Source organism: Apis cerana, linkage group LG14, assembly GCF_029169275.1.
Source record: "Apis cerana isolate GH-2021 linkage group LG14, AcerK_1.0, whole genome shotgun sequence".
Taxonomy (NCBI): domain Eukaryota; kingdom Metazoa; phylum Arthropoda; class Insecta; order Hymenoptera; family Apidae; genus Apis; species Apis cerana.
Window position 1 is genome coordinate 1,552,557 of NC_083865.1, and position 288,358 is coordinate 1,840,914.

The window sequence follows — 288,358 nt, forward strand, 5'->3', positions numbered from 1 at the left end:
CAAATCTGAAATGTAATTTATCATTATTTTCAAAATTACAATCCTTATCCAGAAGACGACTTCGAGATCTTGCGAATTTCATTCTAGACTTTACCCCATTTCTTTTTAGCATTCGATACCGTGGAAAGAAACATAAATTAATGTGTCCCTTGATTAGTTTTCCAAAAAACCAAAATCACCAATCAGCAACGATGCAAACGAATGAAACGAGCAATACGAAAACAGAACAAATTCAATCACTACGAAAGAGAGATCAACTAGCACTATTATCCACAAACAGATTCATGGCATTTATTTCTTATCAATGAAGTGCAATCATCTCAATGAAATTCAACATCATTAAATTGAAATTGAATTACTAGGAGCGCCATGATAACATATAATCAGAATGCCTTCAACATTTTTGGTCATTCGAGCCGAATTTCCGTAATCTCAATAGTCGCAATCCATTCATCCATATTAAACAACAATGATTACATCAGCAATACGAATTATTATAGTCCAATGGAAAAAGTTATTGTTAAATTCCTTCAAATCCATTGTTAACAATTCGTGTTAACGAATAGAGATGTTGAGAATCGAGAAAATTTATATATTGCAAAGTATCTTCGAATCTACAGTACAAATTTTCAATAACATTTTCAATAACAATTTCTACACATTTAATAAATCTGATTCTCAATCAATCCCCCTTTTCCAGCCATTGTTTTTGTCATGCTATGAGGGAAGGGAGGGGGAGGCGCAGTGATCTCTTTCTGCAAATGTCGTGGAAGGAAGCAACGGAACAGGAGATATACCGTTCCGCTCCTCAATAAAAGTGTCCTCGCACTGTTTTGAAGCAATACTGAATCGGATCAAGTCGTCGTGCGAAGACAGTCCTTGCTATGAGTCTTGCAATCCTCTACAATCGTATTAGACTATTGTCGTCGCGAGTGAGGGTTCGTGTCGGCCAAATGACGATTCGAAAAGATGATAGTGTCAAGATGACCCTTCAAAAACGTGCCTAAGCGAAATAACGTACGGGAAGCACCAAAAGTATTCCTGATATTCCCCGGAAGCATCAGAGAAAGCCATTGTGAAGATTTTAACCGATAAAAATCTTAGTCACTCTAGGTAGCTCAGAGTATCTTATGAGAATTTCCCCCATCTAAAAAAAAAAAAAAAGGATTCTCAACCAGGAAATCTGTATACTACAAATTCATCGCAGAGAGCTTCGCAATCGTCTGTACGGTATAAATCATGAATCTGACTTTATTTGTTATTATATTTGTCAATTTTCTGTTACATCGTTTCCTAATTTCATCAATGGTCTTCGAAAGTAACGCACATGAATTTATTAAAAAAACGTACTGCAATGAAATCAAAACTAATCGCGTTTGTGAAGTTCATTGAATTGAATATGAAGAATATGAAGAATCGGAAGACACGCGTTTTCATCAATTGAAATCACGTATCATGCATACTGAAAAAGATTTCGAAACATTCGAATTTGTTCAGAAAACGATAGAATCAATTGCATCCGATGACAAATTTGACATACAATGTCTCGAAAGAGTAGAATTCGAAAACCGATATTATGATGACCACATCACGCATCATAAGGAATCAAAAAGAGGTACAGGAAAGAAAGAGATACCAAAAAAAATCGATGCAATCGATTGCAGCAATGATGCGACATAAAAAATTGATTTATTTAATCATACTTAATAGCAAAGAGGGCCGAAAAAGCCGAATTGCTGTGATCAACTATATAAAGAACTGCTTGAAAAATATTATAATAATCCAAACATTAATAAATAAACGCGTGACGATATTCTTCGAATCTCCTACATGTTCGCGAGCTCAGTAACATTAAACGAGCTAATCAATATAACCGTAAAATTACAATGCGTTGAAGACTCTGATTAAAAATTCTTTGAAGCGTTTCTGATTTACGCAATAACAAGATGAAAAAGCGCGATTACAATGAAAAGAAAAAACATAAGACAATGGTTCTTCTTCATTGATGAAGAATTTGCTAGATTTTCTGTACACTCAATACCGAATTTTAGAGATCACGAAATTCGAATTAACACGATAGAACACATATGCTAGCCCGAACATATGAAATCATAAACCAATAATCTCCGCTCATATTCTCGAACTCAATATAACACGCTCGCTCTATAAAAAAATCAGTTTATGCAATATTATGAGTAATTGATTGATTTAGACATAAAAAATTAACTTGATTTAATCTGAAAAAATTTATGTGCGAAGTATCTTCAATCCAAGGATTGTATTAGAACTTGTAAGCGATGTAACAGAAAACCATATGTTGCTATAGTGAAGGAGACAAGCATATCAAAGAGCTGCGCACAGTTTTTCACGTATCCACAAAATCCTCGATACTTTATTAAGTGTATACTTTATTAAGCGTTAAGTTCTATTATATATACAAAAAAAATTCCTATTGATTCGTTTCTGATCACATACGTATGTTCTGACACATCGATATCGCTAAAATGTATAGCATGTGCTGATTTATTCGCATGATCGTATGCATCAAAAAATTCTATGGCGCGAGCATCCCAACTAATCATTAAATACAATATTGAATCCTATGATATATGATATATTGTTGCATTCCTGGCGCATTCTACATAGGTGAATGAACTACAAAAACAATTTCGAGTAGCATAAAATTTTTACGTCTACGATATGTTAACCGGAACAAACATATACGAAGCAACTACGACATTAAACGAAATCAGGAGTCTATGCGCAAGGAAGGATTTCAACTTCGAATAGATGACAAATGACGAGTTACTTATTGCATCGTTGCACTTGCGATTGGATAATACAATTAATATTCTAATTATATATATTGAAATGCTATATATAGAGAGACTTTGCATATGCCATCAAACAATCAATTTTCTGAAATCAACTTATAAAAAGAAATGTTTTCCAAGATCGCGATTTTATTCGACTTACTTGGCTTACTGGACCAATTATTATCAAATCTAAATTATTAATAAACGTGGAAATTAGGTAGATCGAGACAAATCAGATATTCATACCTACATTATACTTACAATTATTATCTGAATTTAAAATTATTTGACACAACCTTTAACGAGATTGCGCGTCGATTTAATTTTGGGTTTTGCGAGCGAAAAAATATATGGCGCATATTTATATATGCGAATAGTTATTAATTAACAAGTAATATTGTCACTTATTTAGTATCATCCAAATCGTGACTCGCTGTGCTAAAAACAATAACGATACCGGGGCTGAAATTGTGCTGCGTATTTACTTCTTCAAACTATATATTTCGTCGACGAGATATTCGTTACGCAACGTAAAATTTGACAAAATACTTTTTTGGACAGATTGCACTAATTCACTTGCTATTTTAATTTGATCAAAACGTTTATTTCGTATTTCGTACAATCCGTAAGCAGACAACATAAATGACATATCGGTTCAAGCGATAATATATCGCCGATCTGATATTTTACGGGATTTGCGAATTTATTGAAAACAATCTATAGCACTATAGATCATCATGGTTAGACAATCAGGAGAAATGATAATCGATTTTTCAGTTGTAATCGACAGAGATATCTAAATTATAATCAGTCATTACATTACTCGATCTATTACACTCAGCTTTTTCGATGGATTCTCTTTCTTCTACTGTCTTAAAGTAATAATATATATCCTTCAGTTCATGCGAAATAGCTTAATGTTAATTGCCGCGTCACCCAAATTCGACTGATAGCAAAAGTTCTCATCAGGCTCATATTCAGATGACGCTTATTTGACTACTTATGAAGGATTTTCGTAGGTATTTAGGTAGAAAAGATATTCTACAGAGTGAATAAAATTATTAAATTATTATAAAAATAATAAAAAAATAATTTATTAAAAATATTATTTATAAAAATAGTAAAAAATAATTTATTAAAAATATTATTTACAAAAATAGTAAAAAATAATTTATTAAAAATATTATTTACAAAAATAGTAAAAAATAATTTATTAAAAATATTATTTATACAAATAAAAAATAATTTATTAAAATTATTATTTATACAAATAATAAAAAATAATTTATTAAAAATATTATTTATAAAAATAATAAAAAATAATTTTTTAAAAAAGTTATTTTGAATGTAAAATTTTAAAACATTCTATACAAAGTTGAAGTTGATTCAGACAATTTGGGCAAAATGTTGTTTTTTTTAAATTCTTTGATCGGCCCATTTGTCGTCTTTTATTTGTATAACATAATTTGCATGCACGTCTAATAATTATATCAGATTTTTCCGAATGGCAATATTATGTTGATTTTGTTGAAAGTTTTGACAAGATTTTATTGTTTTTTCAGGTAATCCTAATAGTTTTTCAGCTAATAATTCTCTAAATCTTGTAATTTTTATGTTTTTTTTTTGTTGCAATTTTATAAACTACTAAAGTATTTACAACTAAAATCCCTAGAAGAAATTAAATACCAAATTTTCGATATCATTTAATTACTTTTCTAATTTATTTTTACTTTACTTAGTATTATGGTGAAAATGTGTTTTAGATAAAATCCTTACATTCCACGTATCTTGAGTACGATATCTTCCCGTTATCATCTTCTTTAAATATCATTTCTCCTTTTCTTAATTTGTGATGAAGAATTGTTTTTGAGATAAATTTTTTATTATTTTTTAGTGTTCCAACTATATGAGTTTTGCAGTTTAAACATGATATAGCTAAATCATAATTAAGTATAAAAATTGTCAATATATAATGTTCGTCCTTGATAAAAAAGTTTCTCCGCAAGTTTTAGACATACATTGTGTGCCAATTCTGTTTCTCTAACTCCGTCAACTGATCTACCAGAATAAATTTTCATTTCCTATGTATAATCCTCGCTTGAACATAATTTAAATAATTTGATCCCGTATTTGTGTGCTTTATTTAATATATATTGTTTGAAAATAGGTCTTCCGCATTATGGAATCAACGATAACAATATGTTCTTCAGGTGTAAATATTTCTTGATACTTTCGCTGTAGTTTGTTAAAAAATGGAAGGATTTTTCTAACGCGATCATTACAGGCAATGAACATATCGACAAAATGAAAATTACTCAGTAATAATTCAAATCTATTTCGAGATATAATACTACACAGTAATTAGAAAGTTATATAATGGTTTTTTCGATCAATAATTAGCTATAGGATTTGCCTTTACAAATCCTATCCACAATATCAATCCTAAGAATTTTTTTATTTCGTCAGGATTAGTTAGTCTTTATTTATGCATGGGGTTAATTTAATTTCGATTTACTTTTGTCGACTTTTTGTCGAGTTACTTAATTTTTGCATCTATTGTTTCTAATGCAAGCAAGTTTATTATGTCATCATCAACAAATAAAGAAAATATATCATGTGGATTAATATCGTCAGGTAATTGTCTAATAAAGCTGTCTCAGAAAAAGAAAATGATTTTTGCCGACCACTAAATTCACTCCATTTACTAAATTGAATTGCACTTTCGGTATCATCAACTTTTTTTTCTTCTTCAATAACCAATTCTCGTAAAATCTCGTTAATATCTTCATTATATTCACTATCACTATTGCACTTATCAATATCAGAATCAGAATCTGACGATATAATATTATTTATATTTCTCTTTTTGAAAAATCTCATTTCTTCCTCATCGCTACTATCAAAATTTGTGTAAATCTTATAACAGGTTTCTTCTTCATTGCTATATGACTCATTAAGACGTAACTTTTCCATTTTTCTTTTTGATATTAGAACGAATTTTAACAGAAATTTTAACAGTTATATCATTCGTTATTCGGCAAAGACTCGAATTGTTTGCGTAGAGTGCTGAAGTGATAATAAGGATTTTAAGAATGTAACTGTTCGCAAACACTTATAACAATATTTACAAACAGAAATTTCGGAAAAGTTCTTCGTGAAAGTTCTTTCATGTTTTTATGGCTAGTAGATCTCTGTTAAACCTGAACAAAGAGTGATATTTGCTGGAGGACTGTTTTTGAGAGTCTGGTTAGCATGTATAATTGCATATTTCTGTCATTCTTTGACCTAACTGAACCGATTAGCACTATATATATAACCAGACACGGTTGATGTAACGACGGGTGGCATTCTTCTGGAGATTGTTCAAGGAGATCTGTAAGAGGGATGAGCTGCCAGTTGTCTTGAGATTTTTGTATACAGATCACCACTCAAGCAAAGAATTTTTCTCGAACTTAGAGGTGTCACAAGTCTCATAACGATATGACAATTAGATAGTTTATGACCATATCGTGCTCTAACCATTGGACACGATTACCTGCTGTGACATTGTGAGAGACCCTAGTCTCTAATAGACAAACCACACAAGTAATTTATATACAATCTACAACTAAGAAATATATTTATTACGACTAATCGAAAGGCATTCGACAGTTATATTATCCAAATTATAATCCAAATTATTCAAATTAAAATATCCAAAATATACTAAATCAGTTCATCATATTATTCAATACTATTGTCAATACAATTACTATCATCGATACTTCTATAGCAGACACAAACAGTAATGATGGAAACAAATGATGCAAGATATCATTCTTGCGACTCGCATTACTAAAATGTCGTAGAAATATTGGAGTACACTTGATATAGCAGTGCGCGTGGCCTGAACAAGATTTCATTAGAAACACGCGGGACAGTCAACGTGTTAAAGAAGGAACTCTTGATCAACTCTTGTTTGAAATGCATAATCTCGAGACGCGAATTCTACTTACATATCGCTCAACAAGAAATGTATCTCGAAATACGAGAATTTAAAGCAATACATAACTTTTCATCCCTTGTCCCATTCATAGATAAAAATATATTGCGACGAACATCTATTGCGTGAAGAGCTCTCATATAACAGAGATATTCCATCTTATTGCACAGAACATATCATCTGCTCAAATTCGTCTGCGATACATATATAAAACAATCTTCATGCAAGATATGTAATTCATATTTCTTTTTTTGGATTCTCCATGATAAAAAATTGATCCGACAAATAATACATAAATGCATCGTCGTGTCAAATTCATCGCTAATTATTGAGTGATTTTCTCGTAAATCTAAAAACAAGCGATTTGTTGAAAAAACCATTGCATCCTCATTAACGAAGTTGGAGATGGTATTTTGCTTTGTAATAGTGTACCAGATTACTCGATCTTGAAACCCTAACGAAATACATGGGAATTTGTTTATAACACGAGCGCATAAAGTTATTTTTGAATGAAAATTTTTAGAAGATTTTTATCAATAAACCAAATATTTCAAGGTTTCTCCGTTTTTATATTTTATAGCCGTAAATATTATTTTCTTGACGGCAATTCTTACTTAGAAGATGATTTCGATTGCGTTCATTCATTTTAGATTTGGTTTCATTCAGACATTATTCTATTCTTTCTATTAAAAGCGTTCGACATTGTAGAAGAGACGAATATAATCCTCAATGTGTTTCTTGATTAGTTTTACAAAAAAACCAAGATCATAATCAACAATGAAACAAGCAAACAAAAAAACGAAAACAAATTCAATTGCGAAACATTATCATTAGCAAACATTACCAACGAACACTACTATCTGCAAAACTCACTCCCTTTAACGACATTTATTTTTCATCAACGAGCTGTAATCATCTCAACGAGATTCAGCATTATTAAGTTAAAACTGAATTATTGAGAGTAATATACATATATAATATATCAATAATATAATAAAAATATCCTCAATAATAAGATCTAATTTTCATTATTGATTTCCATCTTTTATATTAAATTTCTTAAATGATTTTAAGATACAAAAATTCTACAGATAAAAATTTGAAAATCTACATGGGTATTCTATTGAACCTCTGCGACCGATTCATCTTTTATTAATTCAAAGTTTTTTTATATTGTCGCGTTATGTATATAAAAATGTGTTGATGTCCTGTCATATATAAAAAAAATATGATTTTATAATGATTATAATGAAAATGTAAATTAAAATTCTGAAATTTGAAAATTTGTGAAAAATATCAAAATAGAGGAATAATGAAATAATGGAAAATCTCGGAAAAAAGGAATTTGATAATTATCTACGAGAAATTTCTTTCATACTGATATTTTCTTTTTTGTATGCTAAAATCGCACTTCTTTTTTTTTCAATTAATAAGTGTTCTATTATTAATTATTATATATTCTATTATTAATAAGTATTGTAATAAATTAATGTTAAATTAATTATTAAAATACGTTAGATAATTAACATAATTAATTGTTGTAAATTTACTATTGTAACAGATGGAATTAAAATTATGCAATAGATGATAATTATTTTTTTGGTCAACTAAGATTGAAGACAAAAAAAAAGAATTTAAGAAGACTAAATTAAGAATTTATGAAGACTAAATTATTTTATTGAAATAAGTGCTTTAATGCATTAAAGAAAATCTATCGACCAAATATAAACAATCAGCTCACACACAAGGATCATATAATGTTAACCTGATATTTTAACTTTATTCTTTTTTATAAATGTTAATTAATAATATAAGTGATAAAATATTTTTATCAATTTGTTTTCATACAAGATAAATATCGATAAATGTTAATTAATAATATAAGTGATAAAATATTTTTATCAATTTGTTTTCATGTAGGTAAATATCGATTTTTAGATGAAAAATAAAATATGAATTTTTATATTTCAAGCAATTGTTACGAAACATTAATTATAGTCCCACGTATTAAAATGGAAAAATCTGCAATTAAAAATAAAATATATCAATTTTATAAACAAATTAGGCCATACAAACAAACATAAAACATGAAACATTCAATAGTCAAGGTATCAAAGGTTATTTTCTTTATCATGCAATAGTAAATAGTAAAATAGTAAAATTTTAGTCAGATCACAATTCTTAAACAATATTTTGCTAAACAATTTTGCTCTTTATGAACTCAATATAGATGATACTATAGATACTAAATAATAAAAATAGAATAAATAAAAGGAACTCTATTTACTTTTAATTCACTTCCGATCTGATTGGAAAAATATATGAATCAATATTGACAGATATTGATTCATCTATTAAATCCAATTAAAGATTCTATAGAATAAATAATATTTCCTAATCAATTATTCGAAACATATATTTTAAATATATACTTTCACGTAATACATCAATTAGCAAAAAGCAAATAATTTCTCCGAAAGATTAAAAAATTGCAAAAAATATTTACATCGATGTTAATGGGAGCTAATACATATGAAATATCTATGATTATAGACAAAATCAAAGAGAAGATTTCAATTCCAACAATGGACGACAATCAACGAATCATTAATCACTTTATTGCACAATAAAATAGTCACTACTCACTTAGACAAAATGATTAAAAACTCTTGATATTGAAATGCTAGACTAAATAATTCAAGTATATTCCATTAGAGAATCATTTCGATGAATTAAAATTTCAAAGCCTAATATCCTCTTCAAAATAGCGATACTATCTAATCTTCTTAGCATATTCCGACTGATCATCATTGATATAAAATTATTAATGCAAATATATGAAAATTACAGTTAGATTGAATCAATGTCTGCTGATATATATCAGATTAACGCAAGATTGATGATTATGATTATTGCATAATCTCAAAATCATTCAACAATTTTTTAACAAAATTTCATCTTTATTCAACTTCATACTTTTTGTCATCAATTATCAAAAGGATATCATCACAGATTTGATTTCATCGACGAAACATTTTTTCGATAAAATTCTATCTGACTACAATCACTTTACATTGATTCAATTCAATACCACATACATTTAAAATCTTCGTCTCGTATTATATGATTGACATATAATCCATGATGAGTAAGCAACATATATAGCGATATATGGATTCAGCAATTAGCCGATTTAATATCAAATAAAATGTAAATTCATGATTTCATCGAAAATAATTTATGTTATTATCATGGCTATCATGATTATCATGATTAGCCTATTATTATATTATATTAATTACGAAAAGCAATGGCCAATCTTCCAATTAAAATTCTTGCGGACAATCGTTGCATACCTATGTGATCCATTAAACTTGGTTTGAAAAAATTTTTCTTTCAAAGATATATGATATCGGCGAGACGATGGTGCCTGAGAGTGATACCTTATATGGATTTGATCTGCCTGATGTTTAATGGCATTATATTTCCCATCACCGCAAAAGGAAGCGGAGGATGTAAGTGTCTTACCACTCTTGGACTTGGAAAAATCTTGCTGTGGACTACAACATGAAGCAAGTTGGATCTATCTCTCTTGGGGATAATTTAAGGGATTCGTTTAGTTAGCAAAGAATACGGCTGAACCGCATCAATCGCTGTAGAGAGAATCACGAGATAGAACTGTCAGTTTTCATTCGATGCAGGTTAGTTTTCACCGTTAGATTCTACCGTATCGATACTTAAGTATCGTCTGCTATTGTAATCGGGGTTGGGCTTTTGAAGTTTTCACGTTCACTCGCTTCAAATTCCGCAATGAGCAAGACGCCTCTTGTTACGGAGGATTTTATCTTTTGTTTTCTTGAACTCCCCGTAAATGACGCGCACAGAATACCCCTATGGCTAGCATTATCCCCTTCTTCGCGCATTTTTCTCGCAATAACTGCTTCTGTTTGAACAATCTGCAGTAAAACGTGTTCCGGAATTTCTCATTCCACACCGCAAGCAATTGTTGTTGACCGTGTCTCTTCAACTTATCCATGAAGTCTCCAGTAACCTATAAGAAACTGTATTACGTAGCGTCGCCATTCGCAAACCGGTGTCGAAGTTTACGCCCAAATATCTGACTCTTGCTCTCATTCATATCTGGTGTCCCTGCAACTTTATTGTTGGGGACCTCCTCGGATCAAATGCGTCCTTTAACAGAATCATTTCAATATTCTGCGCCGAGAGAATATAAGCTTTTCTTCTACACCACTTCTCGATTATCCCTTGTTCGGTTTCGATCCGGATACGACTATCTCCAATGATTATCACTAGAAGGCGTATGCGACTGCTCGCACGCCTGTCCAGTCGATCATCGAAGACCAGATTCCAAAAACTTAGATCATTGCGGGCACTTCTTTGATGCATTTTGAGACGTCTTCGTACTTGCCGACGAAGTCCACTGTTTGTCTTCGGCTATCAGGAAGAACAGATTTTTCGGGAAAACGATGGAGTATGCTTGGCCACCATACATGCTCCTTTGATCTCGAAGAGAATGGCAAGGATATATTTGTCTGTTTCCCTCATTGCCAAGATCGCATCCGTTTCTTCTTTGAAATCCAAACTGGTTCATGGCTACAAAGGCGGCCCAAGAGCACTGCTCTAAGTCTTTCGACCAGTAATTTCTTCAAGCACTTCCCGATCACCGAAAAAAAAACAGATCGGTCGGTATGAAGCCGGATTTGATTCCTCGGGATTCTTTAGCAAGGCATGGACTGAATCTTCCATACATATCCCGGGAAGGAACCACAGTAGTAGGTACGCGTTAAAAAGATCCCTCAGCCTCTTATTACAGTGTTGAAGGGTTTAAGAATCTCGATCTCGAATCTATCGATTCTATTTATTTCTCATGCCGCGAATCACGTATCGGAATTCCGTCTTATCGAAGGATGGCACATCGTCCATCAGAAGTTCATTCCCTACTCGATATTTCGCTAACTGCAGCCGTGACATCTGGCATGTCATTCGGAACTAGGGAATCCAGTAATATCTCTCCCACATGGATCGTTCTCTCTCATCGTCTCGCTAGTTCTTCAGCATTGCGATTATAACCTCCGGCGCGACCCCGCCACAAAGTTTATAAATCGTACTCCATGGATTGCCCACAGAGACGAATCGTTGCCAACTCTCTCGCTTAGCTTTTTCAATCGCTATTTTGTGTGTTCGCTATTTTGTATGTTGAAGATATTCATACATGACTCTTTTTCTTTCTCTAAGTTCGGAGGTCCTTCGTCTAAGTTCGGAATGCCTTTCTGGTGAAGTACATTTTCCTCTTGCAAGATCAAGAATTCCATCTACTACTTCATCGATTTTATACACCTTCTTTATTGTATAATTGCATACCTTAATGACGCTATCCCACAGGACGCAGAGATCTCAGCATTCAGGTATGATTTTGCAGTTTCAGGAGACATTTCCGGTACTTTCTCCTGTTTTGATACAGTCTACTGTTTGTTGCGATTCGTATTGCTGGTCGTCTTGTGTATCTAGCATTGTGGTCGTTAGCATAGTTGTCCATCTCTCTACGACCAGATCATTCTCTGATAAGTTTTAAAACGCCTCGCGATGTAAAATTTTTACAAAACGATTTTATCGATCGTTAATGCGTCTGAAAGCGAGCGGAAATTCGTTCAGCATCGTAAGGTCAAGAGCTCGCTAGCTTGATCTCCTCGCACAGGCATCCGACTGCAGTGCCAAAAGGATGATCTTGCGTTCCCTTCGGCCGATAATATTACTTTTGGAGAGCGCATATGATTCGTTCTATTTTTCGGAAATATGACTTCACGCTTCCAGAACATTGGAAGTAAATGCTAGTCAAATATATTCGGTCGAAGATCCCGATCATTTCTATATACACGCAGTGGTCATCACATAAATGCGCTAGCATCATCGGATTTCGCACCGCTATTCCGGCCAGGATCACGGTGCCGGGTTTGCCGGAGATCACAAGCACACCGTTCAAACCCGATGAATTTTCCTTTGGGATTATGTGGCTTCTGCATGAGCAAAATGTCGATGCTTATTCATAACCCGCATAATCTCGTGAGTGACACACTGCGATCTCTGCATTCAGCTAAGATAGACGTAATTCGCGTTCGTCTTTAGAGTTTTTATTGGCCATAGTTCGTCTTTAATAGGATCTGATTCAATGTGACTTTCGCTTTTCGCTTCTCTTGTAATTATGACTAGGTTCTTGGTTGGGATAGTTTTTAAAAACATGCCTTTCGCAATTTGTGTCCTCTGCGCAATGTCCGCAGATTTCCTTTTTTTCTGACAGTATTTAGCAGTATGTCCGAAATTATGACATTTATAAGAATCCAGGACTACCTCGTCGCCATCAGGTAATCCTGGATTCTGCAAGAGCTCCATCAATATACACAATTATATCTATTTTTTTTCTATTGTCAGTTTTAGAAATCAATTTTATTTGTTGGCGAACTTGTCTTTGTTCATTTCTACATTTTGCTCGAAGAGAGTTCTCATTAATCCCTCATCGCTGTAAGATACAGGAGATATTGTAGATTATTACACGTGAGCTCTTCTTCGATGGGGCGCCGATCATTAAATCCGCTTTCTTTAGTTTTTGGTTCTCGAGGAGAGTCGCGAAATCTTTTTGATTGGCTCCACGAAAATTTCGTTCCCGCTGATCCTTTTTACATGTCTTACTTTAAGTTTATCTGCTACCAGCAAGACGATATTTAATACATCTTTAGCCTTTTCCGAACTGCTTACAACTCCTGCATCGAATCGTTACAATTTTGTTTAGCTAATTATTGTTGGATTTTTTCCACTGCGCTTTGAAACATTTGTTGTGTCCCTTGATGCACTTCAATTTGGCCTTCTAGATTACTGCTGTAGATTAAGCTTCGTTGGAGCAAAAGTATGACAGACAATACATTGGTTTATGATTATGTTTCGATTCATACGAAAAAAGAGCAAGAGTAAATTTTTCAATAATTTAAACTATTGCTGAATAAAATTGAAACATGAAAATAACACTTAGTCAACCGCCGCACAATAAAGTATTTTTCTTTCAAAAGAAAAAAAAACTATTTTTTGATTGAAATTATATATTTATTTCTAATTATTTTTAAATTATCAAATAATATCATATATTTGTGATCTTATGAATATAAAATAATTAATAAAATTTATTTTTTAAGATTATTTAAATTAATTATTAAAAATATGAGATAATAAAAATGCTTTTTAATAAATATAAAATTTAATATAATTATAAAATAATTATAAAATACAATTATTTAATAATGTACTTTCTAAAAAATCAAATTTTTCATCAAATATTCTATTTTTATGTTGTTGCATAATTTAATATAATTGTATCATTGTAATTTTGATACCGCGATGAACCTGACATTTATAAATAAATTTTTAAAACGAACTGTGAAAAAAACTATGAAAAAAAAGTACAAGATATTTAATAAAATATAACACTAATTGTTGTAATATCATGATTTTGTAATTTAATTACATACCTTTCATTTAATTTCATCATTAATTAGTTCGCTTCACAAAATTTCATAAAATTTCATAAAATTTTATAAAATAACTAATTCTACTTACTAATTCTTAAAGATAATTTAAAGTAAATATTAATTATAACTATAAACACTACACTATTATAATTTTATGTTATTATTATTATTATACTATATCGTTATTGCTTCATTATAATAATTTATAATGATTAAATTAATTTTCATAATTTAGATGAAACTTGCAGTCAATTTGTCTTCTAACAACTAATGATTAATAATTTTTTCAATCATGTGCCTTGCCTAATTCGAAAATGTATTTATTTATGTAAGAAAAAGTCTATTTTTTAAAAGATATTCATATATTTAAGTATATATTGTCACTTTATCAACGATTTTAACATAGATATAGATTTTAAAATTTTTCATTGTCATTATATGTGAAAGCTCCCAAACTAATTGAAGGCGAGCCACTTTGTTTTGTATATTTTAAAAAACTGAAACTTTTTCCTGATATTCAAAGTAACTTGAGCGATAAAAAAGTGAATTTTGAAAATTTATTGTTTGAAAAAAATTAATATATTAAATCACAATAATTTTATACAAAAATTTTCGTCAATTGTTTCGAGATTAATAATGCATAATTAGTAATAATATTATAATTAATAATAGTATAATATTATTAATAATATTATATATATAATAGTATTAATGATATTATAATAATAATAGTAATAATAAATAAATTAGTAATAATAATAAAATTTATTATAGCATCTAATAGCAGCTATTTTTTTATTTTATTTTAAAACTAAGGTTTTGCCTTTTATAATGACACCAAAAAGAACACTGAATTCTATTAAACTTCTATTTAAAATTAAGATTGAAAATAAAAAATATTAAATAATATATAATTTCAAAAATATCAATAATATCAAAATAAAATTTGATACAATATAAATACATATCTAGTAGACTTATTTCAATAAAAAATTAATGAAATTAAAAAAAAAATAAATAATAATTGTAAAAATATTAAAAATTGTAAATAATAATTTTATTTTTTAACAATTTGGAGATTTACTACTTTAAAGTTGTAAGTAATATTAACAATTAAAAAATAATATTATAAAAATCATATTATATACTATGGACTAAATGTTTAATTAATTATTTGTATAAAAATTTTTTAATTTTGAAGGTATTTATGAAAAGAGATTTTTTTTCCGCTTTTGAGACCCCATATGTGTCTCTCATTGGTAACCTAATTTTTTTTTTAAGTAACGTAAACTATTTATTATAGTTACTATTTAAAATACAAAGAACATAATAATTATATATGATATAGCATGTATTATATTCATATTTTGCCAATTTTGCTAGATTATATATGCGGAAAAATAATCTATCTCGTCAAAATATTGTTTTCATGCAATTATAATTCTTGTTTTGATATATATATAGTTTGGAATTTGTTTTGTATATAATTTAAAATATTTTTAATCTTGAATTATTTGTCCAACTTATCGTGCATTAAATTATTATTACAAAAACGCTATATTTGCTATATTTATATAAATCGATTATGAATTATTCATTTTTCGAAAAAATTGAGATTTTTATATATGAAAGGGTTAATCAATAATCATATCTTTATGTATCTATTCATCATGATAATTAAATCTAGAAACTTTTTTATTTCTCTTAAAATCACATCAATCTATTTTACTGACATCGTATTTAAAAAATTGAGAGGAATATATATTATTTTCTGTTACAAATATTTCAAATAAATTATTATCAAGAACTATTTTCAATATATTTTCTCAATCTCGATAGTATATTTAAACTTTTATATGGTTCTAATACAAATTCTATATTATTCTCCGATATATTATTCTCAATTATCGACACAACTGACAATAATGTTTTCATCCATATCACAGTCAGAATTAAATTCGAATTATTTAAAATTCTATTCGATGATTATTTTTATAAACAGGAATAATATTATCATTGTCGCTAAACTAATTATTATATATATATATATGTCAAAATTATAATTTTTATTATTATTTATTTTAATTATTTATTAAAACAGTTTGATGTGATCAAATATCCATATACAATTCACTCAAGTTATATATTTTATTATTATAATCTAACATTTTTAACGCTATTTTTTTTATATTTTATAAAATTTTATAAAATTTTTTTATTTAGTTTCAATTGAAAACTATGACTATTTTCATTAATTTTAACTGAATTTATTTAACAGAGTTTATTAAAAATTGTGTTTTATAAAATTAAATCTACATTACAATCTAAATTGCAAACAACTTCAGTTTCAAAACTGATTAATAACAAAAGAAAAAATAAATAAGATGAAGGCCTCACGTTGCTAAGGAAAAAGTAAAAATCTTATTTAATTAATTATATTAACTGTAATATTTTATTAAATAAATTAATCAGTAGGTGACTGCTTAAATGACCTAATAAGATTTGAAAATTTTCTTAATGTCAACAGGAAATTATTAAAGATTTAATATATAATAATGTATAATGTATAATGAAAGTCAGATTTATTTATAAAAGAGATTTATTTCTCAAAGAGATGTCTTCAACTATTTCTTTATGTTATATATTTTAAATGTTATATAAAATTGCTTTTATTTTTGAATTTTCAATTTTATTTTAAATGACATTGCAATATTTTAAAGTATTCATTTTTAAATAGATGTAAAAATTCAGATTTTTTTTAAAAATCTATATCTATTAAGCCTAACTTTCATTCCTCAAAGATTCTTTCAATTATAAATGAAAAATTGATTTATTTCATTTTAATAAAAGAAATATTATTAATTTTTATTAGTTAGAAAAGAGACATTATTAATTAAATTGAAATTGAAATTGATGAATATGTTATAAAATTTTGTGAATCCATTCAATTTTTAGATATATCTCTGATTATAAAATTATTTTCACTATTTATTTATATTATATTTAAAAAAAGGAACAAAAGCTTTAAATGTTGTAATATATGATAAAACTCTATATTAACAAAAGTTTTACTTACTTATATATTGATTATATTTTATTTATTTTCTAATTCATAAGAATTTTTAGATGGAAATAATTAATTAAAAAAAATTTAGTTATTCTGCTATTAGAATTATTCTAAATTATTAAAATATTATTGACTTTATGACGAATTTATAAAAATTATTCAATAGTACTATTTGTTAGCATATTGAAAAAGCAAATAAGTGTTCGAATATTTTGTAATTCGAATTACTATGATTTCATTTAATTTATGATACTATTATATTATTATATATACATTAAAATAAATTGCATTATATATATTTGTAAAATACACTAAATCTTCTATAGATTGAAACAAATTTAAAATAATTTCTTAATTAATAAAAGTATTAAGTATAATTAATCTGAAATGTATCTTAATTTATGAATATTTTTGTGATTCATTGTATATGGAATACTACAAATGAACAAAAGAAATTTTCCAACTAAAACATACGAAATTCAAAAGATACTTTTATATATCTTTTTTAATATTTTATTTATTTATGTATTATTTTATTATTTTAAATTTTTTAATTTGTATTTATTCTCTTTTCATAATTATAACTTATGAAATTATAGCTTTCATAATTATAACTTTCACAACAATAATGATAATGATAGAAAATAAGAAATTTGTCTCTTATCAATCTTTGAGATCTTTTTCCGACATGGTTGAAAAAAAACTTAATCAAAATAATAAAAAATAATTAAAATATTTTATTAGTGATTATAATAAAAAGATAAAAGGAATTATTTAGATCAATAATTTTATGATTATTCATTAATAAAAAAAAAGAGAAAAAATATCACAAAAAAATATTTTTCATTTCTTAAATATATATTTTTCGATATATTTTAGAATTCTTTTTTATTTTATTAAAAAAATAGAAAAACTAAGAAATTATTTAGATTTATTTTCAAAACTTAATAACAAAATTATTGAAAAATATTCTATTATAAAAAGAAAAATAGATCAATCTCAAGTAAAATACAAAGATTAATGAAAAGATATTTTTCTAACCATATTCCATTTCTTCTAACAAAAGAAAAGATTTTTTAACCCAATTTTATGTCTGCAATAATAAATGAAATTATCAAAGAAAAACATGAAAAAAAACAAGACATTATTGTGATAATATTGAGTATCTATTATAGAATATTTCAAATTACATTATACAAAATTAAATTAGTCATTATTAATAAAAAATTCTATTTTTTGAATATATAAATATCTTTTCCATACATTAAAGTTTTATTTTATAAAGTTTAAAATATAAAAAGATATAATTATATATAAATTGAATAATTTATAAACTTTAAATAACTAATCATTTTTGGCAAATTAGATCTCAAAAAAATTTAAATTAACAAAAGTTTATTGATTTATTAATTTCGAAAATTAAGTTAATTAAGTTGACTATAGTAATATCAAATAATATTATCATAAATTTAATAAAATTTGAATTATGAACATAATTAATGAAAATGTGATATTTGTTTGCTATTATCATTTAATATATTATTTATTAATTTTTTAAAATCTTTAGAATGATTTTTATTTACCAATTTTTTAATTTTATAAATTAATCATTATTGTATATAATACAATACAAACATTCGAATTTTTGTTTAAAAAAAAACAAATTTTCTTTTAATAATTTCTATTCTTCCACTATATAATCGTGGATAGAAATAAATAGATAAATAAAAAATATTGATAAGTGAAATTTAATTGAATTTATGTTATTATTATAAACTTAATTCTTATCTATTTTATATTTTCTATTTTATGTATAGATTATTTAATGAAAAATTCTGAAACTGATATTTACATTATTATATACAATTTATATTTAACAAAATAATTATTGTTTATCGATAAAATAATAACAAAATAATATGATACGTAATAAATCACATATATAAAATGAACATGTTGCTATCTTTTGTTTGAATTGAACGGTTTCTAATTTTTAGAAACGTTGATTTTTAGATTTTTAATGTAATTTTTACTGATATTTTTAAAATACAAATTCTGAAGAAGATTTTATTATTCCTGTTATCCAATAATACTTTTATCCAATAAATTTCATGAATTCTTGATAGGATTTGAATTAAAATTTTAAAATCAGGAATCTCAATTGATTATTCAAATTTTAAAAAATTTGTTTACTTTTTTGACAGTTTAGTTTTAATTACATTATCTATAATATAAATCTGCTATTGAGACATATTTTTATTATCACTATTTTCAAATTTTCATTTATCGATATATTTATTTGTAGTTATATCGTCAATCTACATCAAAACTTTAATTTTGTTCCCAGAAAGACTTTTTATCATTAATTTAATCATTAATTAATAATAATAATTAATTATAATCATTATTTTATTAAGATTTGGTATCAGATTTAATTATAGCATTAAAAATAAATTATTTTTTAAATGTTCATTTCATTTCTTTTTTTTTTTTCTTCTTTTTCAAATTTATTTTTATCAATCCATATTATATTATATTTTTCTAAAATAATGGCATTTTTATATATTTATATATAATATTTTTATATATTTTTTTTATTTGCTTTCATGACTTCTGAATTTCAGAATATGAATGAAATTTCATTCTTATAAAAAATATTTGAAATTTTTCGTAATATTAATTTAATGACAAAATATTCTTCCAATATAATTTTTTTTCTTTTAGTTTTTATTAAACTATTAGAGTTTATTGGATTTATGTTAGAAAGTATTATCGGTTTAGTTTTAAAAACGAATGAGGAAAAACAAATGATAGATCAAAAATATAATTGTTTACATTCATCTTCTTGTATAAATCAAAAAAATCTATCTATTATAATTTATTTATAGTTACTTAACATACTTGGTTATGAAATTCTCAAAATCGAACATAACTTCAATAATAATAATAATTTTTAATTCAAATACCTTTCATTGCACTAATAATAATAATTTCCTTTGAAAAATTCACATTTTGAGCAATTTATGAATGCTTTTGAAGAAAACAATGTGAAATTTTTATTTTAGAATTTGATGAATATTAAAAAAGGACATATAATATATATTATATTATGTAATGAATATACATGATATATAAATGATATCAGAGAAATTGACAAATGATGGATTTCAAATGATAATTAAAACTATCTATATATATTTTGTTCGAAAAAATAAAAATTTAGAAAATAAACGAAGAATCATAATAATAATTAACATATCGTATAAATATGCATAGACAATTATTTTATAGAATAAATATGATGATATATTTTAAAATCTTATAATACTATTATTCCAAAGTAACAATCAATAATATTAGCAATAATACAATATTTTATATTTTGAATGTTTTAATTATAATTTCCATTGGTTAAATAAAAAAATAAATAGAACTACTATAATAAATAAAAATAATTAATAAGAAAATAAATTATAAAAATTTAATATTAAAAATATATAATTATTATTAATAATTAATAATTATAAAAAAATTTATAAAATAAAATAAAAAAAATTATTATATAAAATAAAAATTTTATTATATAAATTTTATTATATTATATAAATTTATTATATAAAATTATTATATAATATAAAAAATTATTCTTCTTAACGTTTTAATTAATTTTTTGAAAACAAATAACTGTACTCAAATCTCTTTGGAGTTCTTTTATCATCAATCTATATTCTAAAATATTATATATTTGCACATATAAGTAACTTTTTGAGATTTCATAATTATTGATATCTATTGATTATCTATTGATATCAATTGATCTATTGTCAATTTATTTATTGCCACCTCATTGTCAATTTATAATCATATCTGTTACTGCTATAACATATCTTCTATTGTTCTTTTGACAATCTATTTGAAAATTCCGATTTTCATTATTGAATGAATCTTTCAGTCTTCTGATTTCAGCAACTAAATTGAATGAATGATTTTTTTTTATTATTTATGTTTTCAAGAAGAAAGAAATAAAAATCTAGAAATATTAAGTAAAATCCAAACTAAAAAAACTAAAATCTGCATTTTATCTTAATCGAATATTTCATTTAAAAATTAAAAAAATGCTGTAAATATCTTAGACATAAAATATATATAGAATATTAATTTTTTTTTATTATGTAATATATTCCATAAGACATCTTTGAAAGATTGATTCTATACACCAAATAAATATAAAAATGAAACCAAAAAATAACAAATAATAACCAAAAAATAAATAAAATGAGATAATTTTATTATGTCTTTCATATCACCATTTTCATCAATGTAAATGAAGATTAAAAAAAATTAAGTTCAAGTATATGAAAAGAGATTTAATACTTTAAAAAATGAATTTAACTAGACTGTTATATGACTTTTTTTTAAAAAATTATATTATTTTAATTAAATTAATTTAAATATTTTTCAACAAAATTTAATGATAAATTAATCTTTAATTTGTACGTGAGCAATATATTTCCTAGGTTAAAAATTTTTTCTTATATCGACAATAATACAATGAATATTTAATTTTAGATTAAAATATCAATAACACAATATCATAGACTCTTTCTTTATTAAATTACAATGAATTCAGTAATTTTAAAGATTTTTAATATTTTTTTTATTGCTATCTAATATATATTGTTTTTAATTAATAAGATTAAAAGGCTTTATTCAAAGATTTTTCTTTTCTTATTTTTTTCTATTATACATAATTATATAAATAATTATTATACAAATAAAGCCAGTATAATCGTTTTCCAAAAAACATGATAAATTTTAAATTTTAATTTTTAAACATTTTTTAACAATTTTTAAAATAATTTTTAAACATTTTATATATATAATTTAAATAAATTGATTGCTTCCATTCATTTTTTTTTCTTTTATTTTCTTTCTTCTCTCACTTTTTCATTTTTTTTAATTTTGCTAATCTGAAAATATATAATCACTTTTCAAAAATATAAAAAATAATTTTTAAACATTATATATATATATATATATGTAGTATAAATAAATAAATAATAATAATCCTCTTTTTTTTGGAGAAATTCATGATATTTATCTAATAAATACTTTTATCTATTATGTAAATATATTTGATATATTTTATTATCAGTTTGTCTTATAATTAAGATATAATTATAATTAAAATATAATTTTTGACAAAGTAAGAATAAGAGAAAATATTTTTACTTACCTGGAAATTTAATGATGATTGATCCATATACTTTTAAATAAATTAGTTCTTCTGGATAAGTTCTTTTTTTTCTGATGATTGAGATAAGATAGTTATATATCTATAATTCATACTTCACAAAAAATTGAAATCCCATAGAATATAATAGTAAGCCTCAAAATGTTAAAAAAATTTCCATTAATTCTAATATCTCTTATTACTTTCTTATTATTCTTTGATTTATGATGTAAAAAAATTCTCATCTATATATAAATGATTCTTTTTCTTATATATTTTAATTTCTATAATATATATATGAGTGAATAATATCTTAAGGAATTTTTTTAATTATTATATAATTTGATAAAGAATAACAAAATTGGAAAATTTATTATTATCTATTCCACTTGCATATATAGAAAATTCAAATTACAAGATAATAATAAAGTAGAATATATACAAAAGTATTCAAATTGACTTACTTTCAATTAGCTATTTATATTATTTAATAGAATCTTCTAAATTTAGTTCTAAATAAAATATTTTATAATAAAAGTAGCTTTTGTAAAGATTTTTTCATTTTATCTAATTTTCAGATTTCTAGTAATTTAGATTTATAAATGTACAGAAAATAAAAAATAAAATATTTTTTCAAATACATTATCTTCATATAAATTTTTAATATAGAAGAATATTTTTGCAACAATTGTAATTTTAATTACATAATTTTTATTGAAATATTACTTTTTGTAAAAACTATAATATAACTATTATTATAGCTTTTTAGATTCTTTATTCTTCTCTTTAATTTTTAGTTGATATCATTTTTTTATCATTAATGATATCAGATTTTTTTGTACATTATTTTGGATATTATTAAGATATTAACATTAAGATGACCTAGTTTATTATGTTACTGTTAATGAATTTTTTTAAAATACATTATAATGAATAAAATTATAACTTCTGAAAAATATTTTAGAAAATTTTATATAATTAATACTTTCTATACATATATTTATAATTTACAATTCTATCGAAAATTTTTTTTTAATTTTGATATTTATAATATTATATATTAATTAATTATGTATTATTATATATTTGAATACTAATACTGTTTATATTATTTTCAATAATTGATCATTAGTCATTTTCATTATATTTATTAATATATATTTATTTATAAATTTATCACTAGTCATTTTTATTACACTATCATTATATTTATCATTATATCACTATATTTATTTCCAAGAATAATTGTTGATTGTAAGTACATATTGATAATAAAATTAATTATTCAAATATTTTTCATTTATGTTATTTATTCTAATTCTAATACATCACACTTATATGTAATCATTCTATTTTCTTTCTTTTTTTCTTGTTTTTGTTTGTCTGTTATTTTTTTCTACATTCTTAATGACAACTCAATTTTGAATATATAAAATTGCTTTCTTGTAGATTTCTTTTACTTTATAATTAATAATTAATCAGATTTACATAAAGCAATTAATGAACTTAATAATATTGTCACAAATATAATTTATTCGATTTTTCATTCTTCCAATCTTTTATATTTTTTTTTTCTGATTTTTTATCACAATATATTTTATCTTTGAAATTCAAACATAATTTTAAAACATATACTATATTTCCATTAAATCAAATTTATACAATCGAACTTTATAAATTTTTTGATCTTTATTTTTAGAAGTTAGATTGTTAATGAATTCGAAAAACATTATTTTTTTTTTGGAAAGGAATTTCTTTACATAACCACATGTATGATATAATAATATTTTATTTCTAATAAAAATTATGATAATTATTATGAGAATTTAAATATAAAATATAAGTTATCGTGTTATTTTGAAACATTAAAAATTGTTGAATTTCTTGAATATTCTAATAGTTTTTAATAAATAAAATTTTAAAAAAATATTAATTTAAGTTCAAGAATGTATAGTTTAATGTTGATTTGATAATGTTAGTGCTTTTTAAATGTATTTATGTTACTAAATTACTAGGATTATCTTATTAATTTATCTAATTTATCTGCAAATAGAATTATGAAAATTATACTAATTTGTATTCATAATCTTATTGGTTTATATAAGCAAAAAATTATTTAAAAATATCACATCACATCACATATCGAGCGAGAATTTTTTGCATTTTAATTTTTTTTAATAATTTAAATGTATTCATTATTTAATTATTTTATTAAAAATAAAATTAATATAATATAATAAATAATAAAATACATAAAATAAATTTAATTATTATTAATTAATAAAAATTAAGAAAAATAAAATTAAATAGGATACAATAAAATGCATATATATATATATATATATATATATATATATATATATATATATGATATTATATATGATATATATTGATTTATCGTTTAAAAAGTCTTTATTCATATTATATATATAGCATTTGCAGACTCCGCTTATTGGATGAATTGTGAATGCAAATCAATATGGTGTTCTAGTAATCTCTCAATTAAGTTTATTTAAATTTACATATGAATAATTTTTTAACAAATGAATCTTAAAATTAATATTTTAATTTAAAAATTAATATATTTTAAATTATTATATTTTTTAATATTAATATTTTACTCATTAAAAAATATTAAAAATCATTAGAAAAATATTACAACAAAAATTATAATTTTTGATATTCCAAAGTAAAATATATTAAAAATCATTAGAAAAATATTACAACAAAAATTATAATTTTTGATATTCCAAAGTAAATTAAAAGTAAAGTAAATTGTAGCAATAAAATATAAATGATTATGTATTATTTGATATTATAGTAATTAAATATTATATTAAATAAATACACGTACAATGTCTGTTTTATCTATATAGAATGAATAATTCAAGAAAGAAAAATTAAAGATATGAAAAAATATTCAAAAAGTTATTTGATATAGGTAAAGTTTAATTGATAATAATTTTTAATAAATTTAATTAAATTTAATTTTTCATAAATTATTTTAATAAATCATGACTTATTATTTTTGAAAACGTTGATATTTCTACAAATTTTATATATATATAATTTTATAATATATATATTATATAAATTTATATAATTAATTAATTAAAAACCTAAAAAATATTTTCGTAATGTTTTCATTACTGTATTAGTATGAAAAATTTCATTATAAATATTAAAACAGAAGTTTCAATGATGCATTATAGGAATTTATAACTTTATATAAATCTACTCTACATTAAATGATTTAAATTATCATTTTTAAGAAACATATTTTATATACATATAAAAAAAACAATGATTACAATGTATAATTTAAAAAATATACATTAATATTTGATCATATATTATATAGCAAATCTAGATGTTACAAATAAATATTATTATAATAATATTTAAATAAATTTTTGTAATATTAATAATTTAAAAGAATAATATACTTCTTTAATATTAAATAATAAATTTTAAATATCAATCATAGTCTTTATTACAATAATGATTAAACATAATAATAAAAATTTAAAATACATTTTATTTAATATTTAATAATTTATTATTATCTATACTGTTATTGTGTAAATAATATTTCTTGTAATAAAATTTATTGTGAACAGAAAACTTTAAAACTTTTTTTTTATAACTTGATAGAATTTGAATAATTTACATTTTAATGTTAAAAATATCGTATCAAAAGTTAAAAATATTTTATTTTATATTATCTGTACTATTTTTTTTTTTTGCTTGTCTAATGAAAAAAATCTGTCCTTTCCATAATAGTATTATATACCTGATAACATATCTTCGTAATGTATCTTGATAACATATCTTGAATGAATTCAGATTTTCGTTTTTTTACTATTAATTTTTTTATTAAAATTTTATTCACAAATAAACAAAATGTAAACTATGATATATTATAGTCCTCTACTTATTTATAAGATTTTCAGTTATTTTCTATTATGTCTTTCCATGAATGGAATTTTTCAAATTTGTCAAATTTTCTTGTAATGACAATTATTTGAGCAAAAGATAATGAATTACACTATATGTAGAATATCACGATATTATATTATAATATATTTTATTTTATATTTGATACATTATTTTTGATATGTATGCTATAGTAAATATATTGCAATAAAAAATTGCTTCTTTAAAAATATTTATTTGCCTTTCAATAAAGCGATAAATTTTAAAGTAGATAAATTTTAAATTAAATATTTTTACATAATTTAAAAACTTGATGAATTCTAAAAATCAGAATTTTAATTTTAGCAATATATGAGATCTAAAATATATTAGCATTTGATATTATATATATAACACATGTATATAAATTTTTTCTAGAAATTGTTCAAAATTTCTAGTACAAATCTTGTAAAACTTAATAAGGCTTTCAAGAATTCTAGAATAGAGAGTTTATAATAATAAATTAATTATTTCTTTTTAATAATATATGTAATATATATAACAAATAACCATTGAATAATTTGAAATTCAATGATTTCAATTTTGTTATATTAGTATTAAAAAAAATTAATCGATTAATTAATTATTCGCACGTTCTAAAATACAAATCTCGAAAAACAACAAATTTCCTATATTGCTTATAAGAAAACTTCTTAATATTTTAAAAAAATATAATTTTAGAAATATAACGATAAAATCGTTATCATCTATCATTCGTCATCTAAATAGTAGTAAATATTCAATTATGTACTTTATAAATATTGTAAACGAATCACTTATAATGAAATATTATTTACACTGTATTTTAGTTTGATATGAGATTATTATTGTACGTAAAATATAATTGTATAGCACATATTTTGAACTTAGATATATTTTATGTACATATACGTATCATCGCATTGTAAATATTAGAAGTATATATATATAATGATGACCTCTTTGCTGTAAAATATAAATACAACTTATCTAAATTTTTTAACATATTTCTAAATCACGTGAAAAATATTTTAAGTATGATCTGAAAATTGCTGCGTCAGATATATTTACAGACAAATATTTTTTAAAATAAAATCCTTAATTGATGATTTTTCAAAAAGTATCAGCATATTCTTTAAAACATGATAACTTTATTATAAAATTAGATTTAATTGACTTCAATTGTTTTAAAAAGTTAGAGAAATTAGTTTATTAAATTATATGTAAAAGAAAAAATTTAAAAAATTATTATTAAAAAAAAAAAAAGATTATTATAATAAAAATTACTTTTTTATCTGAATTTTGTATAAAAATACATTTTATAAATTTACATCAATATATATGTGTAAAATTTCAGTAAACATTATTATGAGCTATAAATGATTAAAAATAATAAAAACTGTTAGTTTTTTATAATTTTTGATATAAAGTCTAAAGATTTTTACATTTTTCGATATCTGTCGCTTGTTTTTGCATGAACAAAATGATATACTATATTATATAACTTGTATCACTAACTATAAATCTTTCAAATCTATTTTCTAAATTTTTATTATAGGTTTAAATAAAAAAGTTGTAAAAAACAATTTTTATTATTCTTAATAAATTTCAATTTTTTTATACTTCATGTAATGAACTCTTTTAATTTTTCAACATAATTCAATTCAATTTTTCAACAATTTATTAAATTTAATTTTAAAGAAAGTCTAAATTTAAAAAAATAAAATATGTTAATATTTTTTGAAGATATTTTACATATTTTATACTTATTAAAATCAACTCATTGATTCAAATATAGTGATATATTGTAATTAAAAAAAAATTATTTATATCTTTTATCATGGTTATCCTAATGCGCTTGCTATCAATGTACATATATATGCTTTCTCATATTATCGTAATATTCAAAAATTGAATTTTAATGATAACAAATTTAAATTCTTATCACAACTATTTAGTACATAAAGTTCGTTTGAAAATTAATACGATTCAGTACACATATTTTCTTTAAACGAGACGTATCTCTGAATAGAAAGCTATTGTATCTTTAACTTGTTTTTCAACGTATAGAATGTATACGGTAATTTATTATAAAATGAAAAAGTTTTGGTTTTGTAATTTAAAAATTTTTATTTCTTATAAAACTTATATTTAATCATATAAAACATTATTTCAAATCCTTATAATAATAATTTCAATAATAACATAAAATAAACTTGTTTAATTTAGATAATTAAACATTATTTATAATTTTTGATAGGTATCAAATTAATTCTTTATATTATATGGTATATAAAAAAAAATGTATATTAGTCTGGAAATTCTTTGTGGAATAATAATAGTGCTTATTGTGTTCTATTATTATTTAATAATTAATAACAATTTTTGGAAAAATCGTAAAATATCTGGACCTAAACCTGTGATCGGATTTGGCAATATGTTGAACATAATTTTAGGAAAGGAATCAACTTCACAATTTCTCACAAGAATATACAATGAATATAAGAACGAACCTATGATTGGAATATTTTCAAAAAATAATCCTGCTTTAGTTATTAAAGATCCTGATCTCATAAAAATCGTTTTAATTAAAGATTTTCACAAATTTGCAAATCGAGGATTATTTCCAGTTAATTCAGTAAGTATAAAGATAAAAAATAATTGTATGCATGATTTTAAGATAACATAAATTCGCAAATCGAGAATTATTTCCAGTTAATTCAATAAGTATAAAGATAAAAAATAATTGTATGCATGACTTTAAAATAACAATGATAAATAAATAAAATAATATTATACGTTTTATAATTCCATATTATATTTAACAAATAGATAAAATATGTCATTCTAAATTTTTACTTTTATTTTAATTAAAATAAATATATTTTTAAATTCATTCTTTATTTATTATTATGACTCATTTGATTTTTTATTTTTATAAATTTATTTTATATTTTTTGAAATAAATTCTATATATAATTTTTACAAATTCTATAATCTAAATGAATGAATATTCGAATATCCAATATATTTTTAATTTTAACTAGGTTTCAACTATTAAAATAAATGAAAATTAATTAAAATATGAAATACATAATAGACGATAAAAAAATTATATGCTTCAAATACTTATTGAAATCAAAATAATATTAATAGTAATTATTTAATATATGCAAAAATTATAGAGAGAACCACTATCCCAGAATCTCTTCGGCCTAGAGGCAGAAAGATGGCGGCCATTAAGAATACATTTTTCACCAATATTTACTACTAGTAAACTTAAAGGACTTTGTTCCCTAATTCTCGAATGTTCTGAACAACTCGAAAAGTATATGGATATTTTAATAAGAAAAGGAGAACCTCTCGATGTTCGAGAAATTGCTGCCAGATTTACTACTGATGTTATTGGAAGTTGTGCCTTTGGGATAGAGATGAATTCGTTATCGGAAAAGGAGAGTGAATTTCGTCGTCTTGGAAAAGGAGTTTTTACTCCAACTTTCCGAAGAATAATGAAAACTAGAATAAGAAATTTAATGCCATGGCTGTACAATTTCTTTCTTTATATATTACCATGGGACGAAATTACAAAAAAAATCGTAAAATTGACGAGTGAAACAATAAACTATAGAAAGAAGAACAATATCGTTAGATCTGATTTTATCAATGTACTTTTAGATCTCAAAAAACATCCTGAAAAAATTGCTGAGATTGGTTAGTATAATTTAACTGCATGAACATTGGTATTAACATTGAAATTTAAAATTTATAATGTTTCTTTTTCCTAAAGATTTTATTTATTGCATACTAAAAATCTTTTCACATTGTTCAATTTATATAATTAGATTTTCATAATCTAATTTAAAATGAATGTCGGCGATTATCGATTGGTATAATACTAATTTTCTCGGTTATTATCATATTATGTGTAATATAATAAAAAATAATAATAATAAATAAATAAATCATATTTTATGCATTGCATAATGCACAACGAAAATCAAAGATATGAAAAGATTTTAATGAGTTAATCTTCACATTTTATGTATAAAAAAAGGGAAAGAGGAAATGAAGTTATTAACATTTTATCTAATATCTATTTTGAATCTTGTAATTCTTAATCTTTTCAACACAACATCGTATTTGTAAATCAAGTGACTATTAATTTTTACTTTTGGTGATTATTATGATGCAAAATAGAATTAATTATATTATATAAATATTTTTTTTATCATAATTATAATAATATATATGCCAGTAATATTTTACAATAAGTCTTTTTTATTTCAATAAAATTTTATCATAAAATCACTTTTTATTCTAATAATATTTTATAAACAAATAGAAAATACATTTGTATTGAATAACAATATTCTATATCGATTCATTTATAAATGATATGGCGTAAAACACATCTTACATAGAACAATATTACAGATATTATTATTCACAATATATTGATTTAACATAAACTGTTTTTCAATTTATTAATGTTATCTAATAAAATAAGAACAGTAAAATAAATAATATTTATTCTACTTTATTGAATTTTTATATATAATTTGATATAATTTTATATATAATTTCATAAATGATAGTATTATATTATTATAAACTTCATAAACTTTGTGATAAAATTAAATTTGAAAATATTTTTCATATTTTATAAGAGACACAAATATATCCAAAAATAATTGAGATATAAATTGAGATATAAATATATCCAATTGTGTTGAAAGAATAAATTAAAAATAAACTTGGATAATATTTTTATGTAATATATTGTACAGATTATCTCGAATATTTATTTGAGAATCGTTAAAAATTTTGAATTGCCTTTAATGCGATATCAATTTTTCTTCTTTTTTTTTTTAGAATTAACAAACGATCTATTAAGCGCACAAACTTTTGTTTTCTTTGGAGCTGGTTTCGAAACTTCTTCGACGACAATTAGCAATGCTCTTTACGAGTTAGCTTTGAATCATGATATTCAATATAAGTTGCGGGAAGAAATTAAAGAATTTGAAAAAAAAAATGACGGAAAATGGACATATGAAAGTATAAAAGAAATGCAATACTTAGAAAAAATTTTTCAAGGTGAATATTACAATAATATATTGAAATGTAACATCTAATATATTTCAGTTTCTAATTCTCTAAATGAAAATTCTTAAATTTTTAAATTGTTAAATTTAACATGAAAATTTCATTTACATTTCAGTTTCATTATCTTCATATAATGATTTATTTTGATTATTAATTTTAATTTTGCATAATTGTTGAAAGTTTAATTTATATTTTATTATCTTTATGTAATAATTTATTTTGATTCTAATTTTAATTTTGATCTTATTTACAGAAACTTTAAGAAAATATCCAGTTGTGCCATTTTTGAACAGAGAGCTAATAAATGATTATACCTTTGAAAATAGTAAAATAACAATTCCCAAAGGTTTAAAAATTTGGATACCCGTTTATGGCATTCATCACGATCCAGACATTTATCCAAATCCAGAAAAGTTTGATCCTGAAAGATTTTCAGAGGATAAGATAAAAAAAAGACATCCTATGCATTATTTACCATTTGGACATGGACCAAGAAATTGTATTGGTACCTATATAATAAAAATTTGAAATAGATAATCAAAAAATAATATGGAATGAATAATGAAATTAATAATAATGCAATTAGAATTTTGTATTTTATTAGTGTTAATTAGATTAGTGTTAATTAGTGTTAATTTTGTTTTAGGTGCGCGATTTGGAACATATCAAACAAAGATTGGATTAGTAAAAATTATTCGTAAATATAAAGTCGAAATTTGCGATAAAACATTAATTCCTTATAAATTTAATTCATTTTCACATTTTTTGATGCCTTTAACGGGTTTATATTTGATAATAACTAAGGTGGAAAATTAACATCTTTTTTTTTAATATAGATTTTATTGTTTAATGTATTAATGTTTAATATAAAATATATTATTTATATTATTGTTATTAATTTATATTAATACTAACAAAAAAATATATAATGATAATAATAATATATTTAATAATAATTCAAATAAAATAGATATTATACAGTTACATATATTAAAAATTATATAATAAAGCTACATTCATTATATATAGTATGTATTAATAGTATATATATTATATTATAGTATTACTTATATAGCATATATTTATAATATATAATATATATAAAATAATAAATATATACTACATAACTAATACTATAATATAATATATACTATTAATACATACTATATATATATATATAATATATATAGTGTATATTTAAACATGATTTATTAACAATTTATTGTTAAGAATATTGTACATTTTTATTTCTTTTTCTTTTTTAAAATTTTTATTAAATTAAAAATTTTTTTTTATTGCTTTTTTCCAAACTTGTAAAATCTATCACTACTTCATAAGAATATACAGTATATATAATGATGAAATTGACATATAATTTAATAGATCAATTACAAATTATTTCATTATTATCGATAAAATGTATTGTTTTATTTTCTGTATTTATAATTCAAAAAATATTCAATAAATGATTTAGTTATATGACAATAAATAAATATTTATAAGATTATTGAATTTCATCTTTATCATCTTTATCATTGGAATATTCTTCCAAAAAATGTTTCCGATTAACATAAAATTTAAAGTTAAGAGGAAAGGAAGGGAAAGAAAAAAGTCTAAATATAAAATTTCAGTTTTTTTTTCAATGTAATACATTGCATTCTACTTAGAAAAGTAACAAGTACAATTATCCTTGAAATAGTCACAATATGATTGTTGTAATAATTTATTTAACGTAATTGTGATAGAACTCTCACAAGTTTCGCATATTATTAAATTATTTAAGTGCACATGTATTATCTTTTTGCACATGTATTATTTACAATTATTACAATATTATCTTGGATACATTATATTTTATTTTTTTATCAAAAATGTATATCACTTTCATCATTTATATATCTTTTTGCTATTATTCCCTTTATTTTTTCAATATTATTTATTATATAATATAAGTTATTATATTTATATTATTTTTGCAATTTGTTATGTTTGAACTCCTATTATCTAATTAGTTTTGAATTCATTGAATAATTCTTATAAGAAAATCCTTCATCTATTCATTCATTATTTCAATTTAGATTTATTACAATAATTATAAATAATAATAATAATTATAAATATAATAATAAATATAATCAAATTTTTTTCCGTTGCATTGTATAAGATATATTAATATTCTTTTTTATTTATTTTTTATCATATATTATATACCATATATATATATATGGTATATAATATGGTATATAATATATGGTATATAATATAATATACCATATCATATATGATAATATATAATATATAACTTAATCATATAATATATGATAAAGTTATATATATATATATATATATATAAAATTGCTGATTTTTTCCAGGAATTTGTTTAAATTGAAATTAAAAATGAAAATAAATAATTTTTTGAAAATTTTTTGAAATGAAAATATCATTTATTTTCAAATTTTCTAAATAAAGAATTCAAAAATTCTTTCCTTTTCAATATTTTTCAATCTCTATATGACAGTATGCTGAATAATCCTGATAGCAAGCAAGTTTACATTAAAATTCAACGTTTTGTAATCAAGTAAAACAAGTGAAAAAAAAATTATTTAAAATAATAATTATTATTATTATTATTATTATTAAAATATTATTATATAATATTATTATTTAAAATAACAATTATATAAGATCTATTTTAATCAATTTAATATGATTATATTATCCATATTTATATTATCCATAGATTAAAATAATTTTAACATAATTTAAAATAAAATGGTCACATGATGATTTAAAGAAATATATTTCTTGATCAAATGAAGTTAATCAATTTTATTTGGAAACATTATGCATACTAGAACCATTAATATTATATTGTATCATTGATTATTTGACTCATAGTATGTCTATGTAAATAGCATTCAATGTGTTAGTTATCTTTAATCTAAAAAAATCTAAAAAAATTCAATGTATTATACTTTTATTATTGTCTTGCTAATAAGTTAATTTAATAAATTAAGTTAATAAAATATCCAAGAAAATTTAGAAAAATCCATTCCTTTTTTTTCAAGTTTAAATTAATCGGTAGCATGTTTTTGAATACAATTAATTCAAATACAATCTCGTCATATTGCGAATCAATTATCAAAAAAAAATATTTTTTACTAAATCTTATATCAAATCTTAATATTTTGATCAAAATAGCCTAGCTTTGATATCATAATTTGCTATTTTTTTAGCGCCAATTACAAAATAAATTTTGTAGACATAAATTGAAAATTAGTAGATAGAAATTACAAAACTGTAGCAAATTTCTGCAGCATTTAAATCAATTTTTTAAATATTTTTAAATTAAAAATATTTTTAGGAATAAATGGAATATACACAATATGATTATTATTAATTTTTTATTACAATATACATATATAATATATTTATAATTTTTAATTTGTCATAAATATAACGAGTTTTATTGTTAATTTTGTTACTTCATGTTTTTGTTTCTCGAAATCTTTTGTTAGTTATTTTATTCAATAGAAACTGTATTTGCAGTCCAAATGATGTTTTGTTTCACTTTGCCATGAAATAATGTACTATTAACAAAAAAAAAAATCAGATAAAATATTTTAGTAATAATAAAATATATTAATTGTAAAAAAAATAAAAATTTGCATATATCATAAATATAAAGTAAGAGAATAATCATTATAATACATTTTGAGCCTAGAAATGCTTAATAAAAAACGCAATATTAATATATAGTACATTCATATACACTTTTTTAATATAATTTTTGACAGCCATAATGTGAAATATTATGGTTATATATGGTTATAACATGAATCGGAGATTATCGAAATTAAATATATTGTTTTTTGTTTTTCTCAAGAATATTGTATTTTAATAACGAATAAATGAAGTATTATTGAGTATATAAATAATCTTAATGAAATATATCAATAATCTAAATTAATATTAATTAATGTGTAAAATTATCATGGAAGTTAGAATGATACCAGAAGTGCGATATCGGAGAATTTTTCTTCTAAAAAATAATATTCGCAGACAAGTTTCTTCTAAAGAAAACTCTTTTTTTTTTTTGAAATTATTGATTGACAAATTTACATCAAAGGATAGTTCATGGATTTTAATTTATGGAATAATTGCTAAAAAAAAAAAATTAATGTATCTAAGAAAATTGCAATGGAACATGTAAAAATCTAAAAATGGGCACTATAGTAGATGGATTATTCGTTTTGAAGAACAAATTTAAAAACTCAGTCAATCACTATCTTCTATCAATAATTTCAAAATAATAGAATAACGAAACTGGATGAGATAGACTGCTTTTGTAGATAATATAAATAATAATTCGAATATAAATAATAATAATTAATGTAAATAATGAAATTTACATGATTGCATCTAAATGAATAATTGTTTTCGCTAACGTTCCATTTTCGAACTTTTCTTTGACCGAATTTATTTAGATATATATTATTTAAATAAATTTTAACATTTTGATGGATTTTTATTCTGAAAGAAGTTTAAAATATAATTAGAAATGATCAAATGCATAGAATAAGACGATTAAGATTAATTGTTTAAAGGATTCAACGCGAAGTGTATTAATTTTTCTTCTCATCAGTATTTTTTAGATTGTTCGCAATTAAGTTAATTGAATTCCGTTTGTAAAAAATTTTCATTTCAAATTTAAATTATGTTTTATCATCAGCGACAAAAGAAGGATAACGAAATTAAGAAATTGGCACAAGTAGCTTTTACCAATTTTTATCCGGAAATGCAAGACAAATTAATATCTCAATTTGTTATGATATTAGCCAACTCAACAATCAAAAGATTTCATTAAGAATAATTGTCAAGGCCGTGGAAATTGTCGAAACTGTATCTCGTGAAGTTGAATGAAATAAATCAGAACTAAAGACAATTTCATTTTTTTGTTTCCGAGAATAAATTAAGAAAAAAAAAATAAAAAAGAAGCAATGAAATTATAATACATTGGATATATGGGAGACAAGAACATTTTCAGAAAGATTATTACAAAAGAAGAAATTAGCATAAAGGGAGAATTTTCAGCTTCAATTTCTGTTGTCTTTGTCATGTTGAAGATGGATCCATCGTTAATAACAAAGAACCATCGATAATAACAAACTAAAATAATTATTGATGCAAGTTTGAATTTAAATCTTTTAAAAATGAATCATGTTTCAAATATAGATTTTGATGTGGCAGAATTAAGAAAAATGTTTTTTCAATTTCTAGAAAAAAGTTATAAAAATCTGGATAATGTAATTTTCTGTTAGAAGTAGCAACTTCACGAATAAAGAAAATTTCCTGCTAATTAATATCGAAGGAAATTGTCTTTTAGACATTAATTTCCTTAAGAAATGTAAATGTCAAAGTTTTTCAATCGGAAATATCTTCATTGATATTTTAGATATTAATAATAACTGATATAGTCATTTCTTATACTATGATGCCACATTGATTCATAGCTCATAATATTATCCCTTTCTTTTAAAAAAAAATACGGCAACTTCTTTCAAACTTTGTTTTCTTTGTTATTTTGCTACTGAATATTTCTATCTAAAAAATAAATTAATAAATATATCTACATGATTTTTTTCAGATAGCAAATGTCTCAACATTAAAGAAAATGACTTCGATGAAGAAGTATTTTCTTGAACTCGGAAAAATTCGAAAAAGTTAGAATCTTAATACATATGATCTCATAGCAAAATAATAAGTGCTATTCGATGAATGTTTATTTTGAGAGAAGGATGAAATTTTTTTTAAATAAAAGGAATCCTTCTAGTAAATGCATTATGGAGGCAATATTTAGTCGCTGAAATCTAAAAAAATTTTGCTCAAAAAGATTTCAAGAAAGAAGAAAATTGCAGATTTAATGAAGTCAAAAAAAAGCACAAAATATTCCGATAATTAATATTTTATCGATATAATTTTTCTTTTCTGAGATGAAAAATGAATATTGAGATGTTTTATCTGAAGAAAATCAAGTATATTTATAAATCTCTTTTTCAGATAAAAGTATCCAATAGCGAATACAATGAAGTTTGAGGACAAGATTTTTTTTTAAAGAAAAATAATTATGTTATGAATTTTGATAGTCATAATATTAAACATCATGATCAACATAAATCACGATAGGAAATATAAAATAATATTGGTTGTTATTGATTTAAAATATCGATTTAATATTTTCCGAATATATCGATGAGTCATTTTTTGAATATGGAATAAAACTTATTTTCTATTCTTATTCTTCATAATTCTTCTCTCTATTCTTCATAAAAACATTGTATTATTAATGATTATGACAGTAATTGTTTGAAAACAAAAAAAAAAAAATAGATGAATTTTAATGTCTTATGTCTTTTCGCTATATAGTAATAGCTGCAATATATATAACACATTTGATGTTTTTTCGTCGTTATTATTGTTTTATGATATATTTTTTCAGAATACGGTATTTTTCAATATTTATTATGAAATTTTTAAAGAAATATATTACAATATAATAGATACTTGAAAGATATGTAGAAGAAGAAGAATTTGATATTTATATTTTATAATAATTTTGTATAAATTTTGATATATTATTAATAAAATAAAATCGGTTTATTATTTCGAAATGATTTTAATACTAAAAGCTAGTACAAACATAAGAGATATGGCAAATATAATGTGACAGAAAGAATTTAACAAAATATTTTAACAATATAACAATTTACAAGATTCCAAATATTTATCGAGAAAAAAAATTCATCAGCATTTAGTGATTTGATTAAGTAACTGTATAAATAATATTTTATTGGAAAAAGAAAAAAAATTGTAATAAAAAATTTTATACTGAGTTTTATACTAAATCATAGTTGGCTTTGACAAATTAAAAGAATTATCATCTATGACTCATAAATATACATGATGCTGATAAATAATGCTGATGCCGCAAAAAAATTTGTGCAATAATTTCTACAAATTAAAAAATAATGAAATTAACAATAATATTAACCAATGTAACATGGATAAAACAAATTTATTTTGAAAAATGAATAAAGAAAGAAATAAAAAAATTTTAAATAAAAGTAAAATATATGAAAAAAAATTAATGAATAAAAAAAACATCATGGAAAAAATATATTAATACAATTCTGTAAATATTAAATAAATTTAATGGTCATAAATTATTAGAAAAATTAGATGAAGCTCATTTTAAAATAATGTTTTTGATATTATATACTTCTTTTCTGATATAATTCTGATATAAATGGATTGGATAGATAAACATATATTGAAAATGCATTAACAAAAAAAAAATATAATGCAAAAGTAATTTGTAAAATTTTTGTCTCTATTTATGAGTCTGATTTTGAAAATATTTTGAAAATATTAGTTTACTCGTTAATACGTAAATTATAAAAATTAAAGATATCACATCTGAATATATATAAAAAAAAATTAGTTTATGAGTTTGAATATCTATACTATATTAATTGACTAAACAAAACACGATTGATCATAATAACAAGTCATTTCATTCGTCAAAAATAGGAACTATTTTTAAAAGATATTGTTATTGGAAAATGAAAAAATATATATTAAAAACATATCCATATAGGATGAAGTTAGTAGATTTATAAAAATCAACAACAATAATCAGATTGAAAATATAATCTTGACAATAGAAAAATTCGCAGGAAAAAGTATATGAGTTTACGTATCTAACTTTAATATATCTTCTATGGTTGACAATGAGCGCGTATTTGTGCATCTAGCAATGTTTCTTTGTTTTACTCTAGCTGAGAGCACGTGGTAAGCAGAATTCTTTTCGGGAAGAATATCAAGGTGAGGATATATTTGATAAAATAAAAATATATTTGATAAAAGGAAATATAATTTTTATATTTAAAAATATATTTGTTCAAAAATTGAATCCTTTATTTTTCATTAGGAAATCCGTCAGAAGAAAATGTTATTTATTTGATAAGATTAGAAAAGAATAATCTATTATGAAATATTAAAACGGAATGAAATTATTATTCAGAGCTGTATTATGAAAAGCAAGAAAAATTTAAAAAATATTATCTAAGTTTTTTCAATCGAAAAAAATAGTGTATGATGCAAAATCATATTGCAGTGCAGATAATTACAAAAATCATACAAAAAAATTTTATAGCTGAAATGATCAGATTTTCATTATTTTTTATATTCCCCAGATTTAATATCATTTGATTATTATTTATTTCGATCGTTATAGAATACAAAGAAAAGAATTTAATAATACTAAAGTTAAAATTTTCATATAAAACTTTTTTCAATCAAAAAAAAAAAACTTATTAAAAACACAATTATTTTTAAAATAGAATGCTGTCATAAATAACAATAGGAAATATATATGCTCGTTAATATTTATATAATCGTTTGATTGCAATTATATTTTGCTAGGAAATAAAAAAAAATGTTGGTTTAATTAAATTTATTTATATTACAATTCAATACATGTATTATTTATATAAAATGTATAAAGAATGAAAGAAACTATTTTTAAAATAATATGTAATAATAATTATTGATAATTTCAAAATATTATTTTTCCAATAAAACTAATAATAAAATTACTTAGTTATTTTTAATTTTTGATTTATCCTTACACTCAATATCTATGTAATATGCATAAATATTTAAATAATGAATCACTTTAAAATCAATATTTTAAAAATGACAACTGTACTGATATTGAAGATATAATCATTTCCTGCTGTATCATGTGAAGTGTTGGTGTCTGGTTGCGAGAATATGTGGGAAAGCCAGTAGAAAATATGAAAGAAAATGTGAGAATTCAAAAAAATTTTCACTAAAGTCAGCATAATTTCAATTTATTTAATTCACTTCATTTTATTTTATTTTTGTTTCTTTTGTATTCATTCATTTTTAATAATTATATCAGTTGATCCAATAAAATACGTATTCTATACACATAACCTGCAACAGATATAATATATCAATCTTAATTTTAAAATATGATTAAAGAATTTGGATATTAAAAAATTAATTGAACATGATAGAGATAGCATTGAAATGAATTGAAAAATTTTAAAAATTTAGAAAATTTAGGATCGTTTTATTTTATTGTTGATTGAAAGATGACAGTATTAGACATGGAATATCGATTACGATTGATGTTTTTTTGTTTGAATCTTTGTATGAAATATGAAATATAATATAAAAAAATCACATGTTCGTGTTTATATTTAATTATATCTTGAATATAATTAAGATTATATTAAAATATTAAAATTAAAATATAAAAATTATATTAAAATATAATTAGAGTTAAAATAAAATATATGTGAAAATATTTTCATAAATCTTGAATTATGTAGAGAATCTTGAGTTATGTAGAAAATACAATTGAACTCAATCTAATTGTAAATTATATACAAAATTGCTATACATAATAAAAGTTAATTAAAATTAAATTTTAAACAATAGAGTTAATAATATGAATAAAATATTTAAAAAAAAATTCTTCATTTAACAATGAAAATGGTTTATCATAAATAGTGACTAATTGTATACAAGTGCTTATAAGATAAAATTTTAATTTGATAATTTATATTATATTGTTTATTTGCATGATATTTTTTTTTATTATTATACATGAAAGTTTAGGATAAATAATTTTTGTTTTTTTGCATAATTTTAAAAAAATAAAAACTAAAAATTAAATTCTGAAAATCTAAATAATATAAATATTTAAAAAAAATAAAATTGAAAAAAATAAATATAATGATAAAAGGAATAAATCGGGAAACGAAAAAAGAATGAAATAGAAGCAAAGAAATTAAAAAAAATAAATAAATAAAAATTAGATATAATAAAAATAAGAAAAATTAAAGGGAATAAAAGACATATATATAAATATTATAATAATAATAATATTTTAAGAGCGTGATTATATTGACAATTACATTGAAGATTTATTAGAGTTTTCAGAACAAAATAGGCTTCTTTCTATTCTTCTATAAAGACTATATATCACAATAAAATATCACAATAAAACAAATAAAAATGCGATGCATAAAAAGATAGATAATAGATGGCACAAATAGAACAAAAAAACAGAAATGATGAAAGATAACTGGAAAAAAGAAATTTAATAAAAAAAAAAAAGAAAATAAAGAACAGAAGGAAAATAAAAACATGCATTTGAAATATGTTACATTTTTAAATAAAATATATGAAAATATTTAGAAAAATTTGAATTGATAGTTTAACAGTGATAAATTTAGAACATTAAAATTCTCAAAACAATAATAATAAAACTAAACTAATAAAAAAGCTATCGACAGAAAAAAAATTATAAGAAGAGAAAAGTGAAGAGAAAGATCATAACAATAATGAGAAAGAAAAAAGTAACAGAATAATGCGAATAGAACGAGAAAAAGATACAATATAATATATAGCTAAAGAAGAAAAGAAATATGATACGTTAAGAAAGGGAGGGAGGGAGCGAAAGAAAGAGAGAAAAAGAGGGGAGGGGAGCGAGCGAGCGAGCGAGCGAGCGAGCGAGCGAGAGAGAGAGAGATTCATCAACAAAAGAAGAAAGAAGAAAAGAATAAGAAAAAATTAATATTGTTATAAGCTTTAAGCTTAGTCATAATATACAATATTATAGTCAAAATTGCAGAAAAAGAAATCGGTATCAGTTGTTATTGATATCCAAATATCGAAATTTAAATCGTATTTAGGACACAGAATAAGCAAAATAAACATATATTTTATTCCTTGCAAAAAACATTATAATATATGTTTAGTAAAGTTTAGTTAAATATATGAAAGAATGTAGAATATACTTTTTTTCTATATAGAATATAGAAAGTTATAAATAAATTATTATAAGTATTATAAAAATTGTAAATAAAACATAACAGAAAAAATTCCAATTTTATATAACAATATGATCAAACAATATGAAAGGCAGGGATCAAGTATCGAAAATGTCTTCTCAGTCTCTGGACAAAAAACTATATAATTATAATCAACGAAATTTTTCATTAAAAATATAAACTTTGAGAGTGAAGCAGATTTCCTGTATTGTTCGATATGAATGAAGATTACCTCTTAGGTACTAATTTTCTTACTAAAAAGATAAATGTTGACTAAAATTTTCAATATGTACATAAAAAATGTTTATAAAATGTTTTGATGAATTATTACTTTTAAGAAGAAAAAAAGAGAGGAAAAAAATATTTTAAGAAAAAAGAAAGAAAAGAGGACAAAGAAAAAGAAAAAATTTCTAATCATTTACAGAAACTTTATAAATATTATGCAGAATAATTGAACGATAAAAGATTCAATTGAAGTTACTTCATAAATTTCAAAATGTGTTCAAAATGTAAAGAACTCAAAACATGTTGAGAAATGCGAAATCGACATCAAATAAAATTAACACTAAAAAAATATAGTTTTATTAATCAAATGTTGCACAATGATCGAATATTAACTGAACAAAATTATTTAATTAAGCTCATATGGAGATTTAATTTTTAGAAAACAATATTACTTTTTATAATAATATTTACTATTTCATTAAAAATACATAAAAATATGACTAAATATATAAAAAATATTAACATTGCATTTAAGTATTATAGAATAAAAAAGAAAATACATAATAATCAATATATATAATAATCAATATATATAATAATCAATACAAATATATAAATATATAAAAAAATATATATATATATATATAAAAGATATAATTTAAAATAAAATAAAATAAAATAAAATCAATAAATACTTAAACAAAAATAAAAAGAATAGAATAAAATTACAGTTTATTAAATATAGATTATAACATTAAAGATATATATACAATTAAAAATGTGTTAGTTTTATTCATTATTTGAATAAGCATCCGATAACTATTCGCCATCTTTATTAATTTTTTTTTAATTTTTTCTTCTTCGTATATATTTTTTTCTAATAAATTTCTTGATTTAACGAACTTAATTTTTTTTCAGTAATTGTCGAAAACTTATTTTATTAGTAGATTAGAACTTATTAGTAGAGCCAAATTTCTTATCTAATCTTATCATTTTATAGGTATTTTTTTCTCGAAAATCTTTGTGTCTTGCTTCTTTCAATATTTGATTAATTGAAAGTATAAAAAATTGAGCAATATTTTTTGCATGATAAAATAATTTGTGCAAATTTACTATAGGCATATTACGAGTATAAATTTAAATATAAATTTTTTGTGACAAAAAGTGTAAATTTTTTTTAATATTAATATTATAGCCAAATAAAGTTCGCAATAAAATTTCTAAATTCCCTATTAAACCATGTCATATATGTAATATTAAAATTTTTGTTTAGAAATCTGAAAAATTTACGCACTCTATTCCTATCATTACTTGAACCAAAACTTGATTTTAACTTATTAACAATTAACTCTATTGTTTTTAAATTGTTTCTATATAATATATTTTCTTTAAATCTGCTTTTTCTTTATCATTTTTTACATATTATTTTTTAATATGATAAGAAAATTAATATGTAGTAAGCAATCGAATTTTTTAATTCATAAATGTAATGTTGATAAATCAAAACGATAACAATATTTATATTTTCTTGTGCTAATTCATTATTGATAAATTTTAGACTTATTCCGAAAATAACATTTCATTAATGAATTTATTGTTGTAAGTATATTACAAACTTTATCTTTAAAAAAAATTTATAATTTAGTTTCTTTGTAAAATATAAATTTTATAGATTGATAATATCTAGTGAAACATGTAGCTAGATTGTATCAAATTAAATTAGATTTATTATATAATTTTATTGGTACAAAAGAATTTATGAATAGAAAAATTCATCATTACTTTCAATAAATTTGAATTTTTGTTTATATATATATTATAATATATGCAATATAATATATTGCTCTGACTTCCATCAATTTCCATCACAATTCATTTGCAAATGAATTCTAATTCTTTATTTTGATTTTTAAATATATTATTATTTGAACTTATTAAATTATCTAATAATAATCTAAATGATCTAAATATTGTTTGCAAAATAAGTTCTACATTTGATTCACTTATTTTAATAATATTAGAAGAAGCAAGCACTTTAACTTTTAATAAAACTATAATGTAATAATATTCTAAAGAAATAAATGTTAAGAAAAAAAGCTAAGTATTAACAAAAGAAAGAATGGCTATAAGATATTCTCTATAAGATATAATTCTATCTTATCCAATATTAAATTATCCAATAGGATCAATTATAATTTAACAAAACAATAAAAACACTCAAAATTATAAAATGAAAAAAGCATTATAAAAAAACATTGCATAATGATCGCTTAAAGATTGAAAGAAATAAAGAAATTGTCGACTTAGAAATATTATTAACGATTATTTCTCTAAAATATAATAAATAAACAAAAATAATAATAATAGAAATATATTATAATATAAAATAATTTAAAATAATCCATAAATATCAGACTAGATTAAAGAATCCGCTAATGATGAGCGTTCAGTATCTATATATATCATGGATAACCGTAAACATTAATTATTAAACATTATATTAAAATTAATTTTAATATAATTTTGCAAAATTCTGCAAATCAAATATATAAAAAAAATTTCTATAACTATAACAACATGAAACATAATAAATCATTATGTTGTAAATTTCTAAGTATATAATAAAATAATACATAATCTAATTACTAAAGTAATTATTTAATTATAATATAATAATGCAAAAAAAACAAAAAACTTATTGATAATTTATAATAATTTAAATAATAGATATTTTGAGATTCAATTTTATATCTATTATAAAATTGAAATTTAAATGTTTCTTAATAAATTTACAGAATATTTTTTAATTATTGAAATGCGATTAATCGATTAGTTGTCTGCTTATATACATGTATTTTGCTTAATCTGTAAACATTTAAAAAGAAAATTAAAAATTTTAATCTATAAGAATTTTAATGTATGGTTATTATACATTATATTGAAACAATTTTTTTTTGTATATTTGAAAATAAATTTTATCCAGTTAATATATGGTATTCAAATCATTGTGTCACGACGATTAATTGTTCTGAATAAATAATTATTGAAAAAAAATTTAACAAGAGTAATAAAAAAATAATAATAAAAGTCAAACAATCCCTAAATTTTTTACTATGTAGAAAATTTTGTATGAATTAGAAATGATTGAATGAAATTATTAAAAAGGATTCTTATTTTCTTATTATTAAGAAAAAACTCTTACCTTATCCAATTCCACTTGATTTTCGAAATAATTATTGACAAATCTTGATGGAAAGAATAAAAAGAAAACTGCTTTCTGTGTGAAAATTGAATTATGATAGTTTAAAGTAATGTCGTTTAAACTTTGAAATATTCCTGCCACATTTAATAAACATCGTTTTAGATCTCATTTAGAAAATCTACTTATATGATATTTATTATATATTTATTTATATATATTATATATATTATTATTATATATTTATTTTTATATTTATTTATTATTATATTTAGATGATATGATAATCTTTGGAAAAATATTGATTAAGAAATAAACTTAAAGGAAATATTCTTTCGTTCACTTCAAATGAGAATTTATTCATGAGCCTAAAGAAATACAATTTTTTTTTAACATTGTTGTAGAAATCGTAGAAATCGAAATAAAGATAAACTTGGATAAAATTAAAGCTATTCAAAAATAATTAATTTCAAAAAATATCTTTGAATTAAAAATTTTTCTGAAACTGCATTTATTATAGAAAATTTGTCAAGAATTTTTCATTTATTGTAAAATTTTTGCATCGCTTAATTAAAAATAAAATTGCAATCTTCTTTCACAAGAAGAAAAATTGAATTTTATACAGATGTGTCAATTATTGCAATTGGATTGGTATTGTTCAAAAAGTCGTCGATTACTTCTTGAAAATATTTAAAACAGAAAAACAGAAATTATTTCATTCGTAAATAATTGCTAATAGCGGTGAAAGATGGATAGAACATTTTCATCGCTATTTTTATAGACAGAAATTCTTGTTGAGGATCATAGAGCATTGATTGATATTCTTCATCGATAGATTAAACAACTTAATTGATAATAATATAACTTTGAAATTGAGCATCGAAAAGAAAAAATATATGTTAATACGGATACCGTATCAAGAAAACTTTGTATCGACATAAATTGCAAAAACATCAGGAAAAAGAAAATTTTCTGTATTGCGAACGATTTATGAAACTTCAAATTTAAAAGATTAAAAAATAACTCAATAAGAAGAAATTACATTCATCCTTAAAGAGAATAAGAGAATAAATAAGAAACCAACTTGCCAAGATATAGCATATTTCATTTGTAAAATTGTAAAATATTGAAAGATGTAGAACGTTTTAGAAATACAAAAAGAATTATTAAATGGGAATTGAAAAATGATGAAAAACTTACTACGTCAAAAAAAAAGTTCCAGAAATTTTAAGAGTGTTATGATTTGCTAGCAGCTATTTTGAAATCAACAACAGATTGTCGAAATACGTCAGCAATTTTATTGGGTTTTTTATAAGATATAAAAGATTAATATTAATTTCGATATTATAACATCAATAGCAAAAAAGGAATTTTATAAAAAGGGAGTCAAAATTTTAAAAATTAATGTTCGGATATACCATATTAATGCTAAATCAACAAGCAATTATAATCGTTAAAATTCTTCTTGAACACATAATAAGCCATCATAGTCTTTAAAAATTCACTTCAATCAAGGACAAAATTTCGAAACTAGAATTTTTTTAAAAATTAAGAGACTGTTTGGAATCGAGAAAACGACCTATTATATCATGAAATAGATTAATAGATACAGTTGATCAAGATATATTGCTCCAATATAATGATCCAATATATCTTTCAATTCTTCAAAATATATGTTGATCTCATATGTTGATGATTTTATATTAAAAGTTGCTTAAACAATTGTGGAGAAGATTTTTTTTATTAAGAAAAGAAAATATCACAATATATATTGAAGAAATAAAGATTAGAAAAGATTTATTAATTCATAAGAAAACAATGGAAAATTTTCGACAAAAATGAAAACATGGTATGACAATTATGTGTATGTGTACACTAATAAATTTAATGTGCAAAACAAAAAAAACAAAGTCTGAAATTCTATATATAAATCGATTGGTGAAATATAAAAACCACAAATCGGATATCAAATATAAAAAAATAAAAGATTTTCATTCAACAAGAAGGCAAAGTTTATCGTATCAAGCCACAGCATAAATTAAAATAAATTCTCGACGAAAATAATTTCAATAAAGAAGTCAGGATTTTTTTCAAAAATTCTCTTAAAATTTGCATAAGATATTTGCAATAAGATTCGTCGCATAATAATACATGGCGATCTAAAGCGAATCAAAACAATGGATGCCGTTCCATAGAAGATATGTGCTGAAATCTGATTCATTTTAAGAAAAATGTTGATATTCCATCAATATAAAGGGAATCTTTATGACGAATTGTTTGTTATAAACTTACATGGGTACTAATAGTTCATGAATTGCATATAATTTTTCATTTTTCTCTTGTATTTCCATCTACATTCCTTGAAATATAAAAATATGGAATAAAGAGGAAATTAGGAATCTATATAATATATACATATAATATTTATATATACATTGATCTATATAATTATATATATTCATAATGTAAAATAAAAGAAGAATATAAAATGGTTAATAATGAGGAAAACCTGTATATTGATAGTGTATAAAAAATATAAATTAATAAAATTGATAATGAAAATCATGAAGCGATAGAAGTTGCGGAAATTTGTTTTAAATATTGACGATAGAAAAATATAAATGAATAACTTTGCTTTTCAAATTATGGCTTTTAAAATTTTGTACTAAAAAGTGTTACAGATTAATCATTATTAGATTAGAGAACATATCAAACATGAACGAATGAGATCATACTCTAAGAATATACTAATATGCTATAGATCTAAAAAAAAAAATTGATATGTCAGCATAAAAATTCTAATAAAAAAAGAATTTCTTAAAAAAGAAATGTTTTATTATTACAACGAATTATAAAATTCCTGAATATCTCTATTTAAGAAACTGTCCCGTCACATTCTAAAAATAATTGCTGAAGCAAGAATTAAAAAAATTGGACAAATTAATTAGAACTTATTCATAACTATGTTAGGTTTTGCAAATACTTGACAATTTTTTCATGTTTTATTTTTACATATTCATGTTAAAAGATTTTGAAAAAAGACTAATTGAAGTATTAAAGTTACCATCTACTCATTGAAAATTGTATGTTTTAAAAGTTAGAACATTTGATAAAAAATATAAAACTAATATACAAAAAATATAAATTAATATATAATTAAAAATTAATATAGACTTTGATATTACTTGATAATCATAGAACACATTACAATACATAGCGGACTATTTACAAAGCAGAATAATATTATGATTCTTACATTTCTATTTTTGTCTTTTTATCCATTGTCTTTTTAAAAAAATAGAAAAATGACAGAGAGATGAACGATTGATGATATATAATCTAAAACAATCATAATTTATATTTATATTTTTTATAATTTATATTATTTAATTTGCAAAAAATAATATATTTTTAATTATATCTAAAAATATAAGCATTATACCATTATATCTTTTGAATAGAAATATTTTCATAGAATTAGATTCTTTGTCTTCTTTTGTTACAGATCATCTCATACAGATAATCTCCGATAATTTCTAAATTTAAATTTTCTTAAAGTTTTTAATAAAAGTAAAAAGAAACTTTAGAAAAAAGTTATTACTAAATTACCGATATGAATCTAAATAAAATTGCAATAAATTTATATGAATCACAACTTTCAAATTTCTTTTCAATAAATAAAAATGTAAGTCATTAGGAAAGAATAAATTGCTTGAACAGAAAGTATAAATTAAAAATAAAAGTATAAAAAAAATTAATTTATTTAAAAAAACAAAAACTAATAAAATTATTAAAAAAAAATTTAATAAATATAAAGAAAATTTTTGAAAAAATGTTAGTTACGAACATATAAACAAAAATAAAACTTTGAATAGATAAAAACGAATAAATTAATAAAGCGTAAAAATACTAAAGCCTTTTTAAAATTTGATAGAGAAATAAATAATTACATACTTATGTGATAATAGAAAACAAATTTTTAACAATAGGCCAATAAATGATATTAGAAGAAGAGGATTAAAAAATTGATAGAATATAATGTTTAGAGAGGATGAAAATAATAGTATAATAGATAACAGTAAAGAAAAACTTAAAGGAAGAAATAATGAAAGAGTAATTGAAGAGATTAAGATAGACAGTAAAAAGAAAGTGAGGATAAATTGCTGAGAAAGAGTGGAAAAAGATAGACAGAAGAAAGAAAAAATAGGGAAAGTGATAAGAATATTTCTCAAAGAAAGCGAAATCATATGTATATACTTAAAATTAAAAAAAGAAAAAAAAGAAGTAAGAAAAAAGACATATAAATATAAAAACGTATTAAACAAAGCAATCAATATGATAAAAATAATAATTGCAATATAGCAACTTGATATAAAATAATGTAAAACTATTATTGAAAAATTTCAATAATATAATTTTGTCAATATTAGGAATATCTATTTGTATGAAAAAAAGATAAGTTAAGAGAGCTAATAAACTTTTTTTTCATAGATAAAAAAAATAAACTAAAACTAATATTAATATAAAAATTAAAAACTATATCATTAAAAAATGGAAACAAAATGCAGCTGGAGGAGTAACTATTTTAATGAAGAATATATATTTTATTGTATTATATATTATATAATATTGTATATTATATAAAATCATATAACTTGAATACAAAAATTTCTATATAATAAATTTATATTATCTTAGAAAATAGCAAATTCGCTCAAAAAAGAGCAGAAAATGATATCCAATTCGATTCAATAAATCGATAATTGAAAATTTAAATATAAGTATATAGAATTAATATAAGGAAAAAAAAAAGTGAGATTTATAAACATTCTATTCGGAGAAACTTTTTATATAAAAAACTCTTTTTGTTCTTACCACATGCAGATCTCTATTAAGTCTAAAGAAAGGATGATGTTATCTGAAAAGACTATCTTTGAGAATTTAGCCGATACTTATAATTGTATATTTTTGACATACTTTAGATCAGCTGAATCGTCCTAATCAGTCATTCTAACGATAACATTCCAGAGGCAGCTGATTCAAAGATAAATAACATTGTTTTAATTCGAGAAATATAAGAGAGATACGCCGATCTGTTCCTTATCGTGAGATATAGATATTTTTGTATATAAATGTATATAGATCACCACCCAAACGAGGAATTTGGGGAGTGTCGCGAACTGCCCGTGATATTATTGGTTATTGGCGTATCTTATCAGGAAACTATGACTCTCCCAATTGAACCAAGAAGAGATTTTTCTGAGGATACAAGTTTTACTTGCTAAGAAAATCTTATTGTGAACAAAAAATGTATATATAATGTATTATATTAATAACAAAAAAAAAAATTTTGTACTACATATGCTTTAGTACTATAACTGCCATGTTAACGTCTCAATATATAAGAAAAAAATAATAATTGTTTCTCAAAAAAACATTAAAAAGAATTTAAAAACTGAATATATAAAAAAAGAAAAAAATAGTTTTTTGTGCAATATTTCAAATTTGGAATATTTTGAGTTACTAAAATTTGATATAATTATTGTTAATAATTGGGCTGCTTATGAAGCTATATGAAGCTATATTAATTTAGTTATTTTTCGAATCTGTTTCGAATGGAAAAGAAATTATGCAACATAATAATGCGAAATCCTATGAATCAAAAATCATTCAACAAAAAATTAAAGATTTAAGATAGGAAGCTGTCTTTTATTTTCTTATTTATTTCATAGATATTATATCGTTATTACTTGTTTAGAGTGCTTTTTAAGAAAAACAAAAAGAGAATAAAAACTAATTGAAATATAGTAAAAAATCATCATTGAAAATGATGGCAATTATGTTATTGATTAAATAGACTGACTTTTTTTTTATTATTTTAATGTAAAATTTTATAATAAAAATGAAAAAATTTTGGAGTATCCGTAATAATATTCATAATAAGTAAAAATATAGTATAAAAATATTAACTTATTTATGTCGAAAAATCTTTTGTTTAGGAGATATTATTGTTTAAAATTCAAGTACTTATGATATGAAAAATAAGAATACGATATTGCTTATGTTATATTTTCTTTACCTTTTAAGTTATAATAAGTTTTATAATTTTAAGATACAATATTTTCTAAATTAAAAATATAAATAAATATAAAAAATATAAATAACTTAATATTTTTTTAAAGTATTATAACGAATTACCGATACAATAAAAATTATATATAGATTTTAAAAATAGGCTTAAAAAATTAAAAATTGATTTTCATATATTTCAATTTATAAAAAGATTATTAATATTGTATAATATATTTTTTATATTAAATTTTTATTTAAAAAATTTTAAAATATGATTTATATTTTACAAATACGATACTTAAAAAAAATATCAAATAATCTAAAAAAAATTATTATAAATATAAAATAATGAAAATTATAATCGGTTTTGTAATGATGAAATGGAGAAACTAAATTAAAAGAAGATGAAAAAAATATTATAAATAATAATAATAAATTTTTGCACGCAAAAAGCGATAGATTATTGAGTACATTAAAAGAAGAAGATTTAAAATCAAATCTTAATTTTCAGAATCTTAGATAAAATGAAAATTTAATTCTCGTGATCAATTAAAATTTTATCATTTATAATACATAATAAGCAAAATTCAGATATAAAAAGACATCTGAATGTATAATCTATATTTTTCGAATCTTTTTCTCAGAAGAATTCAAATTGAAAAATGAATAATTATTGCAAATATATAAAAGAACATATAGTCTATAAAATTCTTTAAAATTGAAGAACGTTTTTTTATGCGGATTTTTAAGCCTCACAATATTAATTCCAGTCTTATAATTTTTTTTATTATATAAAAACAAATGTTTTTGTAACAATTTATCTTTTTCAAGAAAAGCAAAAAAAATTAAAATATATTATAGATTTATAAGATTTTATGGAATATAAGATGGAATAATTCTAAGATTTTTTTTTCTAAATAAAATTGATATATTGTAAGAATTTTTCTTCATTTATTAGATTTATCGATCAAAAATGTTATCTAACAAAATATTAAAAACAAGGCTAAAGATTTATGAAGTGAAATAACTCGAATTTCATTTTCTCAATATTCTCAATAAAAACTCATTTTATTAATTTTAATAAATTATACGAATCTTTTGTCATTTATGACATGATATGTGTAATCTTTAAACATTTTAATATATTATCCATTAAGTTTTCTAGCATATTTAAAAAGTATTATTAAAAAATATTATTTTAAATATTATAAAAAATTATTTTTGTTGCAATGTTTTCTAAATTTTTTTTTTCTTTTTGTATTACTCAAAAGAATCTTCGTCCAACATTGTTCATAGATTATCAGTTGGATTGAAATTTGTTGATTAAAATGAATAGAGTTTCTTTATATCGAATTGAATTTCTATTCGTTATTTTCATTAAAATTTTAGCTGCTAGTTTCGAAGCATACTTTGAATCGTTTCTATTAGTTAAAGATGCCAAATATATTTCTTTTGCTGACTGTAATAAATTATTGTATAAAATTATCATTTGTCAATTTTTATTAATTTCTCAACATTATTTTTCAATTATATTATTGAATTATTGTTATATCAAAGTTATTTTATTTAGTTATTTTGTTTTTTAAAATAATGCAATAGTTTATTCTTTTTTTCGTATTCGATGTTAGAAATTTCAACTCATCTAATCATATAATTCTTTCCGAAAATTATGAAGTTTTATTAATATATTGTTTAACAAATAGCAGACATTATTTCTTATTCTTTACATTAACGAAAACATTTTTTAAACCATTTTTCTTCTGATACTTCTTTTATATATTTTTATATATTGAAATTAAAATTTTTTTTTCACAGTTCGAACTAAGAAGAAATCTTTTTTTATTTCCTTTTAAACTATCTCATTTATTTATTTTTAAACTATCTCATCTTTTATGCAATGTCTTTCTGGATTTATTAGATTTATTTAAATTATTTATCTTTTATGTTTATCACAAATCTTTTCTATTTTTTTTGAAATTTCATATCGTTATCATTCTATAATTTCTGAAATTTTTTTAAACATAAGTTTTTATTTTTAACAATTAAGAATCTAATATCGATAAATTTTTTATTATTCTATTATTCATCTATATAATTCAAGATGCAAATCATTATTAAAACAAATATATAAACGGTAAAAAAAAATTAACAAATATTTTCATAATTTTTTTAAAATTATTATAAAGTAAAAGATTTTAAACTTATTTCTGTCTAATATCGCAAAAAATAACTTACTAATACATAAATGGATTATTACATGAAAACAAAGAAATAAATAAATAATATACATACAATGAATACAAGAAGAGGAATGCATCAAAATAAATAAACATTATCAATATTAAGAAAAAATTTTAATACTAAAAATTAATAATTAAAATTATTATTAATAATTTAATGCTAAAAATTAATCATTTATATCATTTATATCATTTATATATAATTAAGATATTAATTGTAGTGATATTAATTTAATATTTTTCATAACTTTTTTTTTATTTGCCAGTGTATTTTAATTAAAGTAACATAATATCGACATTCCTCTTCATCATCTAAATAACAAAATAAATATTTCGTGAAATGAATTTTAATAAATGACAATTTATACGATTTGATGTTTGTATGATTTTACATTGGTAACGAAATATTTGTTTATAATAAATTAGGAATGATAAACAAATATTGTTATTAATAATGAAAAATTAATTGATAATAATTTCTGGTAAAAACGAAAGGCGATTTATATATAATAAAAATGCAAAATAATCAATTTCTTCTAAGATATAATCTATTATTGTTAAATACTATAAATATATACTATAAATATATAAATTGTTAAAATAAATATGTTGTTAAATAATAATATTATTTTCAAAATTTACTCAATAATATCATTAAGCATTTTCAATGTAGGACTAAAAAAAGAAGACAAATTACGATTTTGTTGATTAATTTTATTCAAACATAAAAATACATAAATTAAAAAAAAAATCAAAACGAAATTTAAAAATATTTTGACTTATTTGATATCGCTTTCAGAGAAAAAGATTTATTTATTAACTATCAAATATTTTTAATATAAACGAATTTTTAATTAAAATCAAGAATTTTGTTTTGATAAAAAAAATTTTTTTTAAAACAATTTGCACGCTTACTTCAATTAAAAAAGAAAAAAGAGAAACAATTATTGCATATTATTATAACAAAAGTATTTAAAAACAAGAAGTCTGAACATAAAAGTGAATTTCCTCCTAATTCTTTTTTATATTATGTCTCAAAAATCTATTTATATTAATTATATTGAAATTATATAATATATTTATAGTTAGAAGGTTACTTTTTAAATCTGCTACGCTAATAATTTAAATTATTGATAGATCATATATCATATTGTTTTATCGAAGTATTCGAAATTGTTGAGGTTAATGATGTCATTCTATGTTTGCTATATACCATTACATTTGCAATTGTAGATAGAGCTATATTTAAATCTATTAAATTGTATTTTTTGTTGCTGCTAACTTAGCTAACAAATTTGTATGAAAGAAAAGTTATACATTAAATTCAATTTATATTTTGTTTGAAAATCAATTATTTTCAAAATAACTATTTCAGATTTTTGTTTTAATTCAGTAATGATCCTAGAATATAGAATACGTATTCAATTATATTCAATTATAAATTAATGCGGAAAATATATCAAAATAATATGATATAAATAATGGTAAAAATATACAGAAAAATTTGACCAAAAATTGATATTACAATATTTATATCTATAACAAATCAGTCGTATATTCATTGGCGAAAAACTATAAACAAGAAAAATATAAAAATAACTGATCTTGCATAAGTTTATTCTCTAATGGACTTCTATTTCGAATAATTATTACTCACATGATAGTGCAAAGAATTTGAGATTAAGGTTTACTATTCCCTCTATCACTAAAAATGACTCATTTCCTTCCTTCTGGTGAATTTCTACAAAAAGAGAATGACATCACGTAACATAAAATGATACTTTGGTAAAAATTTCATTATGTAAAGTATTTTTGTCTAATTTAGCAATGATAGTGGGAATAATGGGACATCATATTATTCTCATGAATAATTTGTGGAAATTCGCCGAAGAAGAATTTTTAGTGATAGAGAGGATAGATAGTATTTTTCGACAATTTTTATTTTTCTTTTTTTTAAATTTTAAAAATATTTTATTTTTTTCTTAAATTGCTCACATTATTTACATTAATCAACGATATTTTTTTCATTAAATGTTATATCCGTTATATACGTAACATGCTTTTTGGAAAATATTATTAATTAACATAAAATTTTTTAACTTGGAGTATTTTCAATAGACTGTTAAGTATCATGAATTCATATATGATGATTGAATCAAAGATGATTTAGCATCAATATATGGAGAATTATTAGTAATAAGATATTGAAATTAATTTTATTCTTTTGCTCATAGTGATGGAAAAAATACAATATATTCATGATTTTTAAGTTGATATCTTTTAATAAAATTATGAAATTATACTGTCAATTATTTTATGTATGATAGTGCATTATTTCATCATATTTGATTAATATGATAATTTTTAAATGATAATTTAAATGAAACATTTGGAATAAAATAAATAAGACGTACATCTGCTCTTCACATATAATTTATTTGTTATTCATCAGATTTAATATCATTGTATTTTTTTGAGGTTTATTTATAATTTGTTTATAATTCATTTAATAATTATATTCGTCGAACAATTAAAAAAACAAATTGAACATATTTTGGACTCATTGATTTTGTGAAATCAATTATCAAAGTTGGTAAAATATGAATATTTAATGTGATATAATTAATCATCAAATTACTCATTCGCCATACTTCATCAATGAATCAATAATAGATGAAACATATTCCATTTTTCTGACCAAAATACTGTTATAACACTGTTAAATGTGACAGTATTATTATATCTAATTATTTCTTTTAAAGAACATAAAAAATAAAATATATCGTACCAATGGTCCAATGATTAAAGACATGCAGTATATATATTATAATAATATAGAAACATTGAGGAAAGTTTTGTTCATAAACTGAATTAATTACATTGATTTTAATAGAAAATAATTTGAAAATAAGAAGAAGAAGAAATATTTGCTTTGATATTTTAATTTTAAATCCTATTTTATATAATATTTTTTTATATAGAATAATGCGAATTTGAGAATACATGATATTTCATTTAAAAAATTGTTTTAAATAATATTCTAAAAATTGATATTCATATTTATAATATAATATGAATATATTAAATAAAAAAGTAGTAGCAGAGTAATTATAGTATTATATGTCCCCCTGGAAATTGTGCAATTGTATTTGAGATATTTTGTGCATAATAAATATTTTATGAAATTTGAAGTCACATGATCTATTCTTTAAAGTATTTTTTAGAGTATTGTTAAATTTTTTTTATACACTCTTCATGAAAAGTTATTTTAACCGAATTAGATGTTATAATTTTTATTTATTGTTCATTATCTACTCAATTTAAAGCCTTGAAATCTTTAGAACTTCTGCTAATATCGAATAATGTCGAAAGAATAATTTATTTTTATATTTTAATAAATTTAAATTATTTAAATTTATAATAAAAATTTAATATTTTAATTATAATAATAATAGATATAAAATTAAATAAAATGAACTTTAAATGTCTATAAATGTAGTGTATAAAAACAGCATTTTTTGGGATCAATATGTCCACGAAGAAAATGCATTTCTCAACACTTTGAAATTTAAAAAGACTGTTGATAATAATTTTAATATTCACTCGATTTGAGCATGAACTATTGCAAAATCTTCAAAATTCAAACTATAAAATATATTGTTTTTTATTCATACATCTTAGAATTTTAAAACAAATACATAAAATATTTATCGACTATTTAAAATAATATTCGAAAGAATAAATTGAAATTATTGGATCGAATTTTGCATATTTTTTTATAATATTTGTTCATAAGTCAACTGAATTTACATCACATAAATTGCAAATAATTGTTTTAATAATTGTTTAAGAAATTTTAAAATATAAAACTTGTGATAATAATGTGAAATTCACAAAATATAGATAATTAAAATTGAGATTTAAGATATATGATTACATACTCTAGCAGAAGTGATCAATCACAACAATTAACTATTTTAAATGTTTTAAGAAGAATTTTGAATATATAACAAAAATCTAATGAAGGAGAGTAAAAATAGATTTTTATATGATTTTGTCGAAAATCAGAGTGCAAATTTTGAATGAAAATCCATAATGCTCACTTGAAATTATTTCATAAGGATATTCAATAGCATTACTGGGCTGTTAAAAAGTATTTACGTAGAATTTAATTTAGTTACCTGGAAAATTATCGCTATTATTTTTAAAAAATAAAGTTTAAAGTTTTCAAATGTTTCGAATACACAATACATCAGAATAGATGACAAATCAATAAGTAGGGTAAACAAAGAGATTAAAAAAGAAAAGACATAAGATAATTTGTAGATTATCTTTTTTTTCATATTTTTGCACATTTGAAATATTAAACATGATGCTGGACATTAAAGAGAATGAAATCTTATTTTTTTAGAACATATTGTAATTACGAAATATTAAAAATTAATCAAATTAGAAAAAGACAAAATAATTGCTCGATACTCTGGTTCAATAACTATATTGAAATTAGGAATCAAGGAAACAATTAGTATTTAGATTTCCATTTTCTATAATCAGATACTTAAACAAACGAAAAAAAAATTGTTATAGACTATAATAATGTGATGGATAGTATTGAATTGAATGATCAACTACAAAGTTTTGCTGTTGAAAAAAATTATATGATTAATAATATATAACATTATTTTTAGAATTTCACATACGAACCATAAAAACAAAATTATTTTAAAATTATTTAAAATAATTATTGCCGTTGGATCAATTTAAAATATATGATATATATTGCAAAGAAAAAAAATTTTTTTTATCTTATTATTGCAATCTATTTTATTGATTGAAGAATAAGATTGAAAAATGAGAGTCTCTGTAGCTTCTGCTCTATGAATAAAATTATCGATTTAAAATATCAAAATATAAATAATAAATAAATTATTAATAAAGAATTAATTTTAGGTCAATCTCGGTGTCAAAAGAATATCACATGAAGACTCTTTTTTCATGAGAATACCCACAAACATGAGCCTATATCTTCTATTTGTTATTTGAATTTATTGAGATAATGGAATAATATCTTTTTTTTTCAATAAAAATGTAGGATGTTATAATTACGAATGTTAACAGTTACAATGTGGAAAATCATGCAGTTGTCATTGATAAAAAAAATATTGATTTAATGAAATCTCATATTGTTCTCTGTTTTTATTAAAAATATTATATTGTTTAATAAATTAATCAATATAATTATTATTTATTATATTACATTTTGTGGAATTAATTGTGAGCAATAAATTACTATTGTAAAATTATATTATTATTAAATTAATAAATATTGTATATACATATCATAAATTAATTAAATACATTATAATTGTAAAAAGTATTAAATATACTTTTATTAAATATTAAATATACGTAAAAAAATAAATAAAAATATATTATAGAAAAATGTCAAATGGATGTAATATTTAATATTAGAAATTACCAATATTGACAGTCATAGTGTGCAATATCATATATGTTTTGATGGAACAATCTCTAATTTGAAGGCAATTGACATCGTTCAGAAATATAAATTACATAAATCGTGGAGATTTAATAATAAATGACAATCCATATGATGGAAGTTATTAATTATGATCATTCTTTTCGGATAATGAACTAGAAAATAATAATATAGAGGAGCTGATAATGCATTACGAGTGAAATTTTTATAATTCACAATTTGAACAATTTGAAAACAATTCTTTCACTGAAAGACTATCCAAGAAATTTTTAGTAGTAAAAAATTTCAAGTTTTTGACTACTATATAATTCAGATATAATAATAGGACACGATATATTTAATAGGGCGTACAGAAAGAAAATCAAGAATAATGATTTCGATAATTATTGATATTGTATATAGTGCCCTGGATGTGAAATTTGTCATCTTCCATTATTCGTTATAAATGGAATCAATTGCACTTTGCCAATAAATTAGCATGATATAATGGATAATTTGATTGAATTTTTCAATCAAAAGACAAATGGATGGCCTTTTCGCTCGCGTTCTCACGATGAACTGTGAAATCAAAAAAAGAGAAGTTGAACAAGAAAGGAAAAGTGATTCCAACAATAATGAATAATGAATAATTATCAATATAATGTTTCAAAGAGAATACTTTACTTTTCTCTCTGAAGTAATATTAACGATTCCGAGAGTGAATAGTAATAAAGAAATGAAAAGGAATTTTTATTGGATATATCTTATAACATTTGTGGATATATCTTATAACATTGATATATCTTAAACATGATGAATCCCAAAATTTTGGGATTCAAATTTCTTTATTGACATAGGCTAACATTTCCTCTCATAAATCTCAACAAAAAAAAAATCATGAACTTTTTCGAAGAAAAGCTCGCTTTTTTTGACAATTAAAAAAGTAAAGAAAATTCAACAAAAGGAGATTGCAATGGAATATAAAAAATATATAATTAATGAACTTCAGGAAAAGGACATATTTAGATATCTTGCAAAGAACATAATGTTAAATCTAATTTAAAAAGAAAAATTACATAAATCTATTATTAACTAAAGAAAAATTAATAGATGATCGAAATTATATGAAAATCTATAAAAAATAAGAAAATAATGGTTTTGAAATTAACTTTAAAAATAAACAATCCATAATAATTAACAGAAATAATAGCGATAATAGATTATATTAGAAATCTATATTTTATATATGGCATAAAAAATTAAGATATACAGATCCAGGTGTAATAAAAAAAATTAAAGAATTTGTAAAATGTCAATGAAAAGAAGAACTATGATTGAAAGAAGATATGCGAAATATTTAAAGAAAGAAAAACATTCGAATAAAAATAGAAAAAATAAAAAAAATATTCGAAATTATATATAGAATCGAACCTGTGCAGAATTATGCATTTTATACATGAGAATAACTAATAAGGATAAGAAATATAATAAAAATAACACATTAATCATATGATACGATAATTGTATTTTTCAGAATAAGATAAATATAACTGTATATAAGACTTAAAGAAATATAAATAAGACAATATATTTTCAATAAAAAATATCAGACCAAGCGTTATTTTTATTCATCTTTGTAAAATAAATTATAAAATTTGAATAATAAGTTACAATATTAAACATATATTTTTATCAAATAACAAATTATTTTAAATTAAATTATCTCTATCATAATCTTCATGACAAAAAAGACAGAAATCAGATACAAAAAGTAATTACATTAAATAATTATTAAAAATTATAAAATTATTGATTTGCTTGCCTTTTCTAATTTATTTGCTCTATATAATATTACAATTTAATAATTTATTATATATTTAATAATTTATTATTGTTCTTGTTTTTGTTTATATAATTTATATTTCAATAAAATAAAAGTCATTATAAAAAATGTTTGTCTAATTGCAATAATAAATCAAAATTCAATAGATATCACAATTCTTATTAATGATGAAGAAAAATGATTATTTATAATTTTATAAATTGTTATATATCGTTATTTATATTTTTATAATTAAATAGAAAATTGACAAAATTATTATTATAGAAAATATATCCATGTTATTGATAATATTCAAAAAATAGTTTTCATATTTTCGATTTATATTCTAAAAAAATGCTGTATTTAATTTATGTAGAGTATATAAAAAATAAGTGTAAAAAATAGGAATATGATTCTATAATTCTGGATTGGTAAAAAATAGTAAATAAAAGTATAAAAATGATTTTGAAATTCAAAATCAAATTTGTTTTTTTTGCATTGTAAAATACATATCATAGATAAAAAAATTTCACAGAAATTATAGATCGCAATTTTTGGAAAATAGAAAAAATTTTATCATATATTTCAATTCAATTCATGTTTTTCTCGAACAATATGCATTCATTGCAGACATTGAACAGATGATACAAGATGATGCTGCTAAGGCAATGTTGTTTTCAGAGAAAAATTTGAACAATCTTTCGTTTTGTTCAAATTTTATTTAGAAACAAATATTTCGGTGTGACTAGAGTGGTCCTGGGGCCACTGACACTGAGATGACATTTCCAGCTATGCCAGTCTCAATCAGTATTATTTTATCTGAGAAAAATTATTATAAATACGTGCGGAACGTATTTCTATTTCCTGGAAAAATAGCGGATTTTGTAAATGGCGTAGCCTTTCAGACTAGGAATTTTCGTTAAATTGAGAATATCGCTCAATCAGGAGATTGGTCCATAGTATTATTGATCTTATGTACCTTATGTATTCCACTAAAGACCTGTAAGTTCGCGAGATGAATATTAAGGGGGTTTTAGAGGATACCAATATTTTAGGAGAACCATTCAAATTCTCAGAACTTTCAGAACAGAAAACCGTTAGAATTCTTAGAATCTTTAGAACTTTCAAAACCTTTGAATCTTTCAAACTTTTAGAATTCTCTAATCTACAAGAATCTTTTAACTTAAAACTCTATCAAACTTGCATTTTTTAGTGATAACGTAAACATATTTATTAACATATGGACTTTGCTTTTGTCTTACAATTGAACTTACAACAGCAAACTTTATAATAAATTAATTTTATTATTATTTTATAAATTATATTTATAAATTATATTATTATTATTATAAATTAATTTATTATTATATATCATAGTTCTAGGAACGAATTGGAGCTAATAATATCTATGGAATACCTTTAGAGATTTACTTCGATCAAGAATGTAATTTCGAATCAAGAATTTTTCAGGAATTAATGAAATCAGAAAGATAACGATTTTATTCCTAATCGGATGAACTAACAGAACATTTAATTAGAATTTTACTTTAATATTTAGTGATATTTATTAAAAAAATCAACATGATTGGGATGAATGAATCCTATTATTTCTTTTAGCTTATCGTGCCCTACGGCATGAGTCGATATAAATGTCATTACTATGATTTTGTATAGTCAGAAATTACGTCTATTCATACAATAATGGAGAGGAATTCCTCTCAATATAGAAGATGCCACATTGAAGAAATAAAAAAAAGAACGAAAAAGATCAATCAATGAAAAGATTGGAAATTTTTCAATTGTAATGAAAAGATAGAAAATTTCTTCGACGAAAATAAAAAAAGTGATATGACAGCCATCGAATTTAATTCAAAAGAAAAAAAATATGGCTATATCAAGACGAGCAAAAGGAAAATATCTCAATTACAATTATATGTTACAATCGGATTGGGAAGAGTCTTATAATAAATAATAATTAATATATATATTATAAATAAGATTATAGAGACAAAATAAATGATATAATTTATCACATCTGATGTTCGCCAAAATCGAAATATAAAGTTGTTCATGTAAACCGATTGGCGAAATTTAAAATTAAAATGAGATGATAAAAAAATCGAAACACTTTTTGCTCAAGAAGAGGATACATACATTGGAATTATATTATATTAAAGTAAGTTTCTTATTATAATTTTTTCTACCATGAAGGAAACAGTTTTGATATGGAAATCGAGTTTTTTTGCAGGTGTATCTTCTTAAATTCGGATTTGGAAAAGTTATATTTCCACAACAAGATATAATAGCGCATTAAACGATGCTATTCCATAATGAAGAAATATGAACTGATTCATTTTAAGAGAAAATAATAAAATTTCTTTGAATGGATTGGAGATGTATTTGGATAAGCAATTTAGTTGCTGAGATTTAAAAAAAAGAAGAACTGAAGGCAGAAAATTCAGGAGAACGAGAATACAGATTTAGTGAACACAAGAAAAGAATATAGTATTTGAATACTAACGCTTTACTCAATATTTTGACGTTATTTTTCCTTGAGACGAAAGACGAATGTCGAAATGTGCGCTATTTGAAGAAAAATATACATAAATAAAATTTTCTCAAATAGAAGTATACAATAACATAGTAAGGAACAGAACGAAATTGCAGCGAATGAAATACTTTTTTTTTAGAGAGAGGGATAATATTACAAATATTGACAACCGAATATTGGAAGATTATGAAATGACATCGGTTGTCATTGAAAAATCCAAAATATTGATTTAATGTGTTTTCCCAATACAGAGCAAAACGGATATTGCTCTTTTCTTATTGCAAAAAATTATATTGTTTAATAAATTAATTAGTTTTATGTAAATAATTATAAATTGATTAATTATTGTGACTGCTATGAAAATTGTAAATAAAAACATTATAAAAAAACAAATTGTAGCATTAATATTTAATATTAAATATTAAATTTTTATTAGTTTTGGAATTCATTTTATTTATAATTTATTTTTATTCTATGTCATATACATTATACATTATATATATTATATACATTATATATTAAATAAATGAATAATATATATATATATATCCTTTCTTTTTCTTTTTTTTTCTTTCTCATTATTTAAAAAACATCAAATTCATTTTTCTAAAAATTGTTATATATTTAAACATATTGTGATATACGTATCAACTCAATTGATAAATTTATTATAATTATTATATTTTTATATTTTTTGAAAACTTGAATGTTGATATTATGTTCAAAATTTTGCAAAACATTGTATTAAAAAAATTTATTGAAAACCGAATGTCTTGCATGATATATTTATTAATAATGATTCTAATTTATATGGCAAGTAATAAATATTGTTGTATTTACTGTTTTATACTTTCAAAATAAAATGAATCTTTGCCAATTTTATATTTTAATTAGAAAATTTTTTAATGTATAAAATAATATATATAATATGTATAATATATATTTTCTAAATTATTAATTTGGAATGATTTCAACATAATGATTCATATGATTAACCAACGTACGAAATATTTTAAATTTTTCTGATTGTTAATTGAAATTATAATGTGAAAATTTGTTAACCAATACAATTGTCAAATCTAATGCCATTTGATTTTTTCTTACAGAACATAAAAAAATATAAAAAAATAATATAGACTTAAAAATAAAAACAAAAAAATATAATAAAAAATAAAATTTATAACGAAATCTCTATTATATCAAAAAACATAAAGAAAAAATATTATTCTATTAATGTTATCTGATATTATTAATTCTTAACTGTAGTTATAATTCATGTGTCCTATACAAAAATATTTGAAAATGAGAGAGATCACATGAAATAATTCATATAAAATAATAAAAATTTTTGGTAACAATAATCAATTTCTTAATTTCCTTCAAACTACATTAAAATTTTTAGTTTAAGCCATTTCAAGGTTATTAAATTTACATATTTGAAATCTACTTATCACATATATATAATAATAATATAATGATAAAAATATGGATTAAAATTAAATATTTTGTAAAATTAAAATATATAAAATATGTATATAATATGTATAGTATGTATATGTGTAATATGTATAATGTATATATGTATATGTATAATGTATGTATATATATATATATATTATAAAATATGTATAATGTATTAGTATTCTTATATAATAATTATAGCATTCTTGAAATAAATTATGATCTTTGAAAGATAATATTTAATATAATAATACTAAAAATTTTTATTATAATTAGCATTTTATAAAAACTAATACAAATTTAACCGTAGCGATTTTCATTATGATTTATTGTAATAACATGGTATAAAAAGTAGTAATTAAGAGTATTATTGAGATTAAAGATGTGCGAGTATTTAATAGATGTGTAATATTTAACATGATATGCATCTTCTGGCCATACGAACAGAAAATTTTGAGGAGAAAACAAAGTCCTGAATATAAAATTTTAGTTCTGAATTATTAGTTTCTAAAATATTAATAAAAAACTTTAGATGTTGTGGGAAGAAGATATTTCTTAGAAGGAAGAAGATTATTGTTAAATTGAATTTTTCTAATAGATATATGTTATTAGCAATGTATATAATATGATATAACTATTTATTTACTCTGAAATTTATTTATTACTCTTTCTAAAAACATATCAAACAAACAATCTATAAATCAAGCAATCTTTAAAAATCTTTTAATATATATATATATATAAATTTCATATACAAATCTTATTATTCAATTAAAGTTGATTAAATTAACTTAATTTTTTGATACATTTAATAAAAAATAAGCTTTATTGAACAAAAATATGTCAGATTTCAAGATTAAAATCAAATGTTGCATCATGTCATCTGATATATCTTTGTTTAATTTACATTTGGGCAACTGATGAACGACTCGAAAATCGTATACGATTTTTTTCCCCTGTCAAATCAATTTCTCTCATTGTATTCTTGGATTGTGAAGGAGTATGAGGATATTAGAAATTTATTTTTTATTTACTATTCTATGTTTATAGTTGCATTTAAATGAAACAAAATTACTAAAGAAGTACAAATGAAGAAATTAGCAAATTCAAATCGTGAAATAACATCGAAAAATTCTAGATAGTTTAATTTAGCAACAATAGTGAATGATATAGAGGAATATTGTTATAACAGAAGTGACATTACTATATTTTTTTGCTAGAAAAGAGGGATGATAGCGTATTGTGCTCATCCACGACAACGAACATATACTGATACATATCATCATTATCAATGTTTCACTATTAATCATTCTATATTTCTCTACTATGTAGTTGCAAATATATATATAGAATTAATATATAAATAATATATAAATTCGTAATCCACAGAAACATGATAAAAAGTTCAAAAATTAGGAAAAAAATCGCGAGTCATCAATTATTTAACTCTGGTATATTGTTATAAACGTAAGATAATACGATATATAATACGATATAAGCTATTCAATATAATGAATTAAAATTTGGGAAGAAGAGAGGAAAAAGGAGAGGAAAATATTCTTACATTTTACCTAATCTAATAAATCAAAAATATAAATAAAATAAATGATGATATTCGATGCTACTGGTTTATAGATTATTTTGTTATTATTATTGATATTGTTAATACATTAGTTATTTCGTAATCATCAATAATTAAAACAAAAACGATTAATTAGCAATTAATCTTTAGAGAATTTTAAGAAATGTGACTATAAATGCATTTTGCAAAATTGATTTTGAGTATGATTTTTGAGTATGATTTAAGATCAAATTTTTTTACAATGTTTAATATTCATTACAAAAAACGAAAATCTAAAAGGAACTATAAATGATAAATGAATGATTCTTAAAGTGCTAAAATATTTTTTTATTATAGAAACCAATTTTATACGTATTATTACATAAATTTAATATATTATTATTAATATATATTTAATATAATTTTATATATCCAGTAAAATATATAATCATTCTTCTATTATTTTCTATTTTCTATTGCACATTGATATAATTTTGATAAAATCAAATATTTCACACTTCTGATGAATTAAATATAATATAAGAATAAAAGGAAATTTGATTTCAAGTAAAGGTCAACGACAATCTTTTCTATTAGAATGGTTATTCCAGAATGTCTGAACTCATGAAATTCGATACAGCATACAAATAGTTTCAAACATATATATAAGTGCTATAGATTACAAAATTAAAAAACTTAAGAATACTAAACATAAGTTGACATTTTTTGCTACTATTTTTCTATTATTTTTCTTCCTTTATTTTGTTCAATATTTTTTAATGTTCATCTTTCTATGATTGGAATCCAATCTATATTTAGCATTTATTTCAAATATTTATATTGATTGTGTTTATAATGATACACAATGAAAATATATAAATAACTTGTAAATATAAATGCATACAATAACAAATTTTTAACGTTTTCAAGAAAGAATTTAAATTTGTGTTAAAAAGTATTAAATTTAATCAAGAATTATCATCACATTTTTACATTAACGAAAAAAGAAATAAGTGATTGCATCTTACATAGTCTACATTGTCTAGATTGCATTGTTGATATATCATGATTATCAATTATCAATAAAAGTTAATATGATAAAGATAAGCTAATTATGCTTTTTTATTGGATATAAAAAAATTTACATAATTTATAAATTTAGTATCTATAACAAAAATACTTTTTTGCTATTTTCCATGAAAATCATTTATTTATGATCCAGTTCCTTTTAAACTTTTCTCATAATGAATATTAAATATTAAGACAAAAAATTATACTGAAGATCAATTTTTCGATCTAAAATTTTTTGTTAAAAAATCTCCAATGATCCAAAAATATAAAATGCATCTATAAGAAACACGACAAAATTTATTAATATTCTATACATAGAGAATTCAATATATCATGCATAAAGATTTTTATTAATATCTCAGAAACTAATAAAAATCTGAAGTTAAAGTATTCAAGCTTTTTTTCTTTCTTCTTCCATTCCTATTAAATTTTTAGCTTCTTATGATTTTTGATTGATTCTTCAAAAAAAAAAAAATAAAAAAAACATTTTTTTTATAACAAATATATATTAAAGTAATAAAACGAAATGCAACAAGGAAGCTGTTTAATATTCTTAAAAATAATTTTAAGAAATTTTTATAAAGAAAAAAATTATTGGAAGAATACTGTAATTTCCAAAAAGCAATATTTTGAAAGGATCATCGATATTAACCAGGAATATTTGTTATATCGAATACTTATATAATATTTATCATACTTATATAAAATTATACTGGGTGTCCCAAATATATGGAAATATTTGAAGATTCCTAAAATGATTTCAAGCAATATTTTCTTTTGCAAAAAAACTTTCATTATAATTTTTCTAATAAAGTTATTATTAGTTTAATGACTTTGTTTTTATATTTTCGTAAACATATTTCTTCTATAATTTCTTCAATAATTTTATTGATATTAATATAATAATCTTGAACAATAATGATATTACGTTTCAAATAATCGTTTTCTTAGCATTATAGACATACAGTAAATATTTTTAAATAATTTTATGATGATACTATAATGACATCAATTCACAAGAATAAAGATCAAAAAATAAAAAATTGAAGGTAAAATAATAAGTACTAATAAAATATTTTATATACATTATAAAATGTTAATTGATCTTTGATATAATGACGATACATATGACAAAAATAATTTGTACAATTTTATAATTTTAATTTTTTCAATCAATTATTATTTAATCGTATGTTCTAAAATAGTATGTATTAAAATATGTATAATAATTCTTTACTTATTATAAAAGACTTTTATTCATTATGGTATGAATTTAATACTTCAAGATTTATTTCAACTTGATAATTCGAATTATTATTTATATTTTATCATACTTATTTTTATAAACTATTTCATATTTCGGACTGTAAATTCCAAATTTCTTAATGTTATTTTTTATATTATGTTCTAATGATTGAAACTATTTTTTAAATTTTAATAAATTTTTAAATAATAGTTATATTTCTGCACTTAATTATTGATAAATTATATATTTTTTATCTTATATATCATCTTAAGAAATAAATTTTGTATACAATAAACGTATTATAAGATATAGTTATTCATCTAAAAAATTAGGATTTATGCAATTAATTAAAAATTAATTAAAAATTATTAAATCCTCATAAATTATTTAAATAATAAATTAAAAAATTTTTTAAATGCTGGTATCACTAAATATCTAATTTTACAATAATTTTGAAACATTATAATAATTATTAAATTGAAAAATACAAAGCATGCATATTGTTAGACTAATAATTACAGTATTTTGGAATCAAATAGTTCCATCATAATTTTTTTAGGAAAACTATCAAAAAATTTAAAGATTTATGTATAAAATTTCAATCACGTTAATGTTGCAACGTTGGTTGAAGAATTTAGTTTAATATTAATATGGTTTGACTACTTAATTATTTTTTTTTACAAAGACAGACAATAGCAATACTTTAATCGCATAATGCAATCTCTAATAAAAATAGTTGTAATAAAAGATCAGATGAAAGCATTTTCATGAAGTCTACTATATTCTACTATATTTGAAATTATCAAAACATTTATATATAACTGTTCAGTTAATGTATTTAAAAAAAAACTTTAATATATTTCTTCCATACAATTTGATAAAGATGGAGTACTATTAAAACAAAAGATAAAAATGAAATAAGAAAACTATAAGTTTGGAGAATTTGATAATTAATTCTCTCTTCTCTGAAATTGAACTTAAAATATATTATTAAAAATATGATTTTGAATAATGTCTTTCTAATCAAAGTAGACAATTTTTAGTTATATTTTCTCTATATTCTTGACTGAGCAATCATAGTACTCGATAAGTACTCAAAGCAATTATCTAGTTTTTTAACGACTTTGTTAAATTATGTTACTTTTTTGTCAACTGTTTATTGTTTTCTGAGCAATTATGAAATGAAAATTTCTTTTACAATGTTTTTTTTACGACGAATCTATTTTTATATCAATCATAGGCAAGTGAATAAATATAATGTACATTATTGATGCACTAAAAATCTAAAATGGTTAAATGATTAAGTAAATTATATATGCGATCATGGAATGTAAATATATGACGTCATATTTTTGATAACATCATTGGACTATTTTTTATTAATGTTGATCTTAAATGATGAAAAATATAAAAATTTTTTAAATGAGTTACCTGGATTATTAAAAGAGATTTTCATATCTCAGAACAAAATATAGTTTTAATATAACAAATATACAATTTATAATGTATCGATAGTCCATCAAATAGCAAATCAAAAATTTTTGCAATTGGAATGGATGTAGCATTAATATTCTACGATCTGTAAGCTTATGTGTTTAAATTTTTTTTTTTCGAAACACAATTAAATTAGCAATTTACAATGACATTCCCATAACATTAAAAAAATATCAATGATAAAGTTATACCAAGACTTCGAATTCAATAAGGAAATATATAAAACTTTGTCAAAAATGAAAAATTTTTAAATCTGATCCTCTAATTTGTATGGGAAAAGTTTGTATGGACTAAATGATTATTAGATAATAGATACAATAATTGAAATTCTTTTTCTAAAACGCAAAGATCGATTTCGATAAATATGGAAATGATAAATAATAATATTTTTCAAATAAAAAAGATTATAATATTATAAGATTATAATATTAAAGAATATAATATTATGTAATATTAACAATAATATTAACAAAAGTTCCAATAGATTATTTAAAATTAAATCAATTATAGATTATTTTGTTTAAAAATTTGTATATTTATGAAGAAATATATTTAAAATGAGAAACCATTTGAAAAAAAAACAGAGAGAAAAATTATTTTTTAGAATTTATAATACTTCAAAAATTGTAAAATATGTGAATATTTTTATATGAAAATGGAATATACATGCATACTTATTTTGATTACTTATCATGACTTATTATAATAAGGATTAAAATTATTAGAAATTATACTTATAATTTGTTACATTTTCGTATACTAGCTTATAGCATTTATACATGGATAATTATATATATTATTATTATATATATAATATTATAACAATATTGGAAATATTTTAGTATTAAATAAAATCAGAGTTTATATCAAAAAAATAAAAAGCTACTTGAATTAAAGAAAAAAAAATAATTGTATGATTTCTATCAAATAATTTCTATTATTTATTCAATAGAAATAAAAAAAATAATAATATAAATATATGAAAGATATTAATTAAAGAAATTAAAGAATCAGAAAATGAACGAAAAGAATAATTATATATTTATTAAACTATGCTTTATTTAATGCTCTATTTATGATCTCCAATTTTAGCAATTTTAGCAATTTTAGCAAAATTAAATATAAAAAATTCTTCATAAAATTATATATTATTATATAAATTAAATTGACTAAATTACAATTTAAACTAACTAAATTGAATGAAAATGGATATGGATATGTATATGGATATGGATATGGACATGGATATGGATATGGATATGGATGTGGATATGGATATGGATATGGATATATATATATTTTATTCATAAAAAATTATTATCTAATCATTGAAAAAATTTTAATTTTAAATTTAAGAATTCATTGATTTAAAATACTATATGTATAAATTTAATGTTCTCTTTTCTAATAATTTGTGATAAATGAAATTCAAAAATATTAATTCTATATTGGACTTCATGATTTATAAATTATATATATTCGTATATAAAATTCTTTTGATAAGTAAAATAAAAAAATGTAATTTTAAATTTAAATTAATTAATTCAAAATTTATTCATATGTTATTAATTTATTCAAATTGATGATTTTTCTCCCATCATCGAATTCCAAAAATTTTAATTTCAATAAGAATTTCATTATTTCAAAATCTATTTTTTTATAGAATTGATTTTTCTCCTATTAGTTCTCAATAAATAAAATCTATAAATATTAATTTCAAAATTGAGAATTCATTATTATTAGAAATTAAAATTTAAATATTATTAGAATTTAAAGATTTTAACTTTTGATTCAAAAGAATTCAAAAAATATTAATTTTAAATATGAAAATTTATTAATTCAAAAATATTAATTTTAAGTTTTAAAATATAGTAATTTATATATAATATAATAATGAATATAAATTTTTTTTGTTTTTATATTAAGTTATAGTTTATAAAGTTAGTGATTTCTCTTTTAATAACTTTTAACTATTCAATGAATATTCAAAACCATTAATTTTAAATTTAGTAATCCACTTCAAATTATTCAAATTATTCATATTTGAAATAATATTTGAAATATGAATAAAATATATTTGATAGAAACCAATATGTCTTGTCAAATAAAATCATTAATTTTTAGAGATATAATATATTATATAATATATTATAATAATATATTAAAAATAAGAAAATCATTTACGAAAAATATATAAAAAAAATTAAATATGTATATGTTAACGTGTATTTATTTTATATTTTGTAATATGCTTCTGTCCATTTACGATTACTTAGCATCATTAGACTCAAGAATTTTCTAATAATAAAATTTTGATTATCGAAGATAATTCTTAATTTCACATGTAGATAATACATAAATAACATTCAAAAAATTTTGATGACAGATTTTCCTCCTCTTTATTATTTCGCATCCCCTCTCCAAGGAATTATGTATTAGAAAGCAAAATTATTTTTATTAGTTATTAAAAATTTTTGCTAAAAAGTTTTTAGTTTTCAATATCAAAAAAGATGAAATTACAAGTCGAGTAAAATTTTTGAACTTATTCTAATCTCTTTTTTTCGACATTGAAAGTGTATAGCACATTTTTATTAAAATCGATTGATTAAATGAATCAAAAATTAGTGTGTAAAAAAATGCGTTATTATTATATTACATATATACAATATAATATTACATAACTAGATTTATAAATAAGTTAATATATAGTTAAGTTTTAAATTAAATAAATTAATTTTTTGAAGAAAATATGAATTTCGTATTTTTAAATTTCAAAATTATCCGTAGAAATAAATATAAAAAAATATTTATAAAAGTAATATTAACATTTCATATTTAACAGAGTCATGGAAATCTCTGATCCTTTTATATCAAACATAAATTAAAAAAAAAACTTCTGCTGATTTAGAATTAATAATATCTATGAATAGAAAAGAAAATTGATGATGAGAAAGATTAATGAAGATCACCAAAATAATAAAAAAATATCAGTATTTAAATATTTAACTTAAAATGAATTATATTTTCTGGTGTTGTGATTTTCTGGTGATGATAAAATAAAATAGAATAGAATACTATAGTCAATAGTATGGTCAGCACAGGAAATGATAAGATTAATATTGAAAATACAAATTTAACAAGATTGTTTTCAGAACACGCAACAAAACGGATTCACTGTATTTTCTATATAATTAAATATTAAATATACTTATTAAATTATGAAATATTCTTTATATATAAACAATTGTAAAATAGAATAAATTATAGAGAACCAGTTTTTACATTTATAACATTTTTTATCTTTGTCAATATTCTGATCGATTAAATATTGTAAAATTATTCCAAACAACTCTTTGAATTTAAAAACTGAAGATACGTATCATATTGCAAGAAAGTAAACATTTTTTTTATCAATTTATAATCAAAAAATATATTTTTCTTTTTTCCATGAGTCATTGAAGCAAATGAAATCAAATAAAAAGTCACAAATAATTTTTCGAATGTCCATTCTGTATATTTTTGAAAAATTGACATCTACTTTCTTGAATAACTTAATGATCTAATCACATAATATTTAATAACTTATTAATATATAATATAATATTATATTATATATATTATATTAATATATAATATATAATATTAATATATAATACATATAATTTATCTATCTGACATTTCTTGGTTTTTCCTATGAAAAATATTGTAGCATAAGTTGTATGAAGAATCATCAATACCAGAGAATATGAAAAAATGAATTAATGTTATTAATGTAATCAATATTTAAAAAAATATAATTTAATTTAAAAAAATTTTTTTAAAATATAATTAAATATTTAAAAAAATAAATACTAAAAATATAATATGATTATCTTTTAATGAATTTGATGATTAGTTTTATAATGACTATGTGAATGTCTTGAATGCTAATATAAAAATATAAAAAAATATAAAAATATAAAAAACATGATATAAAATTATAGGTTTAAAATTAATTAAAACAAAATTAAAATTGAAATATCTTTTAAACTAATAATTTTTCGGCATATGTCATATATGTTAATATTTTTTAAAGAGAACGTTGAGCTACATCAATTAATATAATTTAAAAAAAATATATAATTTAGAAAAATAAAAATATCCTTAAATTTTTTGAAATCATTCGAAAAAATTTTTTATTGTTTTATTTATATTTGACAATTTGTGCTCATAAAACTTTTTTATATTTTTAAAAACAATGAAAATATTCAAATGCTAAATTTGATTGGATCAAATTATATAATAGTAATATTTTTATTAATTTTAGAAAAATGTCTGTTGTATAAAAAATTAAGATGATTTGGTAAATCCATTTATTTATTTTTCAAATGTTTGTCAAAAAAAATCGCGTTGATATGATAAACAATAAACAAAAAAAAGACAACTTTATGTTTGAATTATTATATTTATAAAAATTATATTTATAAAAAATATTGTATGGAATAAATTTTGTGCAGATTAAATAAAAAAACAAATAATTAAGAGTAACATTATTCAACAACAATGATATATAAAATTTCAGATCAGATAATTTTTTGTCTTTTATTAAAAAAATTTTTTCTCGATATTTGACAGAATCATATTGTGAAATATAAAAAATATAAATATAATAATATAAAAAATAAATGAATACTAAATTGAATTACCAAACTGAAAACGCGTAAAATATTTTGATCAATTTTTTTTATAATAAAAATAACATTAATAATTATGACACATTATAACAATTTTCTAGATATTAATATATCATATTATATATATAATAGATGTTAATATATCATATTTGATATCTTACGATTATCCTTTTTTACAATAATTACAATAATTAATTACAATTATTACAATTATGATATGAAAGACCAATGAAATATGGATTTATTTAATCAACTATGTGATGTATTTTTGTATTATATAAAAATTTTTGGCATTCTTCTTTCAAATCTTGAAGTATTTTTTTTTTCTTCGAATTCCTACATTTTTCAACTGATGTTTCCTCTTCATAGATATGTTCAATTGAATTAAAGTCTAACGAGGACAATCTTTTATTTTATTTAATGATGATCACATTTTCATTAATTTTGATACATTATTTGTGATCGTTGTCATAGAATTTCCAATTTCGTAGCATTTTTCTTTGTGCAATTGCAAATAAGTTATTAAAATTTTTCTGCACATAATACTATTTATCGTTTTCTAATTTTTAAGTAGATTTTCTTTAAAAAAACTTTTCAAACAAAATTTATTGTATTTTGTTAATATATGTTACTGCTTAAATATTATTTTTGATATCAATTGAAGGTTGAACATGATATTCTCCATTGCTTCCAAAAAAATTAATTTTAGATTCATTAAAAAAAAAAAAAATAATTTTAATAATTTTCAGCAACTCAATGTCAGTTATTAGCGAATAAAATTTGCTAAAAATTATTTTATTTGGTTAAAACATTTAGCATCATATACTTCTCTTATTATAAAGCATACTAATATTAACAATTTATTAACTGGCATTAATATTAGCAATATTTTCTTTTTGTAATATATTAACAGTATACAGTATTTTTTAATTGATCTTGAAATTGTATGTAATTAATCCATGCATTAAAATTTGTTCAATCTTCTTGTTGTCTTTTTAAGATAATTCACTTCATTTTCTATGCTTTTTTGCATGGTATTTTTTCATTGCATTTAATTATTGTAAGAGTCAAACATATTTGAATATATTTTTTTGATTTTTATAAAAGTTGTTATTTTAACGGTTATATCTTCTTTTAAATTTCTTCTTCTGGATGTTTCCCCAATTTTAATTGAAACTTTTCATCGATCATCGATTGCAATTCAAAGTATTAAATCTGTCATTTGTAGAATTACATTTTATGCACATATTGTTAGATTGTTTGTCAATGTTGTTTGCAATCTTGCTGTTTTAATGAATCGTGTAAGCTTCTTAATAATTTGCGATCTTCAATAAGAGTTGGAAATATCTTGCAAAATTTAAAGCACGAACTTTAAATGATAAATTCTCAAATCTTTTTCTATAATATATATAATTGGAAAAAGATGTTATTGTTAAAAAAGACAAGAGAAAAATCAAAATATTATTTTGATTTTTTATATGAGGCTGGAGACTTCTAGATATACTGTTTTTTTATTAATTAATTAATCAATTAATTAAGAAAAAACGTAAGTAGTTAATGAAACTTTGAAATAGAGTTATTTTCCTGGAGTCTTTTTGTTGAATAGTAGATATCGATCATTTTAATTAAAAATTATTTATTTTTAACTTGAAAATGTAATTTTAATTGTTTTGGAAATTTTTCTGTTTTCTATGTTTTACACTGATCTTACCTACGATGAGGATTACCATTTATTCAATAATTTTTAATTAATGAATCTTTTAGTAATTTTATTATTCGTATAATCCTCTTATTTTTATATGTTCTAAAATAACATTAGTTCATATTAATATTCTTTGTTCGTTGCAAATTATTATATAAATTTGTATAGTTAGACTTTGAATCTACATTTATCAATTTCTGGTGTTGATTGTCTATTCCTTTTGATCCTTGTTCTGTAATCTTCATTCGTTTATTATTAGTTTTATTAAATTAAAATTGTAATTTTATATACTTGTGATATCTAATGCCATTTCTTTATTTTATTAAAATTTTAAAACTTATTTGATGGATTTTAATCAATCAATAGTCAATAAATTATTCCATGGATCGTTTTTTTGTCCAAAAATCGTACATAAATTTATTTTTCTTATTTTATTCTTTTTATTCTTTTAATTTATATCTTCTTAATTTATATTCGAAATGATTCGTAATATTATATTGAAGAAATGATAAGCGATACAGATTATTCCATTTTTCAACAAAATTCAAAATTAATAGCTTAATTATTTTAAACAAACTAAGAATAATATTATAATTAACATTAAAATCTTTTTAGAATTTTATTTTATTTTTTCATTCCATTAATGTAAATAACATGCATTCAATTATTATACATTTTAATAATAAATGGTACATTCATTTCTAGTAATTTTTTTTTTAATTTTTGAAAAATATATATATTAACAATTATAAAAGTTTTTGGAAATTTTTGAATACAAAATGAATTCTCGAATTTAATATTAATACTATAAACATCTTAAATACTAATTTTAAATTAGATAATGATGATATTCATTCTCTGTTAATTCAATCATGTAATTATATTTTATCAACGTTTTATTATTTCGTTTTCATTTTGGCATTATAGCTATGTATGATTTTATAAATTGCTAAATCAAGAGTGAATCATATCAATCAGTATACAATTATATTTTCATATATATTATGCAACATAAATAAAACAAAAGTTTTATTTGTTCATATATATATGTGTATTAAATTATTTGATGCGTAGTTAAAATTATTTTATTTATCATATTATTTTGACATTTCATCAATCTTTTCAGAATATGATAAAATAACAAAGCATTGAAAAGATATTTGTATATTTTAACTCTAAAACTTATAATTTTATAAGAAAGTTATAATGTATAATAAATGTATATCAAAATAATTTTATTATACAATGGAATTTTTTTTAATATAATATAATAAATTTAATATAATAAAGAATGAATGAATACAAATATTACATTAAAAATGGTAATTTTTTGAAATCTGATAATTAAAATTCTTTAATTAATTTTGAACAAATTATATTTCTTATATCATAAGAAATTTGCTTTGCCAATTTGTTTATTTCTTTTAGATATTATGAATTACAAATCAAGATGAATATCATTATCATACTTTAAATTTTTAAAAAATTTTATGTGTAGATATTTTTTTGGGTAAAAATATCATAATAAATAATCAACATAATTTTATGTTAATTAATATTAAATCTGCTTTATATCATCATTCATTCCATTGGAATAAAGAATTCAAAATATGATTCATACTGATTTTAATCCGTACTGATTTGAAATATTGGAAAATTCTAATTTCAGTTAATTTATATTTATAATTAAATTAGAAAAATATGAGATTTATGGCAGATTTATTGACTTGTTTACAACTGCTTTAATCCATATAGATAAATTATCACATTTGATATTTTTCTTAAATTTATATCTCGTTAATATAACTTTTTTAAAATTTTTTATTCTTCTATTTTTGTATTCTTTTTTATACGTGAAATATTTTTTTTTATTGTCAGTTTTCTTTTTGTATAAATAATTTAAAGCTCTTCCATATAATCAAGAATTCATTTTGCTCAAAATTTATACAAAATGATTTTATAAATCTTGAATCCTATTATATAAGTATCTTTTTATTGATTTCAAAATTTTTTTCATATTTAAAAAAATAATTATTTATATTGCACTGTTAACAACTCAATAACTTTTTAAGCTCTATAATAAACTTAGATATTTTTTTTAATCCATAATATGATCAATGTTGTCTGAATTCTAAGTTTCGTAATAGAACATTTAGATATTTTAATATGAATATCTTTTTAAGTTTTATTTTGCTTTAATTCATTCATGTATTGTCTCTTATATGAATTGTCTCTTTGTATTTATATATTAGAGAACTTTTTATAAAAATTACGTAGTAAATTGGATATTGCATACACATCTATATTGTTTTATTTTAAAATTTTGCTTAATGTTCGGATTTATTATTTACTTATAAAATTTTGAACGATAATGTTACTTCTCTCAAAATTATTAATTTTAATAATATAATTTCAATTTTTGGATAATATTGTCATATCATTTTTATATCAAAACATTTTATATTTAGTTTTGATATTTAAATAAAGTTATTTATATCAATATTTAACATCATTATATCAATAATTAAAATGAATCTCTTAATGACAATTTTAAAAAATTTTATAAGTAAATTTATAATTTGTTTTTCTTGATTTTATGAAATTTAATTAATTATTTATAATTATTATTATTTTATAAGATACACTCTTAATAGATTTCATTTGATTTTATTTGCAAATTATTATCAATTTTTTATTATGATTTTGTAAATTTTAAGAAATAACATTGTTTATTATTATTAATATTGTTAATAATATATATAATATTATTTATTGTTTCAAAACAATACTTTATTGTCTTCACGTTAAATAAATATAATTAGTTTCATTCGAATGTAAATATTTTAGATTTTTTAGAAATATAATCGAAAATGGTTGGAAATTTACACATACTAGTTCACTATATCAATTTTTCAAATAAACACATATAATAAATATATTGTATAAATATATATTCTTTTTTTTATATTACTATTTCACACAATATGATTTTATATGGAATATTAATATAAGTTAAAATTACAATATTTTTGAAAGAAAAATTAAAAGATAAATTGAAATTTTTGCACAAAACTATTTGTTTCTAATGTTGTCTTTTTTATAATTTGTTTATAATATCATTATTGATTAAAAATAATCTTTAATAGCATACATACAAAAATATAAAAAATTAATTAACCATATTTATATCAAATCATATTTTTAATTAATAACAAACAAAGATGATTTTATTATTTATTAAGATTTTTTTATATACCAATTATATCATTACTATTATTATCTTTTATTTTCATTTATTGTTATAATTCAACACAATATTATAAATATAATATTTCTTATTATTCATTATTATTCATTTCTTATAATTCATTTATTTATACTTAAAATTGTTATAAAATTTTAATGAAATTTATTATGTCCTTTTATTTTATATAATTTATATAATATTTTATAATATTTATATAATATTATATAATATTTTATAATTTTTTTTTAAAGATTGAATTTTTTAAAATCTAAATGATGATATAATTTTGCATTGTATTGTACTTTGCATTGTATTTCTAAAAAAAAAAGATTTAGTTTTTAATATTAATCACTGATAATTAAATTTTTATTACCAATGATTAATCAAAGTAGAAAGTATAATATGATTACCAATAATTAAAAATTTTTTTATCACTTATAATAGTTCATAATCAAAATCATTTAATTAAAAATATTATCATAATTTAAAAATTTATTATAAAAACTAAATATATCTATTTTGTTTATCTAGTTTATTATATTTATAATTTAATAAAATAAAAATAAATACTATCGCAGAATAAATACTAAACTGAAATTCAATCTTTAGATAATCTTTGGAAATTTAAAATCAAATAATGTAAGATTTTAAAGTTAATTTACGTTATGATCTATTTAGTAATAACATTTACAAATATTATCTCAATACTTCGAAATCTTCATGATCAATTTTTAAATTTGAGAATTTATATATTTTGATATTTTATTTTTTTCTATTTTTAATAGACTATTTAAATTAAACAATATATTAAAGTTATGAACGATTTTGGATATTTAAAATTGCTTTAAATACTATTCAAAATTGAAAATTGTTTAAATATTATTTATATTATTACAAATTAAACATTCATATTTAATATTAATTAAATTAAATTATTTATTTATTTATTTGCTTATATTGAAGTTGATAATGAGATTTCAATGAAATTTGATTGATTTATGATTTATATAAAAAAATGCCTGTTTAAAGAAGAATTCAAGATTGAGACTTTAAAGTTTATTTACAAAAAAACCTATTTGCGTTGATGATAAATTTCAAATAAAAGTAACTTTATTTTTGAAATTATATCTATAACTTCATATTTATTACTATAATATCTATTATTCTAATTATTTCTGCAGTTAATTGCTTCCAGTGAAAATGACACTTAACACACAAATATGGCTTATGAAGCGGTAATTGTGCGAGTTTTTCGAAGAATATAAGAAAAACTACTCATAAATGATTGTTAATAAATTTCAAAACTAGAAAGGCATTTTTAAAGAAACTAAAAAAAGAAAAATTATTAAAGGAAGTGAAATTCGTAATTATTATAGTCGCTTCATAAATCATATCATTTATTCACTGTTTCTGATATAATTTATTTATATTCGCTTATAAAATTTATTAATTTAAATTAAAAATGAGATAGAACATTATAATTTCAATTTGAAAAACATATGAATAATACATTATAATTTTATAAAATTCTGTTATAAATATAATATATAATTAGAGATTTGATAAAAATACACAAAATTATACTTATTTTGGTTCAATATATTTATGTTATAAATTGTTCATTGAAGAAAGATGAAATAATGGCATAAAAATGATAATGGAATCGCAATGAAATATATTAAAAATATATAGAAAAATTAAAAATATATATATAAATATATATATATAAAAAAAAATTAATAAATATATAGAAAAATATTCATGATATAAGGAAATGCCATTGAAAGTAAAATCTATAATTATAAACTACTATTGATATTTTATGTTATAATGATATTTAATAGTATTTTATATTATGAGCTGAATATAAAACAAACTATCAACAATATATTATCAATTTCAAAAATTACACGAAGATGAAAATTATAGATGAAATTGATCAAAATTGAAAAAGGAGAATAAAATAAATCTCAATCTTATTATGCTAAACTCCAAATATTAATTATCGAAAAATTTTAATGAATTTGGATAGGAAATATTATTACATCTTGCATATTAACCAAACTTAGTACCATAAGATTTTCATTTATTCTAATTTATGCAATATAAATTTTCTGATATATGATATTTTGAAATATTGAAAAAATTCGAGAATTCATAATTTTTAAATCGCAGTAATACTACATCTTCTCATAAAACCATGATCTGTTTTTTAAAATAAATATGTAACATTTTTTATTATTTAATCTTCATTTTGTACTATTGTATAATATACTATATCTGTCAGAACAATAAAAAGTTATATATTGAAGAGTATTTAAGATATAAGATATATATATATATATTATATTTAAGATATAAGATATATTGATGAAGTGATAAACATAGGCGAAAAAACCATTTTTTTATATTTTTTTTATGGCTTTTTGATGTCTTGTGTTTTTGATATAAAGAGTTTTAGATATAAAGATGTAAAAAAATTGACAAAATTGGTAAATGAAAAATAAACATATTGTTAATTAATTTGTCAATTTCTATTAAGAATTGTAGAGAAACGATTCGAAATATTTTTCATCTTCGTAAGAGACAAGGCAAACAATGCTGCATGAAGAAATTTAGGAAAATTAGAAGAAATTTATAAAGAAACAATTATATAACAGGAAAGAAAATTTATACAATTAATTTTCTATTCAAAATTGAAAATATTTATATTTATTTACTTTGAAATAATTATTTCTAAACATTTTAATTAAAATATTTCTTAAACTAATGATTTTTCGACATAAATAATTTACAATTTTGTAGAGAATAATAAATTATTTAAATTAAAATATTAAAAAATAAGAAAAACATATAATTTTCACGCATTTGTTTACTTACATTAAATTGTAAGCAAAAATCATTCAAAATTTCATTCAGTTCTTATCTGAATTATTTTTTTATACAATAAAAATACAATTAGAAAAAGCATTCAATTGTTTATTGTATACATTGACAACATTGACGATTAGCATTGAGTAAACATTTATCAAAATAAGATGATATTATTTTTATTATTTTATTACTTTATTACTTTATTACTTTTTATTACTTTATTACTTTATTACTTTTATTACTTTATTACTTCTTACTTTTTTTTATTATTTTATATTTTTTAGAATGAAACTTATATATTCGTTTTCAAAATTAATTGAATATTAAACTCTTTATGTAGTCTAAACATAGATTACATATTACAAAAAATAAATTAATTTAAAAAAAAAAAAGAAAAAAATACGACAGAATTTTTCTTGATCTCCGCCAAATGCATATCTCGAAATCATTTAAATTCTATTCACTTTTCAGTCACTTTTTATCATTTATAATATTGATGCAGATAATTTAGACATTTGATTCAAAATTAATATTTTATAATATATTTAGCAAATTTAAGAAAATGCAATTATTTAAATGCAGTATTCAAATTTTGAATGCAACAGTTTCAAGTTTAGAAACTAATAATATAGCTTTGCAATATAATTAATCAATTAGAATAACATATTATACATATTTTACAAAATTGAAAATGATATAGCTCGCATGATGAATTATTTTAGAAATAAAATATAACACATTTATTTAGAATTCATTGTTTGAAACTAATTGTGTAGTGAAAGAATAATATGTTATAACAATATTTATTGCTATAATAAGTAATATTTATATTCATATTTTAATAAAATAATAATGATATTCTAATTGAAAAAGAAAGCGATTCATTAGAAATTATATTAAACAAAATGATAGTGAATCTAGTAATATCATTTCATAAAAAAATACAGATCCTTATCTGATAAAGAAGATAACAATGATAATTATGATTATAATAAAAAATAAAAACTGAAATAAAATCTAATTGTATTCAAATATCTTATTATATTTCATATTGTAGAATATTATTAATAAATATTATTAATAAAGAATTTTATTAAATTATATTAAACATATATGTAAAATATATAAAAAAAGAATTTTTTTCTCTCTGGTAAGAGAAACAAAATTGCCAAAATTCTTATTATTGTAAATTCTTATTATTTAAGTTATTAATTACATAATATTTATATAAATATATTATTTCCTTACTTTTTAGATTTATATAGTTGATAAATATTTATTTTAGAAAACTATTATTGCTAGAATAAAAAATGATGATATAAACCTATTTTAATTATTAAAGATTTAATCGAAACTTTCAATTTCCATCTTCGTTTTTTTTTCTTCATTTTTCTTCTATTTCCATTTTTATACATAATCTTTAGCAAATGATTAATTTTACAACTTCGTTAAGTCGCTTCTAACAATTGTACTCATGAAAGACAAAATGAAAATATTAGATCTAGATCATAAAAAAATCAACAAAATTTTTAGAATCATAAAATAAATGAAAAGTTTTGAGAATAAGATTTCAATTCAGTTCAAAATCAATATAATTAATATAAATTATATCAAATTATATCAATCAATATAAATTATACTATTATACCATTACTTATTAATATAGTTTTTGGAGGAGATTTTATTGTATCATTATCATTCGCAATATGTACAAGAATTAACAGAACAAGATTTTCCACATTCACACTTCCATTTTATAATAAGATAATGAAGACACCGATAAAATAGAATCCAATATATATATTATTTACTGATGAACCAACGTTTACAAGAAATGGGATATTTGATTCTCATGATATATATATAGACTCAAAAAAATCGGTATTAGTAATTGTCAATTTGGTTATTATAGATATTTAAATTGAATTGGATATATATTTAGAATTTTGCTAAAACATATGGTTTATGGCATAATAGAGCATTATATATTTTTATATTTATATAATAATATTATATAATAGTATTTTTTATTTATCTCTGAAAAAATCACAATTAAAATATAATAATTAAAAAAAATTATATAGTTATTGTAAACAATTTATATAGTATAGCCTATTCAATTTATTATATAGAAATATCACAAAAATGTTACAAGGAATTGTGAAAAAAAAATATAAAAATCTTATATATATCTTTTAAGAAATGAATAGCGAAAATAAACGAGACAAAAAAGAATTAGGAAGAAAAAAACGTATATTTATTAAAAAAATAAATTTTAATAAATACATTTACTAATAAATGTTGTAAAATAGGAATATTTAATAATACTAATATTGCAAAACAATTACAATTTTTTTCCAATACAAAATTTTCGAAATAATTAAAATTAACATTGATCAAAATATTTTATATATTGTAAGTTATTTTCTGTTTATATTTTATCAGATACTTTATAAATTACTGTAGTTGATATTTGCCAGACTCAATATATAAATTATTAATGTATGATTAACTTAATATATGATGAAGAAATAAATCACATATATCTTCACATTGGATAGTTGGTTGCTACAAGAAACTAAAGAAATAAATAAAATTTCAAATAATTTAAGATTCTGAGTACTTGATAAATTTTCAGATTTGTTATAAATGAAAACATTTCATAGATTATTATATGTTAATTCATATATTATTATTCATATATTAAATTTTAAATTAATCTTATTCAAACTTACTTTTAAATTATTAAATCTTAAAATTGTAAAGCTATTATTAAAATAATAATGACAAAATTTATTTCATCGTATTGTTTAAAAAATTAAATGATATGTTTAATTAACTTATTTTTAATTATTTATCTATAGAATAAAATTTTTCAATTTAAACATGATTGATCTCGATAATTTTTAACGATTCAAAAATTATACGAAAATGTCACTAAAATCTTCAAATCCATCTATTCTGGGTCATATTGTGTCACAAAAATTCTATTCGTGCTGTAATTTTTTTTTGAAATATAAATCCTAAGTGTTATGCCTATTTATTTTTTATAAATTAGATAATTTTTTGGCTTAATTTAATCTGTGATCTATAATTTAAATCTCATTATTTTTAAATTTCATAAATTTTTAAATTTCAACTATAGAATTTTATTTTGAAAAATTATTATACAATCACTTTCACCTCAACAATAATTATAATATTTTATTAAGAATAATAAGAAGTAACAAAAAATTTACTAAAGAGATATTGGATCTTCAAATATTTAAACATTTTGAAAAATATTTTTTATCTTCAATCGAATTTAAATTATCAATAGAGAAAAATCAAAAAAAAAAAAATGCGAATCAAAATAAAAGTTTCGCCGAAATTTTGCTAAGAACTATTTTGCTAAGAAAGGAAAATATTGACATTATGATAAGATAATTTTATTCATTTTATTCATGAAGTAAAGCATAAAATTTTAATTATGACTCACAAAATAAAAAAAAATTTAGATGTATCAATAGTTTAACTAATGCATTATTCTAATATAATTTACATTTTCTTATTATAATTTTTATTAAAAAAAATTAAAACTATTCGCAATTTTCAAAAGTTTTCTGTTTTTAATAAAATTTAAAAAATCTAAACAATATTATATAAAATATTATAACAATGATAATATATATATATATAATATAAATTTTTATTATCTATTATTCTTTAATTTATTTTTAATTTTAATTATTAAGATATATTAATAATATTTTGTTTCCGCCATAGTTTTTTCTATGCATTATTTCATTTTTTCTTTTTTCTTACATATTATTTCTATATTATATATAATTTTTTTTATATTATTTTGTTAAAAATCTAAAATTTTTTCTTTAAATCAATTAATGATATATATATAAGAGTATGATATATGTATATAAATATTTTATGTATAAACATTCGATTTCCAATCATGCATAGGCATTTTATCGCATTTTATATGTAGATAAATACTTTATAGTAAAAAAATAATAAGATATTATTTATCATAATATATTAATTATTAATATTTATACGTGAAATATATTAATAATTTATAAAATTTTCAATAAAATTTCGTTCAAACGTTTAAATTTGAGAAAAAACAAGAAAATACTAAAAAATGCAAGAAATCCTAATGTTTTGACCAGATATTATATAAAACTATAATATTATATAATTTACTATACTATTTACAATATTATTTAATTGCTAAATATTTAATTTGATGATATAAATGCTATATGCTGCAATATCTAAATCCATACGATAACTTATCAAATGGTTGTAATATTTATCACTGCTAGCCATAAACATAACTGAATCGTTGCATGAGAACTAATGATTAATTGAGGCATAATATCGATTCTGCCACTAAATGATCCAAAATTTTATTGCGATTATATATAAGCATTATTATTGTAGAATATAAGTTTAAATAAAAGTGAAACAAAAAACATACAGTTTCATTTTTAACATTATATATTTATTGAATATTTTTGTAATAAAAAAATAGACTAATGTAGATTCTTTCGAATTTTCGCTATAGAGTGTACCGCTATACAATGTATCTTAAAATATATCATCTATTATATTTTTCTCCTTCGCAACAATATATTAACAAAGACAAGTTTTACATCTCCGATTTCGTTCTGAATTCTAAATATCGTTATACACAAATATATAAACACATATTATACACAAATATATAAAATAATCACAACATAAGAAGAGCCTAATAATTCTATAAATCATAGTTTATAGTTCGTAAGAATTGTGTATAGTAAGCAAATTATACTGTTATAAACGTTGACGGCCATAATATAAAACATGACTAATGCAAACAATAATAATAAAAAATCCATTGTCGAAAATATCGATTTAACAAGAGTCCATTTTTCAAAACAGCCGTGCTGGTTCATTTTTTATAATTATTATTATAAAATATTATAAATAATTTAAATATTATAAATATTATAAATAATAATAATTATAAATAATAAAATAAAATAAAGCTTTTAAAAAATAATTTTACGCTCAACAATATAAAAATATGAAATAAAAAATATATTATTGATCTTATTATTTAAATATTTATTACTTAAGCGTTATTATTTAAGTTACTGTAAGTATGTAAATATGTTGATTTTTACAATTTACTTTATATTACATATTAAATTTAAGACTTTTCCCACATATTTGTCTATTAATCAATTTTTTTTGAGTTTTTTCCATAATAAAAATTTATTTTTTTCTCATATTTTTTTTTTGTAGAATGTTCGAAATCAAAAAATGAATATAAGCGATATGAATATGAAAATGTTTGACTAGACAACAAAATAAAATAAAAACAAAATAGGTTTTCAAAAGTTATAAGAAGATCAATTTAAAGAAATTCGAATAAGTAAAATCATAGATTTAATAAAACTTTTATTAAATAATTAGAAGGTAATTTTTATAAGATTAAGATGCCAGATTTATATTATTAAGTAAACTAAATTTTTGAAATTAGTATATGATTTGATTAAATATTTAAAATTATATTTAAAATTTAATAAAATAGAATTATACTTTGTGGCACGTTACATCCAAAATCCAAAATTAGATTTTAATAAATATCAAATCACCTCTTAAGTGAAAATTTAGAACTATTTACACAATACAATTTTTCAAGCAGAATTGCGATGAAACTGATATTTCTATAGTTCAAAATTATTTGAGAAATGAAGCAGAAACAAGTGAACATAATTATAAAAAAACAACAAATTACTTTTACTTTACTGGTTACATATCGTAGATATATTTTTAGTTTCTTTAATAAAAATTTTTTATTTCTATTTTCTAATAAAAATTGTATAAATGCAGCTTTAGAAAAAATAGCTATAAAAATTATATTCACAATTTAATGATTTTAATCTTTTTTAAAATGGCTCATATTATTTTTTGAAAAACTTCTATTTTTTGAAACCCAATTTAAAAAAAAATTTTTCTTATAATTAATACAAATCATAAAGATCTTGAAATTATCTTATTTACAGAAGAGTATCATATGCATATATTAAGTCTAAGATGAAATATTAGGATCGAATTATAATGAGACTTTTCAAAATTACAGAAATATTTTTAAAAAATTTCTGGTTTAGATAATACTGTTATCTCTTTTAGATAAATTAGCTTGACACAATCTATTTTTCAATACAAAATTATAGTAAATCATATTATATTTTCAAATTCGGATTTTATTTTATCTGAAATTGCAATTTATGTTTACACCATCTGACATTTTAATTTAAAAAACTTTTCTCTAAACTCTAAAACTCATCATCACATATATAATTCACATTAAAATGAATCTTAGCATTCTTCAACAAATATATTTTCTGAATTTATAAAATTTATTAAAAACATCATGTAAATAATATTTCAAAAACAAAAATAATAAAAAAAATGAAGAATTCAATAACGATTTCAAATTTTTCTACAATTGTTTAAAATTCTAATTAATATAATTTATAGAAGATATTAAAAGAAAAACTATCGGTGAAAAAAACAAACAAAAACAAATTGAAAAACTAGGTAAACTAGGAAAAAAAGAAAATATAAAAAAACATCAAGCAAGAAAAAAAACAGAAGAGATAAGTGAAAAAAGAAAATTCACTAAGGAGTAAATTAAATAAATTTTTTATTTATTAAACAAATCACTGAATACATAATTTGCAAAGAATCAACGATGATTGAATATAAAAATTAGAAATACAGAAATATAAAAAAATAGATCAAAAAGATCATTTTACTTTATATTTACAGACATGTCTAAATAAAATTCTACTCTATTTAAGTTGTTTTTATTAATATTATTAGTAGTTTAGATTTTAAAATCAAATAAATAAATAATTAGTATTGAACAATAATTTTTCATTTGTAGCGATTTACAATATTTTCTTGTTTTTAAGAATTATTAATGATAAAATATAATTAAAAAAATGATTAATGTCTTTTTATTAAATACTATTTGTGGTACAAATTACTTTTTTTAAATTTGAGTTTTATCAAGACTAGTCCAAGAAAAATTAATCTATATCATATTATTTCATAGAGACTAGTAAAAATAATAATAATAATAAATAAAAAGGACAATTACAGTTATATGCAATATATGAAAAATATAGTTAATAGTAATTAATTTTTATAATTTGAGAGAATATTTCTAACAAGCTTGTAATCGAGCTTTTATTTCAAATTTTGATGAATTCCACTCAAAAATGAAATATTATTCTAATATGAATGAAAAAATAATGAAAAAGTTTGTTTTCGCAGAAATAAAATTGATACAAAACAAACATATCTTTATCAAAGATTACATTTTCATTTATGTATGCTTATGTATCATTTATATAACAATTTCTATTATATTCAATTTCATAAATACTTTTAAATAAAAATTTTTTTTCATGTAATATACTTTTTCAGTTTTTCCTAAATATGCTAAATGAAATTTCTGGAAAAATTTTATTCCGTTTTTTACGTGAATTGTAAATTTATATTATATTAATAATATATTAAATTTTTATTACATATTAAAATTTTATATTAAGTATTGAATTATACTTATATAGTAGTTATATTTTATAATTGATTATATTATTATACACATATACAACTACAATGTGAAACATCATTAATACGAATAGTTGTGATAGATGTTGTTATATTGTCATAAGAGATAACAACATCGGTTGTCTTCAAAATTAAAAAGTTTGATTTAATGAAATCTAATATCGATCATGAAACAGAATGGATATATTGCTTTCTGCTTTTCTCAAGAATATTATATTGTATAATAAACTAATTATTATTGTGTAAATAATTATAATATTAAACTATAATGTAATTGTAAATTAATTATTGTAAAGTATAAATAAAGTTATGGAAGAATGATGTGAGATAATATTTGAAACAATATTGAAGTAACAATATTTTATATATATTTCATCATAAAACAAATAGAAAATAAACTTATGGAATCAAGGAAAATGCAAAATTATTTATTTTTTTGGCAATTATTTTCCTAATTGAACAAATTTTTCTAGATTTAACATAATATTACATACAAAAAATAAATTATATTATCCATAAATTATCATCTATATTCTTGACGATACAGGGAACATATGATTCAAGAACTTAGAACATCTCATGAGAATTTTTCATCAAATTTTTCAAACTTTTCAAAAAGAAAAAATGAAACTAATGATATTGAAAAAATATTGAGAAAATTAGATCAAAAAATACAATACAAGATAAATAAAAAATATAAAAAAAAATATTCCCATTTCCTTCATTAGATATTGTAAGTATAGTATAAAAATTTTTAAAATATTCAAATATTTTGCAATTCTGAAATAAATAAAAAATAATATATTAGAAATACACTTTTATTGGTAAATTGACTTCAGCAATGCCACCAACATAAGTTCAGAAAGACTTTTTATCTCTAAATATATAATTATTAGGATTAATGTATTATATTATAAGTATATTATATTAAATCTGTAATAAAGATATTGGCCATGATATCGGTCCCTGGTTACATTATAATTTAATATATTAATAGATTTATTACTTTCTAAAGAAAGTATTATTTTATATTAATTTATATTAATTTTTTTATATTAATTATAATAATATTAATTTATATTAATTTTATATTAATTATGAAAGACAATTATATTTATTTTGCAACATATAATTTGCAATTTTGAAAAAGTGCAATTTTTCTCGTTGTTATATATTATATATAAAAATATATACATTTTACAACATCATGTAGAAATTTTTTCAAATTTAAAAAATCAATATAAAAATGAAAACAATGTACATATAAAAAAGATCTTATCGTTTTATATACCGCATTAAAGATTGTATGTAAAGAAATATTTTTCAAACAATGAATAAATAAATAAATAGATAAATAAATATGCGAAATAAAAAAAATTTTTACTAATGAAATGTGCGCTTGATAAATTAACAAGTAGTCTGTCAATGAAGAATTATTAAAATTATATGTATAAAGAAACAGAAATACAAAAAAGAAAAATAGAAAAATTTAGTAGATTTACAAAATATATTATAATTATAATTGACGGTACAAAAACAATAAATAGACTAAAAAGTTAAGAGAACTATTTAAAAAAATGGATTCAATGAAATATTTTCTAAAGAAATTTGCGTAAATGCAATTTTAAAAAAGAAATATATTCACATTTGTAAGTAGTAACTAGCTTCGTATGAGTGATGCTGAATGATATTATTAATGATAATATTGTTACGTTGATAGTCACAGTGTAGAATATCAGAGACAACATATATCAAGAAATGACAATAGTTGTCATTTATATGGAAAATATTAAAATTTTAATTGATAAAATCACCGCATATAGAACAATCGTGTATTTCTTTCTTAGGAATAAATATTACATCACTTTATAAATAACGAAGTAAAGTATAAATAATTATAAATAAATCAATAAATAAATAAATAAAATAAAAAAATAAATACAATATAAAATCGAACGTTTATTGAATGTAACAATATTATGGAGATAGTTAAACGAATCACTTTGACAAAATTAGCAATCAAGCTGAAGTTGAAATTATAGACCTCAAAATAGCTAAGGTTAAGGATCTATAAGAAATTCATTAAGAAATAAAGAAGAAATAAAGAAGAGCAATCAGCCATTTCTATTGCCAGAAGCAAAAGTGAAGGAAACTTCATAAGTTACAGATCTAAAAATAGCTCAAGTTAAGGACTTGTAAAAAATTTGTTGAACGTAGAGAAGAGCAACCAGCCATTTCCAGCTCCATTACCGAAAGCAAAAATGAAAAAATTATTACTACTAAATTATTAATATTAATAATAATACTATTATTATAAATACTGACAGCCATAATGTGGAACATTATAGCTAATATGAACTGTAGGACAAAAAATGACAACATCGGTTATCATTCATATCTAAAATGTCGATTTAACGGAATCATTTTTCGAGCACAAAGCAAAACGGACGTGTTATTTTCTACTCCTCGCAAAAAGATAATATTATCTAGTTAAATTAGTTAAACTAATTATTATATTAAATATATTGTGTTAAATATTTATAACTTATTTAATTATTATAATTAATATTATTATAATAAATATTATTATGCAAATTAAATAAAAATAAATGAAAACATTATGGAAGAACAAATGCCAGGATGCAATATCATAGTATAATATTAATAATAGTTATATAAAAAAATTCGATAGTAACTAAGTTGAAAGCTGTAAATGTAATAAATTTTTGAAATCTACAAAAGGAAACAGCAGCATTGAAGACAAAATTGGAGTATTTTTGGAGGAGTCACCGATCTTTACCTACATTGTCAATACAAACAGTAACAGAATTTCATAAGAACAAATGAAATTTTCGAAACTAATAAGATGCATCAACTCTGCATATACAATTATGATAAGATCATAGAATTATTTAAAAGAAAATCTTTTTGATTACTAAGTTCTTTCCTGGATAAAAAATCATGGTATTCAAAATATATCAAAAACGAGAAAAAAGGAAAAATCTAGTAGTAAAATTGCCAATAAGAAGTTAAACACATCAGATATATTTGCCTTTCTTCATGTAATCTTCATGTAATGAAATATCGAGTAACTATTAGACAAAACATTGATTGAAAAATGGATCAATAAAGTAGAATTCACAACTCAGAAAAGAAAATATCTAAGTTATCATATAGATCTTTTCTAAAACAAATAAAATGATAGATGAATAAAAAAAAAAAAAGAAAAAATTTGTTGACATTTCTGGCAATAATGCAGAAAATTTCAAAATAATGAAAAATAAAAATTTAATACTTATATAAAAATATGAGACACAAAATCGCAAAATTTAAGAAAAAACTCTCCAAAATCCATACAGAAAGAGAGAGCACCGCTAAAATGATGTCAAGATATTAGCTCTTATTAAAAAAGGAAAAACAAGAAAAAATTTAATAATAAGTTATCAATGAAATTATCAATAAAGTCATAAACACATATAACCGTATACATATGCTTGACAGCTAAAGAACGCAAAACACAAGAGGATGTCAAAACGAAATGCATGGTTAATAGACAAAAACAAAATGCATACTTCACATACTTTGAAGCTCATGTTGACAAACTTAGGAGAAATTATTATAGGTATTATAATTAATTATGCTCATTTCTCGTTAAGTTAGAATAGGTCAAAAAAAAATTCTAATAGTAACAAAACGAATTCAGTTTCAGAATGTGATGTTAAAATAAAATGATAACGAAATAGATATAAAAGTACGCTTTGCTATCACCAAATTTCATATAGATAGGACAAATCAGTTTTAGAACGTGATGTAGCTGTTTAGAAAAAAAGATTGCTAATTCGAAGTGATTGTCTAGCAGTCAGAAAGAAAAAAATGCGCTCGAATCGCTCTCTTCATTATGATGTTTACGCTGACAATCTCATTGATTATAATTAAATATTTCTATTTCTCGTTAAGTTGAGAATAGGCCAAATAAAAATTGTAACAATAATAAAACGGATATAATTGTGCGTTAATACCACTGAATTCCACGTATGGACTGGATGATTCAGTTTCAGAACATAATGTAGCCGTTAAGAAAATAAAATTGCTGATCCGAAGTGATTGTCTAGCAGTCAGAAAAAAAAATGCATTGGAATCGCTCTCTCTTCATTATGATGCTCATGCTGACAATCTCATTAATTATAATTAAATATTTCTATTTCTCGTTAAATTGAGAATTGAAATAAAAATTGTAACAGTAATAAGATGGATATAACTGTGCGCGTTGGCATTAGCGACATCCACGTATGGACTGAACGATTTAGTTTCAGTACATAATATAACTGTTAAGAAAATAAAATTGTTGATCTGAAGTGATTGTCTAATAGTCCGAGAAAAAAATTGCGCTCGAATCGCTCTCTCTTCTTTATGATGCTTGTCCTGCAAATTTCATTGTTAGTTAACTCATTGATAATTAAATATCTATTTCTCGTTAAGTTGAGAATTGGCTAAGTAAAAATTGTTACAATAACAATGCGGATATAATTGTGCGTTTTGTTATCACCGAATTTCACGTCTAGATTTGATGATGCAGTTTCCGAACATAGCTATTAAAAAAAAAAGGTTGTCCTCAAACGATTGACCAGCATTCAGAAAGAGAAAATTCTCCCAGGTCTGTATTTTCTCACTTTGATTCTCACGATGATAATCTCAATCATTATTTCACAGCTAGATTGGACGGCCAGCAAAAAATTATGATTGTAACAAAACGAATATTAATTACGCGCTTTATTACCATAAAATTTCATGGACGACTCAATTTCACGTGATAGGACCACTAAGATTGGATGCCTCGCTCAAATAATAATATAAAGACCATAAAAATCTAATCCTTCATTTTGTAACCAAGCATTAAGTGATATGTTCTGTAATTTCTGCCAGAAAAATGTAAGATATTAGCGGATATACTGAATCTCGTCTAAAAAATTGAAGTCTTTAGAAGTCGTCCACTAGAATTAGTCCCTCTAGAATTAAGTTATGTGCCGCAGCAATGAGATAGATCAGAAGTGATATTTCTGGTCTATATATATTATTATTATTATAAGAGAGAAATTTTTGATAATAATAAAATATATAAATTTATTTTCTATATAAAAATATAAAAGATGAGATCAGAGATTTTATTAAGAAAAAAATCTTCTGGAATCCATACAGAGCTTCTTTCTGAAGAAATGAAAAATTATCTGTTAATGTTAAGACAATGATGTTAAGACATCAAAGATCCTTATCGAAGAAAGACAAGGAAAAATCTGATAGTAAAATTATTAATAAACATACTTGCGTTTGTATATAAACATTCTTTGAAGGCAACTATAAAAGGCTGAATGATTATGAGAATCATTAATCGCACACCGATCAATATCTAAAACAAAGTAATGGATCAAGAAAGTACAAAAAACAGAGCAAATAGCAAGAAAAAATAATGACACACATGCTCAAGTCATTACAGAAATCCTCTTGGATTAATTATATTAACGGGGACATGTGTTTGGACTAGATAATTCAATTTCAGAACGTAAAGTGATTATAATTGGTTGCTATGCTTAGAAGAGGATATAAAAACCAAAGAAATTTGATTATCTTTGAGAGATTTTAAGAGATTAAACATCATATGAAAATATAATTACAGCCAGAAAGATATTAACGACGAAACATTTATTTATGCTGAATCTAGGCTAAAATCATTGTAAAATTGCCCGTTGCAATTAGATTGTGTGCCTGGAGTTAGACTATGTTACAGTGGTGCATCAATAAGATAGAATATACAATTGTAATATTTCTAGTCACAAGAATGTAATACGAATATAACATTTTTCTATAATAGCGACAGATATATAGACTAATAAATTATATAATAAATCATTTCTGCTTATCCGCAAAAACAAAAAGAGAAAATAAATCTGAAATAACAAAAGTCTGCAATAGGGAAAGACTATAGCTATGTTGCACAAAAAGAGATCAAAAAATATTTTGCAAAGCATACATGTTATTAAAAATATTTATATTCTCCTTTACTTACTATGCTTCTTAATAAAACTGCATAATAACTACAAACTGTATAAATGCAGTTTTTCTTTTTAAAAAAATATATTTAAAAAAACAAGGAACATTAATGAAATTTGGCAAAAAGATAATGTTTTAAAAATTTGAATTATTTTTGGAAAGAATTCAAAAAATTTAATTAAAAAGGTCCAATTCTTACGTTTGATGGATATGCAAATCAACAAAGATTTAAAGTTATTCTATTTGCAAAACAACATCGTGTGTTACATATATTAAAATTTCCACCATATATAAAAGATAATCTTTAAAATAATATATAACCAAATAGTTTCTGGATGCAGAAATATTATTTAAATTAGCCGATTTAATCTATATTGCTTTCATCTACTATCTAAATGAGGTTGACTTTTTAATTCTAATTGTAGTCTTTTAATCGTGTAGATTCGCATTTTATTCCATTTAAATGTTTGCAATAATCAAAATTTGTATTATAATCTTTTTATCTTCTCATTTTTTTAAATTCCAGAACTCATCATTATTACTCAATTCACATGTTACATACGTACTCAATATCAATTTCTCGTGTTAATATTTTTGAGTAAATATATCTTCTAATTTTATAAATTATTAAAAATATCGATCTTGCAAGAGATATTTCACAAATAAAGATAAAAAAAAAAAGAAAAACAAATGCAATAATTTGAAATTCTAATTTTTATCAGCATTTTAGAAAAAAAGAATTTAGGAAAAAACAAAAAAATAATAATTGATAATTGAAAATAGAATCAAGAGAAACTGAAAAAGCAAAGGATATAAAAAAAATCGAATAAAAATTATGAAAAAGGAAAAGAAAAAATGCACTAAAGAGGAAATTAGATTTCGATGAACAAATGCATCATTTGCAAAAAAATCCTTTAACGAAGATTGATTATAATATATCAAATATATAGAAATATATATATATATATAGAAAAAATGAATTCACATAAAATGTGATACATAAAAATCAAGAAGATCAACATCAATCAGTTTATTTGTAAAATTTATAAATATGCCTAAATTTTTTTAATTAAAAACTTTTATACATCAACTTTTAAGCATCATTCATTAACATTAATTATATTAAATCAATTAAATAGATTGGACAATTTTTCTCTGGAATTTATATCTTGAAACAATCATCAATCTAATGGTTCTCAAAAATCATTAATTAATTCTTAAATATTGAATTGATATTAGAATTATCATATAGCGTGCTTTAGAATAGTCATAAACTGGACGAAGCATGACAACTGTCAATCCTCAAAAAGATTGAATCAATGAATTTCAATAAGAACATACTTATTTTTTATTAAGATTAATCACGTTTTGCTTGATTAAAAATAAACTTCTTATCGAATCAGTCATGAATCATTTATTCAATTCAAATCAATATAATAGTAATGCAAATGAAGGGTATAACAAAAGAGAAAAAGAGAAAAACAATGTTCTAATGAAGTATTCTTCGTTGCACCAAAAACATCGAATATGGAGACGATTGTTCAATATAATAAAAATAATTCTTCAATATAACGCATATAACTAAGAAGTATATTCAACCAAGTAAGACTTATCAAACCAGTTTTGTTTATCACCAGCAACGACAGAAAGATTCTGATATATCAGTGTCTAATATCTCTTGACATTAAAACAAAATATTTTCGTAATAAAGTGTCAATTGCTAGTAGCTAAAAGAAAAAAAAACTTCGACGAGAGTAAAAAATGACTATATTTCGTGACAAGTCAATCAAGAATCAGTCTACCTTTTCATTGAGGAGAAAATTAAAAAAAAAATCCGTCAAAAATAAATTAAGGACCTTAATATTTGAGATCATTAAAAAATTTATAAATAGCTCGAATTAAGAACTATAAGAAGAAGTAATATTATTAAAGTATTGACTGTAAAGTAAAATACTGAAATATTTTCGAGGAATCACGGACCATTCATCTTTTTAGAAATGGCAACGAAGAATGTTAACATCAAGACATATATAAATTCATATCTATAAACAACTATAAAAAACAATATTTGAAAATTCATTTAAAAAAAAAGCTCTTCGAGATCCATATCTTCTCCGGAAAAATCAGATCATCACCTCTTAAATTGATGTCAAGACAAGTGTTTATCAAAGAAGAAAAAAAAGGAAAAATCCGATTATAAAATCAATAAACATACTAATATTTGTAAGTGAATATTTTTTTCAGGAAGACAGCCATAAAACAGCCATCAGGCAAAGCATCAATAAAAATAAAATTAGAAAGAAATAGATAATATTAAAATTAATTAAAAATACAATTTTTAATTAAATTATAACCTAATTAATATTGGTTTATTTAAATTGTTTTCAAATAATTTGATTCGATGAAAAAGTGTTCAAAATATAAAAATATTTATCACTTATATAAAAAAATAAAAAGTTATTTATAATTTGTTATTATTTCTGTTATATTTAACAAATTATACTTTATATTCTTTTTTAAAATCAATCTCAACTGATTTAATGAATAAATGATTTAATCCAAACATGTGGCCATTGCAATATCTATATTTTTCATTAAAAATGAAAATAATGGAATATTATCAAATTTAATTTATCATAATATTAGAACTCATGCATTCTAAATTACTTGAATAGTGTTTCTATTTATCTAAAATAACAAAAATATAATGTTGCGATTATTTTTGTTAAAAATCGAACTAAGAATCGAAAACTAAAATCAATCGTGAATTATATGTAAAAGAAAAAATTTAAAATGATTTTCTTTACAATATATTTTAAATTTATTAAAAGGAAAGAGCTAAGGAGAGAGCTAATCAATAAATTTATTATAAACTGACTTAAATATATTGCATAATTCAGTTTAATTAAAGAATGTTTGAATATAATTTAAATATAAAATCTAAATGTAAGAACATTGGGATTGATAAAGAATATTGGAACATGATAAATTTTTTTTTTCGAGAATAAAATGAAATTATAATTATGAATAAAAAAGAGTGCGAAAAAGCTAGCATTTGTTATTTTTATGTTGCATTGCAATATATTATTTCACCATTTTAAAACATTTTTTAGAACTTTTATCAGAGATAATTTTATTTTAAATATAAATATATAATTTATAACATATAATTTTTGTTTAATTTATTTTGATTTCATATCATAAAATACTTTTAAAATATATTTATATTTTATAAAATATAAAAAACTTTATATTATATAAAAAATTATATGTTATATAAAAAACTTTAGCACATTTGATAATAAATTCTGAAATGAAATTGTTAATTTATATTTATTATATTTTGATTTTCTTTATAATGTGAAATTGTATCTTTTGCATTATATTTTAATTATTTTTAATAATTAATTTAAAATAAAAAAAAATTAAATTTAATTGAATTATTGAAATTATTTTGCTAATGGCAAAAAGTTTCAATAAATTACTAAAAATATTCGATTAACAAAAGAAACTTTGAAAACAATTTAGCTAGAAATTTAATTTTTCTCGTTTTCTATCAAAAAATATTTTCAGAAATTTATTCTAAATTGAATGATATAATTTTTGATTTCAATGATAAATAAATGTGCCATTGAAATTATATATTAATTTAATTTATATCAAGTCATGATATTTTAAAATACGAGTAAAATAATTATATATAAAAAAACATATTTTTTAACATATTTAATTATATTTAATTAACGTTATTTCTCGAACGTATTTGATGAAACTTTATAGTCGATTTTTTGAAAATATTTTATATCATTCTATTAAATTGTCATTCTAAGTTTTAATTTATTTTTGCTTAAAAAAGTATTATTCTCTTTCGGTAAATGCCACATTTTATACTTAATTTACAAAATTTATAAAAATTTATAATTAAATATTTATAATTAAATTTATAAAAATATATCATATCCATTTTTAATTTAATTATATGTAATGATTTATTCTAATTTCATTGTTATTTTTCCTAATTAATTTAGTTATTTATGAAATTATCTTATTATTTGTTAATAAGAAACATTACTTTTTATTTGGCATTTTCATTTTATTTTCTAAATTGTATTTAATATAATTTAGAAATTAAATAGAATTTGTCAATTCTTCATCGAGCTGAATTACGATATTAATTAAATTAAATTATCTATTTATAAAATTTTATTTTATATATATGTGATAATTATGTTATATTTAATTTATTTAAATCAATTATATCAAATTAATATTAACCAATAATATTCATTATTTAAATGAAAAAACTGATAATAGAATATGAAATATATTATAAGGATTAACATTTTAATATTTTAATAAAAAAAATTTTAATAAAAAAATTTTTTGGTTTTAATTAACTTTGAATGCTACGAATATACAATATTATAATGATTTTTTAATTAAAATTTATAAAGTAGGAAAAAATAAAAATAGTAATTGTTATATACTTACATATCAAATATTATAAATCAAATATAAATCAATAAATATAAATCAAATATTATAAATTACCAATATTTATCAGGGATATATTTACAAGAATTATGTTCAAGAATCAATTATGAACAATATTTCTAATAATGTTTATCTTTGTCATCCTGTAAAAATAATATAAAAAAAATTTTATAATATGTTTATAATAATAATTTAATAATATATCAATAATACAATAATAATTTAATAAATTGAATATATTTTATTTTAATTAAATATAATATATATTATATGAAAAATATTTTGATAAAGTTTGTATTTCAAGTATTATTTTTTATTTTTCTATTTCTGCTTTCTATTCTTTCAATTCTCATAAAATGTTATTGAATTATTTTGCATCAAATCATATATCATTTTTAATTTCTATTTTTTTACATTATTTACAATTTCTTTAAGTTTTATTTAGAAGTAAAATATAATTCTCAACATAGTTCGCAACATAATTCTTTGTAATTATCTTAATATGAATGTATACAATTATCTTTTTTAAAAAAAATTAACGAATTTAAAATGAAAAAATCTAAAATATTCATAACAAAATTTGCATTTTCTCCTAAAAGAAAACAAAAGATACAGATAAAATATAGAATTCAATTAATTTTAATTTGTTTTCTTTTTAAATAATTATATAAATATAATTTGTAATATAATTCATAATATTCTAACATTAATATGTCAAAATAATATATTAAACGATATTAAAAGATATAAAAAACAATATGAATGTCGATTGTAACAATATGGATAATAATGCTTATTATTAATAAAAAATTTATAATATGTTAAATTGCTTAAAAAAATATATTGAATATAATATTTAATTTGATATATTAAAAAAAATTACTATTTTAATTATTTTAATTTAAGTTGTTAAATCGTATATTCTTCAATATTAAATTTTGTTATTATTTAATTTATTATTTATTAAAATTATGTTATATTTATTAAAAAACTATGCATTAAATAAATAAAAGTTTTCTAATAACTATTAATTAATAAAAAGTCAATCAATTTAATTAAATTATACAAATATATATTATATAAATTATAATAAACTAATATCTAATATATATAACAGATTTCTTTTCTCAAAAAATTCACTTTAGAAACAAGACGAATATTTTTTTAAAATCCAAAAATATATGCTTAAAATAAAATATGAACATAAAAAATCAATGTTAGTATCTATATTTGCAATCACGCATCGTTGTGAATCACTTTATAAATTAATCACATTCGATTAATTTATAAAATTTAAATATTACATCAAAATTAATACATTTGAAAGTATATTAATAATGCAATTACTATGAATATTTTAAAAATCAATATTTTAATTAACTTTTTAATTAACTTTAATTAACTCTTTAATTAAACTCTTAAATCTTTTATGTACTATTATAAATTAATAATTTATTTTTATATATATACATATATTTTTAATACATATACATGTTATTAAAAATATTATTAATCATAATATTAATTTCTAATAAATGAAAAAGATTGTATATATTATTAGCAATAAAACTTCATCGTCTTTATATTTTCGTTCTTTATTATAAAACATACTTATACTTGTTTAAACAAAAAATAAATAATTAAAATAAATAAATATAATTCCTTATTTAAATTATTACTTTTTGTATGCAAATTTACCTTATGATGGCAAATTTTGCATGCACTGCAATGATATTTAATAATTTATAATAACAAACACTTTCTTAATATTTTCATTTATAATTTTACAGTAAAACTTTCTTACCACCACATAATTATGGTTGAGAAAATACGAATCAATTTATGTTACTATCATTATAGTTATTATTATACGTGAAAAGCATCACTAAGCAATAATCATTAAGCAACTGTATTAGCGGCTATAAGATAGAAAAATAACATAAATATGTACATATGTAAATAAAAAAATATACAATTGTGATAAACAAATAATATAAAGTTAATAAAACTAGAATCTTTAAATATTATAAATCCAATATAAACCAAATTTAATCGGACAAATTTATCATTTCCTTTTTGATTCAAATTCAGATAAAATACAAAATTTTATAAGAAACATTTTACTATTTTAAAATCATTTCCAACGTAAATAATAATATAAAATAAAATTAATATTTATTTCTAATACTTTTTCTTTTATTAGTATTTTATTACTTTTTTTTATTAATAGTTTTATTAATATTAATAGTTTTGTATATATTATATGTACTTATGTAATTCTATATATTTTATATTTTCTAATAATTGATAAAATGAATTTCTTTCTAATTTTTTTTTATCTTATATTGCTATAAATATTTGTATAATAATTTTTAATATCTATTCATAAAAAATATAAACATGATATCTTGAATTGAAATAAAATTTTCAAACATATTTCTATAAATTTGCAAATAAATTAAAATTCTATAGAGAATTTTTATGGAAATTACAATATCGAAAAAATGATAATACATTGTTTTTCGAAATTAAATAGCTTATTCAAATTTTACACATATATCTATATCTCTTCTTTATAATTAATTATATTATTTAAAAACTTTAATCTTTTTTTTTACATATTTTATTTATTTTTAAAAAAAATGTAATAATATATATCTGAAAAATTAGATTAAGGTTTTGTTGTTTATGATAATTTTTTTATATATTGTCGTTTGTTAAATTTGAATCCGATTATAAAAATTCACTATCACATTAAATTTAGGAAATAAATGGATATTGATAAAAAATATCGACTTTTGCTATACTTATGAAAATATTCTAAAGAAAACAAAAATTTTTTTCATTGTTTTTATCAATTACATCTATGTACTATATAGTACTATCTTTTTCTTGTAAAATCAAATTTAATTTATTATCATAGATTTTTCTTTATTGAAATATATCGCTATAAAATTATTGTATTTTTAACTTACAGATTATAAAAAGAGAAAATTTGTGAAAATTCTGATTTATTTTTTTCAAGTAGAAAACTAGTAAAAATGTATACTTTTGTTCACATATCAAGATAAGTATTTTTTAATAAGTTTTTATGCGTTAAAAATAAAATAAATTTAAAGTTACATAACTTAATAAAAAAAAATCCTATATAATAAATTCAATTGCATACGATAAAAATAGTATTATACGATTGAATTAACAAAAATAAGTGTTGAATTAAAAAAGAATTATTTCTTTGGAAAAATTTCGTAAATATAGCAAAAATCGTTATTTTGTATTTATTTATCTCTAAATCCAAAACAATAAAAGATTTTTACTAAAGATTTCTAAAGAATTCAATATATAAAATATGTAAGAAATCATTTTCTCTCAATGATAAAAATTCATTGATTTATTTTCAGATGATTTTTCGTGATATCATTTTGTCCCATTCATTTTCTATATAATAAGTAAAATTTATGGGACAAAATTAATTGATTTTTAAATATTATTTACCTTTTCACTATATTATTAAGAAAGAAATATTTTATATGACAAAATTTTGATAAATTCTATCAAGAAACACATAAAATCAGAACATATTATTCATTTGTTCATTATTCATTATTCATTATTCATTATTTTGTCCATTTCATATATTTAAATTCAAAATAAAAATAAATAAATAAATAAATAAATTCATATTAAATGCGAAATATAACATAGAAATAAAGAGGTCGACGGTTAAATCTAAATATACCAAGCGAAGAACAAACTAACATGTTTATGTTTATGATAAATATACTATAAATATATGTAAATAAATTATTGTATGGATATGTATAAAAGGGCAGAATTCAATGTAATAACAACAATTTTTTTTATAAACTAATCTTGAAAACTAAGAGAATCTAACGACTATATATATTCTATGCTAGATATTATACGTATAATATATTATATGTATAGTAAAAAAAATATAGGTTCAATAAAAAAAATTTGAAATTGAGCTTCACAATCTTTGCAAAATCAAATATATGATATAATCTATTCTCATTAACATCCTATAATTTCCATTTTCTATTTTTTTCACTTTTCAATACACTTATATTATACACTCTAATTGAAGAAATTATACTCTTATATATTTATAATATGATACTCTTTATGTATTAAAATATTCTTTATTGAAAATAAATTATAAGAAATTAAATATTTTTTTTATTCATTCTTTTCTTTAATAAAATTTTATTATTTCTATTATATTATTATATTTATTATAAAAATAGAATGAATAAAATTTTAGTGAATAATTTATTATTCACTAAAATTTTATATATTTATATATAATAAAACTCTAACAAAATGGCTAAGTTTTTAAATAATTAAAAAAATATATACATATTTTTAACTTCATAATTTATATTTCAAAGTTCATATTTTTAAATTATTCAAGATTTTTCTATAATTAAAAGAATTCAAATTAAAGTATATACATAAAGCAGAATCTATATTTTTAATGAAAGATTAATACTCTACAAAAGATACATACGTTTACGAAAAATTTTAAGCAGAAAAATCAAAAATAATCATAACTGAATTTAATTTATTAAATTAATAAAATTTTTTAAATTTTTAACTAATTTTTTTTTAATTTATGTCAAATTTTAATTCACTAAGTATAATAATTGTTTATGAGTTTTCATTAAAAAAAATTAAAAATTAAAAATTAAAATTAAAAAAAATCAGATAAAAAAAAAGATTATAAAAAAAAATTATATAATGCTTTGATATATTACATGTGATATATTATTTTATATTACGAAAAAATATAAGTAGACAAAATATAAAATAAATTAAAAATTAAAAATAATAGTAATAGAATTAAGTTCTAAAATAATAATATAATAATTTGATTGTAAGAAAATTACAATCTATATACAATCTTATAAGTTAAGGATGATAAAGAATAAAATAAAATAAAGTATTTCAATATTTGTAAAATTTATATAAAAAAAAAAAATATTCTTTATACTGTGCACTTATATATACATATGTATATACATATATATATATATATATAAAGATAAAAATTCAAAATATTATTAATAAACAAATATGCAAGAATTATCATAAAATTATATAAAGATCATAAATACAAATCTTTATTAAAATAATTAAAAATTTAAATCTTATTAAAATGGAAGTATAAAGTATAAAGTTCATAATACAAAGTTTATACAAGTTCATAATATCCAAACTTTTGATTTCAATATAATAATATAAAATGTTTTTGATAAAACATTAATAAAACAATGGAACAATATATATAAAAAAATAATAAAAATTGTTAACAAAAAATAAGAGATATTATATTATATAAATTTGAAGAAATCAAATCAAATAAAATTAGATAAGATAATTTATAAAATATTAATTATAATAAAATTATTTTATATAGTATGACTTAATTAACTTAATGACCTATTTAGTATAAATAATATCATAATGTTATAACTTATTCAAATTCATATTTTTATTATTTTTTTTTAATTTCAGCAAATATCATTTTTTTAAAATAACAAATAATTTTTTTTAATATTTTCTAACTTTTCATATTTTTATTAATTCGTAGAGAAAAGTGAATAAATGATAAAAATAAGTGCACATTACAAATAATTTTCAAATTATTGACATATTTTTTTTATAAATTTAATTTATATATTATAAAGATGTACAATATTTAAATATATATTTAAATATATGTGTAAATGTATATAATTTTTGTAAAACTTCATTAATTATTTTCATTGTCTGTTCACTTAATTTTATTTTTGATATTTTATGAAATATTTTATAAATTAATAATTTTTTATTATATTATATATCTTATTTAATAACTATAAAACTATTTTCATGTTTCTTTCTTTTTAATGAAAGAAATTTAATATATGATAACATTAATATGATTATTTAAAAAATATAATATATGTAAATAAAATACATATATGAAATATTCTAATAAATATTAATCTATATATTACATATATTTTGTATCACTTTTCTTCCAAAAAAATAATAAAAATTAATATATATTTTCTAAATGATATTTTAATTATTTTAAATTATTAATTAAATTAGTATTATAATAGTATAAAATTTTGCTAAATTAAACTATACATTATAACTTTATTATTCTATTATAAAAGTATTGATTTGATTGATATGAAGTTGATATAAATTAATAATATTCTTAATAATATTCTTCATTAGTTTGTAATTAAAAAAAAAGATCTAATAACTTTCATTTATAATCAAAAAATGTTTAGAAAAAAAAACATGTAAAACTAAAGTTACTTTTGTAATAAATTTTTTATTTATTTCTTTTATTTTGTAAAAATTATACAAAATTTTACATTTAATTTTTAAACATGTAAAATTTTAATATTTATTGCAGATAAAAAATTTAAATTGTGATAAAATTAATTTTAAAGTTAATTAATAGTAATTATTATTGATAATAATCCATTTTAATTTTCATTTTAAAAAATTATTATTAAAAATTTATATTTAATTATATAAATTAAATTATTAGAAATAATTTATCATATGATATTTTTCTATAATAAAATTTATATATATATATATGTAAAATAAAAAAAAATATATTAAAAAAACCTCTTTGTTATAAGATAAGGTTATATATATATTAATAATGTAAATAATAAAAATTATAGAAAAGATATTATTAAAAGTTACATGCAAAATTAACTTTATAAAAATATATAAAGAAAATATCAAAATACATTTAATTCAATAAATTATTGTTTTCAATGATATACATATACATATATGTATATTTTTTCAATAATATTCTTTATAATATAATATAATAATATAATAATAATGGTATAGTAATAATTGTAATAATTGTAAATATAATATAATTAAAATTATTTAACTTACCATTTATATATGAATAATTAGATTATATTGCTTCATTGATTTTATTAAATTTGATTTGATTAATAGTTATTCCGATTTTCATACATATATTTATTGCTTTTACTTTAATATATTTGTTCCATCTACTCTTTATTATAAAAGTTTAAATTAGATAAAAATAAAATCAAACGTGCATTTTCTGTAGATGTTACTCTATCACATGAAGAACTAATAATGTTAGGGACGGCATAGAGGCAAGGGGAATACCTCCCTCCATTATTCATCAACACTCGATGCTATATAACCTTACCTTTCGGGCAATATATATACTTAATTTTATAAATGTATTGAATTTTTCAAAATCAACCAATCAGATTCATTTATCTTGCGAATGTTAATTTACCGGCTTTATGATCAAACAATTTAAATACATCGTTACTTTCCTATATTACAGATATTTCGAAGTATCCTTCTTGAAAGTAGATTACTGGTCTACTAGATCATCAATAATACATTTTAAAAATATTTTGCATTTATTAATATTTATTTAATACTAAAATCTGCATTTATCAACTCTCTGAAATCATTAATAATATTTTTTTTCATCGATATTTATTTCGCCAATATCAAGTTATATCATTATTATATTTACGGTAAGTTTTATTTATCATATTTCTTTTTTTAAAAAAAAATAGATAACTAAAATATAGAACAGAAAATATTAAAATAGTATTAAATCATTTTTTTTACACATTATTATATCATTAATTTAATAACTTATTTCTACTTCTAAATTATTCTATTTTTTAATTCTAAATGAATAAAAATAAAATAAATTATTTCATTAACTATATATGTATAATTCTATATGTATTTATATTAATATATATTTATATATATATTTAGGAGATAAGATAATTTAAAATAAGGAATCGCATTTCCTTTACAACTTTCTCCGCTACAATATATTCATATTTATTGAATTATTAAATCATATATAAATTTTTGTTAATTATGGAATAATATAGATATATATATCTATATTTATATATAAAACCTAAATTAAATATTTCACATATGCTTTCAGTATTGTTTATACTTATTAAATTAAAATATTGGTTGTTTTTAACAAAATTAAAGAAAATCTTGTATATTTTTCTTTCTATTGTTAAAAAAGTCAAGGTTATAATGTATATAATTAAGATAATTCAAATAAATTTAACAGAATTTTATCTCATAATAATAATAAAAAAATTTAATTAAATTAGATTATGATTCTATATTAAATATAATATTAATATAATAAATATAATATAATATAATATAATGTAATATAATATAATATAATATAATGTAATATAATATAATATAATGTAATATAATATAATATAATGTAATATAATGATATAATATAATGTAATATAATATAATATAATATAATATAATATTAATAATAAATTAAATACAATATAAAAATATTATATTTACAATTGAAATTATTTCTTATATTTTTTTTATTTAAGTGATCATTTTCATGTTTTTATTTTAGAAATAAAACAAATTATTTGTATTTTTAACTTGGAAATTTTTAACTTTGATAATATTTGTTTTATAACAAAAATATTTCCAATTTTTTGTGAATTTCTATCTATAAATCAGTTTGAATTCTATCATCATATATAAATTGTATTTTATAAATTATAATAATATCATATCTTTTTTAAAAAAAAACTATAAAAAATTTTGAGATTTCACTCTTAATTTATTAATTATTTTATTATATTATTCTATAATTGTTTGATACTTTGAATTTGATAACTTGAATAAAATTCATTGTTATTTTATTTGGGCTTTTGAAAACAAATATTTGATTATGTATATATTGATATATGTATGTGTCATTATGAGTATGTGTCATAAAAAGCATTTTTATTAATAGCATAACATATAACATAAAACATAACATATAAATAATATTATAAAACATATAAATATAATATATAAATAATTCTATAAAATATATAAACATATAATATATAAAATATATAAATATAATATATAAATTTTTTAAATATAAATTATTATTTATTATCATTATTATTAATATTATATACAAAAAATGAACATAAACAAATATTTTATATGATCTAAGTTACTTCAAATAATTTTTTGAAGTTATGAATATTTCTTTTTTTGTAATAAGAAACAACAATATAAATTTGATATAATTTTTATTAATAATAGTTTTTATTTGATTTTTGCATGTGTGTGTATGTGTGTGTGTGTAACGAATGATTGTTAAATAAGTTTTTCTTTACTTTTAAAATTTACAGTTTTATTATAAAAATCGTAGGTTACTCATTTTTATTAGTCTAATTTATATTTCTATCATATTTATTTTTGACTAATTTTTTTTTTGCTCATATTCCATTTTGAACTTAATTCTTAAATTTTTTATATTTTTTTTTTATACTTGTCAAATTTTCTTTTTTATCTGTTATATTCTTCTATTTTTTTTTAATATTTATTAGATCTTCTTCTTCATCCATTATTTTTTTTAAATATTTCAGTTTCGATAATTTTAAGTAGTTAGTAGATAATCACATAATGTGATGTTCAAAAATGCAAAAATATAAAAAACTCAAATTAAAACTGCAAATTAAATGCAATTTATAATGCTATTATTTATTTGTCATAAAAATTTGCTCTACAACATGATTCTAATATTATTTTTTTAAGAAAAAAATGTGCAAGAAAGAAATTAGTCTTTAGAAATTATTTTCATATGAAGATTGAATGTTAATTATGTATAGTAATAATTAAATTTTAAGAAAATTTTTTCATTTAAATTTTAAAATTTCATCTTTAATTTTTCTCTGTTATTTTGTTTTTTAAATTTTTAAGAAAATTTTTTCATTTAAATTTTAAAATTTCATCTTTAATTTTTCTTTGTTATTCTGTTCTTTAAATTTTATAATCTAATATATCTAACTAATAATCAATCTTTAAAATCTGTCAAAAATAAAAAATAATAATAAAAATAATCAGAGGAAATAAACAAATATAAATATTATATTTAATATATAAATAATTATAATTAATTATTTAATTTCCGTTTTTATATATTTTAAATTTTTTACATAGTAACTTCTTACATTTGTAACAAAGCGTATGGTGAAAATGTGAAAATAAAAATAACAACATAATAATAATATATATTTTATTCATATATTTTAACAAAGAATTCATAAAAAATAAATAAAATTTTTAAATAAAATTAATTACTTATATTCAACAAAAAATGTAAAAACATATTTATTTTATTAAAAAATTAAAATTGAATATTAATTAACTAAAAAATATATTTTATAAAAATTACATTCATATTGTTGTTTAGTAACTACTTCATTATTATAAATAATAAATACTTCATTATATACAAACAATATAAATGTTGAAACATCAAATTTTTCTAAATTAATTTTATTCAATTAAATGTATCACAATTAATAATAATAGAATTCCTCACCTTTTATTTTTAAGAAATTTTTTTCAATAATATAAGGCGATTAAACTTTGCAAAAAAATATATTTATTATGTAAGTTTTTGGAACAATGTTATGTTTAATGATATAATTATGTTAAGTTAATTTAATTTTTTTAATTTAGATAGTAAAATATATGGCAATAAAAAAATATAGAATATAATAAAAATAAAATAAGATTAAAATAAGATTAAAAATATTGGATGATCTATTGTATATTAATGAGATTATAAAACAGTAAAAATAAAATTCATTTAATAATTAATAAATAAAAAAAAATAAATTAAGATCATATTATTATTATTTAATATCTTATCAATTTAATATCTTATATTAATTTAATATAATTTGAAAAATAATTTAAAATTTTCAATTTAAAAATTATAAATATTACTCATTTTTTACTTCTAGCAAAATAATTATTCTAAACATTTTATTTATTTAATACAGAAATAGTTATTATTAAATATTAATATATATATATATTACATATATATATTAGTATTAATATATAGTATTAATATATATATATATTACAATGTCCTTAAGTTGTTAAAAATACCGCCATAATCTCCAGATCGTAATCTGATTGAACATTTATGGCAGAAATTAAATTAGAAAAATATATCAAAATCAATAACAAAAAACTTAATACAATTTATATTATGATTCCAATAGTGGATATTAAAGATTATATAACGAGATATTAAATAAAATATTTAATTATATTAAAAATTTTTTATTAAGTAATATAAATAAGTAAATATTTTTTCATTTTTTGTTAAATATAGCTTGATAGTTAATTTTATTTAAGATTAATTTTTTATAAATTATTTATTAAATATACGAATAAAAACAATAAAATGTATTTTCCAATATTTGTATTCCTTTTTCTGTCTATTTTTATTATTAACATTGTTGTATGCTAAATTTTGTGAATAATTATATATATCTAAAAAAATTTATCTCTTTCCATTATTTTATACATTTTTTGATAAAAAAAATACTTAGATATTTTATATTTAAAGTTTTTTTTAAAGTAAATAAAATTTTTTTTTCTTTAAATGACAAAAATTAATTTCATTTAATATTATTCAAATAATTTAAGAATTAATTTCTTTATAATTTTTTAATACTTCCATAATTATTAATGCAATATAAACTAACATATTTTTATAAAGTAACATACTTTCTCAATTTTTTTTTTCTTGAGATTAATAATTTTGGATAATCTCCTTCTGATTTTTTTTCTGATCACTATAATTTTTTGTATTTGTATTACTAAGCTAACATAAAATTTTGTTTCAAATTGTCGCATTAATGTTAAGAAATATTTATTTTCGGCTATATATATAACTTATACTGTAATTTTTGTAAACCTTGTACTTTAAATTATAAATCGTAAATCTTAGTCCATAATTTGTAATAATTATTCGTAATAATAATTGTAAATTATATTTGTGTTTTGTTCATGATCATATACATATTCATTTTTTGAATGTTGTTTTCATTGATTTTAAAACGAATATTCTAAATTTATTTTATTTTTTTTCCAACGAATTTTCAACGTTTTTAACCGACGTTTTTAACGGTCACATAACATTCTATAGATGCTAACGTTTCTTCGGTTACACTGCAAATAAACATATATATATATATATACATACATTGTATATATACATACATACATATATATACATTGTAATGGATTCAAGAAAGTTTATGAATATCTATCGACTTTTTTTTGTTAAACTCATTTAGATTCATTTCTTATATATATATCTAATCGCGAAATCTTCTGAACATTAACATTTGCTTTATATAATAAAATATTTTTCTTTAAGATTTGTAATAATTTTGAAAAAAAATGCTAATAATATTATATTTTCTAATAAATAGAATATGATGAATTAATTTTTTTATAATTATAATTATGAAAATCCACAATAGTTATTGACAAAGTTTTTATTGAATGATTACAAAAATGTTAATGTCAGTGCAAAATTGATTCCACATAAAAATTAATAATAACTTTATTGAAAATGATTATTTGATAGTTTTTGAAAAAAATAATATTGTAATAATACAAAATATATCATATTTTGATTTTTAATTTCCTATGTATAAATAAATAATATTTTAATTCATTCAATTTTGTTTATTACTTTAAATAAAATTGGTATAAAAATGAAGATTACCTTGTTTTAAAAATATATTATTCGAAAAATAGAAACGAAAATAAAGTTTAATAAAACACCTGTACAAAATGTATTCAAGATATTACAAAAATGTTAAAATAATTAAACTGAAATAGCATTTTAAAAACAACTTTTTTTGCAAATATTTTTGTTTTAGCTTTATTGTCAAATTATTAACAAAAAAATTGGTTAATAATATGTATATTGTTAATAATATGTAACAGCACATAGATTTGTTTAGTATTATTTGAAAGTATTGATAAACTTTGAAACGAAATAAATAATTTTTTTAAAATTAGATGAAAAAATGATTTAAATTTTGTTGAGAATTTAAAAACATTAGTTTTATAATATTAACATTATATAAAAACAATTTTAAAGAAGTTGCAATTAAATAAAATCATGAAAAAAATAATAAAATTTGTTTTTACTATTTTTCTATCTAAATTTGTAATAAAAATTAAATATATATTTTTTAAATTACATCAGTTAAATATCAACTGAAAATTTTTTTGAAATTTCATTGATTAATATAATAATATTATATTAATATAATAAATTAATATAATAAATAATATAATAATCTATAGTGATAATTAAAAATTGTAATTTTTCAGGATTTTTATAATAAATCTAACAATTTTTATATTTTTTGATATCTATTTCTGTATCAATCGATTTTAATGAAATTTTCAACATATATATAATGTAAATTTATTACAAATAAATTTTCATTATAAATAAAAAATGATAAAAAATGATCTTTTTTTTCATGATTCTAATTTGCAATTGTTTTCAAATTTTTTTTATATATTATATAGTAAATTAATTCTTTTAATTTTCTAAAATTTCTCAAAAAAATGCAAATTGTTTAATTTAAAAACTAATTTGGTTTTAATTGATGTTTTTTGTTCATTATTGTACATTTGTCAAAATTAATATTTTTAATATGTTATTTTTGAAGAATCGAGTCTGTATATACTACATAATATATATAATATAGAAAGGATGGATACCATTTGTATATTTTATGAAAAAATTTATTAAACAAATATTGGCTGAGTTCTATAAGTATTAGGACAAAATTATTATTTCTAAATTAATTCATTTTCAATCAAATTCAATTAAATTAATCTAATTTTTTTTTATTAAATAAAAATTTTCAATTAGACATATGATTTAATATAATATTTTTGACTTACATCATTTTAATACCATATTGTCTATCAATTTCTACATTGTCTGTGCCTGTGACGGCAATTAATTATTATTTTGTCCCTTGATTTTCTTCTCTGATCTATATCGAGATTTTTCTTGTTTTCTAAAATCTTGTAGCCAAAGAACCTCCTTTTTGCTTTACAAAATCATTTTTCATTTCAATGATCATTTCTCATAAACAAATGATTTCTGATTCCAATATTGATAGAAATTTATAAATATTTCTTTTCTTTTGAAGCAATCTAATTTCGTACTCATTCGAATAAAATACTGAAAAATTTTCGCTATATTTCCTAGATGCAGCTTATTTTTATTTCCGGTTCTGTTGCGCAAAATATTCAAATTGTGCGAAGTTCGACTGTAAACGTTAATTTGTCGCAGATTTTTATGATTTGTTTAATGAAAATATGATGTGTATCGTCTCTTTTAATCGTATCTTCTAATTTTAAAACGTTTTAAAATGTTATTTTAAAATAAATTTTCTAATTCATTCTCATAATGTTCATCCTTGTCCCATTAGATCAATTTAATTATTCAGAATGATAAGTTATATACGAAACATTGTTTCGTCATGTTTCAGTTTAAGTATTGTTATAATAAAAAAAATATTTGATATTATAGCAAATATTTTATTAATAATTTGTGTAGACTTCTTCGTTCTTGATATTTGAACCAGTTTTTCACTTTGAGAACTCTATCTTCGAAAGTTCTATTTTATTATCTTTTTTCGTTTTTCTGTTCTTTAAAGCCAATAAATATTTCGTTTATCGTTGATTATTTTCTTTCTATAGATCATATAAAATATGTCTTTTGTACAAGCACATGAATTTAAATTCTTCGACGAATAAAAATTATTTGATTTTGACTGTTCTGCTATATTATGTTAAATTACTCTCTAATAGAATTGATATTTTTATTAACTTTTTATCAGTTGCTCCGTTTGAATTCAGATAATTCTTCGGCACCTAAGATATAAAGCAAATCGAATTAGCAAATATTTCTTTCGTCAGTATTTAATGATAGTGTCGTGTTGACTTTCGTGTTGCTATAATATCGATTCATCTATAGCAATCGATTGTTGTATTAATTTTATATAATGATGCATCTTTTTTTTTTAATAATATCGCCTAATCGTTTCTTTTAATCTTAATATTGATTTTCTAGCAATGGAATTATCCGTTATTATAGATATCTTATATTCGATGCTATTCGATCATTTATCTTCGTGAAATTGCTCGTTTTCAAATGTTCTCTGAGAAACTTGTTAATACTTTTTCATCTTTGATCGTATTTATTTTGCGAATATTACATGATTTTAAAGTAATTAATTTATATATAATTAGCCAAAATGATTATTTGTAATTACTTTTTTGAAATCAAATGATTATTGATAATTAAATTAAATTTAATTTATTTACGTACCAAATGTTTATGATACTACTTATTATTGAAACATAATAGTAATTCAAGCAAATAATAAGAATTGAAATGTACAAAATATCTTAATATTTATGGTACAGACAATAAAAATAGTAAGTACAATAATATTTTTAATATTTAATAAAAATATCAATCATTCTGTATTTGAATATCGTAAAGTTTACTAATTTTGAACGTAATATTTGTTAAACAAATTTAATTTAAAACTAAAGATTGTTGCTTTCGATTGTATCATACTGTATTTACAAAATTAAGAATGAAGTAAAAATTAAACGTGATAGATTCAATGAGATATAATTCAAAAAATATCAAAAAATGTAATTTGGTATAATTTAAATACACATAGATAGAAGTGAAGCGAATTATGAATTAAAATAAAATTTTATTTCATAAAAAATGAAATTAAATTAGAAAATCTTTTATTTAAGATAAAAATTTAAGATTACTTTAATCTTTTTTAATAAAATTATTTTTTTTTATCAATCAATGTATTTTTTGTATTCTTTTTAAAAAGTATTAGGCGTTTCAAATCAAAAATGAATTAATTTATAAATTAAAAATTTTATCCAAAAATCTCTCAGAAATATTCTTAGCTGTGTAACAAATAAAAATGATATGAGATTTATATGAGATTTTATAATAATAAAAGAAAAAATATTTATTATATAAATTTAAAAAACAGTGGAATATAAGAATGCAGATTGAGAAATACAGAAATGCGGAAAAATGAAACACATGCAGCATTTAATATGCTATTCAATATAGAATGAATGTAAAAATTATTTGTATAATCATTAATTTGAACAAAAACTTTGTTTATTATAAAAAAAATATTCCATACATATTTTAAGAAGTTTCTAAAACAAATTTCATTAAAACAATTATTTATCTATATTTTTTATATTAATAATAAAAAATGAATAATAATTATTTATAATAATATTTATATTATTATAATAATATTAATTATAAATAAAATTAGAAAAAAATATACACGTAATAAATAATTGTATAGTTTTTAAATTGTAAAATTATATATAAAATAACAACATAATCCATAATAATACATATACAATATGATAATTAATATCAGTAATAATACATATACAATATGATAATTAATATCAGTATATCTGTATTGGCTATAAATATAAATATAATGTTTCAAATTTAAATATAAATTCAATAACTGTAAAATAGAATGAAAAAATAGAACAGAAATTATTAAAGAAGAAAAGATAAATTATTGTTATATATATATATATATATATATATATATATTTGTCGTAAGTTTTTTTCGCACCATGCTAAAAATGACTTTATTATATCTGGTTATTTTTATGAACATGCAGACTTATCTATTAGTCGTTTATAGCATCCCAGAGTTCTTTTAGTAAAATACGTTTGGTTAATGATACAGTTTCTTTTAAAACTTTTTTCTACACCGTTCAATATGAATAGCCAAAAGAAGCATTTGCGGAATGTTATATATTGCTTTAAAAAAGGTGATAGTGCAAATAGTACTGCAGATGAGATTTGTACTGTTTACGGGAGTGATGCTACAATTATTACAATTATCCGCAATTGGTTTAAGAGATTTAGAGCTAGCAATTTTGATTTAAAAAATGAAGGTCATAGTAGCCGGCCAGCAATGAGATTTTATCAAGGCTATGCTCGCTGAAAATCCGCGATATAGTGTGCAAGAGATACTGGATATCATTAACATTTCCAGGAAAATGATAGATAATTACCCGATCAAGATGAAATATGTCAATCGATGTGAAGTTTGAGTTTCACAGCTATTGACCGACTTTATTGAACTATATTGAACCGCGTCTCTATGTGTGATTTTCTTTTCCAACGACATGAAAGAGATCCTTTTTTAAAGAGACATACTGGACACTGGAAATGAAACTTGAATTTTGTATCAAAATGTACATCGAAAACGCACTTGATTTAAGGACAATAGATCTTCAATTGTCGCGAAGCTTGGACATCCGAAGAAAGTTCTTTCCATTTGGGATTGAAATCATATAGTCTACTATGAGAAAATTCTTTCTTAAGGTAAAACCATCAATTTTGGAAAATATTGCAATTTGGAAAATCTTGCAAAGCTAGATAAATTGAAAGATGCCAGAAAAAAAGAAAAACGACCAAAATTGGTGAACTGACGAAGCCATCATGACAATGCAAAACCGCATGTTGCATTGACTAAGAGAAAAGCTGTTACAATTTGATTGGGACATTCTATCGCATCTTCTGTATTCCTCAGATCTTGCTCTATCCGATTATTACGTGTTCATGTTATTAAAAATATTCTTTTCATGATAAATGACTCCAATCCGTAAGCGAAATGAAAAGGCACGTCGAGAAATATTTTGCAAATAAACTCCAACAATTTCCAAAAAGGGAATAATGAGGCTTCTTGAGAGATGAAAGAAGATTATAGAGCAAAACGATTCATATATAACGTAATAAATTAATCTTAAACAACAAATATCATGTATTTATTTCGATCGAAATATCATGTATTTATATCAAAAAAAAGAAAGAAACTTATTGGATACTCTAATATTATACATTAATATTAAATATACATAATAAATGTAAAATTCTAAATATCTAAAATTTTAAATACAATTCAAATAATCATTAATATGAAAATTCAAAAACAATAATCCAAGAGATAGAAGAAAATAATAAATGAGTATAGCGACTAATAAATAATTCAAAAAAATCAAATAAAATCCAAAGATAATTCTGTAATAAATCAAATATGAAAATAGCTCATAAGAAATATTTAATAAATGAAATGAAGTTAACAAAAAGAAACGATTACAATTTGTAAAAAAGTATATTAATATTTTTATAGAATATAGAATATCACGTTTGGATGAGACAAATGATAGTATAACAGAAAAAAAATAAAAAATATGAGAAATTTGCAACTAAACATAAAATATAGAAGAGTTACAATTTGAAAATATATGAATACAAATGAATTAAATTTTTAAATTAATACAAACAAAATGGAACTATGCAACAATTATATATTTTTGCAAGATAATGATAGCATAATGTTTATAATATATAACAATGTATAATTTGTATAATTTGTAGAATTCGTTAAAAATTTCATGAACAGTCTTTAGATATAAATTTAATGAAATTATGAAAAAATTCAAAATCATATTTTTTCAAAAAAAGTTTTTAAAAATGCATTTTTAGAAGAAAGTTTTAGTTCTATAATTAGGAATTTAATAAATATAAAGTTATTGCAAAAATTTAAAATAATTATATAATTTATAGATAATTCTAAATTCCATTTTAAAATTAACTAAATTTTATATTTATAAAAATTTATTGTTTTTTTTTTAAATTAGAAATATATGAAGACTTATTACATGTAAGTTTTTTAAAAGTTTCTTAACATTTTAATAATTACATAATAATAATATATTATAAATATTTAATAATAAAAATAAGATAATATAGGTAAAAATAAGTAGTAATAAATACAAGATATAATAATAATTGTTTAATGAAGTTTGTTTTAAAAATATGTGTATAATTATTTATATAATTTTTTATTAAAATTTTTTTATAAATAAACAAAGTTCTAATAAATTTTTATTCAAATTTTTAATTTACAAATATTTTTTATATATCATTCTAGATTTTAAGATTTCTTTCTATTTTTATTTTAATTTTTATTTTGTTAATTATATTGTTAATTATATTTTATATTGTTAATATTTTAAAGTGCGGTAGAAATGTGAAAAATGTCTATTTCTATTTTTATTTAATTTTTCTTTATTTTTTGCTTATTTCAAATTTTCCATTAAAACATTTATCGTTACAATTCGTTTTTTTTTCTTTAATTTTTATTTTTTTGAAATGAAGACAAGTTTAGCTTATTTCATTATTATATTTCATCTTTTCCTGTAAAATCATTTTTTCATCTATAAAAAATTAAAAAGTAAACAAATAATTTTCAAAATTTTATTATTTATTATAAGATTGTACGTGCTTGGTGTTAGACAACAATGTTAGTAGAAATAAAAGTTACTTGAAATATGTATCTTGTAACTTCTGATAGAATCCAATTTACACTCTTTTCTTCATGCTATCTTTTTGGCAAATGAATTATGGTGTAAAAATTTTCTCTGTAAAAATTTAAATAAAATTTTATCAATTTTTTTTAAATCCTTTTTTATTTTTAAATGTCTTTCAATTGTTTTATTTATAATAGATTTATATTATTCATATAAAACTAAGAATATCAACAATATCTTTGATTATGCTAAATAATAGAGTATGTACAATTACTTGGAATTTTACAAAAGACACAATAGATCAATTCAATAAAAAAAATAATTATAGATAAATAAAAAATTTCAATAACAATGATTTTTTAAATTACGTCAACGAAAATTGAAAAAATTATATAAAAATAGTATAAGTGAATACAATTCAATAAGTGAATATATAATTGAAATACAATTATGTTACAATTATAAAAATTATTTTTTCATACAATTAGTAGTAATGCTGATTATTTTGATTATTTTTACGTATATCGATATTGAAAATTATAGATCATGATTTAAAATAAGTTTTAAAAATCGTTACTTTACGAAAAAATGCAAGCAGAAACTCTCAATGTTTCAGAAACTATAAAATGATCAAAAAATATTATTCCTGCGGAAATAGAATATTAAAAAGTATCTCTTTGAACAATATGACCGACAATACTGCTCGCGATTTCTATAAATCCTGTTTGTAATTATAAATCGTAATTTACAAAACCCATTTCAATATGGAAAGAATATTAATATTATTTAATGATTTTTTAAAAAGTATTATACCATGAAGTATTATACTATTTATATTTATATTTTGATTCTTAATTTTTATAAATATGAAATAAATAAATATTCTAATATGTCTGTTCAATTTTGCTCATCATGTAAATGAAATTAATATGAAAAGGATGAATATCCTGTTTTGTATACAAAAATATATTATCTCGATAAATAATTAATTATTCGAATAAAAAAATAAATTAGAATTTATATTAAATTATGAAATAATTCACCAATTAGATTATATTATTTTGTTTTTCATCTTAAAAATTTAATTTATATTTTAAAATGTGTTACTTGATTTTTATATTATTGATTATTTTTTAGATTTGTGTGTAACACTAATATTATATATTGTATGTAATATTATATACAATATAATATAATATAATAGTATATAATAGTATAATTGTATAATAGTATATATTATATATAATATATATTGTATATATATATATATAATATAATAGTATATATTGTATACAATATATATTATAGATAAAATATTATTGTAAATACGCGATGTTATTAAATATGTTTATTTCAGATCAACGTAACTGCGTAGGCGTCAACATTCAGATCAAGATGATCGAAGAAAAAAGATTTCAATACAGATGATCTTGAAATTTAATAAGTTCATAAGAGAACTATTTATACATATTTCTCGAACTATTTTTTAAAAAATTGGTGAACTATATTTATATTAAATAGGCAATAATTTGACATTTATTTAAAGTGTTCAACTCTGATTGCAAATTATATCTTTGAAATTCTAAATATTTATAATTATAAACTGTGAATTTTAAGAATTTTTTTCTGTACAATTTTTAATAACGTAGATCCGCTCTTCTTCTAATATTCTTCTAATATTTTCAATATGTTATTTTTCTGGGTCGCTATGAAGACAGTAAATATTACATTATATGGAATATTTTGTCAGAAAACCTATCAAAGGTGTATTAGAAGAATCTATAGGCATTTCTAAATTAATCATTTTCGATTAATTCATTTAATTCAATCTTTTAATTTTAATTTAATTTTTTCAAATGAAAATTTCTAATTCGATTTATCAATAATATAATATTTTTGATATTACTTATATGATATTAAAGTAACTATTAATTGCTGCGATTGGTTGTGCCTATGACGATAATTATATATACTTTCGTTTCCTTAATTTTTGCTTCTTCCTCTCTCTAATTCCAGCTAAATCCATGTCGAGATTCTTTCGAATCAATCTCTCTAAAATCTAACTTTAGAGTATCATAATCTGATGAAATCATTTTCTAATTCAGTAATCAAATATTACCTCGCTCTCTTAAACGACTAATTCCAGAATGAAATACTGAAGTCTTTTTTTCTTTACATAATCTTTCTAAATTACTGATATTCGCTTTTTCTCATATTATTCATCATATTAATATTTTGCAATGATATAGTTTTTTTTTCCGATACTGTATCATTATTGTATTCGATCATCGTGGATTGATTCGTGATTACCGGATATATATCTATATCATCGATTCGCTTTTCCCAGTTCCAAGATGTTGTTTCAAATAAATTTTTCAACCTCCATCTATTTCGTCTTTTTTATCAAAATCAATGGCTCAGAATCAATAGATAACATATGAAATAGATCGTTTATTATGCTTAAATTTGAGTGGTTTGCTATTGAAAGATGTGTTCGATATTTCGATATCATAGAAAATATTTCATTAATGATATATATAAATTTTTTCTTGATATTTTCTGAATCTTGATATTTTTCTTGATATTTTTTGAATCAGTTTTTCATATTGAACTCTATCTTCAAAAGTTATATTTTATTGTCTTTTTCAAGATTATAAAATCACAAATAATAAATATTTTTTCAAATATATATAAAAATATATATTTTTTCAATATTTTTTCTATCCTTGATTATTTTTTCTATGAACTCGAATCTTTAGATCGTATTAATCTTGTCTAAAGATAAGAATTAATTTTGCGATCATCCTGCTATTAACATTGACATTGTCTCGAAATTTTTCCGTGATAGAAATGATGTCCATTTTAGATTGCTCAGTCCGCTTTCAAATGATTCTTTGAGCCATAGCATCATGGATACGAAACTAAACTAGAACTTAAAAATTCATTACTCATCATTTTCTTCCAGTCAGTTCTATTGAAAATTTATGAATATCTACGTCATCGTTTTGATTGATGGCATCTATTCAGTTTACGCAGCCAATTACCAACATTTTCGATGATTCTTCCTTTTTCTTTTGATAACATCGGATAATCGAGTTTTTTCTAGTGCTAATTAAAGACAAGATATCTGCAATTATTGAAGTTCCAAAAAGTAATAAATTAATAACATGATGGCATCACAATAATAATAATAAGGATAAAAAGAATTACTTTGCTATTTGATCCTTCGACTTTTTTTATAGAATTTTTTTTATAGCATTTCCAAATGTTTTCTGATTCGCGATATTTCAAATATTCGGCCTTTGATTTCTTTTGTAATATTCTATTGTAAGATTATGTAGTTTTAAAATTTCATAATTATCCGAAATAAAAATTATTATTTATAATTGCTTTCTTTTTGAAATTAAATGAGTGACAGAATTAAATCTAAGCTCAAAATATATGATATAAAATTATTATTGCAATTTTATATAAAAGCAATAATGATTGAAAGATAAAAAATCTTTATTTATTTAATTTTGTTTCTCTTGATTTTTGCTTCTCCCACTATTTAATTCATACCCTCTCAAATCTATGGAGCCTGAATAAATTAGGCCAAATAACCGTAGATACCGTAGTAGCTATTATCGAATTTTATTTTATTTTCATAGACAATTGATTCGTAATCCTTATCCATCAATTTTTTTTTTCATATAATCTTTCAAAATGATTGATATTATTTTTTGATCTGGATCATAATTATATAAATATAGTGATATGTCCCAATGATTTGCAATGATACAGGTTCTTTCTACACTCGCATTTTTCGATATTATTCCATTATGCCAAGTTTGATCGTCGATGATATTGTGATTCTTGAGATTTAGTTAGTGGAAATATAAACAAGATTTGTATCACCGAGTCGTATTTTCTGATTCTAAGATATTTTCAAAATAAATTCAATCATTTTTTTTCTTTTTTTCTATCAAAATCAATTTATCTTAAGATCAATAGATTACACGCGAAACAAATTGCGTCATATTTCAATTTGAATATTATTGATATGTTCAATATTTCTATGGAGTGAATATTTCACTATGTATTTCTGTAGGTTATCTTTTTTGTCTTTGATATTTGATCCAATTTTCTACTTTAAAAACTCTATCTTCAAAAGTTCCATTTTATCATTTCTTTTTCATAATATCCATCATCATATAAAGCTATGATAAATATTTATTTTGTCATTGATTTTCTACTTCCTATAGAAGCATTAAGTATACTCAAGATTTATAAGATTAATCTCGACAAAAAAAGTTATTTTACTATTCTAGATGGCAATCGATCTTCAGCTGAGATCTTTTTTGCAATAGGATTAATATCTTTTTTAGACTGTTTTATCCAACCTCAGATAATTTTTCTAATGATGGCATTGTTATATAGATATTTATTCATCCTTGATATTTTAAATAAAAACTCAAAAGTTCTATTCTATTCTATTTGTGATCGTTTAAAACTACGAGCAATAAATATTTCTTCTGTCGTTATCTTCTTCCTAGGAATATGAGTATACTTCTTGATATAACTTTGATCAAGAAAAAAAGCTATCAATCTTTTGCCACTATTCACATTGATTTGACTTGATATTGATTATCAACTGAAATCTGATGTAATATCTCTCTAAATTCCACTGTCTGGCCTCAGATGAATCTTTGAATCACGGAATCATGAACATGAAATTGAACTATAATTTAGCGATTCTTTGTAAAACCATTATTCTCCTTCATCAATATCTGATAGCAATAGTAACTCATCTATGGCATCCGATTATCACATTAATTTTTACAATAATAATTTTTTTTCATTCTGAAATATCCATTAATCAAGTTTTTTTAGCGCTAACAACAGTATTGAAACTGTTTAGATTCTGAAAAATAGTAAATTATTGACATGAAGACATCATTGATGACATCACAATGATCCAACTATTGATATAGACAGCATGATTTAAGGCTTAATTTACTTTTCGATCGTTTGATTATTTTTAATAAAATTGCATCCAAATCCTTTAATATCAGTACTTGAAATATTTGGTCTTGATCTTTGATCGCTTCTGTAACATATGGTTTTAAAATTTCATAATTATAATATAGCAAAAATAGCAATCATTTTTATTATGTTGAAAACCTAATTTTGAGTCTAACATCTATTGAACATATTTATATTTTATAAACATTTTTATTTATATTTTAATTTATAACTAAATGTTATCACTTTTTGCATCACATTACATTTATAAAATTAAAAAATAAAATAAAAATTAACTTTATTCAAGTAAATATAACTTAAAATAAAGATATAAAATCAGAAATATAAAAATTTTAGAGATCGTATCAGAAATAAAATAATTTCATATTATTTAAATACATATTAGATAAAGACGAAGCAAATTATAAATAAAATTAGAATTTTTTATTTTATAAAAAAAAGTAAAATCATTTTATTTATTTATTTTTTTTTATAATTTTTTCTTTTTTTATCAATCAATCTTTGTATCCTCTTTAAAAAAGATATTAGAAATCTTATATCGAAAATAAATTACAAGTTAAGAATGTTTTCCAAAATGCCAAAGATCTTCCAGGTATCTATCCAGGAGTAAATTTATCCAATATGATAATATATAAATATTGTATGAGATTTTATAATATATATAACAAAAAAATATATCATGAATTTACAACTTGAAAAGTCAGACATCTTTAAAAAATTCGTGTTAATAAATGCCAAGCAACGCAATCCTATTTCTTCAAATCTACGTTGAAAAATACCAAACAGTACAATATTAATTTGTTCTCTTTTTTTTATTTTTTTTATTAATTATATTAATCGCGAATTGTTATATTTTCTGAAATAGTGGCGAATATATCACATCTGAGAATTGTAATTTATAAAAATTCTATTTTGCAATATTACGTATTTATATTATATTAACCAAAGAAATAATTTGAATTTCGTTTATTCAATTTTGTGCAATATTCATATATCGTTTTGTATCATGTATTGTTTTATAATAATGGCTGAAAAAAAAAATATTACACTTAGGAAAAATTTAACATTTTCAAATTTTGTAAATGAGAATGATAATAAAGAAAACATAGTTTCTGTTTCCAACGAAACAATTTGGACACTTCCGATGAAAATGACAATTCAAGTTCTCTCTCAGAAACTTTATAACAATTTATTTATCAAATGTTTGGACAAAAATTATTGAGGAAATTTATATATATCATCGTAATATACATGATTACATCGAAAATTTTGCTTTACTATGCAATTTTTCTTCCAAGATTCGACCAATTGAATGTTTTAAATTTATTTTTTGAATCTTTTTTAATATTATTAATAATTTAGAAACTAACGAATACGTCGAACAATTAATATTAATAACACGGCAATTCTCAAGAATAAAAGATAATAGAAATCAATAATTATAAAGAAGATTAAGGTGTTGTTACTAAGAATGGAAATACCAGAAAATTAAATATATATTCACATTGAAAACTAATGGAATATATTTTATTCTAAAAGATGTGTTTAAAAAATAAGTTTCCATTTAATCGACAATTTATGCTTTCTATAGAGCAACAAAAAAAAACAATATAAATATAATTCAAGTTATTATTCAAATAGTTATTATCCAAATAATTATGAATCAGCAGATATATTCAAGCATGATGCAATATATAGCAAATAAAAAGCATCATCGATGTGGAATAAAGTTTTGCGGTTCATCTTCAAAATATTGCCTGAATTATCGAGATACAAAAATTGAAAACTATAACGATGAAGCAAAAAAAGCACGATCTCTGTTATGATGTAATAAATTTACTGAAAAAAGTGATTGTTTAAGGAATCATACAACAGTTAATTAATTTAAATATTTATTTTAGTATTTTTGTAGAAATACATATTTAATTGGCACTATAAAAAGAGACAGGAAAGAAATTGAGAAAAAGATGAAAAAAATTAAGGTAAATGAAGTCTAATATTTTCAAGATGTAAAAGTCTTATTTTATATATATAAAAAAATATGTTATTAATGTTTTGATATATGCATTAAATCAAAATGTAACAATAATAATCAAATTGCAAAGAAAAACGATTAATAAAGCCATGCATAGTTAACTCTTGTAAAAATCTTTATAGACAGTATTAATAAATGCGACAAATTGTATACCTATGTGATGAATAATGTATATGGTACAGGAAAAACTGCATTTAATATAATCGGTCGAATGATGTTAAATGTATATATTATGTATATAAAAATTGTTCGCAAGAAATCAATATTTCCTCTATAATTTATTTCAAAAATTATTTAAAAGATGAAATTATCATCTGAATAAATGGAAAAGAAAAAAAAAATACTTGGCTTAACAAAATTATTGGGACTTAATGTGAAATCTGCATTAACAAAACTAACAACAAAAATGTCTCATTTAATTGTATACAATATAAAAAGAAAGTTTATCTATTATGTTATGTTATATAATTTGATTATTCATTAACGAAAATCTTTGATTTTAAGTAATAACTCTATGGCATTTTCAATTTATTTGTTTTATATATTTATTGAATAAAAGTAATTAAAAATGAACATAGATAAAAAAGATTTATAATTAGCAAAAAAAATTACAATTCAAAAATTAAAAATTAAGATTGAGCACTGAATTTAATTGTATATCGCGTTTCAACATTGTACTTTCCAATAATGATTTTGAATAATACGATGACGTTGCTTGGCACGTTAAATGGCTACTATTAATGAACAACAAATTAAGTTATGTTAATATGTTTATTAATATTAATATATATTAACATTAATAATAATATTAATAAAATATTATTAAAACTAAACCTATGCGAAAACAATGTTCAATGTATCAATGTATGAACATTGATTTACTGATTATTTAAAATCTAATAAATCTAATAAATCTATAAAAAAACTATTATATTATACTATTATAAATATTATAACTATAAATTTAAACATGTTTCTTAAATTATTTCTAGATTTAAAAAATTGATAGTCTTGAAAGTAGTTGATTATATCAAATAAACAATAATTTTATTTCTATTTAAAATGAATTCTTGATTTTGAATTATATGAACTTGCATTCTGAACTCTAATGTATCGTGAATTCTAAAAATTTTTTTCTCTCAAGGATTTTCAGTCAATAATAACTTCAATCGGTCTTTCCATTTTATCTTTAACATATTATTTTTTAAATCAATTCATATTAAGAATGGGTAAATACGAAAATGGCATATTTTATGAAAAAATCTATCAATTAGATGTACTAGAAAGTTTTTGGGCATTTGAATTTATAATTTCTAAATTAATCCATTTCTATTGATCTATTTAATTGATTTTTTAATTTATTTTTTTTTCTATTAAATAAAAATTTAACAAATGAATCATGACTAATTATGATATTTTTAATATGACTTACATGGTTTTAAAATTCTCATATTCTTACTATTGCGGTATTAGTTGTGGCAATTATCTTTTTGTATTCCTTTTTTGAAAGATAAAAATTTTTTATTTTTAATTTCGTTTTCTTTTGACTTTTGCTTCTCCCACTGTCTGATTCATTCTTTTCAAATCAATCTCATTAAAACCTCGATAATTAGGTTAAAGAACCATGGAAAAATTGCATCATAATCTAATAAATATAAACCTATATAAACCTATATAAATATATTCTTTAGTTTAATTATGGAAATGACTATAAAATAATTAACTTTTGATTTATATATCATACCTTTTTTTTACTTAATTTCTTCAAATACTATTCATGATCATTTATCTGATCACGAAAAATATTTTACAATATATTCCAAAGTTTTGCAATAATAGAGCTTTTCATATTTTTTTAGTTTTTTTTTTCCTTCAATGCCTTCAATTATAATTCTATTGTGTCAAAATCGATCGTCATTGATTCTTGCAATTCGATTACAGAAAATATAGATATGATCTATATTACCGAATTGGATTCCAGTTCCAATATATTGTTTTCTTTTTAAAATTAAACGACAGAATTAAGTCTAAGCTCAAAATATATATATATATATATATATATATATATATATATATATGATACAATATATTATTATTGCAACATGAAAGTATAAATATAAGTAAATGATTGTAATATGTAATATATATAAATAAAGTATAATGATTGAAAAATAAAAAAATTTTTATTTTTTAATTTTATTTCTCTTCATTATTGCTTTTCCCACTGTTTGATTCATATCTTTTCGAATCTCTCTAAAGCTTCAATAAATTAGACTAAATAACCAGATATCGTAATAGCTATTATCGAATTTTATCTCACTTTCAACTTATCTCACTGTCACATAGACAATTTTTGATCCTTATTCATCAATTATTTTTTTATTATTTTCCACATAATCTCTCCAAGTGATACTTTTCATATTCAATAACTGAATCTTTCCGTGATCGTTTGTCTGGATCACGAGAAATGTCATGATATTTGCCAATATTTTGCAACGATACAGTTTATTTCCATATTCGCATTTTTTTAATATTGTTTCGAGCTCGATCGTTACTACGATACTACGATTTAATTAACATGATCTATGTTACATCTTTCGGTTTCAAAACGTTTTCACAATTGTCATTTCCTTTTTTCTACATTCAAAATTAATTTGATTCAGTGATCAATAGATTACACACGAAACAGATCGCTATTGTGCTTTAGTTTGAATATTCCTATCAAAGGATGTTATATATGTTATATATGTTCGATATTTCGATGATTAACTAATATTTCATCAGTCGTTTATGTAATTCTTGATATTTTTTAATCATTATTTCATCAGTAGTTTATGTAATTTTTCTTGATATTTTTTAATCATTATATACGAAAATTCTCTTGTTCTCGATAATATATTTTTTATTATCTTCCTGTAAGAAGTACACCTTCTGATGTATATATCTTTCTATCTATATAAATGTTTCAGTTGTATTAATCTTGATCAGCAAAAAAAGTTCTGCGACCATCCTGCCATTGAAATTAACATTGTCAGCTGAGATTTTTCCGTGATATGATATTTCTTTCAAATTATTCTATCCAGTCTTAAAAAGTTTCTTAAATTATGAAGCTAAATTGAAATTTAATGATTCTTGTAAACTCTTCATTCTCCTTCGTCAATATTTAATGGCAGTGTCGGCTGATGTCTATGTGCTAGTCACATTGAATCGTTTATGGCAGTCGATTATTATTAATTTTGATAACATATTCGATACTTCGTTTTCTTTTTGAATTACTTCTAACCAATAAAATTGAAATCTTTAAGCTTTTGAAAAATAATAAATTGATGACATAATAGTATAAATCATAATCACAATGATTGAGATAGTAATAATAAAAATGACTCGATAAGTTAATTTGTTGATCATTCGATTTTATTCATGAAATTGCATTCTTTCAAATATAGCAATTTTAATTGCATTTTTTTCTGATAACAGTGAACATTCTATTTCTTTCGTATTTTTGTCATCGTTTCAAAATAATTACACTTTTATTATTATCTATTACTATAATTATCTGTTTCGTATGGTGACGACAATTATGCTTCCATTTTTTAATTTTTAATTTTCTTTCTAATCTCTAATTTCTAATCCAAATTGAAATTCTTTCAAATATATTTATTATTTTATTTATATTTTTTTTGAAATTTTGATAAGTAAGCAAAATTAAGTAGAGACGGAAGTTGCGTGAGCGAATCTTATTTCGTAAATAACTGGCTTCTGATTTCACTATGAAAATGTTTTTTCTTTTTATGTTTTTCAAGTAATTTGCACATTCATCTATTCATTTTTCATGAAAAATATTTTAATCTCCTTTGTATCTCCTAAAATTTCACAACGATACAGCTTCTTTCCACGCTCGCTCTTTGTGATACCGTTATTTGCGTAAAATATCTAAGTCAATTGTGCCAAGTTCGACCGCCGACGACATTGATTTGTTGCAAATTCTTACAGTTGATACAGAAATAGCAGAAAATTGTATTGTTGAGTCATAATTTTTTAAATGTTTCAAAATGTATTCCCGCGTTAGATCGTTTTATCTATTTTCTTTTAACATCAATCTTAGATTACACACGAAGCATGCTCCAGTTTGAGCATTGTTATCAAAATATTCGATATTTCAATAGCAATGGACATTATAACTTATATTCCATCAGTGATTTCTATAGACTCTTTGTCCTTGAATCAATTTTCTATTTTGAGAATTCTATTTTCAAAAGTTCCATTTTATCATGTTATTTCTATCTCGTAAAATCATGAATAATATATAAGCAAAATATTTCCATTGATATCAATCAATATCTATTGATATCTATTTTCTTTCCATAAAAGCATGAAGCACACTTTCTGATGCACATGAATTTGAATACCTTGACGAACAAGAAAGCTATCCATTGTCTTCGACAGTGACTATCGTCTGAGGCTTCTTCATGATAAAATTGATATTTTTTTTAGATTCTAGATTAGACTAGACTAAATTCTATCTAGTCTCAGTTGATTCGAGTTAGAGAATCGAAAATCGAATCTTTCTATGTTTTATATTTATCTTCATCAGTATCGGCTGATCTCCATCATTAATACTATCATATAATATTCACAATCTATTCGATTATATTTTCTCGTCTGATAACATTGAATAATCGGCTATTTTCTATTATTAAAGAATAAATCGGTTTTAATATTCGGGCTATGAGCCTACCGGAAACGAAACTTTTTATACTTTATATTAATCGGTTTATTGATATTCGGTGCATGGGATTGTCGAAAATGAATCTCTATTTGCTTTACATTTTTCTTCATCAGTATCGACTAATCTTTCGAATCTTTTTTCTAATCGAATCTTTTTTCATAACAAATGATTCGGTTTATTAATATTCGAAATCAAAAATTCAAAAAGTGAAAAGTTGCTATAAATTGTGGCAACATTGACAACATCGCAATATTAGATGATTTAAAAGTTAGATTCTTATTATAATGGTATGTTATCATAATCATGTTATCATAATCATCATACTAATGTCATTATCGTGATAGTTGATAAAATTATCATTATTGCAACTTATTATTATAGATATTTTGTCCTCGATGCTACTCGATCGCTCGCTTTGCCCATGAAATTGCACACTACCAAATTTTCTTTAACAGCATTGCTTGCTGTACTATTGATATTTGAAATTCAAGAACTATTGATATTTGAAGCTCAGTCTTTGATCATTTCCGTAATAGTTTAAATTATGGTTTCAAAGTAATCAATTTCATAATAAATTGAATAAAAGTCTATAAAATTGCGTGTTTCTAAATATTCTCTGACAGTAATGCTAGCTATGCTATCTATTTCTATTTATTTTATTTCTATTATTTTGCCATTCGTACTTGCTTTTCCACATAATTTACAAAATGGCTGAACGAATATATTTTAGAAATAAATATTTTTCGGAAGTTTTATTCAACTTCTTTCTTTTCTTGGAATCAAAATTTTTTAAAATTATATTTAAAATATATCGCGGAAAATAGACTTTATATTTCTGTTTTTTGATAAGGCATATCTTGAGACCTGCTAAATGACAATTATATCGATTTGGAACATTAGATGATAACATTTTTCTATTTCTTGATTCATATATAATATAAATTTAATAATTTTAATAAATTTAATTTATTAATTTTTTATTTCCAATTTATTCGTAAAAAAATATTACTACAATTTGATATCATTTTTAATTTAATGAATTTATCAGTAGAATAATAGAATAATAGAATAATCAGAATAATATTCAAGAATGTCCTCATTTTTCAATAAGCAATCACCAAGAAATATTTAAATAATATTAATCATTTCAAATAGTTTGAAAAAGTTATAACGTGAAATAGAAATTTATACATGAAATGAATACAATATTGCCTTGAAATTTATTGACAGTTTTGCCTTCAGTTACGAAGATGCAAAAAGCGGCAAAAAATTGAAATTATACAATTGTTTTTATTTTCTATGAATAAATATTTCCGTTATATATTTGCTTCAGAAGTAATCTAAATACAGAACTAGACGTATGCGATCAATTTCACGTTAAAATTCAATCAAATTGAATTATTTTAATATCTCTGTAATTATGAAATGATTAATTTTGAGCAAAATGAAGATTTAATTAAATCGAATATTCCAATATGATTTTATAATAAGAATTATTATAAAATATATTAAAATTGTATATTAAAAAAAATGCATGAATGTAAATATTAAATGTAGATTAGATTATGTAAAATAATATTTATTTATATTCGTACATAAAATAATTTAACTAATACAGAAGATAAGAAATTTTTTTCTAATTACATTGTTATTTTTTTTATAATTTTTGTTATTTTATTGATCTTGTGTTGAAATAAGTATCACATACTTCAAAATTTCTTCAATATTTGTGTAACTTCCAGTTCTAATCAAAGTAATTCTGTATTTCCAAGAATAGTCATTTCTTGATTTTCCTGTCAAAAAATATTTATTATTAAAATAAATTAAATTTTTCATTTAAAAATATTTTAAATTTCTGGCATAAAATTTCTGAAAAATATTTTTCGATATTTTTCTTGCTGTACATAATCTTATAATGTTTAATTATACATTGCTTTCGAGATTTCTTGATTTTTTTTATATGATTTTATCTGATTAAATGATTGTCAAATCTAAAAACTATAACTCTATCCGACCCAGAGAGTTAATAATATTATAAAAAAATAATTTTTATAATTAAAATATAAAGAGTGATATTATATAATAAGCTTTTTATTGTTTATTTTATTATTGCCCTAATATAATTTAAAAAATTCCATTTTATCATTAAGTCATTTACAATACTTTCCTTAAAATCTATGTCGAAATAAAAATATCGGAACTGATTTATCGCATAATTGTTCAAGTATGTTTTTTACAATAACATTTACATACGAATATAGTATTTTAAATGATAACTCTGAATGTTTTTTTAGTAATAACATAAAAAAATAAAGTATAATTTATTTATTTGTTGATTATAAAAAAATAAAAATACATTTATGAAAATGTGTCATTAAGCATATTAATAGATAAATTATCATTTAAAATCATCATTAAAAGTATCGATAAATTGTAAAAATCAATTTCGTATTGTTATCAAATAAATGAAAATTAAATTCATAGTAGAAGAAAAACAAAAAATACAAATAAAATGAAAATATTAGAATTAGAAATAGAAAGAATGATCAAAAGAGAAAACAATTAATAAAATAATGATAAAAAAATAATGCTATAAATTAACATTTTCTAAGAAATATAGTCATAACAATGAAAATATTTCCATTCCAAAATTTAATTCTAAAAATAAAATATAAAATATAATTGATTGATGATGATAATAAGTCATAACCCAGAAATCTCTGATAGAAATCTCTGATCATTCAAATATTAGACTGATGGATCGATTATATATGGTCATGTTATGTATATCTTGTTTACATTTATATTTATATTAATATAGAATCAACGATCTTCCGGTTTCTTAAATCTACAGCCAAATGTGACTATTCATGCATTGTTGGAGGAAAAGGACAATTCAAAGATGTAAATCTTTTTTATATTTTTTTAATCTAATTAAAAAATTATATTCATACCCTTTTTTATTATTTCTTTTTTAACTTTTCATTTTTACTTTAATTTCTTTTATTTTCTAATTAATTGTTCTTAATTAATTCTTAATTAATTAATTCACAGTTTATAGATTCTTCAACCATTCTGTATTGTTTAGATGGATATTGATGGATTTTTCATGGAGATGCAATAAATTTTTCTATTAAGAATTTAATTTCAGCGTTCATCTGTAATAATATCTATCATTTAATACAGATAAGATAATATTCACAAGCTATTTACTATCACGGTAAGCTATTATTATTAATACATTATTTGTGCGCAAATCAATTTAATCTTATTATTATCTTTTTTGACACTAATTTTTTGCTGCACTAATGGACCTCTTCTATTTGGACCTTTCATGGTAATATAGATTTTTGATTTTTAACTTTTCTTTATTGGAAAATGTTACATCGGTAACTATTTTAAGATTGTTATTTCTCCAGTGATACATAAATTGGTTAATTAAGTTATTTATTTATTTTATGTTTTTTGCTTTTATTAAGAAGTCAAATCATTACTCAATTGCTTGTTCGTATATCATTCACAAATTATCATTTGCAACATTTCACAGGAGTAACATGTAATACACAATTCTGTAGAATCTCTACATATATTCATTAATGATGTTGGTTTCTATATTGAATAGTATTTGGACTCTAAATCATCTTGGAATTTCATCAATTTAAAAATTTAGTTCTGAATTCTTTCAAAAGCCATCGCAGAAAGTTAAATGCATTTTTAATATATAGTACAATCGGTATACATACCAGACTCTTTGTTCTATAATAGATTTATTCATCAATTTCATGATTATTTTCACATGTATGTTTTTACACAAATTAATATAAATAAAACGCCAAAGGAAAGGAATGCAATCTTTCGGATTCCACGATCTTTTGAAAAACTCTTCAGAAATTCTATTTTTAATATTATATTTATATTAAGTTTAGATCTTTTCATTTTTAATCTAATTATTTTTAACAAAAGTCTTCTACTTTTCAATTTATTCATAACAATTTGATATATTTATTTAAAGAATCCATATTTGTATTATTGGATGCAAGAAAAGTCTCAAATTTGTTTAGATAAAATACTTAATTAGAATTTACATTTTTATTTTATTATTATAAAATTTATTTTTATTTTATAAATGATATATAAATTTCATCATTATTTTTTAAAACTAAAATTATAATATGTTTTGTAAATCAATATTGGTCAACAAACTTTTATTTTTCTAAAAATAATAAAAACTAATTACCACTAAAGCTTTTTTTTGCATTCAACAGTACAAATATGAATCATAGAATAATCTCCCTGAAAATTATTTTAAAATTTTTCTCTAGAATTACTCAAATTTTTTGTTATCTTGGATTGGATTTTAATTAAGTCTATTAGTAATATGCATGTTAGATAAGAATATATATTACAGAATATATCTTGTAATTCTTATAATAAAAAAAAATCTTCAATAATTCAATTATTAAAAATATTTTAGTCAATGATACGTTTTAAAATACTTTTCTTATTAGAGAGAAGCTTTCCTTTTCATTGTAGACATAAGCTCTTATTTTCTTGATTCGTGTACAAATCTTTTAAGCTAAATTCCTAATTCTATTTCGGCAGATTAGCAGATTCTGTATTTTTTCTTTTACTTTTACTTTAGATTTCCTTATGAAAATGAATTCCTTATAATAAATTTCATTTATTTATTTTTTTTTACTGGAATAACAAAAGATAATTCATTATCTTAAATATACTTCTCGTCTTCTCCATTTTTGTAGCAATTCTGAAACTTTTTCTTTTCATTTTAATATCAATATTGTTTTTATTATTAATAGCATAATAATTCGCTATAAGTAATGCTGAATTATAAATTTCAGCACCATCATAAGAAGACAAATTATTCAATTGAAGATCAAATATCTTCTTAATGGCACTCTCAATAGAGATATGAATTCACGATTCCCTTAATAAATGTCGCTATTTTATATTTTACATTTTAGAGAAAATAAATAAATTTTCTTTTATAAAAAGACTGCATCTATATATAAATTGCCTTTTTTTATTTTTCGCCATTTTATAAATAATTTTGTAAAATTCTCTATTTTTTTTCGTTTGAATGTTCGTCTTCGTTATAATTCTGATGACATTTTTCTGAAATATTAATATTTATAGCTCTTTTTCTTGTAAAGTTTTCTGTTACATGATATCTTATTTTTTGCCCTATATGTTTTCATTCTTTTGAACTCTTTTGTCCATCACAGAATCAAAAGGTATTACGGTACTTTTTGATATATGACATGAGATATAATTGTAATTATAATAGATTAGAGATTATAATATATAAGATTATAATATAATAAAGCTTTTTCTTAAGTTTTTTCAACTGACAAGCGTTATTTGCAATAAAACTTTTTCTTGGACGATTCTTTATTGGAATCTATTCTAATTGGCTCACGTTAAAACGCGACGTCAATATCAGTACATTTTCTCTTTGTTTGAATAGTAGGAATCTCAAATTCGTCAAGGTTCATTTCGAAGGAATATATGTGTCTTTGACTGATTGAGTAATTATATTATAATCTTGGAAAACTTTTTATCCTTCATATATTTGTTATGTTACAGGAATGATTTTGCATTTGCATCGATATTCAAAATAATTTTAATCTGCCGGAGAAACATCAATACCTTATCATTTATCCAATTGAAATTCAATAATTTTTTAAGCCGAGAAAATATATACTTTCGAATATTTATCGTCATTGATCTGGATATATATGCAATGCTGGATATATATATAAGATATATCCACCAGGATTGACAGATAATTGTTTTTCATACCAGTTGAGGTAAATGATTGCGATATCCCATCCAAGATGATTATTTTTAATGAAAGTATTGTAAACGATAAAATAAAGTTTAATTTAGATTAAAAAATTCTTTTTCATTTTTATTTTGTTATTTATTAAAATATGAATTCTTAATTTCCAGTAAGCGAATTTTATAATACAATATACTTGAATTATAAAACTTGAAGATAATAGTATAATAGTAAAAATATGTAAAAATATGATAAATATGTCTATTATTCTAACTCTAATAATATATATTTTCGTAATTTTATTGAAAATGTTTGAATTTTAAATTAGATGAATTACAAAATTAGTTTGTTGTTTACAAAAAAAATATTAAAAATGTTTTATTTTTTTAAATTACAGCAATTTATAAGTATTATTATTAAAATTTAGAATAATTTAAACCAAGAAAACTAACAATTCACGAACTGTATACAATTCACTAACTGTATATAATGCTATTAAAATGACTCGATTCTTCTTCAGCAAATTTCTTCTTAAGAATAATATCTAATATCATATTATCGAATCTTATGAAAAAAAATATGGATCTGATTCATTACAATTAAAAGGAAATGTCATAAAAATATTATTTACACATATTCTTATATAATATGCTATTTATCAATATGGACACATTCAATTGTGATAAGGAAGAATAAGTATTATTAAAAGAATGAAATTCTAATCTCTCATATGATTTCATAATTGTAAATAATTATGTTTTATTTATACAATAGAATTTTTTTATTTATAATTTTGAATATTCAAGGAAAATCTTCTGTATATCAAGAAAAAAATAAATATTTCCAAATGATAAGATTAGACAGCTTAAAAGAACTTTTTTTGCTTTTATATTATTCCAAGAGATATTTCTTCAATAGTGAATAGTTTTACATTAGACAGATATACTACATAATCTAAAACTAAACATTATAATACGTGAAGTACTTCTGTCTAATATATCAGTGATAATGTGATAATCATATATTCTCTTCTATTTAAAATTTGCTGAAGGAGAATTGATTATTTATTGTCCAGTAATCCTGCTTCGTTTTTAGCTTTTCAGAAATGATAATGAGAAAAATGGAACGGCTTTTATCATTTTTCTTCTGAAGAACTTCTTCGGATATCGAATATCATCAGAATAACATGTACATTGTTTGTACCTGCTCATCGTGGATCATAATATATCCTTATGTCTCTTGATTGTTTGGCTGTACCATTCTACGATTATGCGGCTTAATCTACACATAAAAAAGAAGGAAAAAATGTTATATATTTATTAAAAAAACGCTTCGTTATAGAATTACAAATTAATATTATATATAGGTAATTATGCATTTTCCACCAAAGCACATATCATTTGTGTTTATCTAATTAGTAAAAATTATTTTATATATATCATTAATATTTTTAGTTATATTCTAATATTTTTATTAATTCTTATTAATTCTAAACTATGTGATTTCCAATATCTTATATTAAAATATGAAAAATATTTGCTAAATTAAATTATAATACGTTTATATTTAATGAAAGAGAAAATAAATACTGAATTATTGAATCATATTGCAAGAACTATTTCCAATTGAGAAACGAGTTCAATTTTATAAATAGTAATACAATAAAAAAAAATGATGGTTTTTTATCAAGATATATAAACTCATTAATCATATATAAGTTCATAATAATATATATGATAATCGATAATATAAAATTTAATTTGCAATATTTTGATTAACGATCTATTAATTAATTATTTTTGTCTACTAAACTTTTTTTCTCTACTAAACTAATTAGATAGAATATTTTAAACATTTTTAAACAATTTATTAAATGAATTTTTCATCCTTTTTTAAAAATTAGTGTTTCATCTAAACAACTGGATATAGTGTAGTGTTAAATAATATATTATATCATATATTATACAAATGAGAAACTGGTTGAACAAGAAATATTAATAGATGAATAAATTACAATAGAAACATTTTTAGCCTCCAAGATCATTCGATTTTATATCTCTTGAATATTAATTATGAAGAGTTCTGAAACAAAAAATTGATGTTATAAAAATGAAGAACTAGCACAAGATATTAAAAACGCAATTAATGAAACTCAGAAAAATTCTCATAAACATTACTGTGTTATTAATTATTTTTTATATCATCATATTATTTTATAATTATTTAATAACAATACGAAATTGTTATGATAAAAGACAATATGTATTTATGCAAATAAACATAATCGACGTTTCTATATACTCTATATACTCTGATGGAAAATGCATATTTATATTATACGTACATGAATGCTTATAAAAAAAGTTATATAAAACTTTATACAACATTTCCTTCTTCTTTTTATGTGTATATTAAATACAAAAATAATATTTCGTAGTTTAACAAGAATTATGTGATTTAAAATAATTAATTTTATATTCCTTAATAATTCCTTAATATATTCCTTTTTTAAAAAATAATGTATAATAATGTATTGATTTATATAAAAAAATAATTAATATATAATTTCATTTAATAAAAAATATTTTCGATTAAATAAAAAGTTTTTTATCAACTTTTATTTTATTGTTAATCGATTAACTTTTATTAAAAATTGCATATATGAGTATTAGAATAAAATATATAAAATAGTATAATTTTGTATCTATTTAATTTATTATATATATTATATTTTTATTATTTATTGATTTATTCTATTGTTTTATTATTATAAAATTATATATTTTATATAAATATTATTAATATAAGTTTAAATATTTATGTATAAAACTTAATATATTATATATTAATATATAGAAAATTAAAGCGATATTTTTTATTATTTCTTTTTTTTTAAATCAATTAAAAAATCCCTTTTTTATCAATTCATAAATATTGATAATTGCTATTTTTTTAACTTTTGTCTAACTAAATTTTTTGTTTAACTTAATTTTACATATTTTCTATATATTAATATACATTAATTTAATTATAATAGTTAATGCAATTTCCAAAATCATTTTTTTTAAAAAGATAATTACAGATTTTATTATCGGTAATCTAGATTTCTCCAATTAACTAATGCATCAATTCTATTCATTCATATTTATGAATATTTTTACGTGAATATTTTTAAATATGAATATTAGAGCAATTACAACATATATCAAAGTTTTTATCAAAAATTAATTAATTAATTAAATATTTATTGAATAAACAATTGAGTTTCTATAATTTTAAAAAATTACAATGATTACGATGATTACAAATAAATCAAATAAATGACATAATGTTGATAAAATAATTTTATATTTATATTCTAGCAAAGATCTTAATAATCTTTATCAATGTTTCAATTTTTTAATATCCTTTAATTTTCGATTATATATGTTGTATATTGTATATCATGGCGAATGAAAAAAGAAAGATTGAAATAAAAGAATGCATTACAAAGAAGTTAAAAATTTATTGAAGGTGCTAAAATTAATTAAATACAGTGGATTTTATTTCTTATTAATTATATTTTTTTTATAATAAAATTGAACAATTTTGCATAGAATATTATATAATTAATTTTAACTTTCGAATTGTTCTATATAAGTTTCGTTGAATAAATATATGTCATATCCTTATTTTTTAATTACAAATATCAATTTTGCAAACTATATTTTCATAATTTATAATCATATATCAAATAAAAAAGGTTACTTGAAAATAAAACAATATAATAAATAATATAGCATACAATTCAATATTTTGAAACATAAAACAATTTTTTCTTAAAAACATACAATCCAAAATTTATAATGATTTTTAATTTAATTTAATTTTTATGAACATTTTGTTAAAAAAATATTTAAATTATTAGAGATTCTTTCTAAAGTGATGTATACAATTGTGTATTTTTTAAGAAAGAGAATAATTTTTCTTTAATTGGATAACTTTTATTGAATTGCAATGTAAAGTTTGCACAAATGAAAAGATAATCTTTTTCGTCATTATATCAACTATAAAAAATAAACAATATATTCTGCATAAATGCTTGTTAATTTAAAAATGTAGTACAAGAATCAAGAAGAGAAAATTACAAATGACAAACCTTGTATTGTCACATTGCATGTGCAAATAAGAATTTTTCAAATAGTAAATTAAGAAATCGGCATCTAAACAATAAAAATTTTCGGTAATAATAGTACAGCCAAAATAATTTTAAATTAGTATCATTTTCAAAAATAGTATCATTTTCACGACAAACTATATCGTATTAAAAAAATTTAAACAAATTTGTAAATATTTTTTTTTTGTATTTGGATGAAAACATTGTCATCGACTTAAATCAATTATTTATTTTTGTTTCGTAGATAATGAATTCTCAATTAGCGAATAATTATTAATAATAATAGTATAATTTTGTATAACATAGAATTTATACATTTAAAACATTTTAGAACAAAATAAAAGATTAAAGTAAAATATTGATTTTCAAAATGTATTACTATTGTAACAGATTGTATACAGATAATGATAGAATAAAAAGAAATTGAAAGGATTATAAAAATAAAAATAATAATAATAATAATAATAATAATAACAATTATCTGATAATATAATAATAATTATTATTATTATTATCAGATCTTAGAAAATAAGTGTTAGAGCAATTACAAAGTGTACCAAAGTCTTTTTTGAAATAATCGATTAATAAATATTTATTAAATAAAATACAACGAATTTCTTCAAGCTTATTTATAGATTCATCTTTTTCCGAAAATATTATTTTGAATTAATAAACTCGTTTGAAATTAAGAAAATTAAAATGATTATAACAATTCTGCTGCATCCACACTTATGAAATGTTTGAAAACTATTATTATAGTAAAATATTAGTAGAACATGAATGAGATTTAATAAATTCCGTTAATTGCTTCTAGCAACAGTGATGATCTTATACGAACAGAAGTTAAAATTTCCATATAAAATACAAATTAATACAAAAAAATTATTACTGATAAAAAAAATTATTAGAATTTTTGTAAATGTTATTCAAAAAAGGAATGCTTTTTTAAAAAAGAATGCTAAGAATGGTTTTCTTATTTTTGGTAATAATTCTGTCTTAACTGAAAACAATTTCAGATTTTTTTCGAATTTTTTCGAAATTGAATTCGAAGATATTATGTTTTCACAATCTAGTCTTATAGTACATGATAATCTAAAAAATAAATGAAAAAGCTTATTTAAATCATCTAATTCATTTTAAAAGTGAATAATGATAATCTTTTTATATAAGAGTGATTTTTCTGCATCGGAGGTGCACTTTAGAGTAAAAGTTTAATCGTTAAAGAAGATATTAAGAAAGAAGACTAGGTTTCTAATAACGAAAGTCTATGTATATCAAAAGTTTTACTCAGGACTTTATTGTAGTTTCTCTCTGAGACAAAGAATGAATGTCAATAATATACAAATTATTTTAAATATTTTAAAAATAGAATATATTAAATATACCATTACAAATTTAAAAAATATATAACAAAATATGCTTTCAAAATATAGTACAAAATATAGTAATATATAGTATGCATATAATGGAAACTTTGTATTTCATTTGTTTCATTATTTTCTTTTATCTTTACTATTAAAATGTTCAACTAACATTAAATAATGATATTTTTTTAGCATGTTTTTGGATCTCAGATTTATTAAATAATTAACAAATTATTTTGACGATACAGAAAATATATGATTCAAGAATATAGACCGTTTCATAGCAATTGTTCAATAATTAAAAAAAAAAAATGAAATATTTCTTTCACTAGATATTATGAACATGCTATAGAAATATGAAATATTCTTGTTTGAATTCAAAGGAAATAATATTTTGCAATTTTGGAATAAAAATAATATATCGAAATTCTATTTTTATTGGCAGAATTGATTTTAGCAATGCCACCAACATAAGTTTATAAAAAGACTCTCTTGACCTTTATATAAATATTTTTATATATTATTATTAGCGTTGACAGTTATAATGTGGAATATCATTGCTAACGATACAAGAAATGATAATATAGATATTGGAAGTATTCAACAAAATTATTTTCCGGACATGAAGTAGAATATGAAGTCGTGTTCCTCTCTGCTTCCTGAATGAATATTATATCGTTAATAAATATATGTAAATAAATTAAGTGTCAATTGTAAACAAAATTTTAAATAAAGAAACATAATGAAAAACTGAATATCCATCGAATACAATATTAAAAATGTTCTAATTTAAGAAATATAAATAAAATATAAGTAATGTAAATAAATGTAAAATGTAAATGTAATATAAGTAAAGTTATATAATGCATAAAAAAATAAAATAAAATAAAATAAATAAATGAAAAACAAAACACTAATATGACAAATGGGATTTCAGAAGTATCTCCTTTGAAAAAGATCTCAGACATGAATTTCTTTAGAAGAAAAAGTTTTTTTTGGAATTGATTGGATCGATCTTCAAAGTTCCATCGAAGATTAGTTTGCAAACAATATAACCAACAAAGAAAATCAATTAACATAAGTTGAAGACCAGAGACGAGCGTTTGATAGATGAATTATTCATTTTGAAGAATAATTTCTATAAATATTGAATCTACAGAGAAGGTGTATTAACGTATTCCAGGATCAAAACTGGTTTTCAAAATTTCATTTCGACAATTTCGACATTAAAGACGCGCCATGTTCTCATCATCAACATCAGTTGTAGCTAGTAAAGACAAAAAGTACTGATTGAAGCAAACTGATGAATAACAACTCGAGAAATTGCTACGAGATTGAATTTGTCTAATTCGACTGTTCATGATGATAAAAAATGACTTTGTTTCATTTCGAAGTTCGATATTTGGGTTTCACACGTTCTCAAAAAAAGAGATTTTCTTTTTCGCATTGATATCTGTGATTTACTGCTCAAACGTGAGGAAAATAATCCATTTTTAAAGCGAATAGTAGCTAGAGATGAAAAATGGATCGTTTACGACGATATTAAACAAAAACGATCATGGAGTAGTAAAGAATCGGCGTAAAATACTTCAAAAGCAACATTAAAAAAAAAAGTGATATTTTCTGTTTGGTAAAATTTCAAGGAAGTTGTTTTTTTTTGAACTTCTACTTCACAATTGCACGATTAATTCGGAAATATATTGCAATCAATTGGACAAATTAAACGATTCCATCAAAAAGAGATCTTAATAGGAAAAGTACAATGTTTCATCATGATAACGCTAGATCTCACACGAGTTTAATGACTCGCCAGAAGTTGTTATAACTTAGAGAAATATTATATCCATCATATTCGCCAGATTTGGTATCCTCGGATTACCACTTGTTTTGATTTTTACAGAATTTTTTAAATGTCAAAATATTTACTTCAAATGTAGATGTCAAAAATTTGGATCAATTTTTACAAACAAAGATCAAAAGTTCTATGAGTGTGGAATCATTTAAATGATGGCAATATATATTGGACCACAATAATCAATATATAATTAAATAAAATACATATATATTATTTAAAAAATATATTTCATGGAAAAAACGAAATTATTTTCCGAATAACCCAATAGTAATTTTAGAATAATAAAACATAGGTAAGGAATGAAACAGACTACTGCTCTTGTAAATATTGTACATAATAATTCAAATATTAATATAATCTGTCAAATTTTTACTGAGTTTAGATTCGATTCCTTTTTCTGATGTCCCATTTCTGGATCCTTCTTTGTGTTCTTTAGTATCAAGTATATATCATCGATACATGAATCTTCTATATTTTAATGAACTTTTTTAGAAAAAATTATACAATTTGAAGAATTTTTGCCAGAAAATGTTTGTCAGTCTCATTAGAATCGGGTATGTTTTTCTCCCCATTTATTCAAAATTAAGTTTACCTATAGAATTTCATTTTGATACGAAAAATCTCTCATGTTTGAATTTTTATTTTAAAATTATAGCGAAAGTTAATCTCAATTTATTATTAATCAATGAAGAAATTAAATTTCTACGTTTCAAAGGATTCTTCTTTGAGGGCTGCCATCACTATAGTTCTAGAAATTTCTCGAGCTGCTTTGACCGAAATACAAATCAATTTTCTTTTTCAGTAATAAATCAAAAAGGAAGAATAAAAAGCAGTAACAAATAAGAAGTAACAAAGCTGCAATCTGCTGGATATGCCTAAAACATCGTACATCATAAATATAAATCGATAAAAAGATGGAACCTGTCCAGATTTTGAGCGTAGAAAATTAGAACAGAAATATAAATCAATTTTTGTTTTTGGTAATACCAGGCCAAAAAAGAAGAAAGAAATATGTATTCGATTTGTAAGAAACAAAATCATTCCTAAAAGAATTGCTATAAGAAGAACAATAAGAAAAATACGAAAATCATTGACTTTGTTTCGTATGTTCGTCGCATTGAAAATGAATTTACATCTTCGATTCTATTGGTTTTTTGAAGGAACTATTCATAATAAAACAATAAAAATAATTATTAATGCTCAATTTAAAATTTTTCGAAAATAGATTATGCTTTTAAAATTTGAGTAGAGATCGAAAATATCTTTTCGATCTTTGGAAGAAAATTACGTAATTATTATCGATATAATTTTAAAAATTAAATAGATTCTTTACTCATTGGAATAAATAAACACTGTCTTTTTCGATCCAAATTTCCTCGAGAAACATAAAGATTTTTCAATTGAATATTGAATATTTGTCGATGAAAAAGAAATTATTTTCGAGAAAAGAGAGAAGAAAAAAGATTAGAAAAGATTCGTGAATTCGTAAGACAAAATTTAAAAATTCTCTTAAATTAAAAATAAAAACGTAATATGATAGCCATGTGTACGCCAATGAATTTAATTTAATAATAGTTATATCAACATATCAGACAAAAAATAACAGAAATTATCGAAGAGCTATGTATAATCATATTTAAGATAAATGATATAATATATAGAGAAAGAAAGGCGAAATATAAGATAATGCATATAAATCAGATATAAATCAAACCTCAACCATAGATAAAATAAGAAGAAATTGAATTCATTGAACAGTTCTCCAACGGATAAGGACATTTCATCATAGAAGTTCAAAATATACATTAAAATAGATTCTTTATTATTAGCGAATCAGTTTTTCCTCGAATTTAAATTTCAACGAAATCAGATTTTTTTATAGAAATATCTTCTTAAATTCGAGTTCAGGGAAGTTATATTTTTGGAACAGGATTCATCTCATAATACATGAGGCGATCTAATAACGATTAAAAACAATATTGTTCCATGAATGAAGAGATGTGCTCAAATCCGATTCATTTTAAGAGGGATGCTGATATAAGAGAAATCCTTGTAATGAATCAGAAATGTATTTTTGGAAGCGGAATTTAATCGAGAAAATTTGGAATTCATCCTAAAAGATGTCAAGAAAGAAGAGCGCAAAAAAATGAGAATAGAAATTTGATGAATTCTGGAAAAGAATAGAATATTCGGATTCCAAGGTCTTGTTCATGGTTTGGATGTTTTTTCTGAAAGACGAAAGATGAAACGAAAGACGAATGTGAGGTTGTGAATTCTTTGCTATCTGTAAAGAAAATTATGCACATATAAAAAACCTTTTTTATAAACAAAAGTATCGTATAATAAAATAATAAAGATAACGAAGTCATTACTATTTCAAATTGAAATCAGCGCTCAAGCTGAATTGTCTTTTAAAGGGATATTTTTGTTTGACTGAAAAAAATCTATTTTCTTTTCAGAGAGAATAATGAATCTTGATAGCATAGAATGTAGAATATCACAATCAATCAATGACAAACAACAGTTGTCATCGATATTAAAGATATCGATTAAACGAAGTCATTTTTGTATTACCATATGAATCATCAACTTCAGTAGCAAAACTTATATTGTTTTGTTGTAATAGGATTTCCAAGAAATCATCCATTATGAACTATTTCCACTTGGAAGGACAATAACTGCCGAATATTATCAAAATCAATTAATGAATTTATATGACCAGCTAGAGCAGAAACGGCTGTTTACTGGAAAAAAAACAAGAAATAAGACACGTGATTTTGCAGCACGCCAATATTCAGTCATACATTGCAAAAAGAACGCGAGACACAATTTATACGTTGAGATGAGAAGTCCTGCTACATAGGCATATTCTCCAAACCTGCTTCGTCAGACTATTATCTTTTTCGGAGGTTACAACACTAATTGTTAGGAAAGTAGTTCAATTCGGAAGAAGATATCCGAAAATGTATTAATGACTTCATAACCTGCAAAGAGTCGTCATTCTTTACGGATGAAATTTATAATTTATTCACCATTATGGAAAAAATTATAGAGAATGAATACCTTGAAACTGATTTTAATCTTGTATTATATATTCTGACTTATGTAATAAAATTTTGAATTTGGAAAGAAAAAGGGGAAAGAACTTATTTGCACATCTAATAAATACGAAGCATGAATTCTATTAACTCTCTACATAAGACTGCATTACAATATAAATAAAGTATTAAAATATAAATAATTCTAAATAAATAAATGAAGAGTCAATAGTTGTCATTCTTTAGGGATGAAATTTATAATTTATCCACTATTATGGAAAAAGTTATAAAGAATGAAAGTGAATATTTTGAAATGTAATCTTGTATTATGTATCCTGATTTATGTAAATAGTGATATAGTTTGGCGAATACAACAATATTTTAACACTCAGAGCAAATATATATGACTATATTATAGTTATACAAATGGTTAATGTATATTTTTGATTATATAAAAAAAAACGATATTATAATTAATTTACCATTCACAGAAATATGGAAATAATATTTATTTCGGTATAAATATCTCGATCAAATATCAGTATTAAAATCATAGTGGTTTCTCATAATCAGAAAAGCAATGAAAAAGTATATACTTATAAATAAAGAATATTTATAATTCAATTATGTATTTTAATAATGTTTCTTCAAGTGTTTTCTTACTGTGTTATATATATAGTACTATCATGGTTATTTCTTTATCGTTTTTTGTATTTTTTTTATTTAGTGTATATACTTATTATATACTTAATATATACTTATTATGTGTTCATATGACAAAATAATAGATATAATAGAAATTTATAAAAAAGTGAACAAAAGTCAAGAAACAAGAATACATGCACAGCATCTTAACAAATACCAAATAAAAAAAACATTCAATCAGATAAGTTAAATGATTATGAACGTAAGATATTTGTCAAACATATGATTAATGCAGGAAAATTGAGAATATTAACAGTTTCTGTTACAAATCAAGCTATGTTTCGAGATACAGAAAATGATCCAAATTTCTTATGAGAGAAATAACAAGAAAACAAGGATGCTTTTCTATGGCAAATATCGAAAGAAATATAGATTGCATTATTGGTAACTAGTTTAAAAGCATTAATTTTAAATAAATAGTTTAAACGAATTAAACACAAAGATTTATTTGTGCAAAAATATTCTGAAGATGTAATATTTACCAGACAAATATTATTCATATATGGAAAGAAATAAAAATTCATTATTGCATCATAGAAAGAAATACGCAAAATGCTTAATTTTCTATAAATAGACATATTAGATATAATAAATGAAAGATAAAAATATATGCAAAGCGTTTATCATTGTTGAACAAATACTGTTGAATGAAAAAATATTTTAACGAATAATCTAATGATTATGAATACATGAAATATTCAGATATTCATCAATACATGAAAATCGAGAACATCAAGAAATCTAATCATAGAAGTATTAATGTTTTGAGATAGAGAAAATAATTTAAATTTCAGCACAAGAAGAAAGAATAAAGAATTGATTGTATTCCCCGTAAATATTTCCACGAAATGGAATAACACATGATATCCATATACGAATGAAAATTGGCATTGTATGTATAAAAAATTTTTCCAAAATAATTTTCTTTAATGTCTAACAAAATATATTTTTATTCTATAATAAATTAATAGAATCACATTTCTTGTCGACGCGTCTGATTGGAAAAACACAAATAACATTTTTAAAGAAAATTGGTGTCTTTCCTCACGAAATGTAATATATTATAAAATTTATAGTTTATGTATGATATAGAACACTAACATAATTTTTTTGCGATATTTTGAATTAAAAATTTATATATTAATAATAAATGAATAAATTTAATAATAAATTTTAATGATTTTAATGATTTCCATGGATTAAAATCCAATAATTATAGTTTAAATCTTTATATTTAAATCCATCAGATTTTTGTATCTGGAATTTATCTAATGAATTTAATATATAGAATAGAAATTAACAATGAAAATATTCTGCAAATAAAATAATTAGGTATTTAAAAATAATATAAAATTAATAAAAAGAATAAAAATTCAAAATCTCTTTGAAAATGTATCATAGAAAACAATAAAAATGCTAATTGAATGTGTTCAATTTTATTATTTTTTTATCTTTTATTTATTTTATTCATTGCAAAGTATAATTGAAAGATCACATATTTGGAAGTCATTTCATTGTTAGTTTCTTAATTCGTATTGAATAATTATTTTTCTAAAAGTTATGTAATCGAAGAAAAATTATTTGTCATTAAGAAAGATAAATGAAAAACTTGAGGATTATAATAAATCTAATGAAACGAAAAAAGATAAACTAATTTCAAAATAACCATTATGCCAGAATTATTTCATTGTAAATATAAATATGCAGAAGTTCATATAAAAATATGAAATAATTATTCGGAATAAGAGATTCTTAACCAATTTTGATGATGTTTAATTATATTAAAAACTCAACATTCTGAATTTTTTTCTTGAATACATAATAAAGATATTTACAAAAAAATATTATTACAAGTCCGTGAGAGATTTTGGAAGAATTCAATTTAAATAATTCTATCTGATCGAAGTTTATACAATACTTTGCTTGTTGATATTAAAGAATTAGTAAAATCGAATTGAAAATTGATTGTTGGAAATTCTACAATTGTTTAAATAAAGTGAATGTAAACTACTATGAACTGAGAATTAACAGTGAATGAACTGAGAATTAACTATAAAATGAATTTTGTTGACAGTGGTACTCATATTATAGCACATTTAATATATTTGGAGAGAAATAAACTAATTAATATTACGAAAACTAAAAACATTATTATATTAATTACAAAATTTTTATTCTGTCAACAATAAATAAATTATTGTATTTTTTGATATAACATTTAAAATATTTATATATATTCATATTTCAATTATATAATATTAATTTTAACATAATTCATTAATAACATAACTAATTTTAACATAAAAACTAAATTTGATTTTATAATTATAATTTTATATATCATTATGTTAGTATTTATTGCTGATTGATTCAGATTTTAGATTTTTAATTTAGCTGCCGTGAGACATTCTTAAGATAAAAAAGTTTTTTTTGAGCTAATTTGTTCAGTTTTTATTTTGATGGATATTTTTGACATATATTACTATAAATAATTTACTTTTCGCCAGTTATAAGTCTTTTTAAAAATTATACTCTTTTATATCGTTTTAATAGCAGATTGCAAACAGAAATTCGATTGTTTAATTTTTTTTACTTAATTCATGATACTGAGTTTCTAAATCAGTTCAAAATTTTATATATATTGAGACAATCATAGCAGATATATGATGATTAATTTCTCATGTTAGATGTTTTCGTTATGTGACCCAGCACGAGATGCATCTTTCAGATCAAAATTTTTATCTTCAAAATTATTATTTATTGAGTCATCTGTAGCATTATCTTTATATGTTACTCATATTTTTTTCAATACCATATTTTTATTTTTCCGATAATAATAAGACGCTGTATGCTAAAATGTAAAATTTTTATTTCTTTTCATATAAAAAATTTTATAAAAAATTTAATAGACTTGCATAGAAAATAAAGCATCAAAAAAACGTTATAAAAAGGAAAATAGTGGAAAATATAAGAAAAAGAGATTAGATTTAAATTCATATAAGAATATATAACAAAAAATATAAAAAAAAAGAAATGCAAAAATAGAAACAAGTTCAAAATTAAAGAAAGAGTAAGAATTAAAAAGCAAGAAACAAATGAAGTTAGATGATAAAATATGAAAGAATCAATAGATTCCAGAAAATAGAAGTCGATAAAATAAATTTGGAAAATAATAAGAGAGATAAAATAGGAAAAAAGATATGATTTAAATGAAAAGATTGTAGAGATCAAATATAAAATATTTTTTTTATTCAAATAAACAATAAATAATTTTTGATATATAATATTTTTAGCATTATGATGTATCTATAGACAAATGTCGAATATTATATATTGTTATTAAAATTTTTAAAAACGAAACAAATTTATATTACGATTAATTAGTATTCCTAGACAAAAGAAATATGATAATAAAAAAAAAATATCTCAGTCTACATTTGAATATATAAATTTTAAGAAAAAAAATACTTAGAATATATTATTTCACATCAATTCTGACATTATAACGAAACGTAACTATCAGTTAGTTAGATATTAGTAAGGTCAAAATGTTATAGTGTGAAAATGTATTTCAGTCGTAAGTGCCTTAAATATAAAATATTGTTTATATTGATTTTTGATAAACATATAGAATATATATAAATACACATTATATTTGTACTTACATTAACATTCTAGTAATGGATTTTATTATAATCTAGCATTGGATTAACACTTACAATATTTTCTACAAAATATTTTCAATTATTTATATTTATAATAATTATACTTATTTAATTACCATTATTTATAAACTATTTATTTATAAATATATTTATTTATTTATTTATAATTATTTATTTATAAATATAACAATTTTAACAAAATTTTACTTCGCGTAATGACTAAAAATTATTAATAAATAAATTTAATAGAATAATATTAATAATTATTAAAATAATTTTAATAAAATGAAGTTTAACAAAGAATGAATGAAAATAAAAGTGAAATATATTGAATTCATTATAAGATATTTTTTTCAACAAATTTTTCACATATATTGATAGATTTCCTTACACTCTTATAAAAACAAAACACTATTTTATTTAAAAAAATTCAAATAATATAAATCGAAAACAAGAAACACTAAAGTTTCATAACAATCAATTATTATTTCTAAATAATATTTAATCTCTAATAATTTTTTTAACCAATATCAGTGATTTTTTATCAATGTTCTTAGGTTGTTTTTTTTATTTTGTTTTGTATATAATTTGTGCTTCGTTATTTAAAAAAATGTGTTCTTTCGAACACAACAAATGATCGATATGATCCGAATTTATAAAAAAGCAGATAGAAGTTATTATGAAGAAAGAAGAATGTATACAGACTTTCTATCTCATTGAATATCTGATAAAAAAATATTTCAATAAGTATTCGATTAAATATATATGATACTTTCGTTAAACATACGAAAAAATTCAATAATTAATTCCAGCATAACATATATGGAAAATCATTTTACAAAAAAATACGAAAAAAACATAGTGAAATTACAACATCATAGATATATTTTACGAAATCATATTTAAAGTAAATTATTATGTACCTATAAAAAATAAAAATTTTATTTTTAATTATAGATAAAAGTAGCAAATAGAAAAATATAAAAGTTACATAATTATAAAGAATGTTAGAAGAAAATTAAAATTTGGACAATCAATCGATACAGGGAGACTATATATACTATATATATTATATATACTACACAATTATCACAACACAATCTTCTTTATTAGAAACTAAAAATTCATGAAACAATATTCAAGAAAATTTAAATATAACATATAATGACATGTATATATACACAAAGATTCAAATATAAATCTTAAATGATATGTGAAATTCAAAATCTATCAATTACAAAATATTGGAAAGAAATTTTGAAAAATAATCTAACAAATTATTATACTCTTTATTATATTCTGAATACAAATATACATATTTTAAACAGTAATAGATAAATAAAACAATAAATGAAACAATAAAACAATAAATTTTTTTATTCATTAATTTCAAATATTAGATTATTTGATAAAAATTATTGTTATTTATATAAAAAATTAGAAGTCAAATATTACAATAATAGTATTAGCAAAAAATATAATATACAATTCATGTTTGCGTATTAATCACAATGAATCATAGAACAGAACAATCATTATAATAACTATTTTATTATTTATTATTTCTTATGTTTATTTTTATTTTACTATGTATACTTGCAAAGAAATGACAGACGTAGATGAAGTTTACGAAAAATCAAAACAACAAACAAATATGCAGAGTATTTTCTATATCGTAAAACATTGAATGAAAAAATATTTCAAACAATAATCCAATAATTACGAATGTATAATATTTTCAATGCGATTAATGCAGAAAAATTGAAAAAACATCAAGAATTCCTATTATAGAAAAAATAGTGCCTAGGGATACAGAAAATAATTTAAATTTCAGCACGAGAAAGAAAAACAAGGAATTGATTATGCTTCCCTATGGCAAATATTGAAAGAAAATAAATTGTATCCTTTTCATTGAAAAAAAAAAATTTAGTTCCAGCGAATTATTCACAAAAATTATTATTTTATACAAAAAAAAATATAATAAAAATACAACATTTATTAAACGAATATTAATTACGAATCATATTTACACATATTTAACATAAATAATATCTATGCATGAGATGAAAATCCATATTGTACATTAGAAAATAATTTTCAACAATTTTGAAAGAAAATGGATTAAATCCTTTTCACTAATAAAAAATAGAATTATTCACTAAAACTGTTACTTTCCTCAGAAGAAAATACTGAATGCAATATTTAAATAAATATTACAGATCACATTTACAAACAATAAAAAAAAATAATTGTACATAATATTATTAAAAGAATATTATTAAAGAATTAATGCTTCTTTTCATAATAATTTAATGTGATATATAAAACAAAAGTATATAATTTTATAATTAATATAATACAAAATTTATAGATGATGAGATATAGTTTTACGATGGAATTCTGAATTAAAAATTTAATAATAGATGGATCGGTCCCAATAGACCAAAAAGTAACCAAAGATTAGAATTTCTAGCTAAGAATGAATCCCTTACATTTCTCTAGAATCACCTGGAGAATTTGGTATATAATATAAAAAGTCATGAAAAAGTTAGCGGAAAATAATAAAGGAAAAATAATAAAAAGAATGTGGAGACATAAATAAAAATGAAAAATTATATAATAATAATTATAAGAAATTTTGTAAAAAGATTATTATTATATATATTATATATATTATTGTGTATAAAAGACATAATGAATATTATAAAATATTGTAAAATTTAAAAAATAAATAAGAAATGCTAAAAATAATATTCAATTTAATTTTTATGTTCTTTATTTTATAATAAAAAATATAATTGTTATATTTATAGAGCATTTATTAATAGAAATAGAAATCCATTAACATACGAATATGAAGAAAATATAAAATAAACAAAATTACACTTTTAAATAAAATTTGTATAAAATATTTCAATTATTTTGTAATCACATAGAATTGCTAATTTTTATTAATATAATTTTTTGATATATTATTTGTACAATATTAATTTTTTAAAAAAGTAATTTAAATTTTTTTAATTATATATATATATATATATATATATATATATATATATATATATATTAAATCTTTTAATAATAATCTTTTAATCTTTTATAATGCGATATACAGACATACTAGCTATATCATAAAAGATTTATTGCAATTTTGAAAAATCAAAAATTACAAGATAATTCTCATTCAATTTGCTTTGCTGCAAGAAATCAGATTCAGTATTATCAAGATACTTGAAAATTTTACATTATTGCAGAAATTTTATAAATTAATATGCAACTAATAAATGACATAAAAATAATAATTTTTAATACAAATGAAATGAATAAATTTTTAAATGAAATGAAAAATTCTGTTGGAAGAAGCACATTTCCTCTATTATAAATTATTTCTACTATTCAATTAATAATTTAAGATTACATACAAGTTAAAATATAAATGTGATATAATAAGGCAATATTAACATTTATTATTTATTATTTAAAGGATTCAAGAATTTGAAATTATATAAACAAAAAATATACATTAAAAATAGACATTAAAAAATTCAACGGTGAAAAGTAAATAAATAAATAAAAATGAGTATTTACATTAGTTCCATAAAAAAGTAATAATATAATTATAGAGAAATTTATACTTAATTTAATTAATAATTTAATTTAATTATTTTTAAATTATTTGCAATTAAGCGAAAACTATAGCGAAAATAAATAAATAAATAAATAAATAATTATAATAATTATAATAATTATAAATAATTCAAAATTCTTATATTTCATTATTTTTTTTATTTAACGTTTATTTTATTCTATGTATTCATATAATACATTTCATATAATGCATTCCATGTGATACATTCATTTAAATTAATATGTTATTAAATTTGATGAAATGAAAAAGATCACTATTTCATTAGACTTTATTTTATTTTATTTTATTTTATCGATCATTTTATAATATACATCAATAAGAAAATCATGTTAAGGAAAAAATTTAAAATTTTATTTTGAGTTTAACATAGTTTTTCAGAATTAAAATATTTGGATTACATTTTTTTATTTTTTAATATTTTTTTTTAATCTAAAAAAATGATTTATTGCTTTCTTTCTTTCTTTTATAAAAATTTTTTGATTTTATAAAAATGTATATAATTCTGATATAAACTTCTTTCTTTCATCGTACGATAAGCAGTGATCAAATTCATGAAAAAATTGATTAAAATGCAATTTTGGAATTATATAGCAAAAGGGAAATAAAAAAAGATTAAAACTATTCTATCTCTGTTTTAATATTGTTCCATTATTTTCGTTTAACTTCATTTAATGTAAACATAAATCACTTATAACTTAATAAATAAACTTTAACTAATATTTTTGTATACTAACTTTTGTGTTCGTTTTAAGCTTTAGAATTTATCTTACTTCAAAAATTTAATTTTTATGATAAAAAAACATAGAAGAAATGAGAAAAATTCTCATTTATAAAAAAAATATTTTCTTCTATAAAAAATTTTATTCAAAATCAAAACAATAACTTCCTTAGTCAATTTAATTTAATAATTAATTAGTGAATTTTTCGTCAAAATTGTTACAAATATTTGTTAAATTCACCAATTTAATTTTAAACAAAACAAATTGTTACGCTTTCTTATTTAATATAAAAAAAGAATGATAATTATATTTCTATTATAATATTTTCTTTATTAAAATAATACAAATATTGTTTATGATAAACAATTCCAATTCGTAAGCGAAATAAAAAGGCACGTCAAGCAATATTTTGCAAATAAATACAACAATTTTTTGGAAAAAATGAATAATGAAGCTTCTTGAGAAATGGAAGAAGATGATAAAGCAGAACGATTCATATATAATGCAATAAATTAACCTTAAACATCAAATATCATATATTCATTTCGTATCAAAAAAAAAAAAATTTACGTGATATCCTAATACATTACATATTTAAATTATATAATTCACATATATTACATATTATATTATTATATTATGTTAAGATTCTAAAATAGTTTGTCGTATGTTTAATAAAAGAATGCGATTTCTTTTTATTGAGGACTTCTATTACAATACGATAATATTGTCGCACATCTAACAGAACACTCAGTTAGATTTTATCTAACATAAATCTCGACTACTTATAACTTAATTAATTTCTTATTGGATACATATATATATGATCATTTTTATATAAACATTTTGTATATATAATATGCGGTTTAATTGAAATATTCAAATATTTAGAAAAATAAAATTGATACGAAAAAATTACTATGAGCATTGATAGTTACAATATAAATATAATCATAATGAGTATCACAATAAATATAATCAAATATTCTTAATTTCATTATTATAATGAGAAAACAATTAAATAACGTTACTCTAAATGTGTATATTACGTATATAAACTAAAATATCAACAAAACTTTCTTATTATTTTCCAAGAGAATTGCAATCTCATCTGCAATTCATGATTCCTTTGACATTTCTTATCCTGATTAATAAAACACGATACAACAATAAAAATAATTTGACATCGAAAGATTAAAAACAATATTATGGAAATATTTATCGATAAATCATTGATCGTCAAAGACGCAGAATATATATTTGTGACAAAAAAATGATTGTCATTGATATCCAAAATATTGATTTAACAAAATCGTTTCCCAGATAGACAGAGCAAAACGGATATTGTATTGTATTCTTTTAGCAAAAACATTATATTGTTTAGTAAATTAATTTAAATTCTTGTAAATAATTATAGATTAATTATAGATTTATTATAGATTTATAGAGTTATTATAACTATTATAAATAAAAACATATTATGGAAAAAGAAGTGCCAGCAGATGTAACAATATTATAAAAATAATATTATAATATTATATAACAATATTATAATAATAATATATCAGTCATCAATGATTATCGAAAATATCGATTTAAAGATTTGTTTTCGGAACGCTCTGCTGATGTCTCGTTCTGCTTCATATAAAAATAATTATACTGCATATATAATTGTACAATAAAACAAGTTATGGAGAATCAGTTTTCGCGTTAATGCAACATTGGTGACGTAAGATGTTTGAAATCTTTTCCATTAGAAGAAAAAATAAATACAGATATCAATTAACGTATGACACTTCCTCTTTGTTTTTTCTTTATAAATATAAATATTGCAATATACTATAAATAATTGAAAATAAAACAAATTTTGAAAAGGCAATTTTCGCATTCATATAATATTTGTAAAAGTGGAAATTCATATCACAAGTTTGGCAAAGAAAGAAGATGTTAAAAATATTTCCTAGAAAAGAAATTCGTTCATTCAAGAATTACTAACGAATCTTTAAAATTTCGTAGAAGGATAATTTATGCAACAATATTTTTAAAACAATTGAGACGAGAATATTGCAAAATAAAACAAAAGGAGACTGCTAACGAAATTATGAATTATGAAATCGAAAATTCTGAAAAAATTTTGAGTAATTTCAAGAATTCACTAAGACAATAATTATTATTAACAACAATTATTTTGAAACATTATTAAAATAACAAACTATAGTGAAATAATTTTAGTCGAGTTCTAGTTTTCTGCTCCCCGAATAAATATTATATCGCATTTAATGTGTGAATAATTTATGATTAAATTAAATGTCAAAATATAAAATTTAAGAAAAAAATTTGTAAATGGAAAAATACAATAGAAAATCAAACATTCGTTGAACATTTATTAAATTCAATATTTCTGGTACCAGAAGTGAAATTATTAACAACAATCACTGTTAATTACTTAAATATTGCAAATAATAGATGAAGCAATAATGTATATAATGAAATTTATTTACGGCCTGATCATCTTTAATGTACAATAAAAAAAAAAAATTAAAAAATAATACAAATCGAGGATTATTCTAAATTATTTCCTGGCAAGGCAAGCAAAGAAATTAATCTACTTTTTAATTTAGTTTAATGTTAGTAACAAAATATGAATGATAATATAAATAGAATTATTATTTTTATATAGATTATTTTTTGTGATGTACCACACTTTGTGGCGTGAGTCGAAATAGTTATCAATGATTTTATATTCATAAAAATCTATATTTGTCCATATAATTGTGGATACGCAACGAGAAATTAAGAAGAAATTATTATTGATAAGAATTTCAAGAATTCATTACGACAATAATTATTATTTTAAAATATTATTAAAAATGTTACGAATCTTGACAACTACAGTGTGAAACACCAAAGCCGAAAAAATAATTTCTCGAGTCTAGTTCTAACTTTCTGCTCCGAATAAATATTATATTGCATTTAAATAATGAAGTAAAGTGAATAATTTATAACTAATTTATAATTAAATTAAGTGTCGAAATATAAAATTTAAGAAAAAAATTTATAAATATTTATAAATTTATAAAAAAAATATAACGGAAAATCGAACATCCATTGAATATTCAATACTTCTTCTATCAGAACTGAAATTATTAACAACATTTACTGTATTAATATAAAACATAACTTATTCATTATTATTCATTTTAAATATTTCAAATTAAATGTACGTAATAAAATTTGTTTATTAAAAAGGTTAATCCTTTTTAATTTAAATAAAAATAAAAAAATTAAAAAAAAGAAAAAGTTAGATTAGAAAATAATATTAACAGGATAATTATTTTAAATTAGTTTCAACTATAGAATTTCGTTTTATTATGAAAATTTTTTAAATTTAGATTATATCTAATTTCAAGATTATCAGGAGGGAGAATTAATCTCTGTTAGTCCCCAAGATTAAGAAGTTGGCACAAGTAACTTTTGTCAATCTCGTAATTTTCCAAAATAAAATCGAAGAAAATATAATACATAAATATCAATGTTTCTGATCAAATCTGTTTCTGATCAAATCAAATAAAAATGGAGATTTAAAAAGAGAAATAATTCCGAAAATTAAGTAGAAAATAAGGATACACTTAAAAAGAAGAAATAAGATAAAAAAGAAGAATAGAAAAGCCAGAAAAAATTCATATAGAAGAGGAATCTCCGATTTCAATTCTTGCTAGCATATTGAAGATGAATTCTTCAGATTTATTCATCAGAATTATTGAGATTTATTCGTTGAGAAAATAGTCAACTCTAATAAGAACTCTAGAATAATCACTAAAATGGGTTCATTGAATCTATTGACAGAGAATTGTGTGAAAATAAATCTTGATGTAATGCAATCAGAGACTGAAAATGTTTTCTCAGTCTCTGGAGATAATCACGATTGACATAACTTTGTTAAAAATAAGAAAAATTGCGAGAAAAATTGATTCAAAATTAATAAATTAATATTATTGTTATTTAGAGATTAATATTCTGAAAAACATAAATGTCGATTAGATTTTTTGATGAGAAAAATATTTATCGACGAAAGAGAAATCATTTTTAAGAAAAATAAAAAACTCGAGAAAAAATATAAGAAAAGAAAAAACAAGAATCAAAGAAAACCCTGATCATTTACAGGAATTCTATTCAAAAAAATTAACACAGAACAATAAACGAAAATTTAAGTTACTTTATGAATTTCAATATATATTTACAAAGAATCTAGAAGAGTTTCAATGTGAAATTGAAAGATTACTGTTCTATAAACAAATTTCATAACAATTGTTCTTAAAAAAACGTTGAAAGAATGAATGATAAAAAAAGTAAAAAAATTCCTGATCTTCTTCGAATGTATTCATAAAGAAAAATAATAGTTAAAATTTTTGTATCAATTATCGCAGATTGAACGAAATCATTAAAAAAGATTCTATTATTATTAAATAAGAAATCCGTTTTTCAGTTCTTAATTTAATTTTTCATTAATCTGCAAAACAGCTATTGATTTAATAAAAATAAAAAAGACAAATAATAAATTGTTTTCTTCGTAGAAAATACAAAACTAATTCAACATACATTCAAACATATGATAAAATGATGAACTTTGTTTTGGTATAGATAATCTATCTAATTTATTTAGATAAACAATAAAATAATTCTTGAAAAAACATTAAAACAAAAAAATAATGAACTTCAATAAAATATTTATCTATATCAACTTATTTGTAAATCTCATAAAGAAATCTTCAGAAAATATTTGGGATATATCATTGCAGAAAATAGGAGATGAAAGCGGATAAACCTGGATAAAATTATAATTATCCAAAAATGATCAATTTCGAAGAATTGTTTACAACTGAAAATTTTTCTAAATCTATAGTTATTAAAGAAAATTTGTCAAAGATTTTTAATTCATTGCCAATTCATTTTACATTGTTTAATAAAAAATAAACAACAAACGGAATTATTTTGCAACAATAAAATGTTAAAGGGCGAAGATTTAAAGATGAATCTGTTGCTTTTAAAAAATATCGAATTTATTTTGGTTATAAATGCATTATTCGTGATTAAAGAATTTATTGTTGTGCCAAAAATATAAAAAAAAATGAGAGAAGATCTCGAAGATCGATTTTTCTCGCTTAGTTTTCGAGAGAATTGGAAAAAACAAAAATTAATTATTGCGTTGTTTAATAATGAAATTTAATAATCTTCAATCTTTAATAATAAAGTCAATAAATAATATTTTCATCTTTGTACAATTTTTTTTAAGAAAAGAATTTTTCAAAATTTTTATACAACATCACGATCATTGATATCTTTCAATAAGTAAAATAGATAAGACAAAGTTCTTTAAGAAGAATGCATCAAATTAAATTGCGAACAATTTATGGAAGAGAAAAACAAATACAAGAAAAAAGAAGGAGAAAATATTTTCTCTGTTTTACGAACAATCTGCGAAATTTTAGATTCAAAAGATGAAATTAATCTTAAAAAAGAAAGAAAAAAAAAAGTGAAACTACAAATTTTTGTTACAAAATAGTATTAGAAAATATAGAATTCCCTGAAATGAATTATTCTAAAAAATACATGGATCGAAAAATAATGAAAAGAATTGTTGATGGTATCTCGAAAGAAGATAGAAATTTCGAAGAACTATTATGATTGGCCAATAATGAAATATTTTTGGAATTAATAACATTTTATCAAAAAACAATTTTTATTTAATCTCATCAATACAAAATATATAAGATTAGAATCGATGTTGTGTTATCTGGCGAAAAAGAAAGCAGAAATTTTGAGAATTTACAAAAATCCACTTTTAAAATTCCAAAGTTAGAAATCGGTATACCGATCATAAAATGACCTAAAATGATACTGATGCTAAAATATTGACCAATCATAATCATCTAAATTTATTTTGAATATGTAACAAATAACAAATATCTTTGAAGATTATTCAAATATGAAATCGAGAAATTTTCAAAAATTGAAGAGATTGCTTCAAATCGAGTACACAGAAATAATATTACTATATTCTCAAATGAATTGATAGAAAATTTAAACGAAAAGTTACTTCAATATTTGATAATGTTCATTGTAGAGTATGTGATTTAGAAATAAATTTCTATTTTATTTGGCATTGTAATTTGACAGAAGTATTAATAACTATCATCAATATAACTTTATGCGTAGAAGATTCATCAAAATTTATAAGAAAGAGATTAGATATTTATTTAGCAAAAATAATAATATGATATGATAGCTAATGAATATAAATTTATATAAATAAATTAATGAATATAAATTAATGAATATAAAAATTTAGCTCAGAATTAGAGAAAATATCAACCATATAGAATGAAAGGAAAATGACTGAAATTACGATTAGATGAGAAAGAATCATATATAATTGTAGAGAAAATGCAAAGCATAATCATAAAAAATATAAAAATCATGAATAAGATTCATTGATTCTCGTATAAAAAAGAAAAATCTTTCATCAAAATCCAGTATAAAATAAATTCAATATGCTGGAATCTGGTTCATTTTAAGAGGAGTGATGATATTCTTTTAAGATAAAAAAATAATTCGAATGAATTAGAATCAATCTTAGAAGAAAAATTTAATAATATAATTTGAAATATGAAGATATCAAAAAAATATCAATGAAAAGCAAGGCAAGAATATGGACTTGTTGAGTTTCAAATAAAAAATCAATATTTGAATATGTTTAGAATTTTGGCTTGATTTTTTTTTTTTTTGGAATGGAATAAATAGACGAATGAAAAAATTTTTTTTATAAATGATGTAGCTATATACAATAAACTTCTTTTTCTGATAGAAATATTTGATGTAGTAATGAATGAATGTAATGAAGCTAATACATTTGAAATTATATTTAGCGTTCAAATCTTGAATTTATGAGTAGATAAAAAAAAAATTCCAGAAGAGATAGGAACAGAAAAGAGATAAAAAGGAAATTGGCAAAAAAGAATGAAAAAAAAAAGAAGAAAGAATGAAAGAAAACCAAGAATGAAAATGAAATGATAAAATAATTAATAACTAAGAGAAAAGAGAAATAGAATGGAAAAATACAAAAGAAAAAAATATGAAAAAAAGAACTGAAAAGATAAAAAGAGAAATAACAAAAAAAGAAGTCATATTCGAAGCAAAGAAAAGTTAAAAGAAAAAATAAAGAAGATGAAATAGAAAGAAGAAAGAAGAGAAAATTGAAGAAGAAATGAAACTAGTGATAAAAAAATAAAAGGAAACAAGAAAATAATGAAGTAGAAGTTTAAAAGAAATTTAAAAAAAACTACAAGAAAGAAAGCAGACATCAAGAAACAAGCGTTAATTAATGAAAAAAATAACACGTTTTGAGAAACGAATAGGAATTCAACCAGTCGATAATTAATAATAATTAATAATATTTTTGAATAATGGCGCGGCAGAAGCAAGCAAAAGAAGTAATTATAAACAATGAATTTTGTTATTAAATAGTGAATTTAATAATAATTCTTAATAATAAATTAGTAGTATTGAATATTAGTAGTCAATTTCTGAGCTTTTGAAAAAAGGAATTGCATTTTTGGATCCATTTTCATGCAACATCAATTTAATACTCAATCTGCAGCTGGTAAAGGTATTATCAGATGTGTGAAATCATTAAAATGGTGGTTCTCTTCTGGTATATTCTTTTGATATAAAAGAATTTTTATTAATTTTTCAATGAATCAGAAATGTGCTTTGGAGGAATGAGTTGCTAAATTTTGATTTCTGTCAAAAAAGAAAAGCGTAAGGCAAAAAAAAAAAATGAAATAAAGGACGAGAATATTTGAATTCCGAAAAATGAGATAATGTCTTGTTTAGAATTTTAATTTTGTATGAATAATAAGATTAATTGTTGTTTGAAAAAAATTTACGCAAATCAATAAATCTTTTTTTTTTTTAGATAGAAATAAATCAAAACACCACTATGGTACTTAAAATTGAAATCGGTGTTATACTGAATTGCTGTAGAACAATATTAAAGATTAAAATTGATAGTTCTATTTGCAAGAAAAAAAGGTTAATGTTGCAATCGTTGATTTAATCATAATGAAACATAAGTCATTTTAAAACAGCAATACTAAGAGGTAAGACAATCGATTATTAATAGTCAATTTGATATCGAAGATTTAGAATTATTTGCAAAGCAGGATGGACATGATATTTCTATTATATTCCATTATAAAATATTGATATGTAAATAATATTATAAATAGTAATGGAAAACATTTTCGAACTTGTAATAATTAATATTATACTTACATTTATATAGCATAATCCATATAAAATTCTTTAAATTTCGTTGTTTAATTTTAGGTTTATTATTCTAAAATTTCCTACAAAAAATAAAATGGATATTCCGATATTATTATTTTTTTTGTCTACTATCTTACATGAAAATTTAATTAATTTGATAATTTTTTAATGAATATTCATGTAGATAATAATTTCATATTTTTTATTAAATATCGGAAATATCTTTGTAAAGATAAAATAAAATTCCAAAATTTGACTATATTTTGAATGCAATTTTGCTTTAGAAATTTTTTTTTTATAAGAATGCATTAAAAGTTAAACAATCTTTATATGAAAAATTTTATTAGCGTTACATTACGAAGTTATATTAAAAAGACGAAAAAGGCACTAATCTGAGTTCGATTTTATTTCATATCCCATAGTATTGGAAAAAAGAATATATTATTTTCTACATATTCGTGAAGCTTCATAATGAAAAAAATAAATATATGTTATATAATATATATAAATAATATATATATATAATAATATGTATATATTATATATATATATATAAATAATATATAATATATATATATATATTATAATATATATAATATAATATATATAAATATATAATTTTCAAAAAAAATTAGAAAATAAAAAATTTTTATTTTTTTCTTTTTTATCTATAAGTAAATTTTTATCTATATAATTATGAATTAGAATAAGAATAAAATGAAGAAAAATTATTAATTATTGAAACGAAAAATCAATTACCGATACATATGTTATCTAGCATTTTAGAAATCTTAGATTATTTTGGAAATGCAAAATATTTCAATATTTTTGATCTCGTATGTGACTTCCAACAAATATGAAAAAAAAAGATAGAAAAAAATTACATTTTCTATATTTCGTAAGAACATTTTTCATATTTCATTATGGATTTAATCTTTTTACCAATCGGTTTAGTTTTTCAATCTAAAAATACATGTATGATCTTTCAATGATTGATTTCGAAATAGTTGAAAACATTAAGATAATCAGCTTATTATTAATAAATTAAAATAATTATTTTTTGTAAGTTTTGTTAATGTTGTCATTTATTTTCCAAAATGACGCAAAGAGAATACTGAGAAGAGAATATAATATACTGATCGCTTCGATCAATATAGAAAATATAGATATCGATATTCATGAAAAAAATATTTACGTATATTAAATAAACTACGATAATAATAGTAAACTATATATATATAATATATTCGTAGAAAAATTTTGTTAAAGAATGAACAGTGACCAGTGAATTATAGTAGAATAAAAAATAATGACATAATGTATGATATGATTATTGATATGATTTTCACAGATTTTTGGAAAAAATTTTACTTTTTTCTTATGAAGGAAATTCATTTCAAATATTTCGAATTATAAAATAATGAAAAATAAATTAAAGAAATGATAATAATTAGCATAGAGCTATATTAATTTTCTAGAAGCATTGTAATACTTTGGCAATCATCATTGATTGATTGATAGTTTAAGCTTGATTCAATTCTTAAATACTTAAGAACAAATTATGTTAAGCAAAAGTTAAATCAATATCGTTTACACAATATAATCTATAGCATTCATAGTAAATAGTTCAAATCATTCAAATTAAATGAAAGCTTATTTGTGTATTCAGCTTATTAAAGATTATGACATTCTTGAATAATTTGATTCATTTACTAAGAATAATTGAAAGAAAATATGAATGATAGATAAATGCGCAGAATAAACACTTTGAAACCATTCCTTTGAAACTGCTTCTATTTCAATAGATTCGAAATATTGACTTAAAGAATTTATTTCTTAATTTAAATTAACTTTTTTTACAAATATCTTGAAAACTAAAAGTCTATTACATATATATATATATATAGGAAAAAGTTGTTAAAAATGATAAAATTGACAACAATTTATAATATTTTAAGATTACTGAAATTGGAGCTTTGTTATTCTATGTATTTATCATTGATAATATTAATATTGAATTAAATAATATTTTAAATAATATTTATATAAATAATAATTGCTAAAAAGAAGCTAAACATAATCAAAAGAATGATACCAAAATATGATAAAGATTAATTTAGAAACAACTTTTTTTCATTCATTGCAACAATCTGTATTCCGGATTTTTGGCTGTATTGATATAATTAATCAAAATAATTAAAAAAAAAAGACATAAAATTATAAAATAAATTATAAAGATTTTCAAAAAATGAGAAAAAGTTCAATAATTTGAAATGTTGAAAATATTTAAAAGCGATATATGAATGCAAGATAAAGTATAATTCATCTCGAACTGATAACATGGCAATTGAAAATATTGAAAAACTAAAAGAATTAAATATAACAAATTTCTAAAACTGTTCATATTATAATATTGCATGAAGAAAAAAATAGTATGATTTTTAAATTCGATAATAGATCATGGGCAAATAAATGCTATTAATTTTAAAAAATGAATAATAATAATTAATTTTGTATTATAGCGACGGATAATATTTGTAACTTAATAAATCACTTAATAATTATGCAAAGAAAATTGGTATGATTAACTAATTAATAGAAAACAATTTCTCATAAAGAATCCATTAAAAAATAAATAAATTATATAAGCTGATTGAATTATATATAAAAAAGATAAAAATTTTATATAGTGAATCTTGTCCATTTATTGAAAATTCTAGATTATAGTCAACATCGATTATTCTTTACATTTTGTGAAAAACTATAATTTTTCCTTTTTTCATGTAAATTTTTGGTGAATATTATAACAAACAAGAGTAAATATCTGATCATCCTATCTAAATCATCCTTCGAATAATAAATCATCCTTTTTTTTACATAATTTTAGCATAATTTAAAAATAGTAGATTTAAAATATTTGCATATCATTGCAACATATTAACTTTGTTTAATATAGTTAAAGATGGCTACTTAATTTATTACATTCCTATAAATTTTCTATCGAAGCTTTATTTTAGAAAGCCCGTAATTATAATTGTAATCACAATAAACGTAAGCAAATGTTTAGGACAAAAAGATCAAGAAAAATACAATAGATTATATAACTTTGATATATAACTTTTCTTCAATTAGATTGTGAAATAATCTAAATCATCAATTTAAATTTATCAAATTCAGATTTATCAGAAATCTACAATATGAAATCAAGATCTATAATTAGAAGAAGAATAAACGATTCATTGTTCTTATAATGTTAATGAAAATTGCAACAAATGTATCACTATAATCATTTGATAATGTGATACGATATAAGACGCCTTATAAATACTACTTTGACAAGTGTTACAAAAATCAACATAAAATATATTCAATATTTTTGTTGAAGAAATAGATTTTATTATTTTAATCTAGTAATCTAGATTTTTCCAATGAATGATTGATCGATACAATTCTTGTTATTCATATCATCTATTAATTGTCAGTTTTTCTGGCAAGGAAAGTATCGAAGAAATTAGTAAATTAGTAATTTTTAAACTTAATTTAATTTCACTTTATAGAATAATTATTTAATAAACATTTGAACAACATGTACTGAATCTCTTCAATCTTATCATTTTCGAATCAAAAATTTTTATTTTTTAAAAATTAATGAGATTAAAAATTAAAAGATGAAATAACCAAATGAATAAAACATTATAAAACATTACAATATTAATAACAGAACATGAATGATACTATAATGAATATATTATATGATATACCACACTTTGTAATATGAATCGAAATAGTTATCACTAATGATTTTGTACAGACAAGAGTCTAGATTTGTCTATATAATTGAGGACACGCGGACAACGAAAAATTAACATCAAGAAATTATCATTGATAAGAATTTTAAGAATTCACTACGACAATTATTATTAACATTATTAACAACAATTAAATGTATTTTGAAAATATTACGAACCTACAAAGTATAGTGTGGAATATAGCCAAGAAAATAATTTTAGTCGTGTTTCTCTCTGCTCTCCGAATAAATATTATATCGTATTTAAATAATGAAGTAATATATGAAGTAATATGAGAATAATTTATAATTAAATTAAGTGTCGAAATATAAAATTTAAGAAAAAATTTTATAAATGAAGAAGTATAATGAAAAATCGAACATCCATTGAACATTCAATATTTCTAGTATCAAAATTGAAATTATTAACATTAATCATTATTAATTATTTAAATATTCCAAATAATGAATCTGGCAATAATTTACATAGTGAAATTTATTTATGGTCTGATTCTTTCTAATTCGCAATAAAAAAAAAAGAGAAAATTATATTAGAAAATAGTACTAATCATATAATTATTCTAAATTAGTTTTTTGGTAGGCAAGCATTGAAAAAATTAGTAAATTTGTTAATTTAATTTAATGTTATCTAATGTTAATAAGAAGAACATGAATAATAGTCTAATGAATAGATTATTTTTTGTGATGTACTATATTTTGTGGTGTGAGTGGAAACAGTTATTACTAGTGATTTTGTACAGATAAAAATCTACATTTGTCCATATAATTGTGAAAACAAGAAAAAATATTAAGAAATTATTATTGATAATTTCAAGAATTCACTACAACAATTATTATTAACAACAATTATTATTTTGAAATATTATTAAAATGTTACGAACATTGACATTCTATAATGAGGAACACACATTGCCATAATCACAATAGCCAAGGAAATAATTTGGTCGAATTCTAGCTTTCTGCTCCTCGAATAAATATTATATCGCATTTAAATAATGAAGTAAATTGTAAATAATTTCTGACAAGGCAAACATCGAAAAAATTAGTACACTCGTTAACTTAGTTTAATGTTAGTTACAATGTTAATAACATGAATGATAGTATAACGAATAGATTATTTTTTGTGATGTATCACATTTTGTGATGTGAGTCGAAATATTTCATATATCATTAGTGATTTTGTATGAAAAAAAGGCTATATTTTCCCATATAATTGTGATCACGCAACGAGAAATTAACATCAAGAAATTACCATTGATAAGAAAAATCAGAGAACACTCTATTAGCATAAATTAAAAAGGAAAATATTAATTTTAATTTTAAATTAGAGACTATAATCATTATCATTAACAAAAAATAAGATAGAAAAACATGATAGACAAAGCAAATTATTTTATTTCTGCTTGACGAATTATCAAAGGCGAAGTTCAAAAATGCCACATAATTATATATTTTAAATGCCATATAAAATATATGTCATATATAATACTAGTAATAAAATTTTGATCATTGAAAAAAAATGCGTTAAATTCTTTCTGACATGATATTTTATTTTCTCCTATTTACTATTTTTTTGAATTGCCCTTTTTTACGCGTTATATTTTAGAGAGGAAAAACGAGATGCTCTTCAGAGATCTTAAAAAATTTTCGTTCTTAAAGATCTATAATCTCTAATATGTAAAGATATGAATCACAGTTATACAGAAGTAAATTTCTTAAATTTTTTTTTTTTTTTTTTGCTTGGAATATTGTTCCTTCATATATTATTTTTGTATCAGAATCAGTATCCAATGTACAAGCAACCATAAGACTCGATTAAATAAATTAAACAAGTATTAAGAAAATCTATTTAATATTTAATAAACAATCTCTATCAATTTTAATATTTATTACTGATTAATCTCTAATTATATCTCTATCTCATTCATTTTTAATCATCTCTTTTTACATCATATATCAAATTAGTATATATAATTTATTTCATTACTAAGAAAAATATATATATGATATTACTTCAAAAATGTTATACTTCAAAACTTGTTTCCAGAAGCAAATTCCCGAGCTTTACATAAACATGTTTATTTGTATTATAATAATATAATAATACTATATAAGTATTATTTATTCTATAAATTGTATATTTATAATAAAATATATATTATAATCTATAAATTACAAAAATTTTATAATAAAATACTTATGTATTTTTATATATATTCTATATTTTTGTATATAATCTTAATACAAATGTCGTTTCCTATTAAAAAATATCATGGCTTTTTGTGTCAAATAGTGCTACATGTAAACATGATTTTTTTTACTAATATGAAAAATATGTGTAATATCATTTCAAACAAGAATTGTAATCAATATTTAATCCAATTTACATTTTTCTTCAAAAACAAATTTCTGAGCTCTAGCATAGTCGAAATTATATATATAATTTATAGTAAAATATATAATATAAACTATAAATTACAATCATCAACATTTTATAATAAGAATTTATATATTTTTGTATACATTTGTCATGATATAAATCTTATTTCTGAATTAAAAAATATTATGAATTTTTTTTATATCAAGCATATACATATTGAATAATTAAAACATAATTGGACAAATTTATAAATATGAATAATTAATTAAATTATTAATTAATTAAATTTATAAATATGAATAATTTATAAAAATGAATAATTAATATACACATAATTATAGATTTATTTCAAAATTAATTTTTCAAGAGATATGAAATTCATTTTGTAAATTATTCTGAATACATATCGTTAAATATTATATATAATCATGACATCTATTCGTTACCGTTTCCAAAAATACCATCTAATGAATGAACTAAAGATCTAATCTTTTTTTTATTTATTCTTAATGATATTATTCGGTACGAAATGTAATATAGAATTTATAATAAAAAAAAAATAATGAAATATTAATTCGAAGCTCGCATATTAGAGTTATATTATATTTTCAATGTAAATGAATTTTCAATATAAATTAATTTTTTTTGGATAAATTTAAAATTTTGATAATCCGTGAAAAAGAAAACCGTATTATATCATTAGTTTTATCGATTCAATTTCTTTTCTATTGTATATCTTAGACCACGTTTCGCATAAAGATTTTAAATATAAAATACAAATTTAATACGAAATTAAAGGTTTGATGCAGATAAAAAATATGCGAATTACATCAAAATTATATTTCGAAATTTAAAAATAAACAAGTGTAGCAAAAGCATAGATATAAATTTGTGAAAGGAAATCCAAATATTAATAATTCTCATGAAAAGGAAAGAAAAAAAATTGAAATTACAAATTATATTTCCTTTTTGTTATTTAATCAATATTTAATATTTTATTATTTACATTTAATAATACGTTGTGATTATATTTAACAAAAAAAAACAGTAAATATTGAATTAGAAAAAAGTTCGTAATATTTTTTTTTTAGTAGATGGTATTTTTTAGAAGAAGGATGTATTCGTTCTATGCATGAAACAAAAAACATATGTTAAAAAATTATGTTAACACCTCTTTCCGTGCAATTCATTTTATTTTTATTAATTTTGCAATTGCTTAATAGTAAAAAGTAGAAAATGGAAAAAATAAAATATACTTTTGTTATTGCTTTTATCATCAAAAGAGAAAGAACGCACATTCAGTAGAAATAAGAAAGATCTCATCAGCATTTATGAAGTGATATTGTAACTGAAAACACTATACGAAAATTGTTTATTTGTTTTAAAAGTGGCAAATTAGAAATTTTGGAAGATCAAGAAACTCTGTTAGATCTTCAATAATGAAAAATTAGAATATTAAGTGAAAATAATACATATGGCATCGCATATATTCCATATATAATATACTATACAATATTATATATTATATACAATATATAATATATAATATGTTAAACTTAAATACATATTGTTCTTAAAAAGTTCTTAAAAGATAAATCAGGAAAAAATATAGTTTAGAAACGATCAGAAACGTTATAAGAAAAATTTCACGAAAGAACAATAAATAGAAAATCATTCATTTCAGTTCAATTAATTAACAAAAACGATTTGATTTTACTAAAAAATATACTAAAAAAGTATTCGAATTTTGAAAAAATTTTATTTATAGATAAAAGTAAATATAATATTTTTAGATGTAATGAGAAAGTAGTAAATAAATATAAAAAATATAATATTAGCAACATAAAATTAGTCATGTTATGACTTTGAGGCATCAAGGATCAAATCATTTATCAAATTTGTCATGCTTCAAATATTTGGATATGTTTAAAAAAATTATAACCATCAACATTTCGGAAATGATTTCTTATCAAAAATCTTAACTTTTTCAACAATATGATTGTAAGTATATGACTATAATATTATAAAATATTATATAATGAATTAAATATTATATAATGTTCCATGACAAATGTTCATCAGTGAAATCCAACGAAACATAAAAATCCAAAAGAGCATATTTGGATTAAGATCTAAATAGATTAAATAATTATATAATATAATATTATAGAATTAAATCTTTAAAAATTTCTTTGAAAAAATAAAATTCAGACAAAATTATACTTGACATAAACTTGTTAATATTGTACGAGCATTGATAGCTACAGTATGGAATATGATCAATATGATTATATAGAATATGATCAATTGTAGCAAATTGATAGAGAATATTGACTAAACTTACTCGTTTCTAAAATTTGAAACAAAACAGATTGTATCATTTTTTGCTTTTCACATAAAAATCATAAAATGACAAAAGTGTAAATAAAGTGCAATTGTAATAAATATTATTATGATTAAATAAAATGGAGATTCAAATTTCCTGAATACGCAACATCGATACTTAATGCATTTTCCAATAAAATAATGATCCCAAGCATATGGCTATAATTGTTAAGTAATAATTATTATATAATATTCCATAACAAATATACTCACTAATGAAATTCAATTGAACATATTTGAGTATAATTGAACAATAAAATACGGAAATCATACATATTAAATTATTAAAAATTTACTTACAAAAGAAAATTATACGAAATTATAAAATCAAATAAATTATAATATCAAATAAAGAAATTATAATCATTAAGTGATATGAGAAAGTTTTAAACTACTATGGATGTCAAAAAAGAATCACGAAATATTAAAATAATAATAAATCTTTCTTTTTTTGATATTTTTATGATATTACCTTGCAAATTCATATTTTTGTGAATAAAATTTTTATTTTTATTTATTTATTTTTTTAATTTATTTCTTTCGACTTGAAAATGAATATGAATAAATTTCAAAGTCATTATGTGTTAATATAAAAATATAAACAATTTTGTTTATATTTTATGTTCATTTTTAATATCTTTGCATACAAATTAATGCATAAAATAACTTCTATTTACGATATTCCTAGTTTCATTATAAATATATAATAAATTTAAAAAGAATATATATTTTATTAGATTTTCAAACTACAAAAAATTTTCCTATTTAATCCTCACATAATATATTAATATTGTTACAAATATTAACAGTCACAGTGTGATGAAATGATCAATATAAACATAGGAAATGAAACGAATCGGTTGTCATTAATATTCGAAAAATATTGATTTAGCCAAGTCGTTATCTTGGCAGAATAGTTATATTTCTTTTTGCTCCTCGAACGAACATTACATCATGTAAACAATTATAAATAATTTAAGTAAAGTAAAAAAAGAATATTGTAAAAAAATCTATAATAAAGAAACATTATGGAAAATCAAGTATCTACCAAATGCAATATCGATATTAAGGATTCTGAAAGATTTTTTTCCTAACAATTTTCACAGATACGAGTTTTTTTCGATGAAATTTTTGAGATTAGTTGCTGATTTGCGAAACTTGATTGAAACAAAGTTTGTGAGGCAATGTAAATTTTGGAATAATTGCTGGAAAAAATAGCATTAGCTTATCCAAGTCGTTATATGTTAACAAAAATATATTATATATTATAAAAATATAAACAATGTTCATTTTTAATATCTTTACATACAAATTAATGCATAAAATAATATTCTATTTGCAGAAGGAAACTATAAAGAAGCGAAAATCCAGAGATGAACAATAGATGAATTATTAAACTTGAAGAATTCCAAGATTGAAGAAATCTTGAAGAAATCCAAGAATTCAACGAATCACTATATTCAATTAATAATTTCAGAATAACAAAACAACGGAAATAAATGATAGATTGTCGCTTTTATAAATAGTATAATAATTCGAATATTAATATAAATAGTGAAATTTGTGCAATCTTTTCCAAACTCTCCTTTGTCTACGTTCCTGATTATAAACATATCTTAGATATATGAAATCTATAATGAAATATTTTGATGGATTTTCGTCTTGTGAAGAATATAATTTAAAATGGATGAATAAATGAAACGATCAAAATTATAGTCTCGATTGCTTCATTAGAAGCACGGAGTATATTAATTTTTTCCTCGGTTATTATTTTTCGAATATCAATGATAAATCAATAGATTATTGTCATTTTCTTTTCGCCGCGATTTATCTTATGATGTTCTACACTGTAATTGTCAATATAATATATTGAACGATTGCAACAATATAATATATTGAAGGAAGTATTATTTTTCTTATTCCTGAAAATTTTAATTTTTTATTTAATTCTCTTACGAATTTCCACAGAAGGAGAATATTTGACGTCACATGATTACCGCCAAAAATCAGAATCAATCTCCAAAGTAAGAGGTTAATTAAGATATCGAGCAATATTTAGTTTCTAAATTGAAGAATTAGTATAATTTTTTTTTGCAAATCACATTTCTTGAATACTTTATATGTTTCAAGTGACATAAATAAAAAAAAATTAATATTAAACTAACTAATAGATGAATAATAATGTTACGTTTCAACCAATAAATTTTTAGATTAAAAAATGAAGTTTAAAAAAAAAAATAAAATCTATAATATATTGTACAAAAATGGAAGAATTCCTTTCGTATTCTGAATACCATTGCCATTTTTCATATATTTCTAACCAACAATTCAATTCAATTTTGTAATAAAAGTAAAATTCTCATATTTATGAAGAATAATATTTATTATCTATATCATAAACAGAAATTTTATAATACATATCTATAAAAAATCAATTAATCTTAATTATATTATAATATATTAATGAATGAACAATATTTTTCGTGCAAATATAAAACTCGAATATAGAGAAAAAGTAGTTACAATATTCAAATTATTATTGTTATCAAAAATCTTGTTTTTATTAAAAATAATTTTCTTGTAATTTGTCAGAAAAATGCTTAATGTTTTTAAATATTTAATTTAAATTATTATTTATATTTTCATACATAAAAATTTGTTATAATTTTATTTAGTTATAGATTTTATTTTTAATTGATTTATTATTTTTTTAAGCATTAATGTTATATTTTATAATATTATAGATATAAAATATTATAATTCTGCTATTTTTTTCCAGTATAGATTAAATTAAATACTATAAAAATGCCGTGGAGGTTTATAAAAAAAAAAAAGGCAAATGATTCAGAAAGGTTTGAAATATTACTTATCTTAAAATTAAAAAATGAAATGAAGAAACAAGCAAGAATTCAAGCATGACTTTTATATTAGCAATAGACTACACTTTATCTATTACATCAATCAGTAGAATTTGGATGGAAAAATTAATATTTTCAGAAAAAAAGATCAAGAAAAAATAGAAAAAGTATTTCAATTCATTTTGAAGTGAATTATATAAATATAATAAGAAATATGATTTTTATATTAAAAATTAAACTAATATTTGAATAATTTTAAGTACTTTTATTAATATATTAATAATAAATAATTAATATAATAAATAAAGGAAAAACATATTTTCCATGAAAATAATATGATATTCATTAATTGTTGAGGAGTATGAGTTCGAAATAAAAGAAAAATATAGTATTCATAAATTTAATTAAAAAAGTAGAATACTGTTGCGTAAAAAGAAAAATATTTAAAAGCAATTGAATTTTACGCATTTTAAAAGAAACATTAAATATATTGAAAAGTTAACACGTTGGACACAAAAAAAATAGATTTATAGAAAAAGTTGAATTAATTTTTAAGATAAATATTAATTATTTAAATATTAATTAAATATTTTAATTACTTAAATAATTAAATATATTAATAAATATTAATTAATTACTTACTGTAAAATTATTATGATAATCGGACGAATGCAGGGAGTTTTGAAAAATTGATGCAAAAAAAATTAACTTATTTAAATGAATAACCACTTTCTAAATGTACTAACAAGAAAAATAATTGAATAGATCTTAAAAAATAATGTCCTTCATTTTATTATAAAATATAAGAAATTTATTTAATTTAATAAAATGAAATAAAATTTCAGAAAAAGTATTTATTAAAATCAATGAAATATTAATATTGCATGAATATCATTTAATAAAATTATTTTCATATATGTACGAATTAAATCTTATTAAGTTTATGTGGGCAAAAAACGAAAAATAAAGAGAAATAATTCTTTCGCTCTAATAAGCGAATCACAAACTACATTACTGAAATCAATCATAAAATTACTACCAGCACATTCATAAAAGATTGAAAAATGAAATTGAGAAATTACTGAGAAAATTTAGAGGAGACGTACTAAATACATTATTATTACTATAATGAAAGTGAAAATAATTCAAAAGATGAAGAATTTCAGAAAATTTTAAAAATAAAAATTTAAAAAAATATTAAACTTGAAATTTGAAGATTTAAACATAGAATTTGCAATCAGGAAAAAATTAAGTAAAAATAATTATATTATTTTATTTACATACTTTAATTTTCATTACATTAATAGCTATTAATAATTAATTATAAATATTTAATAAAATTATAATATCTAAAATCACGTCATGATATTCAATATTCCGTCTCACTCGTTCTCAATAAATTTTATTTCTTGACTTCACTAGTATCACGTATCTAATTGATTTTAATCTAATTGATTACTTCTACAATAATATGATAGAATCGAAAATACTTATAAAGAAGCATACCTCTTATATTTTGATCAATTAAATCCATGTTCTTTCTTTCTAGTTTTGTAATATCTTTCACGAACAGAATCTTTATATATTATCGATATTTATAGACATACCATGTATTTTAAGATCAAATAACGAAATTGAATTAATTTCAAGTTTAATTGAAAAAAATTAGATGTTTTTTAAAGTCAATTGATATGAATATATTCTTCAAATGATAAGATAAATTTTGTTCACTATAATTGAAAACAATTTAAAGCAGATGATAACTTTTTTATTTCGATTTCAGTTGAGATAAAACAACATCAATAGTTAAATCAGATGATTTTGCAAATTGACCATAAATGATATATATATATATATATATATAAACTTCAAATCATTTTGAGAGAATTAAATTTTACTCAATCCTAGAAATAAAAATGGTATTCAATAATTCATTTTCTAAAAATAGATAATAAAAAAAATAGATAATAGTGAAATAAGATTGAGATACAAATTCATCTTTAAAGAATCTGTCTTTGCTGCAAATTGTTTTCTAATATGAAAAATAGATTTGTATTATACGCTCATTGTTTTGGTATACACGAAATAATATTTATTTACATAATATATTTAAAACAAGAGTGCAATTTTATCAAAAATTTTACAAATAAAATGATTAGCCGAAATTCAATATCTAAGTTTCATACGACAAAGATGATCAATCGTTTATAATCTAATCTTCATGCAAATAGATCAATTATCGTGAAATCGTTCAGGATTCATCGTGAGGAACGAAAACAGATTTTCAAACTAAAATTTTAAAATTAATTTCACGAAACAATCAATGTATTGTGATGTTAAGTAATTCCAAAATTATAAGAGATATTTTGTTTATAATATACGTATCGTGACGAAATATGAACGAATTGATTTAATACAGCGACATTATTTATTTTTGTTCGAATTCACGATTTTCAAAGTATGTAAAATAGTTATTCATTCTTTACATAATCAGAAAAAAATGTGCGGTAAAACAAAATTATAAAGGAAAATAATCAAATAATATTGATTAATTCAAGATAAAAAGATTGTACAAAATCTGCAAATATATTTATATTTGTATATCCACATTCATGATCTAAAACTTAAGCGACAATTTTTCAGAAATCAAGTTATATAAAATTCGAAAACTGATCGAAGAACTTTAAAAAGAAATGGGTCAAATTACAGAATTGCATTAAAAAATATTCAACCAAATTAATTTTGTCACTTTTAATCATATCCAATATGAATTAAATTAACTTGAAAATTATAAGCAAACGAAAAATACGAGATGATTACTGATTCAACGATATCAATCTGTAGAAATCGTATTGCTCAAATAGTTTTTACTCTTAACATCAAGCACATTATCGGTCAATTTATGGAAAATCAATTTATCAAATTTTTACGATTGCATTAAAACAAGAATTGCATTCAAGAACAAGTTTATTTTAATCAAATCAAAAGTTGGAATTAACTACTAAAAATCACGAAATTGCAGTGTTTATGCTTATCGCTGTAAGAAAAGATCCAAAATTGAATATTCAAGATCACAGAGAACATAACAATTTATAACAATTCATAATTCAATAAACATTTCATAACATTTCATTCAATTCAATAAATATAACAATTCATAATTTATGAACAATTATGAATTTAATGGAAATATACAATATCAAAATACGTGCTCATATCATGCTACTATATCATTTCTCTATATGATTTTCAGAATGTCATATTCATTGGAGTAGACAATGAATTATACATTATCAAATAATATCATCAATGATAAGTTAATATCGTTATTTCGAAAATGGTGGTCTATATGAAAAAATTATGGAAACTCATTTTATCAAAGATATCGATACTTTTCGATGATTAATTATTTGCTTAACATCACATTATGAAAAAATTATGCATCGTTCCAAATAATTTATTTTTTATTTTATAAAATTTTTCATAACAATAACAAATAAATCTATTAATGAACTCTAACACGATTTCAAAACAATTATCCATGAACATAACGATATTGATGCAAAAAAGACAGATACATGTTAAAAATATATATCATCAATGTAACACAATGTAATTTAACAATATTTAATAATGTTGATTTTGTATCTTAATTCTCTTGTATTCATCGAATTTTAATTTATGGATAAAAATAAATACAGACTATTAGTTTGTCTAATAAAATTTTATTTAAAAAAATATTCGAAGCAAGGAAAAATTTGAGAAAATTCAGATAGTAAAACATGAGAACTGTATTCAGTTATATAGATTAATTTTAAGATATTAATCTTTTAAGATGAAATAATTCTCTTACTCTTCAAATTATGAAAACTTTATCTCAGATGAAAAAATCGAAATAGAGGATCGATAACTTTGACAATTTTTGGAATTTTTTTTATTTTAATTCTTTATAAATCTCTTATTTACCATTTCATCGAATATCAAATGAAAAAATATTCGAACAAATTGTTAAATGATTACGAATACATATATACATATTACTTTACTTAAGTATATAATTGATGCAAAAAAAAAAAAATAAGAAAAAATATATGCAAAAATATAAAAAATTGTCATAGAACAAACAATGCTTCGAGTTTGAAAGAGAATGGTCTAAATTCCATCATATAGAAATACGAAAAAAATAAAAGATGGATTATATACTTCTACATGATGAATATTGAAGAAAAATGGATTATATCCTTTTCATTGACAAAATACAATTAATTCTAATGAATTACGTGCAAAGATCACCATTTTGTACAGAAATAGAAAAAAAATATAACAAAGACATATCGAACAAACAATTATCGAACAAATATTATTTAAGAATGAAGTGATAGTCGAAATAGAATATTTAACGATGCAAAAATAAATATTAATATAGGCAAATGAAAATTCACATTGCATAATAGAAAAAATTTTCAAAAATAATTTTCAATAAATGTATAACAGATTATATTGATGATAAATTAATAAAATTATATTTTTGTCTGCGTATCTTATTAAAAATTCCTAAAAGATTCCTAAAAAATTCCTAAAAAAAGAATTGACTCTTTTCTCATAGAAATTAATTGGAATGTAATACAGAGCCTATGGTTTATGCACAACGGGGCACCAGCATATTTGTAGAAATATAAGAAGAATTTAATTAAAAAGATAAATGAATTGTGGAAGATTAATACAATGGCCACTAGATCTCCAAATCTAAATTCGCTGAATTTCTATATTCGAACTCATTTAAAAAATTTCATATATGATATATTGATTTTCTTTTTTATTTTATAGTGAAAAATAAAATTATTTTATTTTATTAATAATAATAATATTATTTATGAAATTTCACACAAAGATATTAAGGAAATATAAAATAAACAAAATTAAAAATAATTTTTTAAGGATTAAAAAATTTCTTATTATTTTAAGGTAACTTTTAAAAAGAAATTCTATAAAGTTTTTCAATTGTATTTATAATTTTCTTTTATATTTTTTCTTAATTGTTATTATTTTAGACATTATGTTAGACATTCGTCTTAATTAAACGACGAATCAAGCAAATATTTGAAATATATAATATACAATAGTTTGTATCTTTTAGTAAAATTGAGTGAACAATATCGTTGCAAATGAGTTTATGGCAATCCACAAAATATAGCTCATTCAATTTTAATCGTTATAATATTAATTTTCACAAAATGATTATAAAATTCTTGTATAAATTATAAGTATCACGTATGTTAATCATTTCTTCAATAGAAACGAATTTCCTTAACATTATATGTACAAATTAAATTTTATATGCAATATTCAGATCATATATTTTATTTAAAATTTTTGAATTCAGCAAACATTTTAGATATAGAAAAAAAAATTGGAAAATATAAAAGAAAATTTGTGATCTACAAATATGAAAGTTTAATTTGTCTGTTGTATTATATAGTGAATCATGAGAGTATTGGAACACTTTGAAATAAAAAGTTTGAATCATATTACAAATTATAAAATACTTTTTTTTTCTGCAATATATAAATATAACATATAAATGATTGTATTAAATTAAATTTAAGAATTTCGAATAACGTAAACAATATTTACAAAATATATTTTGGTAACATCAGTTAAACGATTGAGAGATAAACATATAAAACTATTCGAATATATTAATGATATATATTTTAAAAAAATATAATGTTTTAATAATTCAATTTTCAAAAATTGTTATTTTTAATGTTTCCTTGAAATTAATATTATATTTATTAAATTGTTTATCAATTTTTGTGTATAAGTATTTCGAATAAGTATTCTATGGATTGTTTGGATTTAAAAATGTTTTTAAAAAGAATATTCAGAACATTCCTTAAAAATGTATTCAGTATATTTCAAATCATTATCTTGTTAAAAATGAAAATCTTCTATTTCTTTTTCTATATTTTTTTTCAAATTATTCATATTTCAATAGTTACAGTTATATTTAATAGTTATATACATATACATATATATGAATAATTATATATATCTAATATTCCTTCAATAATAAAATTTCCAATAGCCCTCATACATTCCCATATCATTATCGAATTACTATTATATTTTATGTTTAGACAATTTTAAATCTATTTCTTTATTTCCTTTTTTTCAAATTTTGTAATATTCATCTAAACCAAACGTTAAATTATGTTAAATTTAATTTCATCTGAAAAAATAATATTTAAAAAATTCCTTATTAATATACTTTTTAGTGAAATTTAATTTTTTTTGCTCATCAAGTTTGCTAATAAAAGTTTTTTTCAAGAAATATGACCATGAAAATCATTTTTATGGAGGATTCTTCGAGAATGTTCAGGATGAATTTGTTTCTTGAAAATATTAGCGATTAATACAATACAAAATTTTTAAAAATTATTGGATCCTTTTTTTATTTCACAAATAATTTCTCATTCTCTTCTTTCTTTGTTAATTTCTTGGGTCGTTCAGGAACTTCATCCTGAAAAATTCTGATGATATTGAATTTTTTTGTAATATATAATAGCAAATCATAGATTTACTTCTTCTTAACAATCATGCTATTTTGTTATAAATAGCTCTTATCTTTTTTATACCACGTAATTATCAATTTTCTATCAGTGAAGCTCATTTCTGGTTTTTTGAAGTTATTAATATAATTATCACAATCTAATATTAACAATATTGCAACATTGAATAAGAAAATTGTGTAACAAGAAGTGTTAATAAGAAAACCAATGTTTATTTTTGTCTAGTTCAAAGTTTGTTTTGTATTACAAAAGAAATATTTTAAATATTTATTTTAAATATTGTTTTCTTGTTATTAGTATTTCAAATTTATCATATATAATCATATGTACGTATTATTATATAATAATAATATTATATAATTATATAATAAGTATTAAAAAGTATTTTATAATATATCTCACATTTATTAACTTCTCTATTTAAAGTATTCCATAATTCACTGTAAGTGTAATTAAATACTGGCTATTTTTGAATTTTATAAATTATAATATGGATTATAATTATGTAATTACAATATAATACTATTATCTATATAATTACTATTATTTATTACAAAAACCATTACATAAAGCTTAGTTTATTTATATATAACAATAATTCTATTGCTTATATCATCAATAAATCATGCTATTTATAATACCAAGCAGTAAATTTTATAGAATATCTAAGAATATTTCTAATACTACGAGTGCTATTTCAAAGATAAACATCATCTTGAAGATAAAATTTTATCATTAATACATTAAAGAAATTATCATAAGATTTTTCTGGAAGAATGGAAATAATATGGAATATAACATCCAATTCAGTTAATTCTGTGCTAAGAAAATGATGCAATTTTAAAAGCAAATGAAAATCTTAATATAAGAATCGACAAAATTTATTTTGATTATAAGTAATAAACTATATTTGAAGATAAATAACAAATATAAAAATTTTATAAATTTACTATTGCTTTTTTTAACATCATTAATATTTAATATTTTAATTTTTAGATGCATGTTCGATTTTTAAGAATGTAATTAATCTTTGTACATTGTAAATTTACAGTATTATTTTATATGAATATGCAGTATGAACATGTATAGTATGGTATAAAAGTATAATATGAGTATAGTATGAAAAGGAATAAAAAATGAAAAAAAAACATTGGATTAAAAATAAGTATATTAAGATAAAAAAGAACCATGAAAAATACTTAACTTTTTTTTTTAAAAAATATCTTCCTTATTTTTGATTTTTGATTATTTATAAGATTATCAAATATAATATATTCTAATATATTTATTCGATAAAAATATTAGAATATATTCATGTTGAAACGAATTTTATAAAATAAAGTTCAATAAAAGATATGAAAAAAATAAACAGGATACATCGATTTAACGTCAATTGCCACTTTTACAACTAGTTTTTCATATATATTCATTTTCTTATAAAAATAAAAGTATTTTGTAAACCAAATCAATAATTAATAAGTAAAAAAGAATATTTAATTAATTTATCATTTTTAATTATTTGTCATTCGTATAGTTAGTTTCTTAAAATTATTTTTTATTGTGTTAATATAACTTTTATTATTAAATATTAATATATTCATTTGTGAAAATAATTTTCTGCGGAAAAAATCGATATAAAGCAAGATGAATTAATCTAGAGTACTATTATTATTATATATTTTTTCATCAAACGAGAAAATATTTCAATGGATCATTAAACAATTACATATGTACACTTTCTTTAAAAATTATTCTTTAAATAAATTCATTTTAATAAAAGTAAAATTTGTCAAATATAGGATCTGAAATTTAAAAAGAAAAAAAGTTGAAAAAACGTCTAAAATTTTTTTAAAAAAAAAAAAAAAAAAAAAAAAAATAGTGTTTCGAAAAATAATTCAAATGTCAACATAAGAAAAATAGAAAAAAGATTGATGCAGGAAAAAATCGAATTACATATCTTTCATTAATTTCATTAACAATTCTAATATTTTAATATAACATTATGATCAATATGAACTGAAGCTATAAGAAACAATAATTGTTTATCAATGTTAAATAAAAGCAAGATGAATTAATCTAGAATACTATTATTATTATATATTTTATCATCAAACGAGAAAATATTTCAATGGATCATTAAACAATTACATATGTACATTTTCTTTAAAAATTATTCTTTAAATAACTTCGTTTTAGTAAAAATAAAATTTATCAAACAGAGATCAAATTTATCATCAAAATCAAGAAAATAAAAAAACTAAAATTTTTAAAATTTTTAAAATTATTAAAAAAAAAAAAAAAACATCGTTCCGAAAAATAATCCAAATATCAACATAAGAGAAAAATAGAAAAAAGATTGCAGGAAAAAATCGAATTACACAACTTTCATTAATAATAATAATTATTAATATATATTATTAATATAATTATTATAGATAATAATTATTAATTAAAATGAATTATTAACAAATACTATTATAGATATAAAGGCAAAGCAATTAATAAAGTACATGTTATTTATGGATGAATCCATATTCACGCGAAGATGAAATATTTAATACTGTTTGTTTAAATTCAACGAAAAATCTCGCTGTATAATGGATAAAAAATTCCAAAGACAAAATTTTCGATGAATATTTGATTAAATATAATTATTATATTTATGTAACTATATGATATATATATGAACTTCTTCAGTTCATTTGACTAGAAATGCATTCTGTACTATTTTTGCAGGAAGAATTGATATTTCTGCTCAAATAAATTAATTTAAATGTAGTATAAAATTTCTGGTTCATAATACACCAACAATTTTTTTTATTTTTTACTTGAAATAATCAATGTTATAATTTGTTTCATATCTAATATCTTCATTTATTTTTTTCTTAATATGTCATTTCATTACAATTGTCATTAGACAATTATAAATACATATATATAAAAATTGATAATTGTAAACAATTACAAATGTTATAGTTATAATATAAATTGATTATAAATAACTGTAAATATATAATAATAAATAAATCTAATTATTTGTAAATAATTTTAAATTGAAAATATTTATTATTAAGCATGTTAATTTAATAATGCAGGATCGATAAACTTTTTCTTTTTATTAATAACAAAATGAATCAACATATTTATTTGAAGAATTTTAAAATAATATGTAGAAATTAAATCTTGGGGAACAATTTGTTTCAACAAACGAACAAACTGCTTATTTAATAAGACAATGGGGAATACTTCCAATTTTCGTACGTTATCAACCCCACCATAATTTATATTTTCCTTTTTTTTGACAATATTCAATATTTGATAAAATATATTGGAAATAATGATATAATATTACTGCTGATAACGAAGTATGCTAATATTAAATTTATAGTAAAATAAGATCAGAAATTGCAAAAAAAAAAAAAAAAGAACAATGAATAGATATATCAGATAGATTAAAAAAGTATTTATATCAAATAAGTTAAAAGCATAATATAAATAGTTTTAAATAATAGGGAATTACACAATCTTAGATATATAATATAACTTATAATATTGTTATAGTCATAATGTTAAAATAATTACTGTTTTACTGTCTCTTCTGTATTTTTATTATAAAGTATCAATATATTCATGTAAGTATAAATAATTTTAATAGTATGTAAGTATGTAAGTATAAATAATTTTCTGCGGGAAAATATAAAGCAAGAAGAATTTATGTAGAATACTATTATTATTATATATTTTTCAAACGAACTTTATCAAACGAAAAAATATTTCAATGAATCATTAAACAATTACATATGTACATATTCTTTAAAAATTATTCTTTAAATAAATTCATTTTAATAAAAATAAAATTTGTCATGCAAGAAAGCTAAAAAATAGCTAGAATTTTTATAAAATAATAATATTCATACTGAAATGAATTTGATGAAATAAAGTTGAATGAAAAACAAGAAAAGAATAAACAGGATACATCGAATTTACGTCAATTGCCACCTTTTCAACTAGTTTTTCATATATTTTCAATTTCTTGTAAAAATACAAATATTTTGTAAACGAAATCAATAATTAATAAAACAAAAAGAATATTAAATACATTATTAACATTTAATTAATCTATTATTTTTAATTATTTGTCATTCATAGTTAATTTTTTAAAATTATTTTTTGTTGTGTTAATATAACTTTTATAATTTAAATATTAATTTAAATAATTTAAATATTAATATATTCATTTGTGAAAATAATTTTCTGCGGAAAAATCGATAATTGTATTGTCGATATAAAGCAAGATGAATTAACCTAGAGTACTATTATTATTATATATTTTTTCATCAAACGAGAAAATATTTCAATGGATCATTAAACAATTACATATGTACACTTTCTTTAAAAAAATTCGTTTTAATAAAAGTAAAATTTATATAGGATCTCAAATATAGGATCTGAAATTTAAAAAGAAAAAAAGTTGAAAAAACGTCTAAAATTTTTATTTTTATAATAAAATTATTTAAGAAATTATAGATTATTCAATTTATAATATTTTCAAAATTCGAATAGCTGAACTTCCATCTTAAACACCATTATATACTAAAAAGATTATTTTTTATATATTACTCAAAAATTATAAATTAAAATAAATCAAAAAACCAAATATTATTGGATTTTGTAACTCTCGAAGATCGAGATTGACACATATCTGATGACACATAATTAAAAAAAGATTAGAAGGTCATTATGATATTTTTATGATATACTAAATTAAGCTATTATTGGTAAACAATAATCTATAAACTTTTATTAAGTCTCAAAAAGTTAATAGATCATTATTTTTTAAATGTAAAAAATATAAAAATCTTCTTCAAAAAAGATTACACAATAAAAAAAATAATGTTTATAAGATTACATATATAATAAAAAAAAATAAAAGGTTGTAACTGCTGCAGCACGGATTTAATGATTTCAAAGTTCTCGACTTCTATTATCATTAACCTATCATCCTGAATCATATTTCTTAGAAACATATGCTTAATCAATCAAAAAGATGATAATTTCTAAAAAAAAATCATTAATTCCAACTTATAGCAAAAAAAAAAAAAAATCAATCATCGTCATCGAAAGATAAGTCGATGAATGTAATGACTTGTCTATAATCTGAAATATCCATAGATGAATTATTGAGAATTTGACCCAATATCTGTGTCAATAAAATCTTATCAATAAAGTTGATGAGATTCTATAAAAAAATCAGTAATTCCAAAATATATATAGCAAAGAAAGTTTTCCAATTCTCAACATTATTGAATCAATGTGTGTATGAAAATGTGTCTGTCTTTGAAATGTATTGATGGGATTCCATAGAAACTGATTAACTAACTTAAAATATGGCATATAACGAAGAAAGTGGTCTCCATTTTACAGCATTGTAGAGATAATTTTTGATATCAAGGCCAAAGCTTAGCATTAAGACTTATATGTTAGTCAGAACTCCTGTTAAATCGTTATTATCGCCTAACCCTGAACTGTGAAACATCTTAACAATATTTTTTTATTTGTTATTTAATTGGTGTATCAAATCTTATTCAAAAATGTCTAGTCTATCTAAACTTCTTTTCCCTCTTGTGGAATAAAATATAAGAATTGTTTTTTTTTAAACTAAACTGAAGTAAAAATGGAAAATAAAAGAAAATGAAGCGGATAAGAAATGAATAAGATTGAAAGATCAAATTCAACTAGTAAAGTATTGGAAACAATATAATCAAGTTTCTAATTATTGCTGTATTGTTTGTTTTCAGTGATGATCAGGAAGAATCGAGGACATGCCGATCTCTTCGATCATGTCTTTTGATCAAAAAGAAGAAGACTTCTATGTGTCATAAGTAAAGCGTCAGTTGCTGGAAATTATTCAGAAGAAAAAGAAATTCTGGAAATAAGAGTTATATGTTAGAGTTATGTGATGGCGAATCATTATTAAGAATCTTGTCCAGTATGAAAAACATTAAAAAAAAATTGGCCAAAACGAGATCGATTTCGATGCTGGAGAATATCGAAGAAGTGGATTTTCAATCTCTAAAACGGAGATCTTTGTATGACAATCTTCTTCACAATAAAAATAATCAAAAAATCCATCTTGATATAGTCAGCAAGACCAAATATACAATTGAAATCTCAAATTTAGAAAAAATAAAATTTTCTAACTTTAAAATACAGAAAATACTTTAAATTCAAAAAATAAAAATATTCTTTGGAAAATTTATAGCATAAAAGAATGTGAACAATTATATTGAAATATATTTAAGAAATTTATTCTAATGCTAATTTATTTTAAATTTACGTTTATGTATAATGTTATTCTCTATCGTTATGTCGTTATTTCTTTGTTATTATCATTTTTTGCTATTTGTGTACAATCGTATTCTTTGTCAGGACTTCTACATCGTAATGTTACATTATTATTCACTTTACATTATCATTTGTTACTATATATAATATATAAACTATATATAATATATTTTAATATATTTATTATAATAATTAGGCACATCATAGATATATATTATGATCAGATTTCCACCAATCCAAGCATTACATTGCATCACGTGATGTGCTTCAACTTAATCTAGCGGTGAAAATGGAAATAACATTTTTAGAAAGAATAACATATCATGTTCGTAATTCTTAAATATGGATAAGAAACGGACATATCAAAGTAGAACAGCAAAGATGTTGAGGAACATTTTTATCCTATTAAATACATATATGAAATAATTTAAAAAAATATACATAATTTTGTTATTCTTAAAATCAATATTCTGATTCCTTCACCAAAATTGCATCAAATGCAATGGAAAAAAAATTTTTTAAATCATTTTCAATGGAAATAATATTAATTGAACGATAAAATGTGTAATATAAAAAATATTAGAAGAAAATATTATATTTGTAATATCAAATGATTTTAATAAAATAGCAAAAGTAGAAGTAATGAATATAGATTTAAATAAAATTGTGTTTGATTTGTTCGTATTATATGTAATTTGATTGGTCGAAAATATATTTTACTTATCTTATAAGATTTCTATTTTCAAAGAAACAGATCATAAAACATATATTGAAAAAAAATAAATTATAAGAATTTTGCAAATTAAAAATACAAAAAAAATTTTTTAAATTCTTGATATTTCAAAATCGAGATTTGAAAATACTAATAACGATTTAAATATTAACAGACGATAAAATGATTTAAATATTAACAGACGATATTTTTCTAATCTTGATTTGTCTGTTAAAATAATAGGATTAGATCGAATAAAATAATCTTATATAACTTACACTTAGGAGTGATAGAAACAATATCGAGTCATCATAAAATAAATGTAGAAAAATTCAAAAAATACGTATACATATACATATAAACACTGACAAATTATATGTAAATTTGTCTAATTGGTAATACCATGTATAAGATTTTATTGTATGGTTTTATTGTAGAAATTTCATGATAAAATATTTTTAGAATATTCTTCATATTTAATTAAAATGTTCAACCGAAAAAAGTGGCTGAAATTCAGAATAAACATTTTCGATCGTATCGGTAAAATGATTCAAAGAAATCTTATAGAGAAATATATAATTTGGATAGAATTAATAAATTATTTTCAACATCAATATTTTAAATCAATATTTAACGAAATGCTGAAAAAAAAATTTTCGAAACCACAATTATCCCTGTCATCAGATACTCCTCATGTTAAAATCGAAAATTCTGATAAAAATAGGAAATTTTTATTTAAAATAATTTTGCAATAAAGATACCAATTTATTAAATTTACATTAATTTAAAAATTGGAAATATTTTTAAGCATTTTTTTCTTTTTTTTTAGTTTATAATTTTTTAGTTTACAATTTATCTATAATATTGAGAAAATATTTAAAAAAATTAGAAGAATATTTTTCTTAAAAAAATTTCTGAATATTATTTGGAAAAATATTTTAAATAAATTTTTTTATTTAATATCATCATTATTGAAAATTTATTAAATATCAGATAGATAAATAACATTCGACATCTTCTGCAGCTTGTCCCATCTCCTATAGACACTCAAAAAATATATTTCTAACTAATGTGAAAATTTTTTTATTTCAAAATATATTCTGAATGTATATATGAAAAATTAATAAATATAATAATTACTAATTTTTATTACTAAGAAATATTCTTCTTTTTTCCCTTTATTTTTTTAATTTAACAATAGGAAATGCATCTTGAGGATTGAAGATTCTATTGATAAATGTTTTATTTATTTAAAGACTGAAACGATACTAACAATCATTTTAAAATTCGTATAGAATATAATTGATAGAAGACAAAATTTTCAATTTTTTACATTTTTTTGATAGATATTTTAATATAAATTTTATTTTTTATTATATTTATAATATTTTTCTTATTATTTTTTATTATATATTATATATTTTTTATCATTATTTACATATTCTCTTTTCTTTTTACAGAAATCAAATCCAGATGCCGCTATGAAGAATTTCAATAAAATATCATGTACACATTATTCTTCTTTTTCTTTTTATTATTATTAAAATATTTTGATTTCTATTAAATATTTTTTATTTTTTGATACAAAATTTTAAATGATTTGCGTGAAATATATCTTTTTTGTATTGCATAATTTTGTCACATATCTGCGTATTATATATAATCCGTAGATAATCGTTTGATCTGCTATGCTTAGAATTTTGTCATATGAAAATATTACTTTGTCGCCAATTTTCAATATTTTGTTCGTGATTTTATGTTGTTGAATTGTTTTCTTTTTTTATTAGTTGTTTTATTTTTTTTGTCACATCTTAATATTTTCATAAATTATGCTATATATTAGCTATATATCTATCATGTAATTCGTTCATGCAACTATATAATTATCATATCAGTTATAATTGATATAATAATATTAATTGAATAATAACAATAATAATAATGTCATTCATTATTAATTTGTATAATATATACGTAATGTATTACGTTTTGTATTGTATTGTGATTACATTCGAACTATGTGCTCTATTAGATGATACGTAATAATATGTATTTTATTTATTTTTAATAATATATAGATATTTTGAAATTGGGTTAAAAAATTTGTTTTTTGATCATTTAATATTTCAATATGATATATTTATAAATTTTCTTATGATAAACTCTTTTGTTATTATGTTTATTTTTATATTTTTGAATAATAATAATATTAATAAAAAATCTTGAAATATTAATATATAGAAGGATACAATTAATGATAATATCTCATAATAATGATAATATATTAAATTGTGATATTTTAAAATAAATAATCTAAAAAGAATATTTTTTGCTCAAGATAATTTTTTCAAAATTTTTAAAATCACTGATTTTTTTATATATTTTTTACATATTATTATAATTGAATTAAAATTCATTCAGAAATGATAATTACATAACATTGAAGTAATCTTTAATTTCCAAAATTGAAATTAAATATGAAATTTGTTTCTATCAATATTACCAATCTTTGCAATAAAAACCGTACTTATCATTATAAAAATTAATTAAAATTTAATTAATTAAAAATTATATTATTTTTTTTTAGTTATAATGTTTTTTAGTTATAATGCTATTAAACGTAATATTCTTCAAACATTCATTAACTAAAATAATCGATGAGAGATTCTAATGATTTTTCGATTATATTCGAATTTATAGTTGTAAAAATTCTATTTATTCTTCAATAGAAAAACATTATTTTGAGTACATTATAACTGAAAAAGATAATGATATATTGCGCGATTTCTTTATCTTGACCATGAATGATATAATTTAATTCGTGCTATGATGTAATATGCATATCTTAATCAAACGAACTACAAATTCGAGAAATAAAAGAAACAAAAAAAAATCCTTAATATAAAATATAAAATATAATATAAAATATAAAATATAATATAAAATATAAAATTTTAGTTTTATTAGTTCTTGAATTCTTTATTAGTTTTTGAGATATTAATAAAAACAAGTTTCGGTACAATACATTCTATCAATCAATATTTTTATTATAAATTTTTGTTGTATCATTATTGCAGAATGATGTAATAATAATAAATGTAATAAAATAATTTTTGATAAGCACTAGCATCGATCACGTGAATTTCATATATCTGTTTTGTTCAATTTCTTGACTCATTAAATTAAATAAAACATAAGAACTTTATCTCTCTTCTCCTAAACTTCATTACGTAGAATAGGTTATTCTACATTTTACATCTATAACATGTACGTCAAGTTTGAGTAACTTTAACTTTTGAGTTTCATATAATATACCAATATACTAATTTCCCCACTATTAACCATTCCATATTCCCCTATCGTGTTTTAGTCACATGATTCTGAATATAAATTAACTTCTAGCTTTCATATTTCCAGAAATATAATGAAGAGATTTAGAAGTTAAGAAAGAGAAGAGAAAAGAAGATGATTCGCAAATTGCAAATCGTCTAGTAAACACTAGAATAAGAATAATGGTTAGAATAAGAATAAGGTAAAATGTTTGGATTAGAATAATTTTTAATAAATTATGATTGTTAATTTGCACGTAGATTTGTACATTTAAAAGATTAGAATTCGCCTATAGACATTGTTTACAATAATTGTGATATGTTTATAGAAATCGTGTATACATTGTCAAGGCCATCCATTATAAATATATTCAATGTATTCTATCAAAAGTTTTTTATTAATATCTCAGAAATTGTAATAAAGATTCGAAGTTAAAATTTTATATTCAGGCCTCCATTCTTCCTTCCTTAAAATTATATTTCATTATTTGATTTATTTCTTTTTTGTTGATGAAATATGTATAATTTTTTATAAAATTTAAATAATAATTTTTTATAAAATTTTATAAAATGTGCCTGATATATATATTTTTTCTTTTTTTTTCCATTATATCATTCGAGTCTGATAGTTCATTATGTTCATTTCATAGTATTATCATTATTACTTATAAATAGTAGGCCAGTGTTTCATTATTGTCTGTCAAATTTTCAATAATTTCATATGTGCTTCAAATGTACTTTCATATAATTTCAAATGTACTTTCCAATATTTGTTTCTTTCTAAACCGTTCTCTATTGTATTTTTCCATTTTTATTCTTATATTTTGTAATTATATTCTTCTATTCTTCCTTTTCTTTTTTTTCTTTGTAAAAATTGAACAATCATGACTTTTATTTTTATTTCATTTATATTCAATTCTTAAACACACTTGCAAAACGAGTCCTTCAATCGCATTGTTAGCGAATTCATCAAAATATTATTTTCAAAATTATGTCAACAAAATTCAAATAATCAGTATTATTCAAAAAAGCAAAAAAACAGCATTTATAATTATTGCTTTCAATTATTCTATTTTTAATGTAGGAAATTTTTTTTAATTTATTTGTATAAAGATAGTTATTATAGTGATACAATTATCACTTATCAATATAGTAATATTATAATCAATATAGTTACCAGATGAAAAAATATTTTAATATGTCAAAAAAATAATTAAACAATTATTCATGATATTTTCGTTGAACAAATGATTAATGCAAAAATATTATTGTAATATATAATTATAGGGCGTCTAAAACTTTTGCCGTAGAGCTAGAAATTAAACAGGGATTGGAAAATGATCTAAATTCCATTACAAAAAAAGAAAAAAAAATAGAAAAAAGAAAAAAAATACTTATGTATGCTATCATATAGCTTTTTTTGACATTAAAACAAAATGAATTACATTTTTCATTTATAATGAATTCAAGATCAAAACAAATTATTTACGGATTACTCACTACCATTTTGCACAGAAATATGAAGGATCTGTCATGAAGATACAATATTCACAGAGTATATTTTTTTTAGAACCTATCACATTTTCATGCAAAAGTGGAGTATTAAATACACGCTGTTCTTATAAATTTAATGACAAACTACATTACATAATGAAAAGAAATTTTTTTTCAGTGAAATTTTTATTTGATTGTCACTATGAATCCTACCAAATGAGCAAGATCTAATGAAACTTTATTGGCAAATCTGGTTTTTGTATTAGCTATAATTCAATTACTCAAAAAAATAATGTACAATTGTTAAAAATAATTTATTTATTAATCAAATATAAGAAACTTGCAAATTAAGAAGAAATTTTTCATTATTTTAAATAATAAAAATTGCATCTTGAAATAAGTATCAAACAATATCATTTGAGAAATCACTGTAAAAATTAATTAAAATGCAAAGTATATTTTCAAAAATAAATTGAAACATTGAGTTATTTTGAGTAACGCGATGATTGAATGAAAAGAGCATATTCCATTCCATGGAAAGCAATACACAATTATACAAAATGCAAATAGCATTATTATGTTATTTAGCAAAATGTAAATGATATTAAGAGAGCTCCATTTTATAAGAAAGTGAAAGTGATACGAAGCAAGAAGAATTTATATACAATATTTTCCATTATATTTAAGAAATATCGTCTAATAAAAAATATCTTAACGGATGATATTAAATAACTGCATGCAATTATATTTTATACGATATTTTCACTTCATATTTTTACACAAACAACTGATTAATACAGAAAAACTGAACGCGTCTAGAGCTCCTACTATAGAGAAAGTAATATTTATAATTGAAAATATTATTGAAAATAATAATTAAAATGTCAGGATAAGAAAAATAAGAAGAAAAAGGATTAATTATACTTTCGTACTATAGATATTTAAAAAAAAATAGATTATGTTAAAATTATATTATTCATAAACATTAATAAATTATTAATAGACATATCATTTCAAAAAAAAAAAAAAAAAATACAGAGCAAATATCGCATAGTATGAAGTATGAAGAACATATTATTTATTTTTGAACGAATCTGTTCACGCGAAAAATATTTAACAGATACTATTCTTCTAAATTTAATAAAAAGTAACATTGCATAATTTCCAAAAAGAAAAAGAATTTTTAGTGAATATTTAATTGGATATAATAAACAATAAGTTAATAGAATACTTCTTGCCAATGAATCTGATTAGAAATGCTAATTTGTACTTTTCTATTTTTATATCAATGCTTTTTCTTGTAAAAGAGGAAAAATTACTTTAATATAATATAAAATCTGTATAATTTAAGCATGATAATGCATTAGCCGGCAATAAAAGAAGAATATTGTAATGCCAAAATATTTATACTTTAATTATACATACAATTATTATCATCCAGAATTGTTCTTTTTATGTTATAATGAAATTTAAAAAAAAAATAGGCAAATGAAAAAATCCCAAGATATTCCTAATATATAAAAAGATTGTATTAAGGTGTCCTATAAATTTCTTTCGTGCTAGGAATGATTTAATTGGTTATTTTTATGAACATGCAATCTTATTTATTAATCTTTTATGGCATCGGTTTCAATTGTTTCAAAGCTCTTTTAAAATACATTTCGTTGGTGAGTCTTTTTTAAAACTTTTTTCTATATCGTTCAATATGAATCAAAAGAAGCATTTGTGGCATGTATCATTGCTTTAAAGAAAAGTAATAGTGCAAATGGTACTGCAGACGAGATTTGTACTGTTTACGGGAGTGGTGCTACAATTATTACGATCATCCGCAATTGGTTTAAGAGATTTAGAGCTGGTAATTTTGATTTAAAAGATGGCCGCAATCAGCAACAACAAATATAGACTTTATCAAGGCCATGCCCGCTGAAAATCCGTGGTATGATATGTACGAGATAATGCTACTAACATTTCCAAGATAAGTACATAATCACCTGATCAGGATGGGATATGTCGATCGATGCAAAGTTTCCACAGCTATTGACTTATCTTATGAATCGCGTCTCTACGATTTGTTTTTCCAGCGACATGAAAGAGATCTTTTCTTAAAGAAGCTTGTCACTGGAGACGAGACTTGGATTTTATATCAAAATGTACATCGAAAATGCACTTGATTTAAATATAATAGATCTTCAACTGTCGCATTCGAAGAAAATTCTTTTGTCCATTTGGTGAGATTAAAATATATATAGTATAGTCTATTATAAACTTCTTTTTCAAGGTGAAACCATCAATTTTGCAAAATATTGTAATCAGCTTAATAAATTGAAAGCCATCATAGCAAAAAACGATCAGAATTGGCGAATCAACGAGGTATCGTTTTTCACTACAATGCAAAACCGCATATTGCATTGACTTTAAGAGAAAAGATGTTACAGTTTGATTGGAACATTCTATCGCATCTTCTGTATTCCCCAGATTTTGCTCTATCTGACTATTACTTTTTCTTGTCGTTAAAAAATTCTCTCCATGATCAACGATCCCAATCTGTAAACGAAATAAAAATGCACTTCGAGAAATATTTGCAAAAAAAAAGTCCCAACAATTTTAGAAAAAGGGAATAATGAGGTTTCCTGAGAGATGAAAAAAGGTGATAGAGCAGAATAGTTCATATATAACGCAATAATCAACCTTAAAAAACAAATATTATGTATTCATTTCGTATTAAGAAAAGAAAGAAACTTATGGGATACCTTAATATTATATTATTTTATATCATTTTTGAAGTATATTTATATAAATAAATTATATTTATATAAATTATATAAATACATTCATATAAATTTATATTTATATAAATATACTTATAATATATTTATATTTCTGGGAATGTTTTGAATATAAGACTATTTTTGTGTATGCTTATGTAAAAATGATTATTTTTATTTTAAAAAAAATAGTAAAATATAATATATAAAAAATAGCGAGATTAATATATAAATAAAAAAAAGAAACAATATTTTTTCTTTCATCAAATTTAGCCACCGTTCATTTTCTTAATTGCTTTTAATTATGTCTTGAATTGAATTATGATGAAAATGAATGAAAATGTGATTTTTGCATAGTTATATATTTTTTTATATATACAATGCAACAGAAATTATTCGAAACAAACACTTTCAATGATAATACATTAATAATATATTAATAACATTAATGAGCATATATGAGTAAAAATTTGAAAAATCATTGCAGAAAAGAAAAATATTTTTAATGAAGCATGAAGATTCATCCATTAACGATAATGAACTAAATTAAAACAAATAAAAACAAACAAAAACGTGATTCGAGAATTCTTTTAATATGCTACAGTAATTTCATGTCATGAAATCGATTTCAATGAAGAGTGAGAAAGTTAAATAAAGTTGAGAAAGCGTATCACATAGTAGTAGAATTTGTATGATAAATGATATTCTACCTAGTGATAAATGAAGATGAATTTTGACGTAAACCGAAGCTTTATATTTTCGATAAAACAATCATAATAGAGATATTGTATCAAAATTGGAAAAATATATCAAAAATTATAGATAAAATAACACATATTGTTCAACTGAAAACAAATCTTCGTAATAATATTTATTCATATATTTTGCAAACAAAGTTTTAAATATTCAAATGTCTACTATGTTTTAACTTTTAACTATTGATTGTTATTTTTTTGGATATTTAAATCATAACAAGAACAAAAAAACTTATGAAGTAAAAAAATATAAATAATTATTGGAATAATATTTGAATAAATATATAAAAAAATATTTGTTTTAATGGCAACAGAATTCAAAATATTTTCAAGAAAAGGAACTAAATTGCTTAGATTTGAGAAATGAAAAATTATAAAATATTTGTAACGCTAGAAAAATCGGATTATACTTTTATAAATAAATTGATCGAAATAGTTATTCATACGTTAGAATTTTGGCATAGATTGTTAAAAATTAATTGATTTTATTGAAACAAATACAAAAATTCATTTAGTCCAAAAGAGACACATTTTTTCATTAATAAATCTACGTACAATTTAAAAGTTCCATATAAAATTTATTTCATGATTAAATAAATATAATATAAAAAATATTTCTAATAAAATATCATATTCACATTAATTCACACAGTACCGTATATAGGAATCGCAAGTGATTTCTATATTATATAATTCGTGATTATATAATATTATTTATTGTTATTCTTACAATATGTAAATTTATACAAATGATGGAATCATTTACAAAGATAGAAATAAAAGTTTAAAAAACTTTAAAAATGCCTGATTAACACGAAATTTAAAAAGATAATAAAGGAAAGAGAAAGATCCCAAATATAAAACTTTAGCCTCGTATATTTATTACTTTCCATAACACATTAAGAAAACACAAGAAAAACTTTTAATATTATACATTAAATTTTGCATATATGTACAAATGTAATGCAACTATCGATATAGAAATGTTATTATCAAATATCAAATATCTGTTGCTATTTATAAAATCCTATAATAAAACTATTAATTATGAAAAATTGCAAAAAATATTGACAATATTTTTAAATTCTAACTTATTTCAATATCTTGGATCATTATTTCTATTTAAACCATGTCGAAAACAGCAATCATAATATTTGTATAATAAATAATATTTTAGCTTCAAAATTTTTTCTACTCTTGCTCATACTTGACATCATATTTATTATTTAAGTCAATGTTTTTAATTTCTTAAATATTATGATAAGATTTTTAATGGATTATAGAGGGTAATAAATACGAAAAATAGCATTATATTACAATTAATAATGTATATGCAATATATAATTCAATATATAATAATATATAGCATTGAAAGATTTTTATTAATATCTAAAAAACTAATATATATCTAAAAGCTAAAATTTTAGATCTATAGCCCTCTTCTTCTTCCTAATTCGTGTTAATTAACAACTGAAGCTTTTCAGTATGAGATAAATTCTTCTAAGAGATTTTTCATTAAAATAGATACAATAATAAAAAAAAGATTGTTTTTTCTATATATCATCTGTATTTTATAATATATTAAAATATATGAGCTAAAATGCTAAATTCGTACAAATTTTACGAAAATAAAAAACTCAAATATTATTCATTCAAAAATCTTACATAGCGAAGAAATGTGTTACATAGATCCATCTTTTATATTGTATTATCATTTGACAAATATTAAATGTAGTGCCCTTTAATGAATGAAATACATGTTTACCTAGCAATGCCAAATGTAACAAAGAACAATAATTGTTAAGATAATTATAATATTTATTACATAACATTGAAAAATATGGTTCATTATGATTTCTTAAGTTTATGGATTTCATATTATTTACGTGGATAATATTTTGTATTAATATTCGCGTTGAAATATATTTTTTAAAATATAATATAATCAATACAATCATACAATCATTAAAATGATTTGTAATGTAAAATATAATATATAAATGTATATATTGTATAATAAATATATACAAAACATTATCATATTTACCATATCTTTTTTAACTTTCACTTTGTCTGATTTTTTTAAACATCAAAATCATTATCTGAGTAAGAAAAACAGAATTTATTAATATTAAGTTTAAAAAAATTGCTATTTATGTATATGGATATAAATAATAAGCTTATAACAATTCGTTGAGATTGTAATGGTGATTATTTCGATTAAAAAAATTTAATATTTTTATTAATATTTAATGTGTTATTTAATAAATATTATTATATATATTATAAAAGTTGTATTTCCTAATTGTGTCTTTAATAATTTAAAATCAAAATTAACTATAAAGATTAAAAATCAATTTTACATAATGAGATATGATTTCGGATAAGCGTAAATCGTACTTTCTTAATATTTTTAAAAAACATATTGTACATATTATTAAGAAAAATTAGAAAGAATAATTGTATAAAAATAGATATTGTTTCATTATTTTATATACTTTTACTTAAAAACTAGAAAGATTTTTTTAAAAATATTTTTTGTACTGATATTTTTATGAAATAAATTATGACAAAATTGCCAATATAACAATATTAAAAAATTTTATTATACAATTAATATATTATAAAAATTAATATATAAATTAATCATGGACGCCTTTCAATGTAATTTATATTATATTAGAAATTTTTGTACATAATGAAAAAATTCGTTCATATACGACACGAACGTAATAGAAAAAAAAATTAATTAAGAATATTAGAATTTTATTAGACTTTTTACACAAAAAAATATATAAAAAAAAATTTATATAATTCGTTTTCTAGAGAACAAGAAAAAAAATTAAAAACTGAATCAAATATGATATCATTTTTACTATCATCATTATTTCACTCAATGTACATATAATTTATTTATAATAATATAATTATGTTAATTATATTATATTAATTATATTAATTATATTATCATTATTTTAAGAAAGATAATTTCAATTGGGAAGATCGATATAGAGATCTCAAGAAATTCTAAAAAAATTCCATGATAAAAAATTATTGCAGCTTTTGGATGAGAATCAAAATCAAAATTGATACAAAAATAATTTCATATTTTGTATAAGAAATACAAATGGAAAAAATGTGGAAGTTAAAAAAATGAATGTTACATAAAATATGAAGAAGAAGAAGAAAACAAAATGCGTCGATATGAGACAGCATTCACTTTATTGAATTAATTTAAGGGAAAAAATTTTTTGTATTATCGAACAAATTTTATAACAATTAAAAACATAGAAAATCGTGGATATTCTGTCAGATATTCTGTAGAATGTCAACACGCAGACATTCCAATGCATATAGTGGGATATGAAAGAATACTATATTACCAACTATAGAATCCAGAAAAAACAATATTTATTGTTTTGGTTATTTTGGTTATATTGTTATGGTAACAACTGTGTTAAAAATGAAAGAAATTGGCCAGTCTAATCAATGCAAACTGATTATCTTTCATAACAATGTCTATTCTATATGCAATAGAAAAATGGCCACAAAAAAAATTATTTTCTCATTAAACTAAAATATTCTATTTTATGATGTTCTCCTACAATGCCCCCTCTGATTTCCATTTGTTTAAATCTCTATAAAATCATTTGAAAAACATATTTTAATATATCTATTCGATGACAACTTCGAAAATGGCTAGATAAATTTATTGTGTTGCATTTTTTATCGCGATTGAAAATATAAATTATTAGAAAAATGATATAAGATCATTGACCATAATAGTAAATATTTCAATAATTTAGCTATTGTTTCTCATAGAACATCCATTTTGTATAAAAATCAAAAAGAATTCATTTCTATTTGTAAAAATCATAAAATGACAATGTGTCCTCTATACGCAATGTAATAATGTATATTATTACTATGTATATTTATTATTATGTTTATAATTTTTGTTATTTATATTTTTTTAATTTTTTGTTAATTACATTATAAGCATTATAAGAAAATCTAAGGGATCTATTATCAATATTTAAATTTAAGTCATAATAATCCAACATTAGCCAAACATGTGATAGTTTTTTCTTGATTATTATATATCGTGGAATAAACAAATTTCAGGGATAGATAATATTCAAGCATAATGGAAACATGATGTTAATTAACAATTGTAATATAAAAACAGTATAAATAATACCAGAGAGATCATGCTGCCTACCCTAAACTTGACTATCTTTCAAGCAGTAAGTCTATTCTTTCAATATTCATTCTTAACAATTTCGAAAAATGGAGAGAAAATTCAATTCGAAATAATTAAAATAATTGAAATAATGTTTGGCAAAAACAAAACATTTTCGATTTCAGTATAGAACACTTATATAGAACATTTCGATTTTTCGGAGAATATTGTATAGTTTAGATTTTTAATAAATTTTAGTCAAACCAAATTTGATTTATTTCATTTCGCACGAGTTTGTCGGACTTCAATCTAAAAGAATAGGCATGTACATAAATGTCAGTAAATTTTAAACAATATTATGAATAGAAATCAATCATGAAGAAGAAATAATAAATTTGAATAGGGAAGGGATGTTAACACAAACGATGGAAATACTACTCTTTAATTCAAAATTAAAAAATAATTTTAAGCTTTAATTTTCTATGAACAATATTCAAAATATTTTTAATTTTTTACTTATACCTATAATCTAATGAGAAAGTAGCAATTTATTTTTCTGAAATCTGATTTTAGATTTTTTATGTTATCTTGATGTTTAATTTTTAATTAGAATTTGATTCCATCAAAGTATTTTCTCTAATAGTTTTACTCTATAGTTTTGAATGTATAAAAAAGCAAAATATTTCTAATAATTAAACATTTATTTCAAATTGTAAAGTAAAGTTTATTATATTTATTAAATGTGATTGTTTATATGTATAAGTTATAAAATTCAATAGTAAATTAAGTTAATAACTCATTACTGAATACTTTATTATTTAGAAAAATTTTAATCATATATAATAAAATTTATCATTGTTATAATTGAATTTTCATATCTTGTATCTTGTGCAATTATGTGTATGAAGTATTAATGAAAAGCAAATTCTTGAATAATGTGCTTTGATTCTAGGATATTTAAAAAAAAAATAATAGAAATAAGATTCACAAAACATGTTTCTTTTTCATGTTGTTTCTTCTCTGAATCAATTGCGCAAATGAAATAAAGAAAGAAAGAAATCACCAACAATTTTTAGAATACCTACCTCTTAAAATAATTGACGTTTTAAATCGTATAATAATAATACAGATACTAAAGTATATAATATATATAACTATATATAATAATATTTTCATTATTTTTAAAGCTTAAATAAAAAATAAAAAAGATTTGGTGAATTCAAAAATCATATTTTTTAATAACGTTTCATTCAAAAAATGATTTAGAAAATTTAGAGTCTCTATATTTGAACAAAAAACAATTTATCCCCCATTTTTAAGAAGATCTATATTTTTTGAAGAGTAGAAAAAGAATAAAGAAGAAATTAAAAATTTATACAATGCATAATCACAATAATCGGAATATGGAATGGTTAATAGTGGAGAACTGATATTAGTAATAGAAATGATAGAAAAGAAATTACTCAAATCTATATTAAATCATGGAATACATGTATCCTTGCTATGTAGTAGTATTATGTAGAAGTATTATGGAAAATTATGCTAATTATCCTATTATTATATATAAAATTAAAACTACGAGTACATTAAACAATACTCTTTAAACTATCTAATTAACCAATTTATGTACCTATGTATTTATATATGCATGTATATTAATTAATATTTTCAAATCAAAGCTGCAATTATTAATTTAAAATTTTTTTTTCTTTTAATAATAAAAAATTTTATTTTTTATAATATTATTATTAATTATTATTTATATATTATATAATTATTAATATTATTATAATATTATAAATTTTATTTATTATTATATAAAAAGTTTTATTGCAGAATTCTCCATTTTTTAAAAAATATCAATATTCTTATATATCATGAATAAAAAGTGCATATTACATTTTCAGAATCTAGTTTTCTTTTATTATTATTTTTTAATCATAAAATAGAAATAATTTTTCAAATTAATCAAAATTCATATCAGAATTTTGATGCGATATTCATTGCACATTATTATATGTACATATATATTAGAATGATATTTATTTATGCGTTTATAATTAAAACTACAAAATTGCTCTACCATCATATTTTATTTTTTCATATGTTATCTCTAAAACGTACTTTTAACAACATTTATCATAACAATAGTGACATGCAGAAGTTTCGAACCAGATGATTTTTTTTCAAGAATAAAAAATTATTTATTAATATGCGATACAAGATTATATATGAAAAATTACTAAATTAGCATGTGCAAAATTTTTTGGAAGATTTTACAATGAAAATAATAACGCGTTACAACAATTTTTTAAATATTATATTTGACATCATATTTGATAACTATGGAATAACTGTAATAATTGCAATATGATGAAACATCATTTAGAGACATCAAGATTGCATCATTTATATGATCATGTAGAATTTTATGTCATTCTTCTTTCAGCATTTATAATATTTTCTTCTATTCGAGTTTCTGTATTTCCCAACTTGACATTTCCTCTTCACAGATGAGTTCAATTGAATTTAAGTGTAACGAAGATCAATCCAAAATCTTCTATTTTATTTATTTATTTATTTATTAAAGATGATGATTCATCTTTTCATTAATTTTGATGCATATTTGCGATCATGTTAAAATATCCAAAAATATTAGATAAAATTAAATATCCAAAAATATAAGATTTTATAAATATAATAGGCAATAAGATTTTCATATATAATACTGTTCAATATTCTTCTGCCTTTTACTTTAATAAAATAATGAAGTAAATTCTTTGGATCAAAATTTCTCGTTGTACTTTATTTACGGTGTTTGGTTTTATATCATTTGAAATATTAATTTCGATATTGAATTAATATTCTTTAGTGCTCTTAAAAACATTAATTTTAAATTTAAAAAAAAATAATTTTCAGCAGCTCAATGTCGATTTTCAGCAAATTTTATTCGAGTTATTTTCTGACCAATCAAATATTTTTATATTTATTTAGCTAAAAAGCTTATTTATTTTTAGCTTATTTTGCATTTCTTGTTACTATAAAACAATTAATTATAGCATTTTCGTTGACAATATGTACAACAATTTTTTTTGGATTTGTTATGATTGATTATTATGATAAAATATTGTTTTGAAATTATCCTCTTCGAGCCAATCTTCTATATCTTTCGTACAAAACATTTTTCATTACATTTGATCATTTATAGAATGAAATATGTTTAAATTTATTATTTTGATTTTTGTGTATATTGTTAATATTTTACTGCTTCCATCTTTCTTTGAATTCCTTCTTCAATTCCTATTTTTAAATAGTTATTTTTATAGTTATTTAGTTAGTTATTTTTTTCGAATTGATTTGAAGGATTGCAATTCAAAATCATTGAATCTATCATTTTTGCCATTTTTAGAATTGTGTTTCATTCTGGATATATATATATTTATATTATTGTTCGCATATGTTACTGATCAAGTACTTATAATTTTGCTTTTGCAATGGATCTTTGGTAAGATGATGATTTTCTTAGTAATTATTCATAATAAATTTGGTTGATCTTTTAGCAATAATTAAAAGATATCCTGTTTGCGAAATTTGAGGTATATGAAAAAAAAAATGTTATTATATATTATATTGATAAAGTAATGGCGAAATCAAATCTATTTACTGTTTCAATGAGTTTTTTAGAAAATTTTAAATCTTCTTTTTTTATAATGAGATCAGATTGAAAAAAGATATTATCGCCAAGATTATCGAAAAAACAGGATAGTAATTTGATTCTAATAATCTAAATGAAGCTGAAAACACTTTTCACATATTTTGACTTTCATAATATATAAGCAGTTAATGATATTTTGAAACAGAGGTATTTTTTTAGAATTTTTTTCTTGAACACAATTAGACATCGATCTCTAAAAATTATTTTTTGAATTGAAAGAATCATTTTAGTTTCAAGAATTGTTTATTATTTTTTCTTATTTATATTGATCTTGCCCAATTGATGATGATTATCATTTATCCAATATCTTCTAATTTAACGATTTCTTCTTATATATTCATGTTATTTCCTTATTCTGTGCTTGAACAAAACAGTATTGTTCTATTGTTGTTTTAATTTTTTTTCAAATTGTGTTATTAAGTTACATGTAATAATAATGTTGGATCTTGTATTTCTTACGTTTTTCAATCTTCACTGTTGATCATTTTATTTTTATATATATATATTTATATATATATATTTTTTTATATTATTCATTATTGTAATTTCATATATATCTGATTATTGTAATCACATATATCTGATATTTAAGACGCAGTTTCTTCATTTTTTTATTATTCATTCAAATTTTCTCTTGATGCATTTGTAGAAATTTTTTATTCGTATTTAAATTATTCTATCGAGTTAATTGTTTCTTGTAAGATTGTACAAATCGTTTTACTTTTTTTAATTTTCTTTTGAACCGATTCACAATATTAAATCCAAAAAATCTGCTCATATGATGATATAAATACACATTTTATCTTCTATTCATCAAATTCAAATTTGAATATAACACATTTATGACATTATCACAAAATAATTAAATTATGTTAGAAAATTAGAGATATTTTAGAATTATTTTAAAATTATATTTATTCTATTAATGATATACATCCAGTTTCTATTTTTTATTTATTTCTAATAATTTTTTTTAATTTTTTGAACTTGTATACACGATGCATGGATGCATTTAAACTTTTAAATACAAAATAAATTTTTGAATTTAGAATCAATATTTGAAATTCTATGAAAATTGAATTTTTATGAAAGTATAAAATATATTAAATATTAATTCTGGACAGGTAATAATGATATTCATTCTCTATTAATTAAGTCATGCAGTTATATTTATTATAGTTATATTTTATCCCTCAGAAAGTTATATCTTTTTCTTTTCGTTTTGTACTTTAGCTCTGTACGAATTGATTTTTTATGAATACAAATATTATATTTTTGAACATGTTACACAGAACATATCATTCTTCTAATATTTCATTAACTTTTTTATTCATTGAAAATATCATAAAACAAAAAATAGATAATAGAAAGTTTCTGGAAGATGCATTATCTGCGTTTTAATTTATAAAAATTTTACAATTTTATAAGAAAGACATGTATCGAACACAATGGAAAGAAGTTGTTGAATATAATGAAGCCTTTTATAATGAATAAAAACTTTTATAATGTATAAAAAAAACTTTCCCTTTCATTAACAAAACAAAAACGATAGAACTTTCTAAGAGCTGACATCTTCGGTTAATTTTGAATAAATTATTTTAATTGCTTTTCACAGAATTGCTTTTCACTTGCTTAAATTGTAACGGTTCAAGTCCATTTTATTTTAAGATAGATCCTTCATAGATATAAACTACAGACTAATTAATTTACAGAATGTATTATTTCAAGTTTTTAAGAGTTTAATAGCACAAACATTTTTTCTATGTAAGAAAATATCATAATAAATGGCTATAACATAGTTTGTATCAGATCGGTTTATTAATGTTAAATTTAATTTATACCATCATTACCTATCCAATAGAACAAAGAATGTATAAAAAAAAATACAATTTATACTAATTTTAAAAAATTTCTGATTAATAATAAATTTGTTGTTCCATATTTACAGAAACTATTAAACTAAAAAATATAAGATTTCTAATAATCTATTAGCTTGAATGTATACAAATCACAAATTGTTAAATTCGTATTCTAACTTTCTTAAGATTTTCATTTTAAATTTTTATTCTTTTTTATAAATGATATATATTTTCTTCTTATTATTTTTATTGTTATTGTTATTATTTTTTTTTGTATGTGAATTTAAAGCTGTTCCATGCCATAGAAGATTTATTTAATTAATATTTCTCATTAACATTTATAAACTGGAGAACATAAATTCTTCCTTTTATATAAATTCCTATTTTTATGTATCTAATAGATTATATTGTTACATATTATCATATAATTATTTTATTTCTATATTAAAATTTTATCTCCTGTAGTAAAATGATGCTACTTTATGTTCAAAATATTGTTTATTTACAAATTCTTGAAATTATACTTAATTTTAGCTTAAATATATTTTGGATAGCATATTAGCATATTAGTATATTGGTATTTTGGTTAACATATTATTCACTTTTACACTAAAAATATCATAGAATTCAATTTATTCTCAATTTTATTGTTTGAACAAAATCTTGTATTATTAAATCTTGTATGAATAATTAAAACCAATTTCGAATTATTTCTGTGTTTTATTATCATTAAAACTTATGTTTTAAATTTAATCTTTTATAATTATTATATATTATAGTTTATACAATATATTTTTATATGTTAACAAAATATTTTATTTGATTTTATTTATAATAGAAATATATATATAAATATATATAATATATAAAGAAAATTATATCATTTATTTTCCTATCATTTACTTTCCAATTGATAATATAAATTTCATCGAGAAAATTTTTCAATTACTAATATAGAAAAAACAAAAAGTTTATAAATTAAAATAATATTATTTTAAAATTATATGTTTCGAGGCATAACTTTATTTTGCATTAAATGAATACGGTATAATTATAATTATAATACATTATTTAAATAATATAAATATTTTTAAATTTTCTATAAATCTATATTTGTCAACAATCGAAATTGGACATCAATCGAACAATCAAAATTTGCACATACCAATTCAGTAATTCTTAAATACATATAACAAATACATTATTACTTAATGAATATAATTTTTTAAATTACTATTTTATCTAATATATGTATTCCTTGAAATTTTGTTTTTGAAAGAAAAATTAAGAAATCATCTAGCTAGAAATTTGTACACGAAACTATATTCATTTCTAATGTTTTTGTTTATAATATTATTAAGTAAAAAGCAATTTTGAAGCTATAAATAAAATAAATATTCCTAATTGAAAGAAATAATATATGTATGTGCCGAAATATTTTTAAAAAAATAATTGACAATATCTATATCAAATCACATTTTTAATTAATAACGAACAAAAATAGTTTTTTTAATTATTAAAATCTTTTTTATATTACTATTTTATATTACACTATTACTATTTTTATTTTCGTTTACTGATACATACATAATAAAAAATAATTGAATTTTATAATTCTTTTTTCAAATTTTATTCTTCTATTTTTCTTTTCCATTACATTTTATTACAATTATATTTACTAAACATTCCAATAAGATTTTATTAAAATACTTATTATACCATTTTAATTTATATAATTTTTAAGTATTTTTATTCTGAAAATCTGAATCCTTTAAAAAAGTTATCGTTATACATCACATCACTCTAAGTTTTAAATAAAAAAAAAAAATTCTATTTTTGATAATAGTTATTGATAAATTTAAATCAAATAAATTTCATTTATTCTATTTCAAAAATCATTAGTTCAGCTTTGTCGTTTTATATCGATATTTTTGGAATATCTTGTATTATTTATCTATCATGAATTTTTATCTTTCTTTTTATTTTCATTATTTTTACATTATTTTTTGTTATAATTTATTAATAAAATCAAAACAATGTTACTTGAAATCATTTAAAAATCACCAGTTTAGTCTTATCGTTTGATTTCTGAAATATTTTATATTATTCATATATGAATAATATGAATTTTTATCTTTTTTCTTTTTTGATAAGAAAAATAATACATAATCATATAATACATTATAATTATATATTTTAATTATAAATGAAAATTTCTGACACGGCTCGACTTCAACTTATATCTGCAGAAAAAATTATTATATGGAAAAATGCAAAATAAATTTTCAATTTATGGACTAATCAGATTTCAATTGTATAAGAATATTGAAACATTTATAAACTAATATATAACGTATTGAAAAAAAGATATGAGAAATGTTGATGTTTGTTTTTCTAAATACAATTATATATAGAAATAAAATTTTCATTTCATATTTTGCATCAATTATGATTCATAGCAAAATATAATACAATTTGGTCCACTCTTACCTGCTGTTATTTATATGGAGCAATAGAAAAAATATTAATAATATTAATATTAATAATATTAATAAAATGTTATAAAAAAAATGTCAATGAAACCTATCTCTATTTCGATACATGGATACACATGTTATAAATGCTGTCTGTATTAACATGTAAATTATCAATACAGAAATAAGCAACAAGTATAGAAGAAAAGCAAACAGTAAAAATTCAAAAATAGATAATTCAACAAGTTTTTTATTTACAATTAAAATTATTAGATTCCTAAATCTAAGTTTGATAAAAATAATGATAAATACATTTAACGTTTTTTTTTCATCAGATATCATCAAAATCATTAAATATCAGCATTTGATTGAAAATTTTTTTATAATAGAAGCTATTTCAAGTGAATTTTATTCACGAGATAAATTTAAATGAATTTAAAAAATACATAATAAAAACTGTAAGAAAATTCATGCAATTGTATCCAGTGTATTATCTGTTATTAATTTCGGTGCAATAAAAGTTTAATTTATACGTACTAATTTATACGATAACTATCCGTATTATTTTTAATTGAATAAATGTCTGAAAAAGAAGTGTCTCAAAAACACAAAAATAATAATAAATATATTTTTAACAAATAAATATTTTAATAATAAACATAAATTTTTAACAAAATTTTTCACTATTTTAAAATATCCAATAATCTTATAAAAACGATGAAATTGGAAGATATTTTATAATATTTCCAAAAAAGAATTGAGTCTAAGAATATATCAGACAAAATATTATAAAAAGTAATACAATAAATATTTTCATTGATTATTAATAAACATATTATAATGCAACATGTATAAAAATATACAGAATTCGAAACATCGAGAATTTTGGAAATTAAATGGGATGTAATTAATTAAAATTATATAAATATTTTGCTATTTTATATGCATGTAGCGCTAACCATCATGATCTTTTATATAATAATAAAATAAAAGATAAATAGCTATCACACATCGACGCACAATTCTATCATAAATACATATAGATATTGAATATAATTTTTCAAAAAAATATCCAAAGTTAAAATTTTATATTTGAGATCCATTCCTCTTTTTCATTGTTCCTTCTTAAATTTCTTGTGAATCAACTATCGATTCGAAAACACTAACTATCGAATCAAAATCTCAAATAGTATTAAATTTCTCGTAAAGCTTACTCAAAGAAAGTAATAAATTTTTTTAATAATGTTTTGCATAATTCTACAATAGATCATGATTGAGAATACATTTCTTAGCAACAGTTTGAAATTCAAAGTTCTTATAATTCTTCATAAAAAAAAATCTTTTCGTCAAATTACTTCCATGCTTTGCAAAAACACTGATTATCATTGATTATTAAAAGATTTCATTCAATAAAACATTCAATTGAATTTAACAGTGATATTGGAATTAATGTCACATATTCTTAATGATAAAAACAATAGTATCTTTGTCCAAGAACTCATATTAATTATAATAATAATAGCGTCACATATATATAAATCATCTGAATGCCCATATAAAAACTTGAATCTATATGATAGTTGATAATAATGTAGAATAAGAAAATGATATTACCAACGTTCATAATAACGTTAGAGATGAGCCTCAATATGATTAATTAATGATAATATTTGATGAATTTAAAAAATATTTGTTTAATATAAATATCTTTGTTCCCATCAATCAAATAGTATCATATTTTGGAGAACTAATGTAACTATGTATAATATTTGCAAGTGCAAAAATTTGCATTCGCTAAAGATTTATTTTCAATAGGATATTACATTTCCGAAAATTCAAAGTGAATATTATATTAATTTAAGAATTAATACTAGAAAAAATAGAACGCAAACTTTTATTTTGTAAATATTATAAACAAATGAAGCGTTTTCCATATGAAAAAGATATTATTATTATAATACGCATTTACATAAAGAGAATCCATCTATACGCAAGTTCACTGGTCAATCATTTTATAGGCCAACTTCTTTTCCTATCATTCCTTTATCATTAGATCATTCTTACTTTCTGATTAGACGATTTAATATATTCCATTTCTGAAAGATATTTTTCTGAAACATATTAAAGATTCGAAGAAAACATTCTTTCAATAACGAAATACTAAACGCATAATAAAAAATATAAATATCTCTTTAAATGAAATCTTTCGAGACAAATTAATTTTGACATTCATGAAGAAAAATATCATCGAAAGTATACTAATGATATAGAATGATACAAACAAATAGAGGCATTTTGTAAAAAACATTTTCGTTAAATCTTAATTGAGATAAATCAATTCTTTTTTTAGGATCACTAATTTGTTTAACATAGAAATAATTTAAAAAATATAAATTCAGTTCTCCTATAGTGATTTACAGAATTTCAAGTTATCAGCTGATTGTTAACTGCAATGAAATAAATAATAGATATATGATCTGATGGCAAATTTGTCATAAGTTACGATCATTAACTAATGATAAGATATGATACGAATATGTAGTATGATTCAATATCATACCTTAAAGCCCGAGTTGAAATTTCAAATAGTAAATGATTAATTGGTGAATTTTATGCATTAATATAACTTGATAACTTGTTTACTTTTTTAATATGTATAATATTTTCTACATTTATTTGTAGAAAAGCTTTATATTCATCTTTTTGTATCACAATTTTTCTAATTCGTTAACAAAGCCGAAACAAAAATTTTTACAAAGGAAAAAATTATTTGAATTTATCACTTCAGGAATTATCAGTTAAATCTTACGAATTCATTGGAATTCTGTATAAACAAGTATATATCCATTAAATAAATTATAGAACGAAATAAAGAATTAATTTGAATTAATTTTAATTAATTCTTTCATAACTGAATTAGGAAAACTGTAGAAAATACTTCAAAGTGCTTGAAAAAATACTTTCAATTCAAAAAATCGAAAATAATCTGGAAGTTTCGATCAAGCAAAATAATATAAAATCAATGAATAAATCATGATAAATGAATATCATCATGATAAATTTAGGGTTATCAATTGCATCCATATCATTCATAGCATATATATAAGAATTATGGAACAAGACTTCTATACATTTTGCAACGAAAATGCTGAAAAAATAGAGAAATCAGTAAATGCATTTTATTTATTTCACGATAAAGCAACGTTCACAAAGAGTGACATATTTAATTGTGAGAAGAAAATTATTATTGCATATTAAAAAATAATTTTCAATGACAATAAATGTTTGGTTTAGAATTATTAAATAATTTAATTGAATATTTATATATTTTTAACTAAATTAACTAAATTATTAAGGATAGCATTTTTACTAATTGATATTAATATTTTTTGTAATTTTTCGAAATTAAGAAAAAAACAAAAAAAAATGGATTTGAATCAAGAATATTTTTAAGCAATGTTTTTTTTTACAAATTTTTTTTGATAATTAGATAGATTGAATGTAATACAAAGATTTATATTTACAATATTAAATGAATTGTCATATAATTTTTTAATTTTTTAATTTATAAAATTACTCATGAAATCTTGCAGTTTTTTGATTCTGATAATAGAAAAAAATTTTAATGGAAATATTGAGAATTGATATAAAAAAAAAAAACAAATTCAAAGATTATAGAACAGTATATAAACAAAGAAAAAAGAAGAAAAAAACGAAAATAAGAGTAAAGCAAAAAAGCAAAAAATATTTAGAAGATGGCCTTTCTCATCAATTTTATCATTTTATTCGATCTTAATTTTTGAGATATTCACAAAAAATTTTATTAAATTTAGTTTATGATCGATAGAATATAAAAATTAATATTTATTAGCCTACTTATAATAGTAAGCGATATTAACACTTGCGACAATTCGAGTTTTCATTTTCAAATTCGTTTTGCCAAAATTCAAGAAAAAGATAGAAAAAAAAGTATATAACTAAATGAGAACAAGCACCAATGAATGGAAATGATTAACAAGAAATCACAGAAAATAAGAGTGAGCGGGATATAAACAATTTGCAATAAAAATCGTATAACACATTCATTTTCTTAAACTTAATTAAAAAATGCATTTATACGATGAAAATATTTTTAAGCAATAAACTTAATAATATTCAATGCTTGCATGTAAAAAAAATTTGAGAATACATGATATATATCTAGGAAATATATCTAGAATCTATCTAGGAAAAAAAATAAATATAATAATAATATCTACGAAACATTAAAAAACATTAAAAATTCATATTAAAAATCATCCACCTATAATGTTCGATTCATTGAATTAAATTATAAAAATTTATTTATTTTTAATTATTTATTTATTATTTTTATTTATTTATTTCTTAACTTTATTATTATTTTTAATGCAATTTAAAAAAAAATAATGAAAATACAAAAATTGATTTTCATTATATTACAGAAAAAGTGATCGAATATTATTGTATATATCGAATATTATTAAAAGATATATAAAAAAAATTAGATATTAAATCAAAATATAAAAAAGATAATAACCATATAATATAAAATAAAAAAATGTGACGAACGATAATTAAGATAAATATGCTATAAAAAGAATATTAGATAATCAAAATTACAATGGAGAAAGTTAGTTTCTCTATTATATATATTGTAATAAAAGCATCAACAACTTAGTAAATATATATTATTAATCAGTGTATACATATATTAATTTGAATATATATATAAAATAAATATAAACTAATAAATACATATATTTTTATATCTGTATTGATAAAAATATGTACAAAATAAAATGTAAATATTGATTAGTTATATATTATACATGTTTTATTTCTCTGATATATATTCTCTGATATCACAATATTTATAACAATATAATTGCAATCGATACGAATTGATTCAATATTGGAATGAAAATAAAACTTACCAAAATAATTATTTGCTGATATTATTGATATATTAAAGATTGAGGAAAAATCTATTATAATCAACTTAGTAAATTTGAAAATAATATATTTAATGAATTTATTTTAAATATATAACATTCTGTATATAAGAATCTCCAATTTATAGATATTCTAACATTTTTGGGACATCCTCTATATATTAGAATATCTATAAATTGGAGATTCTTGAGATAATTTCAAGCAACATTGCAAAAACTTTCGTTACAACTTTGTTAATAAGTTTTATTAATAAAAAATATTAGTCAATCATGGAGCGTGTAGTCTAATCAAGTCACGATAATAGTGTTGGCTACATGTCATCGACCAAACAAGTTTAAACAATATATTATAGAAAATATGTTGAATATGAAGTCAAAAAATTATCGATAGAATTAAATCACGAAAAAAACTTTAATTCAAAACACATTTCTTCGACATATATATGTTGCTTGGATTCATTAATCTATTAATCTAAATCTGCCGTAGCTAATGCTAATGTCATGGATCGATTAAATTACGTTTTTCGTGATTGACCAGTATTTTTTATTAATAATTTCGTTAATAAAATTCAATAAGAAAAGTTCTTACAAAGGAAAATGTTGTTTAAAATTACCTCAAAAATTTTTAATTTACGAATGTTTCAATATTTTTGGAATATCCTGTATAATAAATGTATATATTTAGTAAAAATATTTTTTTTTAATTTTAAAATTAATATATTTAATGGATTTTTTTTTAAATTTGATAAATTTGATAAATATTCTGTGTATAAAATAAGCGTATATTTACTAGAAATAATGAATTAGAAATAATGAATTAATTTATTTTTTTTTATTGTTTTTTTTCTTTTAATATAAATTTATTCTATAATATAGCGATTTATGATATCGTGATATTTAAAATTTTTTAGATTTATAGAATAATAGTAAATTTTTTTGTATTAAATTCATTTGAAGAATTAGTATTATTATTAGTAATTGTGTTGATAAATAATCGCGTTTTTATAGTAACGTTGCGTTGATAAATGATCGCGTTTTTATAGTAGTGTTGCGTTTATAAATTGCCCATATTTCTTTCATTTAAACTAAATTTTTATATTCAATTGACACTTTTACTAAAATCTTAAATAATATATGTATATTGATTGTAAATAATTGATTTTACGTAGGACATTTATGCATATTAGAAGTTACTCAACAACGTAACGACGATACGTACAATAAAGATTAACTATTATTAATATTTATATAGACAACAATCAATTACAATGAATTAGTTACGTTTATATAAAAAGAATTTAGTGTTTTATTAAAAATTTTTTAGTATTCAGTATTCGTTTTCGAAAATTCGAAAATCAATATTCAAAGTTTTTTATTTAATTTATTTAATTTTGATTTATTTCTTTTTTCAAGAATAGTATACTATTTCACATTATATATACATATTTCACATATTTCAATTTTCCTAAAAAATTTATTGTATCTGATGATAATGTATATATTTGATACAATTGCAGTAATTTCATCATATCTTCAAAAGACGGGTTATTAATTTAAATTAGGCAAGATTTCACAATCAAATTTTATAATCGTTGTGAAGATATTTTATGTAATTTAGATATTTTTTTTTCAATATTATTATTTTATATATTATTTACGAAACCATCTATTGATAAAGCAAATTTGAAAGAATAATGGATAATCATTTGGTTTTGATAATTTTTTTTTTTTTAAGTTATATAGATCCCACTCAAAGAATATATCTACAAAAAAGATAGTAAATATATAATTCATTAGTATATGATTTGATTTCATTTATATAAGATTTTTTTAGTAATTTTTATTTGGATATTTTCAACGAAGAAATTGAATATTTAAAATCCATTTTTTTGCCAGAATAATTTGAAAACGATATTCTAATAATTAGAAAACCATCCTTTAAATAAGAGATTATGATAAATTAGAAATCATAATCAATGAAAATTGGACCAGCGGGAACCAAATGATTTGTTTAAATTAATTAAAGAAAAAGAAATATGAAAAGACTACAATGTGGAAATCAAAATTTTAGATTTTCGCTATAAAGCGACCGTCTATGTAAATACAAACTAATTTTCTATGCATAATTTGATTATAATTGAAGATGGCAACCGACATGATGGCAAAAAAAATCTAATTAAAAAATTAAAGATAGAAATTGCTTCGACAAAAATTTTGTTAATCATTTATAAATTTTTTAGATGATAGTTTGCCATTGTTACAGTATTGATTTAACGTGTACTCACTAATAAAAGCAATATATTTTCAAATAAGAAAATTAAGCGTTCTTTTATGCAAATCTATCTAAATATGATTAGAAACAATATAGATTCATACAATTTGTTGAAATATATTAAATTACATTTTTATATAATCCTATTTTTTTAAAATAGTAGATTGCATTTTTGTAGAAAAATAATTTTTGATCAAATAAGATGAAGTTTAACTAAATATTTTGAACTGATATTTTGAAACTATGCATGAAAGATTTATAAAAAATAATAATAAAAATATGAATTCTATTATAATATAATAAAAAAAATAAAAAAATGTTTAATATTTATTGATGCAAATGTTTTAATAATAGTTACAGAAACATTTTATTAATATTATATTCTTATTAATGAAATTTATTAATGAAATTTATTAATGAAATTTATAAATTTAAAAATTGAAAATAATGCATAAAATATTTATGAAGAAATAAATGAAAAAAATATATTAAGATTCAAAAGAAAGATCAAAAGAAATTCCGAAAAAGCTAAAAAACAAGCAATAATGATTTTTCACAAACCAAAAAATGAAATTTTTATATATCAATTTATTATATAGTGTAGATTAATCAATGCTTCACTATACAAAGAATTCACTGCAAATCAAGAATAAACTGTAAATCTTCTTTATATGAAGAATATATTTATCAGATATATTTATAAGATGAATTTATTGAAAACAAGACAAAACAAAAAGAATTTTTTTATTTTAAAGAATAAACAATATCAAGCAATATTATTAACAATATAAAAATAGCATTTCGAATGAATCAAAATAAAATTTAAAATTAAATATCATCAGAGAGATTATCAAAAACTAGGACAATAAGCAACGTGAAGCAGTTAGCGCCATTTTTAATTGAAGACGAAAAACTTACGACAATAAATCTAAATAATCATATTATTTAAGATATTTAAGATTAAGATATTCATTTGAAGTTTTAGTAACACGTAACTCATACAGAAGAGCATATTCCAATGGATGAAACAAAAATTTCATTCGATGTTTATAACACCAAGAGGAAAGTCAATCTTTTAAAATATCTTCCATATTCAGTCAGACAATATTATTTTATCTTTTTTTGTATAAAAGAATTACATAATTTTGTGTTGTAGATTAAAAACATTTTTTAAAAATGTAATTTTTAAAGTTGCAATAAAAGTATATAAATAAATAAATAAATATAAATAAAAAAATATTTTTAAAATTTTATATTCAAAGGAAACTCACGATATTGTTGAATTTTCAAATTTTATCTAACAAATGCTATTCAATCATCCAAGAAAAATTCTGAATAATGAATTATCAAAAAAAATATTTAAAAAATATTAAATATTTCGGAGAATAGCGAATTATTAATTCAAATTCAATGTATAAAATTCATACAAATCTAGTCAATCGTAACCTAATAGCCATTGTTTAAATCAGTTATTTCAAAATTAATTGTGCAAAACCTGTTACAAGAAACCACGAGTTATTTTTAAAAGTTACAAAATCGGAAAGGAATTTTATTATCCGCGCTATTAATGATGATGCAATAGCTGATTGTATCATGCAATATCTTTCGAATTGAAATAGGATCCATGGAATATAGTGCATGAACAAACTGTAGTTTTATTTACAGAACTTATTTTTTGAAAAAATGAAAATGATGAACAAGATGGCAAAAAACTAGGCAAGTAAACGCTATCATTAACTGGAGCTAACTGTATCAAGAACAACAAAGGATCTGGAAAAACAACGTGAGATTCAAAATATATAAATTTTTTAAATCATTATTTATATTATAAATTGCCAATTAATTCCTACAACGAAATTTCCTCTCCATCTAGTTTCAATAAATTAAATTAAAATTCGCAAACGTATTTTTGACTACATATCCACGTAATTAATATTTGTTAATTAAGTTAAAACTTAAGCAATATTTTTTTAAAAATAAAATCACAATCTATATTCGGAATCTATAGAAAGAAATATATGAATTTCAACAATTATGCAAGAAAATAGTCAAATTGTAAAATTACATCGAAAAAATAATTTGATAAAATCAATTTGTTCAAGAGTTAAGCTCTCTCGAAAAACATAAAAAAGCAGATAACGAATGCTAGAAGATTACCGATATAATAATATCTATAATAAACATATTTTCTCTAGCATGGATGACAGCAGTTTTTCTCGCGACCAATCAGTATCATATTTCATGTATATTATCGGTAAATTCATCGAAGATTAATTTGCTGAATTTTGACTTCACATCAAAACGAAGATATTCAAAAAAAATTTTTGTACTATGATTCACACACAAACGATCAAAATTTGCATTACTTACATCTATTATTTAAGAATTTTAAACGATGATCAGAGAGCATCTGATAGAAATATTATTTTTTTTATATTTTATTCCGCGAAATTGATAAGCGATTTAACGAATTAAATGAAACTGCATATTTGATCATAATAAATTCTTGATATATTAGATAATATCAATGAGATAATAACAATGAGCCTCAATCTTAAAAATGAAAATGGAAATCAATAAGAAATATTGTGTAAATATATTTTAACAAACATGGAAATCTAAGATAAACGATCTATTTAGATTTTTGCATAATATCATTAAAATTACAAAAAGAATTCATCAACAAATCAAATTCAAAACATTACAAATCAATTTTAAAATAATTGTTTATGCAAACAGGCATCAAATATGACAAATATATGCATTAAACATCTTCGCATGTTTAATACATCGATCAATCAATATGAAGAGAAATGAGAAAACATTCATCGCCTAATATTTCTTTTCTTTCGATTTTTGAAACTGTCAATATAATCGAGATTTCATATAAGATGTATTTATGCTTTAATTATATCATATTATTTTTGTCGTCAAACAAATTGATCCTACAATCAATTTCAATCTTACAATTGATAGATACTTTATCATACACGTCCTAGATCGTGACCAAAAAATAGCGTTCTATATTGAATGACAATCAAATATTAAACATGATATATACATATGTAAATAAATTCATCGCCGATAAGTTGACAATAAAATTATCGGCAAAAGAAATAAATTAGTTTCATTCATTCGTTAATCATCCAAACGATTTGACATTCATTATGATATCGCGGATCACTGGATAGACACAAAATGAGCAAATCAATCAAATATTATACTAAAAATATTAAAATTGTAAATCTGTAATTCTACCGACCGATAAATGTAAAAGTTCGACACATGTTGTCATGATTAACTATAATCAAGATTCGTGTAGCTTTCATTTTAGAGAATCATTCAAGCGCAACTATAGAAAAGAAAATTTTTTCAATCAATATTAAAATATCATGAAATTAATTACATCAAACGAATGATTAGTCACATTATCATCGAAGAATACAAGATTTCTGTTGCTAAACAACAAGGGAATATTTCATGACACAGAAAACACAACTAAAATGCTCACAAGCATTTGTTTTTATTTACAAAATAATATACATAAATTTGATTTTACGTTATGCTTATTTGTAAATAATATAAAAGTACCAACAAAATAAATAATTAATTAAGAATTAGTGATTAAATGAATTATGTATAAATGTACTAAATATTTCTGTGTAATTATTAACTAAAAACTGCGTAATGAACACTTTATCTGCGATATCTTAAATCTTTTTACATATCTTTTATAATCGATTGGATTGTTTATATCTACTGTTTTATATAAAGAATATCGAAATTGCATCTAAAAATTTATGTAGTAATATTTATGTTTTTCTCGATTTCGAGATTATTATATGATCTTCAAAGTGTTCACCGCAGCTTTAAAATGTTTCATCGTGCGAAAAAAAAACATATATTCGAAGAACAGCATCAATTTCTTAGATGAAAGAAAAGATAAATCAATTATATAAAATGTTGCAAAACAACAAAAGATAACTTTTGTTCAAGAAAAATAAGAAAATATCGTAAAAGTTCAAATCACTCTTTTTCTTTTCTTTTTTTTTTTCTTCTTCTATGAGAAACAATCAATAAATTGTTAAAGAAATGATGGGAAAAAAAATTTAATCATATTGAAAAACTTTGATATATTCATAATAGAAATCGAAACTATATTAAATGTCTGTCATCTAACGATTCTTCGACATTAACTTTTGCTCATTTCCTGATTAACATTCTTTTAATAAGCATGTTTGAGAAAGATTTCAATAATATTCATTCCTTAATCAAACTGATAACATATCCACAAAGTGAATAAAAATTACCGGATAATGTCATAAAGTATATGTTATGCCATCAGTGAATGTTATTTTTGTGTTTCATGTATATTATATCTGTTACTAGTTATGTCTACTACATTGTGCAAAAGACAACATTAACTTCGTGTATTACCAACTGAATTTATTTGGCTGTAAATTATTATCTCCATGAATTTTATTTCCATCAAATGATCGAAATTAGAAGAAATTCTATTCTCGGACTTGATTAGCAGATTAAAGAAAATCGATTTTAATTAAAAAGTAAAGTTTTTTAATATAAATATTTTCAGAAGAAAAAAAATGTAGAAACTTATATATTTGATAACCTAAATTTTCTTTCGTAGAGAAAACAGTGTTTCAAGAAATAAAAAATAATCCAAATAACAGTAAAGTAAGAAAATACTATATCAAAAGAAATTAATCATGTTTTCATATAAATTTAAAAGAAAATGAATTACACGTCTTTCATTGGTAACGAGTTCAAGGACTAACATTAACAAATTAGTCATGAACACTATCATTTTATAAAGAAATTTTGAATTGGTTAATAAATGAAGTTCCTAATATTTTATATTTGTATATTTCAGAAAATTAGATATAAAACAATATTAATTTAAATTTTCTTGAAATTTTAATAATTTCAATAAATTTTGATTTTAATAATAAGTATCTGAAGGATGTATTATTGAACAATTATGGTTTTTCACTTTGGAAAAGGAGAAATACTGCATAAATGATAAAAAATATTTATAATGTAATAAATGGTGATAGTAAATCAAAGAATCATACAAAAATGATTTATGAAGTTTAGTAATATAAATCTGTCGAAATTGATAATAATTTCAATATTGACTCTAAATTAATTTAAAAATTTCAAAATTGAACGTCAAAAATGAAATAACAAATTTTATATAAAAATTGGTTCTATCATATACAAATGTAGATAGAGCAAATATTGTATATATAACAATTTTAAAATCACTAAATGAACCTATCGAATCTTAATTCGTGATTGCTCTTTTTATTTTAGAAAATACTACTTAATACGGAAATACAGATTATAACCTTATAACAACATCGATTCAGATTTGAATTACACAAATTGGTATTAAATTGCTTGCATTTCACAAACCTAACACAGAGAGAATAATACATAATAAATAATAACAAAGAGAGAATAATAAATAAGGAAATGAAAGAATAAAGATTCGAAAACAAAAAAAAATATTCTAATCTATCTTCTTGCAAAGGCATCAAGCTTGGAAAGGAATTTTATAATCCACGTGACTAATAATATGCATTATTTAACATCTTTTAAACTGGATCTGCAATTTATAAAATAGAAAGCACGAATAAAATACACTACAAATTTTTTGCATAATCAGAAAAATCATAAGAATCACTATCAATTAAAATTAAAGGAAGCACAACAGTCTTTACTTAAAGCCAACAATTCATCAATTTATGTTATTGACTGATTTATCAATAAATGAAATTATTCGAAAAAAATTTGACGAATTTATACATAACTAATCAAAAAAAGATATTCAAAAATTGCATTATTTATATATCTATTTTTATCCGAAAAAGTTATAACGATTGTCATTTAGCATAAAAAATAATTATAATAGTATTTAATGAAAATATAAAACATACCCGTATTAGATATATGTCACATCATTTTTTTGTCTTTTTTCTATCATGGCTCCACGATTGCAATTCAGGCGAAAAAAGAATATTTAATACACATTGTTTTCTTACATTTAACAAAAAGTTACAATGAATAGAAATTTTCAAAAATAATTTTTGATATGTGATTTGACTGGATATAATGAACAATAAATTAATAGTTATAATTCAGTAAAAAACTTAAATTCGTGTAAAAACTTAAATAAAACGAAATAAAAACAAAATACAAAAATAATGAAATCAGAGCGATAACATTCTATTTCTCACTTTATCTAATGTAAACTTCAATTGCTTATAACTTAAATATTAGATACTAAATATATTTCGTACATCAATTTTTTTTTTATTCTTTAGAATCGATTTTTCACAAATATATTAATATCCTATATTTATTCTTCTCAATTTTCAATGACAAGTATTCATTTCCTAAATATCAGTTATAAATTAGTTAAATAGCGAAATTAAAAAATATTAAATAGATTTCAATTAGAAACTTTAAAAATAAAAATAAATACATTTTGATTAATACATATATCATTGATTTTTATTTTTAAAAACAAAAAATTAATAAAAACTTTTGGTTTTAATATTTAATATTTAATATATTAAAATTAAGAATTTCATTTTAAATTTTCTACTTTCATAGAAGAGAATAAGAGCTAGAAGAAGAAATTTCTGATATATGGAAGTTTAGTTTAAAACAAGTGTGATTTAGAAAGTAAGAGAAACATTTTTAAGGAGGGAAACAGCGCGAGTTACAAAATACAGTACGCCCTTTAGAAATTCAGTTTTATTCACGCAATTGCAGATTTTTGAAGATTTTTAAACATTATCAATTTTAATAATTGATATAAGTATTATGTATATTTAATAACTATTTATCGAATAAAGAAGAATGTTATCCACATTCATGAATTTGAAAAAATAAATAATAGTAATAGCAAAGATTAAGAAACTTGTTATAAATTGAAACATTGCTTGTTTATATGTTTTACGAAATGATGAATAATTGGAGATTTCTTAAAGCTTTCTTATTAAAAAAAATTGCACAAAAGAAAAAAAGAATTTAATTTATGCTGTAATTTAAAATAGTATTTTAATAAAATGATTCCACAATCATCTTGGAATCAATATAATTCGATATTCATTGATATAAAAATGTCAGCGAAATTTGAAAGCGAAATATCGAATTACCGAAATCAAATGAAATCGAGAAACTTGATCGTTTTAATGATTAATCCCATTTTTGTAATTAACAGAACTATTATCACTTATAGAGATATTATTATAAGTTTATTATTAACAAATCAATGAATAAAAATCATCAGAACTTAATGTAATATAATGAAAATGTAATTATAATTTCTTCTCAGCTTACTAATCTTATATCTAATAAAAAACATTAAATGAAAGTTAAATAAAGACAAAGTTAACTGATTTTGTTTTAAATTCATTGATCTATAGAATTCAAATTGATTAAATTATTATTAGTGATTTTTTTGTATGTGAGAATAATTAAAACAATCATTCTTACAAGTACAAAAGCAATAATAAGTAAAATATTAATAATTTTTAATTCGAAATTTTATCAAATAGGCAGACTGTACAATTATTATTCATTCATGGACTTAAATATGTAAAAATGTATAATTGTGTACAATGTCTGAAACAAATTTTGGAAATAAATTTTTTTTAAATGACAAATTACATAATATATATATATATATAATATATATATATATATATTACAAACTAAATTATATAAAATTTCGAAATAATAATTATATTTTTATTATATTTTATAAAAAAATTAAAAAAAGATTCTTTAAAAAATTACATTAGATTTTATATGAAAATCTTTTTCTGTGTTTTACTTTTGTATATATGAGTATTATGAAGTGATCTCATTAAACTAATAAATTTTATTTTATAAAAGAAAATAAATACTTTGTATTTAATTCACATTATAATAGGAAATAATATAATAGAATATTCATAAAAAATATTCATATAACAAAAAAAACGAATATTCTATCTTAATGTTTTTTTTATAATTTTATAAAAAATATGCACATATACTAAATCTATAATTAAAACAAAATTTCAGAATCAATATCAAAACAGAAATAGAAATCAGAAGAGAACAGTAACCGAAATTGATATTAGTTGGAAATTTATTAATAATAAAATTATTCGAAAAATTAATAAAAATTATTGAAGATAAAAGTTTTCCATAATTATTTTAATTATCTTAATATAAGAGTTTTAAATAATTATTTTCGAAATTATTTCATGTCTTCCCTTATTTAAATTATTTATTTTTATATTTTTAATAATTTTTAATATTTTTAATCAATAGGCTAATATTATTATTATATTAAAATTATGTTATTGTTTCATGTTAATTTTTATACTCTACTATATTTTATTTATTAATATTTATTAATATTATTATATATATTAATATTTTAAGGTAGTTTATATCATCGATTTGAAATTCAACAAATTAAACATATTGTACACATATATAAGACGATATATATTTAATTTGCTAATATATTTTTAATAATGAAACTTTATGTGTCTTTTTTGATCATCAAATAATTTTTATAATTTCAAAGAAAATGTGTTACTATATTATATTAAATTTATAATTTATAATTTTTTTTTTTTTTGAATACTGCAATGTCTATTTTTATAAAACTGAAATATGATATAATGTAAATATAATATATAATTACAAAATTAGATACCTTATAGCATATTATAGCATAAAATTTAAAAGAATTTTATGAAATATTATTTCCACATTGTTCAGAAAAAATTTCTTCCTCATATAATAGGTACATGCTTCCAATATAGTTCAATCACTATTTTATCCATGCTGTAAAACAGAAAATATTATTAATATAAAAATATTTATGAGAAAATAGAAAATGTTATAGTGGTTAAACTTCTAAAGAAACATTAATTATAATTTCGTCAGTAAAAAATTTAATACTTGTAGATTTTTTAATATGTTATTTAAATTATTTTATATCATGAGACACAATAAATTCTTTCATAAGTGACAGTAGTTTAATACTATTATTACTAATTATTGCTAATTACTAATTATAGAAAATCGAATTTTTGCTTTTATATTATGCTAATATAGGAAGAAAATACATAAAATAAAAATGAAAATACATAATATGAATAATAATAAATGAAAAAAAATATTTCTATGATAAATTGAAAAATGTTTGATTCTATTTGGATTATTTTATACGAAATTCATTTTTGATTTCGACATCATTTTAATTATTTATATTATGTTTTTTAGATATGTATAACATAAATTAATAAGATTAAAGAAATTAAGAATTAAAGAGATCCAAATTCTATAAATTTGTTTAAATATATGAAATAAATATGAAATTTTGAATTTTGCAATTTTTATCGATTTTTATTTTATAATAACATCTTCCATATGTTAATTTTAAAAACTATTTTAAAAACTATTTGTTGCTTTTTTTAGATTTAGAAGAATTAGCAATTTTTTCTAACATTAATCTACAAAAATTTTGAATATTAAAAACTATACTTATTTTATAACAAATTCTTATTTAGCAAATTTCTTCATGAAAATTAAAAGTCAACAAATTTTTTAAAAAATATAATCATGTTATTTTTAGTTTCAATTTCAAAATAAACCAAAATCAAATGAATCCTGAGATTTATGATTTTAAAATTAATTAAAATAATGAAACTTATAAAAAATATATCGTATTCATTTTCAATTGCTAGTTTAGTGTATTATATTTATTCTAATTTCATTACTATTTTTTGTAATCTAATTATTCTAATTATTAATTGAAATTAATTTATCATCTGTTGGTAAAAAACACATTTTATAAATAAATAATTTAATTTAATAAATATTGTAATTCAGTTTCAAAAAGAATTGATAAATTATATTTAATTTTTTGTAATTATTTAAAATTATATTTAATTTTGTTATATTAAATATATCAAATTAACATTAAAATAATATTAATTATTTTAATGAAGAAATTGATAGTAGAACACAAAATATAACTTCTGAAAAAAATTAATATTTCAACAATAAAAGAATGATTAAAGAAAACCAATTTTAATTTTTAACTCTTCAACTATACTATAGATGTATAATGTTACAATATTTTATTATTAAAATATATAGAATAAGAAAAAATAAAAATAGTAATTATTATGTACTTACATTATCTTAAATGCTACAAATGATGGATGCCAATATTTATCTGAAATATCAGATATATTTGCAATAGCCATATTCACACAGTAATGTCACTCTAAAAAAAACAAATAACAAAAAATATTTTTATTATATCAATTAAAATGTATAATATAATATAATAATAATAATAATAATAATTTATATTAATTTTTACATAACAATTCTTATACATAAATTCTAAATTCTTATTGGAGAGAATAGAATAAAAATAATAATACATATTAAAAATAATAATAAATTCATCTAAAATAAAAATAAAATATAGAATTCATTATTAACAAAAAATAATTTTTTTTAAAACTCAATTATGTTACAAAAAAAAGGAAACATTCAGGATATTATATAACTGTGATTTCCATTTTATTTTTTTAACTTAAATTTGTTAATTGTTCGCATAATTTTAAATATTAAATTTTGTTATTATTTAATTTATCATTTATTATATAAAAATTATGTGTATTAAATAAATAAAATTTTATAATATTAATGAACGTTTATATTATTAATAAATGCTTAAATATATCAGAAAACAATCAATAAATTAAATTATAAGAAATAAATATATACATAATCATTTATTATTCCTAATATGTGAACATTATCAATCATCGCTTAATATACTCATGATAATTGATAAAAAAAAGTAAAAGCAAATAGCTTTGATGAATCTTTTTAGATTCAAAATTTCCATGTTAAAATGAAATATTAAACATCTAATCTATTCCAATTAGAATTCCATAAACATTTTATCAGATTCAAATTATAATATTTTATTACATATGATTAAAATTATTTTTAATCATATGTATAAAATAATAAATAATAAATACAGAACATTCATATATATATTAATACGTACCAGTTCATCAAAATTTTATCATATATTTATTAATATTATTAGTGGTTATGCTAAAAAATATTTATATTCATTATACAAATTTATATAATTTAAACAGTAAATATCATACTATTTAAAATATTACTTTTAATATAATAATAAATTTTCTATATATATATATATATACTATATATTTTGTATACATATATATATATATATATATACCATAATTTATAATATAATATAATATAATATAATATAATAAGTAATATTTTCTTAATACTTTAATTTATAATTTTATGAAAAAAAAAGTAACATTTTCTTAATATCGCGATTATAGCTGAAAAAATACTGACGCAGATCGATATACGCCCAAAGTCATTCATTATAAACAAAAGATACTCGTCGCTAAGCAACTGCCAAGAAATAGTAAAATAGGTCAACAATAATCACGTATTATATACATACTTATATGTATTTAAAAGAAAGAAAACTACGATAAATAATTAATATATATTGTAATTAACAGTTGATAAACGAGAACAATTTAAATATTTTATATTTAATTTTATATAATAATTCCATAAGCGAGTCGGCATAGAACATTTGTTTTTTTTTACTACTAAAACTTTATGTAAACATTTTTTATATAATCATTAAAACTACTTTTTTTTGGATATTCTAGTTTTTAGAATGCTTAAGAATATTCGAGAGAATTTATTATTCAAATTTTCTAATTTTATTAAAAATTTACATAATTATATCTATTACGTAAATATATTATGTAAATATATTTATATTATGTAAATATTAATATATCTAAAATAATAGTTAATATACATTTAAAATAATTCGTGAAATTATTTTGTCGATTTTATTTCAGTTACAAGTTAATGATTGAGAATAAATGTTAATGATTGATGATATAGTAAATTTTATAATTTATATATAATTAGTCCTAAAAATTTTTATTTTATTTTATTTTATACTATCTTATAACATGACATTTATTTTCAAAAATTTAATTTTAGTTAAAATATTTATAGAGCAATATACATATATGTAATATATATGAAAAACAATTTATTTTTTGATGGAAAATCTCTTTGAATATATAACATTAATTATCCAAATTTTTATTACTTTTTCATGTTTTGTATAAAATTTCAAGTGAATTATAAGGAAGTAATAGAATATTAAATATTTTATATTTTATTATAATTTAATCTTTTATTCTTTAACCATTACGAGAAGTTATTTTTAAAAATTTATCCAGAATAATTTGATCAAACAATTTGAGTTTTTTGAAAAGTAGAAGGATTTTTTATTAAATATTTAAAAATTATAATCAATCGAAATCGCGAAAAAATTATAAATGTCTCTTTTTATAACTTTTTTATTTGCGTGTATAATGATAATTTCATAGATTTATGACAATTACTATTGAAATAGACTAATGAAAAAAGAATTGATAGACAAAGAAAGATGTAAAAATCTATTAAATTTATTGATATTTAAATTTTAATGATTTATATATAAATGATTGATTATTTTCTATCAAAAGTATAAACAAAATAAGACAAGAGAAATTTTATTTTCATCATATTACTCTTATAAGTCTCCATTTCGTTTTATCTAATATAAAATCAAATTGTTTATAATTTAATAAATAAGCTTCAATTAATATTCTTGTCAATTCTTATATAGCAATTTTTATATTTATCGACTTTTATAATTGACTCTCAAAATGAATCTCACTTAATGTATTATACATTATGCATAATATATTTATGTATAATATATTAATGAATATATTAATACACTATAATGTATTACTACGAAGTGAATAAATAAGTCGCAGGCTGACACACATATGTATAAGTAAAATTCAATATAATAATAGCAATAATTTTTTAAAAATATCTTAAAAACTTAAAAAGATTAAGTAGAAGTTTTATATATATATAAAAAAAAATTTTTTTTAATTTTATTCTTTATAATATATGTAATATATGTATAATATATTTAAGAATCACTAATATATTTTTTTCTATATATGATTATAACTATTATAAACATGATCATTGAAATAAAATTTTCTTATGAATATAAATATAAATATAAATTATGCATTGAATTTTTAATGGAAACTATATAAATACTTAAATTAGCGAAATATAACAAAGAAAAACAAAGAACTAATGGCTGCTGGATGTAAACAAATCACGAAGTGAAGAACAAAGCGGTGATTATATTTGCGATTGGCATAAATATACCATATATATGTATACATATGAATAGAATTCAATATGATAAATAATATAATATTTTACAACAATAATATTTTACAAATGTGAAATAGGAGACAGATTTGCGATAATCATTTATAATATAAAATTATCAAGGTTTGCATATCAAATATAATAATATTCAATATGAAAAATAGATTTCAATTAAAAAATTTGTTTATATCTTTTCAAGACCAATAATTATTATAGTAATTATATATATATTATATATATATATATATATATATATATATATATATATATATATATATATATATATATATATAATAAATAATATGATTTATTTTCCTTAATATTCTTATTTGAATTATATATTATATATTCCCTTAATAACTTCTATTTGAATATTTTCTCTAATTTATATGTTTCAATATAATTAGCTGAAAAAATTAAAATATAATATTCTTCTAATCATAAATATATTATAAAAATTAAATAGTTTTTTTTATTGATTTTTTTTTTGATTTAATTTCTTTAATAAAATTTCCTTTTTTATCTTAATTTCTTATAAAAATAAAGTAATACTTGTTATCTATTAATAATCGTATACTGTATTATAACAAATATATAACCAAATCCTTGAGCAATTAAAAAATATATACATATACTTTTAACTATAAATTAATCTTTATTTTAAATCTTATATTATTCAAGAATTTGTTATATTTAAAATAACTAATTTATATATATATATAGAATTTATAGAATGGAATTGTTAATGATAAATTAATATTTTATGAAAATTTTAAATTCTTTAAAATTAAATAATACTCACAATTTTGAATTTAATTTAATAACTTTTTTAGAAAATTTGTATGGAATTTCTAATTTTTATCTATAATATTATAATAAATATAACTTATTTTGATATTATTTGATTATATTTGATATTTGATATATATACGTTTCAAATAAGAAACGTTAAACTTATTATATTCAATATTCTATAAAGTCTATTATGAATTACAATTATTGCTAGAAACAAAGATTTTGCTAAAAACATTAAAAATAAAGAGATAATAAAAAAAATTAATAATTGTAAATTTTTTATTTAAAAAAATGTTTATGAATTAATATAATAAAACTAAAAAGTATTGAAAATCAGATATTAAAAACAATAAGATTAAAATTTACAATTATGAAAGAATGAAATGAACAAATTCTGGTATTAATTTAAGTTACGAATGATATATATATATATATATATATATATATATATGTATTATATTATTCTATTTTTTGTGTCATTTTATTTTATAAATATTATTTATAATATAATATACTATATAGATTTCAATTAATTATGATTGTCAATTTAAAATATCATTAATTAATAATCAAATAAAATGATAATAAACAATAATAATTCAATAAAAGAAAAAAATATTTTAAACATAAAAAATTTGAAATTTTTAAAATTGAAAAATAAAAAAATTGAAATTAAAATTATAAAAAATTTACATATTTTTTATTGAGAAAATGAAAAATTATATAATAAGAGAAAATTATTTGAGAAAAAAAATATTACATATAAAAATTAAATAATAATATAAAATATTATTCAAAAATATGAAACTTAAGAAAAAATATGAAATAAAAATAATAGTAATTGAAGCAATAATAATATAATAATTTAGATAAAAAATAAGAAAATTATATTTTATTCAAATTATGAATAAAACAAAGTATTTAAATATTTTTTTATTTACATCAATATTTTTACAACAATTTAAAAAACTGAAAAAATGAATTAAATAGAATTGATATAGATTTTTATTCTATTATTTTTATTGGAAAAGATTTAATGCGGGATAACACATTATTATTAAAATATATAATTATTTAAAAATAAAAATATTCTGATATGAATAACAATTTATTTGTTATATATATATTGTGTATTGAATTAAAATTTTTAAAAGTATTAAAATGTTAATAATAAATTTATATATATTTTCTAAAAGATATTTTAATTATCTTAAATTGTTAATTAAATTATATTTTATATTATTGTAATAATATAAAATTTGATTAAATGCTATTATTGAATTTTAAAATTAAAAAATCTATTTTAATTCACATAAAATTAATATAAATTAATAATATTAACATATAACATAAATATATATAAGTAATAAATAGTAATAACAATAAATTAATTTGTAATTAAAATTGTGAAATTATATTTTTTTATATAATCAATAAAAATTTACAAAACAAAATTATTATAAAACTAAAAATTTTAAATAACTTTTAAATAATATAATTTTAAACTTAATTTTATATCTATAAAATTTTACACTCAATTTTTAAATATGTAAAATTTTAAATTCATTTGTAATGAATTTTATTATATTATTATATATATTATAATATATTATATTATATTATATATAAATTAATTTCAATCTTAAAATTAATTAATATTAATAATTCATTTTTATTAAAAAGTAACTTATTTAATTTATTTAAAATAATTTATATAAAATTTATATAAAAGTAATTATATAAAAATGAAATTTATTAAAAATAAAATATTGTATAAATAAAAAATAATACTATTTTGTCAATGTTGAAAAAAAATATATAAAATATTTGAATAAATTATTAATTCACTTAATTCAATAAATTACTTTTTTTAATATATATTTTTTTATGTATGTATATATACTTTTTTAATATTTTTTATAATAAAATTATTTTATAATATAACTTTAAAATATATTTTAATTATAAAATTATTTGTTATAATATAAATTAATGTTATATTATAATGATAAATGTAATTAATTTCTTGACTTACCTTTTATTCTATGATTAATTAAATTATAATATAAATTATATTATATTGTTTTTTTGTAATTATTTCGATTTTGATATGTACATTTATTTTTTACTTTAATGAAATTATTTTAATAAAACATTATTTTATCTACTATTTATTACAAAGACTTAAATTAAAGAAAAATCAAGCAAGACCTACATGTTCTGTAGTTCCTCTATCATATGTAACTAGTAATGTTCGAACAGAGACAGTCTAAAGAAGGGGAATACTCCCTTCCATTATTCACCATCACGCAATCTTATATAACCTTACCTGAGATATAACCAATATCCATGCTTGTTTTTATGAATGTATTGAATTTTTCAAAATCAACCAATCAAATTCATTTATGTTGCGAATGTCAAATTACCGGTTTTGCGATCATATAATTTAAATACATGGATAATTTTCTATATTACAGATATTTCGAAGTATTCTTCATGTAAATAGATTACTCAAGATCATTAAGAGTAATTTTATCGATATTATTTCAAAAATATTTTATACTTATTGATTTTATTTTACATTAAGATTTGCATTTATCAATACATTGAAATCATCAGCAATATTTTTCATCAATATTTACTTTACTGATATCAAGTTATATTATTATTATTTACGGTAAGTTTTTTCATCATATTTATTTCCTTTTTTGAGAAATATAAAAAATATTAAAATATTATTAAATTATATTTTATATATATCAATAATTTAATTTAGTTTAATAGTTTAATAACTAATAGTTTAATTTTGTTATTTTAATAATCTATTTTTATTTTATTAAACTTTTATTTTTTAAATTAATAATTAAAAATGAAATAAATTTTAATTTTTTTTAAATTTAAATATTTCATTAACTGTAATTCATGTATAATTCTGTATACTTATATATATATATATATTGTTATACGTATATATTGTTATATATTATTCTTAAATATATATATACATTAAATATTATTTAAAAATCATATTTCTTCTATTATTTTCTCTATTAACTTTTGCTAATATTTATTAGTTAAATTATATGATAGATTTTAGTTAATTATAAACTTAACTGTATAAACTTTTAGTTAATTACGGAATAATATTCTTGAACATAAATACATAAATACATATAACATAATTTAAATGTCTTTATGTCGATTGAATTTAATGTTTGATTTTAACATTGTTTATTGATTATTAAACTAGAATATTATTATCTTTAATAAAGTTGAAGAAAATCTTGTATATTTTTCTGTTTTTAAAAAAAATTATCTGTAATCTTTATCTCTTAAATAACTAAAAATCTGATTTAAATAAATATAACAGTATTTTTTTTTTGTATTATTTATTATATAATAGTGAATAATGAAAAATTTATGATTAAAATTTCACATTGAATGAATACATTGAAGTTATTTCTCATGTTTTCTATATAAGTGATCATTAAATATAATTTAATTCTATTTTAGAAATAAAGAAAATATGTTGTTTTTTTTTTTTTTAGATTTATGGGTTTGATAATATTCTTTGGGCTAAAATATTTTGTGTTTTTCTGTAAATTTTCATTTATAAATCATTTGTATGTATTACACATTATTAGATTATAATATTTTTAATTGTTATTATACCTTTAAAAAATGTTATTGAAATTTTTACTATCAATTTATTATTATTATAGATTTATTCAAATCTATAAATCTATTAATTTATTCTTATTAAATATAAAATACTTATTAGATATAAAGTTAATTATTAATTTTTTTTTTGAAAATTCTGGAAAACAAATACATAATAAAGAATATACTAATAGCAATTATTTTATTTATGTAAATAATGAATATTATTATCTTAGGATTTTAAATAGAATGTTTTATTTCAAGTTCAATAAAATGAAAAAAAATCATACATTAAATTTTAAATTGTCATTATAAGAGATCTTCCTTTTGCAAATTTATTTAAAACAAATTACTTCAAAAATTTTCTGTAAAACCATTTAAATTTATCAAAAAAGAAAAAAAGCAACTTTAGTTTTTCACTGTGTTCTATAACAAAAAGCGATTTTCGGAAAAGAAATGTTCAGGAATAAAATAGAAAGTTCATGCTTTAAAATAAATCAAAGCAGATTTTCATACAATTTTTTTTTCTTTTATATGAATCTTCAATAATTCAAAGATCGATAATTTTTCGGTCAAAATTTAATGTTTTTTTAATTTTGAACAAATATATGTACATTAATAATTTGTTCATATTATGTTTAAGTACTATTTATAATATTTTTTAAATTAATTTCTGTGCTTTTATCAAATATTTTTTTAATATTTAATATAATAATGATTTTTCTATTCTCAATATATTCTAAAATTTATAAAAAAAAGGTCAATCGCGTTGCATTATTAATTTTTAAATTAATTATTATATTTATTTTTAATTTTTAATTTTTAATTTTATTATGTTTCGAAATTTATTAGTTTTTACTATTTATAATCGCATCAAAAATGTTTTATTAATCATAATAATATTTATTATATCTAATTTTTTTAAAATAAATTAATAAATTCTCGAATACGAATTATTTCCGTTTATTTTTGTATTTACTTGTAGATTTTCGTATAAAATATTTATATATTCAATCTTATTATTGTATTTCATTGTACATAATCTCATCAATAACAATGACACTTATTTGTTCTAGAAATTATTATATATTTGAAATCGATCCATCTCCAATTTAATAGTTAATTTTAAATTTTTCAAATTTAATTTCTTGTTTGATTTAATTATAAATCATAATATCTTTATTTCTTAATATTTTTTCTTATTTTATTGTTTTATTTATATTATAATCTTGATAATAATTTCTTCTTTGGTATTCCATTCTTTTTCTTTGGTATTCCATTATAAAAATAAAAATAATCTTTATAATAATTTTTAATCTTATTCTTTTATGTTTCAATGTTATTTTTAGAAGTATATTTTATTTCATGTGTTTATTTTCACTTTATTTTCTCCATTGTTTAATTTTTGATTTTTTTACGTTGATTGTGTATTAAATAATATATTTTTTTAATTAAATAGAAAATTTATTTTTATTACCTATTTTTCTATTCCTGTATAATTTTTGTGTTCCTTATACAATTTGAAAATTATTTTTCATTTTTCTGTAATAATTTTAATTTATTTTCTATACGGTATTATTATGTAAGCATTGTAATAGATTACTAGAAATAATTGATTATTCTTGATAACTATGTGGAAGTATTATTTAATATGATATTATAATATAATAAAATCAATTTTATTAAACATAATACAAATACTTTTATATTATATATTATTATATATTTCTGCAATGAAACATTTTCAAAATGTTATTAAATTTGTTTTTATAATATAAAATACTTTGAAATATATGTTGTCAAAGTTAACATACTATTTTATATCACATATAATTGTCTTTCAGGTAATGATTTATATAAATTATTACTTTAATTTTTTTATCCTGCAATAATGTCATTAATAGGAATTTTCGTATACATAAAATAATCTTTATAGATATATGTGTATGCAATGTATGGTTAAAATTTTTTTTATATATTGATTTTTTTTTAAATATTAATATTATTACTTTTCACTATGATATTGTATTTATATTATATAATTTTTTATTCTTGTTTAATATAAAATAAAAATAGGTAAATTATAATTTACTTATTTATGTTATTATTTTATAAATTTTTTAATAGTGAATAAATTAAAAATTATTATTTAATATTTATATTTAACATTCCATCTATCAGCGGTTAAAAAAAATACATAATATTTTCAATTGTTTTTTTTTTTTGACTTTGTTCGATAAAATTATCTATAATTAATAATTCATATTTTAGTATTAAAAAAAAAAAATAATATTAAGTAATAATATTTTCAATTTTTTTTTGACTTTGTTCAATAGAAATCTATATTTTCATTTAACATATTTGTTATAATTTGGCTATTATAAATTTTACAAAGAAATGTAACTTTTATTAAATAATTAATGTATCATTTTTTATATTGAGAGATAAATTATTTTTAACAATTATATATAAGATATTGTTAATTTTTTAGTTTTCATTATCTCATCGAAAAAAAAAAATAATAAAGAAATATAATTTATATAATTAATTCAAATAAAATAAATTGTAAACATGATTGTAAAAAAAAATGAAATAATAGTTAAATTTATTTAATTAAAAATTATTTAATAGCAAATATTAGTATTGATTACAAATAAATCGTTAATATTTTCAATACGACATTTGAAAATTTACTGTCTATTAGTTTGACATATAACCTTTAATGTTTTCTTCTGATTCCAGAGATTCCTTTTGTTTTTATATCAAAGTTTGGTTTGAGAGTTCGATTTGAACCATCGTCAGGACAAGACGTGTTTGTATCCGCAAGTATTGATATAAATAAATAATATGTAAATTGTGAATAATTAGCCAGTATAGTATAATATGCAATAATTTTTTATTCTTGAATATAAATCTACATATGTTTAAATAGAGAAAATAAATTGTTTCTCGCTAAGAATATTTTTATCTAATGCTATTAAAAAAAAAATTATAGAACTATATCCATATCAACAAATACAATTTTTCACAAAAGATCAAATTATAATTTTTAGTAAATATCCAGATAAATATCTATATTCAAAATTATATATTAATAACAATTTATAAAATAATCTAGCTTAGGAATTTCAGATCATATATTTTTAATAGTCATATCTGTTTTCACCTAAATAATAAGAAATGACAAATAAACTTACAAAAACTTATAAAAAATTGTACTAAAATAAACATAGGAATACAGATATCTTGAAATCTTGTGAATATTAATCATAAATGTAAACAAATTATTCTATTTACTATGTCTAATAATTTCACACTCAATTATTAAAATAAATTAAATATGAAAGCAGTTTTTAAAATAATATTAATTAGACCAAAACTCTCTAGATTAAACGAATTAATGAAATAATTTTTAAATTTAAAAATTTTTTTTTAAAATAAGAAATTATAATTTTTGAAATTTTTAAACAAGTTTTGTAAATAAAAAACTGATTTTAAAATATAATTTAAATTTTAAAATGTTGTATACATATTGTATAAATAAAAAGAATACGCTATTTTTATTAATACTTAAATTTATGTATAAAACATTATTATGGATCATCAGAATCATAGTTTATAAATGAAAAATATTTTTTTTAAATCACAGAATTATAGAAATAATTTTTGTGTGATTATTTTTGTATATTTTTAATCATATATATATATATATATATATATATATATATATATATATTATATGTATATATATTTATTTATTTATTTAATCATATATATAACATAAGTATTTTTTTATTTTATATCTTTTTTTAAATTTTAAAAAATTTATAGAATTATTATTTACTAATTATAGAATCTATATAATCTAATCTATATATATATATATATATATATATATATATATATATATATATATATAATGTCCATGTGTTTTTGAAAACTTCTTAGTGTGTTTTCATGAAAATATGTATATTTTTACGAAAATTATGATTATGATATATATTTTTTTAATATATTTTATTTATTCCACATATTAATATTTTAAAATATTAAAATATTATTATAAAATAATACTGTAAAATATTATTACTAAACAATATTATAAAATAGGAGTATATAGTATTGCATATAATATATTATAATATTTTATTATATAAAATATTTATTATAATTATACAATAATCATATATTGTATCAATACAATATAATACAATAATTATATATTTATTATATAATTATATGTTATATAATATATATATATTTTTATTTTATAATTTTTCGATATTTACCATTAATTTGAATTGCTATTGCTTGAAAATATAAAATATTTAAATATAAAATTTAGTTCTATAATTTTTTAAAACTAACTTTAAGTGAGAGTTGTTATTTGTGATAATATTTGCATATTTAATTTTGGATAAAGTTTTATTGATATTTTTTTTCTGATTTTCAGATATTTCTCTTTTTATATTTCTTATTTACAATTATTTAATTGTGTATTTGAATCTATATGAAATATAGATAAATATAATGTTTTATTATTCCATTCATATAAGCTGGATATATGATTTGATATGCTTCTTTTCTTCAGATTTTTTTTTTTTTACTTTTTAAATGATCTCTAAATGCTTTGTTTAACAAATATATTAATAATAAGGATTTTCATCGAATCTTATCATCTATCATTATATAACTATTATTAAATTAATATTCAACAATCCTTGTTCTGATTTATTTTGAATGAAATATGTTCAATTCATCAAATTCTATTTTTTATATAAACTTCTTCTTTCATTAACTCCTTAGAATTCATTTTTTAAACATTATTTTAACATTACTTATTTGACAACAATTACAATATTATTTATTGGACAATAAAATTTGATTAATAAGAATTATATATAAATTATAATGTATATGGATATATATTATAAATATATATATAAATATGTATTTATATAATTAGTTTTCTTCTGATTAAGATAATATATATTGGTCATAAACCTTTTTTTAATTCTAATTAGCAGATAATGATATTAAGATTAGTTTTTAAAAATAAAAACAATATAGTAATGGATGATGAGAAATTTTTTCTTATAAAATAGTATATTGTTTTCTTAATTTATTATTAAAATTATTATAATATTATTATAATAACATTTATTATATTATAATTATAATTATAATATATGTTATAATGTTATTATAATATTATTATTATAATAACATTAAAAACATTTGAAAAGTTATTAAAAATTATATAATATAAAATTATATATAATATAAATAATATAAAGAGTATAAAGAAAAAATTACTAAGCTGTTTTGTATTAAAAATTTTTTTAATTTTTTTATTAAAAAATATTTGCAAGATTTAAATTAAATGATCATAATTCTGATCCTAAAAATGTATATAGATATTTTCTATTTTTTATTATATTATTTTCTATTTTTTTACAATAAATTTTACAATAAATAAATAAAATAATTTTTAAATAATATGAAAATGTTTTATATTCTTATATTCGTGGCTAAATGAAGAATTCATAAGATATCTTTGAAGAATCAATTTTAAATATGAAATTAAATATTGATATATAATCAAAAATTGGTATATAAAAATTCGTTGCGATTTATCTAAAAGTTATATATAATTAATATGTGATGCACGCTACAGAATTAAAGATTTTGATAATTCATACAATATTCTATTTGCTTATTTATCATAAAAAATAATTACATATAGTATTATTACTAATCTAACAAATCTCTTTTTTTTTTAAATCATATTTAGTATTTCATTTTAATGAATAAAAATATAACTTTTCCTAATAATAAAAAAAATAGATTTATTAAATTTCTGTTTTTTCTAGTATTTTTCTCGTATTTCAATACAGAATGAATCAAATATGTAAAATCTTATTTTGTGAATTGTTAAACGTATTATCATGATAAAAATATATTTATTATTTAATTTATTTATTATAATCAGTTGTTTTTAGTAATTTCTAATAAATTCTAATAAATTCTATCTCTAATAAATATCTAGTTATGTATCGATATTATGTTCTATTACTAACTTTTTTGTCGAAATATTCAAATTATTTTGAAAATCAAATGATCAATACATATTGACATGGTTTGATAGTAGTAGTAGACAGTAATAAAAGTGCAACATGTATGGTTTGATTATCTTATCATTCACAATATTTAATTATACATTGATACTAAATTGTTATTTTGTAATATCGAATATTTATAATATCGAATAATATCGAATGTAGCCTTTTTTTTATATGTGCATTGTTTATATTAAAAAATCCATTTCCTACCGGCGAATGAATTTATTAAAATTCTAATCTTAATTTTATTTTTCGTTGCAATATAAAAGATATAAAATGTTTTTTCATGATTTGTATTATCAGACGATAAACTTCCAATATATTTATTATACATAGATAACTAATTATTTCATATACATATAATTATTAATGCTTGAATTTTAATATTATATTTTTTTATCATTGTCTGGTCAAAATATTTAAATTATTTTGAGGATTAAATAATCAATATATATATGATCCAATTAGTTTATTATTTATAACAATTATATATTAACATTAAATTATTGTTAAAAATTATTTTGTAATATTGAGTGTATTATTTATGTTACAAAGTCCCCTTAATAAATGCATTCATTAAATTTCTGATCTTTTTTCGGCTTCCTATTAAAGAAATGTAAAAAATTATAGATGAAATATTGGTTGTGTTGTTAAATACAATAGTGATAAAAATTCAATATATTTACGTGTAGTTGCTATTTCATATATTTTATATATCTAATAAATATATATCATTTTATTTTCTTAAACACTTTATTAAACAAATTTCGATAGTAAAATTATATAACTATAATATATACTATATAATAATATTATAATAAGCTAATTACATTTATATCATAAATTTTATTCTAAAAATGAACTTGCTTCGATTATCTTGACTTTGATATATGTCATCAAGTGTTATTCTAAGTAACTTTTCTTATAACTTGAAATAATTAAGAAAGTAACTATTAATAACTGTTAAAAGATTTAAATTAAATTTCTATATATATATAATTCGATTTTTTTATATCAATCGACTATCTCTATTCGGTTTTATTGTCATTTTCTACATTGATAAAAAATTGTTTTGATGGATTTAATACATTAATATAATAAAATATATAGATTTTTTTGGCATATATATTATAGATTTTAAATGTTTTGTAATAGGCATTTATCAAATAAATATCTAAGAAATTTGAATGAAAAATCAATGGAATATTTTATTTTTGACATTAAAGTTCAATTTGTCATTTCATTATTCGATCATAACATCATATATTATAAATGATATACTTAATTCAGTTAAATAATTCAATTAAATAAGCTGAAATAGAAGATAATATATAAATAATTATAAATAAAAAGTTTAAAAAGAACATAATATTTTATTTAACTTGATATTTTTTATTTATATTTAACTATTTTTTTATATTTAACTATTATATTTAACTATTTTTATTTGTTTTTAAAGATTGTAAAAATACACTGCATCATTTCCTCATAAAAATTTTCGATTTATAAACAAGAGATAAAGCATAATAAACAATCAAAAAGTTAGGATTAGAAAATAATTAAATATTATTAAAATAAATTAGATTGTTATTAATATTCAAAAATGTATAATATTTTTTGAATATTATTATTATTATTAATATATTAATATTATTATTATCTTTGTTGATACGACAAATAATAGTGAAAAAAAAAACATACTGAAAAGAAAACAAAACAGCTATGAAATTAAAATAATTATAATTATGCAAAATGTTTTTAATTTAACATATTTCAAAAGATAAAACATTATTAATTATAGATATACAATATGTTCATATACTCTGTTCATCGAGTATAGCTTATCTTTACTTTTAAAGAGATATACGGATTAATATTTTTTCATTAATGTCTTTTATTATTTTATTATTTAAAGTACACACACACACACACACACACACACACACACACACACACACACAATATATTCATGGACAAATGAAAATTCATATTGCATAATAGAATAAAATTTTCAAAAACAGTTGTCCATGAAATTGACAATAAATATTATAAATAATAAATTAATAGAATTTTTGTCATCAATAAATTTAGAAAATTAAAAGATATATTTTTGTAACTTTTTATAACATGAATTTTGAATGATATGAAATATGTTATATATTCAAATGTGTTATACATCATAGAATATTGATAATAAAAAATAATGTTTTAATGAAAACTTTAATAATATAATAGATCTTAGTGAACATAGAATAATTAGCTGGATTTTCAGATTTGAATATAGATTTTCGTTTATTAAATCATTTAAAAAATTTAGGTAAAACATCAATTCAAATAGAATAATTTCTAGACAAATACATTCCACATTTTAATTTATTTTATATGTATATGTAATTAAATTTGTATATATGTAATTAGATTTATATATGTGCAATTAAATTTAATGAATAAACTTTTTTTAAATTGTTATTAAAAATAATAAAAAATTTATTTATCCCGTTTTCGATGCATATAGTTTCAATAGTTAAAATTTAATTTTTCATTGAAATTTTATAAGATAAGAAAAATAAAAATCAAATGAACCAATTTGTCATATTCAGAATTCTATTCTATTTAGAATTTTATTATTATTCATATTTTTATTTCACATATTCTGCATTTCTGTATTATTTCATAAATTAATTTAAACATTATGAAATGTAGGATTCATAAAATTAGAACAATCCTCAAATATTGTAAATCCAAACTTAATTTAAAAAAATAAAAATTTATTTAGCAATTATATTTTATGTAAATAATTGTTATATAAATATTAATTAATCGATATTAGATATGGAAGATTTAAAAATTTAAAACTACCAAGTTTAATTGTTTTTGCTGTAATTGTTATTACTTATGATTTTTAGATGTGAATCATTATGCCATTAGCAAATATCATTTCAGTTGTGCCATTTATCAGGAATCGATGTCGTATCTCTTTGTAATAACAGTACAATAACAATTATTTGAATATTTTCTATATGTATTTTATTGTTCTTTATTGTCAAAACAAACATCAGAAATTTAATTATTTTTTTAAGTTCTTAGATTTCTTTCCTACTGAGTAATGATTTGAATACTGAAGTTTATTATAATTTTTTTTTTAGAATTGAGAACACTACACATGTCAAAGTGAATTATAAAATTATATTTAATAATATGACAGACGTAGTTTTCTGATAGTTTATGCACGACATAAATAAATGTCTAAAAATTTATTTGAAATTTTTTTGATTACATAATTTAGATACTTGTCATAAATTTTTATTAAATTAAGTAAATTTAAATTTATCAATGCCAACTAGCACCGATAATTCCTAAATGTATTATATAATGTTCTTAAGACACGAATAAAATAAAATTGATTGAGATATATTTTTCAAATTTAATTCTTGTTAAGTAATTATTTTTGATTTATTTAAAAATATTCAATTCCAGAGAAAATATAAATAAATAATTAATAAAATATTAATAAAAAAAAATAAATATGATTACATATTAAAAATTATTTGTAACATTATGTAGTACATGTTTATATTATAAAAATAAAAAAAATTAAAATTATATGAAAATTATAAAATATTATAATATATTAAAAATCTAAATCTTGAAATAATTTAAATTAATTTGAATAATACGAATAATATAATTAATTGATTGTGTTTGATTGATTAGATTGTGTCGCTAAAATTTTCTTCAAATTTTTTTTACTTTAATGTTTTATAAAAAATGAAAATCGATTATAAAATTATACAGCATAGATGCGAATATAAGCAAGCGAGTTTTAAGTACTAAGATCATAAAATCAACGGTAATTGTATTTAAGTTAATTCTATCTTAAGAAAGAGCAAATCCTAGTCTAAAAGAATATCTTGTTTTAAAGAAAACTTTTCCCTTAATATTTCTCAAAGAAAAACTTGAACAATACTTCTAGGACTTTTCATATAGGATTATTTTTTGATCAAAAATCATTGCAAGAATTATTTTTCCTTAAAAAGCCATTACTTTTTCGCACTTACAGCTCACAAACAATAACTTTTCTATTTTATACATGAATTTTATGTTCTTTATTTTAGAATAGAGTTTAGCTTAAAAATCTGAAAGAATATGATAGTATTCTAACTGAAAAAAATTTGATATAAAATTAGAAATTTGCAAGATAAAAATTAATTTTTCACTAACATTGTTCCGTAGCTTTTGTTAGGTTAATTTTATATTTTAAGATCCAAGAGATCCAGGTTTATTAAATTTTAGTAAAATTTAATAAAAATATTCTAAAAAGGGATATAATAAATAAAAATTAAAATTAATTAATATTTTATCATATATTTCTAACAATCTAAATTTATTCCAAATTATTTTTTCATATCCTAAATTTATCCGAGTGACATGATAATTACCCTATATATTGGAGATAAGAGTATGTGGATTTACTGGAACTTAATCGATAAATATGAAAAAATACAATTTCCACTATCAAGTGGATCTTGATATATGAAATGATATTTCATCTTATATTATCACTAATTTTTTCATTCACTAAATTATTAAATTATTATTATTTCATTTCAACAAAATAATATATTAAAAAATATATAAAATATATAAAAATAATATCCAGCAGATTTTTTTTTGTCAACAGTTCTCAGTAATTCATTATAAGTTTTTTAATCACACATTTTTCATCAAATTTAAATACACATTTAATTTAAATATACAATTCACTAATAAGTGAAAATTAAGAAATAGCAATTATTCTTTTTTATACTATTGAAATATATATACATCTGTTAATGTTATCTAGATAATATATAAGTAACAAATGTTAAAATATTTTAAATCTATATTAAAATAATAAAAAGAAAGAAAAAAATATTTATTTTAAAAATAATGTAATAATGAAAAAATTAATAATTTTATAAAATGAAAAATATCATTCTATTACTAAGTTATTATTAAAAAAAATTCTGATCATTTGTCGAAAATAATTTTTTGTCAATTACGATTCGAATTTAAAAAAAAAAATTAGCACGATATGAAATGTCATAATATATTATGTTAATATATTATATTAATATATAAAGTTTAAAAATAATTTAAAAATATATACTATATTGATTGATAGAAAGATTTAAAAAATTATATATTATATTATATTGGAAAAAAAAGTTATAAATATATTATATTTAAATCTATAAATATATTATAGATTTTGAATTATAAAAAATAATAATATATACATAATAATATTTAAAATATATAAATTACAATAGACATAAAGTAGACATATACAATTATAATAAAATATATAATTATAATTATAATATAAAATAAAAAATACAAAAAAATCATAAAAAAATTATATTATTAAATTATGCTATATCACATAAATCATTATTAATTTCAATTTAATATTCTCGTTTATAAAATATATAAAAAATTATTAAAGTGATTTTTTATTGTTATTATTTTTATTATAGGAACTTTATATATATATAAGAATATATATACATATAAGAAATTTGATTTAAATATATTTTTTTATTATTTGATTATGTTATTATAAACAAACAGATTTTCTTCATTTAAAAAGAAGAATCTAAGAAAATATTTTTTTCAAACATTATAGTTTTCCAAATTTAAAAAAATTACAAATAAAAAATTACAAATAATTTTTATATACTATTAAAAAATATGAATTCTAATAAGTTTACCAAAAATCATAAATTTCAAAATGATTGTAATTCCATTTGTTCATTCATCATCTTTATCATTTAAGAGTAAAGACTATTATAATAGCAAATAAATGCATAATTAATAATATTTTTAAAATTATTTTTTTATACAATAGAAACCAATCAAGAAACATAAATTATACTTTTATATGTAAAAAGTAAAAAGTAAAAAGTAAAAAGTACAGATTGTTATTATAATAATTAAGTATGAAGAAAATTTTATTATTTTATTTTATAATTTATAAAATATATAATTTTATAAAATTATATATTTTATTTTCAATTATAATTATATTACTTTTTTCAATATTTATTAAAAATATTGTACATTAATACATATATATTTTTTTTAATATATGACTGCTTAAAAATATATAAAATTATATTTTGCAAATTTTCATATTTCAGAAATTTTCAATTTTCTTACAAATTTACTTAATGAAAATAAAAAAATCATATCTTTGTAAATATTTATTTGAAATCTTTGAACTATTTTGTTACCTGATTCGTTAACATAATCTATTTTCATTGCGTTATATAATTTTTTTGCTATTTTTCTTTTAAATTATGTAAATTATGTAAACATATATTTATACAATTATTTTTTTTCTTAATACAAATGTTATCTTAAAACTTTAAATGCTACAAATATTATAATTAAAAAAATAATAAAAAATATTTCAAATAATATTAATTATTAATATAAAAATATATGTAAAAAATAATATAAATTTTAATAATAAATGCATTTTCTATGAAATATTATTTTGCTTTAGAAAATTGATAATGAAATGTTTATTTTAAAGAATTTTTTTTTTCATTTTATTAAATATTTTTTTAAGAGGAATTTTTCATTGGTAAAAACACATTAATTATTTTTTTAAACAATGCTTTGTCATTACATAAAAATAATGTTTCATATATTTCATATATTTTTCTTTTTGAAGACTCTTGGAAATTCTTTTATCTCGGTATCTTGAAATACAAAAAAATCATAAAAAAGAAAAAAATTTATAAAACTATGCTGAATAATTTTTTGTAATTAAAAACTTCTAAAATGCATGCTATTTTGTCAAAAAAATTGTAAAAAACATTGTAAACATTGTAAAAAAATTTATAATTTATATATATAAACTTAAAACATTTTTCTACTTTTCTATTATTAGTTGCTTCTTTATTATGTTATAAGCATTTAAAAAAAATAATATTTTTAGAAATTAAGTCAAGAAAAAAACAATAATGAATATATTTGCGCAACATATCTCTTTATTAGAACACATTCTTTATAAGAAAAATGATATAAAATGAAAAATGAAGAATTCTAACAGCTCGAAAAAAAGTCTTTCAAAAAATTTCAAGAAAAAGAAATGTTAAATAAATTAATAGTCAAAAAAAATAACAATTAAAATAGCCATGTAAGATATTAGATATAATAGAGAAATAAATATATCAGATATATCAGAGATATAAATAATATAAATAATATAAATATAATCTTTCAAGATAAAAATGAAAAATGAAAAATTGTTGAAATTTAAAATGCAGAAATATAATTATAGTTCTATTATTTATATTTTACAATAGATTTATTTTATTAATAGGCTTTCTATTTTTGTCATATTGTTTTATTTTATTTTTGTTTCGCTTTATCTAAATTTCAATTATTTATGAATAAATTTCAATCAAAATCTTTGTACAATTATTTTGTACTTTTGTATTTATTTTAATATCAAAAAGCAATTAAAATATATCTAAAGAAATTTCATGAATTATTAACATTTTAATAGAAAATAACATAGAACGAATTGCAAAAATTTAAAAAAGGTACTTTAATTTATATAATTAACTATAATAAAAAAAACATATAACTATAAGTCACAAAATATTATTTAAAGTACAATTAAAGCTAAATTCAAGATTATCTTCCTAAAAAATCTCTAGAATTTAAAATTATATTAACAATATCAAAAGGGATGTTAATTTTCAATTAAATTGAATCTGAAATACACTTCAAACTTTTTAATTTTTCTATTATTTTTGCATAATTAAAGTCGAATTCTCATTGGCAATCATTAATCTATGAGCATCGTGTATAAAAGTAGTGTATAAAAGCAACATTATCAAGATAGTATTAATGTATTATGTAAGCTTTAATAAGATTATATTCGTAATGCTAGAATAAAATTTTTATTAGTTTATTTCTGAAAGCAATAAAAATTAAAAAATTTTTACTAAATATCATCTTTTATTATAAATGTTTAAAATATTTTTTATTATTTTTTTAATTATAATATTTTTGGCTATGTTCTGATTCATTTGATTCATATTTCTAATCTTGCTTTTTGTTTTACTTTTCTAAATACTATTTTAGGCACTTTATTGTCTTTTCTTTTTTTGATTACTTATTTTCCTATAATTATTATCTAATAGAGATTTCAAATTATATATTTTTCAGTAAATAAAATAACATTTTAAATAAGAGTTGGTTTTATTTATATAAAGTTTAAAGCATAATATAATGAATTTAAATTTACTTAATTTGTATTTTCGTTTTTGAAACATCATGACAATTCATCTCTAATTTAAAAGTTAATAAAAGATATTCCTTCGATTAATGTTGTGCGTTCGATCTATTCAATTTTGTATCTTTTTTATTATATATATATATATATATATATATATATATATATATATATATATATATGATTATCATTATGTAAAATAATAAAAAACAATTGTTTTCTTCCTTGCTATAATTCCATAAAAATCATCAATTATATACATTAATGTACTGGATTACAATATTCTTTTTTTAAATTAATGCATTAAATTAATTTCTCTTCATATAACTTTTTCTGATTATTCTCAATTACAGAACATATTCATTCATTAGTGTTGTCTTGTATTTCATTAATTTTTTTGAGTGATTTCTTCTTATTTCTATAGAAATAAATCTATGGTTTGTTACTCTATTGATCTTTTGATCTCCAATTATTATTAAATTTATAATGTTTAAGATTTTTCTGATATTATTTTAAAAATGTGTCAGTGACTTGTCGTGAATAAATTACATTACATCTAAATTAACTTTTATAGGAGGCATTAATTCTTCTTATGAAAATATTGCATATTTCTGATCAGCTGGCAAGAAATGTTTTATCAATTTATTGTTTATCTTGTACAATCAAATATATAAAAATGGAAAATTATCTTTAAAAATTATTTTTCGTTATGCAATATAACTTTTTATTAAATTTAGCAAGACAAAATATATATTAAATAGTCCATTTTCGCGTGAATTTTGCGTTCGTTTAAATATAATGTAGTGAATATTGCTTCTTTATCATAATTGCTTTGCATATTTGTATAAAATAATAGTTTTTATGAAAAATTTATTGGAATTAATTTTTGAACTCGTTCTTGAATTGTATGAAAAATGTGTGATTCTTGTAATATTATGATGTATCCTTATATTTTTCTTGATGATATTTAAATTATTATGTATTATATGTATCATTAATAAATATTTCTTTTTTAATAACTGTCATGATTAATCCATCATCTTTCTATTATTATATTATTGATATTTGGATTATTTTGTATTTTTTATTTTTCGAACTATTGTTTTCTTTATGGTAAGAGTTTTAGACGTCCATAATTATTTGTAAAAATATTTTTTTATTCTTTTTGAACGATTTGATAAAATCTCTATACAAATTTTTGTTTTATATTAATTATACGAAAAAGAAATAATTGAAAATAATAATAATAATTAAAATGATAATTAATGAACAATACATACAAAGCATCATAGATATGATCATGTTACGATTAACTGCATGAATTATAAAGTTTTCACATTGTTTTTGTTTAAATTTTTGATCTGTTGCGATATATTGTTTCACAAAATTAATTTTTGAAATCTGCTCTAATAAAATGAATCATAAATGTTCTATTTGAAGGCTAACCAAGTTTATTATATAAATTATAAATATTGTGTAATATTATAAATATAAGTTATAAATATAAATAGATTTGGATTGATGATTCATTGTTATCTGAATTCGCTAGATTTTTTCATTGCTCTCTGTGATTCATCAATTCACTTATGAAAAATTTGAAATGAATTTCTTTTTCAAATATAAAATATATTAAATAGCTGGAAATATCGTTAGATTGTACATACTTTTCGAAAGTATCGTGTTTATAACGTAAACAAAAATGAAAAACATCTTTCTTAAAAATAGTCACGAATGTTTGATAAACTATAAAACATAATCCTCGTGTTTTGTGTTTTTCATAGAATGTAATATGCTCTCTCTTTTGAATCATCACGTTATTCATGATTTAAATAAATACTTTGATGTTTATTGTCACTGAAAAAATTCTTTATCTTCAATTAAAAATGATGCTAACTGTTTCATGTTGTTTTGCTTTTATTAATCACTCGATGACCAATATAGAAAATGTCTTCCTCATGAATGTATCATAAATCGTAAAACAGATTTGTGCTTTTCATTAATTTGATGACGTTATTTGATTGGATTGCTTCCTAATTTTTTAAATTTAAGTGCCAATATAATATTGAAAAATATTTTTAGAACGAGAAAAGATAAATCTTATGTAATTCTTGCTATTTTTTTTATAAGGATATAATATTTTTTTATTTTTGCTCAAAAACAAAGCTCTTTGATAGATATATTTTTATGCTGTCCAATGTATAATTTCTATTTGATCTTTTGGATTGCCAGTTTGATACTTATATGAATTCTTTGTGTTCTTTGTAGTAGATTACATTATATCAGGATTGGTTTATCTTTAATCTGATTAAAATCTTCAATTTTTGATAACATGTAATTTTATAATTTTTAGCTTATAATATAAAAAGTTGATATAGTCTGAATACATTTTACATCATGTATATAGATCGAATTTATAATATGAAATTATTTAAATCTTTTATATTAAATAATATTGCATGTAAGATGGTAATATGGAAAACATTTTTTACTGATAAATGAAACGAAATTTGTGTTCCATCAATAAGTCGTATTATTAAAATTTTTAATATATATCCTAGGTAACAATAATTCAAATAATTCATAATATGATTGTTCGAATTTATTGTCGTAAATTTCTTTGTTTTCAATTAAAAGTGATAAGTAATAACTGTTTCACATTGTATGCGCTCAATTATTGCTTGAGCGATATTGTTTGATCCTTGATACAACTTTTTAGTTCATGTTCATTTCTTAACAAATCCATTTTTGATACGAGATCCTCCTTTCTATTCTACTGATGGATACATTCCTCTCATAGAGAGAATCATACAGTTTTTTAATTCTTTTACGTAATTTCTTTGCATTTTGAAATATCTGCTATCAAAATTGGTCTGCCATAATGAAGAATAAAATTCTTTTCGATCTTTTGGTGTAGGATTTTTAAGTGCAGAACATCTACATCAGTTTATGGCTAATAATATAAAAATTGATAAATAATCTAAATGCATTTTGTACAATGTACAATGCCTAATTTTCTGTACAGCGCTTTCGATTCGAAAGCAATATTCACACATTCTTTATATTATTTGATATATAAGTCTTGTTTGATGGATGTGTTGCCAGTTAATTGTAAGTGATATCAACTGAAATCTGTTAAAGAAGTGCTAATGAGGAAATGAGCAGGAGTTGAATACGTAAAATGAAATCAGAACGATTATATTAACAATAATTTAATATCATTTCGATTTCAATCATGTTAAACTATTCTATAAAAGTGAAAAATTTTTCTTTCATTACTTATTTCAATTTCGATTAATCGATTATTTTTCGATTAATAGGCACAAGAAAAGATTAACAATATTGATTCAATATTGCGTATCAAAAAATGTTTCATTTTTTTGTTTTTTTGCACAGCTTTTTCATTTTTTTATACAGTTTTTTTATACAGCTTTTTCATTTCATGAATCAGATTCTATTTATATTAGGATGTCCCATAAGTTTTTTCTTTTTTTGATACGAAATGAATGTATGTTGTTGTTGATTTATATAAAGTTGATTTATTGCATTATATATGAATCATTTTATTTATCATCTTCTTCCATCTCTCGAGAAGCCTCATTATTCTCTTTTTCCAAAATTTGGGTTTATTTGCAAAATATTCTTCGAAGTGTGATTTTATTTCGTTAACGGATTGGAACCGTTTATCATGAAGAGAATTTTTTAATATCAGAAACAAGTAATAGTCGGAAAGCAAAATTTAAGAAGTACAGAAAATGCAATAGAACGTTCCAATCAAATTGTAACAATTTTTCTCTTATAGTCAATGCAACATGTAGTTTTGCATTGTAGTAATGAAAAATGATGCCTCATCGATTCACCAATTTTGCCCGTTTTTTTTGTTATGGCGTCTTTCAATTTATTAAGCTGATTGCAATTTTGCAGAATTAATGATCTTGAGAAAAGATAGTAGACTACATCTTTTCAATCCTACCAAATAGACAAAAGAACTTTTTTTGGGTAAAGTTCAGACTTCGCAACAGTTGGAGACCTATAAATCAAGTACGTTTTCGATGAATATTTTGATACAAAATCTAAGTCTTGTCTCAAGTCTTGTCTTGCCATAAGCCTCTTTAAAAAAGATTCTCTTTCTTATCGTTGGAGAAAGAAATCGCACGTAGAGACGTGGTTTCATCAATAGCTATAGAAACTTTGGATCGATTAACATATCCTATTCTGATCAGATGATTATATACTTATCTTGGGAATATTAGTGACATCTATTATCTCTTGCACATTATATCGCAGATTTTCAGCGATAGATCCATATTTGTCATTGCTGGATGGGCGCTGCGGTCTTTATCTTTCAAGTCAAAATTACCAATTCTAAATCTCTTAAATCAGTTGCAGATGGTTATAATAATCATAGTATCATTCCTTGTAAATAGTACAAATCTTCTCTGCAGTATCATTTACACTATTACTTTTTTAAAAAGAAATAAAACATAACATGCCGCAAATGCTTTCTTTGTTTATCCATATTGAACAGTGTAGAAAAAAATTTTAAAAGAGACTATATCACGAACATATTTTAAAAAAGCTTTGGACGACTGATAAATACGCCATAAATGGCTAATAGATAAGCCTACATGTTCATATAAAAATAATCAGTCATTCCTAACATGGTGCGAAAAAAAAACTTGTGGGATATCCTAATAGTTATAAAGTTAGAACGATTTTGATGGTTGTTGAGTGTATTTATTATATTCATTCAAAATTATGTTCAATTTGTTTAACGCATCGATTATTGTTCTTTTATTGGAAATCATAATTTTGTTTCAGATCGGAACAATGAAATTCTTAAACACGTCTCTATCAAAAGTCTGTATCTGATTGACTTCTGGTCATAATGTAGAACTTGTATGATCGACAGCTATCGATTCAATGGTTATAAAATAGTTTCATGATGACGAAATTTGTAATGCGATTTAAAATCTTTGAATTTTTGTTAAGATTCTAAAATTCTATTCTTAACTTCGTTTTACATATTTTTGTTCAATTTATTACAAACAATTAAAGCACAAAAAATTTCTAACCAATTTCCATATATAATATCATTTTTGTGAAATTGACTAAAATTTTAAGTCATGAATGTGCAATCATTGTATTTATATTCGTATCTATATATTTATATATAGATTTCATTTTTCACTGAATAGAATAAAGTGGAAATGAAGTTTTGTTATAAGAATTGATTGATAATTCGTAAATAATAAATCGATCTTTGATTAAATCTTTGGACTCTATTTTGGATAATTTGTCTTCGATGAAATTAGCTTCAATCAATAGTAATTGATTATTGATTATGTGTTTCTCCATAATTTTATCTTGTCTTTTCTCTGATTGTGCAAAAAATCCATATATAAAACTAATTAAAACTATTGAGTTGAGATAAAGTTTTGTTATAAGTATTAATTCATAAATGATAAATTGATTTTTGATTGGATCTCTGGATCTCATTGATCGTCTTTGGAGAGTATTGTCTTCGATGAAATTAACCTCAGTCAATAGTAATTGACTATTGATTATTTTTTGTAATTGTTTGTTGTGATTTTATCTGTTGTTATTCTAATTATGCAAAGTATTATAAAACTAGTATGTATATAACATTTTATAAATTGTATCTAGCTCGAAGAATAATTAATGCTATTATGTTAAGTTAGTTATTTTCACAACGTTTGTTACGACTGGGTACATTATAAAGAATTTTTCCTTTTATAAATTGTTGTATGATTTGTCATAAATTTACAATTGTTTCGTAAAATTAATTTTGAAATATTTAATTTGAAAATCAATTTTCATATTTTACAATGAACGCTAAATGATTTTACGATATATAAAGAAAATCTTCGCGTATGAAAAATGCAATTCATAAGTTTCTTTAATTGTTATAATTTGTTGATACAAATTTTTTAAAAAAAGAAAACAACTTGTAGCAAAGAAAGAATCTTTTTAGAAAATGAATAGAGATTATTCGCCATTATCTATCTTTTTATTGGAAAATGTATTACTGAATACGTCCATTTTTATTTCTGGAATATATCATGTCTTTTCCTTGAACAATATTTGATTCTATCAGAATAATTTGAAATTTATCTGTCATTTATGATCAATTTTCAAGATTATCTGGTTCAATTATTGGCTATCTTTTATTTCAATTAAAGTTGAAATACAGGAATTATCATCTTCAATTCAAAATTGTGATGAATAAGATAAAAAACATCTTATTTTTTCAACTAAATAATTAATTCATTTTCGTTATTTGATTTTGAAGTTATAATTTGTTTATCTTTATGAAATCTATGCGTTTCTAAAAAAAATTCAAAGTATTATGATTTTATTTTTAAAAAACTGTCGTTTGAGTCTTAAGTCATGAATTAAGTTATAAATATGTGCATGGATATATAGTTAGATATACAATATTTATGTTTGCAGGCTCTATATTATATTAAGACAATTGGAATAAAATGGACAGAAAATTTTATTGCAAGAATTGATTCGATTCTTTTTAAGTAACAAATAGACTGAATCTCATGTCGTTCTTGATATAGTTAACGATAGCTGCTATTTTTTTAATATGATTCTTTTAGTAATCTTATTTCGTTTTGTTTCTTCTGGTTATGCGAAGAATGATATCCACACTTGAAACTATAGTTTGTTTCCACATTATATTTTGTACATATTGCGAATACGAAGAATCATGAAATAAAGACAGAAATCAAATGTGTTCACTCATTTGCAATTAAATAAGCAATTATAAAATTTCCAATAACATAATTTGATGATATATTCGCGAAATTAATTTTTATTTTTAAATTTTTAATTCTGTATGACGAATGAATTCACGATGAATTTCATTTGTTTACTTAAAGACGCTAGATGCAGAACAGAATATGCAGAAGAGAAGATGCAGAAGAAGATTTATTTTGTATGATAATTAATTCAATATATGTGTGTATATATATATATATATATATATATATATATACATATTGAATTTAAACGATTCAGTGTAAATTTTTTCAGTGTTTCTCTTTATTCACTGAAAATTACTGTTTTAGTATTCTTGGTAGTAATTCTTGATTTTTATTGACCGATGAATATTGTTTGATTCTTAATATAATTTTTTAATTCGTCTGAGATGTCTTTGTATTGGAAGATGTTCGGGATAATGAAAAATTCCTTCTCAATTTTAAAATCGTTTTCTTTTGTATATTTTATTGATTTTTCCCATAGAAAGAGAATCGATTTCAGGATATATGATAAAATTTGTCTTAGGCATATTTGTTAAAAGAGTTAATCAGAAAATGAAGTTAAAAAGAAATGCGAGAAATTGTTGGAATGATAATGTAGAAGAATTAATATCGGTTTAACTTTTATCTTAACTTTTATGTTAAACTTAATTTCAACAATTTTTCTTCAACCACTTATTTCACGATTTATCAGTTATATAAGTTATCAAATATAATTGAATGAATCAAATATAAATTGTTATGAAATGCTACAATATTTTCTTACTTATGGAAATATTTGTTTGTTTTCAGTATTTGATATAATTCACTTTTATTTCTTCTTACAAAATTAATGTTGTTTGAATATACATATAGTTACAAAACTTTTTACATATATTCAATTAAATTTTTTTTATTAAAATTATCAAAATATTAATTTTTATTGAAATCAATGATAATTATATTTTTTATTAAATATTATGAATATGTAGATTATAATGGATTATATATAAAATAATTGTTTTATTAGAATAATTCACTTCGAAGAGATGAAATCAATCATTAAATTTTTGATATTATTATCCATTTTTTCAAATTTAATTTCGTAATGGTGCGAAATAGAAATTAATTTCAAAACTAAAATATTCAGACTTTAATGCTCTATTAGTCTGTTATAAAAAATATTTTTAACAAAATTAATAAAATGAAATATGAAAAAATGATAAGAATTCGAAAAGAATTTTTCGAAAAATAAATAATTTTATGTATAATGTATAGTATATACATACAAATTTTTGTTGAAATCAAATTTTTCATAATGCATAAATTTTTTCTAAGATAATATGTGATATAATAATATAATAACATAATAAAATTTTTTATGATTGTATATTGTAGCAAATTTCTCTTTAAATGATGAAACATAAAACTGCAATAAGCGCTAATAGCTTGGATGGCGTTTAGAAATATATGAAAATCGCTACATAAATGTTGAGACATTCAATTCAGACATTCAATTTTAATTTCTTTATATAATAAATGATATTAGTTTTTAAAAAAAATCGATATTTGTAAATATAGTATTTATCACATAGTTCATATGAATAATCTATTTAATCCTATTTTTATCATTAATGAATCAATATTGCACATCAAAAATAAGAGCTTGAACGAGAGTAATATTCGTTCGATGGTATTTCTTATTATTATATGTAGTATTTCTTCTACAGTTAATGATCAATTCTTAGACGATAATTTTTCAATAAATAATATTTAACGATTCGTCTTAATTTCACGATGCTGGAATACCGGTTGATAATTTCGTCGCTGCAAAGGTATGGATCTCTCATATTTCTGAGATGAAAATGTAACTTGATGTTGAATGAAGAATCAGATCCAGTTGCCAATCAATATGTCCATATTCGCCGTTCTATAAAATTATGAATTTGCAATATAATGGAATCATAAAGAACATCAGATTATATTTGAAAAATTAGATCGATTTGATAATTAATTGAAATCTTTATTGTCTTTTTTTTCAGTTTATTTCTTTTATTGAAAATTGTAATTTTTGTAATTATTATTGATAATCATATTATCGCCCAAGAATATTTATCTTATATTTGATTGACTTCTGATCGTGATCTTAAACGTGTACGATCGTTATAGCTATGAATTCGGTTATAAAATCGAAGTAAAGTCGTTGGTTATAAAGTCAATTAAAGACGAAACTAAGAACGTTTTGCGGTTCATTTTTTGAACCGATTATCAGTCAAGATTCTGCGATAAATTCCTGATATAGCTTATTACAGATTTCAATCTTGTTTGTAGTCTCGATGCTTCACGACATCGTAACTTCAAATCGTTAATATCTTTGTAAATTTTCTTATGTTAGATATTTTATTTATATGTGTATCTGCCATTACCTTTCGTTGATTTTTGCAACTTTGTTGATCGAGAATTAGTAGAAATTTTTACAAGGCATTTGTAATGTATCTCTGTTTTTGCGTTAAAATTTTTTATGTGCACGCACAAGTGTTTTGAAGTTTTTGCATTTGGCGGTTATTAATGAAATCTTTTGATTAATAGATGTTTAATCAACATTTCTTTATGGCATCAATCTTCATATGTAATATGAAGATGTTTGTTAAAGGATTATTGACGATATCATTTGGCATCAATATTGTAATGATCAAATGTGTAATTATTAAATCGTGGCATTATTGCAAAAAAAATGTGGCATGATATGAGCGTACTTTTGATATCATATATTTTCATCAAATACAATTTCATAATTATGCTCTGTGATATTGAATATCTCAATCATACTTTTCATTTTTTCAAGCAAGTGCAAGTAATGTAATTTTTAAATTTTTGTTAATATCAGTTATGAATATACCGTATAAAACACATTCTCAAATTTTATTATCTTATCTTATCTTATTTCAAAATTCGACAAATTAATTTTTAATAGATTTTTAGTCCTATATATGGAGCTGATTACGGTATCAGATGAATTGTTGGGTAAAAATTGTATCGTACGAAGTCATGAATATGCATAGATATGCAATGAGATATATTTACATTCATACACTTTCTTTTATCGAAATTATTGGAATGAAATGAAATTTCGTTATAAATATTGATTGATAATTCATAATAAATCGATCTTTGATTAGATCTCTGCACGTTATTTTTGGTTGTTGTTTTTGATGAAATTCGCTTCAATGAATAATAATTGACTGTTGATTATATGCTTCTCCATTGTTTTATTATTTCTTTTTATACTCGTATACTTTCTTTTATCGAAATTATTGGAATGAAATGAAGTTTCGTTATAAATATTGATTGATAATTCATAATAGATCTCTGTACGTTATTTTTGGTCTTTGGATAGTTTGTTGTTTTTGATGAAATTCGCCCTAGTCAATAATAATTGATTATTGATTATACGATATGCTTCTCCATTGTTTTCTTGTCGTTTCTTTTTATTATACAAAAAATGAAATCTGCGTACAAAACTAATTCATATATAATATTTATATTATATTATAATTTATAATATATAATATAAATAATGACGGATTCGATTCGACGAACATTAATAACATAATTTGTGCTGTTGTATTAAATTAATTGTGTTAATATTTCGTTATCATCAATGCGAAAAAATCATTTTCTTTTTATGTTTTGGATATAATACATGAGTTTAATTTTGAAACATTTGTCTTGGAAATTTATTTTGATTTCTCACGATAAATGATTTCACGATGATGATCCATTTGCATGATTGACCAATTGTCATATAGGGATGTTAAATTTCAGTTGATTATTCCATATTTATTTTTGTTATTTCAAATATTATACAAATATCTGTTCTATACAAAGTGCAATTCATAAATTTCTTTAATTGTTGTAACCTGTTGATACAAATCTGTTTTTTATATTAAAAAATGATTTGCAACAAAGAAAAAAATTTTTAGATTAAAAGATTTCACCATTATCTTTTTGTTAAAAATGTATTATATTGAAAATGCATTATGTATTATTATAAATGTGTTATTGAATACGTCCATTATAATTTTTGATTGAATAGCATTTAATTTTGTTAGAATGATTCGAAGTTTATATATCATTTGTAATCAATTTGCAAGATTATTTCTTTCAATTATTAATTTTGTTCTTTTTTAATTAAAATCGAAATAAAATGAAATGAAATGAAATTATCATTATCATTTTAAACAGGAATTGTTTGAATTAAAATTTATTTACTGTTCGAACGATAGATCGTTATCAGAGACTTTAAAAAACATCTTATTTTTTCAACTAAATAATTAATTTATCTTTGTTATTTGATTTTGAAGTATATGGTATGTCTATTAGTGTTGATAATATAGATAGATTCTGTTCATGAAAAATATTATACAGAACTAAAAAAAAATGCAAATTTAATTTATTAGAATGCAAAATATTTTATACTTTTTTTCTAAAGTGCTATATTTTAAAAAAGATTAAATTTCGTTTATTAAATCATTATTTATAGAATCATATTATATCGATTAGCTAGTATTCGTTATTCTTATATTTTTTTATTGCGTTGTAGATATTTCGATTATAGAAATTATATGTATTGTATCCCATTGCTATCATTAAATTGTCACATTCATAATGTTTATATTTTTCAATATCATCATATGGAAACATACAGGAATTCATAATCTCCTGATCATATGTTCTCATTGGGTTACTACAGCGCCGCACTATGGTTACAGCAAATACTTACAATTTATTAAAATTCACGCAAGAAACGCTTCCTTTGTTTGATGCTTTCTTTGTTTATCCGTTGTAGAAAGCATCTTCTATATAAATATTGTTTAAGATTGATAGAAAAAAGAAGAGATACGATATAGTCGCTATAAGAATCAAAAAATAAAAAACATAACTAATTCTTTGTACAAATAAATATTCAATGGAGAATAATATTCACTACTGAAACAAAATTTGTAAGATGGCATAAGAGTAAGAGATATTTTTCATTAGAATCATTCCTTGAAATCATTTTTGGAAACCATTATTTTCTGATATCAGAAAATATCAGAATTTCTTTTGAATATTCAAAATTGTAAAAAGAAAAATTCTATTGTATAAATAAAATAATTATTTTCAATTATGAAGTCATGTAAGAAATTATATCTCATTGCTTCAGGATCTTATTATCTTTTTCTGTCATAATCGGATTAGTACCCATAATGACAAATAGCTAAAATAAAAATATGAAAATAGACACATTCCTTCCGTTCTGATTAATTAGACGCGTGTTTCTTCTGCAAAATTTATTTCCAACTATGATCAATATGCGAATTGAAAAATTCGCTTTTCACTTACTCTGAATGTTAGATTATAAATAAATTAATTTCGTCAAATTTTTTTTTTGTGATCCAGCAATTTGATGCGTTCTTTTATCGAATTTATATACGTTTTTAGCTAGTTTTCGAATGTCATAATTCTTAATTATTACTTTAATTTCATCTCATAAATATGCAATGACATATTTATATTCACAGTCTTCATTTAATATTAAGACGATAAAGATGCAGAGAAAATTTCGTTTCGTTATATACATATAATTGATTACCAATTTCTAAATAACGAGCCTACCTTTAATTGCATGTCATTTTGCTGACTGTATATCATCTTTGAGACAGTTACTTATATTGCTTATATTATTTCAAATTTATATTGCTTCAAACTGCTTGTGATCATATTTTACTGTTGTTTTCTTTGATTGTGCAAAGAATGAGATTCTCATATAAAATTATAATTTATTCGTTTGTATTATTCTAGATTGCTTTAAATTGATCCGAATCATAAAAAATTGACTTTAATGCTTCTTTCATTGTATTCTGTGTCTTTTTCTTGGAAAGGATAGAGCAATTGCAATGAAAAGTTCTAAATATCGATAATATCGTATATTTTTTTTCAGTATTAATAACTTGATAGCCAGAAAGTATCATTAAGTTGTATCATTTAAGAAGTTTGAAAAAGTCGAATTAAATTATATAAAATTAGCTATTGAGAATCGAATAAATATAAAAATTGTAAACTTTTTGAATGAAAAAAGGTAAATTATATTGTTAAATTGCTTGCAATATATAGAAAATGTTTTTCTTAATAATAATCATGAATGTGTCATAAATCATAAAACAAAATCTATTTGTTGTATAAAGTTTAGATATTGAATTTGAATTGACAATTTGCTTGTTCGTTAGATTTTTTTTATTATTCATATCGATTTATCACTATCCCCTTATTAAACACATTTCTTTTTGTTCATAAATGTAAAAATTTTGAAAATTTTCCTACATTTGAATTATCTCCAAGTATAAACACCAGATGGCAAAAAGTATCATCAGATTGTAAATTTCCAAGTTATTTTTCGAAAGAATTGAATTCATGACATAAAAATAGCTATTAAGAACAAAGTAAATATAAAAATATAAAATTTTTGTACAAAAAAATATAAATTAATATTGTTAATATAAAAAATTTTTTCACAAATGTCTTATAAAACTAAACTTTTATGTATTATATTTCATGGAATGCTTTCTCCATTGAATCATCACGTTACTCAAAATAAGCTCGATGCTTCAACTTATTGTCAGAAGAAAAGTCTGAAAAGATTTTTCATCTTCATTTGGAAGTAATACTAATTGCTTCATTATTTTAATAGATATTTTTGTTTGTTCGTTGAATGATGTATGACCCTAAATGTTGCTTCTTGATTCGTAATATAACTGGAAAAGATATGAAAGATTATTCTTTAGGACGATAGATTCCGCTTCAATTTTATATAAGATTCTCTTAAAGATTACTTTCATTATATATCTGATGAATGCTTTTCTTGCAGTTTTTCTAACTGTCTTATGTCTATTCTTACGTAACGAATCGTCAATTATTTTATTTTGATTTTTTTTTTAAAATAGCAAATTATCATTTTCAGTTTTTTGTGATGATTTCAAAAAACTGTTCCGAGATGTGATATGAAAACGAAATTAAAATATATTTTGTAATAAAGTGTTCAATAATAATATAATTATATAAAAAATAATTGATTCATATGTTATAACTTCAATCCATAATATATCTTTTTCCTTGATTTAACTATGAATAAAAGAATATTGTTTATTTTGAAGTATGAATTAATAATTGAAATTGTCGATATATAAAATAATCTATCTAAATATATAAAATATATAAAATCTATCTAATCAGTATATATTCTCGGCAATGTTTTGGAACATTTCTCGATTATCGTGGCGATCGATAATCTTCTTAATTTTGTTGGAATTCCTTCTTTCTTTTGACCTGGAAATCATCCTAGAATTGTTTTTTATAAAAAGTTAGTAAAAATTATTATTTATTATAAAAATATTTATTTTTTCAAATATAAATATATATATATATATATATATATATATTTTAATAATAACATTATTGCATCAATCAATGCAAACCTGCATCAGTTTTAGTTTACCATACGATGCTATAATTGAATCCATCATCATTGGATCTATACTTTCTTATAATTAATATCTATAAAAAAATATTTTTATACACTTTCTTTTATTTGTTTATTATTAATATTATTTGCTTAATATTAATATTATTAATATATTATAACATATATAATAATTTGAAATTTGAAATTTTTCTCATTAGACAGAGCTTTTTCTTTTAATTAAGATTTTGTTTGGATTGAGATGAAAAAATTTATAAAATGGGCCTGATGCTAAAATGAAAAATATGCTAAAATAAGAATAAAAATAAAAATAAAGAATAAAATAAAACTGGATCATATATTTTTATATTTTGGTTATATTTTTATATTTTGTTACAATTCGAATAGAATTTTGAATCTTGAACTTGATCGAATCATTTTAATTTTCAATATTTTTAAGATTAACATATTTTTATATTAGTAAATAAATTTTTTTGTTATTTGCTATATAATTGGGTTGAATTTGGAAAGTAGAAGTTCTTAGACATTTTTTTTCTATAAAAAATAATTGAATAATACTTTTAAAAGTTTAATACTATTATTATATATTATTTATATTTATATTTATTTATTAACAATATTATACTAACAAATAATATTACTAATAACATTATTTGTATTTGTTCACTAATAAGTTTTCTAGTTTTCGATAATATTATTTATCTTAAATATTTGTTAAGATTTATATACAAAATTATGGGATAGAAATTAATTAATAAATTTTTAAAAATATTTTTGTTTTATCAAATCTCTTTTTTTTGTATGATTTTTTTATATAAGATATAAAAAGAAGAGTCCAAGACTTTAAGAGCTTATATTTAAAAGTAATATTTATTGATAAAAGCAAAAAATATTCAATCAGCATAAATGTAAGCATATATCCTTTTAATGTAAAATCGATTTTTGTTATTTTTTTGATATATAATTTTTGAATTTTTGATATCGTAAATAAGTTTCTTCGTTGAATATAAAGAAAGGAATTGATTTAAAAATATATTAGTTCAAAGTTATCAACACAAAATTATTATTAATATCAACATAAATTATTTCTTAAATTATTTCTTAAACGCAATTCAAATAATTTTTCGATATTAACTTTTATTATCTAATTTATTGTTTATTAAAAAAATAAGTTAATAAATTAGTATTAAATAAATAAAATTTATATATCTATTAATTATTTTATTATATATATATAATAGACATTAAAAGATTAGAGCAAAATAAGTGATCTTATGCAATTGCGAGACAGAAGTTTTGTAATTTGTTATTTCAAATTATTGTTCTCAAACATTTGGAAAGTTCTCCAATTTAAATCGGCAATAAGTCATCATAAGGCCATTGGAAAATATCGCTTTGAAGAATATTCTAGTCCACTGATGGTTAAATCTTATACATCTCTCTCTCTCCAGGACACATCTCGTCTGCGAGCATAATGGAAAAAAATGATTTTGGTTGTCTCCCAAGAAATGATTTTTTTCAGACTCTACTTTTGATTCTGCAAATTTAAGGAAAGGAAGATAGGTCCGCAGCTTAATGATAATTTTGAACATAGTTTGAATGTAGTTATTAGAATATACAAAGCGTAAGTAAAAGTACTAGAATTCTCTTGAAAATAATATAGAAAAATGTATTAATATAATTAAACACAATTTCGAATTGTATAAAATTAGATTCGAATTAACATCTATTTTTTAGCAATAAATCAAGTTCAGTTTTTATTCTTATTAATTAATTAAATTAAGTTCAGTCTTCATTTTTATTTCTTCAACTGTTTCGATTTAATTATAATTAGAAAAATTTTAATCGGCATTCTACAACAGTCTTCTAAAACAGTCAATTCCGATTTATAGGATTGATTATGGAGGCATTAACAAAAGACAGTTAATTCAATATAATTATAATAAACAAATATATAGAACAATAATCTCTTGTGATATTAATCGAATGTATATAATCGAATATATATAATAATTCGAGAACACAATTCACAATATTTGTCACTTTCATATTTAAATAGTAAATAAACATTGTTAACGATTTGAGAATAATATTTAACATATTCAATGCTAAATGAAAACTTGTATTTCGATTGCATTTATATTATTATTAAATAATTTTGTTTATATATTATACTTCTATTTATATTAATAATAATCTTGAGTTAATAATTAAATCAATTTCTAAATTAATCTCTTTGTTCATATGTTATGACTCATGAATCGATATATTTATGAGGAATAAAAATTTTATATTTCGATTTTTTATAAAAGATTGAAAGGACTTATATTTTTATTAATTAAATTTTATTTTAATCTTTTTATGAATACTCTTAAAATCTTTTTTTAACCTTTTGTATATGAACGAAATAATTTATAGTTTGATTCTTGGACATCTTTTAAATAATTCATAATTCAATTAAAATTATGTTATTGACATAGAATACCAGTTATATAATATACATTTCTGCATTTTTCTTGATATAATTTTCAAGTTTGATATATAAGTTGAATTTTCAATGATTTAATAATCCCTATGATATTATTATTTTGCTAATCTTTCGAAGCTTGTACATCAGAATTCTATGTCAAAATAAAAAATTATAATGATTGATATTACAATAATAAATACGAGTATGACAATGATATCACTATCATTATAATTTCAACTTGTATAAAGTTTTATTTTATAATTTTCCCATTGAAATGCTCAAGCTTTTTAATGATAATTAATTCATCTGTTTATTTTTGCTAGTCGGTTATGATGTATTTATATAAACAGTTAATAAGTGGCAATCTCTTGCTATCATCCGTCACTAATGTATATATCTATATAGATATAATTCTATGTATCAATTTTTTTTTACAAATATCTCCAAAATAAATGATAATCATATGTTAAAGAATCATTAAAATTGGTGAGAGAGTGTTGCTTTTATTGATATAATTATTATCTTCACTATCACTACAGATTTCTCTAAATAAATTTTTATTTTCATAATTTTTAAATAGATTAATATAGATAATTTGAAAACATTTCATAAGTATTTATATTCTCTATAGTATATAATAATTTAATATATAATATAATAATTTGAGAGTTTAATTTTCATTTAATTTTTTCATTGTTTTTCACTAAAAGCAAATATATATATACTATTAATCTTTCAACTATGCTGAATTAATGAATAAAAATTATTATGTAACGTAGAAATAATAAAGTAAAATAATAGAATAGAGGATTCACAACTGTGTTGAATAAATTATAAATATTTCTTTTCTTTGTTTTTTTTGTTGATCGATGCTTTGCATATTTATTAGATTTATTTAACGATTGAATTATTCCTTCTCTAGTTATGAATACATTCATACTATATTATTATATATATACTTTTATATATATATAATCATAGAAGCTAATAAGTATATATATATATAATAAGTATAATAAGTATATATATATATACTTATTAGCTTCTATGATTTATAATTTAACATGTCGATAAAAATAATATTATTATTGCAAGAGCCTGATAATTGATTTCTATTTTTATTTATTTCGATAATTTATTTATGACAATATAATTTTTACATAAAAAGCAAAAAGATATTTCATCTTTCGAAAATATTTTTCGAACTCTATCAAATCGATATTTTCGATATTTATTGATAATATATTGTCTTGTCATTTCCTGTTGTGATTCATGTTTGGTGTTTCATATGAGTATTTAATATATATATTTTTTCATTTTCGAATTTTTTAATGTGAATATATTGCTTATATAGATTATGTATTTTGGACATTAGGATGTGAGATTAAATTTTGAGAATTAGTGAGATTTAATTTTGGACAATCTAGAAATATCCAATTCTAAAGTTTTATAGATGTTCTCAAAATTTAAATTTTCTAAGAATATCTATCTCGTAAATCTTATGTATGTATTAAATCAAAATTTTATGATCAAAGAACATTTGAAAAATTGAAATATTATTTAATTAGTAACTCTTTTAATGAATTTTTTCCATTACATTACTTTTTATTATTCTCCAATTCGCAATTATGAATTTTATAACTGCTTGTAAAATAATTGAAAAAGAAATACTTATAATTATAGTATATTGTAGAAATGAAAAATTAAGACTGAAATTCTTTTCATTGGGAGATCATGGATTTATAAATAATATAAGGCGACAGCCAATTCCTTTTTTTTGTCCAAGTTCATTTGGCTTAGTATAAAACAATCAAAAAAAAAAAAAATTGATATATTTTTAATTAATCTTCACTTATTAATAAATTTAATTATTAAGTTTTTAGCTATACTTTTGAAACCTAATCTAATCTAACTTTTGATAAACATATGGTAAAAACAACATAAAGTATAGCAAAAAAATATTCATTCAACTTGAACAATTCATAGATTTTTTAGATTTGCAGAATATGAAAATAAAATATAAAACATTTTCTGAATGATAGAATTATAATAATCAATGTTAATTTTTTTGTTGTATATATATATATTTGTTCAATATGTATCCTTATTTGGCAGAGTATGCATATACTTATTTGTAAAGTAAAAATATTCTAATAAAATTTAAACGTATAATAAATTTTCACATTTGAATTGATGAAAATATGCATACACATACTATAAAATAAAACACTATGATATGATTGTTTGCATTGGTACATTATACATGATTTGTTTTTCTGATTAGTCTATTTAATATGTATAATAATATAATTGCAATGATTATTCGTTCATTGATTCAATATTGGAAATTAAATATTCCAAAATAATAATTATTTTAAGTATATAATAGATGTAAGTATAATATATTTAGAATTTGCTTTTGACAATATATTGAAAAGTCATATTGCTTAATATTAATCTAGAATTTAATAATAGCACAAAAAATTTTTTGTAATAATTCGAAAATTAAAGTTATTTAATTTATGTGTAAAAAGAAAGATTATTCATTGATGCTCTTTAGAATATTATTTCAAAATTATTAAAATTTATGAATGCTAATTGGCAAATTCACCGAAAAGAATGAACTTTAAATGAACTTTAAGTGAACTTTAAATGAATTCAAACAATAGAAAGCAACAGAGTTTAGATAACTTTTATTTCATGTCAGTTTTTACTATATAATTCAAATAAATATTTAAGTTTTCTTTCATTGTATATAGCAATAACTATTTTATCAAATTTAAAATATTTTAAATTTATTGATTATGCATTTTAATTATTATATTATTTTAAATAGCCAAAACTTTTAAAATATTATACGAATCTTAGAATGTATCTACATAACTTAATATATATATTGTAGAAAATATAAAAAATTATAAATCTTTTGACAATTTAGTATTTTCCAATTTAATTTATTTTTTTTTACAAATTATTTTAAAATCGGAAAAATGATAATATTAAGACTAATAATGAAATAATATATACAAAAATATAATTTATTTTTATGATGTATCTTTTATTATATTATATTATATTAGAAAAAATTTTTTTTTTATATTAGAAATCTTTTATTATCTTTTATTTATTAGAAAAAATATATAATTTCCTCTTTTTAAAAATAAATATTTTAAGAAGAGATTAATAACTAACATTAAAATTAGAAAATAATTTTCATAATTTTAATTTAAAATCTTAATAATTATATTATTAATATGCATCAAAGAAATATCTCATGATGAAAATTAATCATATTGTTTTTAAATAAATTGAGATAATAAAACATAAAAATATCTTATTTTATTTGCAGATAAATAGTAATATTTGTAATATTTGTATGTAAATGCAATTATCAATAAATTTTTACATATTTTTATGTACATACATATAATAAATTGCAGGAATTTATATTTTACAAAGAAATTTATGTATTTTGAAAATTTTTGATTTTAATGAAAAATGTATATTTTTGAACGAATATATTTTTAGAGCAATTTCATTTTTGAAAATTTTGAAAATTTTTTTGAATATTTTTGAATATGAAATCATTGTTTAATTTTTATCATTTTTTTTATGTTTTGAATATAATTTAAAAAATAAATAAATAAATAAAAAATACTGTATATCAATATTTTTTATAACAAAATCAGTTTTTTATAATAAAGTTTTTATAACAAAGAGAATATTAAAGTTTGAATATTTTTCTCTATTTTGCGCTATTACGAAGTTATATTTAAAAGAATGAAAATAATATTGAGATTTTAAAAATTGATTTTGTTCCTTCGAAGTAATATTTCATTTAAAAAAAATTAATATATATTCATAATTTTTAATATAAAACAAAATTGTTGATTTTCATAACACAATTTATTAATTGAATATATGTATGAATATAGCTATATATATGTTATATATGTAGGAATGGCCGAATGTGGAAATAAATGAGAGAAAGAGTTATTGCACGTGGTAATTGAAAACACGTGGAAAAGCGAAAAGATGAGGGGACAGAAAGGGGTTCTATGTCTCTAACAAATGAATGTGTGTGAAGAAAGATAGAATGCATCCCAATCGAGAAGAAAAGTTAATGTATGATGCGTGCCGAAGAGAGTTCGATATGCGATCACGTTTTGTATTTCCCATATTATTGAATCCATTGATATTAAATCCTAATATTTTATACAAAAGAACAAAGAAGTACTAACCCTACTATGTCTCAATTCTACAATTAAGAGCTCAACTGGAATAAAGCCAAAATAAATGATTACAGATTGAGATGGCGAGAAGTAAAGAAAAGATTAGATACGTGTACTCATGGAAACAAATCAACTAACACACAAGTAAAAGTGAAAGTGAAAGAGATAAAATGAATGATAATTGATAGATACAAACGAATTGTGAACGTTCTGAATGCAAAAAATGGCAAAATTAATGAAAAGATAGCATCAAATGCTAAAACGCCCATTTAAGAGGCGAGGCTACAGTGGAAATTCATAGTCAGAAATAGAAGAAAATGAACTAGAAAGGATTATAATGGAACAAGAGATCCGAATGCAGGAAAAATATAAATTGGATTTGAATGAGATAGAAAAAATGAAAATAAAAGAGTTAAGGGATCAATTGTCGAAATTACATTTAAGTATGATCGATAAGAAAATACGAACGAAATTATGGGATTAAAATAATATATAGAGAGATTAAAATAATATATAGAGATAAGAAGACAATAAAGAAGAAGAATCCGAAGAGAAAGAATTAGAATGCGAAAATTCCATATAAAGAAAAAAACTGAAATAAAATGTGAACTATTCTCAAAACAAGGAGGCAATCTCTAAACAATTCTCAAAACAAGTGTGTTTACTATATCTACTATACGAGATATCGAGAAATTAAGTAACAATAAATTATCAGTTTTTAAATGGATTGATAAAATGAAAGAAATGGGTACGTTATTGCAGTGTAATGATCTGCAAATATAATTTATATAAAAGAATGTTGATGGGATCAGCTAAAAAATTTATAATAGCACAAAAAGAGTTTACGTCATAGATAGCCTTGAAGGATGCTTAAGAAAGAAATTTAAAACAACAATAAACAGTGCACAAATTCACACACAGTTATTTAAATGTAAGATTACAAGAAACAAGCCAACAATATGTGTACGATGATGGAGATCGCTAACAAGGACAGTGTGGAAGAAAGTGTATTATAAAATATAATTGATGGAATATAAGATAAGGAACAGAACAAATTCATATCAAGCACATATATTGAAACAATTAAATATTTAGCCATTTTTCTTTCATACGACTATATGAAAGAAAAATCCGAGTATAAAGGATGAAAAAGCGAGACGAAAGAGATGGAAAAAAAAGAAAATCCAAGTAAATCTTGGACATCGTGTTGCAACACATGTGAAATGCGCGATCACGATGCGAAAAATTGTTTAAAACAAGGCAAAGAACTAAAATATTTCAAATGCAATACATTTGGATATATTGCGAATCGCTGCTCCGATATAGAAAAGATAAATGTAACAAATATTAATTATATCTTAAAATCAAGATGTACGGAAATTATGAAATTTTAATCCTCTATTGCATGAATTTTTATGATGAATTGAAAAAAATATGTATAGCTGTTAGTCTATTTAAAAATGAGTATGGTCATGAAATAAATAATAAAATTTTATTAAAAAATGTTATTTATTGCATTTTATGATTGTTCCTGTATGGAAAATATACATATGCAGATATAAAATCAATCAAATAAATAAAAAAAAATAAAAAAAATCTCCGCATATCATCATCTTTACTGTTTTAATTAATAGAATTTATTGTTTTTATTACTTTTTCCTTTTCATTGCCAGACTCGTCTTTGAGTTCTGAATCATCATTATCTAATGGTATATCTCGAACATTGATTCTAACAGCATTCTTATTTTTTCCATAAAACATTGACAGGTGCATTTCTGTACATATTTTACATCAATGCAAATTGGAACACATCTTTGAAGTTCCTAATTGGAAATGGAATGCAAAAGAATTTAATAAATGATAAAATGAATTACGCGTTTATTAATAATAATGCTAATTACAGAATCAAAGTACTGAAAGATCGCTGGTCCTCCATTGAAAGAAATTAAATTCAATGTGATGAAAATTAGTATCAATAGAACAGACAACGTGATCACAAAAATAATTAGAACTCTAATTAGAACCAATAAAAAAAAGGGGGAATTAATGGCACTGCTGAAAAATCCAAGACTCCTCAGTATTTATCATATCGATCATTTAAGCCCCATGACTGTTACACATATAGCGTATCAATACATTTTAATAGTAATTGATTGTTTCTCTAAATTCACATGGCTATATCCAACCAAAACTGTTACTGCGAAAAAAGTAATAAATAGTTAAGTGAACAAAAAAAGACTTTTGGAAATCTAAAATTATTTTGGTTAAAGAAAGTGCATTTATTTTAGAAAGTAAATACTTCTAAATTTTTAAATTTCTAAATTTTAAAAAGAAGGAATCAAGCACGTATACAGTACGACAGGCATTCCAAGAAAAAGTTAAAAGGAATATTGAAACCATAATACTAGTTTTAACATTGTCGTTAAATAATCCAGAATAAATGATACAAAAATGTTGACAGAATATAATAGTGTATTAGTAGTGTAGTAGTAATATATATCAACAATAGGAATGACACTGTTTGAGGTCATATTCGGGATACAAATTTGAAACGGGGTTAAGAAATCATAACGTTGATTGAATAAAAAATAATTAAGGACTAACGAAAGTAATGACGACTTACGTATGATTGTTAAGAAGAATTTGATGAATATTCAGGAAGAGAATAGAAGAATATATAATAAGAAATGTAATCAATCGACTAAATATAAAGTTGGAAATCTATTATTTATAAAACGAATATAGTTCGGACCAAAACTAAGATAAAACAAAAATATTTAGCACCATATCAAGTAACGAAAATGAAGAGAGACGAATGCTATGATGTAATTCATGAAGGAGAAGATGAAGGACCGTATATAACATCTACAGCGAACTATATGAAAGCGTTTGTGTGTAATGAAGAGAATAATTAGAGATCTTCAAGGATGAAGACTGTAGAAGAATGTAGTTAAGTGTAGTAACGATGGTGAGAGAGAGAGAGAGAGAGAGAGAGAGAGAAAGAGAGAGAGAGAGCCGCTGTAGTGGAACGCACGTATTGAAGCGAAAAAGGCGAAGTGTGAGAAGGGAGATTTCATACGATTTCACACGAATGTAGTGTGTAAAGAGGGAGGAGATGTGTCCCTATTGGGAAAGAAAAAAGTTAGTGTGTGTTGCGTACCGGAAAGTATTTGATAAACGACTATGCATTGTATTTCTCATATTATTGAATCTATTAATATTAAATTCTAATATTTTGTACAAAAGAATAAAGAAGTAACATCTCAATCTTATATGTATAGTATGTATATGTATGTATATTCAAAATCATATTTAATTATATATATAATGTTCAGTCAAATAACATATACAAACAGATATAGCATAATTTTGTTGAAAAAAAAACTCAATAAAATTTTTTTGTTCTAGACTTCGTTTTCAGAGAAATGAAATTTGAAAATTTTTGGAGTACAAGTGAAATTGATTCGAAATTGATTAATTTCCAATTAATTATTAATAAATTGAAATAAAGTTATTAGATACAAATAAATTATCGATAGAAAATTATTTTACATGTGAAAAGAAATAAAAAATGTAGAATTAATTTTTAAAAATTATTAAAATTTTTATGAAAAGCGAAAATTCATCAATTATTTCATCAATCATCAATCACTTTTTCATTCTATATATATATGTTCAATTTTTCATATGTTTATTTATTTTTCAAAATAATCTTTTATCAATAATTTATTTTTGTTCAAAAAATTATTCAATTTGTATTTAAAAAATTGTTTTCTTGTACATACTATTTGTCTGAATCCTGTATAAATTTTACAAAATAATATTTATTTTTAAAGTATTGTATTAAAGTGCTATTTATGGAAAATGAAACAATAGAAACATATTGTCAATATGATTGATAAATGTTGTTAATAGCTATTGTATCGCAAAATTATATTATCAATCAATAAAAAATGTAAGAAAATCAATGAGAATTAAAATATAAAAAAAAATATATAAGTTAAACTTTTTAGAAATGATACTTTATATTGATGAGTTAAAAATTGTATAATAAAGAAATAGTATTTAGTAAATTGAAATTTTATAACACAAAAAAATTAAAATAATTATACATTATTTAATAATATTTCAAAATGATATGAAAGTTAGATCGAAAATAAAAATAATTAAAGAAATTTCATTAGTTTACAAATTGAAAGACATAAGAAAAAAAAGAAAAGAAGAAAAATTTTTTTGAATAGCGATAGTAATAACTTGAACTCAATTCTACAAGTTACAAACTATTATATAAAGGAAAAATTAAATATGTAAATAAAAAAATTTCATATATATATATATATATATATATATATATATATAATGAACAGATTTTTTTAATTCTTAATATATTTGTAAAAATGATGTATAATTACTGATTACAATCACTGTATATATACATATTCAATAAGCATTTTTTAAAATTATTTAATTTTTAAATTAAAAATTAAATTAAAAATTATTGAAAAAAATTCAATCACAATACGAAATATGGAAAAATATTTAAAAATAATAATAAAATAGTAACTTATTTATATGTATTTTGATAATTAAAATTTTAGCAAGCATAGAAACAATAGAAAAAAATACGAAATAGAAAATTTTTTGGAAAAATATCTACATTTCAAAATAATATTTAATTTTATATAAATTTTTAAGAATTATAAAAATTAGAAAATTTTTTAGGAAGATAAAGATTTTAGATATTCTGTAATAAATAAAATATTAATGATAAGAATAAAGTTATTGCTAAAAAAAAATAAGAAATTTTTAATTATATATTTATAAAAAATGAGTAAATATTTACAATTTTGTCAATCGTATTATGATAATTCAATTTTGGAAATGTATCTGAAATGTATCCACTTATTATTATTTCTACAAGAACAGAAATATAAATAAGTTCAATGAATGAAAGCTTGTTTTCCTGTAGAAGGAAAAAATTTCAAACATTTATTTCGATTGTCAAAATAATTAATAATAATTTTTATAATATATTTATTTTTATAATATATTTTAAACTTTCTTATTATCTTATTTAATCTTGTTAATATTTTATATAAGTTTGATTTTAGTATTTTTAAATATAGAATAACATGTATAATATATGTATATATTAATTTATATATAATTATATACTATATATATATTATATATTATATATATTTATATATAATTATTAAATTATTGATTTTTATGGAGTTAAAATAAATTCAAATATTCAATTAAGGAGAAGATATACATATTCAAAATATTCATCAAACTCTATAATATTTACAAAATGTTAATAATTTTATTACATAAATATTATTTAATGTTATCCACATAAGATTTATTATAATATAAAAACTTATTTCAATCTCTTTTACTTTTTCTAATTTCTAATTCATAAGAATATCATCACTTAGTAATATTAAAAAATTTTTGTAATTTGAATTATAAATATAATTAGATATAAGAGTTTATGTATATTCTAATCTATAATATTATATATATATCTATTTCATTAATTTCATTTCAATAATTTTATTTATTTCTATACCATTAGTTAATAATATAGATTTCAATATAATGTAAACTTACGTTCCAACAAATGATTATATAATTTTTATATGTAATTTTAATATAATTAAATATAATTAAATTTAATATAATTAAATATAATTAAATTTAAATATAATTTTTTTTGTCTTTTATACTAACTGTTGATAATGTTCACTTTCGTTAACTTATCAAACTCTTTGTTTTAACTTAAATATTTTTTACTTTTTTTACTTATTGTTCTTATTACTCTTTTATTGTTTAAATATCCATATTTATAATTGTATATTTTTCTTTATTTAATTTTTTTTTATTTAATTATTTGTTTTTATGAATCATTACTTTGACTAAAACCTAATCTTTTTCGATGAAATTTTTGTAAGTTTCTTTAATTATAAATTATTTGATATATTTAAATTAAAATATTTTAATAATTGAAATAATAATATAATAAAAAGTAAAAAAAGTAAAAAAAAAAGTAAATTTATATTTTTCCTTTTTGAAAAGTAAGTTTTAATAGATTGATGAATTATTTTGCAATGTATTACTTTTTTTAAATTATATTTTTAAATATCTTATAATTTTATTTATGATCTTTTATCAACGATAAATTAATTTAAATTGTTATTAATAAATAAATTATTATTTTCTTGTTTTCTATTTGTTGGTAAACTAGATAATGATAAAATTGTCGATAAAATACAAAATGGTAAAGTTCTTACGTGATTTCTTGTACCAACAGAACATGAGACATAAAATAATCTTTAAAAAATAATAAATTTATTCTATTTTATTTTTAAAATTATCATTACAAAAAATTATAATAATTAATAAAAATTATATAAATCTTATATTCTATGTATATATTTATGATTTTGTATTCCATGTTCTGAATTACCGATCACGCAAGAATTTTAACCTAGAAATTAAGAATCTATAATTGTTAAAAATTACAAGAAAAATAGAAAAATCTTTTTTTATTGAATTTTAGTATAATATATATCTATATATATATATATATATATATATATATATATATATATATATATATATATATCCATGTATTTATTTAGATTAGATTAGATTAAATTAAATTGCATTTTAAAAAAATGAAAAATATCCAATATATTTAATTAAATCTAATATATATGTTTATATATTTTTATATAGAATGCATATTCATATTTGATGAATCAATTTTAGGCTGAAAAATATAAATAAATATAAAAATTGATATGAAAAATCAGTTGAAATTTTTCTGAAAAAACTTTTTCTAAAAAGTATTTCGAGAAAATTTTGCCTTTTTTCTTTTTGATTCTCTGCCATTAATACTGTAGAAATATTGTAAAAATTTGAAAAGATTTTTAATTTGATACAATTTATAAATAGTTAATAATAATACTAACAGATGGTATCGCTAGTATCATCAACGTCTTTATAGAAAACTAGAAATAATTAAACGATAATTCAATTAAATTCTCCGTAAAAAATATTGTAAGTAAAAAAATATTATAAATTATATAGAATGAATTATCTATCTTTATCATCTGAAATCTTATTTATATCTATTAATTTTTCGATAATATTAAAAAAATGTTTTAAATAAAAATTGAAAAAAATAATTGAAAATGGCATATTATAATATTATTAATTTTTCATAAAATAATATATAAAAAATCTTAGAAGATCAATGTTTTTTAAATAATATATTTTTTAATTTAGTTAATTATTTAATATAGTTTAATATTTTTAATTTTTGAAATAATAAAAATCGAAATATTTCTTGAATTAATTATTTTTTTGCTATCAATATCTTTCTAATTGCAAAGTAATGCGCAGTATTTATTATCATATCAAAAAATAAAAAATTTCATGTAATAATCAATGAAACCTTAGAAACCATTTATTTTTTTCTCTAAAACATATTTTATTATAATTTCAATGAAGATTTTTAATTTCCACCTTTTCTGTTAAAACTCCACTTCAATTTTCACTCTTAACGTTTCTTAAAACAACAAAAATCACTACGTGAACAAATCGAATTCATCTATAATCGTGTTTATCATGCATCGATCGTATGATTTACAAACGATCAACGCATGTCGTATCAAATCGTATTACAAAGCATCATACAGTGGAATGATTATAGGGCGGTCGAAAATATCGAGTTTCCCGGTCGGAGATCGGAAACGAAAGAGTCCGCCATCCATTGAAAATTGAAAATTTTCATCAATGAAAAAGAAAGAAGGAAAACAAAAAATTGCTTCTGTTGGCAAGGACAGTAATAATTCTGGGAATGATGGATTCATCCACGCGTGCACACACGCGAGCCAGAAAACGTGGGGAGGGCGCGCATGTAAACGCAGCCGCGGCAGTGGATTACGAATGGAGCAGTCTAGATCTGTCATTCAGTTTAATCGTTTCCTATGCACTCTGCCGGTACCTATTGTCGACCGAGCTCTATAATAATTTAATGCCAGATATAATAAGTTACTTGCTGTCTGGCCGGCTGCCAGCCTTGCCCTATTCATTCCTCTATGAAAGCTGAAAAGCGGCCGCCGAACAGATGGAGCGTTAACTTATGGACCGGTGCGTCTCGTGCTGTGCGCAATCACACTGTTCCATTGAATTTAAACTTACCTACTCCCCGCCCAATCTTAATTGGTCAGTCTCGCTAATTGAGACGGTCATTATAGGTCATTAACGTGCGATCAACCGACATTAGCATTTTTCCATACGCCAGGGAAACAATAACGTTGATTACTGATGGGATCGGGTCGATTTCCGGCTCGTATGTTAATGATAGAAAAGAGGTTTTCTAGAAGGGACAATAGGAAGCTTGTAATGAGTCATTCTTGTCATATTTTTCGATTTTTTCTTTTCTTTATATGGACATTAGTGAAATTAATTAATTGATTTTTAATATGATTTAATATGATCGAATTAATATGATAATGTAAATTAATAATTGAAATAACTATTTCTAGATTTATTCTAGATTTAGCTTTATTTTTTACTTTTCAATGTAATGGTTTATAAAATAATGATCGAGAAGAGATTTGTGATCCATGGATCATAATGAAAGTCGTTTTTGTCATTACTAAAGTTCGTAGCAAAGAAATTTCTAAAAATTATTCGCGTACTTTATAGTGAAGATGATAATTTTTCGATTTTAATTTTTAATATGATTCATAAATTATTAATAAATTTGGATTTTCTCTTTTCTTTTAGTATTTTTAAATTAATAATTAGAAAAAAAATACTTAAGAAATCCTATTGCTCATGAAGAAAATAATTCTAGTCACATATTTCGATTCGTTTCCTTTTTTAAGTCTATAGTTATTCGTCTTGATCATTCGTGCTCACAAACATCCATTGCGGTTATTAAGGAACCTTCGATCTCAAGTAAGTTTCTGACCACTGATACCAGCAGCGGAGTTCCTAAGTAAGTACATTGATAGCTCTAAAATTAGATTGTGATCAATTCAGTTTAACCCAATCAATAAAATTTTAATTTAAGATTCCAATATATATCTCGTATTGGAGAATCAAATAAAATATCTATCGTATGATAAAAATTACATTATCATATGATAAAAATTTTTATATTTTTAAATAAATTGATATGTAACAAATACTTCGATATTGTATGAGTTACCTCAGCAATGTTTGGAGAATGCTCGGTTCGAGGATGGAACAGCTTGAATACCGTTTAATATATGACAGTATCCACAATGCAGCCATGTTAGGTAGCAAGCGGTTGGAATTAATATCAAGAATCTGGAAATTTGTCGGTAGGAGCGTAAGACATTTTAATTACAGCAATTTAAATTCAATAATTTTGGTATTTTGCTCGGGAGGAGCTGCGCAGCTGTTCTACGAATTAGCATACTAAACTTTATCACCAACAGCTCGACAAAGACGTGCCAAGACGGCTGAACTAATTTCGAAGATAGAATAAAGTTGGAAGCGTGCTCGCTCGTCCCTAACCGTCTTCGGAAATCAGAACTTAAAGTAAACTATCTTCGCGATTACTATTTTCATTTGGACTCTACATACTGTCAAAAATTGTGAAATTTACTGTTATAGCATCAAGAGTAAGACAAATTGGAAGTTTTAATCATAATCACGTGGATTTTGAATAAGAGAATCAAAATATATAAAATTAAATATGTATATCTAGTTATTATTGCATTAATTAAATACATAAATAGGATATAGAACATTTTCAAAGAACCATTCTCGATATTGAAAAAAAGATGAAAATTAATATATAAAATATAGATTAAGATTATTTTTCAGATTATAAATAATTTAAATTCGTATTAAAAACGCAGTTAGGCAATTGATCAATGCAATTGTTACAAGTTGATTTGATTTATAATTCACATTTAATTGTTCAAAAATTGGTAAATACAAAAAAATTAAAAGAATAGCATTAAAATTTTTTGTTTATTATTACTTGTAATCAATATTTTATATCATTATTTCTATATAATATTTATAAAATTATAATTCTTATTTTTAGTATTATTTATAAATCTATCAGAAAGGAATTGCTTTCGAATATTTTTCATTGGATACTTTTTCTAAACTTTTTAAAAAACTAACTTTTTAAAAAAGATCTTTTTCTTGTTTTTTATCTTGAACTTTCTCTTTTAAGATTTTTTTTAGATATCTATTTTCCGTCTTTTTCTCTCTCATGAATCTTTCCAAGGAAGTATACATATGGTGACCAGTCCTGTGTGAATGCAAACGAATTTTCTCATAATTTTTTTTTCTCATAATTATATAATATATAAAATATTATATTTTTTAAAAATATTATTTATGCTGTTTTTTTTATAATAAATTAAAAACAATCTATATTTCATCATTTTGAATTTGCGTTAAATATTTGTAAATATAATGTAAAATAAAGTTAAGTTCCTATTATTCATTTTCTTTTAATATTAATTAAGCTATAGAGAAATAGTCTTTGTAATTAATTAATTATTTTTAGGAATTGTATAAAGATTATTTATTATTAATAGAATTCATACATAGAATAGAATGTTTATACATTGGTAAAATTTAAAAGTATAATAATATACGAAATGAAATGTAAAATTAAAATTAAAAGCAAAATTAAATTTTTATTTAAATTTTATCTGTTTGATTCATAAAAATATAATAGAGCATAAAATGCATATCTTAATTATCATAATAACTAATTAAAATTTCATCAGTAGTGAATACTATTGTTAAATTTCAACAGATTTTGCACATGTTATAATTAATATCTTATACAAATGATTTCTCTTTGTGAAATTAAATTAAATCAAAGAACCACAGTTCTCGAGGTTTCGTTGCAATATTAAATCTTTTAATCTCAAGAATTGAATAGTAGGAAGTTCCGTTTCAATAACTTACTGGCCCATCAGAAAATAACTTCGCGTGGCAGTAGGAAAACGCGAGAAAAGGACGTTGAAAATTATCGAAATTTCAATTTCCTTTACTCAGCTGGACACTTTAATATATGATTTCGAGTATTTCATTCACTTTTACCAGTATTATTGTAAAGAATACTAATATATTATTGTAAAATTATTATTGTAAAGAATAATTTTTCGCATATCAGAGAAGGAATAAAGAGTAAGATGAGTGAAGTAACCGTTATACTTCTGACCTAAATAAATTTATTATATTAACAGATACAATAATTATTAATATTAATAAAAATTCACAAAAATTAAAAATCATACACAAAATGTATATTTGTTATTTTCGCACTCAAAATCAATAAATAGAAATGAATTATATTGCTTTCCATATTCCATATTAAATGAATTAATATTAGTTAACATTAATTAGGAATAATTGTTGAAAATTGTTCAGTTAATGTTCTCTTAAATCAATTTTTCTATTTACATTCAATGTGCCGTATAGAAATTTATTCATAATATCAAATATTTGTCAATGATAAAAATTGATTTTATGTTAAAAAGATTTTTTGTTATAAGATTTTTTGTTTTTCTTAGTGAGTACTATAAGTTCTTAAAGTTTGAATTTTTTTTTTATTATTTCATCCTATATGTACATTTCTATACATCTTCCTCTATAAGTAGTATAGATTAGATAATATTATTTAGTATTATTATCGTTATGAATAAAATTTAGATTAAATTGTTCAAAGTGATGAGTTTGATAATATATTTATTTCAAATAAATCGAAATCGATGAAATAATTCTTTTTTTGCATATTTAGAATTTATTTTGAGAACAAAAAAGGAAAATGCCAGAAAAAAAGAAAGAGATAAACAAATGATAGAATGGTGAAAAGGGTAAGGAGAAAGAGGGAAAGAAATAGCCAGGGAAAATTTGTATTCAATTTCAGTGGAACTGTTTTGTTTTACTCGGTTTGCCTGCATATATTACATCAGAAGACGTGCCCTGCCTTTCAAACGATCTTTATATTATCAATGCGGTTTTACAAGCCACGTGGGGGAGGGAAAGCAGTTCTTCGAGCGGACGCTCGCGTCGCGTCGCGTCGTGGCTGCATATGCGCACGCTTTATCCGCGGCTACGAAAAAACCGATTCTCTCTCTCTCTCTCTCTCTCTCTCTCTCTCTCTCTCTCTCTCTCTTTCTCTCTTTCTCTCTCTCTTTTTCTCTCTTTTGAAGAATTAGTGGAACGTTTGAAGTATAATAAACGACATCACTCACCAGCGAATTACTTTTTCATAGCGTTCTGTATATTTTTTTAAGAGTGACAGTAAAAAATTTGACAGCTGGCTCTAAGACTTCTCTCTACACCTATCTGAGAGATAAATTTGATAGAAATATTATAAATGTGTTTTGGAGAAATGAGGGATTCTAATTTTACATGCAATTTTTGTTATTTCTTTTTTTAAATTTCGAATGGAGATTGGAAATTCATGATTTTTTAGTTTGAATCGATTGGATTTTAGTAATTGAATTTCAGGTGGAAGGGATTTATATGGGGTGTTAAAGAATAAGAATCTACGAAAGTTTGAGAGTTATCGAAAGAAGTAAGAAATTGTTGAAGAACGCTCAAATGAAATTGGATTTTGCGGAGTAACTTTGAATTTGTAATTATATGGTAAGTGAAGTATTTCGGGAATGTTTTAAAATACCTTTTAAAAATTATTAATTATTAATTAAAGAAAAGTAAGAATTGATATTTTTTTTATTATTAAAGATAATTATGAGATAATAAAAAAAGATAAAAATTTGTTTGAGAAAATTTATTTAAGATAAAGATAAAAAATGACCATTTGATAACTTTTTAATTATTGTTGTTATTTTTATCTTTAGAATTTGATTTTATCTTCTTTTATATATTAGGAATATAAAAAATCTATTTATTATGTAAACATTAAATAAATTATTTTTAAATTATTTTTAAAGTCTTTTATTATAAAAATCATATAAAAATCATTATAATGATAATGATAAATATAATTATACAATTATATAATATAATTGTAATAAAATTATAATATTAAATAAAATTGTAAATATAATTGTAATCATTCATTAAATTAATTCATTCAAATTAAAAATAGTTTCTAATGATTATACATGTGATTTTAATGTACTAAAGAAATTATAATAATAAGTAGAGAAATTATTTAAGAAATTATTTAAATTATTTTTATTTTAATTTCATTATTTAAGCAATAGTTAATCACAATTTTTTTTATTAAATAGAAAACATATTTTGAATATATGATATCTATTGATATATATTGAATCACATAACATAAAGAGTTAAAGGAAAATTTTATAACTTGTATAGAAAACAAGGAAAACAACATTTATAATGAAATAAGGGATATGCTTCGGTAAATGTAATTATTCTAGAAATATATCTAGAAATATGTTTACCAGGAAAAGGATTCGTAAAATTCATCGATCGATAAAAAAGAAAACATGCTGCTCAAAAATGGAAAAAAACGAAATAGAAGGAACGGTGAAAATGTTATTGCGTCCGAAATAAAAGAAAAGAATAGAAATGAAATAGAAAAAGAAAATCTTTAACTATCCTGACTTTCGATGCGCCAGATGGAGCAAGGCTCCATTAGGATTTAATGGAATTATCGATATAATTTTAGTAATACTTCGACTTGCGTTACCGCGAATTTTCTGATCCATAACAATTACTCTGGCTTTTATACGCAGAACAATAAAGTGGACCATCGTGAAATCGGTGAAATTTGTTCGAATGGAGGAATATCGTTCAATAACGTAGCATTCGATATTTTGTTGTGTTTACAAAGAACTATACCGTTTCTATATCCGATTGTTTGTAATGGTATTTTTACATCAAAGATATTTTTATAAAAATAAACTCTTAGTTAAATAAGATTTTTATTTCATTTATTTATTTTTTATATTGATATATAAATAATAATATGATGTAAAATGATGTATTTGAAAGATAAATTATTTTTATATTTTTTATTTTATTTTATTTCACACTAAATATTTGCTATTTGATTTCATATAAAAATGCTTTTTTTTAATGGATGATTTTGTATCCAAATTCAATTAATATAAATGATTTCTATGTGTTGATGCATCAAAAAGAAATCAAATATGATCAGACAAGTAATATAAGATCATAAACAAACAAATAATATTAGCATTGGTCAAATTGTACGAATATATAGATACAATAGATTTATAAATACGATATGTCTGATTATAACTTATCTTATGTAAAATCTACAGACTGTAGAATTGAACATAGATTGAAAAATTAATTAAAATTTTAAATAAAGTTATTTTAAAATATTTTATAATAATATTTATTCATAACTGTTACAAGCAATATATTATATCAAGTGTTTTATATAATGTTTGGCGTTATAATTAATTGCTTGTTACTTGATGTTTCAAATAAATTATTCAAATAATATATTAAAATAACTTTATTCTTAATTTCAATAATTAAAATTTTTTTCATCTCTATCAGAATATTAATATAATATTCTCTTTAAAGAGTTAATTCTGGAGACTAAAATAAACATAAAAATTGATGTATAAAAATATCGCTTGAAGCTTATTTATTAAATTTATTTAAATTTAAATAATAATTTACTTAGTAATTTAAATTTACATTAGATAAAATGAAAGAGGATTGAAATAAGATAATAGTATAAGAATAAAATAGTTTCACTTTTTGTTTCGCTTAATTTAGCATTTTAAATTTGTGACTATAATTTAATGAATAATATTTTTATATACCAATTTTTGTGTTTATATTATGTTTTTTTTATGTTTATGTTTGAAACATAACTAACTTTTACTACTGATATAGTTATAATTAGTTTTTTTTATTGATTTTATTATGAATAACGTATTTGTTTATCTTATTTAATTATTTTATGAATCTTCAATTATTTTATTATATTCATTTAAAATTTTAAATGAAAAATATATTAATTAAAAGTTAAAAATATATTATTTCTCTGCCATGTATTTTATTTATATGATTGAGTTATATTTGTCTGATATATTTTATATAATAAAAGTATATTTGTTTACAATTGATCTATATTATTTGTATGTCTATCTTATTATTTATTAAACTTATTATTTATTATGTCTATATCTTATTTAATCTGAAGAATTGAAAGAATTTTCAAATTATATTATTTTAAAATTACTTTTTAAAATTCATTTTGAAGTAAAATATTTCATGAAATATTATATAGAAAAGTAAATTAATGTTTTTTTAATTATTTTTAATTACTTATTCATTATATTAGGAAATAAATTGTTTGTTATTTATTATTTATTATTTAATTTTGATGAAAACAATTGATTTCTTATATTTTTAGTATAGTAGATTAATAATAATATGATAAATAATAAATTTATTATTCAATATCTATTTGAATTTATTTGAATTTATTTCAATATTTGATTTTATTTCAATATTTATTTGAATAAATAAATTATAAATAAATTTTTAATGATGAAATAAACATTATTTCTTCAAATAATTAATTCTTTAATTTATTATTTTTTCAATAATAAGTCTGTTTATAGATAATTTTTTTATTATATATTTGACTATAGAATTATACCATATACTTGCTTGATTATAATTTAAGAATTATAGTGCATCCATTGATAAATCTTATAAGACTATTAATAAAAAATTTATCACTATAAAATCCTTTTTTGTAAATGCAATAAGATATATTAAATAATTGAATATAAGATATATTCAACATGGAACATTTCATAATAAATTTTTCAATGTCGAACAATTGCATTAATATATCATAGTAACAAGTATATAATGAATTTCTCAGTAGCAAGAAACCTCGTTCAAACGTCGTTATTTAATGGACACGGAGTGGAAGTCGGAGAGCGTCGGGGGTGGCTTAAAAGTGAATAAAGGGTAAATCGTATTTATCCGAGCGGCGGAGAATCCCCAGAGGCTATCGCGATACCACGTGTCAATAACAGGTAACGATTTC

The 288,358-nt window shown here is 20.4% G+C and overlaps 1 protein-coding gene and 4 long non-coding RNA genes across 8 annotated transcripts; 3 read left to right on the forward strand and 2 right to left on the reverse strand.

Annotated features, from left to right (window-relative positions):
• Positions 1–28,514: 28,514 nt before the first annotated feature.
• LOC108004402 (probable cytochrome P450 6a13) lies at positions 28,515–32,573 on the forward strand. The gene is made up of 6 exons (XM_017067274.3): positions 28,515–28,667; positions 28,848–29,225; positions 29,773–30,298; positions 31,460–31,681; positions 31,944–32,195; positions 32,337–32,573. The coding sequence occupies exons 2-6, from the start codon at positions 28,890–28,892 to the stop codon at positions 32,504–32,506; spliced, it is 1,506 nt and encodes a 501-aa protein (XP_016922763.1). The 5' UTR covers positions 28,515–28,667; positions 28,848–28,889; the 3' UTR covers positions 32,507–32,573.
• Positions 32,574–39,434: 6,861 nt separating this feature from the next.
• On the forward strand, positions 39,435–40,347 carry LOC133667326 (uncharacterized). Its single transcript, XR_009832714.1, has 2 exons — positions 39,435–39,574; positions 39,681–40,347. It is a non-coding gene; the product is annotated as an uncharacterized LOC133667326 (long non-coding RNA).
• Positions 40,191–108,789, reverse strand: LOC133667325 (uncharacterized). Its single transcript, XR_009832712.1, has 2 exons — positions 108,652–108,789; positions 40,191–40,711 (listed from the first exon to the last, which is right to left on the reverse strand). It is a non-coding gene; the product is annotated as an uncharacterized LOC133667325 (long non-coding RNA).
• Positions 108,790–109,165: 376 nt separating this feature from the next.
• LOC108004480 (uncharacterized) lies at positions 109,166–139,904 on the forward strand. 3 transcript variants are annotated; one of them, XR_009832713.1, is made up of 5 exons: positions 109,166–109,283; positions 135,697–135,779; positions 135,930–136,095; positions 138,480–138,703; positions 139,771–139,904. It is a non-coding gene; the product is annotated as an uncharacterized LOC108004480 (long non-coding RNA). The 3 variants fall into 3 exon arrangements; XR_001767238.3 differs by lacking the exon at positions 109,166–109,283 and having other exon boundaries at positions 135,315–135,779; XR_003696236.2 differs by lacking the exon at positions 109,166–109,283 and having other exon boundaries at positions 135,319–136,095.
• Positions 134,434–235,495, reverse strand: LOC108004479 (uncharacterized). Of its 2 annotated transcripts, XR_009832710.1 has the most exons (5): positions 235,256–235,495; positions 229,270–229,360; positions 227,780–227,910; positions 139,879–139,956; positions 134,434–134,668 (listed from the first exon to the last, which is right to left on the reverse strand). It is a non-coding gene; the product is annotated as an uncharacterized LOC108004479 (long non-coding RNA). The 2 variants fall into 2 exon arrangements; XR_009832711.1 differs by lacking the exons at positions 134,434–134,668; positions 139,879–139,956 and adding an exon at positions 212,513–213,899.
• Between the last annotated feature and the right edge of the window lie 52,863 nt (positions 235,496–288,358).

Excerpts from the sequence above, each read along its gene's own strand:
- LOC108004402 (XM_017067274.3), top strand. The coding sequence starts at position 28,890 with ATGTATATTAGTCTGGAAATTCTTTGTGGAATAATAATAGTGCTTATT. Across the intron at positions 31,682-31,943 it reads CTTAGAAAAAATTTTTCAAG|AAACTTTAAGAAAATATCCA; the intron begins GTGAATATTACA and ends TCTTATTTACAG. Across the intron at positions 32,196-32,336 it reads TGGACCAAGAAATTGTATTG|GTGCGCGATTTGGAACATAT; the intron begins GTACCTATATAA and ends ATTTTGTTTTAG.